This window comes from Papaver somniferum, chromosome 10 (assembly GCF_003573695.1).
Source record: "Papaver somniferum cultivar HN1 chromosome 10, ASM357369v1, whole genome shotgun sequence".
In the NCBI taxonomy this organism is placed as follows: Eukaryota; Viridiplantae; Streptophyta; class Magnoliopsida; order Ranunculales; family Papaveraceae; genus Papaver; species Papaver somniferum.
This window is the reverse complement of record NC_039367.1, coordinates 86,279,449-86,567,806: the sequence shown is the minus strand read 5'-3', so window position 1 is coordinate 86,567,806 and position 288,358 is coordinate 86,279,449. Positions and strand designations below refer to the sequence as shown.

The following is a 288,358-nucleotide window of genomic DNA, read 5'->3' as shown; positions in this document are numbered from 1 at the left end:
ATGGGTGATGGGGTGTAAATTTTATGACAAGGGATTCAAACATAACGTATGAAAATGAGATTCATATTAGCTGGATCAGAGGTCGTGCAATGTGTGTTAAGCTGCTAGTGTTTGACTTTTTCCATATTTTATCCGGCAATGACTTACGTCCAACGACTCTACTTTGAATATGATCAAGAATCTGTAAACCCATAGAAACTTAAGTCTTTTTTTCCCCATTATGTATGCTCGATTAGTATTATACTCCCCCATCCTATGAAAGATGATCATTTTTTTGGTCTCATGATAGACGGTCTTTTTCGTTTTTATATGCTGTTTTCACTAAATAAATCCTTACTAATAATTGGTATTGTTGAAATTTTCTTTAAGAAATATAAAGAACTTGGCAGTTATAACTCATTGAATAAGTCTTTTTAAAATATTTCTATTGGTATAACATTAACAAATATTTGCCTTTTAGTTGGTGAAATATGTCAAATCGAAGCTTGAACACAAAAGGGTAAACAAGAAAAATAACACTATAAATTTATCCTCGTAGTTTCCTTTAAAATTGTGCAAATTTCATCTTTCATGGAACGAAGAGATAATTACATATGAACGATTTTTTGGGGACCATGGTTTTTTTGGGGGGACCATGGTTCTATTTTTAGTAAGAGATTTAGAAGTAAATCTAGGTCACCCCTTATCTAGATATTTATATTAATATCTAAACTACCCTCCTGATTAATTTTGTGTAATGATTAGTGAAATCATTAGTGAAATGATTAAGTAGAATTATTGAGAGAGTAAAGTTAGAGAAGATGAAGAAGAAAAACATGGAAAATAATATTTTTTTTGAGTTCAACCACAACCGGAGGAAGAGCATTTGGGTTATCAGGTATGCTTTAAACTTAGATAATGTTGGTTTAGTTGCTCCAAACTTTCAAAAAAATGAAATTTTTTATGTAGATTTGGGCCAGTTCGGTTACCATATGTCAAGAATATGTAACCGAACACACCTGAAAATGTAGTTCGGTTACGTTTTCCAAACATGCAGGTTACCGAACTCGCTCGTTAATGGAGGTTTTGGCCGTACAGTGTAATGTTCGGTTTTCCCGCAATGTAACCGAACTTTAGGGTATAGAAGTTCGGTTTCTTTGCAAACAATAACTAACCGAACTTTACATGAAAATAAAATTTTACCAACTATACATAGTTCGGTTGGTACGCAAAGTTCATACCAACCAACTATCCACCGAACTTTACGTTAAAAAAAATTATTCCAATTGTAAGAAGTTCGGTTGGATCGCAAACTTTTATCCAAAAGCGTATCTAACCAAACTCACCGATAAAAAAAAAACAACCAAAGTTACAGTGCTATATTCGGTTACCTGGTATAAAATGGTAGGTAACCGAACTTTGAACTTAACAATTTATATGGGTACATCTTGTGTGTTCGGTTACATATCAAATTGCTCTACCGAACTTTTTGCGACTAAACCGAACGTTTTGCGACGTAACCAAACTAAAAGTTCGGCCGAGACTTGTTTTTTGCGACGTAACCGAACTTTTCTCTGGAAAAAAACCTCTATTAAACCTCTCCGCAACTTCCATTTTCAACTCATTTTGATGATTACTTCTCATTTATTCCACCAAAAACGAATGACAAATAATGGGTTTGTGAGAATATCTTTGTTAATGTTTTAAATTAAGTTATATATATAGAGGTGGTGGTGTTTGGTGGTGGTAGTAATCGGAGGTGGTGGTGTAATCAGAGGTTGGTGGTGGTGGTAATCGACGGTGATGGTGGGAGGAGGTGGTTGGTGGTGGTGATAATCGGAGGAGGCGGTGGTGGTGGTGGGAGGAGGTGGTGGTTATATATATATAGGTGGTTATTAGGTTGGTTTTAAATTAAATTAGGTTAAAAGTAGGTTAGTCATTTCAACATTTTAGAACACCCCATATAACTATGGAAAATTTCTTGTTTGGTCCTAAGCCCATAAGGTTATTTATAGTAGGGTCCAACCGGATTTTATCCTTATCCTAGGGTCCAAAATTCTTTGAAAACATGAAAATGACTAATATACCCTATTGTTTAAATACGTGTGAAATAAAATACTTCTACCAAATCGGGATTTTATTTATCTGGAGGTCCAAATTTAATTAAAACATATAAAAGACCACAAATTTGAGTACATATCTGCTACACTGTTTACAAATTTGAGTACATATCTGCCATACTGCTTACAAATTTGAGTACATATTTGCTAAACTGCTTACAAATCTGAGTACATATCTGCTATACTACTTGCAAATTTGGGTATATATCTGCCGCACTGCTTACACATAGAGTATGTATCCGTTGGACATATTGAACCTGTAAATGTGACCAGAATATAACAATATTAAAACATAGCAACAAAACTAGCATCTATTTCAGTATTTCACATACGTACTCATGGATCAAACCAAAATAAAGTGGCAAAACTATGAATAAAACAGAATAAAAAGAAGTTTTTATCAGTACGACATATACGTACTGCTGATTCATAAACTAAAAACTCAATTGCATGTCAAGAAGTGATGAATCCATAAAATATAACCAAATCAAAGCACATATTTAAGTATTCCATATATGTACTCCTGGATCAAACCAAAAAAAATAAGAGATACCTTATAGATTCATAGTAAACACAAAAAGAAAACAGTACGTCATATATGTACTGATAGTTGATACACAAAAGAAAACTGAAAAACAAAGCAAAAACCATAAAAATATCATATCTACTGATGAAATAAAAATAAAACATGATTTTTTATTTAAATCTGAACTTGTTTCATCAAAATCCACTAGTATATCATATACGTACCGATGATTAATACACAATAGCAAACTAAATTGCGAAACTATGAATAATACAAAAGCAAAAGAAGTTTTTATCAGTACGACATATACGTACTGCAGATTCATAAACTAAAAACTCAATTGCATGTCTGGAAGAAGTGATGAATCCATAAAATATAACTGAATCAAAGCACATATTTAAGTATTCCATATATGTACTCCTGGATCAAACCAAAAAAAATAAGAGAAAACCTATAGATTCATAGTAAACACAAAAAGAAAACAGTACGTCATATACGTACTGATAGTTAATACACAAAAGAAAACTGAAAAACAAACCAAAAACCATAAAAATATCAGATCTACTAATGAAATAAACATAAAACATGATTCTTTATTTAGATCTGAACTTGTTTCATCAAAATCCACCAGTATATCACATACGTACCGATGATTAATACACAAAAATAAACTCAAAAGCATATCAAAAACAACCAAATGAAGCTAAAATATCAGATCTAGTAACAAAATGTACATAAAACATGATTATTTATGTAGATCTGAACTAACTATAAGACCTCCAAACACAAATTTGGACGAATTGAAAAAATCAACCTAAGAATCAAATATAAACCACATACCTTGATTGATTCTTTGTTGATTGTCTTCATCTGTAGGTAACAATAACTTCAAATATGTATCTCAGTTGAATTTCTCCATTACATTAAAAATAAAGATCTAAATAGCTTCAAATAAAATAAGACAACATTAAAACTAACCAAATCTCGGTTAAACAAACAAAATCGAAATAACTAATCTCCCGTTCGTCGATAAAAACCCAAGAAAAAAAATCTCTTCTAGCAGCTCTCCTGATTTGGATCTGAGAAGTTGAAATGAAAATAGAAAAATGAAATGAAAATTTAGTAACGCCGCTTTTATATACATAAGGGTGTTTTAGTAATTTTAAAAATGCGCATAATACATCCCACACGTGTGCAGGACCTGGGCATAAAAAATTGGGTCCATTTTTCTCTTTTCTTTTAATTATGGACCTCTGGTTACTGGGCTTTAGTGGGTGGACCTGCCACTAACTAAGAACACTAAAATTGTACCTATAGGTAATTCCTACTATAACTATAGGGAAGGTGGCCTAATAAAATCATGATCCCAAAAAAACCATGGTTCCTAGAAAATCATTCTTACGTATACCAGGGCAAACACGTCAAGGTTGTTCTATATTCTGACATCTGAGCCCAATCATTTTGTTTTATTCAAGCCCAACAACGTTTCCTTATCATCCGCTCCAAGTGCAATAAAAACCAACAAAGAGCACATACTTTAGGATGAGCCATTTTTCATAAGGTTAATGTGAGATTATAATTTCTTTAATTGAGATCCGAACAAATTTTGTGGGATGAAAGGTATAAATGAGAAATACATGGAAGATTGAAGTCGGAAAAATCTTACCGCACCTCTTTATCGAGACTCGTAACCCTCAAATTTACTGGTTTGCCAAAGTAATTTTTTTTTTTTTTTTGTCAGTCTGGCGAAACCCATAGTGGACTCAAATTGCCAAATTGTCAAGTCCATTGGAGAAACCTTCTCTCTCTTCCTCTCAGTCCCTCCTTTCTGTTTCTCTCCGCTAGGGTTTCTTTCGATTTCACCTTGGAGTTTACAGATCGAGATTTTCTTACTAGACAAGCTTTGGATTAGCATACATATATTTTTGTTCGATTCTTCAAAGGCGAAGAGATCGGAATTATTGAACCTGAAGATAATTTTAAGAAGAAGAATATCTAATTAGGTATTTCTCTAACTTTTGTTTGGTTTAATTTTTCTTTTTCTTGTCTGTAACATGTTTTGGTTAGGTTCTGGTAGAAATTCGGTTCATTTGATGTTTCAGTTAGTTTAATCCATGCATAGACATTTAGATTCACAGGATTTGAAGTTGGGATGAATATAAATTTCAAAAATAAATCTACAGTGCTTTGATATGTGACCATGTTTAGAGTCATTGAATGATTCACTGTTAGGAGATTTAGATTCAGAGCCAAAGAAAAAAAAAGGTTGTTTGAACAATATAGAACTTTACCTGGAATCTTATGCATCTTTTGGTGCAACATTTAAGCTTAAAGTTCCAATTCACATTTCAAACCATGCTTTCCATGAAATCCTGTTTATACCATTAGCAATCACCACTATTTACACAATCTTTGCAGTTTCATCTGAGGCAAGGTATGTGTTAATGTGCGTACTACATTGGCTAGTAACATGCCCAATATCTGCAAATAGAAATAGACAGGTTTAATTTAACACAAGTATAGGGTAGAACAAGTAAACTTGCTCGAAGATAAGCAAGAGTTTCACGGGTAGGAGATTTATATTTAGAGCCAAGAAAACTGTCAGATAGCGGTTGTTTGAACAATATAGAACTTTACCTGGAATCTTATGCATTTTTTGTTGGAACTTTCTGCTCTATAGATTGTAACCAAGATTGAAGGAAGTATAAAATGTATGCAAAAAAACTTAGGTATCACGGTTGATACTTCGAGCCAAAAAAATGGTTAGATAGCGGTTGTTTGAACAATATAGAACTTTACCTGGAATCTTCTGCATCTTTTGTTGGAACTTTTTGCTTTAGAGATTTTATCTAAGATGGTAAGACTTGATGGAAGTACATAATGTATGCAAAAAAAGTTTAGGTATCATGGTTGATACTTTCATTTCTCTGTATTCAAACAATGCTTTCCATGAAACCATGATATACCCTTTATGATCACCATTTACTTTCCAACCAATGTTTCAAAAGCTTCAAAGGGCACACACAATTGTTGTAGTCTCAGCAGAGGCACGATACGTGTTAATGTGTGTAGTGCTAGATGGCTACTAAAAAGAACCAATTCCCAATATCTGCAAGTAGAAATAAGCTGGTTTAATTTAACTAGTGAAGAAAGTAGGGTAGAAGAAGTAAACTTGCTCGAAAATAAGCGTGATCTTTTTTTTGCTAGTCATTCTTCTCAATGGTTTGAAGTTAAACCTTCAAAAATATAACTGTTGTTCCGAAACACTAGAATCTTATTAATCTCTGAACCATCCGTTCATTCGACTCAGGTTCCAGAAGATGGTGTACATAAGTTCATGGGACGAATTTGCGGAACGATCTATCCAATTGTTTCGCGCGGATCCTCAATCTGTATCCTTCCATATTTTAGTTACTTGTTTTTTGTTTGATCCGGTTCAATTTAAGTTTTGGAATTGATTTTTCCTTGATCCATGTCATAATTTGGGGTTAAAATCAGACAAGGTATGTTATGAAATACAGACATTGTGATGGAAAATTGGTTCTCAAAGTTGCTGATAATCGAGAGGTACAAATTCTTCTTTTGTACATTTCATTGCTTATTCTTCTATGCGATTTTTACGTCATATACATTATGTGTTGTTTGGTTATGATGTTATCACCTCCATGCTACATGTCGCATGATGTGTACTTGTGCTGGCATGATTATGGGCTCATATTTTCTTTGGTCTAGTGTCTCAAATTCAAGACGGACCAGGCACAGGATGCTAAGAAGATGGAGAAACTAAACAACGTCTTTTTTACTCTAATGGTTCGGGGTCCTGATGGTACTATATTTTCTCCTTAACCTTTTTCTTACTGGTTTTGTGTATTACCAAAAGATCATAAACCGAATCACTACCTTTTTAGGATCACTTTATTTGTCTATGCCCAATCTGATAAAAAGTTATTTTGCTTCTACAAGAAACCTTTTAAGCCTTTGGAAATTCGTACTTTTATGAGATGCATAAGACATCCTGTCCAATGTCAGCCTTGGTTAAATTCCTAAACGTGCCTTCTTTCTATGTTATGCAGCGGATATAACAGAAGTATCCGGAAAAGAGCAAACAGAAGCACAACCAACCAAGAAAGGAAGAGGAAGAAAACAATGAGCATTTTCAGTGTCTACCTATCTTTTTTGACGAGAGATTTCAATCGGTGGAGACATATCTTGCCTTATTTACTTACTAGGTCAACTCTTTTTGCAGTATGGGTTATTTGAATATAGAGCAGTGAATGAGATAACCTTAATTTTAAGGAATTTGGCAAATCTTTTAAATTCCACCATGTTCTGTTTGGTTTGACTTAATTTTATAGATTTGTGTACAGTCAATTTTTGCCTCTAATTTCAGTTTCAGTTTTGAGAGATTCTGTAGCATGTATTTTAACTGTAAACAGAGAGACTGCCTTTGTTTTTTTACAGGGAAATCTAACTTAAACCATATGGTCCATAAACATCATATGATTTTGTCCCAACAATATTGCTGGGAATTAAGATATGTCACCATAAAATATTCACAGCAGTGAACTATGAACAGTATACACCTCTCACGGTGGAACTATCCAGATTCTATATAATCTAATGAGAGAAACTGGGCACATATTTGATTAAACGCAGGCATATTTTATTTATAAAATTTACACTTTTGTAACAAGCACTTGACTTAATGGAAACATCTCCTTGTCTGTCATTGATGTCTAGAATCTAAAGAGACGGGGAATGGAGGTGGATGCAGAAGAGAAAGTTAACTCCTGTAAATATATGTTACGAGCTCTTTTACCCCTAACTCAATAGGAACAAAGACATGGAAAAAGTGGTGGAGGCAAATATCCAAGGTGCTTTGCATAACCTTGTTGATTGTTTCCCCGCACCAGTCGTCGCACTCCTGAAAGAATTAAAATCCGGAAGACCTCAAGGCGGTATCTCAATCCCCGCTGTGATGTTCTGTTAATGCAACCAGGTCTACATTCATAGACAACATCCTTGGGTTTGATCAATCCTGCCACCATCTGTAAAGTAAATCCACCATCATTAAACATTAAACAATATAAGTTAATCAAAAATGTGTTAAACAATAATTAGTAACATTACCATAAATGTGGATGATAAAACTTACATTTCTCTGAGAGGACACACTGCTGAAAAAAAGAATTCTTCCTCCACCTGGTTCCCATGGATAAAAACCCATCGATTGTTATAGGATTTTTAGAATTTTATGTTATAAACCAAAAATGGAGATTATCGTAGTGTAAGTCAAGTTATGATGGGTATTTATAAACAACCGTGAATGTTGTTTAAGCTTATCAGAAACCTAAATTAATGGATCCATGAATATCTAAACATAATTCCAAAATATCTTCCACCTAATATCACACTCTTTGGGTTCAAATTAATTTTACTTTTACCGTTGATCTAAGATATAATTTTTTCACGATATATCCAAAATTAGTTAGTAATATCAAAATTGACCGAGCTAATCCTTAATTCCACGATTAAAAAGAAAAATATATTTCACCATTTGTTCACCGTCTTTGTTCTGGGTTAGGGTTTTAAAGTGTTGACAACTAATTAGGGCCGGATGGTCTGTCCAGGCCCAATTTACACCCCTATCGACCACTATTGCTTGCCCATGTTTGGTATGGAAGTTTGGTATGGAATTGAAGGCATTTATGATTGGGGAAATTAGGGGGAGACCTAAAAAAAAAATATTCTCGTTCTCAGGTCCACAATTAATTTTGTATACCGTGACACCCATAATTATATGAAATTATTATATGAATCAATACATAACTGGTTATGCATACTATCTTTTCAGGCATAATTCGTTATGCATACTATCTTTTTCAGGGGTATGATTGGCAGCGCAACTTGGACATAACATATCTAAAAATCTGCGCCTTAGAATTTTACAAATTTTATATCGTTGGAAATCTTTTTAAAAGAGCTACGCAACGAGTACAAACAAGAATATCAAATTTTTGTTTTTAACGAAAAAATCGGAGGTGATCCTCATTTTAGGGATTTTTTTTGAAAACTTGATACTTAACCATTATGCAGTCACCAAAAACGATGCATAACACATTCTGCAGACGCATAACGAATTATGCAACCATTTTTCGACTGCATAACAAGTTATGTATCTGCATAACAAAGTTATGCTTCTATAACAAGTTATATAACCATTGTTTTGGTTGATTTTAGCCGTACATATAAAAAATTGATGCATAATGCAGTATGCATCCATATTTACGGATGCATATCAGGTTATGCATCTATTTTCTCGATGCATAATGCATTATGTAGCCATATTTTCGGACGCATAACAGGTTATGCAGGTTTTTTGGACTGCATAACAAGTTATGCAACAAATTTTGTAGATGCATAACAGGTTATGCATCCATTTTCACGAATGCATAACATGTTATGCAGACAGTTTCTCGACTGAATGACATGTTGTGCAGTCATAACCACATCATCATCTTCTTTCATGTTTCATTAACTCCCACGCAAACCATTATCTTTCAGTTATTTGGGGGCTCTTGGTCAAAATCATGTATTTACACCATCATCTTCTTTCATGTATTCACACCATCATCTGCAATTAAACCTTCTTCACAACTCATCCAGTATTGCTTAATCCAACTCAATTCACGGATGAGAGTTTCATAAAAATCTGAAATTCATTTCAAAATCTTCATTGAAAACAAGTTTTATTGGGAACCCTTGCTTGTCACACCCTCCCATAATCTTAAAAAAATATCCTTTGAATTCCTGTTGGGAAAAAATAAAAATTAAAAAATACATTTGGGAACTAAGATGCAAACTTAAAAGTAGTCCAGCAACATTTGAACAGTAATACATACGTCACCAAGAGCATCTCCACTAACTTCCGGAGACACCCTCTTGTCGTGGAATGCACACCTACACACAATCAGATGACATTAAGCATAAGCAAAGGCAATATCAAATGACACTATCACATGGGAGAACCAAATGCAGTTAAGAGTTAGCATCACCAACAACTAAAATAAAACACTATCATGAATTAAGATGTAATCTCCACATTTATCACATATCACATCCAAAACGAAGGACTATTTCATATTCCTGGGGTTTGAAGCTGCAGATTAAAACAACTTGAATCAGCATACTCAAAATTTGAACAAATTTTTATCCATACAAACTACAGAAAGGTATCCTATACAAAGTACCAAAATCAACTGGGGATTTTCCTCCTCCAGATGGAAGAAGATAACAATAACAAAAATCTAATAATCCTAAAAACTAAACAATCCAGATTAGTCATTCCAAACCCAAGATCATATATATTCAAATCCAACTACAAAATGGTAATCCCATATAAAATTAATAAAAACCAAAATCAACTGGGGATTTTCCTCCTTGAGATGAAGAAGAAGATAACAAGAAAAGTTCAGATGATACTAAAAACAACGACCTAATCATCTTTCAACATAAACAGTCGAATTAGTCATTCCAAATTCTAGATTATATATATTCAAATGCAACTACTGAATAAACAATCATTATAGTGAGAAAACAGTGTAGAACTTACAGTTTTTGGTCATCATCGATTTCCAACTTCTATTGACAACCAGTTGTTGGACTTTTGTTATCACAGTAGAGAAGAAGAAGAACGCCAGCAATTCACTATGTTCTTCCTTCTTCTTCTCGGCTTCAGGGAGAGGTCTTGATCTATGGTGAATACCCATCGAATCCATGGCCGGCGGCTAGGAAAATAGTGCAACATCTCACGATTGGAACCAGAGAATCAATTCACAGTCGAGAAGAAGAAAAAAAAAAATTCGGAAATTATGGGTGTGACGGAAATTTAACCCAGAAAATGGGTGCGCGCCTGAACTTTTATGAGCGTGGGTTTCTTAGTGTAAAAAATTTGAGAAATGGGTGTCGTAGTAGTTTTCACTTTATGATTTATTGAGCACCTGACAATGGTTCATTGCGGTGAGACAGTTTTGAAAAATGCATTATTGCATGGATGCTATTGTTGTTTCAACTAATTCTGACAACAATGGAGCTGAAGACATAATACATGTCCTCTTAACCTGCCCAGCCGCTTCTGAAATCTGGAAGAAGCTTTTTGGAGAACATCATAATCTATTCTCGTCTTTTAACTCGTTTCATGATTGGTTTAACAACTAGTTACAGGCAAAAAACCTCAATGTAAGTTGGAATGAAACTTATGCCACTATTTGCTGGTTTATCTGGAAAGTCAGATGCGACTGGGTCTTTCGAAATATTTCTCCAGCTGCTACAACTACTGCAAGAGATATAACTCGGCATCTCTGCAATCACTCAAGAGTGCACCATAAACCAGGGCACATCTTTAATAACCTCTACTACCATTTTAATAGTACTAATTCTCCACCTGATAATTACAGTCAACACAGGCACACCACTTATAAGTTCGGAGTCACTATTAGCATGCATGTTGATCTAGCTGATCTATGTCAAGTTACTAGTGATAATCAATCCTATACTAATTATTCCTTTGTTACTCTGTCCCTAACAAGTCAATACATGGGAACAAGAAACTTCAAGGACTATACCCCTGGAATCGGAAGAACATAAAGATCAAGCAGAGGAGCTCAACTTGCTCTGACATGGGGGAAAATTATGCGGCAAACAAACATCAACTTTGCTGCTGAAACTGAAGAAATTCTATAAGCCATCAAAATAGGTTACCAACTGGAGGTTCAACATCGGTTCAAAGGAAGAAGAAATCAAAACCAGGACAAAAACAACAACAATGCACCAATTGATTTCGTCTTAGGGAAGCTCACAAAAATTACTGCCCAACAAAACTATGCAACTATCGATCTAGCCAGGCTAGCTAGACAATGTAACCTATTCTCTGACTCTAGCTGGAGAGGAACTAATCTACAAACCATTATGCTTGTTTTACAGAATTCCACAAACACCTTTCAACTGGATTACTGTAATAATGATAATTATATTTTGAGGAATATATCTGATACTCGAGAAGGTTCAGGTAGTATCCAAGCTGTAACCATGAGTTGGTTGCCTATCCAAACACCTAGACTCTTTTCTTTAAAAAAATAAATAAATTAATTCTGACAAAGTTGGTGGGTGATAGTCGAGACCCGACAAAGCTGTTTTTATAAGTGGATTGCAACTAAGACCAGCTTGGAATCCCATGTTTTTAACGATGTAAGGTTGACAACTGTGCGACAATTATGGCCAAGGTGACCAGTTTGCAGTTGCACAACAAGACTAATGCTAAAAAAAGATGCATGCCTTTGATCGCTTCATTTTCAAGATCATTAGCTTCCACTACAGCATCACAAGGACCAACCCAGAGACAGACCAAGCAACGCGCTAGGCTAGAGCACATCCATATTTTTTCCCAACAATTATTTTAAGGTGTAGTTTCTTTTTTGAAAATTGGTGGTTAACCCACCTATATTTATGCCTTGTTGATGAAAAAATCAAAAAGAAAATTGAATATAAAACAGATAAACTTTCTTCTTCTTGGCACATCAATGTCTCATGTTCCTTCGATAAATTATGGAAAATAAACCCAGCTAGTTTGGGGGCTAGTCCACTTATTTGGAACGCGTGATTGAGGATACTAAAACTAATTGGGGATAGAGGAAAAAGACAAAAACTGGATTTAAATATCAAATCAGGGTCACCTCTTATCTAAGTATTTTACCTAATACCTAATCTACCCGTCACTAATCATGTTTATTGCTTAATTATAATTAGTAAATTCATAAAATTTAATAAATGATAGTGTGTATTTTTATTTGTATCTGGATGAGTGAGGTGAGAGTAGAAAGAGGGAAAAAATTGAGACGGAATTTTTTTGGTAAAAATGGAGGATGATTGTACAAGCACTCCCAATACTCAGGTAAAGGTGCCAATGTGTTGAAAATTTGATTTTTTTTCTTTGAATCCACCATTGTTGCAGCTGAAATAGCTCGGTGTCGGCATGGACGTAGTATGAATACAATGCTGCCGGCATTGTATTCATACTACGTCCATGTGAGCCAACAATATCCCCCATTTTGAAAGGCAAGCCCACATTGTATTTAACCGAAAAAACCATGCGGGCATTTGTTGGAAATTTTCATAAATGCTTGCCATTATCCGGGATGTGTTCGACCTGGTTTTGAAATTCAAAACCTATTCCTTTTTGAAATTTTCTGGTTTTCATCAGTCCATTGTCGACACAGTTAGTTAATTCTCGAGCATGTCGGTACTGCTAATGGCATAGTATGTTTCTTAAATTTCTTTGCCGGCACATGATGTAAAGTATCCAGAAAATTGAATTTTTTTCACTTGACTACCGACATTGATAGATTTCTATCGAGCATACCGGCATTTAGTTACAACATTGAATGTTAGTTACCAAGCATGCAGAAACCATTTTCCGGCATGATCTTCATCAATTCCGGCATGGTTATCATCACTTCCGGCGATGTAAAAAAAATTTATCACCACCGGCATGGTCTTCATCACTTCTTGCATGGTCTTCATCACCACCGGCATGGTCTTCATCACTTTCGGCATGGTCTTCATCACTTCCGAATGTAAAAAAAAACCCACTCCCTTTCGAATGGAGAAAAATTTAGGTTTCAAAGCCCTAACTCTAAAAGAGATTAATAAGAAGTGAAGATGGAAAAGGGGGATATGATTTTGTTTTTTGATTTTAAGTTTTTAGATTTTTATTTTGAGGGAAGGGTATTTTAGTATTTTTGTCCCCCAAAAACACCTCTTAGAAAACACTATTGGTTGGAGGAAGTAATTTATATCCCCCAATTAGTTTAAGTATCCCCAAATCGCGCGTTCCTTATTTGGGCCTGTTACTAGATGACAAAAAAGGTTATTATAAATAAATTTCTCACAACCCCTTATCCAACTATTATCTAACTACCCATTTTACCCCTCATTAACTAGCGTTAATTAATCATATCATGTGTTAATTAATCGTCTTAGATGTGAAATCAACTAATGTAAATCGATATTCATTTGAATCAAACAACTATAAACTTTTGATTTTTTTTTTGAAACAGAACCCATAATCGGTTTACGATCATGCACTTTTAAACCGATTTTGGGTAGTGTTTTCGAAATTAACAGAGGACTTACAGAATCGGTTTAAGTAAGCACAGATACAATCTGATTCTAACAATCTGATTTTTTGAGTTATATATAAACCGATTGTGACCTTTCCATAAGATTTTTTTTTTCATTCATTTCATATCTACTCCTTTTCGTAGGAATCACAGATGCACTTAACACGTGCATCAAGCCTTTGAACCCTTACGCGATCCTAGTGGATACGTTATAGTCTCGTGAGGGTTTACATAGCGGTCAACCCACAAAACCTACACAAAAACTTCTAAAACCATCAATCTTCTTCGGAGGAATCCGAGTCCGATTCACCCACCATAAAGTCTGGGTCATACTCCGGAATTTTGGATACCATGAAGTGATAGCTTGCATTGAATGCGAATACTTCCCCTTTCCTTCAAGTAGTGCGCTTTCACGATTTCATGCTACAAAAACAAAACACAAAATTACTTAGTTAGTGGTGTTTCATTGGAGGATAAAACAACATGGATTACGTAAAATAATCCACAAAAATACTTGCAAATTTTTCAATGGACAAGCTAAAGTGACTAGCGTCCAAAATACGATGTTGGAATGCTATATAAGCAAGTATCGCATTTTCGATGAATTGGTGCCTATCATGAATTTGTTGAACACTTCTTCCATTCGGATTTCCAAAATCTTGCCTGTAGTTGTTATATACCTTTTTCCAAAAGGTTTCGACATCTACCCTTACGGAGGACTGATTTTTAATTCTTGTTTCGGTGTACCATGCTTTGGTGATGGATAAATCTTCATTAATTTGAATCAAATGATGCCATTTTTGTATGTAGTGGTATTGGGAGAGTTAGAAAGAGTAGATTATGATATGAGCTTTGGAGAGTATATATATATATGTGTGTATTTTTTTGTGGAGGTATGAAGTGAGAAGGAATAAAATGAACAATTTAGGGGAAAATGGGGTCTAAGGATGAGGTCTCTATATATAGAGAAAGTCCCCAACGACTACTTTTATTGGAAAAAGTGAAATAATTTGGAACAATCGGTCTTCTCGAAGGTCCATAAAATCTGATTATGTTTTTATGCCACCAAGAATCGGTCTTTACTGTTGCCAACATAAACCGATTAAACACATGGAAAAAATAGAATTTTCACCGATATTAATCGGTTTATATAAATGCACATGTGATCCGTTTTTAGATTGAAACAGATACAGAAAAAACAACATTTCTAAGGCATGAAAAATCGGATTATATTGACCCCACACATAAGACGATTTTTTGATGGACCCTCGACAATCGATTATGCTGACATATCGAGTAGCCCGATTGTTGGCATGTGTTTGGGTAAAAGAATTATTGAGCATGCATAAACTTATTTGATACACATAATTATAATTAAAATTTAAGTTCATTAAGTTCAAATCAGGATCATCCAAAATATAAACCTTAACCATCCCAAAAGAGTGTTAAAAAACTTAAAACTTATACAACCATTAAAACTTTAAACTTTTAATACCTAAAACTTAAACTTATAAATCATGGAGCATCAGCATCAGGAGCAACAACACCAGGAGCATTTGCAGCAGCAACATCACCACCACCACCACCAGTTTCAAGAGCAGCAACTTCTGCATCATCCATGGCTAGATATTCATCCATTTCTTTAAACATACCTTCCAAATGTCTGTGGCGATCCCTCCCAGCTGAAATCAAATCCCTCATTCTCCTCGCGAACCTGATAACCTCATGGAGCTCTTCCAATGCAAAGTTTGTCTACCAGTGTCAGGGCTTCCTCCAGACGGGTCTCACGCCCATATGCAAACTTGTATAGGCTTCTTTGTGGCTCGGGTTGTGGTGCCCTGTGAATATCCTCATGGGTGAGCTCTCGAGAGTAAAATGCTAGGTGGCCTAAGTCCATATCTACAAAAAAAAAAAAAATCAAGTTAACAATAGGTACATAATTAAACATATGTTATTCGATTCTCAACAATAAAACCCACATGAATGTCAAACATAAACAACCGGTTTATGTGATACATATATATAAAAACCCATTATGAAATAGAATCTGAAGAGACAATTCCGCAGTCGGTATATTAACAAGCAAATAAAAACCGATGTGGAATCGCAGAGTTAAATAAAAAATAGTACACAGAATCGGTTTATGCTAATGCACTTATAAACCGATTCTGGTGATGTCTATTCGTATTCCAATTTCGAACCCAGCTGAATAGGTCGATGTTAATCATCATTTAAACCGGTTACTCCGTATGCTCTTCATGGACGAAGAAAAAAACTCAAAGTCGGTTTATACGATATGTTAACATAAACCGATTCTAGGTAAGATCAGATATTTTGGTTTTCAAAAATAGAAGATTTAAACCTGTAAATCAATAAAGAAATGAGAATACTAGAACGGGTTGATAGAGATTTACCTTTTTCTTTGTTGGATCGAAGATCATTGGAGAAGAGGATCAAAAAAGATTTTGATTAGGGTATTGAGAATTGGGATATATTAAGATCAAAATAGAAAGTTTTTTATGTTTAGGTTTTTATGTTTTTTTGGATTTCTACTGAAAATGGTAATGAATTGGTATTTATATGAGTTAGTTTTAAGAATTAATTTGGGAGTAAATTAGACTTTTTATTGAATTTGACATCCCATAACCACTTGATAGAGTTTGGAGAGAAATTCCATAGGACCCAAATAAGTGGACTAGGCCCCAAACTAGCTAGGAAAATAAATTATAGATACTTTTTTTTTTTGGTCAATCAACAATTTCGATTTTTTCATATCAAAATCGTGATTACATGATCGCTTACAAGAATAACAAAAACATCAAAATACAAGATAATCAAAACCCTATTACAAATATAGATATCAATTACAAGTAAATCGCGAAGAGAAAGAGCCATAGACCGCAACGATATCCAATTTCTGTATATGTAGTAGGGAAGAATGATGGTGTTACCCGGATTCGATTCCGACCATTTAATATGATTTTCTACTTCTTCAACAAGAGATGCTCCTAAAAGAAAGGAGTAACTTGCCCATAATCTTGTAGATCCAAACGTACCTGGATCCCCTAAATCCATTTGATTGAATATGGATCCAAAGAAATTTCGTGTTAAATCAACGATGTTCTTGAATCGAGAATAGCAAGCCACGAACCAGCGATCGAGGTTTGAATAAATCGCTCTCAAAGCGAAGAGAAAATCGCCCCAAATGGCGAAGAAAATTCACTCTAAATAGCCAAGAAATATGTCGAATGACATAAAAACAAAAGAAAAATAAACTTTATTGAAAATCTACCTACTAAAACTTGAAAAGAGAAGAAATTTGGATCAAATCTGAGCAAAATGGTAATGGAGAGTTTTTCTTTTTCATATAGAGAAGAAGAGAAAGAGAGAAAGAAATGAAACGTTACGTTATAAATTATAGATACTATTTTGCTAATAATTTTTCTCGTTCTAAACTTTAGTCACCTATCTATCTTCAATCTCGTAGGTCAATCAAATTTCCCACTAATTCACCAAATTTCCCACTAATTCACGATAGTTTAAAATTACCCTCTAATCAAATTTCCCACGAATTACTCTCCATTAAGTCGAAACTACGTAAACATGTAGATTTCTAACTAGCACGAGTTAGAAAAAAATTAAAGGCAAAACCGACATAAAAAAAGAGAACTTTTTTTTTTTGTAGAATAAACAAATATTTTATTCATTTGGGTATTTTTATTATAACAAACCTAGTATAAATAAATCAGATTCCATTTAATAAATATATTGTGGTATATGCTATGCATGTCTACGCATCTTTTGAATTGATTTCATTGGTATATTCCAATTAATAAAATTAATTACGTTTTTTAAACCAAGCAAAAGAAAATCATAACAAATCTTTTGCACTAGTTTCGTCGATACACTATAATTGCTTCAATAAATTTAAACTAGGAAAAAAAAAATCATAACAAATCTTTTGCATTAATTTCCCCGGTACACTATAAAGCACCGTCAAGGGAAATAGTACTAACAATTAGCATTGTACTCAGTTTTCAAAACTTATTATCCCAATCAATCACAATGTCAAAATCATCTTCAGTTTTTGGATCTGCTGCTGTCATCTTCTTCTTCACTCTTCTTACATTATCACTATTTTGTGCCAGTCGGTTGATGGTGAAAAGAGTCACTGTGAAAAATGATATAGATCCAAAAATATCTTTAAAAATCCATTGTTGGTCAAGTGGGGATGATTTAAGTGAGCATACACTATATTACAAACAAAATTTCAAATATAATATCAGTCTTAAGGAGACAACTACATTTGTATGTGATTCAAGTTGGTTCGGTCATGAAAAAGGTCATTCAAATATATCTTTGGGACATTCACAACAATTCAACGTTTATAAAACAATGAATGACTTGACGAATAATTGTACAGATGATTGTTTGTTGAGCATTCGTTGAGATGGAGGTTACTTTGGAGATGGTGGTTCTAGGTTTCCACTTCAAAAGATGTTTTCTTACCCTTAATATTTCAATTTTCATTAGTAATTGCTTCATTATGTACCTTCTGCGTATTTGGTTCTTATGTGAATCAATTTACTTAATAATTAGTAAAAAGCTCTACCATATTACAAAAGCAAAGGCTAACATATTTCAAAATGGTACCGAAAGACTATAAGATAAGCAGTGATTGAGCTATGCTTGGACTAGAGAGGACAATTGTCTTCCCTATTTTGTTTGGAAATTTTATATTTCAGTTTAGTATTTCGACTATTTTTAAGATGGAAAAATTTTGGTTTGGTCCTGTTTTAGGTGGTCCTGTGTCAGTTTGATCCACCGACTCAAACAAGAGTTTAGTTTGATCATTAAAAATTAAAAGATTAGAAAGAGTTTAGTTTGGTCATTAACAATTAAAAGATTAGAATGATTCTTCCTCTCTGGTCTTCCCATAAACCGTTTTTATCTCTTATCTTCTCCAACATTTCACTTTTTCCGTTTTTCTTTTTTTTTTCTTCCTCGTTTCATTTTGCAAAATTTTCTAAAGACACATGCCTTTTTGTTTAGTAATGAGTTAGTATTTCATGGATTTCATGAGGCAATAAATTCAACAAAAGTCAAATGTGATTTTTCAGAAAGTTTTTCTCATTTTTGATTTATATATTATTTTATTACAAAAAAATCATGATCAAAATTAGAATACTTTTTAACCTTATTATTTGGATATAGAATCATCGTTAAGTGTGTTTATTTTTTGGGGGAGTTTAAAGGAAAAGCAAACAAGAAAACAATGTAGAAATCCAAAGTTCATTTTTAAAATTAACGTGTATGATAATTTCTTTTGTAGATACATGAACTCGTAAATGGTAGTTCATTCTAGCAGTTCATTTTATATAATTAACTCGTAAATAGTAGTTTATTCTAGAAGTTCATTATATTTAATGAACTATATGGTAATTTGTTTTATAGAATGAACTACAATTCATTAATCAGTTTATTTTGTAGAATGAACCCGTATGATAATTCATTTTTTAATTAAACTCATATGACAGTTCACTATGGTAGAATGAACTTGTAAATAGTAATCATTCTAGTAGTTCATTTTCCAAGAATGAACTCTATGATAGTTCATTTTGTACGTAGTTGATTTTTCCTTAAACGATAACGTGAGTATTAAAGCTTCAAAAAATAGTGAGGTTGACTCATTGGATAGATCTTGTTCTAGAGCTTTCTGGATACATATAAAGTTTGTTGAATTTTGACTTATAATCTAGGAGATATAAATTTTTAATTTTTTTGTTCACTAATTTTAAAAACAAAGAGAAAAGGTATTCCTAACAATATATAAAAGATAATGACATCCTTCCCCCATTGGTAATGTTCGCATTAAGACCAAGTAATAAGTTTTAGACCAAACTGACAAAACCTTCTTTAAAAAAAAAACCTAGGCCACTTGAACTAAGTCAGCAAGACCATAGTAACACGTAATTTCTCATATTATTACTATTTTTATATAGTTTATACTGTGAATATTTGTCCCCCTGGTTTATCTGAAAATAAAAAGAATCCCGAAATTAAATTCGCAAAATTAAATAACAATATAGGGACATAATTGAAAATGCACAATTATTTGAGCCATATATTTTTTAATTATAAATTAGTCGCAGTTATAATTCTTTATGATTTTTCACTCGAAAAGAGGGAGAGAAGTTAGGAAAAAGGGGAAACTAAAGACAAAATTAGTGACGGACAAGATGAGAATTTAGGATCTCAAATAACTGCTTAAAATGAGGGAAAATTTATAAAGTACTCCCGTTTTTTTTGGGTCGTTTTTTTCTTGCCCCCGATATTTACAAAATTTTAAAAGTGTCTCCAAAGTGATAAAAACGGGAAGGCGTCACACTAGTTAGTTAAACCTGTTTTACCCAGTCAAAAAAATGTTGCAAAGTTACCAAACGATCCTTATCTTAAACCTAAAGAGATATATAGAGAGAAAAAAACTCATTTAGTTTTCGTTCTCTTTTCGTTCAGAGAAGAGAAAAGGGGCGACTGAAGACTATGTGTATCCTCTTCAATTTTCAGTCAATTCCCTTTTAGTTTTTGACCTTTAGAAATCAATAGAAAAAAACTCATTAAAGACTCACCAAAACTCATCTTCGATGGAGGCAAAGCAGAAGGCCATGTCCAGGTAACATTTTAGAAACCCTAAATTTGTTTTTTTTGTTTAGATCTGTACTCGCATGCTCTGTTAAAGTGTTTTCAATGCCTTTTCTTTTATAAAGTGCTTTGATATGTCACTGTTTCCATGATTATTTCTGTTTTTTCTCTGTTGTCCATGAAGAATCGAATCTAAAAAGTTAGGGTTTTCAGAATAAATTAATATTGGTACCCATATATTTTTGTCCATAAACAAATATTAGTACCAAGACACGTAATTTGGTTACCCTGTTCTTTTTGTCGATCTCTTTTCTGTTCTTTTTTATTCTTCTATTTTCTTCTCTTATTTTCTTCTTATTTTCTTCGCCTCTGGCGATTCTGTGAGGATTATGAGATTGAGATATCAGTCGTTGTTGGTAGTAGTATTTGAGTAGTTGATTTAGAATTCAACCGAAAGGGTTTTCTGAGTTGCAGGGGAAATTCGATTTAGGTGATGATTAAAGAAAAAATTGGAGTCAGGTTTAGTTGATTGAAATAAGGGTATTTGTTCAATTGATAATCTGAAGTGGTTTGATGTAAACTGGGAAGCTAGGGTTGCTACAGCAGATGAAATTGAAGATGCAAAAGATGATGTTTGAGGAGAATAGAAGATGGGTTGACACAAATTAGGTTTAGAGAATGTAAAATTGATATGTACACTGATTAATGTTGTATGATATGTAAATTTGATATGTAAACTGATTAATATTATATGATATGTAAAATTGATGTGTAAATTGATATGGATGAATGTTAGGATATCACAATTTAGTGAGATTTTGCTTGTAATATGAGTTTTTGTTGCACCATGATGGTATATTTTAATATGTGTGTTGAGAACTGACATTGTGTGTTGTATGTTTCAGTGGTAACATTGATAAGGGGAAAGTGAATTTTAGATACATTAGATGCTACTGTATTGAGAGTAAAATTGAATTTGTGTTGAAACATATAGATAGAGACGAAGTCAGTCTCAAGGTATTTGAGAAAATGGTTCATCGAAGGTTGTGTCTTGAAGATACAGATATTGTTAGCTTGTTATGGGTGTCAGAGAATGGAAATCCTTGGAAATTAAAGAATGATCATTCCTTTTTCTGGTTTTGGGAGAAAGCTAAAATAAATGGCGAAGGTTGTATAGAGTTGGTTATTAGGGTTGATATGCAATGGGGTATGAGTAATGAGCAGTCAGTGATGAGCACACCAAAGAAAACAGTTGTATCATATTGCCATACTGACATGAGGTTTGAGTCAGTGACCATCAGTTTTGATGAAGCTATAAAAGGATGGCAGGAAGGGTGTAGATCAGTTGTTGGGCTTGATGCTTGCCATCTGAATGGTAAATGTGGTGGTGTGTTGATGGCTGCAACATGATTAGATGGTCAAAATGGATTGGTAACATTAGTAATAGGGGTTTACAGCTCTGAGACAATTGAGAATTTGATAATGTTTCTCACTGACTTGAGAGATAAACTTAATGCACATCCAAACCCTCTGACCTTCATTTCAGACGGGCAGAAAGGGATACTTGAAGGTGTTCAAGCTGTGTTCCCAGAAGCAAATCACATATATTGTTGGAGGCTTGTTTACATTTCTTATACATTATAACTACTTTTAACTGAAATATTTTGGTGTGAGATCTGACTTAATTCTTGTTTCTGATTTCAGGCACTTATATTCGAATTTCAAGGAACACTACAAGGGACAAAAACTGTATGCCTCACAATGGAATGCAGCAAAATGTTACAAAATCAAGCATTTCCAGGTAAATATGTTACTTATATATTATGTAATGTTGTATGTTCTTTTGTTATGTATCTTATATTTTTATCTTATATGTAGAAACACATGGAAGAGATAAGACAGGAAAGTCCCTTGGCTGTGAAGTACCTAGAAGATGCTGGTGTTGAGTCTTGGTCTAGGGCTTTCTTTGCTGACACTAGTAAATGTGAACACCTAAACAATAACTTTAGTGAGTCCTTCAATTCCATGGAAAAAAATCTTAGGGACAAACCAATCTGTAAACTATTAGACCTTTACGATCAGATGGTTATGGGTCTTTTTCACAAGAGAAGGACAGAGAGTGCAACATGGAATCCTAAAAGTTGGTTCCAAAAGCAATGAAATTGATTGGGAAGATGTTAAAATTAGTTGGTGTATTTTATGTTCTACCATCTGTTTTGGGAAAATTATATGAGGTTACAAATGTAGGTAGCAAAACAGTTTTTGTTGTTAACTTGGAAACAAAACAATGTAGTTGTCTTCAATGGAAAATGAGAGGTTTTGTTTTCCAGCATGCAGTTTGCTGTTTGAAGTCATTGAGACCAGATTGGAAAAAGTAAGTTAACTTTAATATTTCTTGTTTGTAAACTTTAACATTTAAGTTATTTCTTTACCTAACCATTTATGTGCTTATGTGTTGGCAGGTATTGCTCTAAGTATTATATTGTTGCTGCATACAGGGCCACATATGCACCAGCTATTGCTCGATTTACTAGAAAAGATGACTGGCCTGAGGTACAAATTTGAATAATGCATTTTAACCAGTTATTTGTGTATTATTATAAATTAATTTGCATTGTTTCCTTTAGGGTTCTCTTTTTATCTGTTACTTTGTTGTTCTTTAGTTGGAGGAACATGAAAAGATAGAGTTGCAGCCTGCTCTCAAGATCAGGAAAACAGGAAGACCTAGAGTTAAGAGAATGGGAGCATGGGATGAACCTAAAACACATAGAAGGACTTATTCTTGTGGCATTTGTGGTTCAAATGGTCATAACAGATCAACATGTGCAGGTGGTGATGTTGGTCAGAATCCTAAGGAAAAGAGGCCAAGAACTCAAGTAGATGGTGCTACCTTCATAAGTAGTCAAACACCTGCACCCATTTATACAAAAGGTAAAGCTAAGAAAAACAAGACAAGTTGGAAGGGGGAATCATCTCAAGCATCTACTGCAGCTGCAGCTCCATCTACTACAAAGAACCAGAAAATGACTTAGGCATTCTCAAGTGGTGGATATGTCCAACAAACAATGAAGCAGACTTTTACAATGACAAAGAAGTACACCAAGACAAAGTGATGATAATCTGCAACAGTGTACTTGTGTCTTGTTGAATTACAGTTTCCCTTTGAATGGTTTTTGGATGAAAACTCTTAGTGATGCAGTTTCATCAGGCTTTTATATGCACAATAGTGTTATGTTGTGTTATTTTGAAACATCTATAAATGAAATACTTTCACAATCAGGTCTTCTACAGGTATGAATGTTTATCACAGCCGTGAGTTGAGTCACTGAGTCGACTGTGTCGGATTCCAACCTGTTCAAATCAGAGGGCCTTTTAAGACTTTATTAGGTCCCACGTGGAGCTTAACGGCTCTAACTTTCTGTTTAACGTTTTATTCAAAAAAATATCAAACCTGGGGTACTTTAGAAAATGTGTAAGAAACGGGGGTACTTTTGAAGTGTAAATTTAAAAGCAGGGGTACTTTATAAATTTTCCCTTAAAATAATTAAGATTAGTTGTAATAATAATAGTAGATTTTATGCTTCAAAAAAAAGAAAAAAAGTAGATTTTATATGGTTCCATTTATTTACTTCATTTATAATATTCTCTCTGTTTTTGGAAAAGAGATACTTTCATTTTTTTCATTTTAGCCTAAAAATAGGCCAAATTGAAAAGGTGAAAATATCTCTTTTCCAGAAACGGAGGGAGTAATAGGTTTTGGTTTTTCTAAATTGGGAATTTCTTTAGGAATGATATGAATTCCAGAGGTTTTTCCAGTTCTTTTTTGGGTTGGGGTGGGGGTTAAAATAATTGCTAACCGAAGCTGCCATATTTTTGATTACATTCAACCGTCAATCGATCTATGCTGAACAATGGAGGGAGTTCCAATAAGAGCTAGCACTATGGTGCACTCTATCCCTTCTCTATCCCTCCTTATCCCTCAAAATTAGAAAAAAAAAAAGCAAATGCTATGGTCTCCCATATCCCTAAATGAGTAGGGACATCTGATCCCACTTGTAAGGAAGGAAAATCACACGGCTACTCAGTAGCCGTATAAATTTATAATTTACGGTTACTCAATAGTCGTATCATTTTACACGGTTACTGAGTTTCTGTATCTGATTTTTATAGTTTTACCTTAAAACTTTCCTTTTCCACTCCTTTTTTTTAGTAAAACTTTTTTTTACCCATTATATCTTTTTTTTACCTAATATATATCTTTTTTTATCCTAAAATATCTTTCTTTACCTAGACAAATATATTCCCATTAAAAAAAACTGCAAAAAGAAAATACAGCTACTCAGTTGCCGTTTGATACTATTCACACGGCTACTTTGTAGCCGTTTCGTATAGGAAAGGGATAAGAGAGCACCATAATGAGATTGGCTTCCTTGTGCTATCCCTTTCCTACATATGAGGGACAGGGAAGGGATAGAGTGCACCATAGTGGTAACTCTAATGGGTACTTCTTTCTTATTATCCAACAAATTTTTTAATAAAAAACAAAGATTACAACTGGGCAAAGACGGGTCAAAATGTAAGTGGGTTGGAGAGGCTTTTTTTACTCCTTACATTTAGAGAAAATGGTTAAAATTTAGGATAAAGGATGTCTTTCCATAATATCACATATGAAACTGACCACTTAACTATTGGAGAAGCTCTAAGTAGCTTAAGCCCGACGATGTCTTCTAACTGTTGGAAGACCTCTTTGGAAGCTTTTGCAATTTCGATCCATGGATGTCTTCTTTATTAGCAAAGGATAAACATCATGTACCATTGTAATTTTTCTCCACAGTATCTTGCTTTATCTAGACCAGCAAAAGGACCGTCACAAAATGTTAGAACATGATAAATTAGATTCGAATTTTCGGTCGGCTAGCCACCATGGGCGGGAATCTAGTCTATTACGGTGACGATCACTCTCTACATCAATCAATCTTTAAATTAAGATATTCCATCATTATCTGTGTATGTCAGATCTGTTACGTAATGAGACAAGTTTATATCGTTTATTATATCTGAATCTCAAACAAAAAATAACTCTTTTGGACTGCTAATTTGTAAATGGAAGGCTGCTGTCGGAGTGATGCTCAAGCTACGTTGACAACCAAATCTACCGGGTGAAATCCCGTGGATTGATCGTTCGGTAGAGAGGGGGAGCGTTCTCACCATCAGGATGGTAAAGAGTCATGTGGGTCCCGACACTCTCCCACCTCTTCTCACACGGGTTCAGCTGCGGATTTGCTCCTGGTACACCAAGCATTATCACTGCTATCGATCCAAAAAGATAGAAATAGTAATCCAACAAATTCTTTATACAAAAACAGAGTTTTTTCGAGCGACGTGGTTAATCGGAGTTTCTGGTTGATTCTGACCCCATCACTTCTTTGTTTTTGGTAATATTTTAAAAAAATTACCAGTAAAATTTGGAAAAAATATTTGTAACCCACAAATATATATCTTAGCCAATAACAAACGAAAATAATTATTACCTTTAACAACTATAAATCCTAAAAAAAATCTCACAGCATTATAAAATATATATACTAGAATATATTTAATTCTAATTTTAACTAAATTGAAATTCTTAAATAAAAATAAAATCACATCAAAATATACACCGTTCATCATGATTTCATCAAGAATAATTAATCGATCACAAAATAAAAAAAAATCCAATGTCCATCGTTCGATTACACTTTATTAATTAATTAATCCTAATTACAATTCAAATCTATTAATAATTAAACTAATTCTAATTGCAATTTACAATTAAAATTCCGATAAAAAAACTTGAAACAAATTTAGATCAGCAATTAAAATACAAAATCAAAATACATGGAGTTGTGAATACTTACCAGTTAATCGTTGCGCGCTTTCTTTTCCACAAAAAAAAACCCAATTGTCAATCCTATCAAGTAATTGAAATACAAAATCATTAATATAAAATCGTGATGGACACATTAATGATAATAAGAAAAACTACGAGAACGAAAGGAAAAAACGTTAGTAAAAACTGCGATAGACGCAAGTTTCAATATTATTTTTCTTATTATTGCTCATTTCATAAAAAGAAATATAAAATAATAATAATAACAATAAATTTTTCCTTATCGGGTAAAATAAGAGCAATTTTTCCTGATTATCCAAAAATATGATGGCTATCCATAAATATAAAATTGTATAAATGTTTTGAAGTGAATAATTAATCGATCACAAAATTAAAAAAAAAATCCAATGTCCATCGTTCGATTACACTATTAATTAATTAATTCTAATTACAATTCAAATCTATTAATAATTAAACTAATTCTAATTGCAATTTACAATTAAAATTCCGATAAAAAACTTGAAACAAATTTAGATCAGCGATTAAAGTACAAAATCAAAATACATGGAGTTGTGAATACTTACCAGTTAATCGTTGCGGGCATTCTTTTCCACAAAAAAAAACCCAATTGTCAATCCTATCAAGTAATAGAAATACAAAATCATTAATATAAAATCGTGATGGACACATTAATGATAATAAGAAAAACTACGAGAACGAAAGGAAAAAACGTTAGTAAAAACTGCGATAGACGCAAGCTTCAATATTATTTTTCTTATTATTGCTCATTTCATAAAAAAAATATAAAATAATAATAATAACAACAAATTTTTCCTTATCAGGTAAAATAAGAGCAATTTTTTTTCTGACTATCCAAAAATATGATGGCTATCCATAAATATAAAATTGTATAAATGTTTTGAAGTGAATAAGAAATATTATTTATTCGAGAATATTGTGATATTATTGCAAATTTATTTAATATTGTTAATTTAGAAAATATTGAATGCACTAAAAAGATACGTTAAGTAGATATAATTGGAAAAACTTTAATAAAATAGTTAAGAATTTTATATATTATGATTTGCATGGCTTGAGATTGTCAAAAATAACATAAGGGGTAAATACAACAAGTCAAAAGTATAGGAATTTTGGATATTTTCAGACGTTGAATTATATCATATCCAAAATAAATTTTATTTATTTATGGGTTTAGTTATTGGTGTCACTATATAAAAGCATTCGATCGAAATGCCAAATCCAGTTTTTCCCTTCGCTTCTCTTTTTTAATTGTTTTTTCTTTTTGATCTATGTTTTGTTGTCTGATTTGCATCTATTTTGTTTTGCAGAAATCCTTTGACAATGCAAATGTTATTTTAATAGGATACATAATGATTTTTGCATGGAAAAATTGGTATAATCTCTTTGTCTCTATTAAATTTTGGTGTATTCATCGAAAACTTGGTATAATCTCTTTGCCTTTTTTAATTCTTGGTGTATATATATGTATTGCAGGAACCAAATCTATCTATTAGTCAATATATACAACCCCAAAAGTACCCTAAAAAAACGACATGCTATGAGAGAGAGCCACCACCAAATGTTCTTTCTTCTTATCCTTCTTATTTTTGACATTTTTATGTGGAGCCATCACATAGGTGATTCTCAAGACCATATTTTGATGTGTTTTTAAGCGACCAACAGGATTGTTTGATGGTTAGTGGCTTGCAAATATTGTTTCATGGATTGTGCTAATATGAGCATAAACTGTTTTTTAGACAAATATATTGCAAATAATAAATTTGGATATCCAAAAATCTAATATTATTTTCCATAAATAAAAATAAAATAAAATTGAAAAATTTCTATTAGTAAAACATGTTCAATATTTGTTAGCCAAATATATAAAGATGCTCAATATTTTTTAGACAAATATGTAGCAACGAGTAAATTTGAGAATCCAAAATATGATATCGGAAGATATTGTTTTCTTATACAATTTTTCTTATGGAATTTCTAGAGTAAGGGTGTAAATTTTTCTCATGGAATTTCTTGGTCTGGTAAATCTTTATATAAAACGGTTTGATTGGTTTTGTTCTTGATTATTAATTTTTTTCTAACAATTTTTGGTTGGTTTTATTTTGCATTAACAATCTTTGATTTTTTCTATTGGTAAACTCAAACCCTATTATTTTTTTGGCTCTTTATTTATTTGAATACAAGCCCTAATTCTTTTGTTTTATTGTTTTATTTTGCAGGTACGCTTTTTCTTTGCACTTGATGAACAACAAAATTCTACCGGTGAACCCTAATTCTTTTGGTTTACTTATCTAATTGTTTTTCTTATATATTTTTTCCACATGAATTTTATTGTTATAAGGGTTTCTTGACATACAACTTGAGTTCTAATGCTAGCTGAAAAATCATGGGAAAATCTCACGGTAAAGAATTATACTTTTGTTGTCACTAATATCCATTATTTAAAAATTCTATCCATTTCCTTTTGTTACTCTGTTGTTCAACACAGTTATTGCAGCTTCTAAAATTTTCATTCTTATGGAGATACTCAATCCAATTATTGTAGAAAAACCTTACAGAGTTGTTGTCAATGCAAACTTCCATTCTAATATTTTCATTCTTTGTTAATATTCTATCCTTACTTGGTTGTTTATGTTCTTGAATCTTTTTGGTGGTTGCTGCCAAAGGATATTTAAACTAGAATGGCTTAGATGGTTATATGGTGGAGGTTTATGATGGATATATTTAGCGGATGATCGATTACAGTGTATTAACCATTTGATACCAATTTCCTCCCGTTTACTTGACACCATAAATTAATTGATCAAAAAAAAGCAACAATGCTTTAGTGCCATTGTCCTTGCTTAAAGATGGAGTGCCAACCATGCTACTTCCTCTTTTATTTCTTTGTTGTGATTAGGGAAATTACAAGTACTCTCACAATTTATGTGCGTAACCAAAATATGTGAGACAAAATATAAAGAATTGGAAAAAGGATAGGTATAATTAAGTAATCAGACAAGATTGTAGTCAATCACCATCTAGCATCATTGATGCATGTAGAGACAATACTTGTAATCATATTCAAGTCAAAGTTGATTAGGAAACCATATTTAACTCACCGTAACATGCATATGCACCATTGCAAGCACAAAATTCTATATACACCATTGTTATTAATTAAATTTCTTCACATAAATTTTACATGTATTTAATATTTTAAACAAAAATATCCAATAACATTCTTGCGTACGAGCTTACAAATGAGAATGCCATGAATGAAACCTATGTACGTCCCAAATTGTTTTCTCTATCGATCTCAGATTTGTTACTAACTAATAATTATGTCTTGATTTGTTTACAAGGGTGCATCCCTTTTATCACTTCATGTTTCTAGCGTACGGAACTCAAGCTCTTCTTTATCTCTGTTATATTTGTTCCATCCAAGATATTCACAACTACATGAAAATAAATAAATAATCAATCCCTTCTTTATCTCTGATAGTTATATGTCGTGTGTATTCATTTTCCCCCTTTGATTTACGCAATGAATGTGTTGCATAAAGTAATGTGTAGTAGCTTTGGTCAATTAATACTCTTTGATTTCCATGGGCGAATTCTCTTTGGTTTCCATGGGAGAATATACTTTCAAATGAATTATTCTTGAGGCATGTGGTTAGTAGAGGTTGATTCAAAAATAACCACGTCTCTTAAAGAGGACAAAAGCTTTAATTAGTTTATTAAATGTTTTATTAGCTTTTGAAATTATAGGCTTATCAAAATTTGTATTGTTTTTTATTAGTATCTTTTATTATTAATTTTAAAATGTGGATCCATTATATGATGCGAGAAACAGGCTCATGCATAGTAATCTTTACAATTTTTTTGGAGGCGGTACTGGTATGGATGCCTATTTGAGCCAGAACAGTGCGTTGAAGTGGCTGGTAATGGATACATTTTTTTTTGTATTTGCAGGAGTTGTTGCATCTCTTTGTTGTACAAGTGGTTACATTTTTTTTTTGGACATAACTGTATCCCCAACTCTCAGTGGATTTCAATCTTGACGATTTTATGTTCTCCACATCTAGTTGAAAGTACCAGTTTTATTGTATACTCTTGCAAGATGGGGATGTCCTGGATTCAAATATACTATACAAGCTACATAATATAATTTTCTAAGAACCAGAGTCACCATACCTTAGAGATTTCTTTACCCTATTAGGTGGTTGATCAACTGGGAAAGATTCAAAGCTAAGAACCAGCAGACCTTACTGGAATTTGTCGCCTATTTGATGATTTGCATGTAAAAAAAATTTAAATTAATTTGGCGAGAAGAAAATTAAGAAGAAGACCTTCCATGTACATCACAATTATAATAAAATACCAACATAACCACATGACATAACTGGGAAAGAGGAATTTATAAAATATAAAGTTTTTAAAAGAACATTTTTTGAAATTAAAATGTATGACGATCTCGGTGACAACTGTACTAATGAAATAATGATTGGGTGGACCAAAAGAGGCATGAATATGTGAAATTCAAAGCAAAAGTAAAAACATGAGTTTCAGAAATCAAAGAAAATATTAGAGCCTGTTTGGTAGCATTTTCAAAAACAGTTTTCAAAAATAGTTTTCTACTGTTTTTAAAACAGACCCTTTTTCATTGTTTTCATTTTCTAAAAGCTGTTTGGTATGGCTGTTTTCAAAAACATATTTTTTAAAATTAGTTATATGTTAAAACTAACAATTCAAAAAGTAGTTATGAGCTTGCAAAAATGTTTTACACATAACAACAATTTTACATATTTGTACAGCCAAATCTCTTCCAAATACTCCCTTTGGTACAGTCCCTACACAAAGCAAATACATATTGTTATTTACAAGCAAAATGAATAACAATAAAAAATAAAATTTTACTGATATCAACATAAACCCATTACTAATTACTATCAAAAAAAGCAAATCACACAAAACCAAGCTCACATTAACATAAATATTGTGTCACAGCGTAACTTCAAGTTCTAAATCACAACACTCAACAACCCTTAACCGAGTTCAGTTTCTAAGAAAAAAAAACATATTACAAACTCTTAAGCCACATAATTCTCCTTGATTCTTTCATTTTCTTAAAAATTCTCCTATAGTCGGGGTTTCTGAACTTGTCAATGGCTTTGAGATATACATCATCTTCCACTCCTTCCATGTTGTCCAATATATCCATACAATCTTCAATAGATGATATCTCGGTGCTGGTACAAAGAGGAGATGTTACTTCCTTATCCTTCTTACGTTCAGCCTTCGCTTTTGTTACTTCAGCTTTAACTTTAAGATTTTCAGTCCATGCTACAAGTGCATCATCAAACCTTGATGATTTAGTCGCCTTTCACTGAGGAAGATCAGTAGGAAGTTCTAAAGCACGTCTCTGTATGTTTGATTTTGTGTGTGATGAAGGGTGACTCGTGTCTCCAGAGCTAGCGGGCTACATGTACCCCTTTGCAAAGGAATTCTGTTTCCAAGTCTCTTTCGGTGTCTGAGTCAGGAGGAGACCGTGTTGATGCATTAGACATGCTTCCAGATGCTGTTGTGCTATTAAATATCTCCCCAATCATATAATAATTGTCTAACCCCTTTTTACGGAAGGTTTTGCACCAAGATATTTCTGCATTTGGGAATGTTACACATGCATTATACTCTTGACCTATATTATGTACAAGTAAATATCTTAGTGTAAACATTTATGCGCATACCTTCAAGTAACGCTTCCAAGCATCATCACTTGCAGTGACCGTGTTTGCAACTGGATCCCAACCCATACCAGTATCACTCACTAACCTTGCAAATTCCCTATGCTCTATACGCAGTCGATTGAATTTAGCTTTCAACTTAGGAATGCTGTATCTCTTACCAAACTTAGCAAAGAGAGCATTATCTATTTCTCCCCATTTCTTCTTCTCCAATGTAGTGGTTTGTAACCCATTTTTGGCTTCATCATGAACCAATTGAACAAAGTAATCCACAATATACTGTGGCCATGTGCGGATATCATCTACGTTATCATCACTTGATAGAGAAGCCATCTTTTTTTCTACATAGTACATACTGTATAAAACTTAAATCTCACAGGTATGCAAAATCACATAACTCGGAATTTTAAGGCAACAAGATTAAAAATATTATGCAAAATCAAAACATGTTTACTTAAATAGAAAATAAATAAATCACTATGTTGCTTAAATAATTTATGCATTGTTGTCCAGGCTTAGTGTTGTTTCTTCTCAATCAGTTGTAAAGCAAGAGAAATATCAAGCAACCTGCTGATTTAGTCATGAAAATGGTGCTACTGACAGTTACAACTAGTTGTTAATAAACTCCCAGATAAAATGACATACGAATGATCCTAAAAATTCAGCGTAGTCCACCAGATGGTACTTACGTAAGAAAAAAAAAGAATTGTAATAACAGCAGCCAGTAAGGATCCCTAGTTTTAGAAAATGTATCCATCTCCCATTCCCAAAAATCCCCTTCATAAGCTTAAGTGTAGCTATCCCCATCTTCCTAAGTGAGCCTTCAAAAAGCCACAGTATAAAAAACACAAATGGCATTTTCTTCTACCTACAAACATCCATGTTAAGTTGATTTATATGGTCAAGGAGTTGATGACAGTCAGCATGCAGTAGTCAATCATTGAAAAACCCCAGGCTCGAAGGCTAATCGTAACTAAACTCAACGAAATCCAAGTACAAATGCTATCTAGTTTTGTTCAGGATCCAAGTAGACATATCTCGTACCCATGATTAGACATTGCCTGTAATACCCCAATTAACATAAGGCAATATGGGTAGAGTATGCATTTATTGATCATTTACAAAGAAATACACTAATAATAATTCATAAAAGATACAATTGCAAGTTCTTTTTGAACAACTCCTGCCATGAAGGGTTGGGCGGCTTTTCACATGTAATTTTACTTAAATCCACAAAAAAATTGTTAAGGGGAATGTTTATAATGCAAAATTAATGTGAAATTTTACTCACAACATCAAGGTCACATACTGCAAAATTCCATGATTACAGAGTAATTAAGCAAAATTAAAGCGGAACTTGTACCTTACGACATTTGAATTTGTTTTTTTGGATATAGTTTGTTTCAGTCCTAAGATGGTGTATATTATTTCCTACCTTTCAGTTGTTTAAGAAAGAAGACATGCCCAAATTAGTTATCCCCATTGCTACACCGGGGTAAATTTGTACTTCCCCTGGTAGAAACACAAGCAGCTAAACCCATAGGAACAGTGTACATCAAGCTAGTGGTATGATGAGAATAGCAGTGGCATCAACAACAATAGTAGGATTAGGCAAATACCCAGCCAAGAAAATCATAATCTCATACCACCACCATTCAAGACAAATCCCTAAACAACTTGGTATAGCCAATTTCAACAATGGACCTAACCCACTAATCACATTCTTAAATCCAAATGTCCATTTTAATTTACATCTTCCCGATATGTAAATATAACCAGACATCAAAATCACCATATTCAAATTTGTTAACACTGATGCCATTGCTACACCGGGTACTCCTAATTTCATTACCATCACTAATAACATGTTTAATGGTACATGAAACAAAACAGCTAGAACTGAAAGTCGAACCCTGAACATGTAACATAGACTTTTATTTATGGAATATGACTAACAATATGTATTACAGAATCATTAAATTCTAGATTAGGAGAAATTTAACTGCCCAGATATGAGCGATAGATTACCTCGTATTCAACCTTGTGCTTCTGAGATTCTTCAAGAGGAACGTAGTACTTTGCAAGACGAGTTTTCCCTTGTCTGTTTTGCAACAATATGAATCGAATCTGCAGTAACATACAAACAATTAAAAGATGCAGGAATGGTGGTTTCTAATAACCGTATACCAAATCAATCAATACATTTGTTTCAAATCATATACCCATTATTCCAAAAGGGGATTAGCTAATAACCGTAGAGAAATCGAAAAGAAATCATACATGCAACCCAGAAATTGAAATAGATATTCATACCTAAAAATTGTTGCAAACCCTAGAACTTGATACCAAATCAATCAACCCATCTGCTTCAAATCATACACCCGATTAGTCCAAAGGGAGATTCACTAATAGCCTAAAAGAAATCGAAACAAAATCATGAAAATGATCATGAAAACAAAATCAACCCACCTCCTCTGGGAAATTCTCTGCTCGTTTCTGAAGGAGAAGAAGGAAGAAATGAAAACGATGAAAACGATGAAATGTTGTTTTCATTTTAGGTGTTTTCGAAAACAAAAAACGAGTAAAAAACGTTTTTAGAAAAACTGCTACCAAACACGTTTTCTCATTGTTTTCTGTTTTCCCTGTTTTTGAAAAGTGAAAACTGTTTTGGAAAACACTACCAAACAGGCCCTTAAAAGCCCATGATTTTCATTTCTATTTTGATTGGATTTTTATATTACTACGAATTCAATTAGTTTTTAGCATTGGGATTGCATTTTTATTAGTGTTTTAATATTTTTTGATTTTAATGAAAATAATTTTAAATATGCATCAACAAAAAACAGGGTGAAAAACTAGTTGTACTAAATTTTCAACATTGGCCGGCGCTAACTTCCTTTTAGAGGAATTGTCAATCGATGAAATACAAAATGGCATATGACCAAGCAGTGGTTATTTAAATGTATAATGTGAATGATGATGAAATCCTTTAAGCTGACGATGATATATGTCGAAAGCAATCTACAGATAGGTACCCCTTTAGCGTGTTGCACTACGTTTCTACTAATATTCGCCGTCGCCAACAAAGAACTAATCAATCTCTAAGTTAATATACTAGTTTTTGTCGTATTACCATGCACTGTATTGATAGTCAATGGATCTTAGATTCATTACAAAATGTGACAAACCATTGACTATTACGGAGTATATTCCTATCCCAAAATGGAATAAAAAATGAATACAAAATGGTATGCGTGGCTAAGAATATGATAGTTTGTAAAATGACAATTGACGTTACATTTGAATATCTTCAAGGGTAATAATGTATCCGGTGACGGAATTGCTATTTGGACTGCATGCCACTCTTTGAAACGTCTGAAAAGATCGGAATAATAGTGTTTTCTAAAAATGCCTAATTTTCTTCTCATCAAGTAGCCTGTTGCATTAAGGGGTCAGTGGTTGATTCGCTGGAAGCATTAGAACTGTGAAGCTTTGGTAGAGTCAAAAACTAAACAGTACACGAGAAATCAACCTGGAAAAGTTGAGCAAGAACTTGCATGTTTTTGGTTAGCTATGCCGTGCCAAAACTAGTGGCCTAGAATCAAGAGGCAGGGCCTCTTTGTTTTGGGTGCTTCTACTTATGCACTTCATAGTTGACCTGATGAAGAATGCTCCCTGTAAAAACAGCATAACCACCACCACTGCCACCACCAGCAGCACCTTAATAATTAACACTTGTTTGTATTGGGGTTCAACTTGCTCCTTGCTGCTTTATCATGTGACAACACTATCGATCATTAAGAACATATTTAATCTCAAATAAAGAACTCTATTGGGCAGGCCTGAAGTTGCTCCTCGAGAAGTAAATATTTTACTTCTTGATTTGGACACAGGGATATATAAATTTTTAATATATGCTAGGAGTAGGATTACGTTGTCTGACTCTGATCGTTATGGTTTTGATTTCTTATCGTGGTTGAACCTTTCAAGTAATTGTGTTGAAGTAAATGGAGTTGACTAATTAATTATCTCTGTATTTGAAGTATTAACACTCGCAAAGAATACTGATCAGAGAGAAAAAAACAGTGAGGAAAATGGAGAGTTTATCTAAAATGTGGAAGCAACTTCAAAAGATGTTCTGTAAAGAAGATGGCTCTCGTCTTAATAATCTAGATGAAACATTTACTAGTTTCTGCAGGACTCCGTTACACATAGCAGTTATATCTGGCGATATCGGATCCGCAACAAAAATTCTAGCTATGAGACCTGAACTTGCATTGAAACAAGACTCAAATGGATTTACTCCACTTCACCTTGCTTCTGTGAGAAGGAGTCTTCCAATGGTGAGATTATTGCTAGAGAACAAACCTGCAGGTGCTAGTATACTTCAAGATGAAGATGGAAGAACACCTCTACATCTAGCAGCTATGAAAAATCGAGTGGATATCATGAAACTACTATTGGAAGAAGGACTATCCGAAGCAATTCACCTAAAGAATCATAATACTGGTGAGACCATACTACACTGTTGTGTAAAAAGTGATAGTAGTATTAAGACCCTAGAGCTCTTAGTAAACCAGGTTGTACATGCGCCAATTTCAGAGGAAAATCCAAATCCTATATCTATCAACTCCACGGACAACAGTGGCAACACCATCTTGCACCTTGCTGCAAAAATGGGGAATATGAAGGTACACATTTAAAATGTTTATCCATTATTCCTTAATGAAATGATGATTTCTCGTTTATACTTTCAACATATCATTATTGCCTACAACATGTATTGTAATAATATTGATTAACTTAATTATGTTTTGCAGATTACAAATTATTTACTGCTGAATAATAATGTAAAAATTAATATAAACGTGGTAAACGAGGAGCGCCTCAAAGCCTTGGATATGTTATCGCAAGCTAAAGGGAATGATCTAAAATTCGGGTTTTATAGTTATTTTGTACACCATGAGACGCATAAGAGTAAAAGTTTGTCTGAAAACGGTGATCATGAAGGGCTGAAAGACAGGGTCAATGCAATAATGGTGGTGGCAACGTTGGTAGCAGGAATCGCATTTCAAGCTGCAATGAACCCTCCAGGCGGGGTTTGGCAAGATGATTCCAAAGTTAACTCTAATACCGACCCCATTACTTTTGCTTATTATCTGGAGTCAAGATATGGCTCCTCCTTGTCTGATGGTTTCGATAAGTTCTTTGATGAAAACGTGCCAGATCACGCATACAGTGATGAACAATATGATGGCCTTTACAATCTTGTGGATGGTCTAATGAGTTTGCAGGGTGGTGACGATTATTACGATATGACAGCGGATGGTTTAATTGTGGATGATTCGGCGTTTACCAAAGTTGTTTCAAACTACAGCAACAGTTGGAATAGTAGTAATGGTGTTTTTTTCCCTTATCTAATACGGTACGCTGGATACCCTATATTGGCTTACAAATACCCAACAGAATACGTGTATTACATGATTACTAATGGGGTTGCGTTTCTTGTGTCTCTGACTATAATATTTTTGGTCATATGTGGGTTTATGAACGGAACATCTGTTACTCAAGTTCGTATTCTGGTCGTGTTGATGTGTATTCCAATCGGATGTATCGCCTTCGGTTATATGTCAATAATAGAAGCTATGGTACCAGACTTTTATACTCAAGCAGTTTATGTGTATGTTGTACTCCAAATATTTCTTGGAGTCTGCTGCTTACTGGGAGTACTTTGGTTCTTCGTCTGGACTGCATGGAAGATATTTAAGCTGCGAAAGAAAACGAGAGACCAACATATTGGAGTTATTAATTACCTTAAAGCGCTCTTCTTCAGCATGGATGAAAAGACGGTAGGAAAACTTGTTTTGTTTATTGTTTGTTATGGTGCTTTCCGTCTTATTGGAGGATATCTTAATCATATTGGTGATGGTGGTTGGTCACATATTAACCCGTTTTTGAAGTAAACTAAACTTGATTTCCCGTTTTTGTCTTAAATCCATGTGTGTGATCTACTGATCTTGCTGTTTATTAGACCCCTATTTATTACGATGTTTGTGTACCTCGATTATTTATGAAACAAAAAGAAAAGAACTTGTATTAGTAGTTGTTTTTATTTTTTACTTGTGTTCTAAGTTCAAGCATTTCTATTTTTCCACAATGACCAAATGAGTGCATATACATGGCAGCATTTTCTTGATTTGAGCATCCCTACCTGATAAAGGGTGATTCCTCCTACAAGCTTCAAAGTTATGTAGTACTGCTTCATTCATACTCCAAGAAATTTTTAAGGACTTTCATAAAATAAAAGCAGACTTCCCTTTCTATGCACAATGGAAAAATAGATGCCATCCACCAAAATTCAACAATATTTAAGAAAGACAGTGTAAGTCTACATTGTTTCCATTAGAATTAAGAACTGCCCAAGAGATTCGCACCATTTCCAGGTTCAAATCTTGCACCCACTTGGTTGTCTGTGAAGCTGCTTTCCTTTCTAGTTCCTCTTTGCTTGTTCCTCCTGCAAAGATGCACTTTGCTCCAGAGCATGTGCCTGCATGATTGAAAACAGTTAACTTGCATGACCGTAGTAGCATGGTTAATGAAATAATTAGTACTCGCATTTTGTGTAGGATCCCAATTATGCTAGATCAGTAAATCCCAGTAATTTGGAATGGTGATGACAGTACCTTTTAAAACAACCAAGTCATGTCAGACCAGTTGGTAGTTAAGTGATAATGTCGCAAGACTCGCAACACATTCTGACAGGAGCCATGCCAGACTGGAAATAGAGAATAACTATTTGGTAAGGGATGCACCTCAGACTAGTAACAAAGCTATTTTTACAACTGGAACGCAACTAAGACTAGCTTAGGATCCCATGTTTTTAATAATGTAAGCTTGAAAATTGTGCTACAACCATGACCCAGTGTGCATATTAAGACTAATGCTAAAACATCCTTTGATCGTTATATTTTCATGATAGATTTCAGTCCAGCTCGAGGACTAACCAATGAAACCTTTTAGCCTTTGGAAATTCTTACTTGTCCAGTAGTGTCAGCCATGATTAATTCCTAACCTAACAGAAGCATCCGGAGAAGAGCAAGCAGTAGTGTCCACCAGTGGAGGGACCGAGTTGAATAAAGCTCAGGGGTGAATATAGAGCAGTCAACGGGATATCCTTGATGTTAAGGAATTTGACAAATCTTTGAAATCGCACAATGTTCTGTTTTTTTTACTGAAACTGTTAATAAAAAGTTAACAGAAAAAAAATTCACTAAAAGCCATCACCAGAAATAGAAACAATGTATTCACAGCAATGGACTATGCCCGGTATACACCTATCATGGTGTAAAAAATCCAGATTCCAGCATCCAAGATATATAATCTAAAGAGAAAAAAACATAGCACATATTTTATTAAATGCAAGCATATCAAATTTATAAAGATTACACTTTGGTAACAAGCACTTGACTTATGGATACCTCTCCTAGTCTTCTCTCTATGATGTATAGAATTTAAAGAGACAGGGAATGGAGATGAATGCAGAAGAGAAAGTTAACCACTGTAAAAAAATATGTTATGAGCTCTTTTACCCGTCTTGAAACTAGTTCAAGAGGAACAAATACATGGAAAAAATGGTGGAGGTAATATCTAAGGTGCTTTGTATAAACTTGTTGATTGTATTCCCGCATCAGTCCTCGGACTCCTGAAAGAATTAAAATCCGGAAGACCTCAAGGCGGTATTTCAGTGATTTCCGGTTTACACAAGAAGGTCCACATTCATACACCACATCCTTGGGTTTAATAAATCTTCCCACCATCTGTGGACAAAAGTAAATCCTTTATTAAACATTAAACGAGTAATGACTAATTAACAACATTATAATAAATATGTGTAAAAACATTTATTCTGATTTGAGAGAAAATATCATCATGCTGTTAATAAAAAATTCTACCTCCACCAGGTTCCGACGGATAAAAACCCATCAATTGTTAACGGAGTATTATATTTGTATGTTAGTATAAACAAATCCCAAAAGCGGTGATTATCTGTAACTCCGAAAAATTATGTTAGCTATTTATACACGGTCAATGTTATATAAGATTATCAAAAAAGATAATATCAATACCTAAATTAAAGGATCCAAAAAATATTCCACCTGACATAAATCCATTGGATTCAAATTAATTTTATTTTTGCCGTTGGATCTAAGATATAACTTTTTTGGGGAAACTTAGGCGCATACCCAAAAAAAATATTATTCTCATTGTCAGGCTCACAATTAATTTTTAGTTCCGTGACACCCATGATTATATGAAATTATTAAAAATGTATGTATGAAGGATTATGCATCCGCATGATGGGTTATGCATTAGGGGTATAATTGACAACGCAACTTGGATATAACATATCTAAAAATCCGCGCCTTGGAATTTTACAAATTTTATATCGTTGGAAATCTTTTTAAGAGAGCTACGCAACGAGTACAAACAAGAATATCAAAAAAAAATCACGAAAAAATCGAAGGTGATCATCATTTTAGGCAAAAATTTCGAAAAGTTGATACATAACCATTATGCAGCCACCAAAAAAGATGTATAACACATTCTGCAGACGCATAACGAATTATGCAACCATTTTCTCCACTGCATAACAAATTATGCATTTGGATAACAAAGTTATGCATCTATAACAAGTTATGTAACCATTGTTTTGGTTAATTTTAGTGCGTACATAAAAAAATGATGCATAATGCAGTATGCATCCATATTTACGGATGCATATCAGGTTATGCATCTATTTTCTCGATGCATAAAAGATTGTGCAACAGTTTTCTCGATGCATAATGCATTATGCAGTCATATTTTCGGATGCATAACAGGTTATGCATTCATTTTTTCGACTGCATAACATGTTATGTAGATATTATTATAGGTGCATAACGTGTTATGCAGCCATTTTCTGGACTGCATAACAAGTTATGTAACCAATTTCGTTATTGCATTACATGTTATGCAGACATTTTCCAAATTCACCAAGTTATGTCCTCCAAATTCACCACCACCACCAACTCAATCAACAGCTGAAACACCAAAAAGCATGCCCAAAAGGAATTCTGAACTAAAGGAATTCAGAATCTGACCTCATAGACAAGTTTGAATGCAGTTCAGCTTTTGGATGTTGGTATTTATCGGGATGAAGTTGCACAGCTACAAAACAAAACGCCAACACAAACTTCACGACAGAGTAATCCTAAATCATATCAGAAATCAAATAAAAACAAACAAGTACCAAGTTTACGATATTCCTTTCGAATTTATCTATTCCTGCATTTTCTTCAACCTGATTAATCCCATCATTAGCACAATCTTATTGGGAAAAAAAACCAGACTCAAAAGCATACTGTAATAACAAAAAAAGAAGTATCAAAATTCCAAAGACTTACTCCAAGTAGAAAATACCAATGAATGAAAGATGAACTGATATTCTGGTTGTGATTAATTTATAATGAATATATTCAGTACGCCAAAATGGTGATATTGTCGATGATGTTAACAATGAGAATATTCTTGTTACTAACTCTGACTTTAATTCGTCTTCTGGTGTAACAAAAATTCCTTTAGTTCAACTTCATCCTGATAAACTTAATCTCCTGAGTTCCTTTAGTTCCCTTCTAAACTTAAGATCAATGGATCTAAGCTTCAACAAATTTGAAGGGGGTTTACCCAAATTACCACCAAACCTAGCTACGCTTGCTATTAAGATTCAGAAACAAGATCGATATTGAACCTTTAAATCATGATCAACAGAGAACTATTAGGCGGCAGCGGTGAAAGTTGATGGCATCTTCTTTCATGGAATCATATAGCAGTTGCAAATAGATAGATTCAGAAAGAAGAATATTAGGTCAAATACGAGGGGAAAATTGATGACGTCTTCTCTTTTCTGCTTCTTCATCATCCTCAACTGAAAAATCTCGATGAAATCATAGAAGAAAAACCTTTGTTGAATCATCCGTCAGCGATTTTAATGTGCAGGGATTTCCGAAGTGAAAACTATCGAGCAGCATTATAAAAGAATTTGGCATTGAAAAAAATGAAAAAATGAATTTTATAAATTATGGGTTTGGGAGAAATTTTCTTAAAGAACATGGGTGCGCGCCTGAACTTTTTTGGGCGTGGGTTTCTTAGTGTAAAAAATCTGAAAAATGGATGTGGTAGTAGTTTTCACTAAATTCAATTAGTTAATAAAATCAAAATTGACCGAGCAAATCCTCCACGATTAAAAAGGAATCTATATTTCACCATTTGTTCACTGTCTTTGCTTTGAGATAGGGTTTTAAAGTGTTGACAATTAATTAGGGTCGGGTGGTCTGTCCGGGCCCAATTTACACCCAGGGATGTCATAAAATTTATGAAGAAGCTGAAAAATGCCTAAGGTTGAAAAATGCCTTAGTTTCAAACCTTGTGGTGAGCTGTTTTTCAAACCTTAGTTTTGACCAATGAAAAATAAATAAATAAACCAATAAGTAAGTTGATAATTATTCTTGAGAGTTAAGCCCGTCCTCAATTATTCTTGAAAAGTTTAATCTTCATGACACCTTTGTGTATGCATAGAATCATCACATTAATCGTTTAACTTGTATATTTAATCTAGTGGGGGATTGTTGAATATCTGATCAATATTCAATTAGGATTAGATTAAATATATATTTGGTTAGTTATGTAACCTCCAAGAGATAGAGGGGAATAGACAGTATGTTACTATTTTTGGTTTGAAGAGGCATAAGTGGTTATATAGAAATTTCAATTTTGGACTTGAAGAGACGTGTCCATAAAAAGTGTGACCTAATGCCTAACAGCGTAAGAGACATGTTCATACAGTAACTGGGTATTCCAATTGACGCCTTTTCGCATAGTTTACAAAGAGACATGTCTGTATCTCTTGGTAATCAGTATAAGGGTTCAAGTAAACTGGATAATCCACAAGAATTCTAACTCTTCTCCTTCTTCCCTAAACGAGTAGAAAATACCAGTAGAGTTTAAGGGTTATTCGTCGATTGTTGTTGATCGCCGGTCATGTAAAGGCTTGATTGTATTCTGGGAAACGGTTTGCATTCGATCCCGCAACAAACTCTTAGCGAGTGGGAGCAAATAACTTTTTAAGGAAAGCGATTATGCGTTATAAGATTGTTGTAAATTTGTGTATGCACAGAATCATCACATTACTCGTTTGACTTGTATATTTAATCTAGTGGGGGATTGTTGAATATCTGATCAATATTCAATTAGGGTTAGATTAAATATATATTTGGTTAGTTATGTAACCTGCAAGAGATAGAGGGGAATAAAAAGTATGTTACTGTTTTTGGTTTGAAGAGGTATAAGTGGTTATATGGAAATTTCAATTTTGGACTTGAAGAGACGTGTCCATAAAAAGTGTGACCTACTGCCTAACAGCCTAAGAGACATGTCCATATAGTAACTGGGTATTCCGATTGACGCCTTTTCGCATAGTTTCCAAAGAGACATGTCTGTATCTCTTGGTAATCTATATAAGGGTTCAAGTAAACTGGAAAATCCACAAGAATTCTAACTCTTCCCCCTCTTCCCTAAACGAGTAGAAAATACCAGTAGAGTTCAAGGATGATTCGTCGATTGTTGTTGATCGCCGGTCACGCAAAGGCTTGATTGTATCCTGGAAAACGGTTTGCATTTGATCCCCCAACAAACTCTTAGCGAGTGGGAGAAAATAACGTTTTAAGGAAAGCGATTATGCGACTTCAAGCATTGATGTTTCTATTCCATACCCTAAGTTTCCAACATAAACAATCTCCAAAAATAGATTTTTCTTATTACTTTAAAATAAATATATACCACGATTCAATTCCAGCTTATTAATGGAATGAAAGGATTTTAGACAATCTCCAAAATAAATTTTCCTTATTACGTCACGATTCATTTGCAGCTTATTAATGGAAAGAAAGGATATTAGATAATCTCCAAAATAAATTTTTCTTATTACCTTAAATAAATATATATGTCACGATTTAATTCCTGCTTAGAGCTTCTCCAATGGCATGTGTGTGAAGAAAAATGTCAAAATCCACCTAGGATACACATCCATTTTCTCTAAAATCATTCTCCAACCCTGATGTCTTAAACCAATGTATAGATGATTTTGGATAGACATTGTCAAGGTGAATATCAAGTTTTAGACATTCCCCTTGACATTGTCTATCATCCTAGTCAACTTTTACTTAAATGAATTGACTTTAATATATTAATTAACCATTTTTAACTCTAATAAAATCTTACTTATGGAAAATAAAATTTGTACTGATTAAAAGAAGAGGTTACATGGAGTACGGTTGGAGATGGATTTTTTTTCCTCCCTAATTTTAAGGAAAAATAGGTTGAGAATGTCTTTTGTGTTTCCATATAGGAAACACACACAATGACCATTGGAAAAGCTCTTATTAATGGAAAAAAAGGATTTCTTATTACCTTCAATAAATTTAGAGATACCTTAAATTAAATATATGTCACGATTAAATTCCATCTTATTAATGGAAAGAACAACAACTATATATATACAAACACGCTCTATCTTTGAATGGATTTCTAAATTCATATATTTTTATTAACTAATACCAAAACTTGTGAAGAGCACTGCCAAGGCTACCACCTTAAGAGATTAGCTTCCCTATTTTGCACCTGTATTATAACCATATTTAAATATAAAATGCCAAAACTAAGAGAAATTCTCCATTATCTATATATCTCGTTTATGTAAACCAATAATCTTCATCGCCTCCTTCACCAATAATCTTCATCGCCTCGTTTATGTAAACTATATTTTAATCACCACATTCAATAATCTTCATCGCCTTCGTAAACCAATATTGAATTTCTCTTGCAATGACCAGGTTTATGGACATAACTCGCAGCGTGTATCTTTTATGCTCGTTCTTGTAGTTTTGATTCATGAGTTAGTTGATGGAAGAACGATTGAGAAAGCATCCAACAATGCAATAATCAAAACCATCAAGGTATTATTGACTATATCTAAAATTATTTTCTTGTACCAATACGACATTTAGTTTTTTGCTTACGATTTTACAAACATTTAACTTGTAGGGAGATAATGGCGAGATTTTCGATTGTTATGATGTTTACAAACAACCTGTCTTGAATAATCCTCTGTTTCATAATCACAAGATACAAGTAAATAATATTTCGATATATATGAGTTGGCTTTATTTCTATATTTATTTTAATGTATTGGTTGTGTTGATCATATATTATGCATATATCTGTTTGAAGTTCATCCTAAAAATATTGGTCATCTTTGAAAAAGATGAAACCAAGTTCATATCCCAAAGGATTCTATAACTTGGGAACAACAAATTTTAGACAATCCTGGCATAAATATGGGACATGCTCAGAAGGAACTGTTCCTATAACAAGATCCAACAGAAATTATAATGTGAAGACAAAGCTATCGGGTAAATTTTTGCCCCAAACAATGGTCATCTGTACCGAAGAAAAAACGAAGAAGTTACAGACCCCCGTGAGGTATATATTATTATTGCTATTGATTCTTTTTTTAATTTTTTTATTATTGGATACAGAGTATTATTACAAGAAACTGGTTAGACAAAGAGTATATATTCTGATAAACTTTAATTAGATAAAGAGTATTTTGATAAACTTTGAAATACATGTGAGGCGTAATTGATTTTGAAATCCGCCACGTTATAGTATCTGATGGTTACTCCCCAAGGAGAATTTCGAGGTGCACAAGCGAAGATAAACATTTGGAAACCAGAAACTGAACTAGGGGAATACAGTGCAGCGTCGATTTCGGTTATAGCGGATGACGGTGCAGAAGCTGTTAGTGCTGGATGGAGGGTAAGGTACGAATCCAAAATATTTTTATTTCTTTGTAAACTAATTTGAATATAACTCTTGTGATTTAATATTGGTTTTCAAAATTAGGTCTACTCAGACATTATGGTGACAGTGAGCCAAGGTTCTTTGTGTCGTGGACAGTAAGTATCATTCTGTCGATTTTCTAACTTATCTATTTTAATCTGTGCATAAATTCCATAATTTTTTTATTTATGTTATATCCTGATTTTATATTTATCATTCTCACAAGTATAACCTTATCATTTTCTTAGTTATTTTCAGGCTGACCGTTTCCAAAAAAAAGGTTGTGATGATATCAAGTGCCCAAATTTTGTGCTGATATCCTCGACTATTTCTATTGGTGCCATATTCGATCCAACATCTATTCTCATGGGAAGCCAATACGATCCCACATTCACTATTTTTCAGGTAAACTACTGATGTTTTTGACAATCACAGTAAAATAAACATGAGGAACTAATAGACCTAACAATTTGCAGGACGAATCGACCGGAAACCAGTGGATACAATATCAAGGTATTAACGTGGGATATTTTTTGTCGTCTCTTTTTACGTTATTATCCGTAAAAGCAACCAGATTATATTTTGGAGGACAGATAGCGAACACAAAGAAACAAGGACACCATACTTCTACTGACATGGGTAGTGGCCAATTACCTTCAGAAGGAAATTTTGGAGTGTCAAGTTTTTTCCAGCAAGTAACAGCAATCGATTTAAATCATATAGCTAGAGCTTCCGGGAAGACGCCTCAGACAAAGACCGTTATGACATACGAGACAACCCCAAATTGTTATGGTGTGCATGTTGATGATTACCGTGAGGAGTTAGGTTATACTTTTTACTATGGAGGCCCTGGTTATAACAGTACTTGTCAGTAGAAATCACAGTTAGCATGTCGCTTTCTATTAATTGTTACTTTTCTAGTTTATTTTATTGTTTCCTATGGATATTCTCCTAATTGAAGATATATTATGAGTTAAGTTTGCTATTGCATTTCATTGAGTATTAGTTGTTCCATTTGGGTAACATTGTTTGTTTGGATTTGAGATATATGACTCGGGTATCAGATTACTTGTTTTCATTTATCTATGGTCTGACTTGAGTAATGACTTGGGTCATTCATCTAATTCAGAGGTGTTTGAAATGGGTATATATCATACAAAAAGACATACAACTAAATATTCCATTAAAAGAGAATATGGATCTCACTATCATACGACCCAAAGTCGAAGACCTTATAAACAAATCTGTCTCACACAGAAAAGTCTATAAGAATAGATAAATCTGTCTCCCACAGAAATACCTACGAGTTTTGTTCCGTCTTTCGATAAATCAAGGTTAACAGGAACAATTGATATACTGGACTTATATTCCCGAAGAACAACTTAGAAATATCAATCACCTCACAATAATCTTAATCGTATGGTAGCGAAATAAGATATTGTGGAATCACAAACGATGAGACGAAGATGTTTGTGACTACTTTTTATCTTGCCTATCGGAGATTAAATTTCGAGACAATCTTAGAGAATATAGTATTCAAATACGATAGAAACAGCAAGATCAGATCACGCAACTACAGAGAAAATAGTTGGGTCTGGCTTCACAATCCCAATGAAGTCTATAAGTCGTTAACCTACAGGGTTTCGTGAAAAACTTAAGGTTAAAGGATAATCGACTCTATCTTATGCAACTAGTATCACACAAGAGGTGTGGGGATTAGGTTTCCCAGTTGCTAGAGTTCTCCTTTATATAGTTTTCAAATCAGGGTTTGCAATCTAAGTTTCCTTGGTAACAAAGCATTCAATATTCATCGTTAGATGAAAACCTGATTAGATTCAAGCTAATATCTTTCAACTGTTAGATCGAACTTATCTTGTTATACACAAATGAAATGTACCCTTATTTAGGTTTATGTAGCCGTACCTAAACGTGTACACCATGTTGGCTCAACAATATTTAACCAAGGTTAGCCATATGAATACTCTCATATCAACCTTATTCATCTTAACCATAACTAGTTCAAATGACTCAAATGAAACTAGTTAAAGAGTTTTTCAATTGCTATATTCTCATAGAAGTATACAAGAACACAATTGAATCAAAATCGTTTTGATTCACTCGAATCAATTCATGAACATTATAGCCACGATTTGAAAAGAATGCATTCCTTAATATATAAACGTATTAGTTCATAAGCCAACCGATTTTAGAACTTTAACCACTCAAGTATGCAAACGGGTACGCATACTTAAGTAACCGGTCTGAGTTTGGGTTCGCCAGTATGCAAACGGGTACGCATACTTAGTACACTTCCAAATCCCAGCAGAAATTTCCGGACCTATACCTTATGCAAGTATGCGTACCGGTATGTGTACTTGGTACATAGAATTTCACAACTTCAAGTACGCATACGGGTATGCATACTTTAGTTCCGGTCATGGATCACATACATGCAAGAATGCACAATATGTTTATAATCCAATGATGGTTAAGTATTTTAGACTCTTATTTCAATCATTGAAACTTTCTTAGAGGATGACAATAGCCGTTTTCACACACTATTAGCATCAAAGCAATTTTCAAGTTATTGAAATAATCATAATCGAAACATACCAAGTTTACACCAAATGATTGTATCACACAAATCATATAAGATATTACTCGGTGATTCACATGATCAAGATGAACTTGGTCGAAGCGAAAGCTTGCCAACACATATTCTGAGAAATACGTAAGCGAGTTAAACTCATCTCGAAATCTCAAATGTGTATAATAGAAAACTATATCGTAACACGACTTATGTCTCAATATAGGAGATAAAGTAGAAATAGACTTTCCAAGTGATAGATGAGTTTCAGTCTCCACATACCTTTTTGTTGATGAAGTTCCACAAGCTCTCCTTAGTAGTTCTTCATTTTCAATGATGAAGTCCATGAAGTCTAATGCTCAACTACACAATCTAACCTAGTCCGAGACATCTATAAGTATACTAGAAATCAAGACTTATAGTTTTGATCACTAACATTGACAAACAAGCTTGAGATAACAACGCTTGCGAGTTCGACCGAGTAGTGCTCTAACAATCTCCCCCTTTGTCAATTTTAGTGAAAAACTATCAATACATATGGATCACAAAATAAATAAACTTTGTAGCTTCTCATCCAAATGCTTGATCTCCTTGGTTCTTCAACATTACTCGAAATCTTCGTCACTTCCAAGTACCAATGATTCCTATGTTCAATTCTGCATCATTGTTGTTGAAGATCCGTAGCAATAACAATGAGAAAACAGTTGCTCTCAATCATTGTTATACAGTGTCATAGTATTATTATACAACACATCAAAGTTCAATTGTATCACAACTTTGACAACAATACTATCTCCCCCTTAGTCAATACTTCATATCAACATGAAAACCACTCCCCCTTACATAATGATCCGTAATCCATATGTATTTGTAGTGTGAACTACACATTAATTCTCCCCCTTTTTGTCAATATAAATTGGCAAAGGTACGAAAACTAGTAGGATCCTCATGAAATTTTCATAGAGATACTTCATGACCAAAAGAGAACAACATATCAAATTGTTTATATGCCATCATATACCCGAAGCTAAATGCATTCATCAAGGAGTTTATTAAGATACAAGATAACCCCTACAATATTCGACAACCGCACTCCCCACAAAGATTTGGCAATTAAGCACAAGTTCAATTAAGAACTCTCCCCCATAAAATGTCATTCCCGAAAGAACAACAAGAGCGACCTCACTTTTACAAGAAAAGAATGATTTCTTTGGATATTAACAAATCACATAAGAATATGAATTTGTGTCCAAAAATCTCAATTTAACTAACCACAAGGAAAATGATCAATTCAATTGGTCATACCCAACATAAGAGAACTTATGGAGCAACACAGTATATACAGAAAGATGTGTATCAGGAAAGACCAATACTACGGAATAATCAAAATTCATTCTATTTGTTCATCACTATTTGCATAATGGTATATAATAGACTTAATCTTTGTAAACAAAAGTTCATCATTTCTTTAATCAATATTTGCATAATGACATAAAAGGATTTAACTTTTGTAGTCACAATTTCATTCTATCTTTTATCAATACTTTCATACCGACATATAACAGAGATAACTTTTGAAAAAGTATGGGACAGTCAAGGTTCACGGACGTAAACAACATATCCTATAACAATTTCCAATATATAAAACCATAAAGATTAATACTGCAAAAATCATCTTCCAAATAAACTTTAGAATTTAACCAAATAAATCTAAAATCATTGTAAGATGAAAACGTTGGCAATGGCTATGTGTACTCACAATAATGGCTATTCCAAACCCTAGTTATCCTTCTTAAAACACAAGAATAAATTCTCATAATAAGTTTCCTAGATAATTAAAAAGAACAACTAAAAACTTAGACATGATCAGCTACCAAGGAACGCACAAGAGAGAGTTCATAAGACGCTTTCTTTAGCTTGTTTTTCAGAAACAAAAGGTTCTTTGATGAAATTTCAAGTTGTTCACAAACTACCTCAAAATCTTGAAGAAGATTTCCAACCAATTGAAGGGACATTTGAACTGGAAGATCTTTTTCATGACCAATTACTTGAAAGAAAACAATGGAGATGGGTTCTTCGTGAAGTTCAAAAACTTTGGCATTATTAAACTTGCCTTCCTTATTGCATCCTTCCATTGTGCACATCAAACCACCCAGAAACGTTTTTGACGTTATCGAACTAATATACATATCAAAAGAGATCCTTGATATATATATAAGTGATTTTCTCAAGGAAACCTAGGGTTATATGTGACCGTTTGGTAACAGGTCGGGTGCACAAAATTCATGGTTATGACCCAAAAATCAAAAACCAGAAGTCTAGAGGAGCAATTGTTAAGAAACATGTTTTGAAAAACAAGTTCTGAACACATGACAGGAAACTTTGGCTCATGAAGAGTAAAACACAAAGTTCAAAATCGACTGTCATTGAGGAAGAACAATCTAAAGATTTGATTAAGGCATCAGACGGACAAAGCACAACAACTGTCCGGAGCAAGGCTCAGAAAGAAGAAACAAGATCAACTCAAAAGTACAACACAGACCATTTGTCAAGAAAGAAACATCTTATTGAGATATATGTGTATCATCTTATGGTCTCACCGAGGATACATACACAAGAAAAATGGTCAGGTTGTAAAATGATGAGCATGAAGCTCATCAGGGGTATTGATATTTTTTTGTTCACTCCCTTGACATAAACCAGAGGCCTTAGAAGATTATTCAAAAGAATTAACAGGAGAAGGACAGAAGTTACCTGAACTGGATGCTTTTCTTGCCTTCTTGATCTTGCGCTTGAGACTGTTGATACTGGTCTTGAGTTCCGAGACACGATTATTGACGTGAATATAATCTGGAATACTTGTTTTAGAAGAAAGATCATCTATGAATAGAAAAGAAGAGTTTGAAGTTTTCTTCTTTCTTAGAGACCTTTTTCTCTTTACAATCCTTTCAGAGTCATCATTCATCCATATAACATTGTTCTTTTTACAGTTGTAAGTAGAAGTTGTGTTATATTCATAATCAGGAATTGGCCCATCACAACACTTTTCTTGATTGAGAGATGAACTTCTAAGTGAACACTGAGAAGAGGGTTTGATTATTTATTTATACATCCATACAAGAATGTTATGAAGTTTTTCATTTAGTAAACGAAGGTGACATCTTCTTTCAACGTGACCTTTCTTTCAGCAATAATAGCAGTTGACAGGAATTTTTTTAACTGTTATCAAATGAGCAGTCTTATAGGGATGACATCCTTGGTTTCCAGATACATCTGCTGATGAAGAGAGTTTTTCACTTTTACTGCTGGTGAAATTTTCAGCTTGAGAAGGATTATTAGGAAGAACAAAATTGATCTTACCAGAACTTGGAGCCTCTATACCTTTATAGCCCAGACCATGTGTATCACGATTATCTTTACATGCTTGAAAATACAAGGGTACCCAAATACACCTCAATCTAAAACTTTTCCTTTTATAAGTCCTTTCGTCGAAAGTGATTGTCTATGGACTGCGTCGAGGCAATACAACTAATCGGTTCACACTTCGTGTGATCGTCTATGGATACGAGATCGAGACAATACAACAACAAGACAACTTGTGTGATTGACTATGAATACAAGATCGAGACAATACAACAACAAAGTATCATTACTTGATAATAGGTTCGGACTTAACCAAACACAATAGGATTGCTATCAAGTAATTATAGATTAACGTTTGTGTATTTTACTTCTAATTATAATAAAAACAATTATAATTGGGGAAATAGAAAAGTAAAAGACACAACAAGATTAAGCCCGGGAACAACAAATTGAATACTCTCAGGAGAAAAGTGTTAACGAGGAAACCGCAAGTGCAGAAAAACCCCGGGACCTTGTCCATAATTGAATACTTTCAGGATTAAGCCGCTATACAAAATCTAAACCAACTTCATATAGTTGAGACCAAGCAACTAAGCCTATAGTTCACCTAGTTCCGTCTGTATCCCTGCGCCCCCAACTTGTAATAAGTCACGCACTTGGAACAATTCTTTTGGTTCGTATTATAAAAAGTAAAGGAACAACAAATATGTTCGGTAACAACTCTTTTCAAACAAGTGATATGAATTTTAAAAAAGGCTCTTCCGTTTATCCCAATAAACTCCTTTATCAGGTTCTTAGATCAATCTATCAACAACTACCAAAGTAATTGTCTAGACTATGCAATCAATACTTTGAATCACAAAGAATTGTGTTGATGTCAATCTACTCAACCAATCAATCAAGGTTATCACAAATATAAACCAATTATAGTTGGATCCCTAGCCGATCAAGTTTTGTGCACACCAAAGATTATGAACTCAAATAAGAAATCTTTTTTGTATTCAAATCTTCTTAGATCTTCAATAAACACCTGCACACAATTAACTTGAATCTCTTGTGATCAATCACATATAGAACGAAGTATGTTAACAATGGATTATCACAAGACGTCTTTAGATCTACAAACAGTCTAAAGATCCCCATCGAAACTTCGATCTAGTTTGAGTGAATCTTATATCAGGAGAGAAATTTCTCAAGCATAAACAAACTAGGTGAAACCAAAGTTCAACAACCGTTAGTCAATCAAATAAATCGAAAACTAATAATAAACTACAATTATCTAGTTTCCCACCAACGGTACTCGTAGATCTTCCCAATCCCAAAGAAGTCTTTAATACGAGCGGTCGTAAGAGATTTCGCTTAATTAGGGTACTTTCCTCTCTGAATAGACGGCTCCACCAGTAACAACACAACTAGGTAGTTTTGCTGTCTCTAAGGATTAGTTTGATCGAGATGCAAACTTCAATATTTATAGACCAAGGAATTTCCAAAACCGAAAATATTCTCAAGATATGAAATATATTTCCAAATTCGGTTTTCATAATTCCTGGAAATGCTCTGTCCAAATATTGACTGAAATATCAGTAGAAAATCTCTAATTAGTAAATGCACATTACCAATTTTTATTTTCTAAAGATATGCATTTTAATTGCTGGAAAAAATCATATAAAACTAAAAACCTTAATTAAAAGATTCTCAATTTATTTCGATCCGAGATTCTCCTTTAATTATTAAGGAATATCTTTGAACAATAAAAGATAAGAATTATTGCACATGTTCAAAGTATGTCGACATCTTTACCTTGTAAATCCTTTTTCATATTTACAATCTTGGAACCGATTTGCCACACTTCCAAATGAGTTTAGAATTGGTTCATCTGATTTCCAAGAACTATGTGATTGATCAAAAACATTCAATCACCATTCATGGGTTTAACGGTTCTACCAAAACAAGTTTCGGTTCTACCTCCAAGTAGATACTAGGATCGGTCACATTAGTTTCCAAAACATTGTTAACTAAGTATCAGGACCGGTTACCACTTATTTATGGTACTTACTTGTGATCGGTTGCACAAGTTATAGGATCGGTTACACCAATTACTAAAACTTGTTAACCTATTACAAGGATCGATTACACATCTTGTGATTAGTCCCAACCAAGTTCTAGGATCGGTTACCCAATGACTAGGAATGGTCACACCAATTACAAATATCGATCATACCATCTCAGGTGATTACTTAAGATCGATTTCACTAATAAATGTCATACCAATACAAAAGTCAGGCATTGTGAATAGTTTTACCAAGTTACATAAACAAGTTATGAGCGGTTATATTAAACACATATATTGGTAATCCAAAGATTTTAAATGACTAACAATACCAATAAGCCTAGTGATTTCCCTTTCGATTCATAAAACAAGTTTATGAATTGTACTTCCTTTAAACGAATGTAAAACATTGTTTCCTTGGACGAAATCTTCACCCATACCCATACACATAATCACAATAGCATTCATACGATTATGTCGATGTTTTATATACGAAGTTCAAAATATAGACGTTATACTTCGTATTGTAATTCCTTAATACTATGTATAACTAGAGTATAATCATTCACAGCTTCGCAGTTATGTTTATAATATACATGACTTGAAAGATACGTTAGGAATGAAACAGTTCAAGTCAAATATTACTAACCTCAATAGAAAGGATGATGCCGTCGTTGTAGCTCTTTACTTCTTCACATTCTTCAAGTCTTCACGTAATACTTGTAAGTCTCATATCCTAGTAACTTTTAGTTAACCTATACGAAATTGAATCTAGTAAATAATCAAGCGACTCTTTAAATGAGCTTTGATTCACAAAAATATGACAACTAAACTTGACATACCGACGCTTGGTGGGTTCAACCGATCTATGCTCTAAAAATATCCCCCTTTGTCAATTTTAGTGACAAAACTCTTACATCATATGGATAAACAAATTATAAGAATTCATTACACATACGCTTGATTCCAAGTTTCAATAGCACAATAACTTGTATGCATTCAATCCATAAATGCTGATGTTGACATTATAATCACAAAGCTAATACTCCCCCTAAAGGTAAGATAGGTATATTTTCAATCCGCACGTATTTGTATTCCCTTTGTAGTTAAGATAACCTCAAGTATCAATATGATATGTTACTACCCCTTAGTCTATGCTTTACTCTTTTGTTAGATATAATGTTTAAGCACCATTGTCCTTTCCTTAGTGATACCAAATCACTTGTTTACTCCATATATTTCTCCCCCTTTTTGTCACAAAATGACAAAGGTACGAGCAAATAAAGGACAGACTGAAGGGATCTTACAAATGTTAAAATACTTGCAACCTATAAGAGTTAAGTACGAGGGTTCCACACACCATTTTGGATAACCAATATCAAAACCGAAAATACAAAGTAATTTTGTTTTGATATGTTACCAAGGAAAAATTTTCCTGAAGCAATTTTCCCTAATAGTTTAGCAAATCAAAAATTGACTAAGCACCTTAGTTCTTTTGCTAAACCGATTGTACAAATACAATCGCTTGTTCGATAAGATCAGAATTAACTCTATTTTTCTCATCAAGTTCTAAATATTCAAAAAATAACTTAGACCTTTCACTTTTAACAAGTACTAGGTTAGTTAACTAGTATTTATTGTTAAGGCATTCGATTAGACTTGAATAACCGAAACCTCCACTTTGATAAGTCTAACTAAGATCATAAATAACTTAGTTTCTCTTATCTGGAATCGAATTGGACTAAACAATTCATCCCGAAAACCTTTTTGTTAAGCCATACAATTCATACAAACCAAATAAATCAACTTGCATAATTATTTACCTCAACGGGAAGCAATTGAAACAAACATAAACATTATAGTACCGCAATTGCACCGAAATTTCGTAAGCTTAAACAATTGATACCAAAAAATAAAGCAAGATAGCAATAGTTTTTCTTAACCGGAAACAATTGAATCACACACACATCCATAGACACATAATGGAATAAACATCAATTGTACCGAAATTTTGTTAAGCAAAAGCAATAAATATGCAATAAAATCAAGCTTTTCTTAAACAAGAAAACAATTAACTAACAAATTCGTTACCTCAAGTTCAGCATCCTCTTCACCCCAGAAAGATATATCATTAAGCTCAAGTTCAAGTTGGAAATCTCCCCCGTTGTGTTGTCATCCTCTCGCAAGACAAAAGAACAACAATAAGGACCAACCTTTACCAGAGAAAGGTTGAAAACCGGTTTTAACTAACGCACTGCAAAAGTTGAAACCCTAAAACACAAGGTACTAATGTACCTTGACAATCCCAATAGACCTCCTTAAATTTTCGAATGTTTCCCTGTCTAAGGGTTTAGTGAGAATATCAGCAAGTTGACGTTTAGATGGCACATATTCCAATTTGATAACTCCATTCTCATATAATTCTCTAATAAAGTGATATCGAATATCTATGTGTTTAGTACGAGAATGTTCAACTGGATTTTCAGTCAAGCGAATATCACTTAAGTTATCACAAAGGATGTTCATAGTTGAACTGTTTATTCTGTAGTAAATGAGCATTTGTTTCATCCACAAAATTTGAGTACAACATGTACCGGCAGCAATATATTCTTCTTCACAAGTTGACAAAGAATGTGAGTTTTGTTTCTTTTTGTGCCAAGCTACAAGATTTTTACCAACATAGAAGCATCCACCAGAGGTGGTTTTCCGATCTTCTACACATCCTGCCCAGTCCGCATCTGAATAGGCAACAAGGCTATTGTTCGTATCCATAGAGTATGATAGACCATAATCTAGGGTACCATTGACGCATCTTATGATTCTTTTTACAGCTTTTAGATGTGATTCTCTAGGATCTGCTTGAAATCTTGCACAACATCCCACACTAAAGGCAATGTCAGGTCTTGTTGCTGTTAAGTATAGCAAGCTTCCTATCATAGATCTGTATAATTTTTGATTAACTGATTTTTCTACTGGATTCGATTGACATTTTCCGGTAGTTGGCATCGGAGTTGCCATAAGTGTTGCACTTTTTAGTTCGAATTTTTCAACTAAACTCCTTGCATATTTTTCTTGGAAAAGAAGAATATTGTCTTTTTTTTGCTGTATTTGCAAACCAAGAAAATATGATAATTCTCCAACATTCCTCATTTCGAATTTTCCACTCATAAGATTCATAAATTCATCAGTTAGAGATTTTGAGGTGAATCCATAGATGATGTCATCTACATATATTTGTGCTACAAGAACATTTTTTCCACTCCATTTGGTGAAAAGTGTCTTATTAGAACCACCTCTAGAGAATCCTTTTTGAAGTAAGAAGGATGTCAGCTTATCATACCAAGCTCTTGGAGCTTGTTTTAGACCATACAAAGCCTTTTTTTAGTTTAAAGACATAATCTGGGAATAATGGATCGTCAAATCCTTTGGGTTGAGCAACAAACACCTCTTATTTTAAATCCCCATTCAGAAATGTATATTTAATATCCATTTTAAAAAAAAATTATCTTAAGTTAGCAGGCATAAGCAAGTAAAAGTCTTATTGATTCTAAACGAGTAACAGGAGCAAAAGTTTCATCAAAATAAATACCTTTGATTTGAGATTATCCTTGAGCAACGAGCCTAGCTTTGTTTCTGAAAATTGTTCTGAATTCGTCTGATTTGTTCTTGTAGATCCACTTTGTTCCAACAATATTTACTCATGTCGGCTTAGGAACGAGTTCCCACACTTCTTGTCTTTTAAACTGATTAAGTTCCTCATGCATTGAGTTTACCCAAGAAGGTTCACTGAGTGCTTCCTCAATATTTTTTTGTTCTATTGAAGAGAGAAAACATGAATAGTGACAGACATTCTGAAGTTCTCTTTGAGTCATAACTCTAGCATTGGCATCTCCAATGATGTCTTCAATGGAGTGTCTTTGATGTACCCACTTAGCAGGTTTTTGAATAATATTTTCAGTATCATTGGGTTGTTCAACAATACTTTCATTATCGTCTTTATCATCCGTGTCACTAACTAAAGGAACAACTGATGGTTCTTCTTCAGTCTATTTTTATTTAATAACAGTTTCGGAGGGAGGAAGATTTGCTGCAGTGTGATTGTCTTGACAAAAGTCACTAATGTCATCAATAACCACGTTAGTCGATTCCATCATGACTTTGGTTCTGAGATTGTATACCCGGAAGGCACGTCTGTCAGAGGCATAGCCAAGAAAAATTGCTTCATCACTTTTGGAATCAAATTTTCCTCTATGTTCCCTGTCTTTAAGAATATAGCATTTTCTTTCGAAAACCCTTAAATAGCTCATATTGGGTTTTCTTCTATACCATAATTCATACCGGGTATTTAGAGTTTTGGATCTTAAATAAACTCTGTTTATAATATAACAAGTTGTAAATACGGCTTCCCCCTAGAAGGTTAACGGTAGGTTTTTATTGTGAAGCATTACTCTTGCCATTTCTTGAATATTTCTATTCTTTCTCTCAGCTACACCATTTTCCTGCGTGTAATAGGAGCATAAAATTGATGACTAATTCCAAGATCATTACAGTATTTATATACTTTTGTATCCTTGAATTCTATACCACGATCGCTTCTTATCTTCTTAAGTTTGCGACCTTGTTCATTTTGAATTCTATTCACAATAATTTTGAACTCCTCAAGAGTGTCATTCTTGTGCTTCATAAAAGCAACCCATGTGAAATGTTTGTAGTCATCTACCATTAATAAAGCATATTTCTTTCCTTCAAAAGTTTCTTATTGGATTGGACCAAATAGATCCATATGAATTAGACCGAGAGGAGCACGAGTGGATATGTCTCGAGAAAGTTTGTGTGAAATTTTTCCTTGCTTACCCTTTTGGCACGCACCACAAATACCTTATACTTTAGTATTTATTTTTGGAACGCCTCTGATAAGTTCACGATTAATGAGCTTTCCTAGCACTCGGTAGTTGATATGACCAAAACGTTCATGCCACAAATGAGTTGACTCAACCTTAGTCAAGTTATGGTACAAATTGGACTGTATATCAAGTAGATAAAAATTATTTATACTTCTACGTCCTCGAAAAATTATTTTTCCGAACTTATCTTCAATATCACACCCTCTCATATTGAAGATAACTTTGTGACCTTTATCGCAAATTTGACTAATTGACAGAAGATTTGCCTTCATTCCTTTAACATAAACAACATCATGAATTTCAGGAATACCTGGAAGTTTGATAGTACACTTTTTACTAATAAGACAACCGCTTCCATCTCCGAAGATTACTGATCCTCCCTTGTAGTCTCCTGTCTTTTTGAACCAAGAAAGATCACCTGTCATATGTCTACTACACCCACTATCTAGAAAACAAACATTGAATTATCTGAAATGGGTTTCTTGAAACCATAAGCAAGAAGAAATGAGCTGAACCTATGAAACCAAGCTCTGGGTGCTTGTTTCAGGACATATAAGCTCTTCTTTAGATGACATACATAATTTGAAGGATAATATGGATTTATAAATCCTTGAGGCTATGACATATTGACATCTTCATCTAAAAATCCATGTAAAAAAGCATTACTTGTATCTAATTGTATTATCTTCCAATTATAAGCTAAATCCATACAAAGAACAACTCTAACAGTAGTTGATTTGACTACATGACTAAATGTCTCATTATAATCAATGTCATCCTGTTGGTTATATCCTTTTGCTACCAACCTAGACTTTAATCTGTCAATAGTTCCATCTGGCTTCAATTTAACCTTGTAAACCAATTTGAACCCAAAATATTCATATCTGGTTCTGGAGCTACATATTCCCAACTATCATTATTTATTAATTCTACATACTCATCTTTCATTGACACTTGCCACTTAGGATTTTGCATTCCTTGCTTAAAGGTTTTAGGTTCTGTAACTGTAGTTAATAAAGAAGCATAAGAAGTAGAAATAGGATATTTGACAGAAACATGAGAAACATGATCTGGAAAGAGTTTAGGTTTTGAAATACCTTTTTGAGATCTAGTAACCATAATAGAAGAGAGAACAACAGGATCAGTAGTAGATGAAATTTCAACAGGCAAAACGTTGGAGTTAGAACAGAACAAGAAGAATCATGGAAGTAAAACTGAGATTCATCAAAAACTACATTTCTGGAGATATAAAAAAATTTAGTAATATGATTATAACATTTATAACCCTTATGTAAGGTGCTATAACCTATAAAGACACATTTGACAGTTTTAGGAGATAGTTTATCACTTCTAGCATGAGCTAAATGAGGATAACATATAGAACCAAAAACTTTGAGAAAAGCATAATCTGGAGCAGAGCCAAACAAAACCTCAAAAGGAGACTGAAAGTTTAAAATCTTTGTAGGAGTCCTATTAATGAGATAAGTTGTTGTTAAAAAGGCATCATACCAAAAATCTTTGGGACAAAAGGAATTAAATAACAAAGTATTCCCCATTTCAACAATATGTATATGCTTCCGTTCAGCTAGACCATTTTTTTGTGGGGTTTGTAGACAAGAAATCCTAATAGGGATACCACTCTGCTCAAGAATAACTTTAAACTGCCCCTTAACCAACTCAGCAACACCATCTACTTGAAAAGATATGATTTTTGTAGAAAACATATTTTCGGTATGAGTTTTAAAATGAGTAAAACACTGAGGAGCATCTGACTTTAACTCCATTGGATAAATCCAATTAAATCTACTATAGTCATCTATAAAGACAATATAATATCTATAACCATTCAAATAAGGAATAGTTGGTCCCCACACATCACAATGAATGAGGGATAATGGTTTATGTTCATGGGAATCAAATAACTTGAAAGGCAATCTTTTAATCTTAGCAAGCTGACAAGGATGACAAAGTGATAAAGATTGAGGGGTAGTTGAAACAATTTGTTTTTTTGAACACAACTTCTGAACTATTTGATTAGTTTACTATGCCGTATATGATAAGAAGCAGAAATAGCAGCAGACAAGCAAAAAGCAGAAGATGGTAAAACAGAATTATGAATAGGATATAGATAATTAACTATAGTACCTATATCAAGCAAAACATGATACCTTAAATCCCTAATTTCATAGCCAGTAGGAGTGAGCTTAAAATAACATTGGTTATCCCTTGTGAATTTAGCTGTGGATAGAAAATTATGCTTCATGTCAGGAACAAGTAATATTGTGTTTAGTGTAATACTAGTTTTAGGTGTCTGAATAGTAGAAGTTCCGGTGTAAGTAATAGTAAGAGACTTACCATTTCCTACTTGCACCTGCTCCTTGCCTCTATAACCAGAAGTATTTTGAAGTAGAGTTTCATCCCCTGTCATATGTGCAGTACCACCAGAATCAGCAATCCATTGAGGAGCCTTAGAAGTAGATGCACCAGAAAAACCTATATCTCCACCCATTGAATTAAAAACAGATTGACGGTGTGCCACATTAGCTGACCCATGAGCTGAATTAGTACTTGAAGCAAATTGTGGGGGATAATATCTGAAATGGCACCGGCTAGCAAAGTGATCTTTCTTTTGACAAATCTGACACTCTACCTGTGAAAAATCTCTTCTCATATTCCCAGCACCAAAATGACTATCAAAAGAAGAACCATTTGACCTAGAATTTCCATTACCATTATTCTTGTTATTTTTGTAGCTCCCTGAATTTTTTCCTCTTCCTTTACCATTACCATTCCCATAATTACCATTCTTAGAATAAAAGCCAATGGGATTTTGAGCATCAAAACTAAGCCAGAGTTTTGTTGTTGATCAATGAGCCACTTCTCATGATTTAGTAATCTAGGCTTAATCTCAGCAAAAGTGAAAGGAACTTCACGATTTTGTGCAGAAATCACAAAATTATCATACTCCCTTCCTAAGCCATTCAGAACATACATGACTAAAAATCTGATTCACAAACTTTCTCTCCAATGGCATCCAAAGAATCAACAATTGACTTTAAATTTTGAAGATAAACAAGAATAGATGAATTACCTTTCTTGCAACCATGTAACTGATTTCTCAACATCCATTTTCTATCCATGAATTGGTTCTTGAAGCTAACTTCAAGATAAGACCATATCTGATGTGCAGTCGTCAAACCCAACACATCTCCAGCAACAGAAGGTGTAAGAGTAGCCTTCAAAAAGCTCATAACAAAAGAATCAACCTTCTTCCAGTAAACCCACTTTGGATTAGGACTAAGAAATCCATTAATAAAAAATTGTTTTGGTGGCTCTACTTCTTCTCAATTAACATACCCAAACAAGGATGTGGAATTTAAAATCGACTCAAATTGATCGCGCCATAAAAGAAAATTTGTTGAATCAAGTTTTAATGAAAAAAAAATTCCAATATTAGAGAAGGGAAAAGTAAAGTTACCATCAGAAGCAGCGGAAGTGAATGTCATATTGGTCTTCTTGTGTAAACAATCAAGTTCATGAAAGAGATTCTTCAAAAAGAATGATGAACTGAAACCAAGAACTGAGATGATGTTCTTGATTGTAAATCTTGACCTAACTTTGATGTATGTAAAAAATTGATATTGAATCGAAAAATTATATGAAAAATTGTTTAAAGGATTCAAAGATTCTGCTATGAAAAATTATTGATGAAAAAGTTGTGTTGCAGATGAAGATTATGGCCTCCGGATCGGACCGAATGATACCATGAACATAAACCATTATCCCTCATTCATTGTGATCTCCCCAACTATTCCTTCTTTTAAAACCTAAACTCTTTCCAGATCATGTTTCTCATGTTTCTGTCAAATATCATATTTCTACTTCTTATGCTTCCTATTAACTACAGTTATAGAACCTAAAACCTTTAAGCAAGCAATGCAAAATCCTAAGTGGAAAGTGTCAATGAAAGATAAGTATGTAGCATTAAGAAATAATGATACTTGGGAATATACAGCTCGAGAACCACATATGAATATTTTGGGTTCCAAATGGGTTTACAAGGTTAAACAGAAGCCAGATGGAACTATTGACAGATTAAAGTCTATATTGGTAGCAAAAGGATATAACCAACAGGATGTCATTGATTATAATGAGACATTTAGTCCTGTAGTCAAATCAACTACTGTTAGAGTTGTTCTTTGTATGGCTTTAGCTTATAATTGGAAGATAAGAGAATTAGATGTAAGTAATGCTTTTCTACATGGATTTTTAGATGAAGATGTCTATATGTCACAGCCTCAGGGATTTATAAATCCAGATTATCCTTAAAATTATGCATGTCATCTAAAGAAGAGCTTATATGGCCTGAAACAAGCACCCAAAGCTTGGTTTCATAGGTTCAGATCATTTCTTCTTGCTTATGGTTTCAAGAAAGCCATTTCAGATAATTCAATGTTTATTTTCTACTCTCAACATGGGATGATTGTTCTTCTGCTATATGTTGATGATATTTTGGTTACTGGTAGTTCTTCTACACTTATTGATAATTTGATTTTTTTCTCTTAAGCAAGAATTTGCAATGAAAGAGTTAGGGGAGTTAGGATATTTTTTTGGTATTGAAGCTGTAAGGTCTGCTGATTCTATTATTCTAACACAGAAGAAATATATTTTAGAGTTGTTATCTAAAGCCAAAATGCTTGATTATAAACCCTGTGATACTCTAGTTACAAAAGGTGCTAGAGTTTCTTTGCATGATGGTACTAAGTTGGAGAATGTCAGTGATTATAGGACTATTGTGGGTAGTTTGCAATACTTAACAGTTAAAAGGCCAAATATTTTTTTTGGTGTAAATTATGTATCAAAATTCATGCATTCCCCAACTGATGTTCATTTTCAGTTAGTAAAGAGGATTCTTAGATATTTGAAAGGTACTATTGGTCTTGGTTTGACTTTGAAAAAGGATAGTTTTAACCATGTTAAAGGCATATACATATTTTGATTTGGAAGGTTGTCCAGATACAAGGAGGTCGACATCAGGATATGTTGTATTTTTAGGTTCAAATTTAGTTTCTTGGTTATCCAAGAAACAACCAATTGTTTCAAAGTCTTCTGCTGAGGCAGAGTATAAATGCATGTCTTTTGATTCTGCTGAGTTAAAGTGGCTTGCAGACTTACTATCTGAATTAAATATTACATTCTCTGCTCCATCTTTACTTCTCTATGACAATACTAGTGCTCTGTCCTTAGCATCTAATCTTGTTTTTCATGCTAGGACAAAGCACATAGAGATCCAGTACCATACTATCAGGGAATTGGTGGATAATAGCTTTCTTAAACTTCAGCACATTTCAAGTCAAGAACAGCTAGCTGATATCTTCACAAAAGGTCTCTGCTATCCTACTTTTTCAAGACTGCTGCAGTACTTAATGGATGCTCCTTCTACTTCAACTACTTCTCATACTTCTACAACTACTCAGTGTTTTTATTCCAGTAATTCTGCAGTTACTTAATGGATAGATAATGTGTTTGTGGTTATGCTGTCTATGTTTTCTGCTTCAGTATTTCTTCAGATCTTCTGTCAGACTATGCTTATTCCTGTTCAGATATTATGTCAGAATGTGTTTTATTTCAGCAACTGTTACAGCTACTTTCTTAGATAATGTGTTTGTGTCAAACTGTTCAGTTTTAGCTTCTGCACAATTTGAGGGGCTGTATTAGATAATGTGTTTGTAGTTAGTCAAGTCAACCTTAGTTGACTTGACATGTCTTTGTATTGTGAGTGTGTGAGGAGTCTGTGTGTTTGTAATGACATCATTGGTTGTGTCATTAAATAACCAATCATCACTCCTGTAATAGTTATCTAAAGTCAATACAAGTTTTATCACTTTCTCAGTTCGGTGCATTGGTATAGGTGTAGAGTAAAAGTGGGTCCCACCCATCCTCTCACATCCTCTCACACGGTAAGAATGCGGTGCAAATTCCTCGGTGAGTAAATCATATTCGTAGAAATTTAGAATATCACCGAGTTGAATCAATATGGAAGGGAACCACCACCTCAGTGCATGATTTTGGGGAAAGCAATTTTAAATTCTTAATGTACTTCATGTGTGTAAAATTAAACGACCGACTGCACAACACGGTAGGATATCGCCCATACTCCAGGAACATGAAGAATTCAGGTCCCAAAGTTGAATACGTAATGACAAAGTCAGTAAAGGAAAGAACCGCGGGTGCACATTCTGTATTACTTCGGCTGAGATTTAACAGACGTTATTTATTATCCAGAGGATTTAATATTTCATATAAATATTTATTTAATTATATTACACGGTTATCGAAGCTTTTTTATATGGATTTTCTCTTTTCGTAAGTTCTTCCTCCGTCCATCAGTTAGAGCCTCTCCAATGGAATGTGTGTGAAGAAAAAAATCCTAATCCACTTAGGATCCACAACCATATTAATATAAAATCATCTTCAACCCATAGATGTGAAGATGATGTGGCAAAAAAAAGTTTGACATCCTCTAGGTGAACCTTTAGGTTTAAACATTCACTTAGAGGATGTCTTCCCATCCTAGTCACACTTTTGTTAATAAAAATCATTGAAAAATATAAATGGAAAGGATTTAACCAATTGTATGCCTACAAATAAGTAAAAAAATAACAGAAAACTTTATGGATTGGAGATGAAACTTTATTTTTCCTAATATTTAGGATTTTATACTCAAAAGATATCTTAGAAGTGGTGCCACGTATTTAATATACCCACAGTCACCATTGGAGAAGCTCTTAGTCTCTGAAAATAATTTTAAGCTGGATTTCTTATATCAAACTAAAGATTCGTCAAAGAGCTAGAAGCAAATACTCAATTAAATTTTCTTAAGAGTGTAGATTGTTCTCTATTTTAAACCCATTAATCCAATTTTATGTTCAGTTTACAAAGAAAAGTAATTTTTAGTATTAATCAAGGTTGAAGAGATCATGATTATTTTGATCGATACTTAAAACTTAAAAGTGAAGCCATTATTTTCTCTCTCTTATAGAACTCATTAGATGCGGAAGAACAATACTTAAAAGTTTCGGTGAATTTATTTTTGCTTCCTTGGATGTTAGAAATCGGTCTTCAGATGAAAAAAATATATGAAGAAGAAAGATTAAGTTTTTTGATTCATTTATGTTAAGAGAATAATAGAGCTGATCTTGTTCTTCAGGTGAATGAGTTCTAACATGGAAACAGAGTACTATCATCCACCTGATGGACGTGATATTCAAAAAAATACTTGATTGAAACAATAACCAACTGATATTAGTGGAAGAAAATCATGATTTATAAGAGTTGATAATAGCTCTACTAGGGGCTGATACCAGTCCATCGATCCAATGGTCAGGATAGTCAGGATTTTTTTGTCCTATATGGACTGGTATCAGCCCTTAGTAGAGCTGGTATCAACTCTTATAAATCTATGAAGAAAATAGCAAAACGATACAAATACAGACTACAGATCATGAGGAGAAGTGAGAGAGAATTTTTAACAGAGAAAGATCTGATTGTTCCTATTCATATTATTAGATACTTCCATTTTTGTTTGCTTAAATACACCTAATCAGTAAATATTCACTTAAGAATTTCGACGAATAAGGAAAGGAGGAATGTGCACCCCAGTTAACACGGGGTGCACATAGATACTACTTGCTTCTGAGGCCAACAATTAGCTGCTAGATTCATGGAGTCCAAAGTAACCCATAATATAATCGGGCAAGTGGCCTGAAGATGGGAAAAGTTACATATTTGATAAGCCACTGTGATGTGAAAATTCAGATTTGGGCAGTGGTAAAATGCTCAAAATTGTATATTTTGGATACATTAATCGATTAGAGGAACTTAAGGCGATCGTCTCAATATCATATGGTGGATTCGGATTAAAGCGATAACTGTTATTTTCCAACATCTAAAAATAATTATTTTTTCCAACCCTGTAAATAGCACACTACCTTAAACGCTCAACTCACACCAGATTCGGAATTTTTAATGAATTTTTCTTTGTTATTTTTTTTTATTATTCTTATTCAACTTCTTCAAATTTAAAAATATCTCAATCTCAAAATATCAGGCGAGAAATAACAAAAAAACATACCTTGAAATAAAAAAACCAACCTATACTGACTCAATCAAGTTCCGATGAAGAAATCCAACCTACTTTCCAGTCCAAAATTAGCCAAAGCTCAAGGTCATTTGTCTAGGAAAACTGAGCGAGCTAGCGTTGCTCAAAAACCAAGAAGTGGTTGGTATAAAGTTAAAATATGTAAATATCAAAAACCGCCCATGGTGCTAAAATTTCTTCGATAAACTTCCTTGGTTGAATCACCATATTGATGCGAAGAAACATCAAAACAATTGTTGTTTGTGTTGGTGGAACATTGGCAGCCTTCGAAATAGGTATGTCATATTTTGATTTATAGTTTACATGTAATCAATACGAAGATGTAAATGAAACGACCAATGTTAACATTTTTACAGGAATAACACCATTAGATTTTTATTTTCCACTTGGGATACCAAGTCGTTTCGGAGATGATGTTCAATTTGACCAAGAAAGTGGGTTGAGAGAAAACACATATAAAGATGAACTTCTACGGTACTTTATCGTAACAAGAGAGGTGAAACATAAGAACTTAAGAGGTGGAATTACTAACTTCAATTTAAAGGAATTTATAGTCAGCGAGCTACACAATAATAACAACCCTGATTTCCATAAATATGACCTTAAAGCGGACACATAAATTGCTGAGGTATTCATTTTATGGTTACTTGATTCATATCCTTTGGCTTACGTTTAGTTAAAGAGAGATTGAACAACTAACTAATTGTATGACGTTTACTTTCAGCTTTGGTGGTATACATATATATTTTGTTGTTGGTGTACCAACTCTTTTAAACTACGCAAAACAATATTACCTACTATATAGTAAGGTATGATGTTAGTAATTGGGATAAAAAGTGAAACAATTCAGAGGTAAATAACTTATATGTTTGGAGATACCAACACATTATTAGAACAAACATATTATTATTTGTATGTTATATGTTATTTGGCTTCACCCCTAAATCGATATCAATTGACAACCCGAGCTAAAGGTATGAATTCTTCAACTTGTTTTCTTATACTTCTGAATCCACGAACAACCCAACTACATTACAGTTATTTGGGTTTCCAGTGCTAGTGCAAAACTTTCCATAAATCCCCTTCAATAACTCATACTCACTAAGCCATTTTGTCGTCATTCCGCACCCTTAGTCGGATAACATACTAAAAAGTTTATACAAATAAATAAATCTTCATCTACGGAAAACTCTGCAGGATTAGTATATGGTTGAGCCATTTTTTAGAAATTATGGGTGTAAAAGGCAGAGAATGTGTGATAATGGAACTGAAAAGGATTAAATTCATATATGAAGATTTAAGAGTCTGTTTTTGGGTGATTTTTTTTTTTTGTAACCTTTTAGGTTCGAGATATCAAAATCATATAAGACGATCCTAGACCAAGAAATGGACATTTACGTCTTGCTTCGGTCACAAAGGATAAGATTATGGATTGATCTTTGGAGTGGTAAGCATAAAAAAATTGAGAAATCATTATGTAATGAATTTCTCAGCTTGAAGTTGTTGAACTAAGATGAAGATTAGATTTATGACTGTAAATCTGATTATCTCTGAAATGTCCATTCTGAATAGATAAAGTCATATATTTATTATAGTTGTAGTGAGCACACCGATTTCTCGTAAGTTTTGAAGAACAAAAGAAGTGATGATCATGAAGATTGTGGTGAATTTGTGCTCGTTATGCTGGGAAGACCAAATGACCACCACTCCCTCGTCTCCTGAGCTGCTAATACTCATCCCACTACTTATTACCTTCTCGTCATGAATGTGTTACCATGTTGCACGTTGATTTAAAATGTCAGACCAATACTCCAACGAGAGTCCCCACATCTGACATATTTGATTTCTCGTAGAAAGTAGCGAAGTCAAGGGATACTACTACTTTGGTTAAATCATGGTAATGACTTGTTGAGATCAAATGCTCAACTTAGTATTTAATTAAGTATACCGATCAATGCCAACTCTAATAAACATATTAAGTTTAGTGGTGATTTATATATTTTATAAAATCTAAAAGTAGACTTTATTGCTTTGACTCGAGCGTTGATTTCTAAACAATAGTATGTGAACAATGAGGTCTAAGCGATCGTGTAAAAATAATAAGTCTAGTAGTGACTTATATTTTGTCAAGTCTAAAAGTAAACTTTATTATTTTGTATTGACCGTTGAGTGAAAAGGAAAGGGTACCAAGTACACCACCAACTTTTTCGTTAACCCAATACAATTACAAGTAGGTTTAAAGTAAAGACTCTTTAACAATATGTATGTAAAGTTCAGGATTTGAGTCAAATTAACAGTTAACGATGGTTGGAAACCGTTGGACCCTTTGAATTAAGTGACTATTAGAAACAATCGTAACGTTTGAATTAATAACGGTCAGAGTTTTTTCAAATATGAAACAATAACACCATTTGAATGACTGTTAGCGACAATTACATCTTTTGAGTGGTAATTGTTCCCTACAGTTATAATTATTAACAAAAGGTTGTTCCAACCCCATATAAACTCTTCGTCTAGTTGAGTTTGAAACACAAAAATTTGGTTTTTTTCATTTGATATTCCGAGAGTTTGTAAAAGAGAGTTTGTGCTACATTGATTTGCATTCGACTTTTGATGTTCATCGAAATGCCGTTAAAGAATACCATAGGTATTGTTGAATGCTGGAACATATTCCATTACCTTCATGCATCTAGGGCAGAGCATTAAAAGTCTTAAGTAAAGAGATTACTCGCATCATACATACTATTTGTTGGTTATTGTTTTGTTGAATTCTTCTTCTTCTTCTTCCTATTCTTCTTCTCATTTTCTTCTATAATTCTGTTTTAAAGATCATCTTTACAGGTATGTAAAGAGTTTTGGTTTACTTATCTTGATTCTGAATCGTTAATTTAGTAACTGATAAATTGGTTACAAGATTTCCAGAGTTGATTAGAATCCTTGCTTAGCCGGAGTACTATATTAATTTTAATTTACCAAAACAAGTATGGCTAACCAAAACTCACTGAAAAATAAATTGGTTTTCAAAACAAAAAAGGCTAAAGAAAAGACACAAGCAAATGGAATTAAACAACAAAGTAAAATACACCATCTCCGAGAGTGGAGTTGCATAACTTTCAAAATGGAAGCAACCGTAGCCCAAGCCAAAAGGAAAAGGAACACAGTTCAAATGAAAAACTAACAACTCAAATATTTAAGTTGACCTCATCACCAAATAAGCCTTCATTCTCCTATTCTTTCAATATTTAAGCTTGCTTTTTCTCATACGCAATTTGCAACGCATGTTGGAGGATTACAAGGTTAGTGTTCGAAATTCTTTCTTGCTCCTTTTGCTTATAGGCCTTTTGCGTACTATTTTGAGCCTCTTTTTTCAATTTCTGAGATCTTCTTGCAATCCATATTTCTTAAGCATTTATTCCCTCCATTTAGTATGTTGTTAATTGGCGATGGGTTGCTTTTCATGAGTACTTTTATAACTACTCAATATATCAACCACAACTTTTTGATCATGTATTTTCTATACATCCCCTTTAGCTTTCTTCCTTTCAGGCCCTCGATCAACCCCATCAACATCCAGAGATTCTTCTTCGTTGGTAGGTACATATGTAGTTCCTATGTCAACTCAGTTTCCATCAAGTATCTTCGATTTCTTTGAAGAATTAACTAAGGTGAGATGTTGCAAGCACCATTTTGGGTTGGGATTCATTATTTCCTGACAATTAATGGTCATTTATCATTCAATTGAACTAAATCTTTGCTTCTTTTACGTGCACATTACATAAAATACAATGGGTAACTTTGACGACATGAAGCTATTAAAAACATCTGGCAATCTGCTTCCACTCGGGGGATTCCTCTCTAACATTTTATATAAACCATGAAACTTGTACACTTGCATTTGTATCCCTCTCCGGTGACATTTTAAAGTATTCTCGCCAATTGATAAACACATTTAGAGCTGGCACGTTTAATTTATCTGGCAATTCTAGTTGCTTGGAGATAGGTTGAGAATATGTATTTCCACATAACTCTTTGGATACTTGTGACCAATTAGAAGTCAGGTTATGTGGGTACCCTCTGGTAAACCCTCCCGAGATTAACTCGGTCACTAGGGACACCCAGTGAGTTAGGATTTTAGTTTCTACATTTGTTTTACTCGAGGACTAGAAAATAATAAGTTTGGGGGTATTTGATAGACACATTTTTGTGTCTAAGTTGTCCTCGATTTCTGTATTGCTAGTGCTCATTTTTGTACTTATTATGGTGTTTTATGTGTGTAGGTATTTTTGGGGAATAAACATTTTTGGAAAAATCGGCTCGAAATGTTGTCTAAAGCACCCGAAGGACATTTGCTATGCGGGCTCTCACTTTGGTTAAGGGGCACCTCAATTACTAAGGGGCACATCAATCACTATTTGCACCCAGGGCGTCACCTGCTAAACGCGCCCCCATCTCTGTTAGGGGGAGGTCATCTTCTTCATTCAAATTCCAAGTTTTGGCGGGAAAGTTTTGCAGCGGAAGAACAGAATTAGGGTTAGTGGTTTGGGCGCGTATTAAGGAGATTCAATGGCTGAAACTATTTGGCATAGATTAAATCAGATTACCAGGCATGGTATGAGCTTCAGAATCAACTGAATTGGGCTGGTTAGCCGTGTGGAAGATTTCCACGTAAAACCCGAGACTTTTGGTTCGGTATTGGAGGAGATTTGGCCGGATTCTTTACGTGATATGGATTAGTATAACCCTGTTTCGTCTAAATAGGGTAGGTATATGACTTGGACTAACTCAAAATCATGTAAAACAGAGAAGAAATATTCTCGGGATTTTCCGAGCCGCTTGCTTTATCTACGTGTGACCTGAGTTTTTTATAATCCATTTGCTACGTGGTTGGATGAAGAATAAATTATATTGGAGTGTGCCAACTATATCCAGATGCGTGAGAATGGAGAGAAGAAAAATATAAGGGAATAATATCTCGAAAAATTGCAGAGAGTGATTGCGGAAGATTTTGGAGTTACTGTTGATATTTGGAGGATCTGTTGAGTATATATAGAGGTCTGGGACATTGTCGAGAGGTATGGAGAGATAGCGGTTAGAAGATAGAGAAACAGAGTGAGTAATCACGAGTTGCGGGGAGAAGTTTCTGCTGCTGCAGAAAAGATGAACATGAAGAACATTATGATGCCAAGAACAGTCGTTGTTTAGTGTCGTATATTTCAAGTTCTGTAACAGTCCGTTAGTAACGTATATCTTCATTTCGCAACACCTCCTTTGTTAACAGCGAGTTTGTAACGCCTTAGCATCATTGCAAATTCGCTTCTTTTATTATTTTTCTCCCATTTCATTATTGTGAACACCTTTTTGAGCAATGAAAAACTCGTTTGAGTGTGTTTTCACCATGCGGAGCTAGAACCCATTACTGGGACAACGGAGGAAGCAACTTTTCATGATTGTGGTAAATGAATTAATTCTTTATATGACTTTTTGCGTTGATTTAATTGCGTTATGATTTCTACTAATTATTTGTTATTTTGTTTGATGTCGCATGCTTGGTTTTAATTACTTTTGATGCGTCATGCTCACAACTTACAACTAATGTTTTTATGAAATCTATTTTTGGCAAAGAATTAAAGTCACAACTTCTTTTGTTTGAGCTATATTGTTTAGAATTAATGATTGAACCACAAGAACATGAAAAGTATTGAAATCCTGCGTCCTAGTATCTCTTCATCCTGTGACCTTATTTTGTATATTTTCCTTTGTTTTTAGTATTTTGTATATTCAAGCCTAAATCAATCTCAACAAAGTCCGAGTGAACGACAACCTTTTTACCACTATTCAAAATTCGATCAATTTTTGGTGCCGCCGACGCGGATTTGTTTATAGATTTGTTTTTAGGTTTTATTTTATTTGTTCTTTTTACGCGTTTTAGTATTTTTGTTTGCTTTCAGATTTGGAGCTAAGCTAAAGGAAAAAGAGAAAGTGCTGAAAAGAAAGGAAAAACCCAAAAAGGAAAGAAAAGAGAAATCCAAAAGGAGTGAAGAAGAAGATTTTGTAAATAATTTTATTTTTATTTTTTTTAGAAACTGTAATTAAGGTTTTTATTTTTGGAATTTTTTTTTCTTCTTTTCTTTTGGACATTGAACATTGGACTTTATTTTTAAAATCCTACGGAAGGGTAGTTTTAAATAAACTGTTTGCAGAGAATAACGGCGATTACGATATCGCCTCGGCCCCTCGGGTTCGTACATGACATAGGAGTCGTGGCCCGAGTCGACTTCAACGGTTCATCTCCCGTATGGAACGGGAGGTAAGAATTCTAAACACCCGCGAATACCCTGTCAGCGGGTTTACTGGATGATTTCGTATGCATATAAGTTGAGGACCTGAAATCGGATTTAATTTTCTAGTGAAGGGAAAGGCCTGGCCAAATCAAGATAAGGACTCGGATTTCATCACCGTTTCCTTCTTTCCTGCTTTAGGAACACGTAACCTACGCGAACCTAAGCCTTAAAATTTGGACTAGAACGAGACCGATAGGGTAACGAGCTTATTAGGAAAGTCGTTCGAAAAATATTGGTTACTCTTTTGAGCATACTTTGAAGTTCATGATGGTTACCGTGAGTTGAATACGCCGCCTTGTAACGCCGGTGAGGCCTTGGGTATCAAAGCTCCACTGAGCTTCCCTCGTCTCTATTCAACTTACTTTAACTCGGATTGATTCCAGAGAAGTTTGCTCAGATTGTAACGAATTCCTTTTCGAAAGAATAGAAGCTAGTCTAGAAACAATCTAAGTGGACCCAACATGCTTTTTTTTGATAGATAAAATAGGCTTGTTGTGGTCAAGCAGCCTTGTTTGTGCTTGTTTAGAATTCCCTTGCAGTTAGGATGTCGAAATGGTATAGCCAATACAATGATTATCCAACTGAACAACATGGACATTACTCTTTTTGTGATCATAGTGTGAATATTGGTTGGGCACGCCAACCTTTTCATGGTTTTGGGTCATACCATGGTGAGCCCAATTACTATCTACACGCGCATCGGTCATACGGGCAAGAAGATTATAATACTAGTTCTTCGTCTTTAGAGGATACAATCAAACTATTGAAAAGTAGTCCTTTTTATGATCCTTAAGTTCCTATTCCTTATCTAGAAAAGTCTCTCAGGAATTTAGTTGAGTCATCACGTAAGTTAGCTGAATCGACATACAAATTAGATGAGGTGAACAACGTAGTTATGGACGAAAGAACTGTAGCAACGACTGAATCTTCTTTGGAAGATATCCTCAATAGGTTAAGTGAAAACTTAGATCCAACACTTAGGGAGATTTCTTTAGAAGAGTCCCTTGAGAGGATAGTTGAGTCGACACGTAGACTTGAGTTAGAGATGAAAGAAAGTATTGCTCGAAATGACTTGAATTTCCAATATAGTGTATCCATTAATACTCTTGAAAATGAGGATAGTTATTTGCATAATAAAGATATCGAGGTTAGAATTGGTGACACTCCTTGTGTAGATGAGGTTCAGCCATTTCCATGTTATGATAATGATGATTATTATGTGGACAATGTTGATGAAGAATCTGAAGTATTTAGGCATGGTGATCAGGAAATTGTTACTCCTATTGAGCTTGATAATGATAATGATATTTATGGTTCAAATCCCGATAATTTTAATTATTATCCACCTATTCAAAAGGACAGGGACTTGACTAGAGATAATACCGTTTTAGACGAAGTTGTACTTCCCTTTGATTACGAAGCCAATGATGGTTTAGAGGAACGAGTTTATTTTGAGTTTAGCGATTTAACAACAACAGTCTTAGACAAATAAAGTGAACTCGTAAAAATGAGTGAGGATGCACCTGATTACAACTTAGAAGAATCAATTGACCATTTTCAGGAATCTAATGATTTAGAAACTAGGGAAATTGTGACTAGTCTACCTAGAGACACTGAAAACTCTAAGTTTGAGGGTGATTATCACTTTCTTGGTGCCTTACCTTTAACTCTTAGAAAGTTCCCTCGTGTAGGAGTTGACATTTGTGCCTCAACCATCTTACAAGATTATCTTCATACACTTTTTCCTGAACCTAGTTGTGTCCATAAGAGAGCTCAGTTGTTAGAAACCCATCCTCTGGTTGATGTGGTTAACCCAGGCTATGATACCAAGATTGACTTTGTTTTCCCACCAAAAACTTTTCTTCCAATTGTGGGAACATATGATTTTCAGATGTGTCGGTTATTAAGTTTTGAGACTAAACCTAATTACTTTAGGAAAATAGGGTCGACACATTTTCTTAAGGAAGACCACCTCTTTCATTGTGGTCAGCTGTGTGAGTCAAATCTGATTGACTTAAAGGATCCCCAATTATTCAGGCTTTTGTTATGCGCTTCTAACTTCTTAGTTGAGTATTTCCAGACTCTTCAGCCCGATCTTCAGAATGCCTTTGAGTAAATCCAACCGATGAAATATTTTTATTTAGACCCTTTTATAGAGCCTGAACCTGAACCACAACTAGATGTAGTTGTCTTAAACAAGGGTATGTTCGATGTCTTCTTGGATTGTTGTAGTTTCCTCTTCTTGTGGTTAGCACTTTTTGATCCATATGACTCACAATTATTCCGGCTATTACTTTATGATTCTATAAGGTGACTAATCCTTTCTTAGTCTGGCTGAATACTTTAAATTTAGTACTTCTTGGGAGGTAACCCATTTTCATGCGACACGGTAATATTCTTCCTTATTTCTTTTCCCTCAAGTGGTAATAGTTTCTCCTTGTTCATGTTTTTAATTTTATCTTTAGAACATTGAGGACAATGTTAGATTTAAGTTTGGGGGTAAGGGAGAAACTTCTAGCGTCACATAGTATCCGGTTAGCTAAGTTTACATATTGTTTCTCACCGAAAAGATAGAAATTGGAATTGCTAGGGATAACATTCCATTGAGACATTAGAGAAAAAGACATTGAGATCTTTGAAATTCAGGAGAGAACTTGTTCCTTTTAGAGGGTAACCGTGATGGACCTAACCATCCATGATGGAAAGGCAAGTAGGTCAGAAGGAAATGCCAGAAAGACAAAGCAACCTCACAATGTAGTCTTAGTTACTGGATTACGACTCTCTCTCAGTAGAAACTTATCATCATCAACAAGCGGAGCGACATCAAAATCTATGAAGAAAGTTGAAGACGTTTAAGGTTTACAAGCAACAATAGAAAAGAATAATTTAAAAATCAAAGTTGAAGACTTTTACAAGAATTTATAAGAGCAAATGATATAAGTTGTTAAAGTTCATGATACCAAGACATCACAAGTTGCGAAGATCCAAGTTCTAAAGTCCTTCTCTCATGGCCATTTAAATTTTTGTCTTGTTATTTTTGTGTTAAAAAAAATAATATATATATATACACATATATATATATATATATATATAAAATAAAAAAATCATCATTACGTTCTTTTTGTTCTATAATTAGATTTTTGTTCAATAAGGCCATAGGGAAGTAGAAATTTATAAGGAAGTTTCAAGCAAGAAATTAAGGAGAAGAGTTAATTGTCAAGGTTCTACGAGGTTCAAGAGTTTATCATCAACAGTTGAAGCCGAAGAGGACGTTGTTTCTACTGAGAACTATGACAGAGTCGAAGAGAGATGTGCATATTGGTTGCTTTGTTAGTCCGCTTTCCATTTGGCACAAGATCTTTCTAGCACTGGTTCAACTCATCACACGTAATTAGTCTAGCTGTGTAGCAGATGTCCCTCTCATATTTATCTCTTTCCTAAACTTATCTAGCTTTAAAGAGGATTATCTTACAATGTTTATCTAGCTGTGTAGCGGATATCTCTTTATCTAACAATGTTGTGGATGTGTCTCCCCTTTTCTTTAGTCAGCTTTAGAGATGGCACCTTTAATTTCTCTGGCAATTCTAGTTGCTTGGAGATAGGTTGAGAATATGTATGTCCTCATAGCTCTTTGGATACTTGTGACCAATTAGAAGTCAAGGTTTTGTGGGTACACCTCTGGTAAACTCTCCCGAGATTAACTCGGTCACTAGGGCCACCTAGTGAGTTAGGATTTTATTTTCTAGATTTGTTTTGCTCGAGGACTAGCAAATAATAAGTTTGGGGGTATTTGATAGACACATTTTTGTGTCTAAGTTGTCCTCGATTTCTGTATTGCTAGTGCTCATTTTTGTACTTATTATGGTGTTTTATGTGTGTGTAGGTATTTTTGGGGAATAAACATTTTTGGAAAAATCGGCTCGAAAAGTTTTCTAAAGCACACGGAGGGCATTTGCTATGCGGGCTCTCACTTTGGTTAAAGGGCACCTCAATTACTAAGGGGAACATCAATCACTATTTGCACCCCAGGGCGTCACCTGCTAAACGCGCCCCCATCTCTGTTAGGGGGAGGTCATCTTCTTCATTCAAATTCCAAGTTTTGGCGGGAAAGTTTTGCAGCGGAAGACAGAATTAGGGTTAGTGGTTTGGGCGTGTATTAAGGAGATTCAATGGCTGAAACTATTTGGTATAGATTAAATCAAATTACCCGGCATGGTATGAGCTTCAGAATCAACTGAATTGGGCTGGTTAGCCGTGTGGAAGATTTCCACGTAAAACCCGAGAATTCTGGTTCGGTATTGGAGGAGATTTGGCAGGATTCTTCACGTGATATGCATTAGTATAACCCTGTTTCGTCTAAATAGGGTAGGTATATGACTTGGACTAACTCAAAAAGAAGATTTCCATGTAAAACAGAGAAGAAATATTCTCGGGATTTTCCGAGCCACTTGCTTTATCTACGTGTGACCTGAGTTTGTTATAATCCATTTGCTACGTGTTTGGATGAAGAATAAATTATATTGGAGTGTGACAACTATATCCAGACGCCTGAGAATGGAGAGAAGAAAAATATAAGGGAATAATATCTCGGAAAATTGCAGAGAGTGATTGCGGAAGATTTTGGAGTTATTGTTGATATTTGGAGGATCTGTTGAGTATATATAGAGGTATGGGACATTGTCGAGAGGTATGGAGAGATAGCGGTAGAAGATAGAGCAACAGAGTGAGTAATCACGAGTTGCAAGGAGAAGTTTCTGTTGTTGCAGAAAAGATGAACATGAAGAACATTATGCTGCCAAGAACAGTCTCTGTTTAGTGTCGTATATTTCAAGTTCTGTAACAGTCCGTTAGTAACGCATATCTTCATTTCGCAACACCTCATTTGTAACGCCTTAGCATCGTTGCAAATTCGCTGCTTTTATTATTTTTCTCCCATTTCATTATTGTGAACACCTTTTTGAGCAATGAAAAACTCGTTTGAGTGTGTTTTCACCATGCGGAGCTAGAACCCATTACTGGGACAACGGAGGAAGCAACTTTTCATGATTGTGGTAAATGAATTAATTCTTTATATGACTTTTTGCTAGATTTAATTGCGTTATGATTTCTACTAATTATTTGTTATTTTGTTTGATGTCGCATGCTTGGTTTTAATTACTTTTGATACGTCATGCTCACAACTTATAACTAATGTTTTATGAAATCTATTTTTGGCAAAGAATTAGAGTCACAACTTCTTTTGTTTGAGCTATATTGTTTAGAATTAATGATTGAACCACAAGAATATGAAAAGTAGTGAAATCCTGCGTCCTAGTATCTCTTCATCCTGTGACCTTATTTTGTATATTTTCCTTTGTTTTTAGTATTTTGTATATTCAATCCTAAATCAATCTCAACAAAGTCCGAGCGAACGACAACCTTTTTACCACTATTCAAAATTCGATCACCAATAGGGATTCACCATGTTCCCAAATGTGATTCTACATTGTATCAGATAGATGATCTTTTATGGTTATTGCATGTTGGGGTTAGATACAACTATGCCTTGGCTAGAGCAACATCCTCTTTTATTGTCCAAGTAATACAAGAATTAGCATGTTGGTTTTGTTGAGGAGCTTTAGTACTTTTTCCCAGTTCTGGGTTTCTTTGAGAGTTAAGAGTTTTAATATTAACTATAATAATCGAAACATCCATACGGCTTTGTGAAGATAATCTACATGCATTTGAACCATTAGAATTTTGAGAATCATAATGAAGAAAATGAAGAAGTGCTCATAAATCCCTGATAAGTTAGTCTATATCCATAAAATTGCTGAGTGGTACGGTAAGGAGCATTAACACTATGTAAAGCAAAGTTGGAATGTGTTTTTTGAGATATGTTAAATTAGTTTGATTGTAGAAATCCATGATGATTTTGAGCTTCTACATTGGTAGTGAGGAAATGTAGTTTTCTGTAACATCACAATTGTTCACTCCATTACTTTGAGTGCTACATATAGGTGAGAGCGTATGGCATCATAATCAGAAGTTGGATCAATTAATAATCGTGTTTATCAATCAATTATTCAAACAAGCAAGCCCAATATTAATAAGTTTAGCACAAGTAAATAAAGTATAGCAGTTACCGAACATTGATCAAATATCTATTATGCGATTTTTGTAACTAATAATGTGACGGAAATACAATAATCATTATGCATAAATTAAAAAAGAAAAACTTTAAAATCTACCAAACAATGAAGATTGGGCTCAATAAGATAAAAACTTATCTAAGAAGGAACCAAAAAAAAACCTATTCTTTTTTTTTTTACGTAATGAATGATAGTAGTGATGATCAATTCTTTATCTGAACCAATATTTTGGCCTGTAATCTATCTCAATCTCAAAACACCTCCAACCGGTTTTGAAAAAGTGAGGAATAAGAATGGATAACGATTCAGTAAATTTATACTATCAACTTTTTTACATTGGGTCAAGTAATTTTTTTTTGGAGGTAAATCTCTCTCAAATTTCTTATCTAACCCAAAGTATATTTCGACGAAAATTTGCCTCAAATTTATTTTTCACTTTTTGATATTGTTGAAAATTTTAGGGTAGGAAGACCTGAATAGTAGAGATGAAATCTAAGGTAGAAAGGTTAGTATTTATTTTAGATCCTATTAATGGGGCTTAACATTTCAAGAGGGGCTTCACATGGATTCATAATGACTAAAAATTTGGTTATGGGGTGTTTTGATGTAATAACAAATGTCTAAATTATCCGCTATCTAAAATAAAAACCTATAACATAATTCAGATTCAAAAAGTTGTTCCACTTTTTCTTCAAAAATCAAAACCTAATTCCTCTGAACAAACTATAACGAAGCTAAAAAAAAATTACGATTAGGTTCGACTCTCGTAAAATCTAACCGTATGATATCCTTTTTCAAGAGATTTCTAAATTTACGGTGGGTTTGATTTCAATGAACCAACCAACATTGAGCTATGATTGATTTTCTTTATTTTTATCTAACCGTGAAAAATTTTGTGCTTTAATTATTTATGATATGGATTAAAATTTCTTTATATCGTGATTTGTTAAGATATTTCAGGAAGAATATAAAGATTTTTTAGGTGGATTGAGATTTTTTAGGAAGAATAAATCTCTTAACTTCACGACAGTTTGGATCATGCACAAGCTCAAAACAACTAAGAACCTGGCTGCCGAATGCCTTTCACTGTGTGGAAAAAGTAGTGAAAATAAGAATTACAAGTTCACTACCTGTCACTTCTCCATCAGCTTATGCTAATTGACTATTACAACATTTTAGTGGATCCATCCCTCTTTCGCTCCTTCTCAGACCCATCGAGTCACGGCCAAATTTGACACCGAAACAACCAGCCACTAGAGAAGTCTCGCGCAACAACAACTTTAGTGCCAAATGTTATTACCTTATGTAGCATATCCCTCAGCAGATTTTGTGCCAAGTTATGAGAGCTAAAAGTGGATTTTTCCAACAAGACGTTGTCTAAAAGACAGAGTACAAGAAACAAACGCCCGCACCAAGTTTTTTTTTTTTTTTTGAAGCATCGCACCAAGCTAAACATGTTTAATTTACCCAATAAACTCACTAAATATTAGCATAAAAAGCTGTATTCACCACTCATTAAGTAATTTTTCAAAAATTAAATTCCTTTTTTGATTCTCCAAAAGGAATATATATTTACCTCACCGGATTTTGGGAAGAGTATTTACGGTTGGCAATAACAACCAATCCTGGCCGTAAGAAAATTTACAACCTAACCGTAACTGGTTTTCCTAAATTTCTAAATTGGGTTTTCCTAAATCTCTTCGATTACGGTTAGGAGTTCATATACACATAACTGTAAATTTGTCTTACGATTGATTTAGGACGGAGAAATCCAACCATAAACCGGTTTCAAAATTTAAAAGTGGTTTTTCTTTATCGTAGGTTTACTTATCTAAATTTCTCACTGAAATCACACATTTTAGTTGAGTGAATCAAAATATAAGTTTTTCAAAAAAATAAAAAGGAGTTTTTTGTGTTACCCCCTGAATAATTAACATCTAAGGGTTATTGAGTCATTACAAAATTATTTGAGATAATAGGTTTTTAATATTATTTATGAGTGACCCATTTTTGTCCTATTAGGTGACCCTCCTCTATTGGAATGCGACGCCCCTTATTTTAGCCACGTGAAATGACCCATTAGAAAAAGGAATTGATAAGACCAACCAAGTCTCTCGACAAATATAACCGGTACAGTGTTAGTACAAGGTTATCCTTTGGACCTTTACCCTGAACCCAAAAGAAAAAGAACCATTTTACGTTTTTATCGATCACACCCCACAGTCAAGTCAACACGCAAAATCCCCAACCCCTTTCTCCTTAAACCCTAGCTACAAATCTCTTCTCCTTCTCAACTTCGGTTTTCAAGGCGGAAGATTAATTTCTCCCAGAAGAGATCATGCCAGACATTTTCTCCCAGAAGAGATCAATTGCTAAATCTGATCTACACTGCGAATCCTGTGGAAATGTTGCATCGTTTTTGTCAATTTTCAATTGAATCGCCTTAAAGATGTTGATTCTGCTGTCAATAATGGTAAGTTTAGTTTTCTATCCATGAATCATGTGTTTAGTGCTGTTAATATGATAGAGAAGTCTTCCTCTGAAACACCATTTCATAGAGTTAGAAGAAATTAGTTAATTTCTCCATTTTGTGTGTATTATAAATGTTATTGGCTTGAGTAATGGTTTGATTTTTCTAACTTTGTGCCCTGATAAAGACTGGATGAACAGTGTGGACCTATTGCTTTCTATATAACTGTATGTGATGTTATTGTTGCCTTACTTCAGAACCTTTTCGAGAATGTAAAAGTTACTTCAGAACCTTTTCGTGAATGTTATTGTATCTAGAGTACCTACATTTTGAGAATCACTAGTTAGTCAATTTTTATTCCACAGGTTAAAACCAGGCACGCTTTTATGTTCAGAGTGTATATAGAGCTGCTATTTGATAATGAGAGAGCCTCGCAACCCACAGTAGTTCCTAAGAGGAGTACTGCTTTGGTGTATTCATTAGCTATGGAGAATACAGTTCAGAAAATGATGTGAGAGAGGTGAGGCATTATTGAGGTCAGTATCCTGTTGTTGTTATTCTATACAATCAGAGTAATTTATTGAAGGAAATGATTTTGGTGTGGTTCTCCATCTAACGATACCTAAGATTCTCAGATAGGGAGGCAAATTTAATCAATTTTAGAGCCCTTTTCAACTTGGAACATCTTAACAAATCCAGGGTATCCAAAATTTATACATTTGCTAGGAAATCCGGAGTATCCAGATTTCATTTTTTTTTGTTAGGAAATCTAGAGTATCTCGAGGATTAGTGAATAGTGAATACCAGTAAAATTACAAACACTAGAGGGGAGAAACTTGTGACTGTCTGTATATGGGGTGATGCTATTTAGGGAGAATGAAGTTACAGCAGTCAGCACTTGCTAGTTTGGATGAGTGCCCAAACTTACCTAAAGTTTTCAACATGCTTTGTTTGTCAGTCTAGTTAGTACAGTTATTTGTCCGAAAAAAATTGTGCAGTGTAAGGCTGTCAGCAAGTTACCTGTCTGTCTGCCAAATGTACTAGTAAACAGTTATACCATTTTGACTTGTTACGTTTTCACGGCCAAAGTTATTTTGACGCTTTTTGATGTTTGAGTGAACAAGGAAGAAATCTACTGTAAATTTTTTGTAAGCTAAATCAAAAAGGTCAAGGATAATCAGTCTTTTCTGGAAGCCAAGAAACAAGAGCGTCTACATAGAATCAGCTTGCAAGTCTGTGGCATCGTAGTGGAATCATATCGAGTCTTGTGGTGGAATTTTTATAAGCAGCGCAGTTACTATTACAGGAAGATATCTTTATACAGATTCCATCCACCATTTCACTGATACTAACTTTTCAAAAGTTATAAAACACATAGGCATCTCATGCCCCAAGTGCTATGCAATCATCCGTTCCCATGTACCATGCTTATGGCACAGATTTAACCAAACTGCTATCCTTTTCGCTTTCTTGTATTAGACTATTTTGAGCTGTCTGTATATTGCTTGATATCTTCTGGATTGATATCATTGAATTTGCATCTGTAGACTGCCGCAAAGAAGAAAATAACAGCCCTGTACAGTTTTCCTCGGCAACTGCAAATGGAGCACAGATTGTATGAGGTTGTTTAACATGGGAATCATGTCAGTGGTGGTGAATTACCATCTTCAGCTTCTGATACTGGTTGTCATGCAAAGATGTTCATCAGCTGATGCATCATCGTTAAAGCACCGCAGGAAGCAAATAGAAAGCCTTCAGAGATACAGAAATAAGTATTGAGCCAGTGCCTCAACACGAAGATAAGTCTTTCTCACTTCATCTCTTTGAAGAGATAAAGGTATTAAACGAGTCGTATACTCGTATGTCACTACTTGCCAAAATACAAGCACAAAATCAGAGAGAGATAGTGGGAATTACAGAATGAAGACAACTAGCCAAGGAAGTGAGTTCAATTCTCTCAGAAGCTCGCGTTCCTTCAGTTGAAGAACCTTACTTCTCGCTAATTAAAGACTGGCTTCGCCAATGGGCTGATAATATTTTCCCTCTGTAAGTGTCTACTTGTGATGTTCTCTACTTTTTTGATATTCTCTGGCCACTCTTGAGAGTTACACTTAAATTATCATGATTTGCAACTGCGAGTAGTCCTGGCCCACTAAATTCATCGTAAAACAAAAAATATCTAGATGCAAGTGCTCTTAGTTTTGTATACTTACGAACGCAAACAACAGAGAAGGCATATTTTTTTGCCTTTTCTACCAAGGAATTAGTCTTCTAAAAATATTTGAGAGATGATTTGTGAAAGTCTTAGTTTTAGATACTGCTAATGGGATTTTTGATTTGAATAACTTATTGGATGGAGATTTCCTTCTGAAATAAATTCTTTAGATCTTTTGAGTAACTACTTTGCAGTTTAGGAATTTCTTTGTTCAGCTTGAGTAGTTAACTTGATATACATTTAAGGAACTTTGCTCTACTAGTATAAGTTCATGGAATTTAATTTGTACAAGAACTGAGAATCGAAGGGTTACCTTGCTATCCATTGTAGTGTCCTTGGCAAGACATCAATTCAGTGCTCACACGGTGGAGTTCCAGTTTCAAAAGTTGGCTCCATGAAGGGTTTGTCAGAAAAAGCCTGGACGAGGTTGCTTTCCAAGGTATTCTCGTCTATTTGTCATTGTGCTTATCTTTATGAACATATTTGGATGTCTGGTTGCCCTTCTAATGTCATCAAATTAGTCCGGGCCTCTAAGCCAAGTAGCTGCGGTTAAATTTGAAATGGCAGGATCGACTTTCGAGCTACCTGTTCTATTTATTATCTCAACTTGTTTAATATTGTAGTTCGACCCAGTAGTTACCTTCCTTGTGAAAACATTACACATCTCATTTGTTGTATTATAATCTAAATGGAAATTAGGCACACTTTCTTTAGTATCTAGAGACAGTTTACTTTGTCAGTGACTAGATATACAACCCACGGTTAAATAATTTATTCCATACTAAATAGAGGTTCTGCTCACCATCATTCACGCTTCGTTATTCAAACACACAGACTTCACAGTTGATGCATGGACATTAAGCCAAACCAAAGGGACAATGCACCAAAACAGAACTTAGCTTTAAACTTTGGCCTTAGTCTTTTTATTGCTGCTCCCTTGGGGTTACACAAACTCTCCTTGTATTGGATACCGAGATCATTCGAAGGTCTGGCTTTATGTAGCCTTACAAAAGCTATTTAACAAATAACTACCTAGCATTTACAGATTTACTTTATGTTAGGCAGTGCATAATCAACCAACCTGCCTATGGCTTTTCCTAGACTAAAGGATCCTGGTCTCTGGAAAAGCATAAAGCTAACGGCAACAAAGTGTAACCAACTTTTAACCGTCAAGACCAAATGGTGCATGCTTCTGATGTTGTTGTGCCAATGATGACCACCAGCCAAGTGCCATCATTGTTGCGTATCATCTTCCTGTGATGCAAGTGTGCGTACTGCAGGCTTTCCTAGCTTGCATTTCTAGATGCAACATGCATCCTGGCCCTGCCCAAATCCTATTTAGCGCATGCCAGTGTTGCATATTACCTATGCCAGTTGATTGTAGTAGGCCATGATTGGCACTCTTTACTTGGGCATGTTTGAGTCTGGATCGGCCACATCAGCCATTAGGATTACAAGCTTAAATGATTTATTTTGAGTCATGATTAAGATGTAATTATCTAATTAGCTAAATGCAGGTGGAGAGGTATTTCACTTTCAAGTGCACAACATATTGTAGTTAATTTGAGCTCATAATTCTTAAACTCCAGCTGTTCTAACTGGACGACTTTGATTTGCCACGTCATCGCTGTAGAGATTCATTATTTGGGATTTTCTATTCTGGAATGAAATATCTTTCTCCATGTAAACAAACACAGCCCGCCCATAGTACGGTGTTAATGAAAGGTTATCCATTTCCCTGAATATGAAAGAAAGAGAGCCATTTTACTTTATCATTCACCCAGTCAAGTCCAGTCTATACACGAAATCCAGTGCCAAACCCCTTATCTTATTAAACCGTAGCTACAAATCTTTTCTTCCCGGGTTTTAATGGGGAGGTTTAGTATGCTCCTAGAAGAGACCATTCTTTACATTTTAACTAGTTTACCAGGTGAATCTGTTCTAGGCAGCAAATTAGTTAGCAAATTCTGGGGAAATGATATTCAACAAACATCGTTTTCTCAAATTTACTTGAATCGCCTAAATGATGTTGGTACTGATAAATTTAGTTTCTTATTCATGAATGATGTGTTTGGTGTTGCATTCTCAACCAGTTTTATCATTTTGAATATGATAGATAATTTATCCTCTGAAACATATCATTTCATAGGGTTAGAAGAAATTAGTTAAACTCTCCATTTGTGTGAATTATAATGTTATTGTCTCGTTTAATGGTTTGATTTTGTCTAACTTTCTGCGCTGATAAAGACTGGATGTATTGTGGACCTGCTAGTTTATTTATAAATGTGTGGGGTTATTGCCTTATTTCAGAATCTTCCGAGTTTGTAATACGTATGAAATGTGTCCCTCGTATCTAGTTTACCGTCTTTATCAGCTTTATTTCTTTGTTTCCAAATTGGTGTCGAGCTATCTAGCTTTGCTGTTGTCTGGATTTGGGAGTAACTAGTTAGGCCATTTTATTCCATGGCTTGCTGACACCAAACTAGAGGTTAATCATGCATCCAATCTGAAGATAAAGATTATACCGAGGAGCTTGCTGACCAGATAGATTGGAAGGGTTTTCATTAATTTTCTCTTACTTTTATTTTATATTTGCTACTCACGCATAGGTCAAGTACATAATTGTAAACCTTGGTAGAGATGTTAAAACCTGGCACTCTTTTAAGTTCATCGTGCATATTAAATGAAAACCTCGCAACCCACAGTAGTTCCTTGGAGTAGTATTGCTTTAGTGTATTCATTAGCTATGGAGAATACAATCCAGAAATTGATGTGAGAAATGTGAGTCCTTATTGAGGTCAATATCCTATATATTTGTTTTAATATTCTGTTGTTCTGACCCAAGCAAAGCCTGATTGATCTTCCACCACGGTCCTTAACAATTCTGTCTAACTTTTTGGTCTTTCTATACAGTGCCTTTGATAATTTAGATTATGAAAAGTTATAGGCTATAGAAGCTATACCACGGGGTCCTGAGACAAAGCTGTCTAACAGCAGAGTTTATTAATATTCACACTGATTCAAGGGATGGAGGGAAAGAAAGAAAAAGAGTAGACAAAGCTCTATTTTGATTTTATCTTTATGTTTCTCTGCTCTTCCTTTTGAGCTTCAGATTTTTTGAGTTGTATAAAGTAGAGAAAGAAAAAGAGTAAAGCAGGAGGGATGATGATATCTTTACTTCACCTGTACTATATCTTTTGTACAGCACAACATATGGCTTTTAATATTTAATTATAAGAGGGTATTAGTTATTAAATTTAGTCTATTATTACTTGTCTCACCTGTGATATTTTTTGTTTCTTTCTTCCCAGGCAGAGAGGGATATAAACTTCAAAATCTTTCATAATGAAAACCATGATCCCGAAGCTCTCCTTAAAAAAAACTTAAAAAGTAGATCTAAACCGCTGAAATGATTGATCAATTATTTCATTTTGATGTTGCATTTTGTGTTAATTGTATTGGTACTACGCCTGTAAAATACAATTGTGGTGGAGCCGATGGTAAACTATTAATGGCAAGGGAGGTGAGATTCTCATATGTAATGATTTTATATTATTGATCAACACCGAACTCGACTCTCTGATGTAGAGGAGAATTATATCACCATTCAATCGAGAAGAAAAAAGACAGAAAAAAAGAAGAAAACAAGAACAGGAAGACGGTGGAAGGGGAAAGGCAATAAAACAGTACTACCAGTACTACCTCCGTTTATGGAGAAATCATTTTTTTTTTCTTTCTCAGTGGGATCCTTGTTTGTCCCAGCAGCACAAGGCCTGCTATTCATGTGCCTGTGAGAGGTTTTGGAGTGGTTCAATGGGCGGTCTGTCCAGAACCAGTGAATATTAAAACATCACACGTTAGAAATCAGCTGACATATGGACACAAACACCTCATCAGTCACGAGAAGAGGTGACTTATTCCACATATATTAAGCGTTTTAGACAAGGTAACCACCCTGTCGTTAACGAGGACTTTGACCCAAAAAATGACTCTAGTTTTCAGTGTCAACCTGTTCTTCGCTTATTTACATTCTTTGCCACCCAGTGTTAATATTTAATTAGTTTCTTTCTTCTACCTTACAATTCTCCATCTCTCTCTCCATAGTTGTAGAATTCATATTGAGTTTCTCATTTAACTTCATAAGAAGAACTCCATGGACACAAAACTTATTTCTTCGGGAGTCCAATATTCAAGTTTACCTCAAAATTATATTAGACCTGAATCCGAGAGACCCAACCTCTCTAAAGTGACTACTTGCAAGGACATACCCATCATCGACTTATCTTGCACTAACCGCACCCAACTTATTCACCGTATCGGCGAAGCCTGCCGAGTTTTTGGCTTCTTTCAGGTATCATCTCAATCTCAACTTTTATTTCCTTTTGTATCAGCAAGTGATTTTCTTTAGAAATCTTATTCAAATTCTTAAGAAACATGGCGCGGGCGTGGAAATATCTTCTCTTTACTTCTTCCTTGTATGATCATGTTGTCCTTTGTTTATGGCCGGTAATGAACACTGATCAAGTCTCTGATATGAGTGCACTTGTGCATAATTGTGATTACTGTCATCTAAGAAGCCAGCCCACCGATGCATAGTTTTGTGTATGTTTTATATTTGATGGAATAAACAAGGGACAATGCATGCCTCGATATTTTATTGATAGTAAAGCATGAAAACATAATATATATTCATAAACTGTCTTACTTGTATGTATGGACTCTCATTTGGAAAAAACAATAAACATAATGTATCTGTGCTTGTGTTTTTATAAGGTAATAAACCATGGGATATCAGGAGAATCAACGGAGAATATGATAAAGATTGCACGGGAATTCTTCAAACTACCTATGGATGAAAAGTTGAAATATTATTCAGATGATCCAACAAAAACAATGAGACTATCGACTAGTTTTAACGTGAAGAAAGAAACAGTTCATAATTGGAGAGATTATCTTAGACTTCATTGTCATCCTCTTGATAAATTTGTTCAAGATTGGCCTTCATCGCCTCCACCATTCAAGTAAGTAGAAAGAACGTGTATTTTCTCTCATTAAGCCTTTTGATATGTGTGGACACATAATAGACACGTCCACAGGGTAATGTAGATTGTGTTGAGTTGCCTGGTGCAACTCTGGCATGAGGCAAGTACAACTTTTCAAATTAATAGTGGCCACAGTTAGCCGATTCTCTGGAAGATTTTATTGTTGAGTAGAATCTGACCAAGGAATAAGTCAGTGATAAGGATAATGCATGCCATTTTCTTGCTTTTTGCCTTCAATTCCTAAAGCGTGTTTCACGTTATAGGTGTCTTTCTAGAAGGTAGACAATAACAGTTAAGGACCAAATTTTATACTAGAAAATCGGAAATGATAGATGTACCGACCAGGAGTCCTGACTGGTAATCCTGACAGAGACAAGCAGTGGGGCCTATTTTTCCTGCATGGATCTTAATGCTGAGAGGGATCTGTCCTCCTGCCCGTCAGATGTCCAGTCGAGATTTCCCTCGTGAGCCCGCTCGGTAAGTCTAGCAGTCCGCCCTAGAAAAATTTGGGGCCATTTTTGTGACCTTAAAAAGTAACAAAGGTATGCTATACTTGTGTCTAATTAATTAAATTTTTCAAGGGCTAATATGAATTTAAGTTATAAATCGTTTGATCTGGTTAATTATATAGGGATGTCGTGAGTACATACTGCAAAGAAGTTAGAGCACTTGGTTTTAGACTCCTAGAAGCAATATCAGAAAGCTTAGAGTTACAAGGAGATTACATAGAGAAGATGTTGGGAGATCAAGAGCAACATATGGCTATAAACTACTATCCACCTTGTCCTCAACCTGACCTTACTTATGGTCTTCCAGCTCATACCGACCCAAATGCGCTCACCATCCTTCTTCAAGATGGAGAAGTCTCAGGCTTACAAGTCTTCAAAGATGATAAATGGATGTCAGTAAATCCGCACCCCGACGCCTTCGTTATCAATATTGGTGACCAACTACAGGTAAACAATGCTATCCTTAAAAGAAAAAGAAACAACTGCATGGTTTCTCTAACAAATAAGAAAATGATGGATGATTGCAGGCACTTAGCAATGGAAGATATAAAAGCGTTTGGCATCGGGCTGTTGTGAACTCTGGCAAGGAACGAATATCAGTGGCATCATTTTTATGTCCAGCTAACTGCGCAACAATCATTCCTGCAACCCAAAACGGATCTTCCGCCATATACAGGAATTTCACTTATCAAGAATACTACAAAAAGTTTTGGAGCAGGAATCTTGATCAAGAACATTGTTTAGAACTCTTTAAAAATTGAATTATTATGGAAACTAATAAGATGATTTTTCTATGAAACATCTTTGATATAGACACACCTTGTGCGGGGTCGTCTTATAGACCAGGCCAGCTGGGCTATTGCCTAGAGCCTCACATTGTTAGGGCCTAAATTTTATTTTTTTCTTACGGCTTATTTTTTTTGTTTTGTTTTGTTTGAAGCGTTAGGATGTCGTTTACCACCTACGGCTTTCCAATTACATCTAGCTATGGCAGTGACTAATTACAACCTTTAATTGGGTAAATGCAACCATAACTAAATACAACTTCCTTATATATGGAATTAGCTAAATGTGACGTAATTATTTTTTACCGTTTTTTTTTATGTACAAGCCAGGATCATGATGTTGTTGTTTTCGTCCTATTTCAAATTTTTATCGTTCGACTGGTTGAATAAAATATTTTTAATATACCTTCAGATATTTTTGATCGATTCACCATATATAGTCACACCATCCTAGGTTCTCTTTCCTAAAGAAAATTGTTTAAAAAATCACCACAAAATCCTCTCAAAATAGAGAATATAATCCAATAGATCTTCCACTGCTACCTCACTTTGTTTCCTTAAGTTCTCTACTGCATATATTATCATTCGTTTTTATGAGTCCATGACTTTGCAATCTTCCAACCTTGCCGACAAGATGGTACAACCATAGAGTCATGCATTGCATCAATTTTCCTTCGTTCAGAAAACCGTTGTTTATAGCCTATACTGGTGCTTTACTTTGTTGCTTATAGCCTACACAAATCAATGTTTTCCTCCCAATGATGCATTCTTGGAAGGACCCCAAACATCTGAGTGAACATAGTCAAAAACTCCACTGGTATTGTGGATAGTTGTGCCAAAGCTTGTTCTTGTTTTCTTTCCCTTAACACAATGTTCACAAAATGCTAACTTGTAGGCAATAGCACCTTTCAACAAGTTTTGTTGAATCAACCTATGCAACGGCTTCTCAACTGGATATGCAAGTCTCATGTGCCATAGCTTTGTCTTCTCGGTAGCTGCACTCTCAATGTGTTCAGAAATAGACACATCCCTTGTTGTTGTACTCCCAATCAAGTAGTAGAAGTTATGATGACGTGTTCCCTTCATGATTACCATAGATCCAGAGATTACCTTTAGAACACCATTTTCAGCGACTATCTTATATCCCTTAGCTTCCAAACTTCCGAGTGAAATCAGATTCTTCTTTATGGCAGGTATAAATCTTACCTTCTTCGGTTCTCTAACCATACCACCATGCATCTTGATACGAACACTACCAATCTCAATCACCCTGCATGTATGATTGTTTCCCATACGTACTTCTCCATCAAGCTCTTCAAAACTTGAGAACCAGTCCCGATATGGACATATATGATACATTGCTCTAGTATCTAATATCCATGTACCATCTGTAATAGTACAAGCTGATGGTGTCACAGTTAGTGAGAAATCAGAAGCATCATCTGATTCTCCATTACCTTTAGCAATGTTCACCTCGGTATTACTATTATCTCCTTCTCTTACCTTACGTTTGGTACAATCCTTACCCCAATGACCAAAGTCGTGGCACCGAGCACACTCATCTTTCTGCAGTCGCGTTCTACTCTTAGAACATCCTCTACCTTTACCATAACCACCATTATTCTTTCTCCTGTCTGATGAACGACCTCTTGCAAGAAGCAAATCATTATTAACTTCACTTGCAAGATCTTCACGATCCATCTTCCTGAACTCCTTACTACGCAATGTTGTAGTGACCTCAGCGTATGTCATCTTATCCTTGCCGTGCATTAAAGCTTTAATCACGGGTTCATATTTTTCATGAAGAGAGTTTATCAAACACAAAGCTTGTTCCTCGTCGTTGATCTTCTCATCGTAGTTAACCAACTCAGCAAGAAGTTTATTATATGAATCTAGGTGCTCGGTTAGGGTTGCACCTCTCTTCATGTTATAGCGATACAAATTCCTTTTAAGATGTATCCTATTGGTCACGTTTTTCACAAGGTATTCCTTCTATAGATTTTCCCAGAGATCCTTAACTGAAGTCTCGTGCTGATAATTAACTCTTACTGCAATTTCTAAACACCCTCGTATCGAATCAAGATATAATTTATTCATCTTGTTCCACTGCTTATCAGACATCTCCACTGGCTGACCTTCTAGAGCTTCTTCTAGGTCAAGATGAACAAGAGGATCCATTACGTATGTTCTCCATAAACCAAAGTTATTGGTTCCTGTAGACTTTTCTACCTTAAGTTGTGATCTATGTGAATGAAATATTTCTTCTTTTGTTTCTTTATCTTTACTTGTTGACTCTAAATGTTCTCCTAAAGGATCTTTCGGATCAACTGGTTCATCTCCGTCAACCATTGTTCTTAAACAACCAAATATAGATAAAAAAACAGAACCTTTGAGATTAGTATTACCTCAAGCAATCTTCAGAAATGTACCTTCACTTCAACTTCAATATGAGTAACCCGTATCCAAGAGCATCTCCTTGCTCTGATACCAATTATTGCGCCAAAGCCTGCGGAAGCGTTAGGTTTGCAACTACGAGGTATCTCAATATTTCCAAGAACACAATCACATACACAAGAAGAACAAATATTTAACGACGTTTTAATCCTCGGGAAGGAATAAGCAATTTTATATATCACCGTATAGGTTGGAATATACAAAGCCTTTAGAAGAGAAGAAGAAAACTCTTACTTAGTTCTGGTGTATTTTCTCTAGTTCTCTCTATGGATATTTATACAAATCAATAGGAGTGGACACATTCCTTAACAAGGAATATTTTTCTTACAAGTATAGGGTTTCCTAACTTAGCTCTAAAAACAAACCTCTTAAGCTTCTATACTTAGACACAAGTACTTGGTTTCCTTAACCAACTAGATTTCCTAATCTTAGTCCTTGACCATCCTATCAACAGTGAATGTTTTCTTGGCTGTCGATGGCATAGGCTTTGCTTACTTAGTTTTTCTTTATATAGCTTTGAGCCTGGTTTTTTGTAACCTCTCTTGTTGCTCTTGTTGCTGCATTGTTTGGTGCATTCCTTTCTTTTATCTTTTTCTTTTCCTTTTAATAAAATTTTAACCTTTTAAGTGAAAAAAATTGCCGGCCGCTGCTTTTACGCTACAGTAAAAGCGCCTTAAAGGAGGCGTGTAATTGATTTCTAATTACGAAAACACCCTCAATTAGGGATCCTTGCTAACACAAGAAATTACCATAAACTAAAAAAAAACATCGTCTTACTAACACATGAAATTACCATAAATATCTTAAAGTTTTTTAGAGAAGGGAAAGAAAATTTGATTGGTGGAAAGATGTTTACCTCCACAAATGTTGGAGTGGTGTGTGTGTTAGAAAGATTGGTGGAAAGTGTAAGAACCCTCGATCTCGTCAATGCTATTAGACCGGTCAAGTGTCGATTTAGCCGATAATAGCTCGGTTAGTTTAATACGAACGATAATTAATAGGAAATTAATATAACAAAGATCTAGATACGAAACTAGTACCATTGGATAGAAATCGAAAAATTATATGATATGGAATGCTCGAACGTGTCATTCGGATACGGGATGAAGCTTAATATCAATTTATTTTTGGAGGGTAGAATAGTAAGTATGGATTTTCCCCTTGGGCCTGCACGTGTCGAAGGCAGTGGGTGTTTCAGCAGCTGGGTCGGACTTATCTTCACCTCGAGAAGATTCATTCTTCTTTTTATCTCTCTCTTTTCATCTCTTTCTTCTTCCTTCTTCTCTCTTTTCCTCATTCTCTGTTCTTCTCTTTCTGCGATTGTTTGAGAGTAAAACTAGAGAATTCGATTGAGAGAATAAATCTATGATGAAGATCTTATGCAATAGAAATTGTTGTTGTTGTTGATAAAGATTCGAAATTTGATGTGTTGTGAAGCAGATTTAGGGTTTTGAGGTGGATTCTGGATTCGTATGAAGTGATGTGTTGCGATTAGATAAAGAACAGAAGGTTATAATTGAATTGGAGTTTTGAAGTTGATTCAGTGACAATTCGTTGAAGAGTTTTGAATTAGGGTTTCTCAAGATGAAATGAATTAGGGTTCTTGAGTTGGTTGAGGAATTATATGGATTTTTTTTGTGAAATGAGTCAATTGAGGATGGGTTTTCATTGTTATTTGCAAAGAGGAAGATTTATCAAGTGTTTCTCAAACTGCAGTAGACACTTGAAGAGTTGGGGTTTGTAAGAAGGACTCGGAGATTAGCTTGATGATGAAATTGATGTTTATGACGTTGATATGAGATGTGTTTGAATTGAATAAAGGTTAAGGCTGAAGAATATATTGAGAGTGATAATTCGGTTTCTGGATTTTGTAAATTGAAGATGCTGCTAAAGTGAAGGTGTTGAACTGAAGCTGATGAAGAACTGGGTTTGATTCTCGTGATGATGAAATTATTATGATTGGTGGTGTTAAGAATTTGATATTTTATATCGTTCATTAACTTGTTCTTCCTTTTTACAATACGTTGATACATATATATATGATTCATACTTGTGAAAGAAATAACTTCCTAACACGACTCTAACTCTTGACCAATATAAAGAGTCCTAATCAAAGTACATTCCTAAACAGTCTCGGATTCTAGGATTTGTTACCGTGCTTAGAAGTCTTATATATAAGACTTTCCTAAACAATCTCTAAGAGACGTACTTAACTGAGACTTTACTAAACAGTCTCAGTCACGTGTCTCAATACCCCTCCTCAAGACGGAGCATGCAGGTCACAAATGCCCATCTTGGATAAATTAGCATGGAACTGAGCTTTTCCCAACGACTTTGTGAATATATCCGCCAACTGCATTGTGGTAGGAGTATAAGAAGGTAGAATAATCTTTTGTATTACCGCATCCCTTACTAGATGACAGTCCACTTCAATATGTTTTGTTCTTTCATGAAAAACAGGGTTCTTCGCAATATATAAAGCTGATTGACTATCACAAAGAAGATTCATCGCTTGTGGATGATAAACTCTCAAATCACTGAGTAATTGTTTCAACCATTTCAATTCACATGTAGCCGCCGCCATGGAACGATATTCTGCTTCAGCCGAGCTACGAGACACAGTTGGTTGCTTCTTAGTCTTCCAAGATACTGGCGAATCTCCAAAACAAATAAACCATCCCGTCAGTGAACGCCGAGTTAAAGGACAACTTGCCCAATATGAATCACACCAACCTCTCAAGGTTAAACTACTATCAGAGCGCAACAGAATTCCTTGTCCAGGATTCTTTTTCAAATATCTAACCACACGAAGTGTTGCTTCCCAATGCTCCATTCTTGGTCGTTGCATAAACTGAGACAAGATATGCACTGAGTAAGCAAGATCTGGTATGATGACAGATAAATATATCAAACGTCCAACCAATCTTCTATACTTTTCTACATCATAAAGAAAATCTCATGTTGCTAAAGCAAGACGATGATTGGTTTCAATAGGAAATTCTGCAGGTTTCGCACCCAATAAACCTGCCTCCATTATAATATCCAACGCATACTTCCTCTGGCATATGTAGAAACCTCGTTTACTACGAGCCACTTCCAAACCTAGGAAGTATTTTAATTTTCCTAAATCTTTCATCTTGAAACATTGACCCAAGTACGCTTTAAATTGTGTAAGCGCAACTAGATCATTCCCTGCAATAATTAAATCATCAACATACACTAGCACATTAAGTTGCATATTTCCCTTCATCATAGTAAAAAGAGAATAATCTGAGTATGATTGCCGAAACCCATAATTCTTCAATGCAGTTGATAGCTTCGCAAACTAACACCGCGGTGCTTGTTTTAGGCCATACAACGATTTCTTCATCTTACACACCATATTCGGATTACTCTTAGAAAATCCTGGTGGTATTTTCATATATACTTCCTCTTCCAAATCTCCATGTAGGAACGCATTATGCACATCCATCTGATGCACATACCACTGTTTAGCTGCAGCTACAGCCAAGAACATACGAACCGTTGTCATCTTTGCCACTGGTGCAAATGTCTCATTGTAATCTAATCCTTCAACTTGATGATTTCCAAAAATCACAAGTCTCGCCTTTAGACGTACCAAATTCCCGTTTTCATCATATTTTTCCGTATATATCCACTTGCTTCCTAAAGCTTTCTTACCAGGTGGCAGTTCTGTTAGATCCCATGTGCCTTGTTCTTCTAAGGCCCGTATTTCTTCCGCCATTGCTTTCCTCCAGCTTGGATGTTTCATTGCCAATCTGAAATTCCTCGGCTCAGACTTTGCAGATATTGCAGCAATATAATTTTTATGCATGTCCGAAAACCTGTCACAACTAACAAAATATGTCAAAGGATAAGGTGTACCTGAGGATGATGACTGTGATGATTGAGAGTGAGATGGACTATTTTCTCTAATGGTGCATGTCACAAAACCTTTAAGCCTACTCGAGGGAATCTTCTGACGCTTCCCCTTTCCTAAATATTCATTCACAACAGCAGCATCCGTGGCTTGTTCATCATTGTTCACAACAGCAGAATTTTCTGACGCTGTAGTCTGACGCTGAACAGAGACGTCTTCAGCAGGTGCCGCAGTTTGTACTGCGATATCTCCATCTATCTGTCGCTGTTTTCCTGCAGTTTCTTCACCGCCAGCAGATAGACACTCTTCATCATCACTCCACTCTTCACCATTACGATCAGTCTCAGCTGCAGTCCCAGCAACATCAGTCGCTATATGACTTCTAGAGCTCCTCATAATGTCCGTCTCCACTGTTTTACCATTCAACTCAGTCTTAAATGGAAATTGTGTCTCATAGAATTTCACATCTCGAGACACCATAAATTTTCTTGTGTCTAGATCATAAACTTGCCATGCCTTCTTACCATATGGGTAGCCAAGAAACACACACCTCCGTCCTCGACTAGCAAACTTATCTCCTTTACTATATTGATCATGTACATAGCACAAGCACCCAAACACCTTCAACTGTTTATATATAGGTTGTTTTCCAAACAATACTTCATATGGTGTTTTATTATTTAGGATAGGTGTAGGCGTACGATTTATCAAGTACGCTGCTGTCAATGCACACTCTCCCCACAACCATTTCGGCAAGCTTGCTTGAAATCTTAAAGCCCTTGCTACATTCATTATATGTTGATGTTTTCTCTCCACTCTTCCATTTTGTTGAGGAGTACCTACACATGACGTCTCAAAGACTATTCCATTAGTCTTAAAATAACCACGCAATGCATTAAATTCCGTTCCATTATCACTTCTAACAATTTTAATATCTTTGTTAAATTGACGCTTCACAAGAACAACAAATTCACGAAATTTTGATTCAACTTCTGTTTTATTCTGAATTAAATAAATCCAAACACCTCTTGAAAAATCATCCACTATTGTCAGAAAATATTGAGATCCACATGATGAAGGGATCTTATAAGGACCCCATAAATCTGTGTGAACTAAATCAAAAATACAATCTGATTTACTCAAACTACTAGAAAAACTGCTTCTACGATGCTTTGCCCGAGGGCAAATATCACAAGCATCATTATTCTTTTTGATTAATCTACTCACACCTTGCAACTTCTGCAAAACTTTCTCTGAGGGGTGTCCCATACGTTGATGCCACAACTCATATGTATCTTCCCGCACAGCCATAACTTCAACATGCGGCACACCACAGAAAATATATAGTCCACCTTGTCTCTCAGCCACTCCAATCATCCTCCTCGTAGACCGGTCCTGTATAAGACATAATTTGTTAGTACACTGAAGAATACAACTCATCTCATCAATAAGTTGTGTGACTTAAATTAGGTTACAGGTTATCTTTGGCACATAAAGCACGTTTTCAAGTTTCAATCCACCAGGAAGAATCATAGTTCCTGTTTTCTCAGAGGATGCATACTTTCCATCAGGCAATCCAACTGAACATGCCATAATATCTCTTACATTTATCATGTTAAGAAGTTCATACGTAACATGGTTTGTTGCTCCTGTGTCAACAATCCAAGATGTTTCATTCTTTTTACCTTGTAGATGAGAACCCGACTTTCTTGAGTTTAAAAACTCCATCACCTGTTGTACTTGTGCAGCTGTTACTCCTACTAGACATGCTTCATCAGCTGATGACGTACCAGCACTATCTTTTGCTGCCGAAACTTGCAGGTTATGAGCACGGACAGGATTCCCTCCTTGTCCTCTACCTCCTCTACCAGCACGTCCTCTTCCTTCAGTTCTTCCTCCTCTGCCATTCTTTGGTCTGTCTCCCCACCATTCTGGATATCCAATGATTTTAAAACACCCATCATCTGGGTGTCCTTGTCTGCTGCAAGTTTTGCAGTACTTGGTGGGATCATAAGCACTATTAAGTAGGCGTTGATAAGCTTGCACTTTGAAGGCCATAATATTCTCTTGCATCTCTGTAGGTACTACTCCATCTCCAATCTTTAGGCATTCTGAGTTCACAATGGCTTGATACGCAACATCTACAGACGGCAATGGTTCCCTTGCAAGCAATTGTTCACGCAAAGAACTGTATACAGAATCTAACCCAATCAGAAAATAGTGCAAGAAATCTTCTTCTCTTAACATACTTACCTGAGATGCGATATTACATGTACACTGTCCACACTTGCATTGCGGTATCTTCATATAAGTCACCATCTCATCCCATATTTTGTTCAATCTGCCAAAATATATAGCAACTCCCTCTGTTTTCTTCTGTTTACATTCACTTAAAGATGCTTTTAGTTGACATATTCTTGTTCCACTAACAACACAAAATCTTCTCTTCAGGTGTGCCCATAATAGACTTGCATCCTCATAATCTCCCAGGGTTGATCTTACCGACAATTCCAACGTGTTACCAATCCATGACACCAACGTTGATTGCACTGCTATCCAATCTTCTAACTGATCCGGATCTTCAGGTCGCTTGATGGTTCCATCAATGAAACCATATTTTCTCTTGGCTATCAGCGATCTTCTTATGGCTCTAGCCCATTCATCATAATTATTCCCTCTCATAACTATTGGAGTGATGATAGTTCCTGGTCCATCACTCGATCCTAGATGATATACAGGATTCTTCTTCTGCGTATCATATTCCATCATCTTCCCTTTTGACGATTCAATCTCATTAACCATCTTTAGTTTTTTTTTTTTTTTAGGTTTCAAAACTGGCTCTCGATGCCATGTTAAGAATTTGATATTTTATATCGTTCATTAACTTGTTCTTCCTTTTTACAATACGTTGATACATATATATATATGATTCATACTTGTGAAAGAAATAACTTCCTAACACGACTCTAACTCTTGACCAATATAAAGAGTCCTAATCAAAGTACATTCCTAAACAGTCTCGGATTCTCGGATTTGTTACCGTGCTTAGAAGTATTATATATAAGACTTTCCTAAACAATCTCTAAGAGACGTACTTAACTGAGACTTTCCTAAACAGTCTCAGTCACGTGTCTCAATATGTGGTGAACGAAATTGGTTTGAGGTAATTGTGTTTCTCTGTTAACTTGGAAACGTTGTTATTTCTGCTATTGAGATTTAATTTGAATTATTGTGGATGCATGAGCAGAAGAGAGAGTTCTTGAAGACATGAACTGGTTATGAAGTTGATATGAATGTATAATTGAATTGCAGGGTGATAGTTATGGTGTTGCGATTCATGGCATCGGTGTTGCAGATTTGTATAGTGTTGAACTAAGATACAAGTTGTGGTAGTAACGTTCAAGTTACAAGGGACATGAGTTATGGTGGTGTAGATGAATGAATTTTAAATGTTGGGTTTTAGTTGTGCTAATTGTTGCAGGACAGGGATGGGGTTTTGAAAATAGTTGAAATTATTGCATCTGGTGGTGGTAGTGCATCAGAACTTGAAATTGTTGCAGGACAGGGTGGGGTTTCTCTTGTTGCTGCACTATTTGGTGCATTCCTTTTATCTCTTTTTTTCCTTTTAATAAAATTTTAACCTTTTAAGTGAAAAAAAAACTGCCGGCCGCTGCTTTTACGTTACGGTAAAAGCGCCTTAGAGGAGGCCCGTAATTGATTTCTAATTACGAAAACACCCTCAATTAGGGATCCTTGCTAACACAGGAAATTACCATAAATAAAAAAAAAAACCACCGTCTTACTAACACAGGAAATTAACTTAAAAAGGATTCCCACAACTTCTATAACTTCTTTCATCTGTTTGCCTATATATATACATTATATGATCCTCTAAAATATTAGAGTTGTTACCAGGTCAGTGTTTCTCAGAGTTGCCGCAATTTTTGTGCGAAGGAATTTTTGTTTTGCTTCTCATTCTGCACCACCCATTACTTAGAACCATGTCATCTTCAGTGCGTGAGACGTTGGACATGATAGAGCAGAAGTTCTTGTTGAAGGAACCTGAAGCGCCTCACCGGAGAAAGGAGTTCCTGGAGGGATTTACAATGATTCCCATCGAATATACAGATCCATTACCCATTCGGGAAATTCCTCGTATGACGGAGGAGGAGTTGCATAGGCTTCATCAGGCAGAACTGGCTCACATTTTAAAGAGAAGATGTGCCGATAGATTGTTGGGTGATGATGGATCTGTCGGAAAGTGTCCTGCTGCTGAGAATAGGGACTTGTATTTGGCTGACCCTCGTCTTTGGGAACATATGCACCCTAAGCAGGAAAACCACTGGGTTTTACCCTGACTGATTCTGCCCTAGTTATGCTTATGTCGTCTTCCCTCGAAGAAATCACCTATGTTTACCCTGACTGATTCTGCCCTAGTTATGCTTATGTCGCCGCCTTACTTCGTGGTCCCACTAAGGGGTGTTGAGTTTGGTAATCTGGCCGAGGTTGAATCTGGGGCATTCGATATGACAGTGGTGCTCAAAGACTATTCACGCGACGTGCTTCAAATCTGCACAATTGACATAACAAAGCTGGCTGGCATAAAACGTATTCTGAACGATGCATACGTGAAGTACTATTGTAACACTAAGGAACTAGCTGTGAAGGAGTGGAATTCCATATTAAGAGAAATCGTAGCGAGCCCGAAGAAATTCATTGAATGTGGTGGATGGGAATCCTTACATCTCGAGGATGAGCTTACTTTGTCCTGCTATGGTATTGCAGAAGATCACGATTATAGTAATGGAGTATTTCAATGATAACAAAGTGAATCAGAGGGGCAATGGATTCGATTGCGAAGAAGGGAAGGCGAGTAAAGCTGGAAAAAAAACAGTGCAGCCATGGGAGCTACCAATTTATCTTTGTTGCTTCTGGTAGTTTCTTTAGTTTTGTTTGCTTATTCATATAGATGCGTGGTTAAGACTTTAAAGATTTCTTGCGTAAATGTTTTGTTTTAATTTAATTCTCCTATAGTATTATTGGATAAATATTATTACACGAAACTAGTTGGAATCCTAATAAGATAAGCTCCAACGACATACTACTATATTAATCGAACAGGTTGTTGTTATAATTATTATATTTAATTATAATTTTCACAAATAATTGTAATTATTAAAAACAATAATAGAGACTACAAGAAGTTTACAAAATCTGGCCAATAGTTGGCTCCAGCGATCCTTTTGAAGGGCTAACGCTAATCTATGGAAGAAAAAATCGCCTATTTTAACGAAATATACATACTGAAGGCCACTTCGCACTTGCATTATTTGCACGCTTTACATAAATGTATTTCACATGGGAATCCTAGGTTTAGGTTTGCAGCTGCTAGTATTTTGCTTCTGTTTTAGCAACTTCTCGTATAATTTAGAGATCAGAGATTGAATTTCATGTGAATTAAAAATAACCTTTGGGATAACATAAGCATATTGTGAGATAATGAAAGGAATTAACCTCGGTTGAAATCCTCAATCTTGGTAAAACTTTCAGAATTGGTCATTATCCACAAAACTAAAAGTGGTGATTTGACTGCATAATGGAAGTGATATTAAGAGGAAGTGCAGAACTTGCCTTTGGGTAAGATAAAAAAAAGACTTGCCATGAGTTGTCTTTTGGTTTCCCAGGATGGTTTACCCGAATTCTCAGTGGATATCTGCACTCAAATAAGGCGGTCACACAGTATTAAGAATAAATATTTTTAAGTTTTGCGAACACGTCAATATATTTTTGTCGCATATGATACATGTGACCTTAAGATATATAGTATCTTCCATCTCCATTAAGCTTCATTGCCGGTGTATCTAAGAAATATCAGATAATAGAATGCAAGAAACCAAGGTTGTTATTGATTGTATGAAAACGATAATACAAAAGAATACTGTTCAGACACTATTAATACACAATTATTACCGATCCTGATCGCCATATTATTACAGACACTGACTTGACATTCTAGTCAGACTGACTTGACTAACACAACATTTGACTTACTTGAATTCCTATCTTAACAGCCTCCCTCAAGAGGATACTGACAACCACAGTAGGGACTTGAAAGTTCAAAAACACAAGTCATTTAACACATAGAAAATACTAGACACAGTTACATAACAGATTATGTAATAGCTAAACCAGAAAAATAGTAGAATCATTGTTAGAAGAGAGTTTTTTTTCAACGGCAAGAGATGAAGAATTCTGACGCTCATTTTCGATGAGTGCCAATTATCGTATATATTTGCACCTTTTCATTGGCATTTAACTCATTTTTTATGCACTAACTCTCCATTTTATCCCATATTCTGTATTTTCATTGTTTTCATGAAAAAATACTTTTATTAATTAATTTTACATTTTTAGGTACCAAATAAAGCCTTGAAGAATTGTTGAGCGAAAAGAGCAAAGGGACGGTAAAGACTCCAGCAGAAAGGCAACGAAGAATGTGGTATGGAAGACTCAAGGATAGAAGTGGGCATAAAAAGGAAGAAATTGTTCTTAAAGAAGAAGTGGGCTCAGCATCTCCCAAGCTCAAACCCATCTCCCAAGTCCAAACTCTAAATCCAAACCCATTCTTACGTAGCCGTCCGATTCGATCCATCTAAGAAATCCAACGGAGCTACTTTGCTGTTCATCAGATTTCGCTGATCCTGACAAACATTATAGCACCAAACTCTCATCTGAATCGTTAGATTTGTTGTATCACTAATCCAACGGTCGTTTCAAGCTTACTCAATATTAGCCGTTAGATCCAATCTGAATTTGATAATCCAACGCTTTCACTTTTCTGTTCATCGTATTTTGATGTTTCGACCAACACCATAGCATCAAATATTTCACCTACACCCAAAACACTAGCTCAAACCCATCTCCCATGTCCAAACTCTAAATCCAAACCCATTCTTAAGTAGCCGTCCGATTCGATCCATCTAAGAAATCCAACGGAGCTACTTTGCTGTTCATCAGATTTCTCTGATCCTGACAAACATCATAGCACTTAACTCTCATCTGAGTCGTTAGATCTGTTGTATCACTAATCCAACGGTATCTTAAAGCTTACTCCATATTAGCCGTTAGATTCAATCTGAAATTTATAATCCAACGATGTATCTTTCTGTGCATCATATTTTGATGTTTCGATCAACACCATAGCATAAAATATTTCACCTACACCCAAAACACTAGCCAAACATTCCCTTCACCCAAAAACCATCGAGCCCTCCTTCCTCTTCTCTCTGCAACAGACCTGCAAAACCCATCACCATCTCCTTCTCTCTTCTCTACACCGCCGCATAAACCTCCATCGCCTCCCCTACCTCAAACCCATTCCGCTACCCTTTTTCCCCTATCTTTCTAGCCTCCTATTTTATCAATTTCTCCCCTTTCGTCTCTGTAACCCAAGGTGAAGAATTGATAAAATAGCTCGAGCTAGAGACCCAACCACAACAGGAGATGGAACAAGAGGAGCATAGGAAGTATGGGTCAATCATGGGTCGAGAAACATTCAGAGCAGAGGTGAGTTGAGATTCACAAAACTCACTGTGTATTTTGTAACCCTAAATTTGGGTATAAATAGGAGCATTGTAACACAAATTAGCTCATGCCCGGATTAGCCGTTGCACCAACTGTTAGCTCTTTCCAGTTTACATTTTTAATTACAATTTCTTCAACAGTTCAGTTCAGTGCATGTTGTTTATCATGTGTTAAATTGTCTTGCTAGGGTTTAGATGAAACTCTATTTCTATTGCTAAGCAAATCATGTTCTGATAATACTCTTGTTGTGCTTAAACTATGTAGGATAGATTATCCTCTAGAATAATTAGCTCACCTAAGTAGCTTATCTGTAGGGTAGTTGCATTGTGAGAAGTCAACTACTACTAGGATTAGAACCATCTTAGTGACACTATTTTATTCTCCTAAAACCACCCATTGATGAGCAGCAGGCTTGAACCTCCACTGCCATCTGGATAGTTATCTGAGGCTAGAATCTCATTAATGTCTATACAAGGGACAAGCATATCATTGAAACTGATACTGACTTAGAATAGGTTAGGGTTGATTCAAAGGCCCTAGTATACTTCCCATTATCTAGCTCTTGTCGCTGCCATTTGAAGAATCAGTTAGGAAAACATCAAAATTCAGCTTACACCCACCTAGTCCCTATGGACAAACCCTGCTTGCATACTTTCTACAACAGACCCTGTATACTTGCAGGTTTAATATAACATAGTTTTAGGTTATTTTTCTTAGCCTACCAAGTTTTTGGCGCCGCTGCCGGGGACTCGGTAGCGGTATAGCTGAAGTTTCTGACTTTACTTCACTGAATTTTCGCTCAATCCTGTACATATGTGTTAAATTTTCAGTTTATTGCATGCTGTACTTATTACATGTGTTAAAATCATGTACACTAAATTTAGTTTATTGCATTCTGTTTTTATTGCATCTTTTAGTTTAGTTGCAATCTGATTTAGCGCATTATCATACCAGCATCATTGTTTTTATAAGATAATCTTATTCATGTACTTTGTTCAGCATACTAGATCTTTTGTAGTTGTTCAGTTTGTAGTCCAACAGCATTTTGTAGCTTGCCATTGTAGTTTAATCAATTCACTTGTTCCTGTTTTGTTTACTGTTTTGCTGCATTCTTAGTTGCATCATTCCTGCATTCCAACCTGTTAGCATTCTCACTGCATTCTTAACTTAGTGGCATCTTAACTTAGTCCATCTTTAGGTTACTTTATTGCTTGTATCCTGCATCTTGTCAGCTGTAGTCCATCTTTAGTTTGTATAAACTGCATGTAGCATAACTGATTAGCCTTGCTGTAAGTGCATCTTAGCTGAAATTTTTTTGTCTTAACTGCATCTTGGCTGCATTCTTGCAGCTTTCAGCTCTAGTGCATTCTCATTCTCAATTACATTTAGCATAACTTGCATAACTCTGTGTTACATTGTTGCATTGTATAAATTGCCTTTGCATACTGTTTTGTTTCCTTTGCATCATGAATCATGCATCATTCCTGCATCTTCATAACTGTCATCAGCTGCATTGTCAGCTGCATCTTATTAAACTGCACTGTCATCTTGCTGCATTCTCATGTTTGTTAAACTGCATTCTCATCTTGTTAAAATAGCTGTTAACTTGCACGCCATCTGCTGGCTGCATTTAGCTAAATTTTTTGTACATATAGCTGACTGCAATTAGCCCTGACTGTAACTTAGTTTGTTAATTTAGTTCTTTGCTACATCTTGCATCTTAGTTCATAATTGAATCTTAGCTTCATTACTGCATCTTAGTTATAGTTTTTACTTTCTCATTTGCATTCTTGCATTTTAGCATAACTTCATATTCTGCATTCTCATAACTTCATAACTTGTTTTAACTTCATAACTTCCCATACTAGCTTTAGTTTTAGTTTTCCAATCAACTGCACCTCAATTCTTGCATCTATTTAGTTTATAGCTGATTCTGTAGCTTGTTCTACTGATTCTAGTTTACTGTTTGTATATATGTGTTAGTTTTACTTCTGCTGTTATGGTGTAGCTTAGTGCATTCTGTCTTGCATTCTCAAATGAACTGAACACATTTCAGTTCTCCACTTCCAAAGCTTTCAACTGCAAAGCTTTCAACTTCCATCTTGTCCTGTTTCTCCATTTCTTTTCTTGCTTACAGCAGCATCTCAGTTGCAGCTCAGACTGTATCTTAGTATAACTTAGCTGCACTGCACCTGCATCTTGTTCTTCATGGCTATGCAGTAGTCACTTTGCACCAGTTCAAATTGGTTTCTAAGAACTGCAATCTTTGCAATATCTGTGACCCATTGTTGTGCACTGAGCCATTGTTTCTGTGCTATGTTGGCTATCTCTGTTGAGCCAATTTTGAGTTGTTGCAAGAACTGATTAACTCTATCTGTTTCAGGTACCTGAGGAGCTGTTAATGGCCTTGAGAAGCTGTTGCAAGCAGTACTGAGAACCAAAGACTGCAGCTGTTGAAGTTGCTGTTGGTACACAGTCAGTTCAGTGGGCTTGAGTTAAACAAAACAGTAAGCCTAAACTCAAAACAAGTTCTGTGGGCTTGTATGAATTAGTGTGTGTTTCTGTTCTGTGGGCTTGTAGTTTGTAACTAAACTGTGGGATTTTCTCACCGCGCAATGGGCTTTGTTTAGTTGATTTGTGGACTTGTAATCTGAGCCTCGAAACCCAACTGAAAACAGAACACAGAATTTTGGGCTTTGTATCACACCTTGTTTTCCAACTACAGTTTGGGTTTCAAATAGATCCAACTGGACCTTAACCCATTACAACAAAATTTTGAAACCCAATTGAACCAAATTGTAGGTTTCGCTTAAAATCTTCGTTGGGCTTCGTTGAACCAAATAGTGGGCCTTGCATCCTCCACCAATGTGGGCTTGCTCCAATTAAAAAAAAACCAAAAATTTTCTCCCATATTAAGAAAACCAATGGGCTTTCATCCCAATTAAAACCAAAATTTTGCTCTCATTTTAAAACCATAAACCCAAATGGGCTTTGTCTTCAAAGTCTAAAACCAAATTAATCTTTTCACCATTTGACCCATTTAAACCAAATTTTTGAAACCCATAACTGAAAAGTGTGGGTCTTATTTCTTGTGAATTGTTTGGTTGTCTGATAAAAATAACATGTCTGGATTTTGGTCTGCAACTGGGGATACGACTAAATCTATTAGAGAACTTGCTTACAGGCAAGATTCACATTGTGAACCTCCCAAATACCATAATGCAAATAGTTATCGGGATTGTTACGGATATTTTCAAAGTCCTGAGCCTCAATATACAGAACCGTATAACTATTCACACATGTATCAACCTAGACTACCTGAAATCTATGCATGTATCTTATGTGGTGGTTTAGACCACCCTGATGAAAACTGTTATATTTTGCATGAATTTAGGCAATTTAGAGAATCCCATGAAAATCCAAATTATGAAATTCCCACAAATTGTGAGGCTGGTAGTCATTGGGACCATAATCAATCCTTTAAGGGTTGCGATCAGTCTTTTATAAACCCTAATGACCATGCACACATTTACCAATCACCACTACGTGAAAATGAACAATTCTGTACTCCCATGAGCCCTTGCATGCAATCTATCAAAGAAGATCTCAGACTCATTGAGCAAAATAATGCTAGACATGAATTGCAAATTCATGCATATTTAGATCAGATTTTGCATCATATACAAAAGGAGGAAATTCATGAGGAAATGTTTGTTGTCCCTAATGAAGTGTCTAGTCCCATTCATGTAAGTGATGTTGAATATGAAACTAACATAGAGGAACATGAATTGACTAAGGACACCACAACTGCTGATAGGGACCAGTATGCATATTACTCTGATGATGATTATGATTATGATGATGATGTTATGTTAGAAGAACATGTTTATTACAAAGCTGACATTTGACATTTGTTACAAAGCTGACATTTGTTACAAAGCTGGTGTGCATGCGTAAGGAAGTTTCTCCTGGTTTTCTGTCTGATAATGACAAGGATTTACGACCTGCTAGGTATTGCTATTCAAAAAGGTGTTGGACCCCAGCTTATTGCTAAATTACCAACCAAAGGTTTGGACGAATCATACCTTAAAATAATAAATATTTTATTGATATTCTTTAGTGAATTTTGTCAACTATTATTGAATAAAGAGTATTATTACATTGACTAGTTGGAACCCTAACAAGTTAAGCTCCAAAACCGTACTACTGCATTAGTTGAACATGTTTCCGTGCTAGCCTACCAGCGAGCCTCATGAGAAACCAAACCAAGAAAGCCGAAGCGGATAAAGGGGTTGTGATTATGTTGCAACAAGGGCAAGCTAACTCTACTTTCCATGTCAAACTCTGTAATATTGCATCATCGGGGACTCGAACCTGAGACCTCCTGAAGTGCATGAAACCTATATCGATTATTACCTGATCCGCAGTCATATTGTCCAAGGAAGCTCGCAGCTTGATAAGCTGCTCAGGTATATCCTTCTCCTGAGCACCAGTAAAAGTGTGGTGGCATCCTCTTGGCTTGAACTTCTCAAGACTAGTGTCGACTTTGATATGGGAGTTGGCTTTCACCAAAGAAGGTAAATTCTCATATATCCAAACCTACGCAAACACAAATTTTAGTAAGTAAGAATCTTATGTTATAAACATTTTGGATTTATAAATGAGTTGACCATAAGAATCTTATGTTATAAATTATAATATAATATATATATTATGATTAAATAAAATATATATATTATAATATATATATATATATATTATAATATATATAATATATATTATAAATTAAAAATTATAATTTATAAAAATTAAAAAAAAAATTAAAAACTAATATTAAATTAAAAATTAATCAGCGATAACTAAGTAATTTATCTACCTCATGAAACCTTTCTCATCGCACTACTGATGTAATAATTTATATGGTAAGTAGAGTGTCGTTCACTCGGACTCGTGTAGACTCGATTTCAGACTCAAAAATAAAAATATATACAAGTTTGTCACACGATCAAGAGACTGAGACAGATGATTCCACCAATTCTTTTATTCATGTGATTCAACTATAAATTCTTTTAACAATTATAGCTTAATAAATAAACATGGACTCGTATTTTTGTCAAGGTAGATTCTCAAAATATTAGTTGTAAATCCTAAGCATGGTACATCAAAACATCTAAGAAAGCATGACCCATCAAATGAGATGACAACTAATTAATCAAAATCATAAATCAATTTAGAGCAGTGCAAAAGTCATATAAGAGTCAAATAGAATTATCATATGCGTACAGAACGGCTTCCTCCATCATCCCAGTGTTGGGGTTTAACTACTCATAATAATCATGTTCTCAAAATACATAATTGATGCTCAAAATATGATTAAAAGAGTGAAAAATATTAAACAACAAACCTAAGACCCACAAAAGGCGTCCAGAAAAAACGAAAGAATCTAACTGTTGTAAGAGAACGATACTTCACTGCTGTTGTTGGCGTTGTTGAAGAACGACGGTTTGTAGCTGCCTGTTCTTCTTCTTCTTCTTCTTCTTCAGCAGGAAGCTTTCCTGCAACTCCTGTTCTTCGCCTCTGCAACCTCTCTCTGGTCTCTGCTCGACCACTAAATACTTGATATCTCTCTCTTAGACTCCCAGAACCTTAAATACACTCCACAGGTCCAACTATCTCGAGTAAATCCGAGAATATTTCTACTTATTTATTTATTTTCTCTTCGGCCAACAGTTGAGATAAAATCTCTGTAATCTTCTCTGCACGCATCTTGGACTTCTCCCAATCCTTCGAAACTCTTTATTTAGGTAAATACGAATATATTTGAGAAGGTTTGCTGGCCTTTAATCTACCTGAATTGTCGGAAAAAATCCCAACAGAGTACCGTGAAAAATAACATCTCTGTTTTCTTCTCTTGGCATATCTAGCCAATTCTGTTCGACCCAATCATTCGTAAACGTCCTGTTATGCTCTAAGAAGTCCAGCTCATTGAAATTCCGAGATTGAATCTCCTTCATACTCGCTCAAATTCGAACCCTAAAACTGTTCTCGTCTGCAAAACTTTTCCCGCCAAAAACCAATGTTTGAATTATGAAGATGGTGCCCCTTAACCAGTTGTAGGGTGCCTTTAGCATCAGGCTTGGGGTGCCCTGTTGTGGCCCTTATCCAAAACGTGGGTTCCAAAACCGCTTTCTCCGAGATGTTTTCATCACTTTTTCGGGATTCCTCCGGGGTATTTCTGGGGTACTTCCGGTACACTTGGCGCTTCCGGTGCGTTATCAACGGAGGTCCAAATACCACATTTTCAGCCAATTTCGCCGCAAAACCTTATTTTTCCAGAAACACCTACAAAAGTATAAAATAGTCAAATAAGTATAAAATTGAGCACTAACAAAATATACAACTGAGATATATTAGACACATAAATGTGTTTATCAACTACCAATACTTCTTCCACCGCCACCACCATTAATGTCATCACTCCACCATTATCACCAATACCCACCACTATTATCCCCATCGTTTCTACCACCCCCGTCCACCATCACAACAACCATTAATGTCTATTGATTTAACATTAGATAAATTTATTATGATATTATTGAAAGTATATTTATTTGATTAATTAAACAAACATTTACTATGAAGTATTAATTGAACATTTATTATGAAGGTTTACGACTCATTTATACTTGTGGTTTTAATCAGTGATCAAAGGTTTATGAGTTAACAATTAATCACCGAAGAAAATAAAATCAAAACAATTTGATTAATGCTTAAATTAGGTTAGGAGTGACAATGATTTTTTATTTTAAAAATATTGGATTTTAATTAATTTAGGTTTGTATTTTAAACTTAGACGAATGGTGTTTAAATAATTTTAAAAAATAACTTAATTATTAATAACTTAATAATCTACTCCCTTATGGGACAACCCTTGTAAACCCATACTAGATAGAAAGATAACTTCGTATGCCTCCGAAACATTTGAAACTTTTGGATTCGTCTCAAATCGGGTTTCTTCCCTAATATCTAGTACATTTTAATCTTTAATAAAGACAATATCCCGTTCGGTGAACCATTGTGCTTGGATTAAACATTTTAATCTTTAATAACTTAATAATCTACTCACCTACCCCGTTGGAGTCTACTTACACCTACCCATTAATCTCTCACAACTACACCACCCACACTTTCTATTTTTCCTCAAAATTTGGTCCCGTTTTCTGTCCACAATGTTTGTTCTTCGGTTATGCTGTTTGGAATAAAAACTGCTCATTTATCAGTGAGGTTGTACCAGTAAACCAAGAGGTCTCATTGGAGAGGTAAGAAATTGATTAGGTATCAAATGATTCAAAGATGATGAAAACAAGCTTGGAAAGTTTATTATCTTTAGTTTGTTGAAGATGGATATGATTGCAGTTGGTTTGACTCTACAGGTGAGATGTTTTATGCCAAGAATCTTCATTTTTGTTTTATTCTCATTCTGGGTTCAAGATATTTTATTGTTGTTTCTCTAGAAAAAGTCTAATTTTAGGGCTTTTGTGAAATGCCTTTTTTCAGATGTATGGGATTGATTGTTCAAGAAGTCCCCTAAGTCTCCGGAAAAATTATCATTCAATTATCTGAGTCAGAAATTAAACAGCTTTGTACTGCTTAAAAGAGATTTTGAGGTTTCTTATTTTGGAGTTTCAATCCCCCATTACTATTAATTTGTGGTAAGTATCAACTCTTATTTGATGCCGCTTTGTTAATTTGGTTCGGATATGAGTTAGATTGTTAGTTGGGTGTCACTTAATTTCCTTTTCCGGTTGTGGGTTCCTTTTAATTTAGGGAAAATCTATTCTGGGTGTGATTAATGTTTTGGTAGTTTTGCCAAACTAATTATGGTTAAATGGTTTGATTGCTTATGATTATGTTAAATGGGCTGTGATTATTTTCAAAGTTGAAAGATTATTAGTGATGGTCTCTTGGTACCACGTGTGGAAATATTTAGTAGCTTTAAAGCTGCAATTGATTTTTACTCTTAGCAATCAATTGTGGCTAGTATAATGATTTTTTTCATTCAAATTCATCTTACAACTTACATAGGTTTGTATCGATCTGCTATAGTTATTGTTTTAATAATTTTGGTTTATATCATTAAAGAAAGTAAGTGCAATCTACATTTACATTTATAGTTGGATAAAATTTTCCAGTGTCTTCAAATCTAAGTACTGATATCATGTGTTTCGCGTTTCTTTAGTTTACAGTAGGTTATGGATATGTGGTTAAGTAAATTGGTGAAACAATCTTGGGTAATATCTGTAGCTTAATTACCCCATGGCAAGGACAGTAAGCCTCCAAGCTACAAGGAAATTCAAGATTTCTAGGATATTGGGTTTAAGTTCAGTTTGGGTCTTCAATTGCCTAATCACATAGAAGCTCAGTAGTATACATAAGTGTCGAGTTCAGTGAAAGACTACTAACAAAAACTAGGTCGTACATTCAAATATCAAAATTGTACTATGTTCACATTTTTGTAAGAATATGATGATATATTGCATGTCCTGTATGTCCTGTAAAAGATTTGCTAGAAGGTACTTTGGTTTATGTCCTGTATCTAGATTAAAAAAGGACATCATATTTATAAGGGCATATATGATGGAGCACAGTTGTAACCAGTGCATCCAGGAACTTTGGACATATTAATTTTCAATCCATTGTTGAAAACAAAATCTTTCTGTCCAAGTAAAATTTTCTATATATGCTTAAAAGTTAATGACTCAGTGTAAAGCATCATCAGTTACCCCGTCCATGCAATCTACAGTTTACAATTTTGCTTTATGAAGCTAATTTTTGTGCTTAGAAGTAAAATATTTTTGAGTATTTAATTTAATTTAGATTTTTGGATTGCACATTAGTCTGAACTTAATTACACTTACTGGTGAGTTTCTGAATGACACCCATACAAAAGCCTGCATGGTCATAAATTTGTGTTTCAATGAGCTACACATTTTAAGGATTCAAGTACATGGTAAATATGATTATGTGTATTATCTGGCACAGAGGCTCTACTTTGCCATGCCTCCATATTTAATGTCTCATTGCCCCACCCCAGACAGCACACAATCAGTCTTACCCCGCCAAATGACTTCCGTTGGCATTTAATTGCATTTTGGTAGCACGTGATAATTAGAAGTCTCGATGAGTATCTCTGCAGTTGGTTCTCTTTTCATCTTACAGCGTATCTACTGTCTAGTTTCCTTGAGTTTCTGAATGACACCCATACAAAAGCCTGCACAGTCATAAAAGATGCATGCTTTACAAAACATTTTCCTGTAATTCTTCTTTCTATTGATGCATACTCTACAAATGCATTGACATTGTTAATACCATATTGAACGATGCATGCCCTACGAGATCTTACATAGAACCTTAGTAAGCATAATTTGATTAATACCATACATTACTGGGTTCGTGTTGTTGACTGCAAACTTATAAGTTATATCTTCTTGAGTCTGTAGAGATATGATGAGGAAATAGGATAAAAGACGAAAGACATATTGATGATGATAAATGTAGTAGATTCAAAAGATTTAGTGGTAAAAAATTCAGATCTCATTTTTTTATTTAGTTTGATTTTCAGGTTATGTGTATTCTTTATGTGGATTTTATATTAACTTAGTTATGCTTCTTTTGCATTTCCCCATCTTGGATTGTGTTTACTGATGGTAAACATTTGATGGATGAGGCTGCAACGTATTGTTAAACCCTTGAGATTGTCTTCGATATCAAAAATAAATTGTTTGGCAGTAAGACCTGAATTTATCCATTATGGATGGGTTGGATACGTCTCTTCGCCCTTTTTTGTTTCCTTTCAATCTAAAAATTTGAACACCCTTACATCTTTGTCTGAAGGCTTTAGTCTGTATTTACCTATCTCTGTTATGAAGTATGAAAAGGTTGAGTTTCTGAAGGCTAAAGTTTACTATGGTCTGAAGGAATTACCAGCTTTTACTTTGGTTGTTGGTGGTTCCCCAGTTTATTGTCTTAACAGTTCAACAAAGTGCAAGTTTCCTGTGTTTGATTACCTGCAATATGCTTAAACAGTTCTCTTTTTCTATGTACCACAGTTCATCTGGCGGAGAAAATGAAACAGTGAGAGCTCATAAAACAACTCCTTCAGCTAAGAAAATCTGGAGTTACAAGCAACATAAGTCTCAACCTGCTCCTCTTCTTTGGCTAAGAGGGTATTTGCTTGAGGAAATTATGGCTTACGACTTGACTTGGTGCTGTTTCGTGCTCAGAACTTGAGGCTTTGTGAGGCCCTAGAGAGGAATAGCAAAATAAATAGACAAAGAGGAGCTTAAGGTTACAACATCTACAAAGAAGAAGAAGAAGAAGAAGAAGAAGAAGAAGTTGCACCTTCCTAAGTGCAATCTTCGGTTTTCAAATTCAGAGTCGACCAAAGAATTAATAAATCTTAGTTGTTTCCCATTCCTTTTCATTTACAGAACTAGCAGGCAATCCTTGCTAAAGTTGTACTTGTTGTGGTTGGTGGTTTGGAACCTCATTCATTTTATGGTTATCAAATTATTGCATTTTGAATCCCTAATTACCATCACTTTGGAAGTGACTGCAACCTTATGGCCCGTGTTAACAGTAGGGAGTTGATTATCTTTAACGGAACAAAAGTATTGGTAAATGTGAAGGAAATTCATGTCATGTTGGTATAACCTAGTTGGGTAGCTCAATGGATTTATGTCCAACTTCTTGGATTCTTCTCTGAGGATACGAATTCGGTAACCAGCCGGTGATCTTTCTTACTTGATGTATGCCGGACAAATATTACAGATTCAAAAACGAACAAGCAAACGAAAAAGCTAGAAAATGACCGTGACCTGGGAAGCATGGACACTGACACGGGACACGACACGACACGGACATAGGGATCGGCAAAAATCCAAAATCACCACGATACGGACACGTATATATATACATTAATAAAATGGTTTTTATATACTAAGATCATAGTGTTATAGTATATTAAACAAATTAATCACGCAAATACATGAAAAAAAACTCAATTTTATACTGTTAGATTAGTTCACATATAGAAAAATTAACTATTATACTGATTTTCTTGACACACTGGATCACCAAACTACTAAAATGGAGTATAGATTTCTTCACGTGTGTCGTGTCGGTGTCTCACGTACGTTGTGCGTCTGACTCTGATCTGGACTCGGCGCCCATACCGGTGTGTCCGTGCTTCACTGACGGTGACTTTACATACAGTAAGAGAAGTAAATTTTATATTCAACAACACGTGTCCACGTATAAGAGAATGCAAATGGAAGTTTGTCGTTTTTTCTCCTGAAGATTCTTTGCACTTTTAGTTTCAGTCCAGAAACTGCAAAACAGTAATAACTTAAAGTTATACCGAAACTATAATTCCCCAAACAAAAACCCTAAACCTATCTAAAATCTCTTCAGCCAAAAAAAATAAAAAACAGATGTTGAGCGCCTCCACCTAAAAAAAAACCTCTTCTCCTTGATCTGTAGAGTTACAGAAACATGGAGAAATCAATTTCAGTAGCTAAGAAACGAAAGATTGTTGAACTGGATGCTAGATCTTACACATTTCAAATAGTATTACCCAATAAAGTGAGTGTTATTGTTAAGTTAGAAAGGTCAAGAGATGCAGCAGTATTATCAGTCCAAGAATTCAAGACTTTGGTGAGAGCAGAGTATGAGTATTTGAGATCGATCATGGGTGTCTCTTCTGTGAAGAATAGAAGAAAGATCTTTTAGTCACCCAAATCTGTGTTTTAAATATCATGATCTCAAACTAATTAAGTTATTCTTATGTTTGTTTGAACATGAGAAAATGCACAAAAATAGCTTGAATAGTTTGAAACCATGATATTTAAAACACAGATTTGGGCTTGACCAAAAGATCTTTATTTACATTTTATCTTCATAAAAAAAAAAAAAGTGAAATTGCTGGACATAAGAGGAGATTGATAATGGTGACGTGGTTGATTGAGCTTGGTTGGTTTCATGGTTGGGATTTTGGAGTTCACCAGGTGCAAACATAAGAGTTTTAGGGATTTTTATTATTTACTTTTTCTTATAGCCTTAGATGGAGCAATTTCAGATACTTAACATCTTGGAAATGTGAATTTTTAACATCTAAGGATTTTGATTTATTTACTGCAGACGATTAATTTGTGGTGATATAAATTGGTTTGTGGTTGTTAATCTCTTTTAATTTTGGATTTTCATGTTTCAATGGTAATAGTCACAAATGTGTATTTTAGGTCTAGGCTAACCCCAGTGGAGTACTTTTTCTATGTGAAAAACTTTAAATTTCATTCATCTATTTCCCGTGTCTTTGAATTTCTGACTCACTAAGTTTTAGGCTGGACTCAATTTTGAGCTTATTTAAGCCGTTAATTCGAATCTACTGTAACTTGAATAGATTAGGATTCTTTTGCACATCCTTGCCCAACTTGTTCACTTTATATACTACTGATTTTAGACCTCAAACGGCTTAACCCGCCTGATACAATTGATCCTTTAGAACTAAAATACGACATCAGATGATTTTTGTGGATAGCATTATGAATTTTAATAGCATCTGGCCACTGATTGTTCTATCCAACAATTTAGAGCTGGAAGAAGTCACTTGTGTATATAGTTCTCTACCTACTTTTGAGCTGTTATTATGGTGTATGTTCCGGGTATGAGAAACAGTTGATAGAAGTGATCCCCACACTGAAACAAGTCTATGCAAAGTCAAACTAATCAGTTGATATTGTGTTTGCTGTAAATATCCGTTTGCCGTATCTTCATGTTTTAGAGTTATTTTCTATTATGTTTTAAATTCTTTTTACCTTATGTGTGTGGCCTGAGACACAATTTTGAGCTTGTTTAAGAGTGTAATTCTTGTAATTGGACTACTTATGTGCGGTTAAAGGCTTAGGATTGTTTTACACCATTGCCTTCCTTGTCCCTGCTGTCTTTCTATGCAGAGCGTCGTGGTACTGTTATCATAGGCCTGCCTTTGACGAGAGGAAGGATAGCATTTGGATCAGACACCCGCTGCACTTACAAAAATGGGTTATTGGTGAAGCTGAAATCAGGGGGTATGATTCATCGAACGTCTTAAACAGCCTTCTCTATTTATAAAATGTAGTTTTACATGGTCATTTCATATGGGGAATGAAAATACATCCCTTTATTCGTTCTCCAAATGATAAACCTATTACTAGATTGTTTTCAAGACTCAAACTTCTAGCTAGGTTACAGTCTGATAAACCTTGTTTTCAAGATCGTATAGTTCATGAGGTTTTGTTGTTGATTTTAGAACCTAGTTAGTTTCTAGAATTTGTAACCGTTTATATAATGTAACAGTCGAATATCAGAGCCCCAAACTGCTCAGGGTGGATGCAAATGTGTCGATGGCTACTTGTGGTGATGAGAGTTTTAACTTGATGGTGTACCAGGAGGTGGCCAGAAAAGTAATTTTCTTATCTTAAAATTACTTAATTACAAATGTACAAAATGACTAAGTTGTTGTGAACTTAAATGGTTTTGATGTAGTCAATGACCGAAATGCGTACAACAGACGGATTAGCATCTCTAGTCGAGAAAACCATGGGCGCATACTACCGTGATTCCATCAAATCAGGTACACTGTCCACATTGTTTACATCTTATAAAGTGTTTTATACTAGTATTTTCTAAGCCACTGCTGTCACAATTCAGAAATATTAAGAGAACTCCTTTGAGCAAATAACTTTAGATCGTAAGAGTAATCCAGTTTTTTTTCTTCTTGCTGAATCACACATTTTATTGATTGAATAGCCAAAACAAAGCCAAAGTTAATACAGGACTAAACTGACTCATGAAAATAAAGCCTAATAGAGAACTCCTGATATTTCAGTTCTTTTTAAACTCTGAGGCCTGCCCAGATGTATTGTTTTTTCTCCAGCACCCAAAGTTGCTCCTTGTTTTGCCAAAGTGATTGCAGTAAGTTTATCACACTAAGGCAATGAATGAATTTAATTTCCTCAAACTTCTGCTTTACCTTCTGCCATCTTGCTCTGATATACCAAGGTACTTCTCCATTACTGAAACGATCAATAACTAGCTTTAAGTCAGACTGAATTATTACCTTATTGCATTCCATAGAGATAGCCCATTCAAGAGCACACAGAACTGCATATTCTCCAGCTATAGCTTTGTCTGCCACTCCCACACCACCTGTTAGAGTACCTAGTACCTGGCTTTTATAGTTCCTAGCAATCACTCCAATACCAGCATTTCCTGGATTCCCAAAGGAAATTCCAGCACAACAAAGTAGTATATAACCTTCTGCAGGAGCTGACCAGAATGATTCATTAATATAATGAAATTTAATACCTCTATCACCAATTTTAAAGAAGTATATCACTCGAGCATCATAATCCTGTCCCCATTTATTTTCTTTCATTCTATAACTTCCTTCCTGAACAATTTTGTATATTCTGCTTTTAAAAACATTGCTACGAGGTTTCACTTCTTCAAACAGTTTTTTATTTCTTTGAAACCACAGTTCTCTCGTAGTTGCACAGGCTGCTGTCATCCATAGTTCTTGTATAAGTGGGTTTTTATTCTTTGCTGCAACACAAATGTCTTCAAAAGAGCCAGGGTTTTTGAACCAAAAATTAAACAAAGCCAGGACCAAATAATCCTACTGAAGTTACAATTCCATAGTGTTTGACACGTACTGTCTTGATCTTCTTCACAAATGCAGCATCTAGAGACAATTTCATAACCCCTCTTCCCTCTTTTTCATTTCCTCATCATCCATATAGACTCCCTGCTGCAGTTTCCAAATATTGCTAGCAATGCTGGGATGCAAGAATGGCTTCCAAATATGAGCTGGCCATGTAAGTTTTGGTTCTCTAACTCTTAACTTTTTCCACTGCTACTACAGCTGTGACAAATTGTCCATTTTTATGACCACTCCATATGAGTACGTCTTCTCCCCCACCAATTTCAGGCAACCTGTCATTTGATATGAATGACTGCAGCTCCAATGGCACACACCAAGGAATATCTACCATTAAATCTTTAAGCCAGTTTGTAACAGTATTGATCCTAACATGGATGTTGTTATGTGCAGGAATTTTCTTAGGTGTGATTGAGGAAGGCGAAACAAGATTTTTTCATCTCTTTACAAGCCCTTCAGGATCTCCAAGATTTTATGAGTCTCGCGGGTATGTGTTGGATGGATCTTGTTATCGTGACGCAGAGGCTTACCTAGCACGATATTATGATCCTAACATGGAAGACGTTGAAGTACTACAATTGCTGAAACATTGCGTCAACCTCACTGCAGGGAGGGCCATAATTGACTCTAGAGAAGATGCCCAAAAGGGAAACTTTCATGATCCTTACGTCGGAGGATGGGTTCTTGGATCCATCATCCAACATGGCATGCCCATACCGCCACTATCATTTGGGACAATGTGTCCCAATTCAGATGTGATGTTTCTGGAAACATATAGACTCCACTTGTTATGAAGTTTACGAGATATAGACTCCATAAACTTTTATAGACTCTACTTGTTATGAAGTTTACGACTCTTTCTGTAATGAAGTACATCTTTTTCTAACTCTTTTAAGTTGGTTTGTTATTCCTATATGTAAAGGTCTTTTGTTTAGAGATATCTTGATTATCCATCCTAGGTTATTCGCTTCCTCAACCCTAAATTTTTTTTCATTCAAAATTATATTAGTTTTTCGTTTCAATGGAAGATAAACCACTTACCAAAGCAGATCTTGCTGAACTTGAAACTGTCACAGAAAAAAAAACAACTTGAGACTACCATCAGGAGTCAAATCTAGAGGAGAACAAGAGAAAAAGGTGGACTGAGGATAGAAGGTTGAAGTCTAGTCAGAATCCTTATGGAACTCTACCCGAGTATAAGTTGAAAGCTGAAATTCCTGTGTGGACAATAACTAGTTTCGAACAGAAAGCAGTGGAGGTATCAAGCAGTAAGTGTGATGCTCAGAATCACAATAACCACACAGTTTCATCACTCTTGTCGATGCCACAGAGTCTGCAGACACCATCGTTCCAATGAGCTTTAGGGATTTCCTTGCCACTGATAAACTCATTGATTCCTTCTTTAGTGCGGCAGTTAAGCATTAGGGATCAGCATGCTCCTTAATTTTCTTTACAGGATCAAGCACCTGTTTGGAAGAATCTGCCATAAAGTAAATCTACAAGGTAATACACGAAATGGATGTACAACTGCATTGAGAGATTGATCCACGGAGAATAATCACACCTCTTTTTCATACAGAGATGCAAAATCTCCAGATAATTGCTCAGCTATAAGCATCAAATATGGCCGGTCTCCATAAGCAGTGCGTATTTGGTGCCAAACCTGATAAAAGCAAATATTAGAACTCATTCTTAGAATTTCTGGTTTACACGAGACTATGATGAGCATTGCTGCCAAGTAATTTTTCATTCACAAAAAATAGGATAGGAATCAACATACCTCAAGTACATGCTCTAGAAAAACTTCTAAAGATCCACTGTAAGTGCCTACTGCTAACCTCAAATCAATGGTTCTAAAATCCAATACACGAGATACCATTGCAGGATATCCAAGAATGTCATCATCATTAGCAATAGGGTTTAGTGAGGTTGTTAGAGTAAATTGCAGAATGCTTTTGCCTAATGTTCAAGAATGGTAGGGGGAAATACACAACGACATTGTTTCATGACAATACCAGACATTGTTTTGACACGCCTTTCCTTTTTTTACAACCACAGGTTTCCTCTGTGAAACTTTGTCAGCCACACATGTCACCCCGAAACAACAGATTTCTGCGTATCAATGTAGATAAAAAAACAACCAGGCCAAAAGGGAGCTCCTTGTCACTAAAATATACTACTTTTGCCAACTGAGAAGACATGGGTTTCAATATACATTATAGCGTGGTCTAATTTAAAGATAACTCAATAGATCAAACTCGAAATCTTCGAGCAGCTAAGGTGTTGGAATTTGGATAAGAACCATGTTGAAATTTTTTAATATTTTTGGAGATATACGAGCATAGTGGTGTTGCTAGTATAGAGCTCCAGGAACTCTAGTGGTGAAGGTGAGAGCAAGACTAACACTTAAACTCTCAAAGAACTCTTAATGTTATTACTCACTTCTTGCTTCGTTGCAATTACAAATGAATGTATCATTGCCTATTTATAGGCACTACACCGTATTTCCTAGAATACTCTAGAAAACACTAACACAATTACCGACTTTCTAGAACATTCTTACTTGACCGACTTTGACTGTCTCTTGAACATTCTAGATACATTTGACTCTAGCTAATTCTAGAAGCTTCTAAACTATTCTAATTAGCTAATTCCACAACTTTCACTTTGTAGAATTTATTACATTTTTCTAAACTAATCTAGACAACTCTAGATTACAAATTACTATTTCCAACATCCCCTCCTAATTTGTAATCTTCATTTTTGTAGTTCGACCTTCACCCAATTTCACGTCTATCCTTCACTTTTCTTGCTTTCTTGTTCATCCTCAACTTCTCATGCTCGTGTCGTAATTTTTCCTTTTAATGCCCGCGACATTTCTTTCTCTGCGTCAACACGCCTCATTTTCTCCTAATGTCTCCATAGCTCTTGTCTGCCATCCTCTTTTCTTCCGGCTAGCCCACCTATTCCGCTAGCATCTCAGTGGGTGCGGCCCCACCGTGTCGGCCTTCACTCGGCCTGGCCTTTACGCGGCCTTCCTGTAGCCTTCACTCGGCTACTTCCGCCACGAGTAGAGGAGTAGAATCTCGTGACGACATGGATTTTCCCATGCCATGTACGAAAGTGCACTCTTTTCCACATGCACTACCTACAATTTCTCTTTTCTCTTTCTCACTTTCATTTCATGGAGACTCTTTTACATCTTCAACGGTACTGAAAACTACTGTATCTCACGAGCAAACATCTTCTTTTTTCTCAACTTCTTGTCAATTCTCTTTTTACGTAGACATGGGTGATAACATTCATATGGGTCTAAAACAAACATCCAAAACTCAAAAACTCAAAATGCACATAGTTGAGAGTCATGCATGCCTTCATTTTCTTCGATTCACTTTCGCATTTGCTTTAAACTCCACAAGCATTTTAATTCGCACAGCTTACACGCCCCATATGGATCGAACCTCCGCTCTGATACCATGTTGGAATTTGGATAAGAACCATGTTGAAATTTTTTAATACTTTTGGAGATACACGAGCATAGTGGTGTTGCTCGTATAGAGCTCCAGGAACTCTAGTGGTGAAGGTGAAAGCAAGACTAACACTTAAACTCTTAAAGAACTCTTAATGTTATTACTCACTTCTTGCTTCGTTGCAATTACAAATGAATGTATCATTGCCTATTTATAGGCACTACACCGTATTGCCTAGAATATTCTAGAAAACACTAACACAATTACCGACTTTCTAGAACATTCTTACTTGACCGACTTTGACTGTCTCTTGAACATTCTAGATACATTTGACTCTAGCTAATTCTAGAAGCTTCTAAACTATTCTAATTAGCTAATTCCACAACTTTCACTTTGTAGAATTTACTACACTTTTCTAAACTAATCTAGACAACTCTAGATTACAAATTACTATTTCCAACATAAGGGATGGTATGAAAGAAGGACTATTTAGTTCATCTTTGTATCCCAACTGGTAGCTATTTCTTTCTTTCTCCGACATTTGAAACACTAAATTGGTTACTTCATTTAACTTTTCTGTAACTCCGCAAAAATGAAGTAAAACTGCAGACTATTAAAAAAAAAAAATCTGAAGAAAAGAAATTCGCTATATACACTCGAAAAGAAAAGCACCTTTGTAGGCCCTGATGCACCTTATATACTTCCTTACTAATAGAATGTCGCAATATCTTCTTCACCCACTCTGGTGGACCTTTATCCAACGCCTCGTAGACACATTTCCTAATCCTGGTTTCAACATTAGTAGGTAGCTTTCTTGCAGGTTCCAAGACTTTTGCCAACTCTGGAATCGCGTTCCTGCGGTAACAATTGTTTCAGCGGCATCAACTTCATCAATATATTCCATTGACCAAATATCTCTGTTCAGGGACTCGACCTCTGCAAGTAGCTGAGAATCAAATAAGTTAGTGTTCCCCCCAAAGTAGGAAACCCTGAGAAACAATCTGGAAGAAATAAACAAAAGCACAAGTAAAAGAGCCGAGTATAGTACTACAGCCATACAACATTAAGATTCTGATAGCCGATACGGCGACAAATCAGTATCATCCTTGGACGTCGATGGAAGTTACTACTGTAAGGGTTTTAGAGTGACTCTTGCATTTAGAAATATGTGGGATATTTTACCCTCACATCGAGCTGCTATGTAACTTTAGTTATATCTTCTACACACTACTTCCTTGACTTACCCTTTAGAAACGACAAAGAAACAAAATATACGAGAGAAAGCAAAAGGCATGAACATGAACAAGGCAACTAGATGTGATGCTGTCTTATCAAAAGAAATATGAAAAAAAAATACTCCAATGTCAGACTTGCACCACTATAAATTTTCTAGTTCTCACCTAGCACAGCTTCGGATTATGGTATTCCGGCGATGGTCTTAAAAATACATGTGGAAGAGCAAAATATTTTGATTTATCGCGCGGTTCTTTTGCCAGTTAGAGCTCCCTAAGCATCTGATCCTAATCCAAAAATATTTCATTTTATGTACGTACTCTAGATTTGAGATATGAATAAGTAAGACATTCCTGACTATGACAAAACAATAATTCACCAACTACCAGGCTCTTATTGAGATACGGGAAACGAAATCTCAAGGAAACTAGACAGTTGATACACTGCATAACGAAAAAGGAACCAACTACAGAATACCCGTTGAGACTTCTGATTATCTATTCAATCTTTGAGAATAGCAGATAATGTACTACCAAAATGCAATTAGATACCGACGGAAGTCATTTGACAGGGTAAGGCTGATTGTATGTTGTATGGGTTGGGGCAATGGAACCTTAATTATGGAGGCGTGGCGAAGCAGAGCCAGACAATACACATAATCATATTTACTAATGTCTAGCTTATTGAAACACAATTTCTTGGCATCACTAGTTGTTTTAAACGTCCTCTTTGAATTAGGTTACATGAATAGGCTCATAAATGTCCAGACCACAATGCCTTGGGCTGAGTTGACTTCGTGCCGAAAAGTTCTTTGCTGAGTATTAAGCCTAGATGAGGTGGACCAGGCAAAGAATACAGTCATTTGCCAGTTAGAAGAAGCCTTGAACACCACAGAGTGATGACGAATTTCATGCATCAATGGAAGATGACAAACTATGCCCATCAGAAATCCATATTACCAGAACTTAGAAACTCCAATTTGAACAACAGGAATAGTATAAGAAATAACCTAAATGATAGCTAAACTTACCAGGGGCATATGCTTCAATTCCACCACACTCCAGCTAATAAGCCGCAAACCATTACCATCCCACATCACCTTGTAAGCAATGGATCACCTTTATATCCTCACGAGATGAAACTTCTGAAGAATCAAGGTGGCCTTCAATAGATAAGTAAGCTAGAAAGAATTTTCCAAGTTAATGAGTTAACTTGGCAAATTCAGGCCAAGTTAACTCATTAACTGGGAACATATCAATCTTCACAATTTGTCTGCATCTTTCCTTCTCCAGGATTGAAGTTGGGATCTACAAGGGCATCAACTTTTGTCTGTAGCTAATCTATCAGTAAATTCAGCAAAGATCTATGTATCCTAGTCACACCCACCCAGGTGCTCCTATAGTAAGTATGAGAAGCTAGTTTAGCTTGTACAGCTTCTTTTTCAGATGCTGTATCCACTTTGATGAGCTTTGGTAAAAAATCCCCTAAAACTAAAAAATTTGGTTTACCGCTTGGGGTTACATTATGGCCAACTACGCCGTGACTACGATGCAACTGACAGAAACTGTCATGGTATCAGAACATGAGATGCAATAAGGTTCTTTATCAACCTGAGTTGTTCCCAATAATCCATTATTGATCATATAAGTGAGACGAGAGAAAGAAACATGGCCTAACTTAGAATGCCATAACATAAAAGGAGACACAGATGGAGATGCAGTTGGAGAGAGGGAATTGGCAGTTGTAGTGGCAGCAAGCTCACTCTTTGACAGTTGAGGAGAGATCAATGTTTCAAGGAGGTACAATCTTCCTACTCTACGGCCTATCCCAACAAGCTTCTCTGTCTTGGGATCCTGTATCACACAACCAGAAGAGAAGAAATATATGTTAAGTCCTTGATTACATAATTGTCCAATTGATATAAGGTTCATTCTTATCTTTGGGACAAGTAACACATCAGATACATGTATCTTATCAGAGATTTTAATCTGACCAATGTGACTAGCATTTAGTTCAGATCCATCTGCAGTTTGAATTTTTGGTGTAATAATAGGACTCTTGTGCTCAAATATGCTAGAATTGAATGTCATATGGTTAGAGGCACCTGAGTCAAGGAACCATCCAGTTGAGAAGCTACCTGTGGAAGCAGATACTGCAGATGCTGCTGTAGCACTATTGTTACCCATTGAGAGTGATTGCTTGAGCATTTCTTGTATGTCAGCTAGATTGTTTGGTGTTGATGCAACTGCGTAACTGGATGGTGCAGGTGCTGTGTAACTGGATGGTGCAGATGTGTATCCAGTTCCATTAAACTTTCTTCGTTCTCTCATATTTCTGGAAGTAGGGGATGTACAGTTTCCTACTGTATGCCCTGGTTCCTTGCAGTAGTTGCACTGGATTGGAAAGCTTGATCCTCGCTGGATTGTTTGCACTGATGGATTGTTTGAGCTTTGTGATCCACTTTGAACTGATGGCACGGTGCAGTTCTTGGCTAGGTGGCCTGGTTTCTTACAGTTGTAGCACTGGATTTGTGAGAAATCACGATGAGTTTTCTGAGAGTTGAGATGAGTGTTAAAGTTTGCACGTGAATTGACTGCAAACACTGCTGGTATGTCTGGTTTGATTCTTTTCCGAGTTTCTTTAGTGATGAGTTCTGACAATGCGGCTTCGACAGACGGAAGAGGTGATAGATGGAGGATTGAGGCTCTCACAGTCTCAAAGTCATCTCTTAATTCCATTAAGAGCTGAACTAATCGAGACTCTTCTCTGTAATTTTTCCATAACTTCATATCAGCTGTCCAGTTCGGTTCCATTAGTGCTAACTGGTTCCATATGATTGACATCTCAGAGTGAAAATTTGAGATAGATTGTTCCATCTGTTATTTCATAGATCGAATATCCTGTTCTAGCTTATAACGTTGAGCAAAGTTTATCTGGGTATACCTTTTTGAGAGAAACTCCCATGCATCTTTGGCAGTCTCAAAGCTTGTAAGTTGCATGCTTATAGATGTTACAACTGTGTTGCTTATCCAGGTTAGTATGTTGTGATTATTGATCTCCCAGCTCTCTGCTGTTTCTTCTCCTGCATCTTTTCCTTTGTCAGTGATAACGACTCCGTTTGCAGGCTTCTTAGCTTTGCCGTCAATATATTTCCACATGGCTTTTCCCTTGAGGAAACTTCTCATTAAGAAAGACCAATGATTGTAGTTAGTTCCATCGAACTTCACAGCAATGGGTTGATAATCTTCACGTGACATGTTGGGCTATGATGAAGAAGATATGACACTAGGGTTTGGGTTTTATGATTCTGATACTGGATACTGGTTAACGTTTGTTTGTTGCAGCGAAAACACAGTTTGATTTAGATCTTGATCAGCTCTGATACCATGACAGAAACTGTCATGGCATAGATTAAACTGAATCTAAAATATTGATTGGATTGAATAGAATATTCACGATTAAATGAGACCGTTCTTATATAAAAGAACGCTAACTTGGTCATCAAGCAACATACAAGAATATACACAAAATATACAGTAACAACCTATCTATATCTGGAAAGAAGGATATCTTAGATATCCTGTAACAGCAACATGGGGTCTCCATTGTCCTGATTTTCCTTCTCAAGTTTCTCCATAAAAATTGAATCATGAACGAGGGTTTTAGATCCCCTTCGAGCTCCTCAAAAGATGAGGTTTCCTTCAGGGCCAAGACGTCATTGAAACGCCAAATCATAAAACTGGAAGAAGAAAAAAAAAAGAAGATGAAAACAAAACCAGAAAGACGGGTAAGATAAAGAAACTTAAATACTTGAGATCTGAAATACACAAAGCTGTACAACACACCAACCAGCTGTATTGATAGGTTTGAGATTCACAGCATTCCATGAGGAAAATTGCTTCTGATTCCAAGATCTTGAACCATATTCTGCTTCAGCCTTTTACATTTTCTAAATACACCATCTGCAGCTTTTCTGTATTGCATACCTTGAAACATACCTACAAAATTGGAGTAGTCATTTCGTCTAGTTAGGAACTCGTATTCGGACCCAGAAAGTGGTTCAATAATTTCCTGCATAAATTCCATATTAAGTCCAAACTTATCCTGGTTTAACTATTTCTCCACTTCTTTGCACATCATCTCAAGCTCATCTAACTTCGAATTACATGGGGTATGTGCCTGGGGCCTACAGATGACAGATTTGGTGCGGCTAACCAGAAGAATTTTGCTTCCAACCGGTCAGATCCCATTCTCTGATACGCCACTCGAGAAACCAGATTTCCAAATGACTCTGACCAATTTGATTTTCCCAACCAAATGTTCACTGATTTAACCCAAACTGCTTTATAAGAAGGCTAAAATTGTTTATATACTTAAATATGATTCCCATCATTTTACTGTAAGGATACAATATCTCTTGCAAGAGTAGTCGAGTACCAGCCACCATTGTCCAGTTGCCAATAGTCTTCTGAGTAGCCACCCGTAGGTGGGAGCCCACCAGTTGGGCCTGGCAATTCACAGTACTCAGTCGAGCTCAACAGAACATCTTTTTCAAATGATATGAACTACTCAAAAGAGTTAGTAATCATTTCCATATCGATGGTATGAACTATCATAATAAACAACAACCATCCTTTATTCTCAGATGATATGAGTCACCTCATACGATAATAACCGTTGCTTAACTCACAAGTCGAGACAGATGATATGAATTACCTTGAACGATAGTAATCATCTCTTGTCTCATGGGTTGTACAGTGATTATATGGTATGAATTATCTAGGAGACACAACAATCCTCTCTTTACTAGGTAGTATGAAGAGCAGTACTCCAACTACCTCTAACCAACGATATGTACTTGCCAAGGTTGTAATCATCTTTGAATAGATGGTATGAACTGCCAAGCACTAACCAACTCCTTTCCGACGATATAAACAACCTTGCAGAATTGTGCTGAACCGTCTACATACCCTGCTCCGTGGCTCGAAGGGATCAAACACTACCGCAGTTCATCTCATACATATAGATAGTATAAACTACCTTCAGTAGCAACAATCTTTAAGGCTAAGTCCTATGGGAGATTTTGGACTGCTAGATTGACCAAAAAGTGTTGCAAATCATGAAAAAAGTATGGGGAAAAAGTTAACACTCTTTCTGGCTACTTCTCTATCCTAGCATTTGCTCGCAGTCTCACTATCGGCGAGATTGAAACGCCGAACGGTGAGGCGCTCAAAAAGTAACCAAAAATCCGAATGGTTCGGTGTTAACCGAATATTCCAGATAATAACGCCGAATGGTTAGGCACTTGGTGGACGCTGTTCCATTCGGCGTTCGGAGGCGACGCTGCTCCAGAATTTGGAATTCCATTTCTACATGTTTGACAATTTGTTTCACTCGTATTTTGTTTCAAAATTTGGAAATTTATCAAAGTAAATGTAGCCATTTGAGAATTTGTAATCTTCCATTACATTGCAAAACAAAGTTACAATGTTTTTTGAAGAAACTAAAAAGTACATTGAAATTGAAATCCTACTAACTTAAAACATAAAAAACTACATTGAAATTGAAATCCTACTTCTAAATAACTTAAATTATCACTTTAGTTTAGGGGATAAGGTCCAAACTATAACGGGCTAAAATCTCGTTCTTCTATATTTTGTAAATGGGTCTCTCACATTCTTGTAATTCATCCAAGGGTTGTCGTAAGATCTTCATTTCCGATTCTCTTTGTTGCATTTGTGCCAAGATTGAAGAGATTTCCATGTTCTTCCTTAGATACTCTTCCTTCTTTTTTTCATATTTGGCCTCTCTTTGTGCTTGTGCATTTTCAAGAAGTTCGATGAGTTTATCCATTTTTCATCTGATTTCTGCGATTCTTTACTTGATCTCTACCTTCACTTCTAACATCATCGGTTTGTTCGAAATAACGTCTTTTCTTTGATATTTCTGAGGTTTCAGGATTATGAGTAGATGAAGTGCCACCAAACCTTGCCATATTTTGCAAATCTTCATCCATATTATCATCTTGATTTTCTTGTGTAGATTGAGTTTGTTGACTAGGTTGAGTGGAAGTACCGACTCCATCATCATTATTCATCGCCGGGTTGTAATCGGGTTGATAAGTCTTCAGGATCCGAAAAACCGAATGGTACTTCCAAAGTTTTCTAGTCGATGCTTCATAATTATGTTTTCCACGATGATACTGGGGAAAAAAATAAAAATTTAGAGAAAGAAAGAAAGAGAACAAAATGGAAGAAAGAAGACATTAAAAAAAATTGAGGTACTTATGTAATCCTCCTCGGTCATCCCCGTAGGTTTGTTTCGGAAGTAGGGCCTAACAAATGAAATATATTTCTTCACTTCGGTTCTCATTATGTTGCACTTTGTTCGCAATGCTTTTTTATCTCTTTCGACACCGTTTGGACCCTTTCTTTTATTGTACTCTTCCATAATCTTACTCCAAAATACTGCACCTTTTTTATCTTTTCCATGAATTGGATCGTTGCTTGCTATGACCCAACCATAAATTAGTGCCTCTTCTTCTGTTGTACTAAAGTGTGTCATAATTTTGTATGAACAAAACTATGTGAAGAAGAGGAAGAAAATCAATGAAGAAGATAATCAATTGATTTTGGTGTGAGGGATGAAGGAGAAGTAGTCCTCTATTTATAGGGAAGCTTGAAAAAATAGCTGTTGTGGTTTTAAACGACTATTTAATCTGAGTCGTTGAAAATGCAACGGTCATCTTGATCTGATGGCTGAGATTCCAAAGCGTCGTTTGGTTCGGCGTCCCAACGCCGAATGGTAGGGCGCTGCATTTCCTGCCGTTGAATCTTCAACGGTCACTTTTGATCTCGCGGCTGTTAGGCCAAACGCCGTTTGGTTTGGCGTTGGACGCCCATTGGTGCGACACTCCGGCAAACAACTACATTTTCAGCCCAAACTCACGGCAAACAGTTACATTTTCAGCCCAAACTCACGTCACTTCATATCTCTATATAAACTCACGTCACTTCATATCTCTATAAGTGATAAAAAAGAGTATTATGGAGTTTACAAGAACTAATTAAAATGTCTGCTTATTAATGAAAGCATGCTTGATTAAAATAAAGTGGTATTGTGGTTCCATTCTCATAAAATATCTACTTAAAATATGAAATTTACTCTCCATTCTCATAAAATGCACCATCTCCTTGAGGGTCATATTGGTCTTCATCGGTGTCCACGTCGGTTGTACCCTCATCAACTTCCGGCAAGGCATCATCCATAACCATGTTCGAAATATCACCATCTCTCAAACCATCTCCGTGTCGGTTCCGTATGTGTGTAGTGAGTTCCAAGAGAAGTTGTCCCCAAATAGCAGGGTTGTACAATACATGAGGAGCTAGCCTTACATTTCCTTGAATTGGCAGTTGAGGTTCATCTCCTGTGATCCTCCCCCAATCCTCACTCCGATATTCCATCTCAACACACATGTCGTGCATTATCAAGCACCCCCTCATAATTGCCTTCATGTCTGATTTTTTATAATAACGGCAAGGTTTCAATAAAATGCCAAACTTACCTTTAAGACCACCAAATGCACGTTCTATGTCCTTCCTTTTTGCTTCTTGGTATTGATTGAAAAGAGCTTCTCTATTGTTTGAGGCGGGTTTGTATGCTTGCACGATGCAACCATACATGGGATATGCACCATATTCTAGGTAGTACCCCTGCTCGTAATTCCTTCCATTGATTTGATAATGACAAGGAGGTGCTGCACCATTAAGTTGTCTATCGAACAAACTGCGAAGCATGCAAGACATTAAGATCATTGTTCTGCCCACCCAACCCAAAATCGGAATGCCATATCCATCTATCATATGCTGTTACCGCCTGCAAAACAACCGAGGGATATGGCTTATAGCCGCTGTGGGAACCTGCTTGATCCATTGGACATGCTCTCCATGCCCAGTGAAAATAATCGACACTACCAAGCATACCAGGAAATCCTCGAGCTTCATTTTCTGCTAAAATCCTTTCCGTATCTTGAGCGGTAGGTTGACGCATGTATCGACCATTATAAATCCAAATAATTGCATCCATAAACTTCATAGCATAATAGTAGATAGTGGTGGCTCCCATTTGTGTGTAATCATCTAAGGAATCCGGTGCAATGCCTTTGGAAAAATATTTCATGATGGCAACCATTTTCATATATGGACTATGACCAGGAATACCACAACCATCCGTTTTTTGGCGAAAATCATGGTCATAATCACAAACTTGCACTCAAATTCTCAAAAAAAGTGGACGAGGCAAAACAAACCGACCTTTGAACTTCTTTGGCCCATACATACATACATTTGAAGTCGAAGTATTGATGCATCATACGAGCATCCGCATCTACACGTTTTCTGTACACTGTCTGACGGGTCTTGACTTCATTCGGGACGGGTTGATGTATTCCCCGCCTCCTCTGAGTCTCCAAAAGTGTAGCCGCTGCTATAACATTCGTCTCAATATCATCTTCATCATCCGGCAGGCCAACCAAAATTCTTCTCAAAGCTCCCTGCATAATGTACCTAATACAACAAATAAATAAAGTATAACACTCCATAAATTAATTCGTTTTCATCAAATTAATTCATTTTCATTTTTATCTACTAATTTTCATTTTCATTTACATAATCACACAAATTAATTCATAATCATTTTTTGTTCATCACACATAATAAAATTAAACCCCAAAAATTTATAAAAATCAATTTCAATCACATATCATTCAAATCACGTAAATATATCATCTAAATCATGCATTGTATCAAATATCAATCATCAATTTCATAAAAAATTAAAAATCATAAAACTTTAAGCCTAAAACTTAAATTTCTTATCTCGAATGATTTTGTGGATGGAATCGCACCAAACCACCTTCAATCGATCACAAATTCGAAGTAGAACAAACCCACGGAAGGAATTTGCAAAAAAAGTTCTACAACTCACGAATTTGATAAGGCACTTTCGGGAGAAATGGGGGAGAAATGAGTGAGAATTGAAAATGGGGAAGAAGGTTGGGCTTGTGTGAGATTTGGGGTTTTCCTTAACGCCGAACGGTTCAGCGTTGTCAACGCATTTGACTGAGTCAAACGACGCTCCATTCGGCGTTCGACGCTGAATCATCCAGCGTTTCGCTGTTAGATTGGCCATCCCCTAAGGGTTAGGAGGTTGGCCAATCTAACATGGATGGCCAATCTAACAGCTAAATCTGTCTCCCATATGACTTACCCTAACAGTGGATAGTATTAATTGCCTATCCCCAACTTGCCACGTCACTAACAGTATCATAAAGACGAGATATCCCAGCACCGAATTAGCTAGAGCAAAATCAGGTCTCACACAACAGCAAGAATAATTAAATGTCATGCGCAATTCTGTCTTACTATGTGTTGTGTTACTACTACATATTAGCTACCAGCTACAGCTACAGATATAATTATTACTGTTTAATAACATTAATCCAAAAATGAGGCCAAAAACACAAGAATACTCTTTTCTCGACCTCTTGGCTCTTGCACAAATTTTACCACTCACTTCTAAACTATTTGTAAGCAAACCAGATAAATACCAGTGACCACCCTTATATTAATTTGGCACTGTGAGATATGAGCGCTACTGCTTAAAAGTTAAAACCATTACTATTACTACTTCTTTGTACAAAAATAGAGATCTCCGTCTTTTCCTTCCAAAATACTACCCCAACTATAAAGATAGACATGTCTACGTCAATCATTTTTATTTGTTGTTCAACAAGCTCAATTTATGCAACCAAGGTGCTAACTCAGCGCATAAGGTTATCAAGACTAGCAGACATGAAAATAAATGAGATCTAATATCTCTTAGGTACAAATCCAGAAATAGCACATCAAGCCAGAAAGCAATCACAGGCTTCACTTATCAACAAATTACCACAAACAGATGGAAGCAAGGAATATTAGATCGCAAGGAACATTAGATGCAATCATGTCCCCGAACACGCTCGCTCGTTACGGTTTTCAAAACATGTTCATGAAAGAAGAGGATTTTGAAGAGAATATGGGACTGTACCCTCTCTTCCCCTTTACTGTAAATTATGTTAACATAGTTTTCTCCGTGTTAAATGCATGGATCACTATTAGCACCCTAAGGGTTTCGTTAAGGCAGACTCTCTATTTGTACACCATCATTTAGTATTGAGGCAACCTAAAAAGTGTTGGAAACACTCGAGGATCATAGAAGTGCAGAATTCAGATAATGGGTTTAGTTAGACCCAAGAAAAGGGTTTGGGGTCTCACATTTGGAACAGGGAACCAAGACCATTTATGTCCTTGGCATCTGTAACAGATTAAGAATTCCTACCATCTGACTCATGGGTGTGATAGAACTGAAAACTGCAAGACTTCTTAAAGGCTTCACGGCAGGCCTCAACAAACATCTCGGAGACCTTACCTCACACTGAAGACGATGACCTTCTTTCAGCAAAAAGCTCACTAAGAGTCACCAAGAGTTATGAGTGGAAAACATGATAAAATGACTTGTGAAAGAAGCACCTGAATGTCAGCGTCCTCAGTATCACTCGTGTCTGACAAGAGGACTATTTCATTTTCCACTTTGCTTTCAGCTTCGGACTGACCCAGAATTTGTCTCAGTATGACTGTTTGACGCGTCAGGTATGACCGATTGTGGGGCAAGGACATCGTCTGACCTTGAAGATTGGTCCCGAGCTTCCGCCATCCAGTACATGACACCAAAAAGAGATCCGGTTACCTTATCGTGCCAACTAGATCTGTAACCAACAGGCCAGATACGGCTCCTATCGTGATATGATGGTTGAGAATCAACCTTCCCTAAACAGGGAAGGAAGATCTTCAAACTGAACCGAAAGTCCATCCTGAAATCACAAACAAAATCATTTACGCTGAGCTGAAAGAACTGGAATTAGCACAAAAGCATGACTAGATTACCATGATAACATTACACAAAGAAACTGAATGATGAACCAGTAACCTAGTTTCCGTTGGATTATGATTTACAGGTGGTAAGTAATTATGAAAAGACAAAAAGAAAATGCATCTCACATTAGGTCAATCAGACTCAAAGCCACCGTTTCCCCTGTCCTGCTTCCTCAATCTTCTCACAGGAGTAGGGTGCAAATCTGCCTCCTCATAATTCCTACTCATAGTTGGTCTGCGGTTTAAGAACCTTTCAGAAGCTAATTTGATGGGGTCTGAATTTAGATTCTCTTTGCACATCAAATTCAGCACCTGGATGCCACAAGATCGGATACTTCGCAGCAGTATGCATCCTAAAAGCACAACAATAAATATTTAACTTGTAAATTTAAAGTCCGAGCAATTACAAAAATCATGCAACAACAAATTTGACATGAATTAACTGCTAGCGATAGAAAAAGCCAGTGATCTCCTAAGTCCTAATTAGCTGAATACGATTCCTTAAAATATCATTGCCATGTGAAGCGGGAGCTACAGTTTACTCACAACATCAGCCGTTCTTGAGCTAAAATCACAGCCATTGTGTATTCTCAACAGTATTAGCAAAATAGAAAATAACGCACACGGTGAGAAACCATCTGAACACTATTTACTGTTGCAACTTGTAATTCGATGTGTATTTTCATTAATATGTTAAAAAGAATCCTTGGTGCACTTGATGGTCTAAGAGCAACCATACAAAACAATAAGTAAAGGATAACAGATTTAGGACCCAAAAAAAATTACATACGCAGTATGTGAACCAATACCAATCAAAATTCAAGAGAGCTCTTAGACTAGATCCTTTAAGCAAAATTTCAAACGTGGCGATTAGTGGGCGATAACTATAGTGCTTCAATCTGTTACACCCTCTTAACAAAGTACTGAATGAACATCCTTAGTTCTACAAAGACGTCTTTAGTTTTGTAAGGTTTATTCATCATTGTTGTCCTCTGCTTAACCAGCCAAACCATTTTCAGCTTTACATTTTAATTTTTATCAGTCAGCTAGCAGTTTCCTTATCGTCGGCCACTCAGTGTAGGACCTTACCCAAGTGTATGATCCACCTAAATTGATGGACTAATAGGTTCAGCAGCAGAGATACCTCATGATGTCTAGCACGCAAGGGTTAACCGTCACAACAACCTAGAGTATGAACCAGCAAGAACTTCTCCTTGTTGTCAGCTTATGCATGAACGCATGACAACTGCCAGAATGGCTACAACCTCATGTTTAGCTAGAGATGGGGACTACATAAGCATAAGGTGACTCTCAATGTAAAACTACGTGTTTGATCATGACTAACAGAATAAAGAATTCCACGTGAAGTCCCTTCAAATGTCTGGTGGTCATTTTATAAATACCAATAAAAGAAAAGTAATTTTAAAAAACAACAAATTAGAGTTATCCATCCAAATCAGCAGAAAACCAAAAGAAGTGGGAGGGGCATACCTAGAATGCTGTTCAAACTCTTCAACAACATCTTCATCTCTATGAGGAGAAACATTGATATCCAAAAGTGGCCTAACAGCAGTATGTTTATTCGTTGGAGGAGGAATAGCGTAATGGTATTGGAAACACAACCCAAATTCCATCTCTTACTACCAACACCATTTCCTAAACAAGAAGCACAAATCCAGTCCAATCTTCTAAAACAATCGCTTGACGAGCGCATTGAACAACAACTCAAATGGAACCATCCAATACAACCATCACAAACTAATACACCGGCCCTCTAGCTTCAGCCACAAACACATGGTACACCGATTATATCAGCTGGTAAATTAATAGGTGGCCTGAATGGTAACCTACACAGGATATTCTCCAGATGTAAGTTTCACTGTTTACACTAGTTGAAGATTAAATTTCACCACAAAATCGTCAATAATTTACCTGTTCATGATAGTAAAATGGAAGCTCAAGTTGCATAAATAACGTGTGCACGGATAAGAAACCCTCTTGTAGCAAGAAATATCTCAATTCAATGGAAAATAAATTAAGTGTATAAACAAGCATCCATAATACCATATCATCTCTATAATTCTCTTCTCGTTTTCGTCTACCAGGACAGTAATCTTGGTCATACTACATCATAAAAAGTACACATTTCACATCTTAATAATCTCCAAAAACAAAATAAAAAATGAACAACCCAGCAAATCCAAAAACTCAATTTCCAATAAATACAGCTCTAAAATCTCACCTCTAATCTCAAATTAAACACTCATCTTCCGTTAACCCACCTCTCTAATCTTTTATTGTCTATAATTTGGTCTTAACATTCTAAAAGCTTCAATTGCTTCATGTTATGTTAGTGATACTTCTTCTAGCAAAATCAGCTTCAGGCGAGAGAATCTCTTCCCAAGGTGGTCAATTTCTTTCAACCCAGTTACGTTTACTTGCTTCGCCTTCAGTTTCTTTATCTATTGGACCAAATTTCTCTAAGAATGTTTCATCTACTGGGAATTCATCTGCTTTCAGTTAGAAAGCGTTTGGGGGTTTAGGAAGTTTGATTCTCCAGGAAATGGGATTTAGGATTTGTGGGGGTGAGGGTTTGAGTAGGGATTTGATGGGTTTTGAAGATGTCAAGGGAAGAAGAAGAAGAGGGTTTGGCAGGGAGGCAAATTTTTACAGAGGAAAGTGAGTGAGGTACAAGTCTACATGGTCACATTCATTGACCAGGACATTACAAACTTTTCATTTCTTGGAATTTGCAAGCATCGGCAGCTTCCTGGTGCAGTTTCCTCTTGGCGGTAATATGCCGATACTTCCCAGCCTCATGATGCCCGGACTGTTTTTCACGGCCGTTCTTCTTCAAATTTTGAGTATAACAAAATAAAATAAAACGTGAAAAAGTATGTATAGTTTACCGATAGCAACAGTTCCTTCATTGATTAAAGAGGCAAAAGTATTTTCTTGGTTTTAACTTTTAACACAAAAGGCACTGTCAAATCCCAGCAGTCTAACTCTTCAGAACACACCGCAACCCATACTTACATGTCGCTGTAACTAGCATCACTTTTTTCTGCCTCTCTCTAGAGTGTCGATAGATACTTGATAGGTCCAAATATTTTATGTACGTATCCCTATTCATGATTCAAATCTGTATAACAAGTAACACAGTTTGGGAAATACTCATTCAAACCCCATTCGTTGAAATACTGTCAAATAGGGTTCTAGTCCAATCAGCTTCTTCTTCTCTACCTGTTTTCTTCACTCCACAGATATTCTCTCCCTCTTTTAAGGAGGGCTTAGTTAAAGAATGTTGCACAGTTTCAGTAAGGGTATCTAACCTTTCTTCCCTAGGAAACAAGAGATCTTTGTTTCTTTGCTATTCTTGTGTGTTTTCTTTTAAGCTAGTTTTGATTGCTTTAGATTGGTTGAAATCTGTGCTTTTGCCATAGATAGAAATGAATGCGCACATCTGTGATTGGTTTTGGGGTACTAGTATTTTGTAGTCATCTAAGGTCTTGCATGCGGAAATGAGGCAGTGGGTGCAGCCAAGGATGACTTGCCGGCATACTCAGCTACACCAAAGATTATTTTAAGTAGAGATGAGAAAAGCTGGCAAGTGATCTTTGTCTACGTTTCTACCTGGTTTTCTTATGCTAGATCTGTGATGATATTCATGGCCATGTTGGACTAAGCAGACGCATGGGATTGATTTATATGCACTCTGGTTAGATATATGGTTTGTTCTTACGTTAATCGAAAATGTAACACTTATTTTCAGGTACTACTATAATTAATTAGTTAATGTATGTATGTTTAATTCTTTGTTAACAAGTGTTTTTTTTTTTCCTGAGGATGGCAGAAAGGATAAGTTTCGTTGATTTTCACCTTTAAAATGCTTTCTCTGCTTATCATAATCTGATCCATTGCTTCCTATATATTGTTGTATATGGGACACAGGGATGTTTTTGGTGCGAGATCTTGGTGTATTCCTAGCATTGCTAGCAAAGTCGGGTAGTCCGTACTCTGGCAGGTGTCGTATTAGCGCGATCGCATGTATGCCTAATTTTTGTCGAGCTTATTTGTTTTTTCTTCTGGTTTAAATAGTGGGGTGCCATTGATATAACGCTACTTTTGTATCCTTACCGTGTCAAACATAAAGAAAAAAAAAGTTCAATACTTGTATTCATTTTCCTACAAAATACACATCGGTCCTAAGGAAGATCTTTGCAAGTTCATTCATATATTCATATGGAACTATTGAATTTCAAATACAAAAGTCATTTTATCAAAAATGTTTTTTGCCATAATAATTACCACAATAATCAAAAGAACGTGGTTAAGCTAATCCACTATATATTATGATGAACAACTAATACAGTTGTAACATCTGAGGATGGACAGATTTTAGACTCTGATAAATAATCATGATATATTTACCATTGTTCTCTTTGACGTTATCTATCTCTTTCGGATTTTCCAGATTTTACTTTTTTTACTAACTTGCTAGCACATAGACTCTGTAGTACTTCTACTGCGTCCTACTTGAAAAAGATTGTTTTTCTTTCTTGTGTGCCACATTTATAACCGAGGAGCATAACCAAGAGAAGGCAGTAGAAACGCACACAGCTTTTGATTTCTTGAGATTACCAACTTTACCTAGACATTACCAACTTTTGATTTCTTGAGATTTGAGCTTGTGGAGTATATTTTAGCATGGTGTTGAGGTATCACAGCGTGTCTGCATCCGCCGAACCTTACAGCGCCGGGACTGTTTTTCACGGACCTTTTTTTCTTAAAATATTTGAGTAAATAACAAAATAATAATAAAGTACGTATGGTCGACGGACAGCAACAAGTCCTTCATTGATTAAGAGTTAAAAGTACGTATTATCTTGGTTTTAACACCGAATGCACTGTCAAATCCAAGCAGCCTCATCACAGGCTTTCTGATCAGAAAATACAGCAACCCATACTTTTCAAAAATGTCCCAGCAACTAGCATCACTTTTCTCTGCCTCTCTACTTGCTAGGTTTAAATATTTATGTGACGTACGTACGCACCCTATATATTAAACCAATAACTAACATTGATGATTCAACTCTCTATAACAACACAGTTTGGGAAATGGTCTCAGTATTCCTTCAAACCCGATTCGTTGAAATACTGGCAAATTGGGTTTTTTTAGTCCAATGAGCTTCTTCTTCTCTACCAGTTCTCCTCACTCAACTAACAAATATTCTCTCCTCCCTCTTTTTAGGAGGGCTTAGTAAAAGAACGTTGCACGGTTTTAGTAAGGGTATCTAACCTTTCTTCTCTAGGAAATAAAAAGATCTTTCTTTCTTTTCTATTCTTGTTTTCTTTGAAGTCCAGTTTTGATTATTTTTGATTGGCTGAAATCTCTGCTTATGCCATATATAGATAGGAATTGATTGATCTTTGGGGTACTATCTATTTTAGTCATTTAAGGTCTTGCATGTGGAAAAGAGGTAGTGGGTGCAGCCAAGGATGACTTACCTCAGCTACACCTGAAGTATTTACGTAGAGATGAGAAAAGCTGGCAAGTGGTCTTTGTCTACGTTTCTGCCTGGTTTTCTCATGCTAGATCTTGTGATGATATTTATGGGCAATGTTGGATTAAGCAGACATGGCATGGGATTGACTTGTGGTGGTGAACTCTGGTTAGATGATAATGGAAAATGCAAAAGACTTCCTCTCAGGTACTAATTAATTACTAACGTGTTAAAGTCTACGGGCATCTAACTCAAAACCAATTGACAATGAATGGAATGGCCCATAGAGTTATAAACCGCAGGATCTTAAGTTGTCCAACCATGTGGGACTAATAACCTCAACATAACGTATGTATATGTTCTCTTTCATTATTTATATAAACACTGACCTAATCTACCTTTCTTTCCCCTTTGGTAGATGTGTTATTAATCTGAGCCCTTGCTTCCGATTGTCCTACGGTGCACAAGGGATGTTCTATGGTCATTGATGCTGATGCTTGATGATGGATGTCATATTAGGCGCAATGGCACGTATGCCTATTTTTTTTTTAGAGCTTGTTTTAAATTCTTTTGGTTTGAATACTCTTGTTTTGGTAATAGTGAAGCCATTTTTACTTATACTGTCTTATTAAGAATGAGATTTCACCCCTTGGAGAAATTTATGATTTCACACCATAATGTTTGGTGTGATGACGTGGGCCAAGCGGTACGTCGCATTTCCATTGAGGATATAATTTACGAAAGAAGATTTGCGGTCATTCTTGGAGTAAACCCTTGTTGTTAGGCTCCAAAATGACTCCCGTTGAGATGCTGATCCCATTTCATAGCTTTTAGACAATTCCCAAAATTCTGCCTGATTTTTTTTTGAAGCATGAGACTCTGCTTGATGGACATGTGTATACGTTACTCGTCGAGACAGAAAAATAAGCCTTCTGGAAAGATGCATGGGCATTAATTAATTATTTTAGGGGCATCTGATGGTGGAGATTTCCAGTGACAGTTTTCAGACTTCAGGTGGCTAATACGGAAAGTATGAGATGCATAGATTAGTGATTTCCTCGGCCATTTGGGTGCACATGCTGAAAACCACTAGGCATCTAAATTTCTACGTACTCCAGAGAGAGTATATCTGCAATAGCATGAATTAATACTGGGATAAGAAGAATCGATGGAAGAAACCCAAGTACGGATCCAAGTGTGTATATTGTTGTAGTTGTTGAAATTAAGACTTCTTGTTTGCACATTCTAAAACCAAGCTCAGTGTCGTGTTCAACAAACACCCCTGGTGGCACTTGTTGGAATGGGACAGTATTTACCCGTAGGAATTACCAATAGGTACTAATATTATGGGCCTATTGGTAACCTGCTCATTTACCCTAAGGCGCTAACCGGCCTTAACCTTGCCAACACTGAGCTATATAAATGCTCAAATTTCCCGTTTCCAAGTCCGTACGACTAGCCCTAAGGAAGAAAAACTCAAAAACTGTCTTCCGAACTTCGACCTGATTCAACGCTCGCAGGTCGCAGCGAAGAAAGAAAATCCCAAAATCTTCAGCCAGAAACAGCGGTACTGATTTTCTCTCTGCATCTTTTTCACTATTCATGCATGTTTGAGCCTTTTCTTTCTTGTTCATGTTTCCTGGATATCTAAACTTCCAGGGTTTTAATTCAATGCGCAATTTTGAATTTGTTTCTGTCAGATAGTAATACATACTTCTGACCATGTCCTTGCAGGGACCATGGATACTGGAATCCAGGTTGATCATAGTGAAACTTTATTTAAGTTATATACACACCAGCGAGTTCTTATTGATGCTGATCAGGTTGAGAAACTTTTAGAGCCATTGGCATTGATGAATTTGAGAAGCAAAGTGGGCAGAGTTTCACTTGTGGAAAACTTAATTTTGTTTATCACAAGTTTTAATTTACACACAATGCTTTGTACACAATCACAAAACCTTACTTGGAATTGATTTCACTACCACTCAACTAGCTCTCAACTGATCTCTCAACTCACTTTGATTTTTCACTCACTTGCTTGATGCATACAATTGGGGATAACATCCCCTATTTATAGTGACCTAGAGAATGATCTAGAGACTCAAAAAGAACCGACTGAACAAGACCTTTCTAGAGAACCTATTAGCTAGATATTTCTGGTCACAATCTAGAAGGTTGACCGTACTCTAGATATTTCTAGAGTGTGAAGAACTGTCCAGATATTTCTAGGTTTATCTGGGTAGGTGTGAACACCTAACGAAGTCGGTGGTGAACTTCAACAAGCATGTCCCAAAAACTCATATTCTAAGATATGCTTCCACATTATGAGCTTTGGAGTTGATGCTGCTCATGCCGCAGCACCCATCTTAATTTCTATGAGGGAACGATTGACGGAAGTGTCCCTATCAAATATTGTTGCTGGAAGGTCTGTATCAGAAGCCATTGAAGTAATGGAGATATTCTCATTGGCACTGGAAGGATGTGGCTTGAAGACTCTGGATCTCTCAAACAATTCTTTGGGGGAGAAGGGTGCTAGGGCCTTGGTGCGCTTCTGAAATCTCAGAGTAACCTGGAAGAGCTATATTTGATGAATGATGATATCACCAAGGAAGCTGCAAGAGCAGTAACTGAGCTAATTCCGTCTACAGAAAACCTTAAAATTCTTCATTTTTATTTTAATAAGACTGGAGATGAAGGAGCTGTATTTATCGCCAAGATTGTCGAAGCTTCTCCTTCTTTGGAGGATTTCTGCTGTGCCACCTCGTGGATAGGTTCCAAAGGAGGAGTTGCTCTTATAGAGGCGTTAGGAAAGTGTCGTAATCTAAAAAAACTTGATCTTTCGGACAATATGTTTGGCAGGGAAGCTGGTAAACATCTTGCTGCAGCTCTTCTTTCTAATGCTGGTCTTACTGAGGTTCACCTGGCTCACCTAAATCTACCAGCAGAGGGGGCAATAAAGGTTGGGAAGGCTCTCACGTGATGTGCCCCGTCACTCGAAGTCTTGGATATGTCTTTAAACGGCATCCTTCCAGTAGCTGCCGTTGTTTTAGCTTCCAAACAGTTTCTTACTAAATTAAACTTGTCTGGAAATAGACTGACGGATACAGGTGCATTTTTCATTGGCGATGCACTTGCAGATGGTGACGACCAGTTGACGGAAGTCGATATGTCCGGAAATTTCATTAGCAAGGATGGGGCGACATGTTTGGCCCGAGCAGTAGCTGGTAAGCCTAGATTTGTTTTGTTGAATATCAATGACAATTGCATATCTGAAGAAGGCATTAATGATGTGACAGTAATATTTTCGGGGTCCCCTTCTATGCTTGGTCCGCTGGATGAGAATGATCCAAATGGAGAATCAGAAGATGATGAGTTTGATGAGGATCTCTAGAGACGTCGAAGAAGGGTTTTGATTGTGAACTGCTCATGACAATTTCTGTCAAATGCTATTAGTGAGTATGGCTTCAGTTCGACTTCTGCGGAAGTTATAATCGTGTGTCCAACTCTATTTGTACTTGGATAACAACCATTGTTGCAACATCTAGTCCTGCGATAATCACAGGGTTCACCTTACATCTGATATTGTATGTAGCAGCACTAAGTCACTAACTGATGCTTTCACCACAGCCGCGCAAAGTCAAAACCCCAAACCTGGCGTATTACATTGGTATCACAGTCTACACTTGGCTAACCCAGCTCAAGCCCAATTTTTGGAATGCCTGACTTTTTGTTTTTGTCTATTTAAGTGATGATGAATGTTGCCTTCTCGTTGGGGACGCAGCCAGAAATCCTAGGCTAAGCTAGAAACAATTTATATAGGGGGATTTATAAAAAAAAAAAAATAGATAAATTAAATAACAATAACTTTGAAGGATTTTTTTAAAAATTAACAAAAAAAAAGCGGTGCGGCCTTGAGCTATACTTAGCTCCGTCCCTGCTTCTCATCTCTGTGGAAGGTAAGACTTAAAAGAGGACGTCTTGGTTTTCTAAACCTAACTCGAAATGAAGGATTTTGTAGCACGAACTGCTATAGAGTTTAGTTTAGTCTTACCAAATTCAGAAGAATAAAAAGAATAAAAAGACAGTGTCAATATAAAAAAACAACAGATACTACAAATGTCAGCAAATATCCATAAAGGCTCGTTCAAGCATGCCGATTGTGATAAGCTCAAGGTCTGTGAATCTTATTATGAGGCTTGATATAAACATCATTGATATCAGTAATCTAATTCTTTTTTCTAGTTTCATTTGACTACATATTTCGGTTTAGGAAAAAGGTCAAACAAAGTATGATCAATAGTGTAGATTAGCCCACTCCAAGTAAGAACATGTAACTTTTAGGCGTAAGTAGACTATCCTGGAGTCTATCGATCAAAAAAAGTGAATTTTAGGGCAAGCTCTACTTACGGCGACAGAAGGAAACGCTCCGAATGATGAGGAGCAAGTGTTAGTAATCCTTTTCCCAAATGCACGAGACCTTGAGCAATCCGAACCTGCACATATAATAATAATTAAAAGAAAAATTAGTACAAACAATTATGGATGTAACTTATAACTCAAAAATACTAAAGAGATGTAACATATAAGTGGCATACACAAAAGAGAAGGCTGGCTTCTTTGTAATAGTAACTAGAAAGATTGCGAAGCATACCGGCTATTCGAGCATTGTTGGTACCAGCACCTATCAATCCCAAAGAAATAGTGGCTGCCTGCAAGACACACAGAACAAGTTATGCTACAGAATTAGGACAAAATGTGTTACAACATTTTGCACAGTTGGAATCCACGCTCTGCATCACTAACATACCATTGCCACTTCCGAGTCTGTGTCATGGCTAAGCCTGCTTAGTGCATCCATAACATTTACCTAAGCCAGGAATACAAAGTTAAATAAACAGAATTTACAAATACTTCATGAAAAGAAAGAACAGCACCAGGTAATTCCTCAATAGCTCTTATTTCAGCGTACTCAAATTTTTTTTTGACTTAAAAAGGTTAAAATTTTATTATAAAAGGAAAAAAGAGGCACAAGATGAGCGGCGCTTAAGCGCAACAAGGGAAGGTACAAGCCAACCCAGCAAACAAGCTACAAGAAAAACGCGACAGAAAAAGCTTAAGCACAATAACATGCCAGATCAAATTAACACACGAAAACGTCAAGGCCCTTATAACTTCTTCTTGGGCATAGGGGTTCTTTTCCCTCTACCCAAATCTTCATTGCTAGGACCCAAATCCTTGACCAATTTTGAGGAGTGATATCTATCTACGATACCACCAAAGATGTTCTTAACCTCAGCTTCTTTACCTCCACGAGTAACACCTAGAGAGGAACTAAACATCACAAGTTTGTCCATATTTTCTTGTTTAATCATTGGTAGCCATCGAGACACCTCATCAACTGACTTCAACTTCTCCGTAGAGATATGTTCTTCATCTGACTCTTCCGTCGATTCATCACAAGTCATTACTGCCACCTCCATCTCATACTCAGAATCTTTGCTCGCATCCTCACCAGCATCCCCATCCTCTTGCTCTTCAAAACCTTGGTCATCTTTACTAGAATTAGCTTCGATATCGACTAAGGATCCTTGAACATGACTATTATCCTCTTCTATTCTTGAAACTTGTTCACTGCTCTTTGGAGGCTCATCAATTTCTGAATCTGCAGAAAGAACATTATACAGATTTGAATAACAGATAGGAGTATTCTTTCGTGTATTGATCTTCTTGCTTGAGCCCTTGCTTTTCCTAACATAGGTTCTACATTCCTTAAATGGTTCTTCGTTTAATTCAGAGAACTCAAATGTGGAGTGAGTCCCTATCACCTCCCCCTCATTGAAGTAGCAATAACCATATCTAGTCCCTATCACCTCCCCCTCCTGGCGTACTCAATTACATGCCACAATTTTAGAAGGTAAGGAAATTTGCAGCAGGAAAACCAAATTATGGGGAAATGGTTTCAAATGTTCTCTAGAATGACAAACTAGAGCAGTAGAGGCTCTACCGACCACAAACAGCCAGTGGTTCGCCGTGGAAGCGCAGCATGTATTGGTGTATGTCAAACGAGTGGGGAAATGGTAGTACAAATCAACTGATTAGCTACCAGCAGATAACAATAGTATGTATGTCGCCATTGCAAGGCTGGATACCTTTGGGTTGGATATGCAGAGGAGTCCAAGAGTCAACGGAACAGCGCGGCGGATATTTTGCTCTCCATATTGCAACAAGTGTTCTAGTGACCGAATTGACATATCAAGGCCCAGAACTTCCGACATTGCTACCATAGCAATTCCAAGCACAGCAGGTCCTTGATGGGTCTCACCCTTCTCAAGATGTTGTGAACATTGTCCCAGAAGATGCTGAACCTGTAAGAATAATGAAGACATTATAGCTCACCCATGCAACCAATGGATTTTCTCAAGTGCTACAATAGTGACAAATAGAGTGAGACACCTTAAGGACATTTCCAGTGCCAGCATAGGCACAAGATAATAAGGTCATGTCAAAATGTTTCTTTATTTTTTTATGATAAGTCTTGGAAACTTCTGCAGTAGCCTCCACTCTTTCCTGCCAATCACACAAGTTTGGAAGTTATAAATGCCTAATACAGAACAGATTAAAGTGTAAATGCCTTAATTTAGGCCCCTCAAAGTGAATGCTGAAATGCTAGTTACCTTTTTTCCAAGGTAGAGAAGGCCTAGACCAAGTGGTAGAACACGAGTGAGAGGCTCACCAAGTTCGGCCTCAGTTCGGTTCACTAACGCCAAAATAAGAACCATTTTTTGGGGGACTACTCCCTTTTTGGTGGGGAACTATTTGGGTGGATAGTGGAAGTAATTTTGGGTCACTCCTTATCCTAATTTTTTGTTAATACCAAAAAGGTCCTTGAAACTCAAATTAGTGTTAGTGTAATAATTTATTAGTGTTAGTGTAATAATTAGTTAGTGATTAGTGAGTTAATAATACGATAGGTTTGTTAGAATCAGAATTATTGAGAGAAAGAAGAAGAAGAAGAAAAGATGAACAAAAAGAAGGGTGTATCCAAACTCAATGTGACGAGCCAAATGATGGATTTTATTAACCACAATCAGAAGATGAAGTTATGGGTACTCATGTATTGCTCAAATTTAGTTAATGTAGCTTGAATTGTGCAAAAAATTGGCAAAATCTAAAATTTCAGGAAGAAATTTTGGCTAGGTCAAAGTGGTTCATTTAACTAACCTGCCTTGCGACGTAACCGAACAGTTCTGTATATACAGATCGGTTACTTGATTAAGAAAACACAGGTAACCGAACTCAATTTTAATGGAGGTTTTTCAGAGTTCGGTTATGTATTTCCAGAAAACGTCGCCGAACTATTTGTTACAGAGTATACAGATAATAGTTCGGCTAGATCTTATATAAGCTTAGGTAACCGAACAGATGTGTTCTAATCTGTTTGCCGAACCTCTAAGGAGAAAAATAGTCAAGCTTAGTTCGGCAAGGTTGCAAAATATTTCTAGAGAAAATATAACTGAACACCATGTTCGTCTATCAGAGTAATTTTACGAGGTTGCCGAACTTAACAAACCTAAATTAAACATATAAGTAATACAGAAATCACTCTAAATCAAACTTAACAGTGCATTTTTGTGATTTTTGAATGAAGAGAATGAGTCTTTCAACTTGTGGACAAAGAAAAATTTGAGTCCACAGAGAGTATTTCGGCAAGGTAACTATATTTTGCGAGCTTAGATCGCAAAATTTCCAGTTAACCGAACTGATCTCCTAAATCTTCCATTTTCTGTACAGAGAGTAGTTCGGCAACCTGAAATATGTGGAGGTCACCGAACTAAGAGTTCGGTGCCCTTGTCAGATTTGCCAGGTTGCCGAACAAGTAGTTCGATGACCTGGTCAAATTTCACATGATGCCAAACTTATTGTTCGGGGACCTGGTCAAAAGTTCCAGGTCGCTGAACTGGGTTTCGGTTGCCTGGTAATCAGTTGCAGGTTGCCGAACTAGATGTTCGGTTTTCTGATTTGAATTTCTGCCTAGCCGAACTCTTCCCTGTAGCCTTTGCATTCAATATAATGTTGCAAGCTAATATGAGCCAAATATAAAATTGAAACACAGACCCAATTTAAATAAATATAAAAGTGTTATACATACCAAACTCCCTAACTAATTGTTCAAAACACATAAAATCCATAAAATAAAATAAGGGATTCAACGACCACTACGACGAACTCTTTTACCACGAGTGTTTTGTTGAATTCCCTCATCAGTTGGGGCTTGAACTATTCCACCGGATCCATCTCTTCCACGAGCGTTGCGGCTTGAACCTTCTCCTTGTCGATCCCTCTTCAATAGTTCTCGGTGTTCTTCGTTCCTCGAACCTGCAACTCAAAATTTTCTTTCTCCACGTCTGGATCCATTTGGACACAAGAAAGTTGTCTTAGTACTCTCCTTGGATTATAGATCGCGTAGCCGTTAGGATACCAAATTGGTTCATAGTAACCCGAGACGACTGAGTAACCTTGCATTTCGTCTTCAGGTACATCTTCATCATCGGGTACCGTGTATGGGTGAAACACCACATTGTTCACCGTCAAATTATCCAATTTCTCCCTCAACGAAGACAACCGATCTTCTTTAGAATTCTTTTGTGCATCCAAAAACAACCATTTTCCTGTTGTAGGTTGGGCATAGATATAAGGTTTCTTTTCCATAGCCAATTTCAGTGAAGGGAAGTGGTCGTAGATCCAAACTTATGCGAAAAAACAAAAGTATTAAACACATAGATGTAATTGAATTGGAAACAGAAAATATTAGCGAATAAGAGTTAAGTAACAATATAGAAGGTCACTTGAATAAGAGTTAAGTAACCTCCAATTTGAGTTGTCTTAATCCTCGACCCTTTACCCATCTCTCCTAACACAAATGCAAGCACCCCGGTGGACCATGAGTAGTTGTTAATCTCATCGAGATTCTCCAAAATCTGTAGATAATGTGCATCCACCCTATTTCCTGAAGTGTCAGGGAAAATAACAGTTCCTAGATGATATAACCAATAAGCAGTGACATGGTGCTTAAGATTCTCCTCGTCCATCACCAACCATCCACTCTTTACCTTCTTAGCTGTATCCGCAAATGCTTCCTTCAACCTTACCAGCTTGAAGTTCTTCACCATCTTCTTCGAAGTTCCATTTGCTTACTTTGGATTATACTCATCTCCACGTTTAGGTTCCTTCACGGAACGTCTAAACTCACATTGGGCCTTTCTTGGATCCCATCCCAGACACTTTAGAGTCAATGCCGCAAGAGCTTCATAACTCATCAATTGTTTGTAGCCTTCTCGAAGACATTTACCTTCCACTGGTAGGCTGGTGATTCTCATGAAATCATCAGGAGTAATTGCCATCTCTCCGAATGGAAGATGCATGGTATATCTCTCCGGATAATACTTCTTTATAAATGAAGAAATGACAACAGTGTCAAAGTCCTTATGTGCCAACTCAAAGGCTCTCCACAACACGCATTCTTTAACCTTGTCCTGAAACTCTTGACACTCCTTCGAAAGATCCCATGCGGAAGCCTTTTGACGACGAATAAGACGAATTGCATCATTATGATCCTATAAAAATAACATCACACTATTAATACTTAACGAAACATATGTCCACAATATCTTAAACTTGTTTTACTAGTTAAGAATGAACTTAAGCATACCTTTGTCGCATAGATCTTCACATCCCATGAGTGTTTGTAGCCAAACAATGTTTCCCCTCCATCAAGTGGAGTACCATAAGTTGGGCTCACGGGTGACAAACACAAATCATCAGAGGGAATGTGTGAATATCTAGGACCCGGCGGATTCGGCTTCCTTTTCTCTTCAACGGGAAAAATTTGTAGATTTTGCAAGTCCTCATCTTATTCCTCTTCCTCCTCTTGTTCATCTTCTTCCTCTTCCTCATCCCCCTCATCTCCCTTATTTGCATCCCCTTCTTCCTCTTCCTCTTGTCATTCTTCTTCCAACTGATCTTCATCTACATCTTCAACTTGTTCTCTTTGTTCTTCAACCTCTTCATTTGTAGTGGCTTCATTTCCTTGCTCTTCTTCATCATCATTTTGTTCTTCATCATTCTCCATCACCTCTTTAGTAGCATTTTTAGCATTTTTACCACGGTTTCGGAAATCCAAATGTACTCTACCACGAGGGGTGGGAGTTCTCAAATCTTTATCTAGATGGGGATTAGATCTCTTTCCTTTCTTCCTAATGAATGAAAACACAATATTAGCTAAACATAATATTTTCTTTTCAAATAAATCAATAACATGAGACTAAATCAAACACAAGTTGTAAAACAGACTAAAGTTCGGCAAGCTTACATGAGTTGTGAAATAGCCGAACTAAAGGTTCAATTATCTAGCATGAGTTGGGACGTAACCGAACTACATATTTGGTGTTAACAAACCATAGTTCGGTTACCTATTTGAAATTGTGAGCTAACCGAACTATGTTATACCAAAGTTCGGTTACCTATGTAATTTATCTACTAAACCGAACTCAGATTTCCAATTCTAAAGAAGAAGTTCGTTTAGGAATATATTTTCTTTTATTTTGCGAGCTCACCGAACTATGCTATACCAAAGTTCAGCATAGTTTATCAACTACACCGAACTCAAATTTTCCATACTAAAGAAGAAGTTCGGTTAGGAATATCTAGGCTTTTGTTTCGCGAGCTCACCGAACTATGCTATACCAAAGTTCGGTTACCTATATAATTTATCGACTACACCGAACGGATATTTCCTATACTAAAGAAAAAGTTCGGTTACACAAGATTTTATTTGATCTAACCGAACTACACCGAAATATGGATAAAGTTTGCGACATTGCCGAACTGTTCTTCATATTGAAAGTTCGGTTACCGAAAAACTAGGGTTTTCAAAATTTTGCTAGCCGAAAAGTCTACTATAACTTCTATTTTCAATTGGTTTTGACGATTTTTAATCGATTTCTTCAACAAAAAACGAATTAAAAGGAATGGGTATGAAGAAAATTACCCGCGTATTTGCATTGTAGTCGAATCAACCTTCCCGGTTCCTGTTTGATCGCTAACCTTCGGTTGAAGTTGTTTATCAATTTGATATTGATTTAGGAGATTGGCTATACTTGTGAGTCCCGGACTCAATCCTGGAATCCTTGGAGTCTGCTTGGGAGGCATTTTTATTGATTTGATTAATCGACGATGAATTTTTTTCGAATCGACGATTATTGACGATGTTAACGTTTTAAGCAGAAGAAGAAGAAGAAAAAGAAGAATAGAATGCTATTAATACGTTTTATATTAGGATATTTATTAATCAGTTTTATTTTGGGTTAATGTTTAGATTAGTGGGTTATTAGGATTAATTATGGATTATTAGGATAAGTTAATAGGGGGAGGACAGATTAGTCTCCTCTAATTATTAGGACACCCCTTAAGAATTTAGGGTGGACATTCCTATCGAATAGTAGTCCCCACCAATTTAGAGTAGTCCCCAAAAAATCGTTCCAAAATAATAGAATGAGCAACATCCTTATTGCAAGAACCCACAAAGACCAAGCCCAATGAGATTTCTGCAAACGCAATCACATGAAGAGGTGCCTTTGTATCCCCTAGAATTGGAGATAATTTCAGATGAATCTGCTCATAAATCTGCAGAATGATTCACTTATTCAAACACACATCTACTACATTACCAATAAATTAAAGACAAAAAGGGTAAAGAAATCAGCATTCTCTAACAAACATCTTGACAGCAGAACAAGCCGTCGTGTCTCACACTCTTGAACAGTAAACAATATGACAACTAATTACTCTCGCTATAAGAGCTAAACTGATAACCGCTGACTCAATGCCATGTGCAATAGTTTAATTATCCCCAATTTGAATGAGCCAAATAAAGAAACATACAAGCGCAGACAAAAAACCCAGGCCCTTCCATCCATAGAACCACAAGATTTTTTTTCTTCACGTCGGAAGACCTAACAACCATGATGAAAAACCTTTTACATGCGAAGCATAAATTCAACTCTCATTGAAGTTTCAAACCGGAAATTTACCTGCTTATTTTTGGTCCCTGCATATGCCAAACCTAATCCCATAATGGCTCCAATACGAACAGTTGAATCTTCATTATTTACATAGTCTTTTAGAAGCGCCATTGCCTGATAGGACGGATAGTGTAAGACATCAGCTCAGTATATAAAAGACATGATTAGATAAGTGTGAATGGAAAAAAAAAACTCACTGGGTCAAAGTCGTGGATGACACTGCAATTTACAATCCCAACACCTAACAATGCCCCTGCAATGACATGGTTGTCACTGCTGTGGATATACTTATCCAGTTGAGCAAGCCCATTGTCCACGTCCCATGACAAATCATACCCTACAACCATGAAAAAATGCATAAATATATCACCAGAAATCAGAGTAAAAAAATAATAAGAAACTGTGCCTCATACCAGACTTGCTGCAGCACTAGCCTTCCCATGTTCCTTGTTCTTAAAAAGCCAGCTTCCTGTAGAGCCACCACTTGAAGAATCTGAAGGAACTGTCATCAACTGATCCTGGAGAAAATTAAATCTTCAGAACACTGGGCAATGTTAATAACAAAAACAGAAAACTCGTGTTACATATTTACCTGACCAAAACCAGCATTTACGAAAGCATTTACAAACGTAGCAGCTAAGTTCTGCCTGGCGGAATCAACACTCGCACCAGCACTAGCCCTGCCGTCAATCAAGTGCACCTAGAAAACAAATAAGCCAATAAATCATACACAATGACGGCTGCAAAACCACGATAAAACAAGCAACTGCGTAAAAAATTATGCAACATAGTGGCGAAGGTGTATCACCACAGATGGATACCAGGATGCATTTCTGCCACAAGAACCCCATAAGTTCCCCTCATAATTATATAGAAATTAACTAATCATCATTCATCATTGATTGTTGATTGTTACCTTGTAGATATCTTCAGGAGACTTTGGTTCCATGACCTCAATGTCACGAGCAAGATTGAGATAGCCTTCAGTAAGATTGAAATTGTTGATTATGTCTTGACAGGCCTCCCTATCATCATCATCCTTAATCATGTCATCATCCAGCATAAAGTCAACACCCTAACAGTATATGCACAAGTAAAACGTTAAGTATTAATTCACCAATGACTTTTGAAAGATAATACGTCAATGATCAAGACTAGGCATTTATGCACCATATCATATGAGTACTATATTGTTTTCTTGAGAAAGCGTCTTAAGGTTGACTAGACAACTCTATCCTACTCAATACATGATTTTAAGGTCCACGAGTAGAATGACCACAGGCAATTCGATATTGAAATGTCTGAGTTTGAACTCCTGATACCAAAGCCTCTTGACCAAACACACCTTAAATTTGCTGCACATGCATAAGGTAACTGCACTAACAAAACTGATGTCGGTACAAAATGACAAATTGGTGCACAGCACGAGTGTTTTCAGTCATACCCGCAGAGGTCATGCTTATTAAAAATTAGACACATTCTTGTATCAATATAAAAAGTTAAGGTCTGAGCCATTGCTTTTCCTTGACCAGCACGAGCCATGCCCCCAAGTCTTAATTTTGGCCACGACGCCAAAATCCCATCCTTGGCCATGCCGCCAAGCCCTAACTTTGGCCGCGACGCCAAATCCCATCCGCCAAGCCCTAACTTTGGCCGCGACGCCAAATCCTAATCTTGGACATGCCACCAATTCCTAACTTTGGCCAAGGCGCCAAATCCTAGCCTTGTCTATGCCTCCAAGCCCTAACTTTGGCCACCGCACCAAATCCTAGCTTTGTACATGCCACCACGCCACAGGCGCGGCTATGCCATTGTATCATTAATAGGTGCTAACGGAATGTGGCCATAATCAACGACCATCCTCTCTCCCTAATTACAATCTCAGCCGTCCAAACTCGCCACAAAATTTATCGGCTTATGGTAAGTCTTACGCGACCAACCAAGACTAACCTAATAGCATCACACGTTATTCTCCTGCGGCAAGTCCTCTGACTATGAATTGCCACACATGGCTATCTGCTACTTAGTTGGCATGCATACAATTAATCAGAATAGATAGGTCTTGCATACGAGACCCACTTGGCAATCTGCTACATATTTTACACGAAAATACCCAAGACATCAAACATTTCACAAACTAGGGGATACTTATCAGGGTATTGGTCTGGCGGTTACAGCGTGCAACGTACAACACGCCCATTATAAGAAAGTGTCAGGAAAGCGGGAAGTTAGTGGCGGAAATAAGTAGTGGGTGTAAACTAACCCGTTTCCTTCATAGTGGGGACGTGGTTTCTCGCATTTACACATTACCCCGTTTCTCCATCACTCAACTACTCCCACTTCCTACGAGATCAGGGTGCGTTCAATTATGAATTGTATAAATAGGTTTCTACCTATTTAGACCAAACAACAAAGTTTTGGTTAACAACAACACAAGTATCCAGAAAAACACAAAAATAATTGATAGCTTACATTCCACAAGCCAGATCCATATTTTGATACAAGTCATAAAATATCCACACCTTCAGAATTAACCATTTTGGTCTCAACACCTTCTTCGCCACCCTCCCTAAGACCAACTCTTCTCCTTTACTTTGTGACCAAAGCAAGACTGGAACGACCCTTTTTTGGTTTAGGCCAGGATTGTACAGTTGATCTACCGAATCTAAAGTACTCCCGTGCAGTGTATTTGTTTAGGTATAAATTCGTTTCTCATCAACACACCCAAATTTATCAAAACTGGCAGAAACAGTTTTATCCCAAAATAGGTACCAAGACCAATGTTCAAGGATCAATCAATTTCAATCAACAACCAAAGGTTGGATTTACCAATTGATCGATTCAACGCACAACCTGTGATATTTCAATTATATAACAAAATATAATGCGAAAAAAATAACATAGACACCAGAAGTGTTGTTAACGAGGAAACCGCAAATGCAGAACAACCTCGGGACCTAGTCCAGATTGAACACATATTGTATTAATCCGCTACAGACACTAGCCTACTACAATCTAACTTCGATATGGACTGTAGTTGAACCACAATAAATCTCACACTGATCCAAGGTACAGTTGCGCTCCTTACTTCTCTGATCCCAGCAGGATACTACGCACTTGATTGCCTTAGATAATCTCACCCACAACTAAGAGCTGCTACGACCCAAAGTTGAAGATTTTAATAAACAAATATGTATCACACAGAAAAGTCTACAGGAATAGATAAATCTGTTTCCCATAAATATACCTACGCGTTTTGTTCATTCTTTTAATAAATTAAGGTGAATATGAACCAATTGATATGTCGTACTTATATTCATGAAGAACAGCCTAAAAATATCAATCACCTCACAATAATCTCAATCTATTAGCGAAACAAGATATTGTGGAATCACAAACTATGAGACGAAGATGTTTGTGACTACTTTTCTGTCTTGCCTATCAGAGAAATTAATCTTAAGACAATCTTACAATTGCACTCAATCACGATAGAAACATCAAGATCATATCGTGCAACTACAGAGAAAATAACTAGGTCTGTATCACAATCCCAATGAAGTCTTTAAGTCGTTAACCTACAGGGTCTCGGTAGAAACCTAAGGTTAAAGGAGAATCGTCTCTAGATTATACAACTAGTATCACACAGAAGGTGAGGGGATTAGCTTTCCCAGTTGCTAGAGTTTTCCTTTATATAGTCTCCAAATCAGGGTTTGCAATCTAAGTTACCTTGGTAAAAAAGCATTCAATATTCATCGTTAGATAAAAACCTGATTAAATTCAATATAATATCTTTCAACCGTTGGATCGAACTTAGATTGTTATACACAAATTAAATGCACGTTCATTTAGGTTTGTGTAACCGTACCTAAAAGTGTACACCTAGTTGGTTCAACAGTAGTTAACTAAATGGTTATCCATATGAGCACTTTCATATCAACCTTATTCATCTTCACCATAACTAGTTCAAATGACTCAAAAGAACTAGTTAGAGAGTTGTTCAATTGCTTAGATATCATAGAAGTATACAAGACACGATCGAAGTAAAAACGATTTTGGTTCACTCGGATCGATTCATGAACATTATAGCCACGATTTGCAAATATGCATTCCTTAGTTTATATATGTATTAGTTCACGAAATAAACCGTTTTTAGAAAATAACCTACTCAAGTATGCACACCGACACGCATACTTAAGTACCTGGTTTGAGTTTGTTTTCAGTTCACAAACTCCAGCAGAAATTCACGGGATGTGAACTTCCGGAAATACGCGTACAGGTATGCGGACTTTAGTTCCGGTTATCCTGAGCATCAAAGTACGCATACTCTGGTTCAAGGATTTTGGACTTACACACGTATGAGTTCACATACAATTTTTATATCCATTCAAGGTTATATATTCTAAACTCTCATGTCAATCGTCGAAACATTCTTATAGGATGTCAAATAAAGGTTATTCACACACTATTTTTCATCAAATAAATTTTCAAGATATTGAAATAATCAACATGACTTTCGTCACTTGTAAAGATGAACTTAACCAAAGAGAAAGCTTACCAACACATATTTCGAGAAATAGATAAGCGAGATACACTCGTCTCAAAATAGAAAATGCGTATAATCGAATTCTATATAGGAATACGACTTTTATATCCATATAGGAGATAGAGTAGATAGACTTTTGAGTGATAAATAAGTTCAAGTCTCCGCATACCTTTTAGTCAATGAAGATCCACCAGTTCCTTCCGTAGTTCTTCGTCTTTGCATGATGAACGTCGTGGAGTCTAGAGATCAACTAAACTTTCTATCCTAGTCCGAGACTTAGCTATAAGTAGACTAGAAATCAAGACTTATAGTTTTGGAAAATAAACTTGACAAAACAAGCTTGAGATAGCAACGCTTGCGAGTTCGACCGAGCAGTGTTCTAACATAAACTATGAACCTGAAATGATGCATGAGGTAGTAAGCCTAATGTCGAAAAATATAGAGTATTTTTATGCCTCAGACTTTGTTTGGAAGTTAAACTATATTCGAAGTCCATGATTACTATGACAACATCTGTTATTTTGTTTTAAATTTTATATTTTCTCTAACCAGATAACAAGAAGTATGGGATCATACGATCTGATTCCAAACCTCAAGGTATAATTTTCTAATTATTCTCTCTATGATACTTACTAAATTTTCTATTAGTGGTGTCATAATTATTTGTTGTATAATACTTGTCAGATTTTGTATTAGTTCACGCCGGTCTTTGAGAAATGGGATATTCCTTTTCCGGTGAACTGTTACAAGATAAAAACAGAATTTTTTTGCATCATCTGAAGAACATTCCCCCAGCCATTCAAAATAAGACCGGCATTTTTCTGTCCAGAGTGTCCTCGTCGCAAGACACTGTTGCTTGAAATTACTGGTAATATTAGAATGATTTGTAGCCCAACCAAGATTTTAGTATATGAAATATGAATTCTGCAATTTTTCAACATTTCCCATGTCAAGCCATTTATATATGACTTATCTTGATAGTCTCTTCACGAAAACATTTTTCCAAGGCCTTAAGGCTCTTTGTTGTAAAGCTCTTAGGATTGAAAAAGAAAGAGTCATACTGCCGCGGTTTCATTTAATATTTTATTTCAAGGATGTAGCAATTAAAATCTATATGTGAGAAATATTTCGAACACCTCATTTGAACACAATTAGCTTATACTTTTCTCATCTATTTCTCTTCAGCCTTTGTATATTAAGTTTCTATATAATTTTGTAGGCATCTTGGAATCATGTGGCATGAAAGCAGAACGAAAATAGAGGCTCAAAGCATTACTCGGAAACCTTGGGTGTTGATGGTTTAGTAGCAAGGGCACTAGTCTCTAATGCATATGGAATTACTAGAGGCAGCACTGGTTCACCTAAGGGAAGCCACCTGGGTTTGACAAGAATTACTAGGGACATCGTATTTGCTGCTCAAGGATGCCTCTCAAGATTACCTAAATTACTGGGACATACGCATTTGCTTCTCAAGGCTCCCTCTTAAGTTTAAACCAAAATTACTGGGGTAGACGCATCTTTCACTTGGAGCCATCATCTTCTTCTATGCCATAAACAAAAGCCAATCAGATAAATTTAGCCTGGAATTTTTAAGGAAGACCCCAAAAGAATTAGGGGAGACTTTTTTATTCCCAACCCATATACAATGTTAAGGAATGTCCAAATTTGCGGAGATTACCAAAGTTCCCTTATACAATCGATAGTTAAATGAATGGTTTATCTGCCGATTACTAGTATTCTCAATGTTGTGGTCGTTAGAAATCGATAGATAGGTGAAGTTCATAAATAACTTCATAACCTACCGATTATTCTAGTTTCCAAATTCGAAAAAAAATGGGATTTTGAAAAAAACAAAATTTGGGGCATCTTAATAGTCGGAGGTTATTAAACTATCGATTGTAGTAGCTCCTAAATTCCAAAATTTGGTGATTTCGGCATGGACAAAATTTGGGGCAGCTTTATAATCGGACGTCATATTAACTTATTTACCTACCGATTATTCTAGTTCCCAAATTCGGAAAATTTGAGAATTCTGCAAAAACAAAATTTTGGGAAACTCTATAATCGGAAGTTAAATTACATTATTTGACTACCGATTATACAGTTGGCCCAACAAAATAGAGCGGTTGGAACTCTAAACTCTATATAAGGATGGTCTTTTTACACTCTATGGAACACAAATACGTTTAAACTCTCTCTAACATCATCTTCAACATAATGGCCCAACCATTCATTAATCCAACAGAGTTCACGATTGAAGAAGATTTATCTTTATATAGCGTTATGTTCAACTCTATCCCATACGAGGAGAAAAACATAGGCAAGGAGGCATAATGGGTATGAGTTATTTGGGGAAAATTCACGAAAAATTCTGCGCCGACACCGGTAACCCAAATAACCGTCATTCCGCTGATCTTTTCTGCCGAATTGGTTCAATAAACAGACATGTCGAAGAATTCGTCCATTTAACTTATCTTGTGAATCATTATCGATTGAGGGGTGAAACCAATGATGAGGTTATAAAACGATCGCTCGGGAATGACGGAGATGGAAAAGATCAAGCTTCTGTTATGACGCTCATTTTACAATCCTTAGGGCGATGGAAAGATTTAATCCGTTTAGTACTCGTCCAACACGTCCAAGGCGCTAATCACAATACCTTGTAATAGAATTGTGGAAGTTCAATGAAAAGTTATGATTGTAAAATTATTATGATGTGTAGGTGATATCGTTATGAATTTTAAAATATTTATGACAATTGAAGGTTTTAATTCTTTATCTAACTACTGATTGTACTCCAACGGCTATTTCGTTCGAAAAAAACTAATCGTGCCTCGAAAACCACATAAAACCGGTTGATACATATTGATAATCCTCGATTATTCTACTCTAATGAAACTGAGAACTTTGTTGAGAAAACAACATATAATCGGTAGTTAGATAACGATCAACATCTACCGATTATGCATAATCATTTTTGTAGGTTCAACCATTGAAAAAGTACGCATCAACGGCCATATTTTCAAAAAAAAAAAAGAGACGTTGGGACTCTCATCTATAAGGAGGTTAAATTCTTCTTATTTATGCACCGAACAACACATATATAACATCGTGTATTCTACAAATAGATTTTCTATCGTCTACTCTTTTGAATTCATTATGTTAGAGCATGGCTCGTTCGAACTCGCATGCGTTGCTATCTCAAGCATGTTTGTCAATATTAGTGATCAAAACTATAAGTCTTGATTACTAGCCTATTAGTGCTAAAGGTCTCGGACTAGGATAGAAAGTGTAGTTGAGCTCAAGACTCCGTGGCAATCATCATACAAGACGAAGGACTACTCAAGGAACTGATGGATCTTCACCGACTAAAAGGTATGTGGAGACTTGAACTTACTTGCCACTCAAAAGTCTATTTATCTCATACTCTTGAGATAAAAATCGTTTTGGTATATAGACTTTAACTATACACATTTGCTATTTCGAGCCGAGTTTACCTCACCTATCTATTTCTCGAAATGTGTGTTGGTAAGCTTTGGTTTTAGCCGAATTCATCTTTACCAAGTGACGAAATTCATGTTATGTTTCAATCACTTTGAAAATTTCTCTGACGAAAAATGGTCTGTGAATAATTACTATATAACGCCCTCTGAGAATGTTTCAATGATTGAAATGAAAGTTTCGATTACATAACCATTGGTGGACATAAGCATTGTCGTGGAAACACATATATGCATAAGTCTTATTCCTTGAACCAAAGTATGTGGAAGTCTGCAAACTTTGTTGATCAAGAGAAGTTGGAAGTGGCGTGAGCTAAGTCCGCGAACTCAGTCGCGAACTTGCGGAACTTCTTGGCACGATTTTTTCTGCTAAAGTTTGCGTACTCCTTCCATGAGCTTAAGTCCGCGAACCCAGTATGCGAACTTGATCAGGTTATATCTAAAGTTGGTTGTTCTTGAACTAATGTTTAATTAAACTAAGGAATGCTTTGGAAAACCGTGGCTATAAAGTTCATGAACCGATTCGAGTGAATCAAACCGATTTTACTTCAATTTTGTCTTGTGTTGTTACATAAGATTTCCTTGCAATTGAACAACTCTGTAACTAGTTCTTTTGAGTCATTTGAACTAGCTATGGTGAAGAAGAATAAGGTTGATATGAGAGTAATCATATGTCTAACCATTTGGTTGAATTGTTGAACCAACAAATGTTAATGTTTGGGTACGGTTCGTAAACCCAAAATTGGACATTTCATTTGTGTGTAACAAGCTTAGTTTTCGATCTATCGATTGAGAAATATTAGCTTGAATCTAATCATGTTTTCATCTAATGGTGAATATTGAATGCTTTTTTACTAAGCTAACATTGATTCCAAACCCTGATTTGAAAGTGTATATAAGGGAGAACTCTAGCAACTAAGAAACCTAATCCTCACACCTTTTGTGTGATACTAGTTGTATAGCTAGATTTGATTCTCCTTTAACCTTTGGTTTCTTCTTCTAAACCAGGTTAACGACTTAAAGACTTCATTGGGATTGTGAAGCCAGACCAATACTACTTTTCTTGTAGTTCTATGATCCGATCTTTCTGTTTCTATCGTACGAGTATAATTGTAATAATTGGCTTGAAAATAAATCACAAACACTTCGTGTTATCGTTTGTGATTCCACAATATCTTTTTTCGCTGCATCGATTAAGATTATTGTGAGGTGATCAATAATACTAGGCTGTTTTTCGGGAATATAAGTCTGGGTTATTGATTGGTTCTTGTTCACCTTGATTTATCAAAAGATGGAACAAAACTCGTAGGTATATTCGTGGGAGACAGATTTATCTATTACCGCAGACTTTTATGTGTGATACAAATTTGTTTATTAAAGTCTTCGACTTTGGGTCGTAGAAACTCTTAGTTGTGGGTGAGATCATCTAAGAGAATCAAGTGGGAAGTATCATGTTGGGATCAGAGGCGTAGGGAGCATAACTGTACCTTGGATCAGTGTGAGATTGATTGGGGTTAAACTACAGTTCGGACCGAAGTTAATTTGCAGTAGGCTATTGTCTGTAGCGGCTTAATACAGTGTGTATTCAATCTAGACTAGGTCCCGGGGTTTTTCTGCATTTGTGGTTTCCTCGTCAACACAATTATGGTGTCTGTGTTATTTATATTCCCCATTATATTTGTTTATGGCAGCGACTAAATTCAACCTAACGGTTGATGTTCACCATTCATGAATCTCAGGAACAATCCTGTATCACGAATTTTGTTCTCCGGATATCATTAAAAAACCAGAGACTATAGTGCTATCAATAATCAATATTATTTCATAAATCCTATATACATAAACATGATAAAACAGTAAAACATGGCTAAATCAAAGTTAAAAAATGTGATGTGTATATATAATCCCAGATGGGTATGAATACAAGGTTTGGTGATCTTAGATCTCAAATCGATTTTTGATAGGAGAAGGTAACTGCAGATGCTACTCAAGCATAACGAAGAACGAACCCTAAATTTTATTAAAAAAACTGAAGCTTAATTAAAAACAAAAACTTGTACTGTTTTTATCTATTTGGAGATAAAAACCAATTGATTTCCTCTTCCATTAAATCATAGAAAAAAATGATGTCCATATAAAAGGATGTTACGTAAAAGAGGAAAAAAGATATATCATAAATATTAAAAGAGAATTCCCTATTCGTACTGTGTGAAAAGAATCAAGTGGGGACGATGAATATGGGTGCGGTTTATCCACATTAAATTGAGTTAATAATCCTTTTACTTTTAGTTAAAAAGTTGTATTTAACATAAGTAGGGGTTGCATTTAGTCATTGTATTGTTTATATAATTGAAATAATACAGGTTGTGCGTTGTTTAATCAATTAGAATATCCGACCTTTTGGGTTGTTGATTTAAATTGATTGAGACTTGGATATTGGTCTTTGATACCATCCAAGTTATCTGTCTTTGATAAAGACTCGTAGATTTCTATTTTCTTGAGTAAAGATCAAAATCGAGATATTGAGATATAAACTCTTTGATATAATTTTTATCTAGATTGAATATGACTGTCTAGTTAATTCTCTAGAAATTATATTGGAGTTTGTAAATAAAGATTGCTAATCGAATTGTTGGGTGTGGTTGTTAGACCCCCGCTTTTTCAATTGGTATCAGAGCAGGCAAACACGTTTAAGACCTTACAAGTCTGTGTTTGTGGCAATCTGAGTCTGTGGACAGAATCTCTTATACGCATACCAAGATGTCTGCTAAAGATTTTAATTATGCCAATTGCCTTGTAGATACCTCAAAGGATCACTCCTTAGCAGATTCTTCTGAATCCCTAGGTAGAAAGGTTGTCTCATCTGGTGCTGACATCTCTCTCTCCGATGAGATATTGGGCACTATGGCAAAAGCTGAAAAGGAGCTCACCAGAATTTCAAAAAACACTGCTGAGATTATTGATTTCCAGGATCATGATCAGCTTTTTGATGAATTTTAAAAGTCTCTTGATCGAGAACATGAACTCTACAACATCACTGAGTCCTTCTCTAAGAATATTGAAAAACTTCTCCAAGAAATTACTCAACAACGTGAAAAGATTAGTTTTCTTGAAGATATTGTTAAGGAAGACTCAATTAGAGAGAAACGTTTGATCGAGACTTATTCATCAGATCTTAATAGACTTCGTGTTGAAAAAGAGAAACTAGAAGCATCTCTTACTCTAGCCTATGAACAGTGCAAATCCTTGAAAAAGTAAAACTCTGTTTTAAGTAGAAATTCCTCTGTACAAACTAATTCTCATGAATCACAGTACATGATGAAATGTTCTCCAGAAGAATACTGTGCCTACAAAATTTTACATAACTTATATTCTTCTCATATGGATATGAGTTAAAACAGGTGCCAATTATTGCTTCTCCTCCACGAACCTGTACTTTTTGTGAAAAAAGAATCATTATGTTGTCCGTTATTTTGCCAGAAAGAAACACATTTCTAAACTTGATAATCTGCTTCTTTACACTGTCAATGGGATAAATAGTCCGTCGACTACTACAGTGAATCGCATGCCCAAGGAAAACCAAATACCTTATAAACGTGATATCTTTCTTAGAAATCATCATAGGAATTATGTGCCTTCTAGTAGTATAAATTCTTGTACTGCTGACAAAACCATTCTATGTGTTTGTAAGAATGTTTCTGGTAAATCTAAGTCTAGAAGATGGATTCCTATATATTCTTATCCTCTTGAATCAATTGCAAGAGGTCCTAGATTTAGTCCTCAGAGAAAGCCTGAAAAAGGGGCGTCTAACAACACCACCCAATATTTCGCTTAGCAATCTGTATGGACTAACTCTGAAATACTTTGTTAGAGAATCAACTAAAAAGTCAGACTCAATCTAGATTAAAGTATCTCAAGGAGTTAATATCTCTCACTTTTTTTGATTTACTCAAGTTAAAACAATAGCGAGTCTTTAATCAAACACAAGGAATAACTTGGACGGTACCAAAGACCAATGTCCAAGGATCAATCAATAATAATCAACAACCAAAGGTCGGATTATACAAACTGATTATCATAATGCACAACATGTATTATTTCAATTATATAACAAATATAATGCGGAAAAGAAATAACATAGACACCAGAAGTTTTGTTAACGAGGAAACCTCAAATGCAGAAAAACTTCGGGACCTAGTCCAGATTTAATACACAATGTATTAAGCCGCTACAGACACTAGCCTACTCCAATATAACTTCAGACTGGACTATAATTGAACCCCAATCAGTCTCTCACCGATCCAAGGTACAATTTTACTCCTTACGCCTCTAATCCTAGCAAGACATTGCGCACTTGATTCCCTTAACTGATCTCACCCACAACTAAGAGTTGCTGCAACCCAAAATCGCCGACTTTATGATAAACAAATCTGTCTCACACAGAAAAGTCCGTCGAAGGATAAATCTGTCTCCCAGGGAAGAACCCTAGGTTTTTGTTCCGTCTTATGATATGAAATCAAGGTGAACAAGAACCAATTGATAATCCGGTCTTATATTCCCGAAGAACAACCTAGATTAATCAATCACCTCATAATAGTCTTACTTGTATAAACAAGAGGACGTCGAGGAATCACAAACAGTGAGACGAAGATGTTTGTGACGTTTTTATCTTGCCTATAGGAGAACTCTCACGATCTCAATCCAATCAATAGATTGCACTCGTACGATATAAGATGAAAGATCAGATCACACAACTACAATAAAAGTAGTATCGATCTATTTCACAATCCCAATGAAGTTTATAAGTCGTTAACCTGGTTTTAGAGAACAAAACCAAAGGTTAGAGGAGAATCGACTCTAGCGAGCGCACTAGTACCACACAGATGTGTGGGGATTAGTTTTGTACAATGCTAGATGTCTCCTTTATATAGCCTTCAAATCAGGGTTTGCAATCTAGGTTACCTTAGTAACTAAGCGTTCAATATTTAACGTTAGATGAAAACCTGATTTAGATTCAAGCTAATATTTCTCAACCGTTAGATCGAAAACTTAGCTTGTCACACACACTTGAGATATACGTTTACTGGGTTTGTGAAAACCGTGCCCAAACATGTACGTGTGTGTTGGTTCAACATAGTAACCCAAAAGGTTAACCATATGAGCATTTCATATTAACCTTGTTCTTTTTCACCATAACTAGTTCAATTGAAAAAAATGAACTAGTTAGAGAGTTGTTCAATTGCTATGAGATCTTATGTAACTACACAAGACACAATTGAGACAAAGATGATTCGATTCGATTGAACCGTCTGATGAACTTTATGTCCACGGTTTGCATACTGCATTCCTTACTAATTTAAGCTTCATGTTCAGAGCACATCTTTAGATCATAACCCACTCAAGTTCTAAAACAAGTTCACGGACTTAAGGCAACTGGCATACTTTTCCAAACTCAATAGAAAATCTCGGCAAAGAGACTTTCGCTAGTTCGAGGACTAAGTTTGCGGACTGAGTTCGCGGGCTAAACACGCAAACGAGTTTTTGGGAATCCCAACAGAAGTTCTCGGTAAGAGAACTTCCGTCAGTTCGCGGACTGAGTTTGCAAATTGGGTTCGCGGACTTGGAAAAGCCAATTCCTCCGATTTCTCTTGATAAACAAAGTTCGCAAACTTCGGTTCAAGGAATAGGACTTATGCACATATGTGTTGCCACACAATTCTTATATCCATCATTGGTTATATAGACCTAAACTATCATTCCAACCATTGATACATTCTTAGAGGATGTTATATAGTTGTTACACTATTTCTCGTCAAAGCAATTTTGATGAGGATTGAAACATCATGACTTTCGTCACTAGGTGAAGATAAACCCGGTCAAAGAGAAACGCTTTACCAACAAATGATTTCGAGAAAAATATAAGTAGAGTATACTCAGATCGAAATGTCAAATGTGTATGATTCAGTTTATATAGCATACGACTTTTGTCTCATAAGAAATAAGAGATAGAATATATAGACTTTTGAGTGATAGATAATTTCAAGTCTCCACATACCTTTTTGTTGATGAAGTTCCACGGTTCCTTGAGTAGATCTTCGTCGTTGTATGTTGTAATATTGAAAGTGGTAGTAAAAGTTCATTGCTCGGACTTGTAAAGATTTAAAAACCAAAAATATGTACAAAATATGTGTCACAATGATCAAGAGACTAGGACTCGGGATTCCACCAATTCTTATACTCATGCGATTCAACTATCAATTCTAGACAGTTATAGCTTATAAATATTGACTCTTTTATTTGCCAAAAATATATTTTGTAAAACATCAATTGTAAATCACAAGCATGGTGCATAAAAAGCTCTTACGTCTAAGCATACACCATCAAACGACATCACAACTAATTAATAAAAATCATAAAACGATTAATAAAAGTGCAAATAGTCATAAAAGAATTAAATAAAATTACCACATGCATGAAAAATGGCTTCCTCCATCATCCCAGTATTGGGATTTAGCTCCTCATATTAATCACTTGCTCAAAATACATGTTTATAGCTCAAAAAGTTGATTAAAAGAGTGAAAAGAATGAAAACAGTGGTTTTGCGACCAACAGACGGCGTCCAGAAAAGAACGATAAAATAACACTACTGTTGACGCTGCGTAAATCAGACTGTTGTTGACGCTTCTTTTAAAGACCCACGGCCGCTAGTCTTTCCACTATTCAAAGAACGACTGTCTTTGCGGTGTGTTCTTCGTGTTCTTCGAGCTTTGTTAATGGCAGCAGCAGTTACAATTCCTGCAACTCCTCCTGCGCCTCTCTGCTGGCCTCCCAAGCTTACCCAAACTCTCGACAAAACTTCTCTGACTCAAAGGAAACTCTTTTATACCCAGCAACAACTCATTAACTGCCCAAAAATCTTCACAGTAATTCGAGAATATTTTTCTCAATATTTTTTCCTGTTTTACAAAAATCATGTCCCCAAATCTTTACGCGTCTTCTGAAACTCTATGAATCCTTCCTAATCTGGATATATTCGAATCCCAGCTATATATATTCTCATAACGCACGTATATCCTCCAACAGAATCCAATATTCTGAAAATATTCTCACGTCTCTGTTTACTTTGTTCTCCTATTCTAGCCCAAGTTGATCGATTAAATTGCTTGTAATAACTCTGTTTAGTGTACTCAAGTCCAGCCCAATGGATTTCGGGTGTTGAATCTCTTCAAAACAGCCCAAGAATTCAAATCAAAAATTCATGCAGATGTGAAGAACATTTCCCGCCATTTTGAATTTTCAAATCGTGAAGAAGGGTGTCCCCCTAACCACTGTTGGGTGTCCCCTTAGTAATTTGGGCTGAAATAGTAATTCTTGGGTTGAAATAGTAATTTTTCTGGTTTCCTCCGGGACATTTCTGGGGCGTTTCTGGTACATTTCTGGGGCGCCTCCAGGACATTTCTCCGGGGTGTAAATCATCATTTTTTGAGCAACTCTTTCCATACAAGGGTATTTTCTCCAAAAACACCTAAACAAACATAAAAACACAATATTAGTACAAAAATAGAGTTCCAACAATACAGGCATTGAGGACAAATTAGACACAAAAATGTGTCTATCATTGTATGTTGAATCGCCATGAAGTCCTTGAACTCGACTACACTTTTCTATCCTAGTCCGAGACTTAGATATGTAGACTAGAAATCAAGACTTATAGTTTTGATCACTAACATTGACAAACATGCTTGATATAGCAACACATACGAGGTCGACCGAGCTAGGCTCTAAAAGTCTCCCCCTTTGTCAATATTAGTGACAAAACTATAATACTTATGGAATACAAAAAAGATAAACTTTAGTGGCTCCTAATTCCATAGTCTAATCTTCAACGTTCCTTGAAATCTTCGTCCTTCCAAGTACTCCAATGATACCAAAGGTTGTAAGTTTAGCACCACCATTGTTGAAGATCCGTAGCTATAACAATGAGATAAATCGAGGTTCTCGATCATCATTATACAGTGAATTATTATGTAACATCAAAGTCCAATCGCATCACGACTTTAACAATAATACTACGGTGATATATATCACCCCCCCCCCCAGTAAATACTCCATCTCACATGGAAATCACTCCCCCTTACACAATGATCCGAGAACCATATGTATATGTAGTAGAACTACACATTAATTCACCCCCCTTTTTTTCAATAAAATTGCAAAGGTACAAGGATCGGGATCCTAATGAAATTTCCGAGAAGAGATGTTTCATAGACTAAAAGAAAAAATACATACCAACTTAATTTAGATGCACTCATAAATCCGAAGCTAAATGCATTCATCAAGGAGTTTTAAGATATATACAAGATAACCCCTATAAAATTCCACATCCAAACACCCCGCAAGATATTACCATTAAGCACAAGTTCAAAAGAACTCTCCCCTATTTGATGTCATTCCCAAAGGAACAACAAGAGCGACCTTAATTTCGAAAGAAAAGAAGGATTTTTAATTGTGCACCAAAAACCATGAGAATGATTTTCTATATCCAAAACTCAATCAAATTAACCACAAGCAAAACCCATGATTAATTTAATTGGAATACGCAACTAAATCAAACCACAAAAATGATCAATTTAATTGATTGTGCTCAACATAAGTAAACTTACGGAGCTACAACTAAGGGAATCATACGAAGACGACTAACTTAATTGTTCACATACTCAACATAAGGAAAACCTTACGGAATATATGATGTATTTCAAAAGTTGTAGTAATAGTGATTAAAAACTAAGTTCTTTTCAAACTTGTGAAGGGAATGATTTTTTTCTTAGACTTATATAAATTTTAGAAATGTAGAAAATTTAATTAACAAGAGATATAAATTTTTATGGAGAAAATAGAGGTGATGATTCCATCTTTCAACAATATTTATGTAATTTTATTTATTTTTTTATTATGAAAATTTAACAATTGTTTTGATTCTAAATATTGCCACAAGTAGATTCTCAAAATATCAAAGATTGATCGCAAGCATAATACATCAAGAGTATAAAACTAAGCATGTATTATTAAGAGAAAATATATTTGATTAATAAAAATCATTTAAATCATTTATTTTCAATGCAATTAATCACATATAAATATTACAAAAATTAATCAAATAAAAATTACCATATAAATACTGCGAGAAAGGCTTCCTCCATCACCCCTGGGATTGGGTTTAGCTACTCATGATGAAAACCCTCGACTGTTTCTGCAAGTCTGTTCTTCGCGTTCTTCCTCTCTCGCACCAGCATGAAGCTTTTGCACTGTGTGTTTTTCTTTTGATTTTCTCGACTCCTAATTCTCCCCTAAAGCTCTCCAAAATCTTCTAAACAACTTAGACTCATATTTATAGCGTTTTAGAGCCAAAAATCCTACCATTAGTTGCGTATATTCTTCCATCAATCCCATTATTCTCCGCTGCCAATAATATCAAAAAATTTCCATTTTTAGCTTATACACACGTTAAATTTGATCCTTCACGATCCAAATCACCTTCTACATGCCTCATAAGTTATCGGACTCCTCCAAAACACTCCATGCACGACAAACACACACTCCAACTCATGTTACAGGACATGTTGCTCTGTTTTGAACTCGTGAATCAAACCGAGCTTTCCAGCCAATTTAGATCAAACCCGCCACCCAAAATGTCTTCCTTAGGATAAATCACAACTTACCACAAAATTTCAGCCATTGAATCGCACCAGAACACCTTCATTTTCTCGATCAAAAATCTGACAGTTCTGAAATGAATTTTCCAGCCAAAACGTAAATTTGAATTTTCTTTTCCCGCCGAAATTGTTCTTGCTGTTTTGATCAATTGGTGATTATCCAGCCAATTATAACTTAATTCGATCACATTACCATCTCTGTTAAGCTCAATGGAAGATACCCAATGATTTTTGGCTGTTTAGTCTCACTATAAGACCTCCAAAATTCAAACCCTAATTTGACAGCACTATTCACCAATTTTCCCTCCAAAATTCAAATTTTCAAATGAAGAAGAAGGGTGCCCCTTAACCAGAGCTGGGGTGTTAATAGCAATTGGGGTGGAAATAGTAATTTTTGGGTGGAAATAGAAATTTTTCTGGGTTTCTATAAGACCTCCAAAATGTTTAGTCTCACTATAAGACCTCCAAAATTCAAACCCTAATTTGACAGCACTATTCACCAATTTTCCCTCCAAAATTCAAATTTTCAAATGAAGAAGAAGGGTGCCCCTTAACCAGAGCTGGGGTGTTAATAGCAATTGGGGTGGAAATAGTAATTTTTGGGTGGAAATAGAAATTTTTCTGGGTTTCTCCGGGACATTTCTGGGACGCTTCCGGTACATTTTTGGGGTGCCCTTAGTAATTTTCTCCGGGGTGTAAACCACTACTTTTCGAGCCCATTTCGCCGCAAGAGTTTATTTCTCTAAAAAATCCTAACAAGACATAAAATAACACAATAAATATAAAATCGAACACTAACAATACATATAATTGAGACATATTAGACACATAAATGTGTCTATCAACACCCCCCAAACTTATTATTTGCTAGTCCTCGAGCAAAATTAATACTGAAAATAAAATTCTAACTCACTAGGTGTCCCTAATGACCGAGTTAATCTCGGGAGGTTTACCAGAGGTTTACCCACAAAACCTTTACTCCAGACCCTAGTCGTCTACACCAAAATCTTGGAAGGCACTTAAGAATCTCCTTGGTTGGCATACAATTATTGACTCTAAGAGGAAGAACCCTGATGCGAAATTCCAATTGTTGTACACGAGTTTTCACTCAAGCATACTAAAATTCATACAAGTGACAGAGCTAGGGGTGTAAATTCGGGCAGGCCGGGCCGCCCAACCCAAAAACTAAGACAGGCCGGGCAGGCCAGGCTTAATATTTGTGAGCCCGTAAACAAATTCAGGCCGGACAGTCCGGGCACAAGTAGATAATTTGCTACCCAAAGACCGCCCAAAGCCCGCTTTTTATACGGGCAGGCCAGATCAGGCCGGACAGGCCACTATTTTGAATTTTTTTTTTAAGTTTAAATTTTCAAATGAACGGTATTAAATACAATATCCTTTCCTTTCCAACATCGCATATCGTAAGTGATAGTATTATTTTATATTTAAATTACACTGATAAATTTTTAATTTTAGCCTATAATAAATAATTAATTAGAGTACAATAAACTTTCTAATAAGAAAATATATTACCATTAATGTTTTGAAAAGGTTAATTATAAGTAAAAAAATAATTATATATTTTATTTTTCTTGACACAAAATTGACAATTATAAAATTGTAACTTTTAAGTCTTTTTAAGAGGATATTAAATGATTAATGGCACATAGAAGGCTTTCAGGCCGGGCACCAGGCCGGGTATCAGGCCGGGCATCATAATTAATCGCAAAGCCCGAGACCGCCCAATAAATTAATCCAGGCCAGGCCGGGTGGTCCATGACGGGCCATAACAAGCTTTGGGCTACTTCGGGTACAGGCGGGCTCGGGCGGATACAGGCAGGCTGAGTATTTTCGGGTACTATTTACACCCCTAGACAGAGCTCTACTAAGATAGTTTCACGATGGACATCTTACTCGGAGTCAGACTAATCACATGAAAAGATTAAGAAGATGGAAAAAGAAAAATGTAGATGGTTGAAAAGTGAACGACGTTTCCCATATCTGTCTGAAGGCCTCTGCCAAGGTGAACCTAACCTAAATGACTGAGATATCGGTCTGACTAATATTAACACACTGGCATATATAAAGGTACCAGTGGTCAATAATCCTAACTCTAGGTCAACACAACTGGTATATACAAGGGTACCAGTGGTCGACTTTATTAAACACACATTTATTTAAGAACTAAAAACATGATTGGATCTTGTGGACCCAAGCACATGTTTCTTGTCAGCAGATTACATGGTAATTCCCGTGGATCCTGCATTCCACGCTTGTTTAGGCGACTGAGTCAGGGAGAACACACACATATTGCTATCCAAGTGTTAGTATTTATTCCGATTGGTCTACTGGTCTGGTCTATTTTTTTTATATTTTCAAAAGGTAACTCAGTCACTCTATTTCACCCTAGCAAAGGTAACAACTTGAATCGTGTGCCCCACCGAATCACTTGAAAAAGAAAAAAGAAAAATAGAAAGTGAGAAGGACTCGACAACATATGGCGAAACTATCATGTTATTTCTAACACCTGAGTTCTGTGATTTTATGAATAAACTTTATATATGTTTCAATCTAGCCAGATTTGTTTCTCAACTTCTAAAGCAAAAATGTTTCCATCCACTTAGATTGGTTAGTTCTATCCTTAATAGGCGTAAATTTCTAGGCTCTGGAGTTTATTTATTGCAACTAAAAAGTTTCTCCCATACCCCCAAACTTAAATCTAACATTGTCCTCAATGTTCTAAAGATTAAATTAAAAGCACGAACAAGGAGAAACTGTTACTATTTGAAACAAAAAGAGTTAAGGAAGGATATTACCGTGTTGCATGAGAATGGGTTACCTCCCAAGAAGTGCTAAGTTTAAAGTCTTCAGCCAGACATCAAATACCTCAACAAGGATTTTCATCTTCCAAAGTCATATACCAATAGCCGAAATAGTTGTGGGCCCTCGGAAACTAATAGAGCAGACACAAATGAGAAATTACCATCCTGGATTAGAGAAATGAGCAGACTAAGTATAACCTGGTCTAGGGATTTCCTTGAGGAAACAAGATTTATCTAAGGTGTCTCTTTGGGCTCTATATAAGTGTCTAGTATAACTGGTTCAATCGAACGACACATCTCTAAGAACTGGGTTTTCTCTTGGACGGTGTCTGGAGGATCGGGTAGCAGAGTTTGAAGAAACTCAAGCAATATCCTAGATGCACAAAGCTCGAGTCCTAAGTTAGGGACTTCTATTAGGGATATTTGACGATCTCCAAAATCATCTTTACCCCCAAACTTTGGGTGAACAATCTCCTCAAATGGACCAAAAACTATGGGATGGATTCTAAGGTCCATAAAGTCGGCACAATAACTAGATTCTTTTGGGGAATGTTCATCTAAATGAACAACATCCTCACATAATGGATTATTAAAGAAATTCTCTAGCATAGGCTCATCAGCTAAGGTGTTTGTCAAGGATACCTCCTCCAAAACACTAGGGGGTTCATCAAACAATGGATTATCAAACATATTGCAGGTTAAAGGATCAGGAACTAGAGTGCTAATCATGTTCACCACTTCTAAATCATCTATCTCAGAAGACTTAATGACATTAAAGACATTTAGCTCAGTAGTCATGTTACCAAAGGATATATTGATAAGTCCGGTTCTGCAATTGATGACATCATTAGATGTGGCTAAGAATGGGCGACCTAAAATCACCGGGATGTGAACACTTGGGTCCTGAAATGGCTGGGTATCTAGAACAACAAAATCCACTGGATAAATAAACTTATCAACCTCAATCAGAACATCCTCTATGACACCACGAGGGACTTTTACAGACCTATCAGCTAATTGTAGTGTCATGTTGGTCTTTCAGCTTACCAAGACCTAGATGGGTGTATACATGATACGGGAGTAAGTAAACACTAGATCCTAAGTCAAGTAATGCCTTATCGACCATGTGATTACCAATTGCACAAGATATGGTAGGGCATCCAGGGTCCTTGTACTTAGGGATTGTTTGGTTTAGAAGAATTGAACTTACTTGACCAGCTAAAAAGGCTTTCTTATGGACATTAATCTTACGCTTTCATGTACAAAGATCCTTAAGGAACTTGGCATAAGCCGGTAGTTGCCTAATTGCTTCTAGTAACGGAAGGTTTATGGTAACTTTCTTAAAAACCTCCATTATGTCATTAAAGTTTGATTCATTTTTTGTTGGTGCTAATAGACGGGGAAATGGGGCGCTGGGGACAAAACCAGGCTCAACAGGACCTTTATTGGTCTCTTTAGAGACTCTATCAGTCTCTTCATTTTCTGGCTCAGAAGGGTGAACTACAGCATGTTCACTATCAGGCATGGCTACCTTGTTGTCAACTTTCTTTCCACTCCTAAGGGTTGTAACAACATTCACATGATTGTACGATTTCTCTCCTTTGGGGTTAGGATCAGTATGACTAGGGAATCTTCCATCTTCTCTCTCACTTATAAACTTAGCTATTTGTCCTACCTGAAGTTCTAGTTTGGCAAGACTTTGGGAAGTATTCTTCAATTCCTTCTTAGTTTCTTGTTGAAACCTCATGTAGTTATTTAATAACATGATGAGAGTTTCCTCTAAGGTAGAAATATTTTTCTCGGAAGTATTCTGAAACTGAGTTTGATCTGAAGAGTTCTTAAAACCAAATCCTGGGGGAGGCTGAGAATTACTAGATTGGCCTTGATTCTGTCCCTTAAACCAAGAGAAATTCGGATGGTTTCTCCAACAAGGATTGTAGGTTTCTGAGTACGGGTCAAACTTATGACGGTTTTCAAACCTAGAGTTGTTATAGACAACATTGGCTTGCTCCTCACTATCCTGACCTTCCCAAAAAGCATCATTGGGTTCTATTCCACAACTAGAGACTTGAGAGGCTCTATTCCTACCATGAGGTTCCATATGAGGCCTATGGTTGGCTGATTTAATTCCAGGGCCTCTAACCATCTAGACAAAGCAGCAAACTTAGCCTCTGGCCCATAGCTAGTATCCACTACATTAGTGCTACTCTTATTGACCAAGAGTCTTCTAGGGGGTTCAACACTAGATTCCCGATTTTTCAGCTACATCTTCTAAGAAGGTATATGCATCTTCAGCACTTTTACTTGTGAACCCACCAGCACATAGAGATTCAACCATGGCTTTGGTCGAATAGTCTAGACCTTCATAAAGGATGGTTATTAGTTTCATTTTATCAAACCCATGGTGGGGACATTGTGACAAGAGATCATTGAATCTCTCTAAAAACCTATAAAGAGATTCTCCTTCTTGTTGCATACTAGAACTAATTTTCTGCCTAACAGATGCAGTTCTATGCTTAGGATACCATTTCAGGTAGAACGCAACAGTGAGTTCATTCCAATTTTCTATTGATTCGGACGGCAGGTTATGCAACCATGACTTTTCCCTATCCTTTAAGGAAAAACGAAACATCCTAAGTTTTAGGATTTCATCACTAAGGTCTTTAATTCTGATTGTTCCGCAAATTTCCTCAAAGTTCTTTATATGAAAATAAGGGTTCTCACCGTCCTTTCCTAAAAATATAGGAACCATATTTATAATACTAGGTTTTATCTCATAATGTGTCATAGTGGCAGGCAATTTAATACACGAAGGTCGGTTGGTCCTAGTTGGAAACATGTAGTCTTTCAAAGTTGCCATCTTTGGCGCAACAGGAGTACTTTTGTCACTCAAAGATAAATTTTCAAAACTGAAGTTTCCAAAAACAGGGCTCTCAAAAGAAGAATCTTCGAGCTCCCTGTTTATATCAGAAGAACTACTAGGTTTATCGCTAATCAATCAACTTAGAGTATCTCTTTTCCAAGCCATATTAACAAAATCGGGCATACACTAAAAAAATCCTAACAAGGAAGGTTGTTCTAGCAAACACACAACAGGCTGACTCGACTCCACCAAAGAAAACCTAAAGATTTCTAGCAAACAAAAAGCATGATGGCTCCACTTAGATTGTTTCTAGACTTGCTTCTATCTCTCGAAGGGGAATTCGTTACAGTTTGAGCAAACCCCTCTAGAATCAATCCGAGCTAATGTGAGGAAACTGAGGCGAGGGAAGCTCAATGGAGCTTTGATACCCAAGGCCTCACCGGAGTTACAAGGCGGTATGTTTCAACTCACAATAACCTTCTTGAACTTTGAGGTGTGCTTAAGAAAGTAACCAATATCCTTCGAAATTTTTTCCTAATAAGCGTGTTACCCTATTGGTCTCGTTCTAATCAAGTTTTAAGCTTGGGTTCTCGTTAGGTTTCGTTCTCCTAAGGCGGGCAAGAAGGGAGCGGTGATGAAATCCGAACACTTATCTTGTTTTGGCCAGGCCTTTCCCTTTACTAGGAATTTAAAAACAGTCCAATTTCGTCCTCAATCAATGATCACCTTAAGGAATACAGTAACCCGCTTGCAGGAGATTCGCGAATGTTTCGATTGGACTTACCTCCCGTACCAGACGGGGGATGAACCGTTGAAGTCGACTCGGGCCACGACTCTTATGTCATGTCCGAACCCGAGGGGCCGAGACGATATAGTAATCGTCGTCCTTCCCTGCCCACAGTTTATATTTAAGGGTAACCTTCTGTAGGGTATAAAAAAAATAATGTCCCAAAATTTAAAGTCCAAAGTCCATAAAAAAAATAAAGTGCAAAAGAAAAATAAAGTCTAAGAAAAATAAAATCTAAAAAAAAATAAAAAATACAAAGCTCACTTTTTTATAAAATAAAAAAAAAATATTCTTCTTTCGCTCCTTTCGCTTTAAGCTTTTCCTTCAAAAGTCCTTAGTACTCCACTTCGAACCTGTAAATCAAAGACAAAAAGACAAAGTAAAAAGGAAAAAATAAAAGAATAAACCTAAAAAAAAAAATCTACCTAAGCACAGGTCCGCGTCGGTGGCGCCAAAAATTTGATGTATTTCAAAAGTGGTAGTAATAGTGATTAAAAACTGAGTTCTTTTCAAACTTGTGAAGAGAATGATTTTTTTTTTTAGATTTAAATAAATTTTAGAAATGTAGAAAATTTAATTAACAAGAGATATAAATTTTTATGGAGAAAATAGAGGTGATGATTCCACCTTTCAACAATATTTATGTAATTTAATTTATTTTTTTATTATGCAAATTTAACAATTGTTTTGATTCTAAATATTGCCACAAGTAGATTCTCAAAATATCAAAGATTAATCGCAAGCATAATACATCAAGAGTATAAAACTAAGCATGTATTATCAAGAGAAAATATATTTAATTAATAAAAATCATTTAAATCATTTATTTTCAAATAAATTAATCACATATAAATATTGAAAAAATTAATCAAATAAAAATTACCACATAAATATTGCGAGAAAGGCTTCCTCCATCATCCCTGGGATTGGGTTTAGCTACTCATGATGAAAAACCTCCCAAATAGATTCATTGATACTCAAAGGTTGTTTACAATCAAGAGAAAATGTAAATATAATCGGATTTGCAACGCCTATAAAGGTTACAAATTGCCGTCACAAGAGCGCTGTTCTTTGGTTGAATGCGACCCACGCCTGAGTGTCGCAGACGTTCGCAAAGAACGACCGTTGTTGCAAATCTGTTCTTCGCGTTCTTCCTCTCTCGCACCAGCAGGAAGCTTTTGCACTGTGTGTTTTTATTTTGATTTTCTCAACTCCTAATTCTCCGTCTGGACAAGAGTAAACCCCTCTGGAATTCGTTATGCAACTTAGACTCATATTTATAGCGTTTTAGAGCCAAAAATCCGACCATTAGTTGCGTATATTCTTCCATCAATCCCATTATTCTCCGCTGCCAATAATATCAAAAACTTTCCATTTTTAGCTTATACACACGTTAAATTTGATCCTGCATGCTCCAAATCACCTTCTACATGCCTCATAAGTCATCGAACTCCTCCAAAACACTCCATGCACGGCAAACACACACTCTAACTCATGTTACAGGACATGTTGCTCTGTTTTGAGCTCGTGAATCAAACCGAGCTTTCCAGCAAATTCCAATCAAACCCGCCACCCAAAATGTCTTTCTTAGGATAAATCACAACTTCCCACAGAATTTCAGCCATTGAATCGCACCAGAACACCTTCATTTTCTCGATCAAGAATCTGACAGTTCTGAAATGAATTTTTCCCGCCAAAACGTAAATTTGAATTTTCTTTTCCCGCCAAAATTGTTCTTGCTGTTTTGATCAATTGGTGATTATCCAGCCAATTATAACTGAATTCGATCACATTACCATCTCTGTTAAGCTCAATGGAAGATACCCAATGATTTTTAGCTGTTTAGTCTCACTATAAGACCTCCAAAATCCAAACCCTAATTTGACAGCACTATTCACCAATTTTTCCTCCAAAATTCAAATTTTCAAATGAAGAAGGGTGCCCCTTAACCAGAGCTGGGGTGTTAATAGCAATTGGGGTGGAAATAGTAATTTTTGGGTGGAAATAGTAATTTTTCTGGGGTTTCTCCGGGACATTTCTGGGACGCTTCCGGTACATTTTTGGGGTGCCCTTAGTAATATTCTCCGGGGTGTAAAACACTACTTTTCGAGCCATTTCGCCGCAAGATTTTATTTCTCTAAAAATTCCTAAAAAGACATAAAATAACATTATAAGTATAAAATCGAACACTAAGAATACATATAATTGTGACATATTAGACACATAAATGTGTCTATCAATATACGAGTACATTAACCAATAAAACATGATTAGTATAGTCGTTCATATACTCAACACAAGTATCTGTGGAATATATGAATACTCAACTAGATTAATACAAGATAACCTATAATTAATCTAATTATAAAACACAACCAAACTAACCACCAAAGTAACCAATTTAACTGTCAATTGTTTTGCTCGATAAAAAAAGACTTTCGGAGCAAATAACTAAATAACTAATCAAGATGATTAATTTAGTTCATAATGCCCAACATATAGCATCTTACGGAACAAACAACCAAGCCAATAAGAATAATCGACTTAGTTGTATCGTGCTCAACATAAGACACACAACGGAGCCTTCGCGGTAATACATAATAAAATGGATCAATGAACATCAATACCGTGGATAACATACAAGGATCGAATCTATTTTCTATTATTATATGCATGAAAACGTAATAGACTTTATCCTTGTCACACAAAAGATTTTATCATATTTTCCATCAAATAAATGACCGCATAAGCTTAAATTTTGTATTTGTCAAAAGTCCATTCGTCCTTTCATCAATACGAATATCAAGTTATGAACGACTTTACTTTTGAAAACATGTGGGACCTTCAAGTTCACGGACGCAAACAATACATATCCCATAAAAATATTGCAATACTTCAAAATCAAATACTATAATAACATCATCCTCCAAATATTTTTTAGAATTTAAAACTAATAAACCTAAAAAATAACACAAGAAGATGAAAACAAAAAATAGCTATGTATAGTCACAATCTTCGCTATTCAAAACACTAGTTATTCTTCCAACTAGTCCAAAAAGAAGACATACTAGGAAACAAAAACACATCATACATCTTCTTCCTCATCGGAGATACTCAATTCTTCCTCGAGCTCGGGAAACTTCGTTGCAACCACGGACAATTGTTCTTGAACACACTTCACTCTTGAATCAACCTTACATACGCCTTTATGAATATTTAGAAGGAAGTTCATGATAGTAGGGTCACTAAAATCAATAGAAACAATTCTTTGTCGCTTGCAAGCATTTTCCCTTATGCGCCTAAAAGTACATGGACGAACCGGTTTGGGGATCCCAAGAGAATTTACAATAGAATCACATTCACGATCACGGTAAATTTGACTAATTAAGCAAGGATAGCCCAACATCTTCACGGGTGAAGTCATTGAAATCATTTGAAAGATAATGAAACTACAAACATCGAGACTAGGAATACCCGAATTAAGGAAATATACCAATTCCACAAACTCGTGACTCCACCAATAATTTTCAATAGTGGAGGGACAAATATTGGGGATACCAAGTTTTCCAAAAGCCATCAAGGCAATACTAAGATCATTAGTTGGGAACTTTCCTTGACTCCAAGCGACCTTCTTCCCACAAAGTCCAACCGAGATACCATCACAAGATGGACGTGCATCACTTGGTCTAGGGAGCCGTACGTTCCCCAACGAAATTTTGGTAATCCTTGAAATTAGTTCTCTATCAACAACAAACCTTTCTCTACCAATCATGGATTTGAATTCCATCTTGTTGTAATCAACATCATGAATATTGGCGTAGAAAATACTTGTAAGAGAATCAAATCCTTGACCAAGACCATCAAAGATATTTCCAAGCTTGAATTTTTTAAAGCATACCAAATCCTCTTCATGCCCACTAGATAAATCCAATTTCTTTTCTAGAATGAACCCTTTTGAAGAAATCTTATCAAAAACTCTATCATAATAATCATCCACAAACCTAAAGGGGTGCCTGAGAAAGTAATGTGGTATTTTTCACCTATTCCTAGATTTCGAAGGATGTTTCGCTCACCAAAGACATCAAAACACTTGATATATCATAGCCTCCCAAGAGTTGAAGATGGTAAACTTCGTCATCCATTTGACTCCCCGGCATGGAAACTAGTTGATAATAAATGGCCAGAGTTCGCTAAAGAACCCCGAAATCTGAGGTTAACTCTTTCTACAGATGGGTTCAATCCAAATAGTTCTGTTGGAGGCAATTATAGTTGTTGGACGGTAATGTTGGCTATCTATAACCTTCCACTTAAATTATTCATGAAAAGGAAATTTATTATGCTGACGATGTTGATATCTGGTCCTAAACAGCCCGGAAACGATATAGATGTTTTTTTGTCCCTCTTATAGAGGATCTACAGAAATTATGGGATGAAGGTGTGGAATTTTATGATGCCTACAAGGAGGAGAACTTCAATATCAAGGATGTACTTCTTTGGACGATCAGTGACTTCCCGGCATATGTTAATCTGTCTGGAAGCCCTAAAGGAGGATATAATGCTTGTCCAATTTGTAATGAACGTACTTCTTCCATCAGGCTGAAATACCCCGTGAAAAATGTTTATCAAAGTCATAGGAAATTTCTTTCGAGAAAACACAAGTTTAGATTGGATAAAAAGGCTTTTCATGGTCAACAAAAGTTAGGTACATCTCCAAAACCTTACGACGGTGAAGAAGTACTTAGGCAGGTTGAAGGCATTCAGAACGTGTGGGGTAAGACAACGAAATGTAAACCCGTCTATTGGAAGAAGAATTCAATTTTCTTTGAACTAGCATACTGGAAGTACCTGCTTGTCCGACATTGTCTAAATGTCATGCACACGGACAGAAACATAGGCGAGAGTATTTTTTGGACGTTGCTAAACTACCTAAAAAACAAAAGATGGTTATAATGCTCGAAAAGACCTTGAGGATTTAGGAATGAGGCCTGAATTGGCACCTAAAGAAAATGGAAAGAAGGCGTACCTTCCACCGGCATGTTTCACATTGACAAAGGAGGAAAAGATTAAGTTCTGTAAAACCTTGTCTGAATTGAAGGTCCCAGAAGTTTACAGTTCGAATTTTAAAAACCGGGTATCGATGACAAATTTAAAGCTGTATGGTCTAAAATCGCATGACTATCACATGCTTATGCAACAATTTCTTCTGTTAGCTATAAGGTCCATTTTTCCTGAGCATGTGAGAAATGCTATAATCAGGTTATGTTTTTTTTAAAAGGAAATCTTCTGCATGGAGGTTGATGTCATGCGCCTGACTCAAATACAAGAGGACTTGGTTGTTACCTTGTGCTTATTGGAATAATATTTTCTCCCGTCGTTTTTTGACATCATGGTTCATTTAACTGTCCATTTGGTTCGGGAAGTTCAATTATGTGGGCCAGTTTTCTTCCGATGGATGTACCCTTTTGAAAGGTTTATGAAGGTTTTGAAAGGCTATGTTCGAAATCGGAACCGTATAGAAGGTTGCATCGCTAAGGCTTATATTGCAGATGAGGCAGTTGAGTTTTGCACTGAGTACTTCAAAAATGTTGTAACTATTGTTATTCCTATTATTGGTACTGCAACAACAACCGAAAATTTTGGTGGCACGAGCCTTCTTTCTGACGGGTAGCCATTATCAAAGTGCATGTTTGTTGATCTTCATGTTAATGGACCAGTGATGCGGAAGGCACACCAAACCGTACTAAATAACACAGCAGTCGTGGAACCCTACTTTGAGTAAGAACTTGACTTCGTGAACTTATTGTTTTTGATTTCTGATAACAAGGTTTTTCAATAAACGCTTATTCTCTTTTTCTTATACATTATGTATTTAATTGGGTTTTGCTGGTTCATTGGAAGGATCTTGAGTCAATCTTATTGGTAAGACACAAATCTATCCTGAGAAGTTTGTTTGTCGTGTAAATTTTAAACAAACATTTATACCAATATTAGAAACATGTTTACTGTTTAAGAATTAATGAAACCATTTGTGCACCTCTATTTCCTAGTAATCGAAATGTGTTCACTCTCTCTGATATACACATTCATATTTCAGGTTACACATGTCTTGTTTGAAAGATAAATTTTCACATGAAACATAAAAATGGTTGGAGAAACAGTATTGTCAAACATTCCAAGATTGGTTACATGAAAAATTAAGAATGCTCTTCATTTTTCGTATTGTGAAAAAGTGTTTGCAGTGAATATCCATTGGTGTTTTGAATTGGATTGTTTACGGTGAATATTCATTGATATGATAATTTACAGGTTGAAGAAGAACGAAAGGATCTTGATAATATTATATCTGAAGAATTGAGATGGATAGCATCTGGACCAAGTAGCCAAATACTAAAATGAAAGATTCAAATCAAATGGATGTCGTTTTCACACAAAGGCTCGTGATGATAGAACAGTTACCCAAAACAGTGGAGTATGCTTAGTGGACGCGGAAGACAACAATTACTACGGTGTGATCAAGGATATATGGATTCTTGATTATCAAATGATAAGGGTACCCTTATTCAAGTGTAACTGGGTGCAAAATAGGGCAGTAAAGATAGATAAATTGGGTTTCAGACGAGTTGAACTTGAGAGGTTAGGTCATAAAGCTGACCCCTTCATTATGGCTTCCCAAGCAAAATAAGTTTTCTATGTAGAAGACCGAAGTTATTCTAATTGTTCGATTGTCATATCAACACGTGAAAGAGATATAGATGAATGTTGAGGTGGAAGAGTTACTGGCGTTGGAGGGTAATCCCAGTTTTGAAAATATTGTTCCTAAGGAGGGTTCTTTCGAAATAGGTGATGATTCTCAGTATGCTTACATGTGTTATAACAATGACGGTATATGGATTGAAGATATTTCCAAGGAATAGAAGAAAACACGCCTGCAAGATGACAACCCGATCGACGAGGATGGATCATTGGATGATGACAGTTCCATGGACGACGGTTACAGTTCAATGGAAATTGAAGCAAACGACGATGATGACTGAAAAGAATATATGTTTTCTCTCACCAGACAGTACTTGATTTTCTTTGCGTGAATTTTCTTTTTATTTTGAAAGTATCATTGAAGCTACTATTGTTACAACATTTCATGAATATAGTTGGCATCTTCATTTCTATTAGCATCGTTATCTTTATTTTCTTGAGAATGAGCTTAAAAATGGTGGGATAAAAGGGTACAAGGTATGTTATTAAAAAAGACATTTATTTATAAATCATATAAAATGTGCTGGGTTTTTTTTATCCAAGTTTGATTATTGTGGCCCTATTTCAGTCAGTCTTTTCTAAAATCCTTGGAAACTCAGTAGGCCCCAAGGAAACTACATATTCATCGCGGCTCTATCCAAAACACAGAAGGGATGTATTTCTCCCACTAAACCTTTCATTTCTGCCCACACATTTTTTTCGTCGCTCAAATTTTCCATTATTTCTGGTGCCTAAAGGCTATCTTTTTGGTATTTTCATCGATAAAATATCTTATATAACAAATCCCATATTCTTTTACATTCCCTCCCACAAAATCTTTCATTCCCGCTCACAAAATCTTTTCGTCACTCAAATTTTACAATATTTCTGGTGCCTAATGGCTTTCTGTTTTGGTATTTTCATCGATAAAATCTCTTATATAACAGATCCCATATTCTTTTGCCTTATTCTTCTCTTCACCATCTAGACTTTTTTTCATTTGTTGACTGCTTTGAATCGACCTCAACACCATTGCAGGTTTGCATATCAATCTTACCTTTTCAAATCATTATACTAAACTTTAGTTTATGAAATCTGTTTTATGGTGAAAAACCCTAAGTGGTTTTCATGTAAAAAAATTTTCTGCTCTTTTGGTTTTAGGGATATTTATACAATTAGGTGTTTGTTAAAATGTCTATAAGAGTTGAATGTTTATTTCTGCGATTGCATATATTTAGAGTCATGTGGTATCTGACTATTGTCTATTTTTGTCGATATGTATAGTCTTTATATTTGGTCTGTAATCCTTGTAATTGGTTTCCGCTCTCTCTTCTTATATCTGGATCTAGAAGTCTCTTCTTTTCTAGGAATGGATGATGTACAACTCCAACTTGGTAGCAGTTCAATGGGTAATAAAATATTAGTTTATTTTTTATTTGTTTTCCTTCAATTTGTTGCATAACTTTTCATTTTTGTTCTGAAATATGCCACTGTCATGCAATCAGTTTAAATGTATAGTAGTGATTTAAGTATAGGTTTATTTGTTATAGCTAAGAAGAAAAACACACGGAGTGTTTTAAGGTTACCAACTCTGGTGAAAAACAATAATCCAGACAAACAAGATATACTTTTGAATGATCACCGTTTGCCTCGGGTGACGAACCAAGCAAAGATTCCTAGTTATATGGGATCAATGGAGAGGATACTTATCCCGATTCATATTGACTCGTGGAATAATGTCAACACTACACAGAAAAATGCATTGTGGGATTGTATTAAGGTATTATTGTGCATGAAACTCAAGTGTTCACGCGAACTTTATGTAATATGTCTCTTATATTGATATGTTGAAAATCTACATTTGTTATAGAGTCTATTCAACATTGAACCGCACCTGAAAAAGACTATGTTGCAAAATTGCGGAAGTCTGTGGAGAACATATGACTACACGGGATTCCAATACCTATCATATCCTTGGAAACACAAACTGTATTCTCATCATTGTAAGCTATATATAACTTCAATTGTTTCATTATGTGTTTATTTTCCCATCTTGAAACTTTATCAACTACGCCCCATAGAATAAATGTTTCTTTATCATGTTCCACAGAGAATTTATGTGCACTAAATTGCATACAACACCTAATCTTTATGAGATCTCGATTGGTGTATTCAGGGATTGCTTCTTGGATCGACACAACTCCATTTTGAATACCGACTAATATTTTCTTTAATCGGCAATGAGACCCCTCCCGCAATGCTTGTCGCCTCGTTCTTGAAAGTTACGATATTCATATGTCCATGCAAACACAAACCTCCCCTTATGCGGTGTCAACCATTGTTTTTTACAATACACAACGGGTTTCTGATAGTCCGTGCCCCATTCATCCTCAAATTTCTTCAAATCAAGCCCATAAATGTCCCCGGTTTTCGACCAAACGATCTTGTCCCTTGCTTTCATAAATAATTTCCACTTTATTCCTTTATATTTCCACTTTTCTTCAAACAACCTCTTCTCGTCCTCCCACTCTTCCACAGTTAATTTGCTAATACGTTCATTCTCTTCCTTTCTCGGTACCCTTCTTTGGTTTTTAGATTGGATATGATGCTTGCAATTGTATAGGAGGTTGCATTGAATGTGTCATGCACATTGCAAGTTTCTGGCTTCCGAAAACACTACCTCTATTGCATACATTAAAGCTTGATTATTATCCGTTACAATAACCCTTGGAAAACCCTCGGCGTTATAAATGGACCTCAATGTCTCCAACATCCAAATAAAAGTAGCGTCGTTATCGTGATCCATTAAACCCCATGCAATCGTAAACGTGTTTTTGTCGGAAGTGTGGCAAGCAATGTTCAACGACGACATGTTATATTTGGTTGTCTTATAAGTTGCATCTATTAACAAAATTTGATGAAAGTATTGTGCCAATTGGATCATCAAAGGATGTGCCAATAAAATATGTACCAATTTACCATCCTTTTCTTCCTTTCGCAACGTGTAGTCATGTAACTCCTTTATCCACTTCGATTGTTGCATAACCTTTCTACCATCCAATTCCGCCCTTTTTTATCGTAGCTAGGGATCACTTGATCGTAGATAAAGAAGAAAGGTTGTCGGATCCTCCTCCTTTATCTTACTTAAGATGATAAGATCACGCTCGCTTTACAAATTTTTAATCTGGAGGTTTTTCGAAATCGATAGCAGTCTAAGTTCCCTATTTTACCGATATATAATATTACACAGTAATTAATAATCAATAGATATATAACCACATTATCAACCGATTCTAGATAGTTCATGGAATTCAATGCATGCAAAAATCGAATTTTCTCGTTTGAAAACTCATACAAATGCATATAAAGTGGGTTATGAGTTTCTTAACACAGTACTTGTGTGTTAGATGCATCGTTAGCTTCGATCTCGGGTGATTCTCCGTTTTCCTCCATGAAAGCGTCGTCTAGGGTTTCCTCTCTAAATTATCTTCTCTATATGGTAGTGAAGCTTCAACATTATGTTCTTCGCCTTCTTCTTCATAGCCATCCATGTTTCTTGTTGATATAAGAAAAATGGTAAACTCTCACTTCTTCTTCTTTCTCTCCCACCAAAAACTAAAACCAAAAAATAGGAAAAAGTTTCCTAAGATCAACTATATACGACTTAACGTCCGATTATAAAGTCTACTACTGATTATATACACCGACACTACCAATAATGAGAATATCTACCGATTGTTTACACCAAACACACCCGATTATGGAATTAACTACCGATTATGGGCATCATAGAAAATATAATGAAGCATGCCAAATTAACCTACCGATTGTGGTTTTATCTACCGATTATGGAGGGTATAATTGCCATTTCAAAATTTCAGAGATAAGGGATGGCTTCATTTTAGGTTTAGGTGATCCTATTTTGTCTTATTAGTCGCCCATAATCCTTTCAGGGACACCCCTAATGACGCCAGGTTTTTTAAGTGCTAATATGGAGAAGTGGAAACGCTACTAGTTCCGGTATCCTAACAGACTATATAATCAAGCTATAAATATTCAGACCAAAGTTGGGACGTCCGCTGGGCCACAATAGATGCCTTTGGCAACCAAAACCTTTTTTCAGGGTAGATACTAGATAGATACAAGAGAAAATTTTTAGCTCACCATCATACTAGATCTTTCTTTCCCCCCAATCAAAATTGAAACCCAAGATTTTTCTCTACATATCTCTGGAAAAAGTAATTGCTCTGTTCAAAACCAAGAAATTTCTGATGGGTAATTTTGATGGTTTAACAGAAGAGATGAGGTTAGAGATCTTAACTCGTTTACCAACACGATCAATTCTTAAATGCAAATTAGTATCCAAATCTTGGATACATATTGTTCATCATCCGTCCTTCCCTCAAATACATTTAACTTATATCCATGATTCTGATTCTGATAAGTTGGGTTTCGTATTATTTCATGAATCTGGACTTGTAGAATATATAGAGTATGACGATCAGAGTTATTCTCATGACATACCACCCTTTAGCAAATCAAGAAGATTCAATTTAATATCTCCATTTAAAGGCTATGAAGTTCTTGATTCATGTAATGGTTTGATTTGTTTCAATGCACTTCGTAGTGATTATTCTAAACCCTCTTTTTTCGCAATGCGTCCCTTCAATTGTATTATGATCAGCTCTTCCATGATCTTATACCTTCGCATGTATTATTATCCAGGATTTTGCACGAAAAACTTCTTTCATCAAAAAACCAAAAGAAATTTGCTTTTGTGGATCCAGCAGCGCTACAATCGAAGGCATCAAATTCGACAAAACTCACTCTAGATCTCATCACCTGGCTTAACAAAGCAAATGAAGAGTTTCTTGTGTTTCCTTATCTTAAGAAGTAAGTGTACATGTTTATATATATGTATACTGGATCATCTCATTGGTCTTGATTTGATTTAGGTTGGAAATGTTTATCTTTCAAGTTTCAACGTTAGTGTTTGTTTATTGCAGGCAACATCATTGGGTCTTATTGGTTATTAAATTTAGTGCTCAGAAGGCATGGTGGCTAGATCCAGCTGGTGGCAAAACCGCAACCTCTAAATTTGATAACATTATCAAGAGGTTAATTTATCTTTCTGTTTACATATGAACTTCAATCTCATCAAGTATTTTTTCAATATATTAAACTTATTTTCATATGCATCTATGGTTTTGAAAGGTTGTCTACAAGTAGGAAAAGGAAACTTAGGCTTTTAATTTTATGAAGAGAAGGTGAACAAGCTAACCTAGTGTTAGTAACTTGTGAATTTAAATAGTATTAACGCATACAATTTATGAAAAATGTAGTGTATCCCTCGACAAGAGAACCACTGTAATCTGGATTTTTTATTATGAGGTACATGACAACTTGGGGAAAGACAAAGTATTGAGCCTGCATTAATGGTAAGTTATATTCTACGTGCATAGTATAATATTCAGCAATAACTCAGATTTTGATCTATCTATGTAGATATCTTAACTAGTTCTTACTTATTTTCATTATCAAGAGGTTAATTTATCTTTCTGTTTATCTCATCAGTATCAGCTTATATCATTCCCATTAACCATGTACGAGTTCTTGTAATTAGTTAATTTAGTTTGTCTCCTCTTTGTGGCTATCGTCAATCGGATAAAGTCCTGCCTTTGAATACTAATAGTGGTTTGATTTCCAGATTCTTGATCATTTGCCTTCCCTGTGCTGGCAACTTGGCACGGTAAGCTACACCTATGGACTACATACATGCTCACCTCCCAGCATGATCTATTTAATAATTAAGGATGTACATAAAAGCAAGTCGACCTTATTGGAAGATAAAATGTCTAATTTGAACTGTGTAGACAATTTGCATGAGAATAAGATACACAAGAAAGCTCAGACATGCTTAATTTGGCTATAACCATTGGCAGAGTTATCTGCTTCCTTAACTTAAACAGCAAAGATGCCACCTCTTTTTTCTTTCAGACCGAGTTATGTCAACATAATTATATTGGGTTCTTATTTAAAATATTCCTTATACTTGGCTTCTGAGCTTACGCCAACTTGATATGGGACATTGTCTGTAACCACATGAATATCGTATGAGCTACCATGCCTCGCTTGATCTGAGGTTTTCTTTGTGTATCTAATAAATTGCAGTTATATTGGTGAGAAGCCCTGCTTTCAATTATGATAAAGTCATGTTTTCTTTTGTATTACTTACATCCGTTGTTTCTGCACTCATGCTAGTCCATATGTGATAAACAGTGCTGGCCGGTTAGTATGCAATATTCTTCTTATGCTTGGCTTTCCGAGTTTTTTTCCACTTACTTTTTTGTTTGAACTCCTAAATCTAAGCTACTTGTTATAGGTATGTTTTTGGCTTCTTCTTTATTTTTTTTGTGTTTAATCTTGCACTTGTGTTTGTGATTTGGTCGATCTTACTACTAAGATACCTTTGTAGTACTTAGTTTGTGAGCTTGAGTTAAGTATACCTTTTCTCCTTTCTGCAAAGTTATCTATTCACGATTTCCATGTTTCTATGAACGATTTTCGTCTGTTGGGTATGTTAATTGCTATATTTGCAGCTGCTGTAAGATTGAATTATTGCAGCTGCTGTAAGATTGAATTATCTGGTAATGCAATACTTTTTTTGTCAATTTCTACTATGAATATCATCTGCTTATTCATTATTCTCATTGTGCAGGTTGCTGGTAAATGCTACAAACGTGATTTAACGAATGCAACATATGCAAGAGTGAGTGGAATTTACAGAAACCTCGGGGTTGTCAAGTCTGTCGTTGAGGAATGCAGGCCATTTTTATAAACTTCAACTATACTAGTCTAAGTTTTTGTAAATAGTAATCACATACTTTATTGATCCCCATCAAGAAATAAAAGACGATATAAACCGGGGAAAGCATCTTTTCATGATTTATTTCTCTTCGCGAAACTCTTTTTTGGGTTCTAGCTTATGACCTAATTTGGAGATGATTTCGTGGTCTACAGAAATACCAACTGAACACTAGATTTTAAAGCACATTTCAGTTTTGGTATGGCTGTTAAATTTGAAAGACAGCATAAATTTAAAAGAATCTGAATTTGGTCATAAATTTCACAATAAAAGGTCAATATAAACAGATATTAGAACATATTAACAGGCCTATACAGTTGTTGGCTCAGCTAAAAGATTTGGACAAGAAGTAGGCGCGTGCGTCGTCTTCAGAACTCGAACTCGTTGTGTCCTGCTGCTCGCCACTGGAGTTGCTATAATGCAGAGATTTTCTGAAGTTCTTCAAATAAACTGCCTTCATTTTCTTTCTGCAAGTTACTGAGAGACGACTCGTTGCCTCCTTTAGTTTTTTCTGCAATTGAGTTAAAATCCCAGGCAATACAGATTTTGCATCCTTCCGTAATGCATCTATCACATCCTGCCAGGATTCATTGTACAAGCGTTTAATGCATCCTAGATGTAGCACTTTAAAGTGATCCTCGAGACGTATACTTTCCTGGTTGATTGTGTTATCCGCAATCTTCTGTAACAAATCCTCGACACGCTCAACAGTACCCTTTACCAGCTCAAATTGCCTATCGCGTTCGCATCTGTCATCTTCGCATTTAAACAGGTTCTTTTCATAAACATTTTTCTCGAAATGGTATGCATCACCTGCTGGAGTACTCTCTACGGACACCAAAGTATCATTCAACACTGCAACACCAAGTTCCGTCCTTCCGCTAGCTAAAGTTGTCTCCGTCGAAAGCTGATAACTTGGATTATCAATTTTACAATTTAAGAGACGGTCAATCATGGGTTCCTCAAGTTTCCTCCTTTTTGATGCTGGAGCCTCACAATCTGTCTCCCTTTCATCCTTTTGGGGCTCTTGATGCACTTTAGTACTCGGAAAAAAAGGGGTACCATATTTCAGCAAATCTCTGACGATTTTTTGCAATTCAGCTCTTGAAATTCTTTCTATACTGTAAAGATAAAGACACTTCACATATTTCTTGTACTCATCAGGATTTCTAGACTTCTCCTTGCTGATTTCCTCAAAGAATTTGTAGTCTTTAAGATAATAATCATCTTCTTCATGTAAAGGCAACGCCTTTTTGGATTCTGCTGCTTGAAGAAACCTTTTTGTAGATTTCAATAATACCCGATTCTGGTCCGCACCATCTTCTTCTTCTGCAATTGGCAAGAATAATATGTTAAACCCCAGAATAAGGTTTGAATGATCTCTGAAGATTTTTTTGATCCTTGTTGCTACGAACTCCAAATTGGTGGTGTCGTAAGTCGGCAAGGACTTGAATTCTTTCATTACTTGAAGGAATTCGTTGTATTTGGGTGTTTTCTGAACAGCCTTTATGTAAGCAAGACAATCTCCTTCTCTGGGTCTCTTCATCTTCATCTTCGATTAATCAAATATTGAACTAAACCTTGATAATTAATCACAGACAGGACCCTTAGAGAGCGAGACGGAAAAGAGAGATAGAAATCGTAGTAGACACAGAAAATAGATTACTCTGAAAAGGTAGTAGTATGAATCAGTATATATTGAAAATTTTAGGGCTTTGAAGTTCGATTCAGAAATGGGTTTCTAAATATAGGCCTTAAATGAGTTTCCTTTTCGCGCAATTTCTGAGGTTCTTGGTGATCAAATTTTTCCAATTTGTGATAAAAACAGAGGTGTCTATTTTGCTTGGGGCGCACCTGGAATTATTCAAAGGCGCCCTAAAATATGTTGTAAGAAACCTGGTTAATTTTTTTATGGGTCTTTGTAGCTGTTTGGAATTTTCGAAGACACTTTAGAAGTTATTTTTCTGCTTGAGGAAGAGGTTAGGTGTTAGGGCTGAACATGGTGTCGGTTAACCGTTGGAAACCGACCGAACCAGACCAATAAGCAAGAAACCGAACCAAACCATTTAGATTTGGATTGGTTTGGTAAAAAATTTTGAAAAACCGACAGTATTGGTTTGGTTTTGGTTTGGCATGAAAACCGAACCAAAAACCATTGGAAAACCGATAAATATAGACCGTTGATTAATATCAGATAGATTCAATCCACACCCTTCATATTTCTTAAGTTATAACCCAAGTATACATTGATTTCGTCGACCTAATTTTCACTTCACATCTTCGCCTCCTTCTTCACTCTTCAGTTCATAGAACAGAAACTAAAGTTAGGAGAAATCAAAAATCAAATCATGAATCGTGATCTCTAAACTCTAGTAGAATCTAATCATCCCCTCATTCTTCTTCTTCTTCTCCTTCTCCTCCTCCTTCTTTTCAGGCGAAATATGTTCATATGAGTTTGTAATTGTAGCCTGTCAGTGTTAGCTAGGGTTTACTAGTAGAAGGTATCATCTTCATTCTTCAGTCAAAATAAACAAGTGAACATCTAATTTCTTTTAAGAGGTATCATATTTATGTAACTTGGGTTACTTGATTTACATGATTTATATTTAATCTAGGGTTTACTAAAATGATTTGATTTTGCTTGTTTTGTTTTTTTGCAGGATTAAGTTGATTTCTTTGATTCAACTATGGAGGAATCAGGATCAACACCAGTAAGATATTTTTCCTCAAGAATTAGAAAAATAGGATTCTAAAATTTGCAGTCTTCTTTTACTAATTCGTTCAAGTGATTGGTACCACTGTGTCAATTCGTTCTTTTAGCTCTAGCTGAGAGGACATCCAGTGAACTTATCTTCTCCTTAATTACAGAATACTTCTTTGTGCATATAAAGTGTATCATCTATCATCCATCCAACTCGAAAATAATTAGTATCTGTATATGTTTTTTTGCATATAAAGTGTATCATCTTCTTTGAATGCACTTTGATATGCTTTTTTTTACATGTTATCTGATTTGAATTTCTGCCTTGTTTATATTCAGGCTTCCGTTAACTCAAATGCATTGTTGCCACTACTACATCCTCCTCCAAGATCTTCTAACGCCTCTACTGAAGTTAGTTCAGTTGCAAAAGTACCAACTGCTGGTGAAGCTCCATCTGCACCAGCTGCCAATGTTTCCGATGCTGGTACCATCACTGTCACTGCACCAGCTTCTAAGAAGCGGAAGAAAACTTCATGGGTTTGGGATCACGTTGATCTGGACCCTCCTCCTTCGATAATGGTAACTTGCAAGAAATGTAAACAGAGAATGAAAGCTGACTCTTCTACACATGGGACCGGCTCCTTGAATAACCATTTAAGAAAGTGTCTGAATCTTATTCCTAAGGATTCTGGTCAGTCGACTCTTTCTTTTGAACCTGCTAGGCTGGGAGAAGATGAAAAGTTAGTTGTTGTAACTTTTTGTCAGGATTCGTGTAGAAAAGCATTGATTATATTCATCATAGTGGATGAGCAGCCTTTTAGAATAGTTGAGGGGGAAGGTTTCCGAGAATTTTGCAAGGTACTTGAGAGTAGATTCAAGATACCATCTCGTATCACTGTACGGAGAGATTTTATGGAACTGTTTGAGTACGAGAAAGTGAGATTGAAGAATTATTTCAAGGTTAATAAAGTCAGAGTTTGCCTCACCACTGACACATGGAGCTCACTTCAGAAGTTGGGATATATGGTTATTACAGCACATTGGATAGATGCTAGCTGGAAGTTGCACAAGAAGATCATTAGTTTCATCCAAATTGTAGGTCATAGCGGTGAGACTATTGGTAGGATGATAGGAACATGCTTGTTAGATTGGGAGATCGAAAATGTGTTTACTATAACTTTAGATAACGTTTTTGCCAACGATGTAGCTATAACATATCTGCAAAACCAAGTACTCAGAAAGAATTCAGATTTAGTGAAGGGTTTCTTACAAGTGAGATGCGCTGCTCACGTCCTTGCCCTTGTTGTAAAGCATGGAATGAAGGAGTATGACATCTCAATTAAGAGAATAAGGGCAGTAGTGAAGTATTGTATGAGTTCTCCTGCAAGATTGAAAAAATTTATGGATTGTGTCACTTACGAGAAGATTGAATGCAAGAAGGGTTTGGTCCTAGATGTAGACACCCGTTGGAATTCGACATTTACTATGTTAGACTCAGCTGAGAAGTATCAGCCAGCTTTTGAGAGGTTAGAGTATGAGGACAAGGCATTCAAGAAGAAGTTCTGTTTTGTTGAAAGTCAAATTCCTTTAGTTTCTTCTACTTCTAGTACTTCCACCGTTGATAACCAACCTGACTGGGATGTGGATGAAAACCAAGATGCTGACTTAAGTTCTGATGAAGAAGTTATTGCTACTGCAAAGAGAGGAAAGAAACGCAAGAGAACAAGTTATGATAAGGCCCCATCAGCACCTCCTTTGCACGCGCCATACCCATCAGATTGGTCGTATGCTAGAGCCTTCGCGAAGTTTTTGAAGGTATTTTTTGATTTTACTGTCAAGTTCTCTGCTTCTACTCATGTTACTGCACACGAATTCTTGTTTCATGTGAGTGTTATTCATCGAACTTTAAACACATGGGCAAATCACAAAGATATATTTCTTTCTAGCATGGGTCTTAAAATGCAAAGTAAATATAACGAGTATTGGGGACGTTATGAAAAGATGAACAATCTTATGTTTATTGTTGTATTATTGAATCCACAAGATAAAGAATTAGGATTGAAGTTTCTTCTTGGCCAGTTAGGAATTGGTGGTGGTTATTTGAGAACAGAACTAATGGATCTTGTAATGAGGGACTTTAAGGCACTTTTTGAAGAATACTGGGATGTCCAAATGAGTGCTGGAAACTCAACAGTTGTAACAGATAGTAGTGGTGGTAATACTGTTGGCGCTGAACCAGATGATGAAGGAGATTGTGCTGCAGCCGCCCTTATGGCAGAGAGAGCAAGAGAAGAAGAGGAAAGTTTTGATGATGAAGGAAAAAATGAGCTGGAGACTTATTTGAGAGAGAAACGAGAACCGCGGAAAGAGAAAGTTTCTTTTGATATCTTAGGTTGGTGGAAGACGAACTCGACTAGGTATCCTACTTTGGCACTAATCGCAAGAGATATATTGGCTATACCCATCTCTTCAGTGGCATCTGAATCTGCCTTTAGCACTGGGAGGCGTATTCTCGATCCATATCGAAGTTCTTTACTTCCCACAACAGTTGAGGCATTGATTTATGCTCAAAATTGGTTGAAGACGCCGATTGATCTTGATACTTCTTGCTTGGGACCAGAAGAGGAAGTTAGTTCAGGTATTATTTCATTTGTTAATTTGTTTGTAGTATAGCAGTTTAGCTTATTGATGACATACCACAAAATGTTCAGATTATCTAGTTCATGTATATCAGCTTATGGGTGACTCATAAAACTTCATATAATTAGCTCATAAGTCACATATAGGAATTATAGATCATTCGCTTTATTTTGTGAGTTGTAAGGTCAAATATCAAGCTTTATCATTTCAAATCATTAGTTTAGAGTTTGTGATACTTATCTTTTGGAGGTAAAGCAACAATTCCAGTGCTTGCTGTAACTCTCTGGATTTTGCAAGTGGACTGGATTTCACCATTTTGAAATGTCTATCATGCTCCTGAGATTTAGAGGCTGGATCTAAACAGTCAAAATTGGGCTGGGGGATTTAAGTTGCAAGAACTGTAACTCTGTTGTATGCTATTGAGAGATAAATCTTCTACTTCTGAATTAGTTCTAGCCAAACAATTGAATTCAGTTTCTCTTTTACTTTGATTAAATTTAACAATCATCTCAGCATCATCATTAATTTCTTCCCTAATTGAATTTCAGAAAATCCTAAACAATCTTCAATTTTTTCTCTTTCAACTCACTGTATACTACTGATCGTGCATTTGTTCATTGCAGAATTTTTGGACTCTCTCTCTAAATCCATGTTCGTAAACATAACAGATGATGATGTTGAGGACTAAGGAGTACCAAGGTAATTCATCTCACCAATTGGAAGCATGTTTTCTTTGGATTTAATTTAAAGTCTTAATGTGCTAATTTAGTGCCTCTTAAACCTGTTAAGTTATTACCTGTTCAGTTAGCAAAGAAAGATACATTGTCCTCCTGATGGTGTGTTTACATGTCACGTCTTTTCACTGTTAGCATTTTCATGTATTGCTTGCCATCATGATTAGTGGAAATATACGTGAATTAGATTCTAACTACCAGTTGCTTGCCATTTTCATATACATGCAGTCAGCAACCCTGGAAAGTCTGAAGCTATCAGTTGATTTTGTGGATGCATAGCTGGAAAGTGTCGATGTTGTTTAGATGTTATGGAGACTGTGGATCTTTTGAATTACTAATCTTTATCTTTTGAATTGTGTTTAAGAATGTCATGAATTTGGATTGTGTATGGAATGGGAATGTATGTAGCCTGTAGGTAGGTTTGAAAATCTTTAAACCATGTTTTTTTTTTCTTAGATTTGAACTGTCAGTTTCCTGAAACTGACATAGCAGCCGGTTAACCGATAACCGCTGGAATAAACCGAAACCGGCTAGAACCATTAAGAAACCGAACCAATGGTTAATGGATTGGTTTGGTTCATATTTTAAGAAACCGATAGTATTGGTTTCGGTTTTGGTTTGGCTGAAAACCGAACCAAAACCGACCATGAACAGCCCTATTAGGTGTAGTTTTCGAGATGAATCTTTAGAATGACTTCTAGAACAACAAAAAAAAAAAATCTTAGATGTTTGGAACTTTGTGAACGAGTGTTTGAATACAAAAATCAGAATTCAATTTTGAAAGTTAAAAGCGGAAAAAATATTTGCTTCACACAAAGTAGATATTTTGTATTTAGAAGTAATTATAAATCATGTTTTTAAATAACATTTGATTTTTTAACTTAATTAAATCGAAAGTAATGTATGAAAGTGTGTCTTCGCGAATTTTTTTTAATACTCACTCAATAAATATCCTTGTCATTTTCAATATTCTTTATGCGCACTAATTTTGTTTTTTCTTATCGATTTTTCTTTGTGTAGTGCGCGTTTTTATTTTCGTCTCATATATCTCCATCTTATTTCGAGAAAAGAAAAGAAGCATAAACAATTTAAGACCTTATAAAATCATTATTTATATATGCTTTATCACTAAGCACGGATTTAAAATAATGTTTGGTGTTTGACTCTGTTTAAAAACCTATAACACTAAAGGTGAACTGAATTTTTTGTATTTCCAATCCTAGGTTTGAAAAGAATATTAATTGGTCATGTCATTTGTAAAGACCCTCAAGCTCGTCAAAGCTATTAGACTAATCAAGAGACGTCTTAGCCGATAATAACTCGATTAGTTTAACATGAATGTTAATTAATAGAAATTAATCTAACAACGATCTAGATACGAAACTAGTATTGTTAGATATATGTCGAAAATTTACGCAGAATGGACTACTCGAACGTGTCATTCGGATATCGGACGAAGAAGATATCATCAATTTTGGTTGAAGGGAAAAATGGCCATTTTACAGTAATCGACTTGGCAGCCCTTATATTTTAGTTGGGTGTCTTTAACAACCCGGGTCGGCCTTATCCTCATTCGAACCGAGTAGGTAAACTCGATTTCTCTTTCATTTTTTTCTTATTTCTCATTCTTCTTTTCTCGCCTTTTTCTTCTTTGGCGATTTCGTGATTTGTTTGAGAGACTGTGAATTCGAAAACAAACTTAGGGGAAATTTTAAGATATGATTGTTGGTGTTGTTGCTGGTTTTGGTTGAGAAAGAAAATAAGAAGAGATGATATCTGAAGAAATCAGAAGTTAGGGTTTTGTGATTGATTATGAGTTCATGAATTGATAGGTTTAGTAGATTGGCGGAAAATGAAGATGAAAAGGGTAGATGTTTAATTGAAGTTATGAAGTTGTTTCAGTGAAGGATCGAAAGGTTAGGGTGTCTGCAAATTGAAATTCAATTTAGGGTTCATGTGAATTGCAGAAAATATTGAGAATAAGAAATTAATGGAAGGGTTTTGTTTAAAATGAAGAGAAGAGGAGGATTATGACGCTAATTTACAGATCCAATTACTAAGAAGAAGAATTGGAATCAAATTCTCGATTCACAATGAAGAAAAGGTAATTAAGGTTTCGTTGATTTGATTTAGTCTTATTTGAAATTGGATAATAGTTGATGATTCTTAGATGGGTCTGTTTAGATTGATGTTGAATCAGTTATATTGAGTTTTGTTTAATTTTAATTGTGAGTTTGAGAATTACAGACTAGGGTTCCTGAGTTGGAAACTACTAAATTTCACTGATTGGTCTCATGCGTTTATGAATGAACTGGAATTGAGATATTTCTTTGATTGAGAACTGGTAATACAAGTGGTGGTAGTGTTGTTGTTATTGATTTGGTAATAAAGATTATGGTGTTGTGTTGGTGATGGTGGATATGATTGTTGCAGGACACGAATACTGCTCTGATTATAATTAGAATTTTAAGTGGTGGTGGTCTGGTAAGGTACATGGTTGGAGATGGAAGTAAGTAAATGTACAAGAGCATAATAGTTTGAGTTGAGTGTTCGGCAGTGTGTTAACCGAGTTTCAGTTGAAGTTGATTTTAATGATTGAGACTCAGTTTGGTTGTACAAGGTTGTTGGTGTTGAAATGAGAAGTGAATTGGGTTTGGTGGTGCTGGAATGGTTATCGCAGATTTAATCAGTGTGTTTGTTGCAGATGAAGAAGTTGTTTACATTAGAGTTGAACTGTTGGAACTAGCGTTAGTGGTAGTAAATGAATGAACTGTAAGTGGTAGAATGAATATCTTTAGTTTGGTGGTTTCAATGAAGGCTTGCTTAGAGCTGCAATTGCAGGTAAACTTAGTTTGCATTTGTAATTGAAATTCAAAGTTGTTTAAGAATGAATGTATAAGTTGAGTTTAGTAGATTTGGAATGTTAAGGAAGTGGAGTTGGAAATGAAACAATGACAACAGAGAGTTTGGCCTGTGCAAGGGCCTTGGTTTATATAACCTAAATCAGTCTTGTGGACTGAGTTGACTCACTGATTTTTCCCTGACTTGACTTGAGTTAGACCCTTGACCAATTTGACTAAGTGGACCTTGACTTTGACCTTGACTTTGACGTTGACTGTTAGTGGACCTTTGATCATTAGTAACTGTTACTGACCCAAATGGATTGGGCCTTAGGTTAATGGCTTGTTTAGTGAACTTGGGTTTATAGCCAGTTTCCGTAATGAACATGTATTAGACCTTTGTGGTCTGAATTAGTTTCGGACTTCTTCTACAAAGTTGTAGATATTCTTAAGTCTTAGCTAGTGGACTATAGAACCAACCTAATTGAATTAGTAACTCTAAGATATTCTAAAGTTAGAGAACGAAAAAGTTAGAAACATAAATGGTCTTAGAACCATTAGTTAGACTTGTATCATTCTTGTGTGAACCATTTTGGTTAGATACTTAGAGTTCTTATGTGATTAACAGTTAATCATTATTAACGACGATCGATTCAAAGGATGAACCAGTGGAACTTGGATCTCAAGGTATGCGTGGTTTGTTATCAAAAGAGGTGGGAATTTATATTTAACTCTTTTTCGATTCTTGTTGCTTTCTTTTATCAAAGTTTATGTTTAACAAATTCATACATTGTCTGATTGTGTATTCCTTGCATTGTTTAATTTTAAATTTCGAAAATTATGTTATCTCTTTTAATCTTTCCAGAGCATAGAAAGGAAATGTAATGCTTTGTTTGTCTTTATGATTGTCTTTGGGAAATGAGAATTTTCAACTATGGTATATAGGATACGCTCCTTTGTTATTGTACTTTTATGCTTTATTCGGTGTTAAATTGGCATCAATATTATGGGTGTGCACACTCACCCACGGACTATCTAGGTGGTACTGTCCATTAGTATTACAGTATGTAAATGTCACCAGAGAATGTTATCTGGTGTATAAATGTCACGGCAAAAACTAAAGAAGGAGTTTTGGCCCATATACATGATTGTTTATTTCAGTGGTTTGGTTGTCTTTTAATGTTTGGGGAAACATGTATTTTTTTCCAAATCATGCCAATGATTACTTAAAAATTAAATATTATTCCTACTGAGCACCCTTTTTAGAGATGATGTACTCACCCATTCTCACTTTCAGTTTCAGATACAGATCAGAGTTGCGCAGCGGGAGCTTCGAGGGGTTGACTTCGTTAATTTGTTAACTTCTGATATATTTATTATGTTTGCAAACCAAATGACTATTGTATATGTATCATTTGAGAGGAATTCTTATTTATGTATTTCTGAGCGAGGCTATTTTTGGGTTAAGCTTTGTAGCAGATTTGTTAATTGAATGTTAAGTAAATGTTTTAGATTCTTTGTGCCTCTTTATTAGTTAATATCTTGGATTAGTCAGCTGCTAGCTTAGGGAGCGCTACAACATTTATGCAGGACCCGCCAATTCCAAAAAAGTTGACCATTTAAAGACTTTTGAGATGGTGTCCACCTAGTAGAGCGTCTGTTTAAAAAAGGCATCTGGAGCTGCCAGGCACAGTTTTAATCTGCGCCTAGCTAAATTTTCTTTCCAAAAAAAACATCAGGTGGTCTGATGGTTCTCATGCTATGAACCCGGTAATTGTCAATTAAAGTCTCTTTTAGGAGTTTGAATGTAGTTTAGGGACCACTATATTATATATTGAAAAAATAATTGCCTTCATTTTCGTCTTTTCAGATATTTTTTCCACAAAATTAAGTAGATAAATGCTAGATTATCTAGGGCTTATCTTAATAGAAAATCCTCGTGAAACCCAATAAGATAATCCTTTACAACCATTGGATTCTCTCCGGGGCATGAGATTTTTGGTCTCAGTTTATATTATTCATTTAAGTTTTGAAATTTGAGGTGTTTGACTCACTTAACTACTAATAAAGCAAAAAATGAAGATTTTTTCTTCATGATCTGGGCATCCTTGAGTAGAACAACATGGGTAAATCTCTCTGTAATCTTGTACCCAATTTCACTACTACTACTATGATCTAAACTCCTCATTATTCCACCAGAAAATCATTCACACCCATAACGCTATGTTCCATCAAATAAATTCGTTTCTTACTTTGAAGAATAAGATATCAATTCTTAGAAAAGGTTTCAAGCTTTCATTATAACTTCAGGTCTATTACAAAAAAAATAACCTTTGGGTTATAAAATTTTAATTTGTTATGTAGAATTTGATAAACTATCTTAATCAAAACGGAATTTCTCCAGGATTATTTAATAACGGAAACAGAAACCCCAACAACATAGAACTAATATCTCTTTGGAATTCAACATTATTTGGATATTTCAGAACTGGTCATATTAATATATATGGAGTTTTAAAAATTAAATTGTGATTTAAAAAACATTCGTCTAATAAAGTTAACATAGATAGTTCAACAATGTAATTTGGTTTGGAAAGTTGTGCAGTGATTCAAGGTTCATTATAATTTGGACAAGGGATTCATGTGGATGCTCTGAAACATAATTTATATAAGAATAGATTTGTGGGTTCTTCTGGTTTTTATTCCAAGTATGAATATATTAAATATGCAAGAAAAGTTTGGATGAAATATATGAAAGAAACGTCATTATTTATACAACAATGGTTTTTAGGTATGCTACACATGGTTATTATAGCCATGAAGCTTTTGAAGTTGCTAGACTATGCATGAGGATGATGAGTCGAATAGTAATATGGTAATGTTAGTTAGTTTGATGCAAGCTACATTCAATTTAGAAGCATCGAAAGAGGTATGAGCTGTCATGGATATTAGAAGAAAAATTGATTTTTTTGATGAGATACTTCATACTAGTTTTATGGACATGCGTAGTAAATGTGGAAACTTGAAAATGTCACAATCCATATTTAATACAATGAGTAAGAGAGATATTTTATTGGAATGCACTGATTGCTGCTGATATGATTGTAGAAGTGGTAGATAAGAATTCAATTTATCATACTTGTAAAGATTTTGATTTTAAACTAAATAAAGAAAACTCACTTGAAAGTTGATATCAATCTTATAAAAAGCACTGAGACTCGGGATTCCACCATTGAACAATTAATGTTCATGGAATTCGTTATGTTTAAAGTGATTCTAATATGTTGTAAAAGTAGATTTTTTCAGAATAACTACTATAATTAAAAATCATAGAACTCTAGGTTAAGCATGCTCAAAATTCACAATTTCTTAATAAAAATCCTTGAATCAATTTTTAACAAAGGAAAATAATCATAAAAGAAATTACGAAAATTAATTAAAACAGAAATATGCCACATCTATTGAAATAATGGCTTCCTCCATCGCCTCATCCAATGGGTTTAGCTCCTAATATTAATCACTTGCTCAAAATATGTGTTAATAGCTCAAACAGTGTTTACAATGAAAAAAATAAGCATTGCAAACTCGTAGTTACAAAAGAATAGTCGGAAACGAGTAAACTTAGTCACAGAAAGTCTTTTGCAAGTAAATTCGGAAGCAATAGTTTCTGCGACTGACTTGGGAAGAACAATGTTCTTGAGTTTCTGCAGTATTAGATAACTTTTCCTCGAACTCTGTTTTCTTCTCGGCTTCCCTTCAAACTTTCCCCAATCGCTCTATATCTTTCTCTGGGACTCGAGCAAGCTATTTATACACCACATTTTAACCTATTTCTCAAGAAATCTTCGAGTATTCTTTCCTTCTCTTCACGGGAAATAATCATTGGGGATTGATTTCTTTCCTTTTTTTCCTCTTCTTTTCTCGTCCAAGAGTTGTCAAAGATATTTCCTAGATTGTATAGTCAAATTAAAGATGGTTCTCCCCTTTTTATCCAAGTAACATCCAAAAATTAAAACTCGAGTATTGATGTGCCCTATTTTTGAAAAATACCGAACATAGAGAGATTTGATCCCTTTTTAGAGCTTGTCCAATGGTGGTTGTGTGTGTTTCCTAGGTCGCAACACAAACAAGACATCCTCATTCCAATTTTCCTTTAGTTTAGGGAGGGAAAATATCCAATCTCCAATGGTGTTGTTTGTGATTTTGTATGGATTCAATGTAAAAAAAAATTTAGTAATTTTTAGATTTTATTAGAGATAAAAATGGTTATTTAATATATTGAAATTAATTTAGGTAAGCAAAATCTTACCAGGATGGCTTGACATTGTGAAGGTGAATGTCTAAACTAGACATTCATCTTCACAAATTCCAACAAAAATTAACCATGTCATCTTCACATTTGAATTAATACGTTGGGTTTGGAGAAGAATTATTATGAAACATGAATGTCTTTCATGCATGGACTTAGACATATATCTTCACATACAATCCATTGCAGAAGCTCTTAATCTCCCACAACATGTCACACTTCCTGATTATTATGGTAAGATAGGTATTCTCCCTATGTCTTTTATTAACTATCATAATTGACAAAATCAAGATTTTAAAGGGAACAGTAAGAAATGTCAGGTAAAAAAAAGACAGAGGAAGTATTTAACTCTTTTCAAAACTCTTCCAGAAATCTCAACTGAAAACTCACATGTGAAGTAGCAACTTTTCCGGCCAAAATTGATCTTTCAAAAGAGGAAGGAGATGGGTGCCCTTATCCAGAGTAGGGGTGCCAACATCAATTGTCTTGGGGTGCTCTTAACCAAAACTTGGGTGCCTTTATCATTCCTTTTGGGTTCCAATAACACTTCTATTGGATGCTTCCAACATATTTCAGGGGTGCCTTTAACGTATCTTCTAATGCCTTTGGCACTTTCTCCCGGGGGTGCAAACACCACTTTTCGATCCAATTTCTACGCAAAAGATTATTTCTCCAAAAACACCTACGAATACATAAAATAATCAAGTAAGTACAAATCGAGTACTAACAATAGCATAATTGAGATCAAATCAGACACAAAATTGTGTCAATCGGCTTCCCATGCATGTTCGATAGGGTCAGCCATTGACAACTTTCGAGTTATTTCAAATGATGTTGCAGGAGGATAGAACGGAACACGCAATTGGGGGATATGAAGTAATATCCCCGTCCAATAGTTTCTGCTAAGAGGTGTTTTTTAGGGATGAAAATACTAAAATACCCTTTTAAACAAATAAAATCTAAATCAGACTTCCGTTATGGATCGCACATCCATGGGAATAGCCATTTTAACACCCCCCTTGTGTTTTTCAACAATGAAACTCCAACTGTGTTAAGCCATAATAAAGTTACTCCATGAGAGTTGACCACTTCTCTTGTTGCTTAAAAACTCCTAAACATAAAAAACATGTGGGAAAAAGATAATGTCAACCGGGGAGTCATAACCCTGATGTTGTTGTTGTCTCGTTAAAAACCTTACTAGGTAACAAAACCCATTGGGACAAAATAAACTCGGTAAAGGGCAAAAGAGTTCGACAGAAACTCTCACTGATGACGACATCATATCATCAGATACTCCCCCTTGATGTCGCCATCCTCCTTGACTGCATTCAAGGGTGTTCGTATAATTTTCTTAATCCGATACTTTTGACATGATTTTCAAAAGTTTATTTAGGCAATGACTCAGTAAATAGGTGTCGCATTCTCATCAAATTTTACTTGACTGACTTAAATTTTTAGAAGAGACTGTTGTTGTTAATTGTAAAGGAACTTTGGTGATATATGCTTCTTATTATCACCCTCAATGTACCCTTGCTTCATCTGTTCATGCAAGCTGGCTCTTCAATGGTAAAACTCATCCACATGTCTATCGAATGTGTGTAATGATAGACCTTAACCATACACTCTAACAAGCCGCTTTGTGTAATGTGATGATCTCATAGTGGTTCGTGGAGGTAGCCACAAGAGGTTACTTGGTCGATCTCTAAGATATTATTGTGTTTCCAATGGTGAACCCACAACCAGTTTGCATCGACCTTTATGTGGGTCGGGGAGGTACCCAGCATTAGCAAAACCAACCAAAACACTGTTTTGGGTTTCAATGTAGAGAGTTGTGTTTCCAGTAACAGTCCTTCTTACTTTCATAGGGATAAAATAAACCCAGGTCAATGGTTCCTTTTAGGTATCTGAAAACATTATCTAGTGACGCTCTGCAGGCGTTGAGCTGTATCTAGCTAACAAGTTCCCTGAGAATAATATATCAAGTAGAGTACATTGTGCTAAGTACAATAATGCACCTATTGCACTTAGGTAGGGAACTTCATCTCCCAATACCTCTTCTTCATATTCTTTGAGACGAAATGGATCCTTTCATACATATGAACTTCGACCAATCATGGGAGTGCTAGCAGGATGCACCTTGTACATATTTTATTGCATGAGTATATTATGGACATATGCATACTGGTGGATTAATATTCTACTGGCTCGATGTTCTAGTTCAAGTCCTAGAAAAAACCGAGTTTTTCCAAGATCTTTCATCTCAAATTTAGATTTCGGATAGCTTGTGGTTTCTCTTATTTCATCAAGAGTGACTATTATGTTCATATCATTAACATAAACAACTATAATTGCAAATCCGGAAATCGTTTTGCTTATAAATACACAAGGGCATAAATCATTATTTGTATATCCATTCCTAATAAAATAATCACTTAGATGGGTATACCACATCCGCCCGGATTGCTTTAATCCGTAGAGTGAGCGTTTCAACTTAATTGAAAATGCACTCCGTGGATTAGAGTTACTTGATTCGAGCAATGGAAGGCTATCAGAACATGTATATATCTAAATCAATATCCCCATATAGATATATGTTGTAACCATATCCATAAGATGCATTTCAAGTCCTTCTGAACTAACAAGCTAACTAAGTAGCGGAACGTTATGACGTCCATTACAGGAGAGTATGTTTTCTCATTATCAAACCCAGGGTGTTATGAGAAACCTTTCGCCACAAGGAGTGCCTTATATCTCAAGAATTTTTTCTTCTCATTAAGATTTTTGGCATACACCCATTTATGTCCTACGGTATTTACACCTAGTGGGGTTAGCACTACCGTACCAAAAACCCGTCTGTTTGCCAGTGAATTCGATTATTCCTGGATTGCAACTTCCCATTTAGGCCACTCTTCTCTTTTTTGACATTCTGCAATAGAGCGTGGTTTGATGTCATCGTGCTCAATGATCTCTTGAGCAACAACGTATGCAAATGCATCATCAATCTGCGTGGAGGATCTTGCCATCAACACGTCTGTTGTCTCATAATCCATAGATATTTCTTTGTTCGCTGAAATCATATCAAATAATGGAGAGTCCTCATTTAATGATTCATGAACATAGTTATAGTCAGAGACAATATCATGAGATGGATTATTTGCATTGTTGATACATGGATTATTTTGTGCCTTACTCACTCTTATCTTGCTTGGTTGAGTACTGACCGAATCAAGTGGTCTTCCCATGGACTCAACTACACTTCGACCAAGTGTAGGCTTAACACCTTTATATAGGGTGCCTTTTCCCATATTAGGGATTTCTAACCTAGCAGGCCGGTTGCAGCTGGTATACATGATCTCGTCACTTTAACTATATCAGTGAATGCATCAGGTATTTAATTTCCACTTTATGAAGGTCAATAATTCTTTTCACTTCACATTCATATTGTGAGATGCGGGGATCAAGATGAGACAAAGTGGGAACACACCACGAAAATTACTGTCATTCCCTTAGGAGATCATTTTCCATACCTCCCTATAACGACGGGAAGGTTTTCTCATCAAAGTGCCAGTCTGCAAATCTAGCGGTAAAGAGATTGCACGTCAAATGTTCCAAATAGATGATAATTATTAGGGATTTATATCCAACATAAATACTTCATCGTATTTGAGGACCCATATTAGTATGTTGTGGGGGAATAATAGTGATGAGTGCTAAAAAGTGCATATTTCTATATATTTTTCTTGGCATTTAACTCATCTTTTGTGCATTAATTCTACATTTTATCCCATATTATGTATTTTCATTGTTTTCAAGAATAAATATTTTTCTTAATTAATTTTGTATTTTTAGGTTCTAAATAAAGCTTGGATGGAATTGCGGAGCGAAAAGAGCAGAAAAGTAGTGAAAATCCGGGAGGAATTACGCAAGGAAGAAGCGAAGAATGATGTTTGCAAGAGCCGGATCAATTAGAAGTGGGCTTGTAAAGGAAGAAATTGTTCTTAAAGAAGAAGTGGGCTCAAGATTACCTAAGCCCAAAACATATTTCCTTAACCCAAACCCATTTCCTAAACCCAAATCCTAACCCGTTTCTCTCCTTCACCGTCAGATTGAATCCAATCCATCATCCAACGGTCGCTCCATCAGAGTACATCAAAGTCTGAAGCTCCTGTCTAACACTACAGCACCTAACTCCATCTTGAGCCGTCAGTTTCGTTGTATCAGGCATCCGACGGTCGATACCAGCCTCTTCACTTGTATCCGTTAGATCAATCTATCATTTCCGCATCCCACGGCTCAGATTTGCGAATCATCGAGACTTGATGCAACCGCTTAACACCCTAGTACCCAATTCTATACCCATTAGCCAAACATGCCTTAACCCTAAAACTATCGATCCAAACTTTCTTCTTCCATCTTCTTCACCCATTCCCTCCCATGTCGTCGCTGCCAATACCACCAACTCCGTCTGCAGCCTCTCAACCACCACCATCCTTCATCATAATACACCAACCCTAAAACCCATCATCAATACCACTTTCACCAACTCTATAGACTTCTATTCCACCAATTTCACGCATCACCAATCTTATGAACCCTAGATGTGAAATTGGTAGAATAGGTTGAAATAGAGTTGTAATTAGAGCATGGGTAGACGCAGGAGAAGGAATAAAGGCATGGGTCGAAGAAGATTGAGTGATTTCAGAGAGTTAGGTATGTCAATTTTGCTTTTTGTAAAAACCCTAATTTCAACTGTTTAATTTGGGGATTTTCTCTGTAAACCCTAATTGATTAATTTGGGTATAAATATGGGTTGTGGGTGTGTGTTGTAACTATGCCTGGGCTAGCCAGTGCTTCACCCAAGAGGACTGGAATAGCCAGTGCCTCAAGGGTTAGTTTTTAGTTTAAATTATTTTGTAAATTTTAATTGTATTTGCCCCATCCATGCTCTGATCTTGTTGTGCTTGAACTGTCTAGGATTGAATATCCTTTTAGGTTGTTAAAACACTAAGCAAGCTTCTCTGCGGGTAGTTGCAGTGTGAGAGCCCCAACTACTACTAGGATTAGATTCATCTTAGTGTTCTTAGTAATCTTTCTAGACCAACCCTTAGATGAACAGCCGGCTTTGAACCGCAACTGTCATCTAGTTATTCAGAAAGCCTAGAAGCTGACTGATAACTAACAAGGGACAAGAACATAGTTGGAGGATTTAGCTTAGGAAGAGGGTGGATTCAAGATCCTAGTCCCTTCTATACTTCACTTCCCTTGGCTAACAGCCTTGGTTTGTTTCATTTTGTCACTGCTACTCTTTGTTACTGCTTCCCTTAGTTACTTACACTATTACTCTTTGTCTTTGCCACATAGTTCACTTCTTTAGCTCACCGTTACCTCATTGCTTTAGTTACTGCCTTGTTAGTTTAGACAACTTATCTAGAGACTTAGCATAGAAAACTTTCAACTACACCCTAGTCCCTGTGGATTCTACCCGTATTCGCACAAGCTACAATCGACACTGTGCACTTACGGTTAACAAGTAGGCTTTCCCTTATACTCTTATTTCATACATCTTTCAAAGCCTACCAAATAGGCATGCATACAACACAACCAAATATGTTCAAATGTGAAATATCATGCTCATATCCAGTTGTCAACTGGTACGCGGAAAATGGTTGGCTAACAATGGGTCTAAAGTGAATAAATAATGTTTCATGAAATATGGCGTACCCCAAGAAGAAGTAATAGGAAGATTGGAATGCATAACCAATGCCCTGGCTAACTATCATCTGTAACCTTTTCTTGGTAGCTTCTGCGAGACCATTTTGAGTGTTTACGTGGAGTACGTGGTGCTCTACGTCACTTTCGATAGACATATAGAAATCATCAAATCCTTTAGATGTAAATTCTCCGGAATTATCCAATTTGATACATTTGATTGGGAAATCGGGGTGGTGATCCCTCAAATGTATAAATTGTGCTAGGAGCTTTGCAAAGGCAGCGTTTCTTGTTAAAAATAATGCAACATGTGACCAACGGGTCGAAATATCTACCAGAATCATAAAATACCTGAATGGTCCGCACTCTGGATATATAGGTCCATAAATATCACCTTGTATTCTTTGTAAAAACGGAATATTTTTTTTTTGTATCTTTAGCATAGGGTGGTGTCACTCTTGTCTTTGTTAAAAAAAAATCTTTGCAAAATGAGTGGTGTGCGTTTGACAAATTCCACGAAGTAGAATGAGAGATAGGTTGCACATTAGTTTCTTTATATGGCATTAATGGTGTTGAAACAACACTTTAACCAGCTAGTGGATAACAAACGTTGTTGCTTTGCACTTTAACTGTCTTTTTTCCTATTTTGTTTTTCACTCGAAAGAAAGGATCTCCGCGTGAGTTCTTTAAAACAAAGATCATCATATCACGACCTGGGTGCCCCAAGCGGTCGTGCCAAAGCTTGTATAAGTCACTGTTCAATGGTTCATCGTTGTTGTTTTTTTTCATCGTTGGTAACAACATGGGATTTAATATTACGAATAGTAGTAGTGTACAACCCACTAGAGTTTCTCATTAACTTCTCTAAAATATTTTAGGGATAACATTGATATTCAATTTCATTTGCACAGTGAGTTTCCAAATGATAACCATTTGCATGGACTCAACAAGGTACGGTTAGCTCTTGGTGCATATATAGCTTTTGTGACTTTAATCATTGTGCCATTTAGCGACATAAATTGAGCATTATCTCTCCCAATAATTACTTGTGATGATCCAAACATCATAGTCACAGAGGATTTATAAGGAATTAAGTCAATAAATAATTGCATATTTCTTAAAATAGTGTGTGTGGTGCCACTATCAACTAGGAACTCAATCTCTTCTGGAGACGACATTCCTACAAGTAAAAGGTAGTGTTATAAAATCCGGATGATTTATCTCATGTACTTCAGAGAATTCGGTCACAGCATTTCAATCATGCAATAGATAATCAAAGTAAAAGTTAAATCCAAAGCATGATAAATACACATAGATAAAAAGTAACTTTTAGCAAAAATAAATATTACTGATCTATCAACTAGAACAATAATTTAAATTTAAGAATACTTAATATAGTTTAAGTTATCAAACGAAATATTTAAACCAAAGTCTACTAAACCATAAAGCAAGAAAATAAACAAAATTCTAGAATCATAAGATAACTAAAATCAATTAATCAATCAAAATCAGATGTTTCCATTGGGGCATGGTTCTTATTTCCATGGAAGTATGAAATTATTAAGTTGACATATGGGGAATAATCATGTTCCTCCACATAGTGAGACTCTTGATATATATATTCCCTTCACTTTTTTTAGCTAGTCGCTAGTCGTGCATTGCTGGTGCAAATACCTGTTGAATTTACACTTATAACAAGGTGCATTGTCATTTTATACCTTCTTAGGTGGGCGGTTCTTATGTGTTTTTTCAATATTTTTGTTGTTAGAGCATTGCTCGGTCGAACTCACAAGTATTGCTATCTCAAGCTTGTCAAATTTAGTTGTCAAAACAATATATTTATTTCTAGTGTATATTTAGTCAAGTATCATATTAATATAGAAGTGTTTAGTTACGTATCGGATATCACTGTGTTCTACCATTTGAAGACGAAGATCAACAGGAGCTCTGGAGAACTTCTTCGACAAAAGGTAAGTGAAGACTGAACCACCTATTTCTCAAGTTTTCAATTTTCTATCTATGAGATATTGCCGCGTGACTAAATTAGACAATACATGCATAACAGAGAAGTCAAGTTTATCTTGAATATCATTCTCGAAATATGCTAAGCTATTAGAGCATTGCTCGGTCGAACTCGCATGTGTTGCTATCTCAAGCATGTTTGTCAATGTTATTTATCAAAATTATAAGTTTTGATTTCTAGCCTATTTATAGATGTCCCGGACTAGGACATAGATAGTGTAGTTGAGCTTAGATCTATCGGCGTTCATCTTTTGAAGACGAAGAACTACTAAGGGGAGCTTGTGGAACTTCTTCGATAAAGGTATGTGAAGACTTGAACTCATCTATCACTTGGAAATTCTATTTCTAATTTCTCTTATATTGAGACATAAGTCATGTCACGATATAGTTTTCTCTATACACATTTGAGATTTCGAACTGAGTATATCTCGCTTAAATATTTCTCGAAATGTGTGTTTGTAAGCTTTCGCTTCGACCAAGTTCATCTTATATCATGAGAAAATTGTCGAGTAACATCTTACATGGTTTGTGTGATACAATCATTTGATGTAGGCTTGAAATGTTTCAATAATGATTATTTCAGTATCTTGAAAATTGCTTTGATGCTAATAGTGTGTGAAAACGGCTATTGCCATTATTGAAGAATGTTTCAATGATTGAAATAAAGAGTTGATAATGTAACCATCTTTAGATATAAGCATATATAGTGTGTTTGCATATTAGTGTATAAATCCATAAACCGGGAGCCCAGAGTATGCATATGTGTGTATACGAAATTGGTGAAGGAGATAGGTTACGTACCCGTACGCATACAGGTGGAAGTTTTCGAACCGAAAATTTCTGCTGAATTTGGATTTGGAAAACTCTTAACTAGTCACCTTAAGTATGCATACCCGTACCCATACTTGAGGAAGTTTTCGAACCGAAATTTTTTTTCGAGTTTGGAAACTTCTCAAACTCAAATCCGGTTGCTTAAGCATGCATACTTAAGCTGGTTACTTTGTCAAATCGGTAAGTTCATGGACTTAAACATTTAAATCATAAGGAATTCAATCTTTGCAAACTGTGGCTATAATGTCCATGATTGATTCAAGTGAGTCAAACCGATTTGATTTCAATTGTGTTCTCTAAACAACTGAACAACTCTTTAACTAATTTCATTTGGGTCATTTGAACTAGTTATGGTTAAGATGAGTAAGGTTGATATGAGACTATTTGTGAACCAACATAGTGGACACGTTTAGGTACGGCTACATAAACCTAAATGAGGGTACATTTCATTTGTGTGTAACAAGCTAAGTTCGATCTAACGGTTGAAAGATATTAGCTTGGTGAATCAAGTTTTTCATCTAACGGTGATTATTGAATACTTTGTTACTGAGGTAACTTAGATTGCAAACCATGATTTGAAAACTATATAAAGTAGAACTCTAGAAACTAGGAAGATTAATCATCACACCTCCTGTGTGTTACTAGTTTCATAACTAGAGTCGATTCTCCTTTAAACTTAGGTTTCTTCTTGATACCCTGTAGGTTAACGACTTGAAGACTTCATTGGGATTGTGAAGCCATACCCAGCTATTATCTTTGTAGTTGCGTGATTTGATCTTGTTGTTTATATCGTGTTGAGTGCAATTGGAATAATTGGCTCGAGATTTTATATCTCCGATAGGCAAGATAGAAAAGTAATCACAAACAAACTTCATCTCATCATTTGGTATTCTGCAATAACTTATTTCGCTAGTCGATTAAATTTATTGTGAGGTGATTGATAATACTAGACTGTTCTTCGGGAATATAAGTCTGGGTTATCAATTGGTTTATGTTCACTATTTTTTATCAAAAGACGGAACAAAATCTCCTAAGTATTTCTGTACGAGACAGATTTATTCAATCATATAAACTTTTCTGTGTGAGAAAGATTTTTCTATCAAGTTTTCGACTTTGGTCGTAGCAACTCTTAGTTGTGGGTAAGGTCAGCTAAGGGAATCAAGTGCATAATATCCTGCTTGGATCATAGACGTAAGGAGCGCAACTGTACCTTGAATCAGTGTGAGATTGATTAGGGTTCAACTACAGTCCAGTCCGAAGTTAATTGGTAGTAGGCTAGTATATATAGCTGCTTAATACAGTATGGTGTTCAAATTGGACTAGGTCCCGGGGTTTTTCTACATTTGCGGTTTCCTCGTTAACAAAATTATGGTTTCTGTTTTATTTCTTTGCCGCAATATATTTTGTTAGATAATTGAAATATCATAGGTTGTGCGTTAACGAGGAAACCGCAAATGCAGAAAAACCTTGGGACCTTGTCCAGAATTGAATACTCTCATGATTAAGACGTTATACGAAATCAAACCAACTTCGTATAGTTTAGATCAAGCAACTAAACCTATAGTTCACCTAGTTCCGTCTGTATTCCCACGCCTCCAACCTGTAATGAGTCACGTACTTGGAACATTTATTTTGATTCGTATTCCAAACAGTAAAGGAACAACAAATCTATTTGGTATCAATTCTTTTCAACCAAGTTATGTGAGTTCGACAAAGGCTCTTCTGTTTGTATCAATAAACTCCTTTGTAAGGTTCTTAGATCTATCTTATTATCAACTACCAAAAGTAATTGCTAAGATTTTTCAAATGAATACTTTTAATCACAAAGAATTGTATTGATGCTGATCTACACAACTAATATATTTAATCTACCACAAAGATAAACCGATTATAGTTGGATCCTCTTTTACTGAAACAAGTGTTGTGCACACCAAAGATTATAAACCCAAATAAGAAATCTTCAAAGTCTTATTTGTCTTCAATCTTCTTAGATCTTCAATAAACACCTGCACACAATCAACTTGAATATCTTGTGATCAATCACACACAGAACGGAGTCTGTTAACAATGGATTATCACAAGATGTTTTTAGAACTACAAACAGTCTAAAGATCCCTGTCGAAACTTCGATCTAGTTTGAGTGAATCTCATATCAGAAGAGAAGATTCTCAATCATAAACAAACTAGGTGCAATCAAAGTTCAACCATCGTTAGTCAATGAAATTAATCAAAAACAAAAGATAAACCGTAATTATCTAGTTTCCCACCAACGGTACTTATAGATCTTCTCAATCCCAAAGAAGCCTTTAAACTGAGCGTTCGTAAGAGATTTCACCCAATTAGGTTACTCTCCTTTCTGAATAGGAGACTTCACCAGAAGAAACACAAATGAGGTAGTTTGCTTGCTCCGAGGATTAGTTTTCTTGAAATGAAAACTTCAAGTATTTATAGACAAGGAAGTTTGAACACAGAGGAATTTCCAAAACCGAAAATATTCTCAAGATATACAATATATTCCAGATTCGATTTCCATAATTCCTGGAAATGCTTTATCCAAATATTCACCGAAAATCTCTTTGAAAATATCCAACTAGTAAATTCACATTACTAATTTTCATTTTCCATAAATAAAATTAAAAACCTTAATTAAAAGATTCTCAACTTATTTTTCGATCCGGGATTTTCCTCCTTTAGCTACTAAGGAATAACTTTGAACAATCAAAGATAAGCGTTATTGCACATGTTCAAAGTATATCGACATCTTTACTTTGTAAGTCCTCTTTCATACTTACAATCTTGAAACCGATTTGCCACACTTCCAAACAAGTTTATAATTGGTTCATCTGACTTTCAAGAACTATGTGATTGATCAAGAACACTCAATTACGAAACATGAGTTTCACGGTTCTACCTCCATGTGAGTATTGTTCATAGTCACACTAGCTTTCCAAAAATTCGGTTGACTAGGTACTACGATCGGTTCCCACATACTTATGGTAACTACTTGTATTTGCTGCACATGTCCATAAGATCGGTTCCACTTTGCCTAAAAACGTGTTTCACATGTCCATAAGATCGGTTCCCCTTCTGCTAAAAACTTGTTGCACCTCATACAAGGATCGATTCCCCTTTGTGATAGGTTGCACCTCTTACTAGGATCGGTTCCCCTTTACCCAGAGTCGGTCATACCAATAACACTAAATCAATCATACCATCTCAGGTGATTACTTAAGATCGGTTTCACTAATAAAAGTCATACGAATACAAAAGTCAGGCCTTTGTGAATACTTTTACCAAGAACATAAACAATTCATGAGAGGTTATACTAATCATACATATTGGTAATTCAAAAGATATGCAGTGAATAACAATACCAATAATGCATGGCGATTTTCTTTTTCATTCACAAAACAAGTTCATGAATTTACTTCCTTAAAACACATGTAAAACATTGTTTCCTAGGATGAAATCTTCACCTTACATAATGAAAATAGCATTCAAACGGTTATGTCGATGTCTTATATACAAAGTTTAATTGTTAAGCAATAAAACTCGTATTGTATTCCTTAATACCATGTCTAACTAGAGTGTAGTCATGCTTCGCAGTTTTGTTTTCAATATGCACGACTTGAAAGATACGTTAGGGAGTAAAACAGTTCAAGTCAAATATCACTAAACTCAAGTGGAAGGATGATGTCATCGTTGTAGCTTCTTACTTCTTAACCTCTTCAAGTCTCCGCAATACTTGTAATGTCTCATATCCTAATACTTTCAAGCTAACCTATACGAAATTGACTCTAATACATAATCAAGTGACTCTTTAAATGAGTTTTGATTCACTGAAATATGATAACTAAAAATTGACATATCATTGCTTGGTGGGTTCAACCGAGTTATGCTCTAACAAAACCTGACAAAGGAGTTATTGAGATAAACAGAAGAGACTTTTGTCGAACTCACATTACTTGGTTGAAAAGAGTTGATACCAAACAGATTTGTTGTTCCTTCACTGTTTGGAATACGAACCAAAGGAATTGTTCCAAGTACGTGACTTATTACAGGTCGGAGGCGTGGGAATACCGACGGAACTAGGTGAACTATAGGTTTAGTTGCTTGGTATCAACTATACAAAGTTGGTTTGATTTTTTGTATTGTCTCAACTCTGTCCATAGACAATCACTTTCAGAGAAATGACTTATAGGTGGAAAATTTTAAGTTTGAAGTATATTTGGGTACCCTCCTCTTTTCAATTGGTATCAGAGCGGGCAAACACGAAAAGATCAAACAATATGTGTTTGGTGCGATCCAACCTATAAGAAATTGAATCTAATGGTCGATTCAGTTAACGTAACGGCATGATTTGACTACTTTAAAAATTCGTGGTGGAAGACACGGATGAAGTATGTATAATACTCTTGTTCCTAAATGTTTTAGGATTGGGATTATACCCATGTATGTCTTGAGAGGCTTACAAAATTACTAGGATATCATAGAATTGTATATCATTGTCCTGAATACTAACATGCTTAGTAACAATGGTACAATACTCTATGAGACAGATTGTATCTCGAAAATGCATAGGGTTCCTCTCAGAATTTTTCATTGTATGAACCATGACTATTGCATTTTAGAAAAATTTAGAATCTTAAATATATTTTGGATAAACTACCAATGTATATATATGTACATTCTCAAAACAAAAACTGTCAATGTATCGGCGTTTAGGATGCGATTTTGGAAAATATGTAATCCTACAAGGAATGAGTTTTCAGTTAATAATTCTATTAACAATGGATTACTTCATACACCTCACAACTGTTTTAATGAAGCAAGTGATCTTTTGAAATATTACCAGGTTTATGATTATGATGGTATTTTTAACAAATATCATATTTTGTTCAAATTTTTCTCTGCATACTCTAGTAAAAAGTTCTTGAGTAAACTTCAAGTGATATTATCAATTTCTGGTAATAAAAGAGTAAACATACTTTAGGACAAAAACATGGAATCAATCCTAAATAAAGATCCAGTCCATGAAAAATCGATTTTCCAAAAGCAAGACCTAGATATAAAATCGGAATTGTTTCCCCACAAGTCTCGATTTCCAATTTTGATTAGATTTCCTAAAACTAGTTATTTCCGATTTTCAACATCAATTCTTCCTATTAAAGATAATCTCTTGCTATGTGTTCAAACGTATTGGGGAAGATTGATCGAAACCGTAACTAGGGTTTTTCATATTTTCGCAAGTATGAGAAAGAGGAAATCAAGAGAATAAAACTCTGAAACAGACAAGTATGTCTTGAATCCATTTATTCCTCCCGGAGATGTAGAGAAAATCAAGTATCACCACTTGATCAAAGGAAGCATGATCTTACGAATTTTGTAGATAACACATGTTTTGAAAGATATCAAGCTTTGAGGGGAATAAGCTTCACTGAAGAGAAGAGATTCGATCCAGATGTTTCAGAAATCAATTATGTGAAGTTTGTTCAAGACCGAATCTGGGGAAATATGTTCGGATTTGAAAAATATTCACCTGGCATAGTAAGAATTTTTTATGGTAATATTCACAATATTAATCATGAAAAACTTACTTTTAGCACTTAGGTTGGAAGTACTTTTATTCATCTCAACAGAAAGATGATATCAGAAATCATCAACTACAATGTGAAAGGTCATATGATTACTGGTTCTGAAATTGAGCACGATAACATTTCAAAACTCATCACTGGTAAAACTGTTGAATGGAAAAAGAGAAAGATGTTAACCAAAGACGTACCCTTACACTTAAGGATTTTCGGTAAACTTGTCGCAGCAACTCTCTTTGATTTTCGGTCAACTTGTCCTCCCCTTTATAAGAATATTTTAATTTCGTCGTAATCTTGGAATATTATTAATAAGGGGTTCAACGCTTTCAACGGCCACCCACTACTTAGCAGTCATCTAGAGATTGCCTTGCCATGTGTTGTGACTTAATACACGTGTAAGGAAAGCAGAGTGTCATAATTAGTCGTGTTAGCGATTTGATCCAACAGATTCTTTAAACTATTAACAATTCTAATATATTAGACAATGGTATCCGAATAAGTGATAAGTGGTTAGAAGTGAGTTTGTGAAAAAAAAAGTCGTGTTAGTGGTTGACCCACGGGATTCTCTAACGATTCACAATCGGTCTATACTTTTAGAATTTATTTGAGAAGGATGAGTCAGTTGTGATCATGTACTATCGTTTTTTTCTTTGTTTGGTCGGCCTCCCACTGCGACAGTAGTCATCTAATATGTACTATTTTCTTGAAAGAAAAAAATGAATTAATATTTATGGAATAATTACCAATTAAATGATTAAAATCTTTAAATCTTTCAATATCACGGGTTTTCATAGAAATTTTGGATATCCCTGTCTCATCACCAAACTATGTGAAAAAGCAATGGGAAACAACTTTGGAGATGAGAAAGATACTAAAACTGTCTCAAATGAAATTATCAATCGAACGACTGGAACTAAAAAGGGATCTAGTATCTCACATGATCAAATCTGTAGCAATGGAGATCTCATGTTCCATATTTTACATCTTTTGAGACAACTAGATTGTATTCAGAAACAGATGGCATTTGCCTATAGAAATGATCTGGAACCCCTTCAAGGAATTCTAACGATCAATAATGAGTTTCTAAAAGGAGAACAAGAAGAAGACTCTGAGGAAGATTCTGATGAGCAAGTAAATGAAGATTAAATTGTCTTCAAGAAAAGAAAAACAAACATTAGTTTTTGATTTCTAAATAAAGTTTATTTTGAATAAAATTATTGATTTATAATCTTTTTTATGATAGTTTTTGATTTACATAGTCTGTGCTTGAATGTTTTATCTTATTGCTAATGTATGTTTATGGGATGTTTCATTTCGGTTTTACTACCTTGATATTCAACCTCATAATGTTGTGAAACCTTATGGTTTGGCTGACTTTTTGGTTTAGCAGGATTAATTTATATCCCATGTTGGTAGGCTTTATCAAAGGATCATGAGGGGTTCTGATTGAAACAATATGTGAAAAAGTCACAATATGTTGAATCGTTTGGTTTAGCATAAAAGCATATGTGTTTCAGGGTTTTCAACTTTTGCTTGCAATAGTTAAAAACCGGTTTTTAACCTTTCTCTGGTAAAGGTTGGTTGTTTTATTCTTTTGTTTTGCATAAGGATGACAACATAATGATATTTCGATATCAATTCTCCCTGTAATAAGATGCAAACATATTGGAGAAAATGATGCAAAATTTGAGGTAACGAGTTTGTTAGTTAATCGTTTCCTGTTTAAGAAAAGCATGATTTTATTTCATATCCTTATTGTTTTTGCTTAACAAAATTTCGGTACAATTGATGTTCTATTCCATTATCTGTGTATGGATGTGTATGATTCAATTGGTTCCGGCAAAGAAAAACTATTTTTATCTTGCTTTATTGTTTGATATCAATCGTTTAGGCTTACAAGATTTCGGTGCAATTGCGGTGCTTTAATGTCTATGTTGTTTCAATTGCTTCCGGTTGAGGTGAACAATTATGCAAGTTGATTTATTTGGTTTGTATGAATTATTTATGGCTTAACGAAAGAAAAGGTTTTCGGGATGAATTGTTTAGTCCAATTTGATTCTGGATAATAGAAACTAAGTTAATTCTGATTTCAGTTAGACTTATCAAAGTGGAGAGTTCGATTATTCAAGTCTAATCGAATGCCTTAACAAGAAATGCTAGTTAACTAACCTAGTACTTGTCTTGTTTAAAATTTAAAGGTCTAAGTTATATGGATAATTAGAACCTGATGAGAAAAATAAAGTTATCTTGTATATTCTCAAGTTTTAAACAAATTTTGTATGAGCTTGAAGTCGTAGATTAAGAATTCTGTTAAGTTGTCGTCGTTAAAAGAATAAAACAAGTGATTGTTGTTGAATGTGTGATAAAGTGTTGTTGGATTGAATGAATGATTTATGCAGGTAATTTATTTTGATTCCGACGTATTTCTGGCCGAATATTAACTGCCAGTCAACATTGACCGGGTTAGAATCGGTCATTATTGACTGATTTTGACCAGGTCATTGTTGACTGGCAGTAATTTTTTTGCTGTTACAAAAAAGTTCGTAACGGCTAAACGCTGTTAACAAACCATGGTACAAAATAAATTCGTAACGGCTGCAGGCCGTTACAATGTCCGTTGCAAAAAACATTCATAATGGCTTGTGGCCGTTTCAAAGAAGTGATAGCACCGTGTTTCGTAACCGTTTACAACCGTTACAACCTCGATCCGTAACGCTTGAAAAACCTTTACGATTCGGGTAAAATGGTGTAGTGTGATAGTTGTTATCATTTATGTGGCTGCGCATAGCTATAGGTGAGGTCGATATTGGTGGAATGGGGGCAGACCTGGATGACAAATTCGGAGTTTGGATTTCTGAAATTTGTGGAGGGGTGTAAATTGGGACGTGGGCCATGCCCATTAAAGGGACTGTAAAAGTTTTGAAAAGTGTATGGATATGAGTTGGGAAAATAGGGGCAGGTCCAAAAAAAAATATTTTCATTGTTAGGTTCACAATTAATTTTGTTTATCGTGACACCCATAATTATTTCTGTGACACCCATAATTAAAGGAAATTATTAAAAATGTCCTCATGACGGATTATTATAATTGACAACGCAATTTGGATATAACATATCTAAAAATCAGCCACTTGGAATTTTACAAATTTTATATCATTGGAAATCTTTTTAAGAGAGCTACACAACGAGTACAAAGAACAATATGAAGAAAAAAAAATTTGACGAAAAAATCGGAGGTGATCATCATTTTATGGAATTTTAATGCGTACAGATTAAATTTATGCATCGAATTTCATGACTGCATAACAGGTTATGCATATATTATCATAGGTGCATGACAAGTTATGCAGTCTTTTTGTATTGCTGCTTTCAATAATAACAAATAAGTTGATGCATAACGTGTTATGCAACTATTTTCTGGACTGCATAACAAGTGATGCAACAACTTGTATAGATGCATAACAGATTATGCATAAGCATAAAAACAATTTTAGAAAGTCTGGGTGTGGGAGAAAAATTTTCCAAAAAATAAATACGTACCTAAAATTTTTTGAGCGTGAATTTAACGGCGTGGAAAGTCTAAAAAATGAGTTTGTGTAATTTTCACATATGAGTTTGAATTTATTATTATGGTCCAAGGGGGTGATGTTGACCACGGTGGGTTTGGCATGTCAGAGTCAACGAACTCTTGAACTGTCATTTTAAAAGCTTCTGTATTTCTCGTACTGATTTCAGACGAGGTATTTAATGAAGCAGAAATTGACAAAAACTGACTAGAAGGAACTGAGGAGCTCTGCACAGAGACGATAGGTGGCGGATACGGACTCCAATCCATATGACAGTGGTTATTTCGCTTTTGCCTATTGGGTTTGTTTATCTTATTCTTGATGGTGTTCACTTTTTTGAAATTCATTAATGGAGCTTTAAACGAAGCACCACCTCTTGCTGACTTGGTAGGTGGAATTGCATCCACGCTCGTAGTAGTAAAAAGCTTTTCTTTGCTCTCATCTTTTTGTCTCTTTTTTAATTTGGACGTATCAATTTTGCCGTTTGCAAGCTGAGTTGGATGAACAGAGATCACAGGCCACTTCCAAAATGGGTCCCGTGGGACCACATCTTCAATCTGCACCAAGATTCCGGCGAAACCCACCGCTGTGTGCAAATTCAACCATCTGGGAATTGCGTTGATTCCTTTGAGATTTCTAATCCTTACTCTTGCAGCAGAAATATCAGTTAGTTTTATGGTTGATTTATCTATTTCAACCAGATCGCCACATATATTTGCAAGTGCATTGATGATGGTGGAGGACCATAAATGACGATGGCTGCCATGGAGAGAACGTGAGGAAGTTGTTCTCCAAGGAAATTGAATGTGATTGAGCAATGATCATTCGTACTTGCATATCTTCATAGAAAATAATAGCACTATGATGATCTACAGGCATTATGTCAAAAGGTTGAGATGTATGGAGTTAATCCACAAGTTCCATTTCTATGTCTTTCCAAGTAGATATAGGGTAAACAGCAGTACATACTAAACCATTTTGCCAAACTTCAAGTGGGTCTTTGTGGTCTTCTAGAGAGTCTTGAAGTTTCATAAATGACCCATCGAATTGAGGTGATGGATCTTGAATATCCTTTACGGTGATGTGGTTTGATATAGTGACAAGATCACAAGGGAGTGAGGATTTTATTAAGATTGGGGTGGGGGAGGATGGTAGATGGGATTGGTTGCGAAGGGGTGATGGGTGTTGATTTGTGGGTTTTTCCTGGGGTTTTACTGGTTGATTTTGATGGGATTTTCTCTGAAGAATTGGACGATGGTTTTGTGTAGAGGATCTTTGTTGGGATGACGGGAAGATGGGTGGTGGGATACTGGAGGAGATTGTGCGCTTTGCCTCTTGATTGGGTGAGAATGTTGAAGTTGGATGGAGGAGAGATTGAAGTGCAGAGGCCATGGCAGACCAACCAGCACAATAATCTCCAGAGGGTATGAAGAAAGATCTAAGTATTCCTTTTCCATCAAGTCTAGAAAGATAATAGCCTTTTTCGTTGGAGGCTTTTTGAATAGTCACGCTGGTCGGAAAAATGCCAGTGGGCGTCGCCATTTTCACCATCTTTAATGGCATCTATCAGAGTTGTTTCCATTTGGGAAGCAAGATTGATTGTAATGGCACCATACGCTTAAGATTTTGAGCTAAGTTCAGAGAGAATGATTTTTGATGTTATATTTCGTTTTAGACCACCTATGATTTTTTAATTTCAGGGTGAAAGTTTTACGATTTATTTTAAAGGAGATTGGGGATGGAGAAGAAGATTTTGCTGGAGGTTGTGGAGGATGAGGCATGGTGAGAGAGATTAAGGGAGGACGGTGGATGAGGGGTACATTCACCGTCAGCTACTGCATTAGCGGACTACTAAATTGATCTGATAATGTAACCATGTGTTTGATTTTTTGGTTAAAATCAGTAAGCTACTGGTACATTCACGGGAGAAAGAGATGACAGCAGCAAGCTATCATCTGGTCTAGTACCTACACGAGGGTATCAATGTTCCAACTGGATAAACATGCTAAAGAGCTGACAAGTGAGTACCAAAATTAATTGGCGTTCGAGAAAGGAATAAGTCCTTGTGTTCATTTCATTGGTATGACTCTACTGAGGTACAAACATATGGTCACTCAACTGCCTTAATCAAATGGTGGAATAGGTAGAGTAATCTGTATTATACTTAGGTATGTGCATTATTTTCGATATCTATAATATATATTCAGTTCAATGCTTCGGGGAAATGGATTAAGTGAGACTAATGAATTAGTTGATCCCAGATGTGATTATTTCTCTGAAATTTGTTCGAATTGGGAGAATTTACATATCGTTATAATGTCTAGCCAGATATCAGTATGTATGAATTTGTATTAGTTTTGAGTATAAATTAGTCAGGTAAACAATCAATATGCAAAGATGATCTGATGGATGCGGAAACAGGAACACTAGATCGTGCCAAATTGCCAATCATAGTGCATTCTCCATCGACGAAAGCGTCTATGACGGTATTAGTATGTATTGTGCAGCAATTCATCTCCTTCAACAAAATGCAATGGTACAGTGGATTTCAGGTCAGGTACCCACCGCGTCCAGAAGGATGATTGCATGTTTATTTTGAGTTGTGTCACTTGTGTAAATCTGTTCTCGAAGTAACAATTGAAGAATTATGGTAAACACTCCTAAAAATAATTAGTGTATGTAATTGTCATTGAGAAATTATTTAGGTTGACACCTTTGTAATGACAATGTAGAATAAGAACATTCTAAAATATGCTGGGAATTTCAACTAAAGGAGACGAAGGTAGGTTTATCATGTTGGTTTGCTATCCTAGTCGCCTTTTTAAACTTAATGGAAGTACTAAAATGTGGGGGACCTTTGGCCATAGTCATACTTGGACGGATTCAAGGCATTTTGGCCAGTTGAGTGGCTTATGCATCCGTAGGCGTTGATGAATTTTGATGCATATGTTTAGATCCTTGAATATTTTGTTCAGCGTCTCAAGAGTGTTGTTTACAAACACCACTCCCGAGTTAAAGGGTTGTTGAATTGTTTAAGAACTATTACGTAGAGATCCGATTCTCGCAAGGTAAATCAAGATTATTCTTTTTGTTTCTTTGGCTGGTGCACCTCAGTTAGAGCTGGCAAACGGGCGGGCCGGGGCTGGCTTGTTACGGCTTATACGGATTCGGGTTAACACGGGCCAAAACCTGCGGGTTGATATTCTTCACGGGTGGTAATTTTTTCAACCCGTGTCCGTAACGGGTAAAACTTGCGGGTTAACGGGTTAGCCCATTTCTGGTTGGTCAACTCACTAGAAACCGGTTTGACATAGTTTCCTCTTATTTCTGGTCTATTTCTGGCCACATTCAAGCCATCTAAAGCTCATTCTCTGCAACCTAACATTCATTTGATATTTCAATTCAATTCAGATTCAACGGTCACAGTGTCACACCAAAATTTAAAAACTTAGTGAAAGAATCAAGAAAATTGCAAAACTTGACGGTACTTTTGCATTTGGAGTTGCACCATAGAAGGAACACAGAATACAGAACACAATTACACGTGCACAGTATACTAATCATTAGTATTAGTATTTAGTAGTTTAATACTTCATCAGTTTATGATATCTTCAACAAAGAAAAATACCCTTCAAGACTGTAGTAATACCATTGTTTGTACTTTGTGACTTTGTGTCCAACAATAAAGATATTAATAACCACTTCCTGCACAAAATATATATTGTGGTTAATCAAAAAAAGTGAAGCGGACTGCAATATGTTACATGCATTATGCCTAATGGTGAGCATAAGAACAAGCATTTACTTTCAGAAACCCTCTCATATCTCGATTTAAAGAAAGCAAGTCAGAACATTTGAAATCAGCTAAAGTGTAACATCTGAAAAACTTTCAACTTTCAACTTCACAACAACAACACCTGCACAACTAGCTTATGTTGTAATATCATTTCAGCTAAATCTACATTATACATAATTTACATAACCAGGACAACTCTAATTTCATATTCAACATGTACAAACCCCGATAGATCAAAACAAACCTGAGTCACAAGATTCACAACCATGCACAGTTCCATTCCATACACAGTATTACACACTATCAATAAGATGACATTAAAACTAGCTAAGGAAGTATCGTGCCATATTTACTTGGCAAAGTCAATCATAAATCAACCATACATGTCGAAATTGCAAAGCATTCTAAATTTCTAATAGGTATTCACTAATTCAGTAGTAGTACTTTCAATTAAGCATCTATATCAAAATGAGCCATAACGCAAAAGAAATCAAAATACCCATCCATCAATAATCTCAAGAAATCAAAATTCAGAGGTTGGTACCCAAAATTACTGTTCCAATAGAAAACCTCAAAAACACTTACGCCTATTTCAGGAGGGAAAAAAAGAGAGGCCTTCTAAAAACTTCTGATCAGTACATAAAGGTTGCAATCGAAAAACATGGTGAGAATAAATTAGACTCTTATATTTATTATTCAAAAGGGAAAGATCACTGAGCTCGCTTCCTATATGGCAACCAAATATATAGAAAATGTATAGATGGATTGAAAGAGGCAATAGTACGAACAACTTATGTTCCTGAATAAGCTCTTTGTGTACAAAGTACACTAATAATAAAAAATTCACACAATCCTAGTACAAGAAGAATCACGTAAATAAAACATCAATCGATTAGATTAGCAATAATCAATCATTCATCAAAATAATAAGATATAAAAATTTGTTCAGGAAGGAAGTTATAGAATGAAAGGAAATAAATGGGGACAGGATTGTGATTCTCGAGTGATATACTTCTTTAAAATTGGTGATAGAGGTATTAAATTTCATTATATTAATGAATCATTCTGGTCAGCTCCTGCAGAAGGTTATATACTACTTTGTTGTGCTGGAATTTCCTTTGGGAATCCAGGAAATGCTGGTATTGGAGTGATTGCTAGGAACTATAAAAGCCAGGTACTAGGTACTCTAACAGGTGGTGTGGGAGTGGCAGACAAAGCTATAGCTGGAGAATATGCAGTTCTGTGTGCTCTTGAATGGCTATCTCTATGGAATGCAATAAGGTAATAATTCAGTCTGACTTAAAGCTAGTTATTGATCGTTTCAGTAATGGAGAAGTACCTTGGTATATCAGAGCAAGATGGCAGAAGGTAAAGCAGAAGTTTGAGGAAATTAAATTCATTCATTGCCTTAGTGTGATAAACTTACTGCAATCACTTTGGCAAAACAAGGAGCAACTTTGGGTGCTGGAGAAAAAACAATACATCTGGGCAGGCCTCAGAGTTTAAAAAGAACTGAAATATCAGGAGTTCTCTATTAGGCTTTATTTTCATGAGTCAGTTTAGTCCTGTATTAACTTTGGCTTTGTTTTGGCTATTCAATCAATAAAATGTGTGATTCAGCAAGAAGAAAAAAAACTGGATTACTCTTACAATCTAAAGTTATTTGCTCAAAGGAGTTCTCTTAATATTTCTGAATTGTGACAGCAGTGGCTTAGAAAATACTAGTATAAAACACTTTATAAGATGTAAACAATGTGGACAGTGTACCTGATTTGATGGAATCACGGTAGTATGCGCCCATGGTTTTCTCGACTAGAGATGCTAATCCGTCTGTTGTACGCATTTCGGTCATTGACTACATCAAAACCATTTAAGTTCACAACAACTTAGTCATTTTGTACATTTGTAATTAAGTAATTTTAAGATAAGAAAATTACTTTTCTGGCCACCTCCTGGTACACCATCAAGTTAAAACTCTCATCACCACAAGTAGCCATCGACACATTTGCATCCACCCTGAGCAGTTTGGGGCTCTGATATTCGACTGTTACATTATATAAACGGTTACAAATTCTAGAAACTAACAAGGTTCTAAAATCAACAACAAAACCTCATGAACTATACGATCTTGAAAACAAGGTTTATCAGACTGTAACCTAGCTAGAAGTTTGCGTCTTGAAAACAATCTAGTAATAGGTTTATCATTTGGAGAACGAATAAAGGGATGTATTTTCATTCCCCATACGAAATGACCATGTAAAACTACATTTTATAAATAGAGAAGGCTGTTTAAGACGTTCGATGAATCATACCCCCTGATTTCAGCTTCACCAATAACCCATTTTTGTAAGTGCAGCGGGTGTCTGATCCAAATGCTATCCTTCCTCTCGTCAAAGGCAGGCCTATGATAACAGTACCACGACGCTCTGCATAGAAAGACAGCAGAAACAAGGAAGGCAATGGTGTAAAACAATCCTAAGCCTTTAACCGCACATAAGTAGTCCAATTACAAGAATTACACTCTTAAACAAGCTCAAAATTGTGTCTCAGGCCACATACATAAGGTAAAAAGAATTTAAAACATAATAGAAAATACCACTAAAACATGAAGATACGGCAAACGGATATTTATAGCAAACACAATATCAACTGATTAGTTTGACTTTGCATAGACTTGTTTCAGTGTGGGGATCACTTCTATCAACTGTTTCTCATACCCGGAACATACACCATAATAACAGCTCAAAAGTAAGTAGAGAACTATATACACAAGTGACTTCTTCCAGCTCTAAATTGTTGGATAGAACAATCAGTGGCCAGATGCTATTAAAATTCATAATGCTATCCACAAAAATCATCTGATGTCGTATTTTAGTTCTAAAGGATCAATTGTATCAGGCGGGTTAAGCCGTTTGAGGTCTAAAATCAGTAGTATATAAAGTGAACAAGTTGGGCAAGGATGTGCAAAAGAATCCTAATCTATTCAAGTTACAGTAGATTCGAATTAACGGCTTAAATAAGCTCAAAATTGAGTCCAGCCTAAAACTTAGTGAGTCAGAAATTCAAAGACGCAGGAAATAGATGAATGAAATTTAAAGTGCTTCACATAGAAAAAGTACTCCACTGGGGTTAGCCTAGACCTAAAATACACATTTGTGACTATTACCATTGAAACATGAAAATCCAAAATTAAAAGAGATTAACAACCACAAACCAATTTATATCACCACAAATTAATCGTCTGCAGTAAATAAATCAAAATCCTTAGATGTTAAAAATTCACATTTCCAAGATGTTAAGTATCTGAAATTGCTCCATCTAAGGCTATAAGAAAAAGTAAATAATAAAAATCCCTAAAACTCTTATGTTTGCACCTGGTGAACTCCAAAATCCCAACCATGAAACCAACCAAGCTCAATCAACCACATCACCATTATCAATCTCCTCTTATGTCCAGCAATTTCACTTTTTTTTTATGAAGATAAAATGTAAATAAAGATAAAAGTAAAAAGTTACCTTGAATAGCAAGGCCAGGGCAAAACCTTGGAATCTCTACATCCATCCCAAGACTCATCTGTCCATCCTGCCAAAAATAGCAAAGAAGATATCAAACTATATATATATATGAAACCAAATCCAGAAAATATCAAATCAAGATAATCACTCACATCAAGTATTAAGTTGTGCATTTTCTCATGTTCAAACAAACACAAGAATAGCTTGAATAGTTTGAGACCGTGATATTTGAAACACAGATTTGGGCTTGACCAAAAGATCTTTCTTCTATTCTTCACAGAAGAGACACCCATGATCGATCTCAAATACTCATACTCTGCTCTCACCAGAGTCTTGAATTCTTGGACTGATAATACTGCTGCGTCTCTTGACCTTTCTAACTTAACAATAACACTCACTTTATTGGGTAATACTACTTGAAATGTGTAAGATCTAGCATCCAGTTCAACAATGTTTCGTTTCTTAGCTACTGAAATTAAACTTGCATTCAAATTAAAGATCCCAACTTAACTGAATCAAGGTTTGAGAAAAACAATACAGGACCAGGAGCAACAACTTATGATTGAGAGAATATATCATAATGCTGAGTGTCTTGCTGTTTATGCTGAAGATCATCAACATCACAAGCCATGATCGATCCAGATCTGTGGTGTGTTTTGAGAGTGGCGGCGGCGGAAAACAGAGAGGAAGAGAATAATAAGAAACTAAGAATGATGAGGATGCCCTAACCCTTGGTGGTTTAAATAGTAGGGCAAATAGAATGTTAACTTACACTTCAATTACATCACTAATAGGATATGGTCGTGTGGAGTATTTCCGGTACATTTTGTTTTGTGCCGGTTTTACTAGGAGAGGTGCGAAGCATGTTTTGTATGTTTCAATGATAAATTTCGGATTGCGGTATATACTTTAGAGTTAAAATCACCATTTGCTTAAATTCTTGTTTCTAAGAAAGACGCGGGAAAATCACCAATAAAATCTGAGTTGTTTGGGTTTATGGTCGGGGACGGGTGTACCCATTTTCTCACAAGTCGGAATTTTCCCAACCCTAATCCGGCTTGTTTAGAAACCAGCCAAGTCGGGTGCGGGTTTTAACGGTCCGGGCCGGGCTAATCCACGGATTTTGGGCTTGTTTGCCAACTTTAACCCCAGTGTTCCCAAAAGGCACACTTGACTTAGATAATGATATGTTACTTGTGACTAGTCTTTCAGAATTCAAAATAAAAATGGGGGCTAAGATATATGATCTTTTAATCCTTACACCTCGACTGCCGCAGGTACGAGACGAAAACTTCTAAGGATAATCATGACAAGACCAATGGATAATTTGTTCTTAGTGGGTAACCAGAATGCTTATAACCATAACTCATGTAAGTTTGGGAGTTAGAAACATTCGATTAGTTGTCATGAGTTATTGAAAGGATGATCTTGATGGTCTGGATCTAACAAGAGAAACCTTAGACATTTCCCATGAAAAGTTCATTTTGGCTCTGTTTGTGTTTTTGAAGAAAGAGAAGAAGGCAGTATTGAGGTTCGACTTGGATAGTCTATTGCTGACATCTATCCTTAGACTAATTGTGAGTCTTCTTATCAAATCTCTTGTAAACGGGTTTTAGAAGTAAGCTGAAATTGCGGTTTATAGAAAAGAAGTAATTCAGAGAATATTTTGGCACGTTTTTTCCCATGTCAGTAAAATGAAATTATGAGGCATTAATTGTGTGTCAATGTGCAATGATACACAAGCGGATTTTGAGAAAGTATTTTTGAAAAGTTAATCAGATGTGGGTCAAACTACAACGTTTGTATATAATGAAGTGTACCTAATGCAACCTGATTTTACATATATATTTGTATAAGCATAGATACTAATGTTATTGATTGCCTTTATTATGACGTATCTTATGATATGATAAACATGTTTTACATTTACTAATAAATCAGTGTGTTGTTTAAGATTTGACAGGAAACCAATATGCGGTTGACGTGGTCTAAAGGATCAGTAGGTAACCAAAAGAAATTTTGAGGATATGGTTTCTGTCTAATATGTTTAAAATGTATTGTAAAACAGATGTGCATGTTCACTTTTACCCTGGGAATAAGAGGGATGCTCTGACTAGAGGACCAGAGATTGGAATGCATGAGATACATATTTAATTTCAAATATGTGATATATATTGCACTAACCTTAATTTTGAGGAAGTTGTAATTAATATACTAGTGAATAATACATGTATTTTTTAAACGCTTTACAACCACCTATGAAATATATGATATTTACGATGACTGAAAGACCAAGTTGGATGAATGATCTAAAGGATTGAAGGGAACCAAAAGAAATTATGAAGGAAATGGTCTTTGTCAAACTCGATGCGTTTAATGTATGTTGTAAATGTACAGTATATCAGGTGTATACAAATACACTAGTATCTCAAAAGAATGGGATGATTTGATCAAAGACTTGTGATACTTGAGGTACATCTTAAATTGTGTATGTATACATATTGTACTGACCTTAAGAGATGTTATTGTTCGAGGTTACGGAAAAAGCTAAGCCTATATGTGTATCCTCTTAATAAGTGACTATCTAAGGAAGTCCTTAAAACAGACATGATGAAATTGATTTTTCAAGAAATCAAAGTTCGTGCGCTTTAATTCAAGCACAAGAGGAAGACGGATTTCTATTAAGATATGCTTCTTAAAAGATATTCCTCTGTGACCGAAGCCTGTGGCCATCATTGCAGAAACTCAATTGACTATGTGAGTCTAAAGTAAATGAGCAATGACAAAGTCTAGACATACTCTGAGAAGGCTAATTCGGTAAGACAACTATACTCTCTAATGAAGTAATCTTTATAGACTTAATGAAGTCAATAGAAAAATTAGTGATCCTTTGACGAAAGGATTATCTAGAGAGATAGTTTGTAATTATACATCGAGGGGATGGGACTTAAGCTCATAAAATAAACCTTCCATGTAGGATACTCAACCTTGCTGACTGGAGATCCCAAGAGAATTATATTCTCTGTCCCTTCCCTATGGTGTAGAAGTGATAGTGTGACTGCATGTGAAGGATGACTTTTGATAAGTCTTAATGAGTTCTATAGTTTCAATTTAAGATTGAAGGAGGGTGTAGCAGTAAACACTCTTGATGGAACTCACCTATCTGAATGAGGAAGTGGGTAGCTTCATATGAGAATTTGAGCTGATTCTCTAGAGCATTCTGAGAAACCAGATACGTCCAGGGCAAAAATGGACACAACGACATAAGCTTGGCAGAAAACTTGGAAATATCATGCGTGGTTATTATCGCGGATTACACAAAACGCTAGCAGTTCAAGACATCGTGTTCACTGTCTAGCAAGTAGTTCCGGTAATCTCTCACTAAGCAAAGGTTCAAGACCTCATGGACACCTCTGCCTATAATGGTATTTCATGTTTTATCGTTTTTATCTACTTTTAATCATTTTGAGAAAATGAGTTTTATGTTGTTTTTATGGTCTTGGTATTACTAGTTCTTAGGATCTAAGGGTCACTAAGGGTTCACTGGCTCATTTTCACTTTGGAGAACGTAACCTTTAGTCCCACCTATGGGTAACTAAAGATGAAAGCTCTCCATGCTGCTATGATTTTTACGAACCATAGTATGACCCTGGGGTCAACACACTTTTGTGTACGAGAGAGGCTTGGAATGGATAGTATGATTTTGACACACATCCGCCAGTCCATCCAGTCAGGTCGGATCGTGGGGTTGGAAAAACAAAGTTTTACACTCAGTAAGTTTACCAAGATCTTTTACGTCATGTTTTCATTCATGTGGGGGATTGTTGAAAAAACAAAGTTTTTTTAGTGAATGAAAATTAATAAAAAACTTTTTTCAAAATAATAAAAATACCTTCCAAATTTATCTCTCAGCCTTTATGGGATAAACGTATCGTATATATATTTTGATTGAATGAAAAACTTAATTGTCATGGAAGAATTTTCTAGATTTATCTTCTTCACCTTTCCTTGCAACAAAAAGACGAGATATCTTTCTCGTTTGGTTTTTCTATATATGCTTTAAAGAAATAAAATGAGAGATTTTATGTAAGGAAAATCGATGAGTTTTACGCTGCCAAGCTCTAGTAGAATAACGTTTGGACGTGCTATTCAAACTTTATTGAGATTGTTGAATCCTGGAGGCATGTGTCCAGTAGGGCTATAGCATCATCTTTTTCAGAGTGTAGCCGGGTATTCTTGTCTTAAGGACTGCATGTTGAACATATGGCTCAATTTACCATTACCGGTTTCTTCATTTGTGGTGTTCAACAGGGATCGATTTTTTCAAGATATCAACAATCCTTTGGGAGATGATACACAAATCAGATAAGTGACTCTTACTTAGTGTTGTTGTTTTGATATATATTATCAATTTTAATTGTTATTCCCCAACATCAGATTCTTAGAGCCAAGTATCTCAAAGAAGGGTCATTTTGGAGTGCCAAAGAAACCTCAAAAATGCTCTTCCACGTGGGCTGGAATGCTCGATTGCAGTTGTCTACTAGCTGAAGGATGTGTTTGGCTTGTGGGAAACGGAAACAATATCAAGTTATGGTCAGACCCATGGATTCCTACTTTTCCGGGATTTAAGCCTCCTTGCAGTAGTACCATGTCGCGGAATTTAAACTTGGTCAGTGACCTTATCCACCAAGATAGTGGCACACGGAACTCTCAGATCATCCAGCAAACATTCGATCCTTTGGTGGCTTCCCATATTCAAGAAATCTACATCAATAAGAACTCTGCAGACAAGCTTATATGGGTTCACACTACCCACGGTGACTTCTCTGCTCAATCATGTCAAAAACTTTAGCTGACAACAAAGGTGAGTCATCGACCCTTAATGATTCTTCCTTTCCATGGAAAAAATTCTGGGCAGTGAAGAGATTAGCTCCTAAAATACACATGTTTCTGTGGAGAATTTTACATGATGGTGTGGGTGTTTTCTCCAAGATTAGCAAGTATATCGAGGGTGCACCAAATGACTGTCAGCTTTGTTTTAGTGAAGTCGAGACTGTTGACCACTTATTTCTTCGTTGTAATCTTTCCCAATTAATTCTCTTCGCTTCTCCTTTAAGTTTGAGAATTATAAATGACGGACAAACTTCGCTGCGAAGTCTTGTATCCAGCTGGTTAGAAATAAGTGATAATGGTCAGTACTTTTGTTTAGGAGCAAGCTTACTTTGGGCGATATGGCATGCCAGGAATAAATTGGTCTCCGAGAAAGAAAAAATTAACATTAACTCGGTAATCAATCATGGATTGTTCTGGTTTAATCTATACTACAATGATAATGAGGACCCGGAGCTTTCTACTGCCACCGGTACCGGTCACATTCCAGTGACGCACCGATGCAATCCTTGGATACCTCCTACAACAGATGCAGTCAAAATTAACATCGATGCTGCCATTGGTAAGAACAATTCCTCCTGTGCTGTTGTTGCAAGGGATTCTCAAGGAAGATTTTTAAGTGCAGGCACATCTCTCAGTGCAATCCGTAACCCTCTTGTTTCCGAAGCAGGTGGTTTTTTGTTGGCTTTCTCTTTAGCTTCAAGGATGAATTATAACAATATTGAGATTGAAAGTGATTCCCAATCCATTGTGAGAATCTTAAATGGTGAATCAACTAGAATTCCTTGGAGAATCTCCAGGTTCATTGAAGAAATTAAATCGTCTGCATCAACCTTGGGTCAAGTCACATATCAGTCCGCGCCGCGAGAAGCTAATGATGCCGCTCATAAACTCGCCAAATTTGCTGTCGCAAATCATGTCCAGAACTGGTGGACATCTTCCCAACCACCTTCATGCATTTCTTCCATTCTAGCTCTTGAAGCAGCTCATTTTCTTTCTTCTTAGCTGCTGTCTTCTTTTGTTTCTTTTTTTCCCATTTCACCTAAAAAAAAGAAAAAAAAAAAAAGAAAAAAAAAAGAAAGAAAAAGATTTCATTTAAGCCTAGGATTTTAGTTAGACGGAAAGACTTAGGAGCAAAGCTAGAAATGATGTCGACATTTTTACTCATTTGCTATTAGGGTGGACGTCTAACTCAGACTTTAGGACTAGTGGGCCTAGTAACTAGTTTACACGGGTTTGGTGACTCTGTGGGACTTAATTAATTGTCGGTGGACTATCATGCACGTCCAGTTCAAACTTCGGAACTGGTGGGTACTTGGTGAAATGTGGACTTGGATGATGGAGGAGCAAAATGGACTTTTGGTTTCCCAATGAACCTAGTCTAATCACGGCATGGCCCTAGGATGGTCGTCTAGCTGGCAGATTATAAGACTAGATCACATTTGGGACTTATTAGGTGATAGTCACGTCCTAACACCTAGACCACTTCCGAAACGATTTTGCGGCGACATTCATGATCGTGCAAAATTGGGGTGTCTACAAAGTGTCAATCAATATAAATCAACAATCGAAGGTGGGATATTCTAGTTGATTGATCTTAATGCAAAATCTGTGATATTTCAATTATATAATAAAATATAATGCGGAAAAGAAATAACACAGACATCAAAATTTTGTTAGAGGAAAGCGCAAATGCAGAAAAACCCAGGGACGTAATCCAGTTTGAACACCACACTGTATTAAGGCGCTACAGACACTAATCTACTACCAATTAACTTCGAATTGAACTGTAGTTGAACTTTTATCAGTCTCACACTGATTCAAGGTACAGTTGCGCTCCTTACGTCTCTGATCCCAGCAGGATACTATGCACTTGATTCCCTTAGCTGATCTCACCCACAATTAAGAGTTGCTACGACCCAAAGTTGAAGACTTGATAAACAAATCTGTCTCACACAGAAAAGTCTATATGATTGAATAAATCTGTCTCCCACGGAAATACACAAGAGTTTTTGTTCCGTCTTTTGATAAATCAGAGTGAATAGGAACCAATTGATAACCCAGACTTATATTCCCGAAGAACGTCCTAGTATTATCGATCAACTCACAATAAACTTAACCAACTAGCGAAATAAGTTATTGCGGAATCACGAACAATGAGAAGAAGTTTGTTTGTGATTACTTTTCTATCTTTCCTATCGGAGATATACAATCCCGAGCCAATTATTTCAATTCTACTCAACACTATAGAAACAGCAGGATCATATTACGCAACTACAAAGATAATAGTTGGGTCTGGCTTCACAATCCCAATGAAGTCTTCAAGTCGTTAACCTATAGGGTCTCGAAAAGAAACCTAATGTTAAAGGAGAATCGACTTTAGTTATTCAACTAGTAACACACAAGAGGTGTGGGGGTTAGTCTTCCCAGTTTCTAGAGTTCTCCTTTATATAGTTTTCAAATCATGGTGTAAAATCTAAGTTACCTTGGTAACAAAGCATTCGATAATCACCGTTATATGAAAAACCTGATTCAACCAAGCTAATATATTTCAAACCATTAGATCGAACTTAGCTTGTTACACAGAAATGAAATGTACCCTCATTTAGGTTTATGTAACCGTACCTAAACGTGTACACCATGTTGGTTTACAAATCGTTAACCGAGGTTATACATATGATTACTTTCATATCAACCTTATTCATCTTAACCATAACTAGTCCAAATGACTCAAATGAAACTAGTTAAAGAGTTGTTCAATTGTTTAGAAAACACAATTGAAATCAAATCGGTTTGATTCACTTGAATCAATCATGAACATTATAGCCACGGTTTGCAAAGATTGCATTCCTTATGATCTAAAAAGTTTAAGTCCATGAACTGACCGATTTGAAAAAGTAACCATCTTAAGTATGCGGACTTAAGCAACCGGTGTTGAGTTTGTTAAGTTTCCAAACTTAGCAAAAAATTTCGGTTCGAAAATTTCCGCCAGTATGCCTACGGGTACGCATATATAAGGTGACTAGTTAAGAGTTTGCCAAAACCAGAATCGGCAGAAATTCTCGGTTCGAGAACTTCTGCCAGTATGTGTACTGGTACGCATACTTAACCTGTCTCCTTCACCAATTTCGTATACACACATATGCATACTCTTGGCTTCCGATTTATGGATTTATAAACTAATGTGCAAACACACTATATATGATTATATCCAAAGATGGTTACATTATCAACTCTTTGTTTCAATCATTGAAATATTCTTCTATAACGACAATAGCCGTTTTCACACATTATTAGCATCTAAGAAATTTTTCAAGATATTGAAATAATCATTATTGAAACCTTCCAAGTCTTACACCAAATGATTATATCACACAAACCATGTAAGATGTTACTCGGAATTTTTCTCATGATATAAGATGAACTTGGTCGAAGCGAAATCTTAACAACACATATTTCGAGAAATATGTAAGCAAGATATACTCAGCTCGAATCTCAATTGTGTATAGAGAAAACTATATGGTAACACGACTTATGTCTCAATATAGGAGATAGTATAAATAGACTTTCCAAGTGATAGATGAGCTCAAGTCTCCACATACCTTTTGTCGAAAAAGTTCCACAAGATTCCCTTAGTATTTTTTTGTGTTCAAGAGATGAACGTCGAGAGATCTAAGATCAACTACATTATTTATGTTCTAGTCCGAGACATCCATAAATAGGCTAAAAATCAAGACTTATAGTTTTGATCACTAACATTGACAAACTTCCTTGAGATACCAACGCATGCGAGTTCGGTCGAGCAATGCTCTAACAGTTTTATTCAGTAATACACCTTACACAATGATTGAAATAAATCAAAAATTGATGTCTATTTTGTTTCTAATCGCGAATTTAGTAAAGACCGCTTTCGAATACTGGATTCCAATTCTTCTGAGCATTACTTCTCCAGTAAAAAGTTTGTTGATTTCAAACAGTCGAGAATGAAGATCAGCAAGTACCTCTTTTGAATCATTTATCATCATCTCATGGTGTCTAATGCAATATCTAATAGTGATAATTTGTTTCCTTATAAAGTATATGAGATTGCGTTGAGATACATCATGATTTTCGGTCATAGCCGATGCATAGAGTGTTAAAATCATCAAGAGATAACCCTTCTTTTATCGATTTTTCCATTGAAGCAATTTAGTCTTCTTTCAGACAAGAGGACAATATATAAGAATTGGAGAAAATCAGGGGATGATATAATTTGGTTTATGGAAACCAAATATATTTTTCCCAAAATTAAAATATATCGATTAAGAATACTTTTATTACGGAATAAATATGTACATACTGCCCAGATTTATGCCTCCTCACATTTAGAATTTTTGGGCAACAAGTGAGGACGCAACTTTCAACACAACTAGTGTGTGTTGTGAGGATTAAACTCACCATAGCCAATAAATACATCCTTAGGATTATTTATAAACACAATAGGTTGTGTTTCTTTATGTTCTTTTTTTTTTCTTGTTAATGCAAGAGTCTGCAGTTCCTTTTTGAGATCTTATAAACTCATCAGCCTTCAAAATATTTATGCCCTTGCTAAGAGCTTTGATGAACTTATTTTGTTGGAAATTTCCATGGAGCACTGCAGTGTGATTATCTTCTTCACATAAAGAGTTTAACATATTACCAGAATATTTACCCTCCGACTCTTTTGGTTTGGCAACCATTTTTTCTTGCTCAGATTTTACCTCTTAAATTTTGTCAGACAGGGTTTTCAAAAGTTTTTCTAGCTCTAGACTCAAACTTTGATTTTCCTTGATTCCCCACTCAAGTTTTTCTAAACAGTTATTTAGGAGTTGATCAGACTCACAAGGTATATCATTGTTAGATTTGGAAAAAAGTGCATTATGGCTAGGTATTCCTTCAAAGGGTTTGTTCTCTGGAATATCATCTAGAGAAGAGATGTAAGCCTTGTAATACTCCTGAGCATTTCTACTAGAATACTGCTTTAACATATGTCCGAATTTACGACATTTGAAACATTAGATTTCTTCATTACCCTTTTTATGAAAAAAAGAGTATATACCAGGATTGGAATTATCTTTCAATAAAGTATCCTTCATCCATTGTGTAAGGAGTACAATTGTTGAGTTAAGTTCATTTTCAACAAGTATTTCATCCTCTTGATAATGTTTCTCAGACTTATTTAAACATACTTCTTTCGAAGATTGACTTGAACCAACTGATACATCATATCCAATATTTCGGTTCTTCAGCAGAGTTTCTTTGTCAAATATCTTTAACTTTCCTACAAGAGAGCTTCGAGAAAGTATAAACAGATCATTCGATTCTATTATTGCATGTTTCTTAGACTCGAATCTAGATGGCAACGATATGAGAATGTTACATACTATATCTTTTTCAGAGAAAGAAGCATTAAATATCTCAGAGTGTTTAATATGAAACTCTTCAAAAGTATTGTTGTCATCCGTTCAAAGGTTCTCCCAATCATACGTAAGAGTTTGAAGTCTAGATTCTTTCTCTGATGTTTTTCCTTCGAATATGATCTAAATATTACCCAAGATTCCTTTAAAGTTTGGCATGTTGATACATGATGTTGTATATTACGACTTACAGCCTGTATAATAGCATTCAAACCATTTGAATTCTGCTTTGCAAAAACCTTGTCTTCGTTTGAATAATATACTAAGCGTTTAAACTCAGTTTCCGAATTTTCGATTTTCGGGCGATTATAATCATCGACGACTAATAGCCGAGTATTAAAGTTTCTTGATTGAAGAAAAGGCCACATATCATATTTCCACCATAGATAGTTTGTTCCGTCAAATCTTGGCGGCACGTTAACTGAAATCGATTCATGTGAACTCGAGTTCATTTCTTATAGGTTGGATCGCACCGAACACAAATTGTTAGATATTTTCGTCTTTGCCTGCTCTGATACAAATTGAAAATACGAGGGTACCCAAATATACCTCAATCTAAAACTTTTCCACCTAGAAGTCCTCTTACTGAAAGTGATTGTCTATGGACTGAGTCGAGACAATACAACGAATTGGTATTCACACTTTGTGTGATCGATCGTCTATGGATACGAGATCGGGACAATAAAATAATCAAAATATGATTACTTGATAATAGGTTCAGACTTAACCAAACTATATAGGATCACTATCAAGTAATACAGAGTTAACGTTAGTGTAATTTACTTTAAATTATAATAACAATAATTATAATTGTGGAAAACAAAAGTAAATGACACCACAAGATTTTGTTAACGAGGAAACCGCAATTACGGAAAAACCCCGGGACCTAGTTCAGAACTGAATACTCTCAGAATTAAGCCGTTATACAAAATCAAACCAACTTTGTATAGTTGAGACCAAGCAACTAAACCTATATTTCACCTAGTTTCTTCAGTATCCCCGCGCTTCCGTATTCGATAAGTGCACGCACTGGAACAATTCCTTTGGTTCGTATTTCAAACAGTAAAGGGACAACAAATATGTTCGGTAACAAATCTATTCAATCTCAGTCATATGAGTTAGACACCAAAGATTATAAACCCAATTAAGAAATCTTTTTTGTCCTCAAATCTTCTTAGATCTTCAATAACCACCTGCACACCACAACTTGAATCTCTTGTGATCCATCACGCACAAAACGGACTCTGTTAACGATGGATTATCACAAGACGTCCTTAGACCTATAAACAGTTCTAAAGATCCTCTCGAAACTTCAATCTAGTTTGAGTGAATCTTATATCAAAATAGAAGATTCTCAAGAATAAAAAAACTAGGTGAAATCAACGTTAAACAACTGTTAGTCAATCAAATCAATGAAAACTAAAATAAACTACAATTATCTAGTTTCCAACCAATGGTAATCGTAGAGCTTCTTGATCCCACATAAGTCTTTCAAACGAGCGGTCGTAAGAGATTTCCCCTAATTAGGTTACTTTCCTATTAAAATAGACGACTCCACCAGTAACTACACAACAAGGTAGTTTTGCTGACTCTTTAGATAGTTTGCTCGAAATGCAAACTTGGGTATCTATAGACCAAGGAAGTTTGGACACCAAGGAATTTCCAGAACTGAATATGCTCAAGATATGCAATATATTTCCTAAAACGGTTTTCATAATTCCTGGAAATGCTCTGTACAAAATAACCGAAGTCTCACTAGAAAATCTCCAATTTTTAAATACACCTTACCAATTTTTATTTTCCAGAGATATGCGTTTTTAATTGCTTTTAATTAAAAAGCATATAAAATTAACAACCTTAATTAAAATATTTTCAACTTATTTCGGTCCGGGATCTCCTTGAGTTATTAAGGAATATCTTTGAGCAATAAAAGATAAGAGTTACTGAACATGTTCAAAGTATGTCGACATCTTATTTTTTTGTAAATCTTTTTTCATATTTACAATTTTGAAACCGATTATACCACACTTCCAAATAAGTTTAGAATTGGTTCATCTGACTTCCAAGAACTATGTGATTGATCAAATATCAATACATTAATCATGGGTTTATGGTTCTACCAAATACGAGGATCGGTTCTACCTTAATACGGTTACAGGGACCGGTTAAATCAGTTACCAGGATCGGTTACGTCAATTACCAGGACCGGTTACCATATTTTCATGGTATTACTTGTGATAGGTTACACCAGTTACCAGGATCGGTTACACCAATTACCAGGACCGGTTACACCAATTACAAGGATCGATTACACACCTTTTGTCATCGGTCACACTAATTACTAGGATCGGTTACACCAACTAATAGAATCGGTCACACCAATTACAAATATTTATCATACCATCTAAGGTGATTACTTAGGATCGGTTACACTAATAAAAGTCATACCAATACATAAGTCAGGCACTGTGAATAATTTTACCAAGATACATAACAAGTGATGATCGGTTCTACTATCTCACAGATATAGGTAATCAAAGATATGTAATGAATAAAAATACCAATAAGCCTAGCGATTTCCATTTTGATTTATAAAACAAGTTCATGAATGTACTTCCATTAAACAAATGTAAACATTGTTTCCTAAGATGAAATCTTCACCTTTACCCATACACATAATCACAATAGGATTCAAAAGATTATGTCGATGTCTTATATACGAAGTTCAAAAGATAAGTGTTATACTTCATATTCTAATTCCTTGACACTATGTCTACTAGAGTATAATTATTTACAGCTTCACAGTTATATTTTCAATATAGCACGAATTGAAAGATACGTTAGGATTGAAACAGTTGAAATCACAATATTCCTAACCTCAAGAGGAAGGATGATGTCGTCGATGTATCTCTTTACTTTTTCACTTCTTCAAGTCTTCGAGTAATACTTGTATGTCTCTTATCCTAATAACTTTCTACTTTAACCTATATGATGTTGACTCTAATACATAATCAAGCGACTCTTTAATTGAGTTTTGATTCACTAAAATATGAAAACCAAACTTGACATACCAACGTTTGATGGTATCAACTGAGATATGCTATAACAGAGTCGTGTTTACGCATCTACAAAGCCTACATGACCAGCAATATCTCGACGAAGATGTATACTAGGAATCATGGCATCACGGATGCTCCTCGTGAAGAAATGCTGGTATTGTGGGTGTTCTAGTTCATAAGTCTGTCGGAGATGTTTTACGCTCTACAGAACTACATGACCAGCAGTATCTCGTCAAGGATGAGCGCTATGAGTCACGATAATGACCAGCAGTGTCTTGCGGGGACGTATATTAGAAATTGTGGCTAAGGATGCCTTGAGTTCCAAGGGCTTTAATATCACCCATGGGAGTTGAATTTTGTTTATGGTCTTGAAATGCCACTTTTGCCCCTTATCCAAATTTCACCATCTACATTAAGTCCTCTGCTCAGAGTAGAACCTTGATTATCATATGATGAGTATATAGATGGTGTCAAATCATTCATATACGAAATTATAATCCACTTGTTCTTTTATATCTACAGAGTCCTCGAATTGATACTTCGTTTTTGCTTGCTCTAATTCTGGACTTCGAATCAACTCTGGACTTTGGAACTTTCTGGTATTTTTTATTAGACATTAATTACATGATAATGAATTCTTGATGAGACGAAATTTCCGTCTTAAAAAATGGAATTTGTTAATTAGTGTTTACTTGGCCAAAACCCTAATTTTTTCTCTTTATGCATCCTTGAGCTTCTGAGTTTGTATAGGAGAGTATGTGGAGAAGAGAGAATTTTTGAACGGTTCCTGATTGGACTTGATGTTGGTGAAGGTCGTGAGAAATATAGGCACTTACTTTTGAAGTTACGGAGTCCCTGTCCCATGTAAATTCTGAATTCAGGCTTGTACTATACCCAAACTCTAATTTCTCTTTTATTCGTGTCTGACTCCTTCAGACACTCTAGAGAGGATTGACGAGGCTTGAAAGGTATGAATGTATCTTCTGGGGTCAGCATCTTGTGTTATGAGAGCTTGTTTAATTCCTTGTACCATCCAGGCTCCTCTTTATTAGAGAAAATACATACTTTTTTAAAACTAATGGTATTTTCGTCAAAAACCACTATGAGATTGATTTTTCTTTGGCATGAGAGAGGCATGGATATTCCCTCTCCATAGTCACGTCTTGAAATATAGATTGGCGCATTTATGGTTCTGCTTTTGGAAATCATGAACTCGAATTTCCTGTTTTGAGCTAGTTTCCCTTTACTTACTCTGAAATTCCGCCTCTTTGAATTTTGTTTCAATCCCATTCCTCTTTGAAAACTTAGAAGCTTAATAATCACGATTATGATGCCTTTAGAATAAGTATATGAATGCTTGGTCGGTCTCTGGATTATTAGGGCGTTCTTCTTTGAATATACTCAAAATTGTGAAATCAGGGTATTTCTGACCAAATCCCTTATAAGCTTGTTTTTATGAATAGTGATGAGACAAAAAAGGGTTGAAACAGGTGTATATAATCTTCCTAGAGAATTCGGAGAGGCTCGGATCCATGTTATAAAAATAAAATTCCAATTTTCATCCATCTTTCTAAAATTAGGGTTATTTTCGTTAAAACCCTAATTCTCTTTCAAATTTTCTTGGCCAAAAAATTCTGAGAGAATATGTGACATCGTAATTGTTAGAACATTGCTCGGTCGAACTCGCATGCGTTGCTATCTCAAGCATGTTTTTCAATGTTAGTGATCAAAACTATAAGTCTTGATTTCTAGCCTATTTGTAGATGTCTCAGACTAGGACATAGATAGTATAATTGAACTTAGATCTCTCGACATTCATCTCTTGAAGACGAAGAACTACTAAGGGGGGCTTGTGGAACTTCTTCGAAAAAAAGGTATGTGGAGACTTGAACTCATCTATCACTTGGAAAGTCTATTTATATTATCTCCTATATTGAGACATAAGTCGTGTTACGATATAGTTTTCTTTATACACATTTGAGATTTTGAGACGAGTATATCTCGCTTACATATTTCTAGAAATATGTGTTGGTAAGCTTTCCCTTCAACAAAGTTCATCTTATATCATGAGAAAATTTCCGAGTACCATCTTACATGGTTTATGTGATACATTCATTTGATGTAGGCTTGGAATGTTTCGATAATGATTATTTCAATATCTTGAAAATTTCTTTGATGATAATAGTGTGTGAAAACGGCTATTGTCATTATAGAAGAATATTTCAATGATTGAAATAAAGAGTTGGTGATGTAACCATCTTTTGATATAAGCATATATAGTATGTTCGTACATTAGTGTATAAATCCATAAACCGGGAGCCAAGAGTATGCATATGCGTGTATACGAAATTGGTGAAGGAGACAGGTTAGGTATGTGTACCCGTACGCATACTGGCGGAAGTTCTCGAACCGAGAATTTCTGCTGAGTTTGGTTTTGGAAAAACTCTTAACTAATCACCTTAAGTATGCGTACCCGTACCATATCTGGTTGAGAATTTCTGCTGAGTTTGGTTTTGGCAAAACTCTTAACAAACTCAAATCTGGTTTCTTAAGTACGCATACCCGTATTCAAGTCGGTCAGTTCATGGACTTAAATATTTAAATTATAAGGAATGCAATCTTTGCAAACTGTGGATATAATGTCCATGATTGATTCAAGTGAATCAAACCGATTTGATTTCAATTGTGTTTTCTAAACAATTGAACAACTCTTTAACTAGTTTCATTTGAGTCATTTGAACTAGTTATGGTTAAGATGAATAAGGTTGATATGATAGTAATCATATGGCTAACCTTGCTTAACTATTTGTGAACCAATATAATGTACACGTTTAGGTACGGTTACATAAACCTAAATGAGGGTACATTTCATTTGTGTGTAATAATCTAAGTTCGATCTAACGGTTGAAAGATATTAGCTTGGTTGAATCAGGTTTCTCATCTAACAGTGATTATTGAATGCTTTGTTACCAAGGTAACTTAGATTATAAGCCCTCATTTGAAAACTATATAAAGGAGAACTATAACAACTGGGAAGACTAATCCCCACACCTTTTGTGTGTTACTAGTTGCATAACTAGAGTTGATTCTCCTTTAACCTTAGGTTTCTTCTCGAGACCTTGTAGGTTAATGACTTGAAGACTTCATTGGAATTGTGAAGCCAGACCCAACTACTATCTTTGTAGTTGCGTGATCTGATTTTGTTGTTTCTATCGTGTTGAGTGCAATTGAAATAATTGGCTCGAGATTTTATATCTCCGACAGGCAAGATAGAAAAGTAATCACAAAAAAACGTCGTCTCATCGTTTGTGATTCCACAATAACTTGTTTTCCTAGTCGATTAAGTTTATTGTGAGGTGATTGATAATAATAGGTTGTTCTTTGGGAATATAAGTCTGGGTTATCAATTGGTTCCTGTTCACCTTGATTTATCAAAAGACGGAACAAAAAATTTTGGGTATTTCTGTGGGAGACATATTTATTCAATCATATAGACTTTTCTGTGTGAGACAGATTTGTCTATCAATTCTTCGACTTTGGGTTGTAGCAAATCTTGGTTGTGGGTGAGATCAGCTAAGGGAATCAAGTGTGTAGTATCCTGCTGAGATCGGAGACGTAAGGAGCACAACTGTACCTTGAATTAGTGTGAGATTGATTAGGATTTAACTACAGTCCAGTCCGTAGTTTATTGGTAGTAGGCTAGTGTCTGTAGCGGCTTAATATAGTGTGGTGTTAAATATGGAATAGGTCCCGAGGTTTTTCTGCATTTGCGGTTTCCACATTAAAAAAATTCTGGTTTCTGTGTTATTTCTTTTCCGTATTATATTTTGTTATATAATTGAAATATCATAGGTTGTGCATTAAGATCAATCAATTAAAATATCCAACCATTGGTTGTTGATTTACATTGATTGACACTTAAACATTGGTCTTAGGTACTGTTCAAGTTACCCCTCTTATATTCAATCAGGCTCGCAGATTTCTATTTGCTAATTGCGGATTGAAGTAAGAGTTAGAGATTGTAAACTCTTTGATATACTTTATTCTAGATTGAGTCTGACTGTCTAGTTGATTCTCTAAAAAGTATATTGGAGTAAGTCCTCTCAGATTGCCAAACGAATTGTTGGGTGTTGTTGTTAGACCCCCGCATTTTCACTAATACTCTATAAAAGCATCCTTGATCGTGTGAGGATCTTTTCCTTTTTTTTGGAGAAAACCCTTTCTTTGTCGAGCTCTTGAAATTAGGGTTATTTTTTGTCAAAACCCTAATTTTCTTTTCCAATTTATATTCTAAAAAATTCTGAGGGAATGGATGACGCTTTATTGGTTTTGGAGAGTGTTTACACAAGTGGGTAAAGTCTTGGCCACGACTTGGAGGAATTTTTTAAAGGAGGAAAAGACTAGGTTTACTTATCTGAGCCAAATTGCCTTAATTTCCTCTTCTTACTCTAATTCCTTTTCCTTTTGCTTGAGAGATTCCCTTTTGAGATAGGACTGAAAAGATAACTGTTTTGCACCTCTTTTGGGCGTGTACTAGGTACGGAGATCGGTCTATTCTTCTTTGAAAAATCCTATTTGACCTGAGATTCCATTTAAGAGACGAACTCCTTCGTCTTTTCCTGAAACTTGTTTCTTTGCTTGACTTGAACTCTAGTTGGAAAACCGTGTATATGGGTCTGATGCCATGAGTGGATATGAAATTGATCATATTTATTCAATCATCTATGATGCATACTTCGTCGACCATAGAATCAATAGAAGTAGTCGTATTTTTCAAGGATTCTCTTCGTTTAGGTGTTCGTCATAAAAGTTCATATTTGAGACACTTAGGGAAAATGGATGTAAAATCTTGATACGGAATCCGATTTGAGTCGCAGGCCCTAAAATTGAAATAAAATAGGATATTATTTCTAATGCAAAAACAATGACTTGATCCAGAGTTTATTTGTATAATCAGATATGTGTATACATTTGACTTCTGTAATCCCGTATAAAATTTTAGGAGTTTTTCAGATTGCACTTACTTTGGTGTCGGGGCCACATCTCCTAGGTCATTTGTTCGTTTAAGGCGCCCTTTCGATATGTTGTTGGTAAGACATATGAAAACATATTTGCTTTAGGAAGTAACCCTAAATTCCTTATGGATTGTCATCAGTTTTCAAATCTTTGCGCTGAAATATGCGGATGTCTACTTTTGAAAGGAATCCTTATTTCGTTTGAACTCTTTATGTATTGAGAGACTCTTAGGAAACATCTTGTTGTATTTTTGTGACATAATTAACCTTCCTTAGCTTGTTATAGGTCATGAATTTTATCCCCTTGAGCCAAAACGCGTCTGTGGCGTGCTTATACGTTTTTACCCTTAGTTACGAAAAAGCATGTCTTCTCTTGATTCTTCATGGAAAGTGTGGAACCAAAAAGATATGTAAGAATCCCATGAGATGTGAGATGGATCCTTGATAAGGATAAGACTCTAGGCATAAGGTTATGATTGAAGGGATTAACATAGGACAAGGCCCTAAGGGATTGGATGAGACAAAACTTTAAGGGATTGGACTAGACCAAACCCTAGTCGTGTGTTGTTTCTCCCTTGATTTTAACTCATGTAATTTAAAATTTGCAGACTTATCTGATCTTATCTTTGTTTGTAGAGTACATTTCATGGTGAGAATGAGTTCGCCCTTGGTAGTATGGAGATGAGGCGAGCTTCGATAATTTCAGACGGATTTCAAAAAGAGATTCGGGGTGCAGAAACAACTGACCGGGAGGGTGATTTCATGGGACCCATGTCTTAAATTCAAATGAGACACTTGCCGACGGATTTAATATCATGAGAATGATAAATCTTAACGGTCTTGCTTATGATAATCTTGTAAACTCTGGAGGGGCGCATGGTAGTCGAAGAGTTGGAACATGATAAGCAGGCGGATCGAGATGCATAGGCCAAAGTGAAACAGTCGAACATGAAGCAAGAATTTTTTTTTAATGACCTCCATTCTTCAGGGTTGATATTTTCCCTCTCTGAACCTTTTCTGTACGCATATCGTAAAGGAATGGGATCCTTAAGAGTTCTTAATTTTTGCAAACCCTAGCTGGATCTGCTGTGTATGCGAGTAGATGAAAACCATAAGTAAAATTCGTAATAGAAAGTCCTTCCTTGCACGATCTTTACTCTGGAGGCTCTAGAAACTTCGTTTGGCATCCGATTTTAGTGGTTGACCCCGATTTTCGAACAGAAAAAACCCGCCTTTCTTATATTAAATAAAATTAGGATCTAGAGATTATTGTTTTCGGTGATAAGTCCATGTGAAGTTAAACTCAAAAATATAGGGTTCCCAGTATTTTGATCATATTTCTTGGATTGTATTTCGGAACACCGGGCCCGTTTAACAAGCGCTCGCATGGACATAGACATACATTTATCTTTGGGTGTACCATCAAACTCTCTACTATTTTTTCCCAGTTTGTTTAGGTGGATTAAATGCGAGGCATATTTAGTATAGGAGATACTGCAGGCTCGTTTTCACCCATTACAAACCCTAGTTTATCTTGTGCGTGAATCTTGAGAAGAGAAACGATTCTAATGCGTTAGGGTAATCTCATTACATGCTTCCTCTTTGAAATCCTTATATGCGCTTTCGTCAAACCTAGCTTGCTTGATCATGATGGAAACCTTAGATGGGTCAATCCTTCTCTGGATGCAATTTTGACTTGTGGAAGTATTTCGACATCTCTGTCATGGGATTGAGTTCATTTCGATGGGATAGCATCCCGCAATTCTTTGTTCGATATCAAGGGTTAAAGTTCTTGTGCATGAGGGTCATCCTTGGGAGCTGAGGCTCGGACATGATATCTGATTATCGTTCGTACACCTCTAGTGAGAAGTCTCTAACTTGAAGCATTCTAAATTCTACCAATTTGTTTGGCACCCAGAGTATCTAGGTTAATGGTGTAAGAGTCTTTCATTTAGAAGTTGGATGTTTGAGCTGGTAGGCTTTTAAGAGTGTAAAATAAGAGCAAGAAAGAAGCCTACTTGTTATACCTGCAAGTGCACAGGGTCAGTTGTAGTAGATGTGTGCAAGTCAGGGTCGAACCACAGAGACTAGGTGTATAGTTGAAAGTTTCCTAAACTGTTTTCTAAGTGCAAGGCAGTGATGTAAAATAAAGACAATGAAGCAAAGGTGGTGACAGTGTCAGTGAGTGACAAAGAATGATAGTGGCAAAGAAACCAAGGAAGTGAGCCAAGGGCAGTGACAGGGAAACAAAGCTAAGTCCTCCAACTATGTTCTTGTCCCTTGTTAGTTATCAGTCAGCTTCTAGGCTCTCTGAATAACTAGATGAAAGTTGCGGTTCAAAGCCGGCTGTTCATCTAAGGGTTGGTCTAGAAAGATTACTAAGAACACTAAGATGAATCTAATCCTAGTAGTAGTTGGGGCTCTCACACTGCAACTACCCGCAGAGAAGCTTGCTTAGTGTTTTAACAACCTAAAAGGATATTCAATCCTAGACAATTCAAGCACAACAAGATCAGAGCATGTATGGGATAAATACAATTGAAATTTACAACATCATTTAAACTAAAACTAACCCTTGAGGCACTGGCTATTCCAGTCCTCTTGGGTGAAGCACTGGCTAGCCCAGGCATACCCCTTACAACATCCCAAAGAATCTATTTATACATACAGTTGAAACCCAAAAATTCCCCCAAATCAGCAAAATTAGGGTTTGTAAAAAAATACAATTAAACCCAATGGTTCACCTAACCTACTGATAACAACCCAATCAATCAACCCATGCTTCAATTAGACGTACAATCATGTTTCCCCCAATTATCCCCAAATTATGAAATTAGGGTTTATAAGAAATAGAAATTAGGTTTACCTAATTTGATGGGATGATTCGTTCCCATTTCTTCGACCCATCCTTCCTATGCTCTTCCTTCTACATCTCCTGTTCCAACTGCTCCTCTAGCTCGAGCTATTTTATCAATTTCTCATCTTTCCTGTCTCTGAAACCCTAGGAGAGAAATTGGTATGATAGCTGGCTAGAAAGAAGGTGGAAATAGATAGGCATTAGTAGGTGATAGCCATGATGGATTTTGGTGGTGGTTGGCGACGAAGAGATGGTGGTGGTTGAGAAGAGGCAGTGGAGTTGCAGACGGAGAAGAAGATGGGTTCGATGGAGAATAAGAGAATGGGTTGTTTGGTGCGGGGTATAGGTGTTTGGTACTCGGGTGTTTAGCGGGTGTAGCAAATGTTGACGCACAACAAGGATGAGATGTTGGATGCGAAGATGATGGATCGATCTAACGGCGAGACGGAGGCAGATCTTGAGCGACCGTTAGATTCTTGATACAACAATTCTGACGATCCAGATGAGAGTTAGGTGCTATGATGTTTGACAGGAGCTTTAGAGTTTGATGCACTGTGATGAAGCGACCGTTGGATGCATCTGTGGATCCAATCTGATGGCTACGAGCTTAGGCAGGCTTTGGGCTTGGTCTTGGACTTAGGTTAGAGTTTGGGCTTAGACAATTCTGAGCCCACTTCTTCTTTAAGAACAAATTCTTCCTTCCAAGCCAATTTCTAGCCTTTGAGTCTTGTGCACAACATTCTTCGCGGCCTTCTTGCGGGATTCCTATCGACTTTCCACCACTTTTCTGCTCTTTTCGCTCCGCAATTCCATCCAAGCTTTATTTAGAACCTAAAAATGCAAAATTAATTAAGAAAAGTATTTATTCTTGAAAACAATGAAAATAAAGAATATGGGTTAAAATGGAGAATTAATGCACAAAAGATGAGTTAAATGCCAAGAAAAATATATAGAAATATGCACTTTTTAGCACTCATCATGAGCCGCCTCATGTTAGTCACAAAGATGCATGGTGCAAGGTTCTTCTTCAATCCCCAGTTTCTTGCATGAATATTGGTTCTCATTTACTGGATATGTTTGATCATCCGCAAGACCTTTGTGTTGTTCGAGATTGAGTCTTAAGGGATGAGACAAAGTCGTCGTTTAGTCTCTGCTTGATAGGGACTCATGTGAACATTCATTTCAAATTTTCTGCTGAGATTTATTCTCCTAGGAGATGGTCACCCAGAATTGAGAGTAATAGACACCTTCTGGGATTAGGGGAGATGTATCTTGTCCTTCAGTCATCACGTCGGACATGGGGCAGTTTATTGAGCTCGTTTTTCGATATAAGAGGTTTTGACTGAGGGGACTGCTAGTAGGTGTTTGGATGAGTAGCGTGTGTCCTGGAGAAACGGTCTTAGATCCTTCCCTTGTTTACTTTAGTGATGATAAGTGGTTACGGATGTATGTCGAGTAATAAAGTTTTATCTGAATTGTTGGCCTCATAAGTATCGCTTCCAAAAAGATTTCCCTTGATAGGTTCGGGTGGTGCGAATGTATTCTTCTTCGCCGTCTTGGGTGAACTAAGATCCCATCGTAAAATAAAATTGGATGGTCGTTGGTGCAGTTGAGCTAGAGTCTCGCTGAAACTGGTTGTAATTGCTGGGGCTAGTTCCTCATATTTCTGACAGAACGAATGTTGAGATAGCATATCAACTAGCGGTTTTGAACCTTTGTATAAGTATGAGCTTTGACCGAGCGTCATCTTGGAAAATAGTATTGTTTGATACTTTGTTTCTTTCTGGTCATGATCCTCTAAAGTAGGAAGAATGACAAGTTGTATCTTGGTCGAATATGGTAGTCCATGAAATTAGACGGCTCTGCAACGTTTTGATTAGGTCATGAATTTTTATGTAGCCTTTACAAGATCTCTTTAAGTTTATCTTGTAGACAACGAAAAAGAAAATCCGATGAAAAAAAACTAGGTCAATCGGATACATAATGAAAGAGTCATAAGTAAAATAGTAAAGTAAGGTAAACTTCCCAAGTCCCATGTGATCAGGTTAAGGGCCCTTGAATTAAACGAATTTTGGAGCAAGTATTAGTCAGAATCTCCAAGTTTAGATCGTCATCGGTCCTGGAGAGAGATGGGGTCAGCCGGATGGTTTTTCCTTTACTCTGTCGCGTTTATAATGAGGTTCATCTTCTCTGGTGAGGTCGATTGCAAACAGACTAGATCCCGTCCGTGTTATTCTCATTAGTTTTAGTACTCCTTCTTTAGGAAATTTATACTCGATCTGATTTGTATGATCTATGCCTACCGGTAACTCTAAAGGCGTTTTTTAGATAAGTTTGTATGCCGAACAGAGATTTTTCAAGATTTTGTTGAGTCTTTGGTAGTTCCCATATCTTTAGACAACGTTTTTAGGGTTGGTAATATGTTCTTTTGGAAGTAGGTTAATGGGAAATTTTATTATTCAGGAAGAGATCTAGGTGATCTGAGACAGAGTAACCTATTCACTAAGGTCAAAATCTAAAGAGAGAGAAAGTGCTGGTAGGGATAACTCTCTCGACTAAGTCTATAATGGATTTATAGAGACTGAATCAATGAAATGTTTTTATGTTTGGATTAATGGAATGGTTTCCTTCCTAATAGTGACCATGATTGAGATCTGTAACTGAGTGAACAAACTCCCACTGGGGTCTTCAAAATGTAGTTACCTAAATCTGAGTGAGGTTAGAAGTGGGATTCTAGGGTTTCTGAAAGTGAGTTACGGGAGGTTGACCATGAACAATCTTCGCCTAAACCACGCATAGTGGTCGTTCATAGGTTTTTTCAGTCACATGAAAGAGATTTAGGGATGGTCTTAGGGAGGGAAGCAGATGAAGAGAGAGATCATAGAATTCTAGGGTTTGAAGAAGAATTACTTGAGAGGTTATGAGAAAAATACTTGTAGCTTGGAGAAATAGATGACCTATTTATAGCTGAAATCTCTAATCTCAGGTCAGTGAAGATAAGGATTGCTTTCTGTGTGGTGCGGAGAAATTCTCCCGTCTCTTCAGGAATAAAGATAAACTAGTTTGAGTTTATCTCATTATTCCACCGCCTTTACTCTCAGAAATAAGCCGAGTATTTCTCACACGTGCCGTAGACCGCCAGACCAAAACCCTAATTGTTATCACCCCATTTGTGTGAAGCTGAGTCAGCCTTTATGATGATGTGTTGAGAGAGAGAAATATCCTCTTTATCCTAGTTGGCCAAGATAGAGAGGTATTCTCCAATCTGTAAGAATGACTAGGATGAGTCACGTGAAAAGGCATGAGATGCCACAGAATTCGTGTGGAGAGTCTGAAAAGGAGACTCGATTCCTACATGAGGCTCGTGTCTATCATGCATGGGGAATATTCAGCCTTGTCTATGACTTTTCGAGAGATTCGAATCTTTCCGAGGTTTTGAGGAGAGATGTGGAGAGATTTTGTGGAGAGATGTGAATCTCTCCGAGATTTTACAGAGAGATGAGAATCTCTTTGAGATTTTGAAGAGATATATGAATCTCTCCGAGATTTTGAGGACGGACAAAAATCTATTTGAATCTCTCTGAGATTTTGCAGACGGATCAAAATTTCTCTTTATTTTGCAGAGAGATTTGAATCTCTCCGAGATTTTGCAGACGATCAAAATATCTCCGAAAATTTTCTTAACGGATTTGAATCTCTCTGTGGTAAGCCGGACTCGTCTTGGAGAGAGATAAAAGGATTTGTACACCCAATAGATGCATCTGCGAGACTTTGGCTCACTTGTATTTGACCAGCGTATCTTGCAGAGATATGCTAGGAATCAACCGTGTATCCATATGATGGGCCAACAAGACCAGTGTATCCTGAAAGGATGTTTTAGGAGTCTGTCAAAAAAGCCCGGAGGCAGAATAACCACCGTATCTCGTGGGGAAGTCCTATGAATTATTCGGAAACCTCAGTTAGTCGATTCAGATCCTAGAGCAGACATGATCAGTGTATCTCGCCATAATGTACTAGGAATCAGTCCTTGATCTCAAATAGGGTGGTCGTTCTTACTGGAGATATGCAAATCTGTGCTCTGGGTCATAAGTCCGGTGGGGGGGGGGGGGGCGTCTTTACGCAACTATAAATCCTATATAACCAGCACTATCTCGTCGAGGATGTATACTAGGAATCATGGCATAACAATCAAATGCGTCCCACAAAGACATGCAGGAATTGTGGTTGTTATGTTTCATAAGTCTGCCGGAGACGTTTTACGCTCTACAGAACCTACGTGACCAGAAATATCTCTTCTAGGATGTGCGCTAGGAGTCACGACATCAGGTTCAGCAGTGTTTCACAGGACGTATACTAGAAATCATGGCTAAGGATGCCTTGAGGGCCAAGGGATTTAATCTCTCCCGTGAGAGTTGAAATTTGTCTATGATCTTGAACTGACAAGTTATTTGTCAATTTTTTAGTTTCCAAAATGCATTCTTGATTCAGTATACTATAAATAGTTTCAGACTAGATTAAGTCTAAGAAGTAGAATCGAAGTTATCCTTGAAGGATGAAGTTTGAAGACTACAAGAAGACATCGACAAGGACTTTATCAACAAAGGTATGAGTTGATTTCATTTGTATTCTTGTTCAATATACCTTTCTAATCTATCCAAACAAATGCTCACTCTATGGAACAATTCCTATGACGGTAAATGTACATTTATGTATATATACTCGAGGTTATTTGAAACAAGACTTTAGTGACAATAACCTTTATCCTTGGAAAGGTTCTCATGTTATAGTGAATGATCTTACAAATCCAACGAGCCAAGAATCACTCAATTCCGGGTTATAACGATGAAGTTATGAGTGATTTATTAAAGTAACAATTATAAGTGTTGTTGTAATTCTTACAGTTTGTTAGTAGGAAACAATCCACGAACTGTTTGTAACAGTTCACGGTCTTGAGCCCAATTATGTGACTAGAAGCCATTTTTGTTCATGTTTTTGATGTTTCCTTATCTAGGCAAGATAGCTATTACTCAAAACATATTTGATTACCATATTAAAGTTTTTGTGATTTCTTCCTAAATTAAAATGTGATTTATTCACATAAATACAATATTTCCTAATTAATTATTTTCGCAAAAGTTGTAACTTAGGAAAGACTCCAAAAATTAGGATAGTCTTGAAAAAGGAAAATAGCTTTGCGTAGCTTTCAAGTTACCTTTCACTATAAATAAAGGGTTCGTGAGCGGTACACGTTTTTCATCCCTTTTGGAAAATTGGTGTAAGCTCATAAGGTTGTTTTCCATATCTTTTGTTCTTCGTCAAAAAGAGTGAGATAAAAGTCTTTGTATTGGGGATCACAAAGCCAAGTTGGGTTTAATCTTCGTGATTGATTATACAACTTGTAACCTAGGTTTTTCACCTCTTGTATATTCTAAGGTTTTCTCTTCTGATATTATACCATTCAAGATTTGTTGAACATAAACCCTAGGTTTTGATAGATTTCAGTTTCCGATCGTATACCAACACTTGTTAGTCGAAAACGGAAGCTAGAAAGAAAACTTCGATTAAGGTATCTCGTAAAAATCCTTAAGAAGTTTTAAACAAGATATCTAGATTTATTCTAGTTTTTCTTGTTGTAGAATAATTAGGTTTCTCTTCCATTATTGAAGAGTATAATAATCCTTAATCTACAAGTTTGGTTTGATATTACTTTTACCTAGTAATTTTTTTTTCTCAAAATAAACACAAGATTTCCCAAACCTTGATCTACATCTAAAGGGAAATCGATTCGGTATTTTGTGAAAACAAAAGATCGAAAAGTATCAACGTGTTGTTGTATCTTTTGAAGAGAACTTTGTTATGCCATAAATTTTTTGGGAATAACTTCTAAACAGAAATTGTGTTTTGCTAGAAGTTATATGAGAAGAATTCCTAAAGAGAATCGGTGTTCTGCTAGGAGTTCTATAAGCGCTGAATCAGGTATTACATCTAGTCCGAATATGTAGTAGGAAATTGGTGCAACAGCTTATAATCAGTGTGTGTTTATTCTGGACTAGGTCCCGTGGTTTTTATGCATTTACGGTTTTCCTCGTTAACAAAATCATGGTGTCTGTGTTATTTCTTTTCCACATTATATTTCGTTATACAATTGAGATATCACAGATTGTGTGTTAAGATCAATCAATTAGATAGTCCAAACTTTGGTTGTTGATATAAATTAATTGACACTTGAACATTGGTCTTTGGTACCATTCAAGTTGTTTCACATAATAATTAGGCTCGCGAATTTATATCTATTTGATTTGCGGATTACATTGTGAAACAAAGATATTAAACTCCTTGATATACTTTTATCTAGATTGAGTTTAACTGTCTAGTTGATTATCTAGAAAGTATATTGGAATAAGTCCTCTCGGATTTCCAAACGAATTGCTGAGTGTGGTTGTTAGACCTCGGTATTTTCACAAAGATTCTACTTCGGTCCAACTAGGATTTTAATGAACTAAAAATTAACATAAATGCCCCCGATAAGGAGTTTATTGCGAATTCATGATTTGCTCTTTATGCATATCCGGTACCATGATTGTTTAACGCCGAGTCGAACATCCAAGATTATTTTTTATTTATTGATCGACACCCCCCTGTTAGTAATGGTACCCGCCTTCAACAATTATATAGAGTATTTTGTTTTATATGATTAATATTAGGATTTGAGTACTCCATTTACTTATTATTCAATGTCCACCATGAATATTGCACTTGATTATTATTCAATATACACTAAGGCAAGGCACAATGGTATGCGATTTCGCTTCGTTATAGCATAATTGTAACGAAATTCAACTACTACGATCTTCCCTTTTGCTCAAATATGGTGAAATACCTTAACAACACTTTAAAGTTGATAAGATCTAATTCACCTTTTAGTTTATCGAAGTCATACAAAAACTTAATTTTCGTTGAAAAAACTATTTTACGGATACTCAATTTCCGTACATTATTTCTGATTTTCACTTTTTTTACACTAATAGCTCTCTCTTTCACCTTTTTTATTTACTAAAGCTTTAGTTCTTTTTTCATTCAAGGATACTCGGTATCTTTTTTACACTACATATACCGTGTGGTTAAGCTAAGAGAAACCCCTCCCCGGCCATGGTGGGCCTTCATATGCTAATGGAAACAGAATTTTAGGCGCAGGCCCAAATTTTTTTTTTTCTTACCGTCAGGCCCATAATTAACTTTGGATACGCTCGCACCCAAAGTTTTTTAGAAATATGTTTTTACTCTATTACCCTCGGCAATTTCGAACTAAAGCGGTTTTTCTTTTCTCCTGAGCAGTTATTACCCTAAGCGGTTTAAAATCTTTCCTGTTCAGCAGTTTCTTTTCTCCTCCACCAAAAACTCTGTAACTGATTTGAGGAGTTAATTTTTTCTCCATTTAAACCCTAAAAAATCAATTTCATACTCTATAAAACCAACCTAGAAACTAGTTGAGTTGAAATTACAAACCCTAGAAAGAACATTTCGACAAAAATGAACGAAACAGAAGCACAATCAGGTTAACAACATCATTTTATTTTAATTTCTTCTCCATTTATGACTTTCTTTTTCTTTGATTTTAACATCATTTTTACTTGTTGATGTTGAATTTGAAAATGGAGAAACAGATAGTGAAAGACCACTGATTGAGTTTACAATGAAGGCAAAGGAAGATTCTGTGAAAGAGAAAAAGGAATTGTCTGGTATGCATCTATAATAAGTCATTTGTTTTACTTTTAAATAACATATGTTACGCAGGAAACATAATGTGCATAACTTGTTATGCAGTAAAAATAACTATGCATAACTGCGTAGCTTATTATGCATAACCTGTTATGCAGTACTATGCATAACTGCGTAGCTTATTATGCATAACTTGTTATGCAGTAAAAGCAACTATGCATAACTGCGTAGCTTATTATGCATAACCTGTTATGCAGTAAAATCAAACATGATGAACTGCGTAGCTTATTATGCATAACTTGTTATGCAGTAAAATCAAACATGCTGAACTGCGTAGCTTATTATGCACAACATGTTATGCAGTAAAATCAACTATGTAAAAGAAACTATGCATAACTGCGTAACTTATTATGCATAACTTGTTATGCAGTAAAAAAAACTATGTTGAACTGCATAACTTGTTCTGCAGTAAAAACAACTATGCTGAACTGCATAACAAGTTATGCAGTAAAAGCAAACATGCTGAACTGCGTAGCTTAGTATGCATAACTGGTTATGCAGTAAAAACAACTATGTGCATAACTAGTTATGCAGGTACATAACTTGCATGATGCATAAGGCATGATGATTTAACCCCTTTCTTACTTATAAATACTTATTATATTGTATCTTTTGTGTTGAATTTGTCTGTTTCAGTCAAGCAAGTTGTTGATAATAGGAAGAAAAGAAAAAGACGTGAACCCCAACAAACAGAAAAACTTAAAAAGAAGAAGAACCAAGGTGAAAGTGAAGAAGAAGAAGAAGAACCTGCCCCCTTATGCATCAATTGTTATAAAGAAGGTGCGTTAACCTGGCAATCATTAATAACATGTTATCCCAATATAATTTCTTATGTTCAAAAAATAAATGCATAACAGGTTATATACTATGCATAATAGGTTATGCACACAATTGTCTGTTTAACAAATCTGCATAACAGTTTATGCATAAGCCTGGATAAAAGACATATGAGGTTATGCAGTGAAAGTAGCAATTCTAACTTAGTAAAATACTTTTTTTATTTTGTTATTTTGTTTGTGCAGTTAAAGCTAAGACCAAGCCTGCAACTCAAGGAGGTACTTATAGAGCAGGTTTTCCAAGGATACTTGCATTGTTCAATAGGATAAAGGGAAAGAGGTGGTTTTAGTCCGTTGCAGGCTAATATGATCAATGTGTCTCCATTTGGGAAAGTATATAACTGGTTAAATGCTGCGAACATGAAATGGCATTTTGGAAGCCTTCAGGACTAAGAGCATATACAGCAGCATGAAATGCATCAATAAGGGCACCATACCTTTCGTCAGAAGCATTAATAGGTAAGTTCATCTTAAGATGATAACAACAGAAACTATGGAAGGATCCAGGGAAAATAACTGGAATCGATCTCTTTAATCCTTCTGCACGATCGGATAAAAATGTGATTGGCCTTTGATCATGATCAACAACATTACTCAAATTCCTCATGAACCATTCCCAGTTATCATTATCTTCAGCAGGTACTAGGGCCATGGCTAGTGGAAAGAACCCTATACAGCAAGAAAACATGGTTCAGGACTTAAAAAATTATAAAACCAAGCCAACGTATACATAAAGTATATGCATCTAAATAAAATGATGCATAATGTCTTATGCATCTAAATAAGATGATGCATAATGTCTTATGCATCTAAAAAAATGATGCATAATGTCTTATGCATTATGCACGTGCATAAATTCCATAACAAAAAAGTGGAAATAGTAATGCATAAGGCATTATGCAGCTATAAATAAATGCATAATGTCTTATGTATCTAAACAAAACTGATGCATAACCAGAAAAGTGAAAAGAGTAATGCATAAGATATTATGCATAAAACACTATGAAGCCAAAATAAATAATGCATGAAACATTATGCACATATATAAAAAGGATACATTATCAGAAAACTAACCATTTTCAGCATTGATGCCGGTTGCAGCCATGAGGCATCCTCTAAATCTCCCTGTAAGAAAGGTAGCATCGACATAAATCATTGGACGAAGGTAACGGTAACCACTGATGCATGCCTCGAAAGAAATAAAAAGACGCACAAACTTATTTGAAGGTGCTTCAGCTTCTAAATCAGTTAAACTATCCTTGTTCGATTCAGTTTCATCCCTTTGAACTTGAAAATCAATACAACTCCCAGGATTTGTGCTGCGAATGGCATCTACATACCATACCAGATGCGAATACGAAATGACATCATCACCAAATATATCCTCATACACTTTCTCTCTTCCATTGTAAGCTTGGTAGTATTTCATATTGATACCGTAGCTATGTTTAAAAAACTTTTTCAAATCAGAAGCTTTGATACTCGGATCACTTCTGATTTCTTCCTTGATAAGACTAGAAACAAATTTACTGCTGAGCGTGTGGAAAAGCCTTTGACATCCCACACCACAGTGATGACTGCTATAATATTTCTTAACCTTAAGCATCCTTTTTTCAATATCAACAGCACAAACCTTATACTCCCAAGGGAAGTTTTCTTTAGAGCATTTTGCATAGAACCTGCTAGGTTCATTCTTAGTATATACAAGAACATACCCAGACTTTAGCTCGTATTTCTTCACTGCAATGCGTACCTCTGCTACACCTCCAAAAAAAACTTTACCAACTTCACCAAGTAATTTATCCCAACCCTCAATCCTAAGAACCTTGTTAACAGGGACAGAACCATCTTCAAGGAAATTCACCATAGCTTGTTCTGGTTCAGGTTCTATTAAATGCATACTTGATGAAGCTCTACTACGACTGCTGGAACAATTGAAAGAATTGGAGACAACTTCAACAAGTAAATCAAAGCTCTTCTGACCTTTATAGTGGCAACGAGATACAAAACACTGAAGCAGAAAATCAGAATCAACTCGCAAAAACTTGCTTCCATCATTAAAAGAAAAACTGACATGATGAGGTAGTAAACGAGTCCACTTCAGGCAAACAGCTGTCTTCAAATTCTCTAGAGTTGAATTGATATCAACATGATGTGCTAAGAATTCACTGAAGTAGTGAATCACAGCTAGTGCACTAACAACATGCATTTCACCCTGCAAAACACAAAAAGAGAAAAAATCAAACATATATATCCTGCATGTTGCTTCAGAAAAAAAATTCTTATTCAAAATTAAAATATCAAATCAAATTTAAAAAATCAAATCATATCTATCCTGCATAACATCTTAGGCAGATCCAAAATTAACTGCATGACCTGTTATGCATTGTTTAGAGTATCTGCATAACTGGTTATGCAGTAAAAACAGTTATGCATAACGTTATGCATAACTTCTTATGCAGTAAAAGCATCTATGCATAACTGCGTAACTTGTTATGCATAACTGCTTATGCAGTAAAAGCAGCTATGCATAACTGCATAACTTGTTATGCAGTAAAAGCAACTATGCATAACTGCGTAGCTTATTATGCATAAATGGTTATGCAGTAAAATCAACTATGCATAACTGCATAACTTATTATGCATAACTGCTTATGCAGTAAAAGCAACTCTGCTGAAATGCGTAGCTTATTATGCATAACTGGTTATGCAGTAAAAGCAAACATGCTGAACTGCATAACTTATTATGCATAACTGCTTATGCAGTAAAAATAACTATGCATAACTGCTTATGCAGTAAAAATAACTATGCATAACTGCTTATGCAGTTAAAATACGAACATTGTTTAACTGCATAACATCTTATGCAGATCCAAAAATAACTGCATAACCTTTTATGCGTTATTTAGAGTATCTGCATAACTTGTTATGCATATAAAAAGCCTTATTATATTGGTTAAGCATTCCCTGCATCACACATTGTTTAACTGCATGACATCTTATGCAGATCCAACATTGACTGCATGACAAGTTATGCATTGTTTAGAGTATCTGCATAACCTGTTATGCATATAAAGTTATGCCTTCCCTGATGAGTGTTATTAAATCATGTTGCAGTTTTAGGAGAACTTTAGAGATGAGTACAGTGCAATGGAGTTGGAACTTTGTGAAATTAAAACTAAAAGATTGAATCGAAAAGATCTGCATTGATCGTAAATTCAAAAACAAGCTTAAAATATCTAAAAATCGATTCGAAAACCTAAATTAAACTCTGTAACTGAGAATAATAGATCATAATCTTAAAGAAACTAAAACCTAGAATCGAATCAAGATTAAACAAGATCAGAATCAAAGTTAAACAAGATCAGAATCAAAGATAAAACGAACGAACCTGAGCTTGAATTTCAGATTATCTTTGTTGAGTAAATTGAATCTCTCAATCAGCTCCTTCTCAACTCTCGATAATTCAATACTCAGCTCTCGCTCCGGCTCTATCTCAATCTCTCAGAACAAAATCTCAATACAAAATCTCAAAACATAAAGTGAGGTTAAACTTGGAAATAAAATAAAAAGAAAACTGAATTTTGAAAATTTTGGTTTTCGTCAGAATTTATACGCTGATTTTGGGTGCGCGTGTGAACTTTTACACGCGTGGGTTTGACAGTGATGGAAGGTGAGAAAATGAGTGTGGATGTAGTTTTTAGTAATGGAAATGCACACCCATTTGAACCGGATACCATATATTCGGACAAAAGGTGGCACGGCACGCCAATACGTGATGGATTTTTACAACCAAAACATTTTGGGGTACTGCTAGATTTGAGCTCACCACACTCTCGACAGTACTTCGTTCTTATCGCTCTGTTTCTCTCTCTTCTCAATCAAAAGTTCAAACCCTAGATCTCATCCTCTACAGAAACCCTACCTTTGTTCAAAACCCTAGATTTCAACCTCTGCAGGAATCCATTCTCTGTTCGAAAACAAGAAATTTCCGATGGGTACTTTCGATGGTTTACCAAAAGAGATGAGGTTAGAGATTTTAACTCGTGTACCAACACAAACAGTTCTCGACTGCAAATTAGTGTCTAAATCGTGGATGCAGATTGTTCGTCATCCATCCTTCGCTCGGAAACAATTGAAGCAACTCAATGGTTCTGATTCTGGTAAGTTGATGGGTATAATGTTATTTCATAAAACACCAGGGCTTGAAGAATATACAGAGTATGATGATGAGAGTTCTTCTCATGGCACACCACCCTTTAGCAAAGCAAGAAGGTTCAATATAATATCTCCATTTGAACACTATGAAATTCTTGACTCATGTAATGGCTTAATTTGTTTCAATGCACTCCGTAGTGGTTATCCTTACGCTGCTTTTCTTCCCCTTGCGGACCGTCTCGTATATTATGGACCTTCTTTTATCTGCAATCCTGTTACTAGAGAAATTGTGGTACTTCCAGAATTTGAAGGGGAAGACTTGTTAACTGGATTTGGTTACTGTTCGTCGACTAATGAGTATAAGGTTGTTGGAATCCGTAGCTGCAAGAGAGAAGCACATTACGGAGTTGTTCAGGTATACACTCTTGGGAGTGGCAAGGGATGGAGAAATGTTGGAAAGATGGACTATAAGATGACAGGTGATATACGGAAAGCTGTACGGCGCGGTGTATTAGCAAATGGAGCTCTTCACTGGGTGGACGTGGGAGGAACCGTTCTTACCTTTGATTTGGCCAATGAAAAGCTTAGCGTAATTCCATCGCCACCCATGTATGAACCTGGGGGATTCTATAATTTAGTAGTTTTGGGTGATTGTTTATCGGCCATTTATATGCATGAAAAGGAAGGCATATGGTTATTGAAGCAGAGTAACGATAATAGTGGCAGGCCTTGGAAAAAAGAGTTTAGCCTTGGACTTAGGGCACCAATCACATCTACGAAGAGTGGTCGGTTTTTATGCTATGGTCAAGTTAGTGGCAGTATCTATCGCAAGGATCCAAAAACTTCATCTTCCGAGTTGCTTGAGAGTTTTAGTAGGTCGGTTTGTCTATTTATTCCTCACAGGAATACCTTAATTTCACTGAAAGAATTAGGAGAAAAAGATACACAAAGAATGGAATCTGTTGAAAGGGAAAGGTCAAGTCAGGAGATGCAGCCAGCCTTTGTGAGGTACGTATAAACAGATAAAGCTTTATTGAAATTTTAGGCATTCTGAAACTAGATAAAAAGGGGCCTTTTCTGAATCTAATTTAATATTGTGTCTATATCCTATTATATATGAATTATTTCCGTAGGCGCCTTTTATTAATTTATACTGCTATGTTGATCGCAAAATCTGTTGATTTACTTTCGTTCCTAGACGCAATCTGAGATGTATATGCAGAAAAGATTGCTGAAAACTGAAAGCTTTTGAGTGGATCTTGTGTTAGGACAGATCCATTTAGTGTTGTCATTTTGAGATTCTTTTTGTTTGATTATAAGTTGCTTGGTTGGTCCCAAAGAAGAAAACCAGTGCTTTGTATAGGTTAAGACAGAAAATTTTGTCTTCCTCGGGCAACAAATTTTATAAAAATAGCGAACACTACTGGGTAGAACCTTGTCATGGTGTGCGAAGTGAGTGATGCCGTGTACAGAGAGAGGGGAACTTTCACTTGGAGTAGTGCGGATAGTCTATGGGAGACAAGTTCACATCAAACGAATCTTAAGTCTTAACGCCTAGTTGGTTACACATGCTTGGTTTGGCTATATCAGTGATTTCAGTTGTTGAGTTTTAGTTTTGTATGCCGGCAGGTCAAGCAAAATACCTCAGACTCTGCTAACGTTAGGATCTATGACAAGATTACTCCTTTGATGTTGCAGATTCACCCATACATTGTCGAATATCTAATTTGGTTCCGACACCTATATAATTTGCATGCACAGATAAGCTCGATTGAAATTTTAGGCGTTTTAAGATTAAATAACAAGGGTCCTTTTGATTGCTATGTTAATTGCAACAATCTGTTGATTTACTTTTAGTTAAGAGAATGGTGCAGCTTAATTACCTTAAGAACCTTAATTATTTTGTTCAGTAAAAGCAGAGTCTGAAAAACATACGCAGAAAAGTTCGTTGGAAACTGAAAACTTTTCAATGGCTTTATCCTTGGGAAATATCTGTTTAGTGTTTACCACTTTACTCTCAGATTTACTTCTTATATTGTTGTCATTTGGACAATCTAATCTTATGTGTGATTGTAAGTTGCTTGGTTGGTTCAAAAGAAGAAAAATAGTGCTTTGGATAACGAATTTGGTAAAAATATCAAACGCTACTAGCTAGATCCTTGTGTTGGTATGCGAAGTGAGTGATGTGGTGTGTAGTGCGAGAGAGGGGAACTTTCACTTGGAGTAGTGTGGATAGTTTAGGAGAGATAACTTCACTTCAAGCTCATCTTAACACGTTATCGGGTTATAAATGCTTGGTTTGGCGATTTCACCGGTTGAGTCTTATATTTGTATGCCGCTAGGTCAAGCAAATACCTCACACTCTGCTAATATCAGGATCTATGACTGATTACTCATTTGATTTCACAGATTCACCCATGCTCGTAGAATATTTGATTTGGATTTTGAATAACTGGTGTTTGGTAGGAGATGATTATAGTTAACTGACTATGTTTACAAGGAGAAGAATTCTTACTCGCAGGAAAAGAGGTTTTTTTTTTAGTACTGTTACCTGGCAGTTTAGTCTCTATGGTTCTTAAATTGGCATCATATAATCAGCAGTTTGGGGGACCTTAAATTTTTCCGTACTATTTTTAATTGCAAAATTCGATTGTTAGGATCATACGGACTATGAATTTTCCGACTTCCTCATCAGGACCGTCTTATTTCGTTCCCTTTAACCATATGCACATGCTTATAATTAGTGTGTCTCCTCTTTGTGGCTATTGCCAATCACATATAATCCATGCCTTTTAATAAGGGTATGATTCTTCAAGATTCCTGTGTTGGCACTGTAAGCTGTATCCAGACATGCTTGCCTCCCAGCGTGACGTATTTGAGTATGTGCATGAAAGCAAGGGGGCCTTAATCGAAGATAGAATGTCTAATTTAAACTGTATGCACAAGAAAGCTAGGTCTAACACCTAACTACCCGGACATTTCAGAATGTCTAATCAATAGGGGTTTGATTTCTAGATCCTTAATAGTTTGCTTCCTGTTTTAGCATTTTAAGCTGTATCAATTTCAGATGCTCATAGCCACATGCTTGGTTGCCTCCCAGCATGACCTATTTGAGTATGTACATAAAAGCAAGGAGGCTTAGTTGAAGTTACAATGTCTAATTTGAACTGTGTAGACATTTAGCTTGAGATTGAGATACACAAGAAAGCTAGTCCGAACATCTAACTATCCAGGCATGCTTAGTTTGGCTATGTGTTCTTTCAGACCGAGTTACCCCAACACAGTTATATGTGAAATATTCTTACGATTAGCTTCTGAGCACCAACTTGATATGGGACATTGTCTATAACCATACGAATCACGTATGAGCTAGCGGTTTTGATCTGAGATTTCTTTGTGTGTGAGAAATCACAGTTTGAGAACCTATATGTTTACTTTTGTATGACCTACTTGCACGTGGTGTTTCTGCATTCATGTTACAGCACAATTTCAGTTTTGTTGTAGCAGTGATGAGCAATATTCCTGTGTTGACTCTCTGAGCGGTACCCCACATAACCAAGTACTTCAAGTCGCAACTTGTTATAGATATGGTTTTGGCTTCAGTTTTTTTCCCCTTTGATGATTTGGTCTAGCTTACTAATAAATAATATTAGTGAAAGTCCCAGTCATCTTAGTACTTTGTTTGTGACCTTGATAGGTATACCTTTTCTCGTATGTGCAAGTCCCGGTCATCTATATATGGTTTCCATGTTTCTATTTATGATTTTCAGTTATATCTGTAGCTGCTGTGAACTTGAACTATCTGGTAATGCAATACTTTGTTGTCAATTTCTACTATGAATATCATCTGCTTATCCATTTCTCACTTTGCAGGTTGGTGATAAATTAATGAATGCAACGCTTGCAAGCTTGGGTGGAATTCACAGAAACCTTGGAGTTGTCAAGTTTGTCATTGAGGAAAGCCGGCCACTTTTATTAACTTCAACTATAATAGTCTTTAACTTTTTTGTCACAAACTTTATTGAACGCTATCTTTCACGATTTCTTTCTCTCTTCGTGAAACTCTTTTCTGAGTTGTAGCTTATGGACCTTGGTATCTCTTTGGAGATTATCTTCTGGTTTCATATACATTTCCCTAAGTTTGCCTTGCCTGTTTCCCTGCTATAGATTTTCTCATTTCCCTTGTAACTTCTTGTCTTGGGGTTCGACCTGACGTCCATCTCATTTTCTTCTTTTTTATGTTTTTTTCTTCATACTCGTGACCCTGTACCATAATAGGCTCATAGGCTCGAGCATAAAATTTCATATTCTTTTAACCCTTGAGGCTTCTTGTTCACAGACGGGAAACTAGGCGCAGGCCGAAAAAAAATAATATTCTTATTATCAGGCCCACAATTAATTTTAGATATCGTGACACCCAAAATTAGTAAGAATCAATACATAACTCGTCATGCATACTATTTTTTCATGCATAACGAGTTATGCAGCCTAATTTTTCAGGAGTATAATTGGCAACGCGATTTGGATATATCATATCTAAAAATTCGCGCCTTGGAATTATACAAATTTTATATTGTTGGAAATCTTTTTAAGAGAGCTACTCAACGAGTACAAACAACAATATCAAATTTTTGTTTTTCACGAAAAAAATCAGAGGCGATCATCATTTTAGGCAAAATTTTCGAAAAGTTGATACATAACCTTTATGCAACCACCAAAAAAGATGCATAACACATTCTACAGACGCATAATGAATTATGCAACCATTTTCTCGACTGCATAACAAATTATGCATCTGCATAACAACGTTATGCTATAACAAGTTATGTAGCCATTATTTTAGTGCTACATAACAAATAGATGCATAATGCATTATGCAGCCGTATTTTCGGATGCATAACAAGTTATGTATTTATTTTCGCGACTGCATAACATATTATGCAAATATCAAGCTATGCAGCCTTTTTTTTGTTGGTTTCAATACTAACAAAAATGTTGCTGCATAACGTGTTATGCAACCGTTTTCTGGACTGCATAATAAGTTATGCACCAAATTTTGTAGATGCATAACAGGTTATGCATTCACTTTCATGGCTGCATAACAAAATATTGAACAATACTGAGAATGGTAAAGGGCAGCATCGAGATACATTTAAAAAATATGGGAAGAACCTATCTATTTTTACTTATTTATTTAAGTAAAAATAAATGTATTGAAATGGTAAAAATACATTTGAGAATGGTAAACTCTTCTAATAAATTTTACTTAATCATTTGTAATCCTTCTTGTTAAGGTGGTTTTGGATTGAAATGTATTTTCAGTTGCTGCAGAAAACAAGAAATTTAATACGTCAGTGCTCAATCTCATAGCTCCACTGCCACTATGAATCACTAACACATTCACCGTCACCTGAGTGGAAGTAATTTCATTAGCACTAGCATTAGCATCAGGTAATGACACCACTTGCACTAGTTTTATGCTTCAAAGATCAACCCAGAAATCAAACTTTACCAAGTTGTCCGCAGGATCCCGGGCAATAAGATCTAATATATGCAGTCACATCCTTCTCCATTATTACATTCACAAACGGAGTAAATGGAACTTTTTTGCAGAGGACTCTATGTACAACGTCTCTCAAATACATCCCAGAAATAATCTTCTCGAAAATCTGCTCACCAACGTTAAGACTGTCCTGGTCCAAAGCCTGGTCATATTCAGTCACGGGAAGGTGAGATGACCAGAAGTTACCCCACTCCATGTTGATTACTATTTCTCCTGATTTAGGAACAGCGTGTGCACACTCTACATATGCTGCGTTTGTTCCGGTTCCCAAAATAACTGCAGCTGCAACATCATTATTCTAATGTGCCAATTGTATCATTCACCAGAGCAGCAGCACGCATATTTATCCCTTGTCTAAGGCTTTAGTTAGTTCTACCACCACATCTTTATCAACCGCATCCTCGATGGAGAAACCCTTTGTCCACCTAATAAGAGTTCCAGATGTGATCGACAACTGCTTTACAGTGAATGAAAAAGTAAAACCCAGTTCCCTCTGACTACCAGGAGGGAGGAAGAAACCTTCTCCTTCCGTATCTATAAACCTTGCGAGTTCTTTCGCAATGAAATCAAATAGTTGGCTTGAAGTGGCAGACGTCATCAATTCAGGAGGAATTGAGACTTCAGTGAATTTTTAACCCTATGTGTTTGCTGCACACTGCTGCTCCACGAATAAATTTTTTGAGTATCACAAACACGCTTCATCTTGTGATGTTTTTCTTTGAAGAATTTAAGAAAAGCATCTCTGACTTTATTAGCAGGCCAATCTGGCTCGAGTCCTCCTCCTGGCATAATTTTTTTTTTCTGTACGAATAAAAAGTTGTAAACACAACAAGACAACACAAGAAAAGAGTACGTACTCTTGAAAGATGTGGTTGTGTATTTATAGTGGAAACCTTCCCAAATATATTTCTCTCGGATTCCCAATTCGCTTCTGAAAGGGAGAAGTTATTCCTAACAGGATACAAAATTGAAAGACGGTTGTTGCTGGATTCGGCAAGTTGGTTAAAAGCTAATTGAACACAGTTTGAAAACACAGTTCGGTTTTGGTTATGCCTGTTAAATCTAAATCTCAATTTTTATGGGTTCAGTTTCATCAAAACCGAGTACGGAGTTGATACACTCGGTTTTAAAACACATTTCGATTTGGTCGAGTCTCAGTCTCATTAAAACCGACCTCCAGCTCTTGAGACACCAGTCTTAGTCATAAGCCAAGATGTCAAGATCCATCCAGGGATAAATTAATATGGTTCATTTTTACTTGGCCTGCATGGGCATACGAATCTAATCGATTGAACAAACTCAGAAGCTTCAAATCTCACAGTAAACCACAAAATCACACTAAGAAGTATGAATTCTGAAAGAAAGTAGAGTTTTGAATGACCATCTTGCATTAGAAGAAAGTTATTGTGCCTAAGATAAAACACCTGACAGTGAAATCACTAGCAGGATATTATTATTTTTCTAACAAATGGCACCTAGAGTTTAAAGCAGTGATGACATTCTTGCACTCCTTCAAGGATGACATGAGAAATAGATAGATGCTGATGAAGATCTTTGAGCCAAAGTGCAGCTGCAAGAAGAGCTTGACCTCGGCATATCTTGCAGACTTGGCAACAGTAGTTACTGCCCGCGCTTCCAAAGACTATGGTACATACACCTATGATTCCAAAGATGCCACATGAGAGCAACATATAGCTTGATAAAAGGCCACAAGAGTAATTAATATATTATACGATATGAGCACACATTGTCAATCGAATTCAATTCAGAAAAGATCACTTGTTATACATACCTAGAGATCTCTCATGCTGTACAATTGCTTCTTAGGCTAATCACTGGCATCGCTTTCTATCTCCTCACTTGATCTTGCTCTGTCACCGCACTCCATAGTTTCCGTATCTGTTTCTCCTAACTTCTTAGACCAACAAAAGTATTCTTATGAAGGACTGCTTCAAGATTCAAGTAGCCACACTTTATAACCATTTTGGAAGATGCATCTTTTGGATTGTAATGATATATATTCTTCCTATCGGAACCATAACACAGAAGCCCACCACTCTTTGTAAATGCAAACGGTTCGTACCCAACGAGATTAAACTGTTTAATCCAACTCATCCCATGGTCATCCTTATTCTTCTTTAACAACCATATGTCAAAAGACCTGTCATGGTTTCTATGAAAAGGGTTATAAGAAGAAAACCTATCACTGTTTCCGTAAGTAGCACATAAATTATCACCCAAGAGCCCTAAACTTAAGCGATTACCAGGTCGTGGCAAAAAAGTTGGTGAAGGAAATTGACTGAACTTTTCGTCTGCCAGATCAAATGAAAATATGGTTTGCTCTGTATTGAGCCAGTGAACAGCTCCATTTGCAAACACACCGGGTAATAAATAACATCTAACAGCATGCTCTAGTTGTCCAATATCTCTCCACCCTTGGCCACTTCCAAGAGTGTAAACCTCAACCTGTACATGTTTGTCAGATAACTCGTACATCCTGACAACCTTGTACACATTAGTTGAAGGAATGTAGCCAAATCCACACATCACTTGTACTTCTCTCTCAAGTTTAGGAAGCATAACATATTCTCTAGTGACGGGATTACAGATGTAGGCAGGTTGATAGTAAACCCAGTCATCACCATAGCATGCATTGAAACAAATTAAACCATTAACAGAACCAAGAACATAATGACCTGAAATTATAGCCGGAGGTCTAAAATAGTCCGTTGTTGTTCTAACAGCACGGGTGTCGGAAGTCTCATCGTACTCGGTAAATTGCTCATGAAAAGAAACCACAACTTACCGGAGTCGTCGTCATCATCATTAAGACGATTTAGATGAAGCTGAGAAAAAGATGGATGACAAACAAAATTGTTCCATGGTTTGGATACCAATTTGCAGTCTAAAGCTGATTGAATCGGTAAACGAGATAAGATGTCTGACATGACATCGAGAAGCCCAGATGAGTGCACAGGAGATTTACAAAAGAAAGAAAGAGTACTTGGGGTTTTGTTGAGGTTCTGGGGACAGATGATTTCCAAAAAGAAAAAAAAAATGAAATGAAATGCTTCTTATTCTCAGTTATTGTGTTCGAGACTTGTGTTTAGTCGACAGGCAAGTGTCAACTCTAATCTACCAAATGGTCGTTGCAGTTGTGGTCCGTTAGATCCTCTTGGAAGTGGTTTCGTGTAAAGAGAATAGTGCCGGTAGATATATCATTTAGTTTATGGATTTTGAAAGAAAATAATACTGAAATGGGAAACTTAGGCGGAGACTCAAAAAAAAAATATTCTTAATGTTAGGCTCACAATTAATTTTAGATACCGTGACACCCAAAATTATCCGAAATTATTAAGAATCAATACATAACTCGTTATGCATATTATTTTTTTCAGGCATAACTCGTTATGCAGTCTAATTTTTCAGGGATATAATTGGCAAAGCAACTTGGATATAACATATCTAAAAAATCGCGCCTTGGAATTTTACAAATTTTAACCGTTGGAAATCTTTTTAAGAAATTTTTGTTTTTCACGAAAAACTCGGAGGTGATCATCATTTTAGGCAAAATTTTCGAAAACTGACTACACAACCATTATGTATCCACCAAAAAAGATGCATAACACATTCAGCAGACGCATAACGAATTATGCAACCATTTTCTCGACTGCATAACAAAGTTATGCATCTATAACAAGTTATGTAACCATTGTTTTGGTTGATTTTAATGCGTACATAAAAAATTGATGCATAATGCAGTATGCATCCATATTGACGGATGCATATCAGGTTATGTATCTATTTTCTCGATGCATAAAAGATTGTTCAACAATTTTCTCGATGCATAATGCATTATGCAGTCATATTCCTGTTATGCATCCATTTTCACGACTGTATAACATGTTATATAGATATTATTATAGGTGCATGACAAGTTATGCAACGTTATTTTTTGTTGGTTTCAATACTAAGAAAAAAGTAACTGCATAACGTGTTATGCAACCATTTTCGGAACTGTATAACAAGTTATTAGCAAAATCCTAATACTACACAAAAGCTACCCAACCATATGGTTGGTTTCAGAAAATATCGAACTAAAAGCATCATAATTATTACTAATTGTGCCTAGATAATTTAATAAACAAAAGATAAAAAAAATAGGATCGCTACAATGCGCATAGCTATATAATGGAATTTGGTGTTGCCAAAACAATGAAAATGACAAAATTTCTACCTTGAATTCATCATCTGGCCGCCACATCATAGAAAATGAAATTGATGTTTTTGCTTTCCACAGTCTCTATATTAAAACCTGCAAAATATTAATGGAGTAAACTCCCTTTATAACAAAAGCTTACCTAACAACAGTAGGAACGTCAATGGTAGGATTAGTTGTGACAGTCTCTTCCGGCTTGAGTTTATACAAGATTGTAGTCTTCTCAGCGGCACCTAGACCAATTAGGAGATTGATTTAAACTGCTGCCACCACGATGCATAATTGGGAGATTGTGTAGTATTGGTATTTTGCTTTTAGTTGAGACCACTTTACATGGCTTCTCAACTGCAAAAGGATCATCGTTATAATATTATCTTCTTACCCTCCTTGTCTTCTGAACCTTAACTACCATCCGTACCATCATCCACAGAAGAGCCATAGTCTGCATAATCACCGACTTGTTTATAGCGAACACTTTCAACTGATTATCGGGGCTCTTTAATTCCGCCATATTAATTCCACCAATTTCTCATCGATCCCACTTCAAGTCTAATCTAATTTCTCACAAATCCTGGTTACCCAAATCATAATTACACTGTCTATCAATATCGCTGGTCGGGAATTCACATTAGGGAGGAAGAAAAAAAGAAATTGAAGAAAAAAATTCGACGATGATGAAGAAGAAAAAAAAACCAAAACATAATTTTACAAATTATGGGTTTGGGAATAATTTTCTTTTAGAATATGGATGCGCGCGTCACACGCCTGTGGATTTCACAGTGGAAAAAAATCGAAAAATGGGTTTCACCGTAATTTTCACTACTGAAATCGCACAGGGGATACGAGACTTGTGGCCGAAAAATATCCACTATAGAAAGAATCGTTCACTCGGAGCCTTCATTTTCCTTCAGCCTTTATTTCAGTCCATGTAATGGTCCAATGAAGAGCCTGGCTTGAAGGGTTACAATCGTTTTCTCAAAACTCAATCAATAACAGAAATGGGTTATTTGTCCAAATATTTTTAAAACATGGTTCAAATGGACGAGTATAAATTAGTATGGGTGAAATGGACACAAAAAAAAAACCAAGGACATAACTGGATTCATCATGCTTAAACTTAAAAAATAGCGAGGATGAAACTGGATGCATCCTGATGTAAATTAAAAATAAGAAAAAATATTTGAAAATGGGTAGGATGAAACTGTTTATATCCTGACTATTTTTACATTTTTGTCCATTTAAACAGTATCAAAATCTAAATGTCTTTTTCACCCATGATTCCATGAATTGCTGATTTTGATATTTTTAACCAATTTTGTGAATCATCGATAATGGGTTGACGGGTAGGATAACCATGTTGGCATTTCTGGTCTAATTAAACCGTAATGCTGTTGTTATTGTTGTGGGGCATGAAAATATCGGGGTTGTAGATTATGCCGAAGTGGGTTTTTTTCTTCTTTTTTTTTGGTGGGTTATGCTGAAGTGGGTTTATGATTGAAATTTTTGGTGCACTTGCTTCCGCTAATGCATCACAAAATGCTCTATGAGTAATGAAATTATCCCCCTTCAAAATCCAACAATAAAAGACCAAAACATGTTACTACGACAAAATAAGCTGAAAAGACGTACTCCCTCGTCGCCTATATATAGGCGGAAAAGTGAAATTCTCTTAGAATAAGAAAAGTTTTGGTTTTTATAAATTTTCCAAATTATATTTGATTCGCCCTATCAATTTCCAATATACTTGTCTAGGAAATATGGAAAATATGAATATTTAGAAGTTTTTATCCCACTAAAGTATTTAAATAATATAATTGTTCTTGGAAATTACTAAAGACATTAACTAAGTTTGTGAATATCATACTCTTTAAGAGCAAGTCTTATGGTGGAATTTATCCATCTTCCACGCCACCTCAGCATTTGGAATTGTGGATGGAAGCGCAAGTGTAATGGTGGAATAGTAGAAACACTATTCTTAATGGAGCTAAAAAAACGCAATTAAGAACGGAGCTAAAAAAACGCAACTAAGAATGGAGCTTTTTTTTCAGCCGTTAGATTTTAATAACTCATTTTAAATCTACGGATAAAAAAAAACGTTATTCCTAATGGAGCTAAAAAAACGCAATTAAGAATGAAGCTTTTTTTCAGCCGCTAAATTTCAACAACTTATTTTAAATCTACGGATAAAAAAAAACACAATTAAGAATGGAGTTAAAACAACGCAATTAAGAATGTAGCTTTTTTTTTCCAGCCGTTAGATTTAAACAACTCATTTTAAATCTACGGATAAAAAAAACGCAATTCTTAATTGCGTTTAACGCTATTCTTATTGGCGTTCAGATAGATTCCACGAACCCTTCCACGAACCGTGGAACCTTGCTTGGTTTTTTTGTGGAAGACCCCAATATGAAAGCCATTAGACTTGACATTCCATGATTTTTTCACACCTGGAATAGTTTGGATTCCACCATAAGACATGGTCTAATAAGGGTATATAGCCAAAAAAAAATCATATTGAAAATAGATGGGGAAGGTGGGAGTACCTTTTTTTTTTCTTTTCTCCGTAGCCTTTACTTTTTCATTGACATTAAAAGACATGGTGTGCAGTAGTTCTAGTCAGAGAGATGTTGGCAAGCTTGGCATTAAAGGTTTCTTAAATGAAGTGTTCCTTTCAATATGGTATAATAATAGGTATATACATAACATTTACTATGTGAAAACCCCGGTGAAAGAAAAAACACTAAAATGTTCTTTATCACTCGTCAGTTGTCACTCTCTCTTTTAAAGCATAACTCATTTGCCCATCCACCTCGCTTCTTATTTTTCTCGATTTAACAACAGGTGTGATACACGCACAACAAATTTTACACCGATAGGAATCTAGCGGTCCCAAATTTTGCGTGCTTAGCATATGGAGGGGGTGGGCAGGTATAGGTCCCACCTCCCTCTCACACAGTGTCCACGGTGCCCGGCGCCCGCCACACTACTCTCTCTTCTGTTAATCTATACTTTAACAACCTCGTTTAATTGGGGTACCAACAAACAATTAGGGGCTCTGATCAATTTATACCCACACCATAAATCATAGGGAGTTTCCAAAATTCAGTGAAAGATCTATTTTGCCCTTTTCTAATAATAAAAGCAAAAAAACTATTAATCGTTAACTCTAAGCTCTAATTCATTTTCATTTCTAGACCCAAAAAAAAAATCAGTTCTATCTTCTTTCTCGCCTCTCCATCACGATTCCATTAATGACTCCAAGATTATTTTTTTCTTCACCCGATTAGAATTTTTTTTTCTTCACCCAATTAGAAAGTAAGTGAACTAAAACTTGCTAATCTACTTCCTATTTGCGTTTAATATGAAGTTTTTTGTTTGTAAAATTTGGTTTCTAACTGAAAAATAACAGTTACAGAATAAGGGTCGTCAACCTCGATAGTTATATACCCTAACGACCCTTTTTCTGGGTTTTAAGGTATGAAAAATCGTTGATGTCTAAGGTGTAGGAGATAACGACCATGTTTCTGGGCTTTAAGGTTTTTTTCCCCTAGAATAGAGTCGTAAATGTATTATAGAACCAATTGAGGATCCTACTCTGACGACCATTTTTTATACACTAACGACTCTATATGACCAAAAACTACCTTCTGTCTAAAAAAATGGAAGGATCGTTATCTTAATTTAGTAGAATCGTCATTGTGTATTTAAGAATCGTCATTTCATATGACTACATATATGACGACCCTAAATGTTATATTTTACAGAGAGTTTTAGTTTTAGAGTCGTTCTTGTGTAAACAAAACAACATAACGACTCTAAGTGACCTAGCTAAAAAGGGTCGTTAATATTTATCACACTACTTAACGATTTTTCATAACCTCGAAAAGTTGCAGGTTTGAGTCGTCATTGGTAGTGTCAATAAAATGACGACATTAGAGAGTCGTTTCGGTATACACCCCCGACCATGACGACCCTTACATTGAGTTGTTCCATAGTGTGGATGATTCGACCACTGGGAACAACAAACAGATAAATCGAAGGGTATAAGATGTTTACCTGATTGTTTTGAGCTTCGGGTTCCTCATTTTGAGGGTTGGTTCCTTCATTTTGAGCAATTGAATCTTCATTTGCACCAATATTCATGGCTTCCTCTATTAACATCTCTTCATAAAACGTCCAATCCATAGGATTAGTTGAGACAATCTCACCATCAACACAATCATGTTTGTTATTTGAAGCTTCACCAACATCATTTCCTCCACTAGAATTACTCATTTCAAATAACCCTAACTTTTTCCCCAAAAACTCAACTTCTCCTTCCCTACAACACAAGAACACAATTTTTCTTTTATCATAAAATTTACCCAAAATCTGATTTTAATCTAACTAAACTAATTAACATCTTAATTTACCTAATTAATTTAATTAACACTAATAATTTAGGGGTAGTTTAGTCATTTCAAAAAAAATGGGATAAGGGATAACACATAATTGCTATTTCATGTCCCTTTTTGTCATGTAATGTAAGGCTCCTAATTGTTTTCAGAAGACCCCAATTAAACGAGGTTTAACAATTATCCTGTTAGACCATCTCCAATGAGGAAAGGGGGATTCCCCTAGAATTTGAGGTGGCAGCGGAAAAGATCTGACGTGTAAAGGTGTAGGGGGTGACGATATAATAGAATTTGATCGCTAAATCAGTTTACCAATCGTTCAACTAATTACTGGGAAAGCTCAACGTGATTGCTTAGTCAGACGAATCTTTTTACTTAATTCATTTTGCGTCCAGTTTAGTACTTATCTTATAAGTTTCATTTGATACTAACTTTTGTCTACAGTGGGTTCTAGAATATGATTGTGCCGTAATGGTCTTGGGTTTTGATTGGTGTCAATAATAAGGCAATAAGGTATTGTTTAAGTTTCTTCCTGTGTTGCATTTTCTTCTTATTATTGGCAGATGATGTCTGCTTCGGTTAGCATCAAAAACTGGAATTTATCTTAGTAGTGAGCATCCATGAGAATTCCCAATTATAATATTATTTTTCTAATCAACCTGTGGTAAGACTAATTTCAACCCATTAGAATAAGAATTTATATGGCCCATGGCGTAACGGCACAGACTTTGGGTTGTTCACATAAGAGTATATGACACATGCCGCAACGGCACATGCTTTGGGTTGTTCATATTGTTGTTATTGTTGAATGTTTGCATCTTGTCTTCTTGATGATAAGATATTGGTATTAATTCAGGCCCAAGTGACCGTTATCCTTGATGGAGATTTAGCACGGAAAGATGAGAGACTATTCAAATCAGAGAAAAAAACGAAAGATGAGAGACCGTGTATTTACTCTGATTAGGTGTGCCTAGTATGAGCGTAAATACCATGTTATTTTCTTTGCCTAATTCAAAATCAAAGGTAGCAGAATGGTTGGTTCATTTTGAACCAATTGCTTTGCTTCTCTTTTATCATTACTATGTTATGTTAATTGTACTCGATTGTGATTTTCGATGTTTCCAACATCTCCTAGAAAAAAGTGAATCACCAAATTAACACAGATGAATACCCATGTTAATAATATTTGTTGCCATTTTATAGTGTCAAAACCCTAAAATTTCCATTGCTTTCACCTAAGAGTCTAAGACGCATAGACATCAGATTAATAAAACTTGAAAGAAAGGTGCACGTACCCCTGTATCAGTTTCTAATTCCAATGAAAATACACGTAGTAAATTCCTGCAAACAGGTTGCAGAATTCCTATATTTCCGTTCTCCATATGGGTTGGAGATTCCATTGTCCCCGTCTCTTGGTCCAGATTAGCTTTCTTCAGATCCTCGACACCATACTCCCCATCAACCTGTTTGCTAGGATTCCCTTTAGAATCGAAACAAATTTGGATTCTAGGCGAATCATTGTCTATTCGTATTGAAATGACAGGTAGAAATTGGAGTACGCAATCTTGGAGCTAAAAATCGAATTTAAAGTAAAAATAAGTTATGGGACACAACAAATTAGTTAAATGAATATGAGGCCATATCACAGTGAAAATTTAGAGATGAACAACGCAACACCTACCTATAGATGGATATCGTAAGAGTTTTACTTAATAAAACATCACAGATAATCAAACATGAGTTTCAAAGTTTAGGCCTAACCATTTCTAATTTACTCCACCTGCATGCATTTCAAACATATTTTAATATTTTACTACCCAAGTCCCTTACATCTTTTAGTATCTTTTGGCCATTTTAAGCGAGTACAAAGGATGCAAACATATTTGTTAAAAAAATGGATCCAAAAGGCCATATGAATTTTTTCTATGTGCAGCATATATTGTCCTCTAAAAGCCAGCTCCAATAAGAATTAACAATCTACATTAGAATGTGACTCTGTTATGTACACTACTATTTAGTTCATGTCACGACTTTTCGCATTGGTTCCTTCCACAGTATGTTATTTGCTGAAGCTACAAACGTAGTCTAAACGTTAATAAATATAAGGCCAAATATGCACCTCTAGTCTAGCTTGTATAATGCCGAGGGAAAAAACAGGCTTTTATAGGGTGAAGCAACGACAGTCACAAAACAAACTCGATGGAAGAAAAATATACCCTTTGTCTTTTCATTCAACCACGGCATGTCACATCAACAGAATCACCCTAAATCCCTCCATAGACGCTATTAAAAATCATCAAATCCTACATTTTGGTTTTATCGCCAACTTTCTCACACCTATGAATAATATTTGACATGCAACATTTTATAGAATGGTTTAATTTTTGAATCAAACAGTTGATATAGATAGAGATCATATCTGGTTTAAAGAAACTGCAATTCCATGGAAAAACTGAAACCGATATACACATGTAAGATTAACGGTGGCTTGTCTCTCAATATGTCTTGTAGCACAAAAATCTGCATAACATTTCAAGAATTGAATAAATTTACAGTCATCAAGTATCACCATAAGAATAATATATGACTATGATAATTGTTTATTGTATTACAGGACACAATGGGATTTGAATGACTACAGATAAAAAAAAATTTGCTCAGCTAATGACTACATATAAATAACAGATGTATTATGAGTAACAAATCACGATTAATAAGATTCCTAACCAAGTCGCCACAGTAGCACTGTAACAAACAGTTGAATGACAAACAATTCAAATCTAGAATTGACATTTATGCGGGACATATATTGATCATAGCGATGAAGAAGCATCCGTTACAATTATGGCAATTTATCTATCACCCATTCAATCTTCTAAAACACTCCAAAAATTGGGTTAAGGTTGTGAAATTGCACATTTCTTTGCACGAATCCTGATAATAAAATCATAACACTGAATGCCTCTATTCTGATAATATTTGCTTACTATACTGCATTTTATGAACGTAGTCAGAGAAGGCACAAAAGCATGTTGCCAGGCAACTTTAACTCCCAACTTATCACACAATTACCATCATTTCAGGAACACCTACCTAAATACCCATCCACTTTGTGAAATTAACTTGTAACATATTTAGAGACCAAAATGAAAAACATGTTTTAGAAAAGAGAACTTACTGTCCATGAGTGGGTGCAAATGGAAGGCTAGTGCCTCCACCAGAGGTTTCCTGGTTATCTTCTGCATCTGGCTCATTCATGGTGCTGCACTCCATGTGCACTCCATGCGTCGCTCCTACCATCACCATTCCCAATTAATACAATTTCACTTGATTTGAATCGTTCTGGGATATATTAGGCTACAGTTTGAGTTCAATACCAACTTTTAGGTGCGAACTGATTCTAATGTTTCATTTTTGAAATCTAATTATTTTTGGAGTGAATTAATGATTTTGATCTACTAGTTTTGATTATTACTATTAGATCAAGGAGCTACGCATAACACTGATTTAGACCATGGTGGATTTTATTGATTTGGCTAATGTGTTTCATTTCCATGTCATATCTAGCTCTTCTAACAACATTCGTTTGATACTGGAAATGCATTATTCTTTAGTGATGCCTAAATCTGCCCATTGTTGTTGCTTTTTAAATTTCTAAAATTTCAAACCAAAATTCAAAAGAAATAAAGAAAAAAATGGGCAAAATAAAACTAAATCTGGTAAGAATAAAAAAATTACCCAAAATAGATGACACCTCTTTTTCGAAAACAACAGTCGGAGCCTGCAAAACATGAACTTAGAAACTTAAATTTTAGAATTCAAACAAAAATTGAGAAGAATATAAGAAAAAATGGGAAAAATCAAGCTAAAATGAAGAGAGAATGGCCATTACCTAACAGTGTCGATAGAGTATGCATCTGAAACATGGTAAGATGATGACCTATGTTGGTGTTTATGTAGTGAAACATTTGTAAACATTTGTAACGTATGAGCAGCGTATACATATACGGGTCTTCAATGTCCCAAAGAGAATATTTTTCTCTAATTTTAGAGAAGAGAGAATGAGAATAGAAGATAAGATGGTAACGAAAGAGGTAATTAGGGCAAAAATTTAGGGGAAACGGATAGATATCTCCAAATATAGTAACGGAAGAGGAGAGGATAATAATGGAGGAACGGCTGATAATGTGTAACCGAAGAATCGGATAATAATTGAGGAACAAACCTACACGGTGGATCCGGGAGTAAAACAGGGATTGGATTTCAGCCACGATTTGTCTTTCACGTTGGAGAACTTTGAGAGCAGATGATGGCCGTGGATAAAAATAAAAGATCCATTCAGAACCATCAGATCAGTAAAAACACGTTTGTTTTTGTAAAAATGATAGGCGTTTATGTTCAGGGTCCACTGTACTTTCATCACTGAAGTGAATACTGATAGCCGGACAGTTCACCGAGAGCATTTATTCCCTACTTTCCTAGGCGCGGGCCATTACAGATAGACCAATTTGGTCTACCTCTTCTCCACCACAGGATTTGATAGGGGTGGGTGTTAAGGTGTTAGTGGGGCCTGCATAGTTTTGTTAGATGATTGGATTTTACTGATCCACAATTGGACTATGAAATTTGGTCTACCATTAACTTTTTCCATTCCCGATCGTATAAGACGCGGTATTTCCTCTAAAGGTTTAGCAGCTTTTCAACCTTCTCAATTTAACAACAGTCCAATAGGGACACCCCTTAAAAGATGGAAGATGGAAATGCTAAGAGAAAAAAGATGATAAGATCACGTTTACCAATAATATGGAAAAAATTTTGAAAACAAGCTTTGGAGGTCTGTTTTGAAATTATTTTTCAAGTGGAAGAGAGATTTTAGCATGTTTAGATGTAAAATGCAGAAGGCGATTTCCCATAAGCAAAAGTTGAAAGCAAAAAGATTAACTTTTTTGTTCCTTAAAAGTCATTCTAAAATTGGTACATCCAAGTTAATTTCTGACTTTTTTTTGCTTCTAGAAATTAAAAAAACAATTTATGAAATGGCATCCAAACAAGCTATTGACCTTTGACCATACCGAATACTCCCTTCGTTCCACTTTAGATGATGTTTTTGAGTTTTCACGCAGATTAAGAAATGGAGAGAGATATAAAAAAATTCTACTTATGCCCTTGAGAAAAGTCTTCAAACATTAATTGTTATTTGTGTGTTTAAAAATATAATTATGGTTCCAAGACAAAATGTGAGGGTATTGACGATAGTTTTGTGGGAAAATATGAAAACTATCAAGTAATGTGGAACAAATAAATAACCATAGACACTCATCTAAAACGGAACGGAGGGAGAGCAGAAGATTTTCTTTGATAAAACGAGATGACATTAAAATTATGCAAGAACTCATACATTGTTTAGATTACACACATCATTAACATAATTACTTTTCCTATTTTTATCCCAACACACCTAGAGCAGATTTCAAGTCTAGAAGTAATAAGTAAATAGATTTTGCTTCACAAAAATTATTATTTTTTATCTTAGAAGTCATTCTCAAAAGTTTTTGCTTCACCAGAATTATTTTGTTGCTCTATATGTCAATCTCAAATTTTGTTTCCTTCGACTATTTTACTTCTACAAATCGAAAAATTATTCCGGAAGGTGTACCTAAACAGTAAACACTCTCTTAGAGCATACCTAATAAAATGTGAAAATATGATTTTTGAATGACACGTAGGATTTTAGACCCTCATTTTTTTTTATAAATGCATCTGCAATAGTTAGGCCTTATAAATTAGGAGGAATGAAATGCTAGATATGAAGGTGTTAAAGAAAGTCTTAACTACACCTTCGGAATGACCCTTAACTAATTCAATGTCATCAATTTTATTTAAAAAATTTAGTATTTAAAACAAAATCTTGCTAGAAATATTTTTGTACTTATCTAAATCTAAAATACATAGCATGACCTAGACTGTTAGAGATGAGTTTTAGAAAAAGGGTCTTATTACCCTGATTTTCTGACAAATCAACAATTATGGTGGAATAAAATGCATTACACTGGCTCGCCAAGCTTCAACTTCATCAAAAAGCTGCAAAATATCAAATTCTTCCTTCAAAGATGGGCAAAGGCCACTTATGGGAAAAGTGAGGAAAGAAAACAAGAACTTACTGTTTAAATTGATAATCTTAATACAATGGAAGAAACTAGAACACTCACAACTCAACAGTTCAATAAAAGAGATGAAAAAGGGGGAAATGCAAGGAAATGGTCGATGAGGTATAAAAATCAGCATTTCAAAGAGGGAGATGCAAACACAAAATATTTCGACACTTTAGCAAATGAAAGGAGAAGGAACATTGCCCAGCAACTGGTTATGAATGATACCGACAACTTCTGTCAGGATGACATTGATAGACGCATTTATGTGTCTAATATAGCTCATTTGTATATATTGTTAGTACTCGATATTGTACTTATTTGGTTATTTTATGTATTTGTAGGTGTTTTTTGGAAAATAATCTCTTGCGGCGAATTTGGCTAAAAATGTGGCATTTGGACCTCCGTTGATAACGTACCGGAAGCGCCTCAGAAGTGTACCGGAAGTATCCCAGAAATACCCCGGAGGAACCCCGAAAAAAATGCGGAAAATGCCCCAGAGGACACTTGCTATACGGACCCTTGATTTTGGATAAGGGGTAACCTAATTACTAAGGGGTGACCCATTTCCAGGCATCTGCTAAAGGGAGACCAGCCACAGATAAGGGGAGGTCAACTTCTCAAATTTAAAAGAAAATTTTGGCGGGAAAAAAGGCAGCAGCGTCAACAGTTTTGGATCAAGGATTTGAGCGACCTAGCAGGCGATTCAATGGGAAAATTTGGTACCCACGGACTCTACAAGACATAAGGGACCTGTTAGAAGCGATTAGACCCATCTAATTGGGCTGGATAAGTCAGAAAATCCACACAAAGTCAAGACAGTGCACACGGTCCCTGTTTAGGGTTTTGAATTGGTTTGAAAGATTTGGGAGAGATTCTTGCGTGGGATATACTTCAAAACAGTTGAGTTCAAGTCAGAGAAGATTTTGGGAGCAATAGAATAGCTCACAGACGCATACAAAGATCGACAGATGGAATTATTGTTCAAACTGCACGTGAAGAATAAGAGATTTATTCTCGAATTTGATCGAGTTTCTAGGGAATCTGAAGGCTATATAAGTGTTGGTTTACATCAAAGAAAGGGTAGAAACCCTTAGGAGAGAGTTTAGAGTCCAGGAGAGCCGAGGAGAAGCGATTACAGAGAGTTATTGTTGCTGCTGCTGCTGCTGTTCGAGGAGGAAGAAGAAGACGAAGAACAGACCTGCTAAGGCAGTCGTTCTTCATCAGTCTTAAAACCAGAAACTGTGTCGTTGTTTTACAGCAACAGAAAAGTATCGTTTAATTTTCAGCACTTACCCCTTTGTAACTGTGACGCTGTAACACTTTTACAGCGTTGCTAATTCCTATTTCATCATATAATCATCAATAAAAACACCTATTTTAGCTATGAATTTATCTTGTGAGTGTGTTTTTGGGATGAGGAGCTAAACCCATTATCCGAGACGACGGAGGAAGCCATTGGTACAAAATTTATTGGTATAATTCTAATTTTTATATTTATTTGCAATATTATTATTTGATTATTTGCACGAATTAAAATTGAATTAATAGTTTTTATTGAGTAATTGTGAATTGACTTGATGAAGCATGCTGGGTTTTAGTAACTTTTAATGTTTTATACTTTTTAATTACAATTATTACTTCAAAAACTTATTTGAGGTAAATATTAGAATTGATTTTAAAGATAAAATTGCATAAGAACTATTTAGAGTTTACTATTAAAATGGTCATTGGTGGAATCCTAGTCTTGGTGTTTTTCTCTATAACTTTGAACAACTTTATTTAATTATCTAGTTTAATTTAAATCTAAAAATTGCTTTCTTCACAAGTCTGAAAAGACCTGTTTTTACCACTACTACAATCACTATTTGAAAACCATCAGACATTAGAAAGGAAATCACTTAATATTTCCTTAACTTGTTTTAAGACAAACACCCTGACAGAGTTCAAATGAATGAAGAATACTTCTCCAAAATAACTGAAGAGGAAAGTTTATGGATGGAAAGAGCGATTACATAAGAAGAAGTTAAGTTGGTGATCAAGCAATTCAAAAAGACAAATCCCTTGGACTTGATGGTTTCAACATGGATTTCTATAAGATTACATGTAGTGTGAACAAAGGAGAGCTTATGGCAGTAGTTAAGGAATTTGAAGCTAATGGCAATATTGATTAGAAAATAAACTGCTCCTTTATAAGCTTGATTCCAAAAAAAAGAACATGTGGGTATCCCTCAAGATTTCAGACCCATAATTCTTGTAAGTTGTGTGTATAAAATAATCTCAAAGGTGCTTACTCAAAGACTCAAAAAAGTACTTCCAAAATTGATATCTGAAAATTAGGGAGTTTCCATTTAAGACAAGCAAATTCTTGATGAAATACTTATAGATGGTAAATTGATTGATTCTAGATTCAAAAGTAAGAAACCAGGTGTACTCTGCAATATTGATATTCAAAAGACTTTTTATAATGTCAGTTGGAACACCATCAACAATATTCTAAAAAAATCAGGTTTCATATCAAAATGGATAAGCTGGATGAGTGGTGTGTCAACTCTGCTCATCACTCTTTACTGATAAATGAAAACTCCACGAATAAATTTAAACATCAAAAAGGTTTTAAGTTAAGGTGAACCATTGTCACCTTTCTTATTTATCATTGTTGCTGAAATATTCACCAAGCTTATGCAGAATGCAGTTCAATTGAACATGATATCTGGCTTCAAGATTAATCCAGTTCAAGTCTCTCACCTTTAATTTTTTTATGATACTTTGGTTTTCTTGGATGACACTGAAGAGGAAGAAGAAAATCTTCTCTGAATCCTACAAATCTTTGAAGCTATGATGGAGCTAAGTGCGAACTTCAACAAAATTGCAGTCATAAGCATTGGATTTGAACAGAAAATTCAAGCAATTGCTGAAATTTTTTGAATTCAAGGTAGAAAAACTTCCCTTGAAGTACCTAGGTATGTATGTATGTGCAAATACAAGATACATCTCACTATGGGATCCAACGATTGAAAAATTCCAAAAAAAATTGGATCCTTGGAAGAGAAGATTTTTTACAAAAGCTAGTAGAGTCTTACTTATCAAAATATTTATATCAAGCTTGCCAGTATATTATATGTCAATTTTCTCCATGCCAGCAAGTGTAGGGAAGAAGTTGAATCAAATAATGAGGAACTTTCTTTGGGAATCAACAGTTCTGCAAACCTAAACTTGAGAATTAGAATTCTGAAGCTTACCAATAAAGCACTTCTTGCTAAATGGTCCTGGAGATTCACTAAGGAAAGAGCTCACTTTTGGAGTAGGATAATTAGTGCAAAGAAGGGTGCAAGTCAAGAAGATTTATGGGTGAAAGATTTGAAAAAGCAGGGGTATAACAACCACACCCAATAATTCGTTCGACAATATGTATGGACTAATCCAATTTAATTCTAAGAGCACTAACTTAAAAGTGAGACTCAATCAAGAATTATATCAAAGATTTTATATCTTTTTCTCAATAGAATAAACAAATCAAATATATAGAAATCCTCAAGCCCGATTAATATGAGAAATAATTTGGACGGTACCAAAGACTAATGCCCAGGTGTCAATCAAGTTCTATCCAACAAACAAGGTCGGATTTATCAAATGATTTAACAATGCACAACCTGTGATATTTCAATTATATAAAAACATGATGCGGAAAAGAAATAATACATATACCAGAAATTTTGTTAACAAGGAAACCGAAAATGCAGAAAACCCCCGGGACCTAGTCCAGATGGAACACACCGAATTCAGCGCACTTAATTCCCTTATCACCCAAAACTAAGAGTTGCTGTGACCCAAAGTCGAAGACTTATAAACAAATTTGTCTCCCACGGATATGTCTATTCTTTATTCTATTTTTGTTCCGTCTTAAGATAAAATCAAGGTGAAGAGGAACCAACTAATAATCATGTCTTATACTCCCTAAGAGCATCCTAGAAAATAATAATGACCTCACAATAACCTAACTGATTAACAAGAAAAGTTATTGCGGAATCACAAGAGTCTGAGACGAAGAACTTTTGTGATTAATTTTTATATTTTACATATTGGAGATAAAACTTGTTACACTACTGCTCGGTCAAACTCGCAAGCGTTTCTATCTCAACCTTGTTTGTCAAGTTTAGTCGTCAAAACTATAAGTTTTAATTTATAGTCTACTTATAGCTATGTCTCGGATTAGGATAGAATGTGTAGTTGAGCTTTAGACTTCACGTCGTTCATCGATTGAAGAAAAAGATCTACTAAGGGGAGCTAGGAGGAACTTCATCAACAAAAGGTATGTGGAGACTTAAACTCATATATCACTCAGAAGTCTATTCTATTCTATCTCCTATTGAGACTAAGTCATATAGCTATGTAGACTTTACATTATACACATTTGATATTTCGAGCTGAGTTTAACTCGTTTATATCTTTCTCAAAATATGTGTTGGAAATATTTTTGCTTTAAATACGTTCATCATTATTCTTGACGAAAGTCAAAAGATGATCATGTGAAAATCGCCTGGTAACATCTTACATGATTTGTGTGAGACAGTCATTTGATGTAGACTCGGAATGTTTCGTATTGATCATTCGATCACTTCAAAATTGCTTATAGGCTAATAGTTTGTGTGAGATAGCTATTGTCGTCTTCTAAGAATGTTTCAATGATTGAAACTGGAGTTTATAACAATTAATCCTTGTCTGGATATAACACAGTATGCATACCTATATGCAAACCATTGTAAGAATAATTGAGGTCCGGGAACCAAGTATGCATACCCGTATGCGAACGGTTCAACTGTGAAATTCTGGGAACTAAGTTTTCGTACCCGTTTGCAAACTGTTTCACCTGAGTTCAATCTGGAATGACATTATGCGTACCCGTTTGCGAACTGTCGGAAAAGATCAAAGTCCGGAACTTAAGTCTGCGTACCCGTTTACAAACTTATGTGGTTAAGTTCTAAAATTGGCTAACTATGATTTCATACTCATGAAAAAAATACATTTATATATTAAGGAACGCAATCTTTGTAAACAGTGGCTAAAATGTTCATGAACTGATTCTTTTGTATCAATCCAATTTTGCTTCAATTATGTCATGTATACTTCTATGAGAATATAAACAATTGAACAATTCTATGAGTAAAACAATTAGATTCATTTGATTATGCTTTGGTCTAGAAGTGTTAAGATGAACATGGTTTTCATATGGCTAACTTCGGTTAACTGTTATTGAGCCAACTCAATATACATGTTTAGATACAGTTACCCATATCCAAATGAAGGTATATTTCATTTGTGTGTAACAAGCTAAGACCATCTAATGGTGGAGAGATATTAGCTTGAATCTTAAACCAGGTTTTCATCTAAGGGTGAATATTTGCTTTGTTCCAAAG

The 288,358-nt window shown here is 35.7% G+C and overlaps 13 protein-coding genes, 7 long non-coding RNA genes and 3 pseudogenes across 28 annotated transcripts; 15 read left to right on the top strand and 8 right to left on the bottom strand.

The window, feature by feature from the left end:
• The first annotated feature begins 4,232 nt into the window (after positions 1-4,232).
• LOC113319004 (signal recognition particle 9 kDa protein) lies at positions 4,233-7,083 on the top strand. Its single transcript, XM_026567306.1, has 5 exons — positions 4,233-4,628; positions 5,936-6,017; positions 6,124-6,192; positions 6,358-6,451; positions 6,699-7,083. Exons 2-5 carry the CDS (start codon positions 5,946-5,948, stop codon positions 6,773-6,775), a joined length of 312 nt encoding a protein of 103 aa, XP_026423091.1. The 5' UTR covers positions 4,233-4,628; positions 5,936-5,945; the 3' UTR covers positions 6,776-7,083.
• A 183-nt stretch (positions 7,084-7,266) lies between these two features.
• On the bottom strand, positions 7,267-7,917 carry LOC113317442. The gene is made up of 2 exons (XR_003343539.1): positions 7,781-7,917; positions 7,267-7,673 (listed from the first exon to the last, which is right to left on the bottom strand). It is a non-coding gene; the product is annotated as an uncharacterized LOC113317442 (long non-coding RNA).
• Positions 7,918-21,926: 14,009 nt separating this feature from the next.
• Positions 21,927-23,574, top strand: LOC113315868. The gene is made up of 6 exons (XM_026564113.1): positions 21,927-22,060; positions 22,149-22,245; positions 22,323-22,584; positions 22,692-22,818; positions 22,907-22,997; positions 23,108-23,574. The coding sequence occupies exons 1-6, from the start codon at positions 21,927-21,929 to the stop codon at positions 23,474-23,476; spliced, it is 1,080 nt and encodes a 359-aa protein (XP_026419898.1). The 3' UTR covers positions 23,477-23,574.
• An 8,513-nt stretch (positions 23,575-32,087) lies between these two features.
• On the bottom strand, positions 32,088-34,758 carry LOC113317274. Its single transcript, XR_003343373.1, has 4 exons — positions 34,548-34,758; positions 34,392-34,441; positions 34,107-34,205; positions 32,088-32,419 (listed from the first exon to the last, which is right to left on the bottom strand). It is a non-coding gene; the product is annotated as an uncharacterized LOC113317274 (long non-coding RNA).
• Positions 34,759-36,066: 1,308 nt separating this feature from the next.
• LOC113319743 lies at positions 36,067-38,190 on the top strand. The gene is made up of 2 exons (XM_026567989.1): positions 36,067-36,769; positions 36,899-38,190. The coding sequence occupies exons 1-2, from the start codon at positions 36,173-36,175 to the stop codon at positions 38,039-38,041; spliced, it is 1,740 nt and encodes a 579-aa protein (XP_026423774.1). The 5' UTR covers positions 36,067-36,172; the 3' UTR covers positions 38,042-38,190.
• A 7,655-nt stretch (positions 38,191-45,845) lies between these two features.
• Positions 45,846-46,888, top strand: LOC113315867. The gene is made up of 4 exons (XM_026564112.1): positions 45,846-45,989; positions 46,077-46,129; positions 46,262-46,418; positions 46,607-46,888. Exons 1-4 carry the CDS (start codon positions 45,846-45,848, stop codon positions 46,886-46,888), a joined length of 636 nt encoding a protein of 211 aa, XP_026419897.1.
• A 34,890-nt stretch (positions 46,889-81,778) lies between these two features.
• On the top strand, positions 81,779-87,495 carry LOC113317288. 3 transcript variants are annotated; one of them, XR_003343381.1, is made up of 4 exons: positions 81,779-82,023; positions 82,386-82,540; positions 83,568-84,066; positions 84,566-87,495. It is a non-coding gene; the product is annotated as an uncharacterized LOC113317288 (long non-coding RNA). The 3 variants fall into 3 exon arrangements; XR_003343380.1 differs by having other exon boundaries at positions 82,386-82,556; XR_003343382.1 differs by lacking the exon at positions 82,386-82,540.
• A 739-nt stretch (positions 87,496-88,234) lies between these two features.
• On the top strand, positions 88,235-90,852 carry LOC113319491 (protein DOWNY MILDEW RESISTANCE 6-like). Its single transcript, XM_026567742.1, has 4 exons — positions 88,235-88,586; positions 89,009-89,256; positions 89,909-90,233; positions 90,314-90,852. Exons 1-4 carry the CDS (start codon positions 88,389-88,391, stop codon positions 90,545-90,547), a joined length of 1,005 nt encoding a protein of 334 aa, XP_026423527.1. The 5' UTR covers positions 88,235-88,388; the 3' UTR covers positions 90,548-90,852.
• Positions 90,853-104,165: 13,313 nt separating this feature from the next.
• LOC113319696 lies at positions 104,166-107,195 on the top strand. Its single transcript, XR_003345756.1, has 2 exons — positions 104,166-104,471; positions 106,873-107,195. It is a non-coding gene; the product is annotated as an uncharacterized LOC113319696 (long non-coding RNA).
• A 4,474-nt stretch (positions 107,196-111,669) lies between these two features.
• On the top strand, positions 111,670-115,076 carry LOC113319451. Its single transcript, XR_003345523.1, has 3 exons — positions 111,670-111,925; positions 112,050-112,204; positions 114,602-115,076. It is a non-coding gene; the product is annotated as an uncharacterized LOC113319451 (long non-coding RNA).
• Positions 115,077-116,402: 1,326 nt separating this feature from the next.
• Positions 116,403-120,184, top strand: LOC113319015. Its single transcript, XM_026567319.1, has 4 exons — positions 116,403-117,619; positions 117,888-117,994; positions 118,077-118,164; positions 119,644-120,184. Exons 2-4 carry the CDS (start codon positions 117,935-117,937, stop codon positions 120,042-120,044), a joined length of 549 nt encoding a protein of 182 aa, XP_026423104.1. The 5' UTR covers positions 116,403-117,619; positions 117,888-117,934; the 3' UTR covers positions 120,045-120,184.
• A 20,277-nt stretch (positions 120,185-140,461) lies between these two features.
• On the top strand, positions 140,462-143,818 carry LOC113315866 (annotated as a pseudogene).
• Positions 143,819-144,817: 999 nt separating this feature from the next.
• Positions 144,818-154,049, bottom strand: LOC113315865 (annotated as a pseudogene).
• Positions 154,050-187,550: 33,501 nt separating this feature from the next.
• On the top strand, positions 187,551-190,552 carry LOC113317346. 2 transcript variants are annotated; one of them, XR_003343458.1, is made up of 6 exons: positions 187,551-187,773; positions 188,193-188,360; positions 188,474-188,584; positions 188,810-188,905; positions 189,175-189,216; positions 190,186-190,552. XR_003343458.1 is itself a non-coding variant. In XM_026565473.1 (5 exons), the coding sequence occupies exons 1-4, from the start codon at positions 187,739-187,741 to the stop codon at positions 188,901-188,903; spliced, it is 408 nt and encodes a 135-aa protein (XP_026421258.1). In that variant the 5' UTR covers positions 187,551-187,738; the 3' UTR covers positions 188,904-188,905; positions 190,186-190,552. The 2 variants fall into 2 exon arrangements, 1 of the variants encoding a protein (XP_026421258.1); XM_026565473.1 differs by lacking the exon at positions 189,175-189,216.
• Positions 190,553-190,657: 105 nt separating this feature from the next.
• Positions 190,658-191,884, bottom strand: LOC113315864 (paired amphipathic helix protein Sin3-like 3). Its single transcript, XM_026564111.1, has one exon. The coding sequence runs from the start codon at positions 191,882-191,884 to the stop codon at positions 190,658-190,660; it is 1,227 nt and encodes a 408-aa protein (XP_026419896.1).
• A 3,771-nt stretch (positions 191,885-195,655) lies between these two features.
• Positions 195,656-196,728, top strand: LOC113316944. The gene is made up of 3 exons (XR_003343114.1): positions 195,656-195,671; positions 196,297-196,372; positions 196,636-196,728. It is a non-coding gene; the product is annotated as an uncharacterized LOC113316944 (long non-coding RNA).
• Positions 196,729-198,020: 1,292 nt separating this feature from the next.
• On the top strand, positions 198,021-200,758 carry LOC113319169. Its single transcript, XR_003345178.1, has 3 exons — positions 198,021-199,248; positions 199,876-199,960; positions 200,545-200,758. It is a non-coding gene; the product is annotated as an uncharacterized LOC113319169 (long non-coding RNA).
• A 23,956-nt stretch (positions 200,759-224,714) lies between these two features.
• Positions 224,715-229,281, bottom strand: LOC113319639. Of its 2 annotated transcripts, none has more exons than XM_026567885.1 (6): positions 228,740-229,281; positions 228,588-228,654; positions 227,384-227,497; positions 227,009-227,115; positions 226,839-226,926; positions 224,715-224,980 (listed from the first exon to the last, which is right to left on the bottom strand). In XM_026567885.1, the coding sequence occupies exons 1-6, from the start codon at positions 228,878-228,880 to the stop codon at positions 224,967-224,969; spliced, it is 531 nt and encodes a 176-aa protein (XP_026423670.1). In that variant the 5' UTR covers positions 228,881-229,281; the 3' UTR covers positions 224,715-224,966. The 2 variants fall into 2 exon arrangements, with proteins under 2 accessions (XP_026423670.1, XP_026423669.1); XM_026567884.1 differs by lacking the exon at positions 224,715-224,980 and adding an exon at positions 224,987-226,583.
• Positions 229,282-233,423: 4,142 nt separating this feature from the next.
• On the top strand, positions 233,424-234,482 carry LOC113315863. Its single transcript, XM_026564109.1, has one exon. The coding sequence runs from the start codon at positions 233,424-233,426 to the stop codon at positions 234,480-234,482; it is 1,059 nt and encodes a 352-aa protein (XP_026419894.1).
• A 27,809-nt stretch (positions 234,483-262,291) lies between these two features.
• LOC113317358 (F-box protein At3g07870-like) lies at positions 262,292-266,838 on the top strand. The gene is made up of 2 exons (XM_026565482.1): positions 262,292-263,624; positions 266,490-266,838. Exons 1-2 carry the CDS (start codon positions 262,453-262,455, stop codon positions 266,503-266,505), a joined length of 1,188 nt encoding a protein of 395 aa, XP_026421267.1. The 5' UTR covers positions 262,292-262,452; the 3' UTR covers positions 266,506-266,838.
• A 1,279-nt stretch (positions 266,839-268,117) lies between these two features.
• LOC113315862 lies at positions 268,118-268,807 on the bottom strand (annotated as a pseudogene).
• Positions 268,808-269,558: 751 nt separating this feature from the next.
• LOC113314954 lies at positions 269,559-270,981 on the bottom strand. The gene is made up of 2 exons (XM_026563274.1): positions 269,972-270,981; positions 269,559-269,836 (listed from the first exon to the last, which is right to left on the bottom strand). Exon 1 carries the CDS (start codon positions 270,757-270,759, stop codon positions 270,088-270,090), a length of 672 nt encoding a protein of 223 aa, XP_026419059.1. The 5' UTR covers positions 270,760-270,981; the 3' UTR covers positions 269,559-269,836; positions 269,972-270,087.
• A 5,103-nt stretch (positions 270,982-276,084) lies between these two features.
• LOC113317523 lies at positions 276,085-281,058 on the bottom strand. Of its 5 annotated transcripts, none has more exons than XR_003343614.1 (5): positions 280,685-281,058; positions 280,531-280,573; positions 279,971-280,085; positions 278,088-279,312; positions 276,085-276,719 (listed from the first exon to the last, which is right to left on the bottom strand). XR_003343614.1 is itself a non-coding variant. In XM_026565656.1 (4 exons), the coding sequence occupies exons 1-4, from the start codon at positions 280,794-280,796 to the stop codon at positions 279,288-279,290; spliced, it is 309 nt and encodes a 102-aa protein (XP_026421441.1). In that variant the 5' UTR covers positions 280,797-281,058; the 3' UTR covers positions 277,941-279,287. The 5 variants fall into 5 exon arrangements, 2 of the variants coding, with proteins under 2 accessions (XP_026421441.1, XP_026421440.1); XR_003343615.1 differs by lacking the exon at positions 276,085-276,719 and having other exon boundaries at positions 277,941-278,363; positions 279,009-279,312; XR_003343613.1 differs by lacking the exon at positions 276,085-276,719 and having other exon boundaries at positions 277,941-279,312; positions 280,685-281,054.
• Between the last annotated feature and the right edge of the window lie 7,300 nt (positions 281,059-288,358).

Excerpts from the sequence above, each read along its gene's own strand:
- LOC113319004 (XM_026567306.1), top strand. The coding sequence starts at position 5,946 with ATGGTGTACATAAGTTCATGGGACGAATTTGCGGAACGATCTATCCAA. Across the intron at positions 6,018-6,123 it reads TTCGCGCGGATCCTCAATCT|ACAAGGTATGTTATGAAATA; the intron begins GTATCCTTCCAT and ends GGTTAAAATCAG. Across the intron at positions 6,193-6,357 it reads AAGTTGCTGATAATCGAGAG|TGTCTCAAATTCAAGACGGA; the intron begins GTACAAATTCTT and ends TCTTTGGTCTAG.
- LOC113315868 (XM_026564113.1), top strand. The coding sequence starts at position 21,927 with ATGTTTCTCACTGACTTGAGAGATAAACTTAATGCACATCCAAACCCT. Across the intron at positions 22,061-22,148 it reads AATCACATATATTGTTGGAG|GCACTTATATTCGAATTTCA; the intron begins GCTTGTTTACAT and ends TTCTGATTTCAG. Across the intron at positions 22,585-22,691 it reads TGCAACATGGAATCCTAAAA|GTAGCAAAACAGTTTTTGTT; the intron begins GTTGGTTCCAAA and ends TTACAAATGTAG.
- LOC113319743 (XM_026567989.1), top strand. The coding sequence starts at position 36,173 with ATGGAGAGTTTATCTAAAATGTGGAAGCAACTTCAAAAGATGTTCTGT. Across the intron at positions 36,770-36,898 it reads CAAAAATGGGGAATATGAAG|ATTACAAATTATTTACTGCT; the intron begins GTACACATTTAA and ends TATGTTTTGCAG.
- LOC113315867 (XM_026564112.1), top strand. The coding sequence starts at position 45,846 with ATGGTTACTCCCCAAGGAGAATTTCGAGGTGCACAAGCGAAGATAAAC. Across the intron at positions 46,130-46,261 it reads GGTTCTTTGTGTCGTGGACA|TTATTTTCAGGCTGACCGTT; the intron begins GTAAGTATCATT and ends TCATTTTCTTAG. Across the intron at positions 46,419-46,606 it reads CCACATTCACTATTTTTCAG|ATAGCGAACACAAAGAAACA; the intron begins GTAAACTACTGA and ends TTTGGAGGACAG.
- LOC113319491 (XM_026567742.1), top strand. The coding sequence starts at position 88,389 with ATGGACACAAAACTTATTTCTTCGGGAGTCCAATATTCAAGTTTACCT. Across the intron at positions 89,257-89,908 it reads TCATCGCCTCCACCATTCAA|GGATGTCGTGAGTACATACT; the intron begins GTAAGTAGAAAG and ends TTAATTATATAG. Across the intron at positions 90,234-90,313 it reads ATATTGGTGACCAACTACAG|GCACTTAGCAATGGAAGATA; the intron begins GTAAACAATGCT and ends GGATGATTGCAG.
- LOC113319015 (XM_026567319.1), top strand. The coding sequence starts at position 117,935 with ATGGCTACTTGTGGTGATGAGAGTTTTAACTTGATGGTGTACCAGGAG. Across the intron at positions 117,995-118,076 it reads ACCAGGAGGTGGCCAGAAAA|TCAATGACCGAAATGCGTAC; the intron begins GTAATTTTCTTA and ends GTTTTGATGTAG. Across the intron at positions 118,165-119,643 it reads CCGTGATTCCATCAAATCAG|GAATTTTCTTAGGTGTGATT; the intron begins GTACACTGTCCA and ends TGTTATGTGCAG.
- LOC113317346 (XM_026565473.1), top strand. The coding sequence starts at position 187,739 with ATGGGTAATTTTGATGGTTTAACAGAAGAGATGAG. Across the intron at positions 188,361-188,473 it reads GTGTTTCCTTATCTTAAGAA|GCAACATCATTGGGTCTTAT; the intron begins GTAAGTGTACAT and ends TGTTTATTGCAG. Across the intron at positions 188,585-188,809 it reads TTTGATAACATTATCAAGAG|TGTATCCCTCGACAAGAGAA; the intron begins GTTAATTTATCT and ends TGAAAAATGTAG.
- LOC113315864 (XM_026564111.1), bottom strand. The coding sequence starts at position 191,884 with ATGAAGATGAAGAGACCCAGAGAAGGAGATTGTCTTGCTTACATAAAG.
- LOC113319639 (XM_026567884.1), bottom strand. The coding sequence starts at position 228,880 with ATGGGTGTCTCTTCTGTGAAGAATAGAAGAAAGATCTTTTGGTCAAGC. Across the intron at positions 227,116-227,383 it reads GGTGAAGCTGAAATCAGGGG|TCGAATATCAGAGCCCCAAA; the intron begins GTATGATTCATC and ends ATAATGTAACAG. Across the intron at positions 226,927-227,008 it reads ACCAGGAGGTGGCCAGAAAA|TCAATGACCGAAATGCGTAC; the intron begins GTAATTTTCTTA and ends GTTTTGATGTAG.
- LOC113315863 (XM_026564109.1), top strand. The coding sequence starts at position 233,424 with ATGTCAAAAACTTTAGCTGACAACAAAGGTGAGTCATCGACCCTTAAT.
- LOC113317358 (XM_026565482.1), top strand. The coding sequence starts at position 262,453 with ATGGGTACTTTCGATGGTTTACCAAAAGAGATGAGGTTAGAGATTTTA.
- LOC113314954 (XM_026563274.1), bottom strand. The coding sequence starts at position 270,759 with ATGCTTCCTAAACTTGAGAGAGAAGTACAAGTGATGTGTGGATTTGGC.
- LOC113317523 (XM_026565655.1), bottom strand. The coding sequence starts at position 280,796 with ATGTATACGCTGCTCATACGTTACAAATGTTTACAAATGTTTCACTAC. Across the intron at positions 280,588-280,684 it reads TACTCTATCGACACTGTTAG|TTCATGTTTTGCAGGCTCCG; the intron begins GTAATGGCCATT and ends TAAGTTTCTAAG. Across the intron at positions 278,364-279,970 it reads TTTGCACCCACTCATGGACA|CTCCAAGATTGCGTACTCCA; the intron begins GTAAGTTCTCTT and ends TTCGATTTTTAG.